The 278,211-nt window shown below is 63.9% G+C and overlaps 1 protein-coding gene and 5 long non-coding RNA genes across 19 annotated transcripts; 3 read left to right on the top strand and 3 right to left on the bottom strand.

Moving 5' to 3' along the window:
- Positions 1–26,984: 26,984 nt before the first annotated feature.
- Positions 26,985–43,540, bottom strand: LOC123592402. Of its 6 annotated transcripts, none has more exons than XR_006709751.1 (7): positions 39,218–43,540; positions 35,849–36,975; positions 33,164–33,930; positions 32,265–32,363; positions 31,270–31,465; positions 29,995–30,949; positions 26,985–29,681 (listed from the first exon to the last, which is right to left on the bottom strand). It is a non-coding gene; the product is annotated as an uncharacterized LOC123592402 (long non-coding RNA). The 6 variants fall into 6 exon arrangements; XR_006709753.1 differs by lacking the exon at positions 35,849–36,975 and having other exon boundaries at positions 27,220–29,681; positions 39,218–39,439; positions 39,700–43,535; XR_006709752.1 differs by lacking the exon at positions 35,849–36,975 and having other exon boundaries at positions 27,220–29,681; positions 39,218–39,439; positions 39,744–43,535.
- A 26,080-nt stretch (positions 43,541–69,620) lies between these two features.
- On the bottom strand, positions 69,621–165,706 carry RXRA (retinoid X receptor alpha). 6 transcript variants are annotated; one of them, XR_006710395.1, is made up of 10 exons: positions 97,297–97,562; positions 91,820–91,970; positions 91,255–91,434; positions 83,247–83,416; positions 80,393–80,522; positions 78,702–78,834; positions 76,505–76,596; positions 74,859–74,964; positions 71,042–73,261; positions 69,621–70,789 (listed from the first exon to the last, which is right to left on the bottom strand). XR_006710395.1 is itself a non-coding variant. In XM_045469695.1 (10 exons), exons 1-10 carry the CDS (start codon positions 165,607–165,609, stop codon positions 73,114–73,116), a joined length of 1,404 nt encoding a protein of 467 aa, XP_045325651.1. In that variant the 5' UTR covers positions 165,610–165,706; the 3' UTR covers positions 69,621–73,113. The 6 variants fall into 6 exon arrangements, 5 of the variants coding, with proteins under 5 accessions (XP_045325651.1, XP_045325650.1, XP_045325652.1 ...); XM_045469695.1 differs by adding an exon at positions 165,582–165,706 and having other exon boundaries at positions 69,621–73,261; XM_045469694.1 differs by adding an exon at positions 155,816–155,901 and having other exon boundaries at positions 69,621–73,261.
- Positions 165,707–205,707: 40,001 nt separating this feature from the next.
- On the top strand, positions 205,708–216,440 carry LOC123593039. 2 transcript variants are annotated; one of them, XR_006710075.1, is made up of 3 exons: positions 205,708–206,398; positions 209,200–209,370; positions 215,552–216,440. It is a non-coding gene; the product is annotated as an uncharacterized LOC123593039 (long non-coding RNA). The 2 variants fall into 2 exon arrangements; XR_006710074.1 differs by lacking the exon at positions 215,552–216,440 and adding an exon at positions 212,770–212,960 and having other exon boundaries at positions 205,709–206,398.
- A 15,616-nt stretch (positions 216,441–232,056) lies between these two features.
- Positions 232,057–238,981, top strand: LOC123592919. Of its 2 annotated transcripts, XR_006710009.1 has the most exons (3): positions 232,057–232,360; positions 234,004–234,517; positions 237,753–238,981. It is a non-coding gene; the product is annotated as an uncharacterized LOC123592919 (long non-coding RNA). The 2 variants fall into 2 exon arrangements; XR_006710008.1 differs by lacking the exon at positions 232,057–232,360 and having other exon boundaries at positions 232,974–234,517.
- A 735-nt stretch (positions 238,982–239,716) lies between these two features.
- LOC123592920 lies at positions 239,717–240,895 on the bottom strand. 2 transcript variants are annotated; one of them, XR_006710010.1, is made up of 3 exons: positions 240,820–240,895; positions 240,000–240,204; positions 239,717–239,916 (listed from the first exon to the last, which is right to left on the bottom strand). It is a non-coding gene; the product is annotated as an uncharacterized LOC123592920 (long non-coding RNA). The 2 variants fall into 2 exon arrangements; XR_006710011.1 differs by lacking the exon at positions 240,820–240,895 and adding an exon at positions 240,583–240,694.
- Positions 240,896–246,404: 5,509 nt separating this feature from the next.
- On the top strand, positions 246,405–256,263 carry LOC123592952. The gene is made up of 2 exons (XR_006710020.1): positions 246,405–246,957; positions 255,357–256,263. It is a non-coding gene; the product is annotated as an uncharacterized LOC123592952 (long non-coding RNA).
- Positions 256,264–278,211: the final 21,948 nt, after the last annotated feature.

Raw genomic sequence — 278,211 nt, 5'->3', positions numbered from 1 at the left:
GCTCAGCAGGGACGTGTGGGGTGGGCGCCGCCGTCTCGTGCCAGGGAACATTTGACAACCAGCCGGGGCTGGGACGACAGGCCCACCTTCTAGCACTTGCCAGCTTCCGAGGCGTAAATACTCCCACCTTGTCGGATTTCACACTCCTACATGACGTCCCTGAACACAGAGCTGGGCGGAAACGACCACACCCTGGCTGCAGTCAGCCACGGATGCACCAGCCCGTCCCGGGCCACGCCGCCCAGAAGTGTGGCCTGATGGAGAGGCCAACTCGTGAGTGGCAGTGAGGATGGGCCCCTCCCCCAGGGCATGGCGTACACCCCAAATCACCCCAATCACCTAAGAACCAAGGGGTGGAAGGAAGGCTGTCCCCACTCCCCAGCCCTCCCCGTGATTCACCAGGGAGCTCGTCCCCAGCCAATCCAGAGTCTAAGTTCCCAGAGACACAGCAGGAGCGCCCCGACTTTCACCCGTGACCGCCTCCCCGTGACCTCAGCCTCCTGGTGCCGAGAGGCCAGCAGGTGAAAGTGAGAATAATCCCACCGGCAGGGTCACTGGCCCATGAGCCGCAGTCACTGCCCCGCATGCAGGGAGGCCGGCCGCACTTCTGTCGGGAAGTGTCCCCGGAAAAGGGCTCGAGCCGAATCCCAGACGAGTTCTTTTCCCAGAAGGGCCGTGTCTTATGAAGCAAGTGTGAGCAGCACTAGGGGTGGCCCGGGGAGGACACCAGAGCGCCCCCCCCCATGCCCGCTTCCAGACAGAGGCGCTCATTCTGCGCCAGCAGAAACATGCCCGGAGCGTCTCGGCCAAGCCGCTCCGACAACTGCTCTGGACCGAGGGAGCTGCACGGTGCAAGGTCACAGCCCTCCCTGGGCCGGCGCACACCCAATGACTAGTGGAGCAGGGACACGGAGACCCTGCCTCCTTCTCCCATGGCTCCAGGGCGCCCCGTGGGCTTGGTGGGATGGGCTCCAGCCCCCGCATGCCTGCACCATGGCTCAGGCTCTCCCTCTGCCCAGTCCTGTGCTCCTCACTCTCTCAAAGGTGTTGGTCCCAGAAACACCCTCCCAAACTATCCCTAATGTCCATTTCAAAGGCTCCCAGAGAAGCATCTTGATAACCTCAGTAGGCAGGCCCAAACCTGGTGTGAACGGTGCCACAAACAGGTGTTTGGGAGAGAAGACAAATGCAGAAGCCAGGGGGGTCCGGTCTATGCACCTGGAGGGGGAGGAGGGGGAGGGGGAGGAGGAGGAGGGAGACAGGGGTCTGGTCTGTGCACCAGGAGGAGGACCGGGAGAGGCTCTGACAGCCTGACGTGGACACCTGCGGTGGTGGGAAGTCAGCTGTCTGTGAGCCTTTGGGACCCCCCCCACCCCGCCCCGGCAGACAGGGGCAGGGAATCCAGCAGCCTTGTGCTCGAGGAGTGCCGCTGCCGTCTCGGAGGGCACGGCGTCACAGGTGCTGCTCGGACTGAGCGCGCAGCTTGTCTACGTGGCGCACTCGAGTCCGCCCTTCACCAGCTTGTACAAGAGTCGTGGGGATTGGCCTGTTCGCCGGCCGCCCTCCGAGGCGGCGTTGGCAGAACTCAGCGCCCGTAAACGAGCCGTGGAGAAGTCCAACCGCGTCTCCGGGTGCCTAAGGGATCTCTGACTGGGACCTTCGGGACGGCCCCGGGCCAGGCTGCTGTCCCTCTAGGACGACGCGAGGCTCTACTGAAAACCAGTGGCAAAGCGATTCCTCGTACGCCCTCGAGGCACGGACATGGCCCGTAAAGTCGGGCCCGCCTGGATGCGCGCGGGCTGGAGGGCAGCTCCCCAAAGTGCGTTTGGAGGGACCGGAGAGTTTGGCGGCTTTCAGGCCGTGTCTTCGGAGCCCCACGGGGCCCACCGAAGGCAGGGCTTCAAGCCTCCCCATCGCCGTCCACTTCACCCCCGGACACCCTGGACTTCCGCCTACAGCGTCACGTGACCCAAGGACCCCGTGGCCGAGGGGACGCGAAGGCACGCTGCCACGTGATGCCAGCCACCCTGCGGCAAGTTCCCAGCCGGGAAAAGAGGAGTGAGTCGGCGGTGCCAGCCCAGCCCCCGGCCAAGCGGGCACCCCGCTGCCACGTCCCACGGAGGCGGCAAGCGGGACCGCACGGATGGGGGCGGGGAGGGTAACCATGGCAACCCCCGCAGTCATCGCTAAGTAATCCCTGCACAATGTACAATTGCTCTGTTCATAGGAAGGATGCTGACCGTATATTCTGGTTTTCCACGCACACGACTTCACCAGGAAAGAATGCAGAGCACACGGTGCAGATTTCCCATCCAAGCAAATCTCCGCCTAGTCCTTGGGGGACCTGGCGGATGGGGCTCTGCTCTCTCGGAAAGCGGAGAAGGCGGAGATGCGACCGGCCTGGATCCGCTGCCCGGGGCGGGTCTCCATGGAGCAAACCGTGGGCTCTTTCCCCTGAAAGCCTCCTCGAGTCAGAGAGCGTGTGGACCGCGCCAGGCCTGGTCTGGGGTCTGTAACCGGGCCAAACCACAGGGCACACTTGTGGGTCAGAACGAGACCCCCGCCGGGGCGCGTGGCGGAGGGAGGGCCTCCCTTCTTGCCGGCGAGGCCACGGGCACTTTGTGGCTTCCGCTGAGCTTGGGCTCTCTGGAGGAAGGCACACATTCACTCGTTTCCTTGCCCCGTGAAGTTCATAGTTAGGCGGGAAAGATGAGTTTCAGATGCTAAAAATAATCTTTTGGGACTTTTCACGGAAAAGAAGCGGCCCTGCTGTTGGGCCTTCCTTCGGAGAGATGCTTCCGTTCCTGATGTCCGTGCTGGGTGGACGTGGCCGCCATGTCACTGCTATTCCAGACGTGGCCTGTAATTTCCTGCGACCTGGAAATCCATGCTCCCCGGCTCAGACTTTGCATCTTAGAGAAATGAATTTTAGTAAAATGCACCCTGGAACTTTTTTAAACATTTTCTTTTAACGGGACGCAGGTCATGGAAACCCGTGTAAATCAGCAAAACGTCACCCATGGAGAGATCACAAAGTATGCACCCGGGTCACGACACCAGGGTCAAGAATTCAGACAGGCTGGCCTCCCTGGGAACACCCGGGGCCCCCCACCCCACGGCCACCCCCGCCCTCAGCCAGGGTGGCCGCCCCACACTCCACCGCCACCGCGGACACAGGGGATTGGACACGGGAGCCTGCTGCCTCCTTCCCCTTGCTCAACACGCGTGGGATTCGTCCATGTTGCTGGGCACGGCCTCTGTTCATTCACTCGCACTGCTGTATAATCACATGGAGGCCTTTTAACAACAAGAAGGAAGGAAGGAAGGAAGGAGGGAAGGAAGGAGGGAAGGAAGGAGGGAAGGAAGGAAGGAAGGAAGGAAGGAAGGAAGGAAGGAAGGGGAAAGAAAGAAAGAAAGAAAGAAAGAAAGAAAGAAAGAGGGAGGGAGGGAAGGAGGGAGAGAGGGAGAAAGAAAGAAAGAAAGAAAGGAAGAAAGAAAGAAAGAGGGAGGGAAGGAGGGAGAGAGGGAGAAAGAAAGAAAGAAAGAAAGAAAGAAAGAAAGAAAGAAAGAGGGAAAAGAAGAAAATTGGCTTGCTGCTATTGGGAGAAGAAACCTTCCCCAAGGCAGGGTGCAGCACCAGTGGTCCCTCTGGGGTGGGGCGAGGTCCTCCTCGGGCTCCTTCAGACCCCATCCCCCCGAGCTGGCACCCACGTGTGACTCAGGACACTGGTATCTGTAGGCGGCCTCGACAAGCTGGTGGCAGGCCTCTCACTTATTAAAACACTGCTAATTACAAGCCCTCCCTGTGGCCGGTCGGCCGGTCAGCGTGGGAGCCACCACACAAGGCCTTTCCTTTCCCTGGTCGTGTCTGTCCGTGCGTGTCTCCTTCAGCACCGTGAGCGAGAAAGCAGGTCTAGGACTCAGTTGATGAGCAGTCCCCCCCATGCCCCCTCTTCCTCCCCTCCTGAGCGAGGACCCCCCCCCCCCCCCGCCGGTTTGGTCAGGCTATCTTCGTATGCAGGCGTATGTGTGAGGTATTTCCATATTCACGTGTGTATGTGCACACACACGCATACACACAGCACCTACAGCATCTGTGTGTTATCCGGACCCCCAAGCTCAGCGTGCAGAAGTCAGCCGCTTCCCAGCAAAGATGCAGACGCAGCCAGAACCCGCTGGAAAGCCCTATGAAGCTCAGAACCGACTGCGTCCCTGACGAGATGCGCACAGGGCCAGCGTGACGAACACGTGAAAACGACGTCACATAAAACAAGACGGACGTGGGGGAAGGAGGGACACTCCTCGTGGACTGGAGATACATTCGATATAAAAATGCCATTTCCTCCTAAAATCACAAACTAACTCAACCGCATCCAGCTAATTGAAACACCAACAGTGTTCTCCGTGGAGGTGTTGGGGGGACGCTGAGAAACGAGTTCTCAGTTCAAATGAAATACTTAATTCATGGAGCCAGACCGGAAGCTAACACAGGTGCCCTCTGACCTCGGAGCCACCGCTCCGTGCCAGCGACCCGGCCCGTCGGCGAGCCCGAGCAGATCCAGAGAGACAGGTGGGGCCTCGGAGTAGACGGACTGGAGGGGGACACCGGGACGTCCCATTGGGGCGGTGGGGCAAAGGACCAGCCTCTGGAGGAGAAAACGCTGAAGGAAGAAGAGAATTCCTGCTTCCCCTCCTTATACCAAACCAGCTCCAGAAAGAGTCGTAAACGTGAAAATAAAGCCATAAAAAGGGGCAAAGCACGTGAGGATCTGTCACACGGTCTTAGGTAGGAAAGACCACTCTGCACAGAAAAGCCGTATCAGAGAGTATTGATTGGAACACATAAAACGTGAAGGTTCTGCGTGGCACACGCACACACACGTGCACACGTGTGCATAGGTCCGGAAAACACACAGATGCTGCAGGTGCTGTGTGTACGCGTGTGTGCACACATACACACGTGAATACGGAAATATCTCACACGTACGCCCGCCTACGAAGAGAGCCTGACCAAACCAAAATCCTGCTACCGGACAGACCAACGCTCAGATTCCTTAATAAACCAAGAGCGTCCACAAAACAATAACGTGCAACAAAACAAAAGCAAAGAGCCTTGATATCAAGAGACGCGGGGGCGCCTGGGTGGCTCCGTCGGTTACGCAGCCGACTTCGGCTCTGGTCGTGATCTCGCGGTCCGGGAGTTCGAGCCCCGCGTCGGGCTCTGTGCTGACAGCTCGGAGCCCAGAGCCTGCTTCGGATTCTGTGTCTCCCTCTCTCTCTGCCCCTCCCCTGCTGATGCTCTGTCTCTCCCAAAAATAAATGTTGAAAAACAAAAAACACACAAAAAAGACTTTTTGTTGACCTATCATACCCGTGAGACTTTTTTAGAGTTTCACACGTGGTGCAGGCGCGGGTTTGGGAGGGGACAACCTGGTGTCGTGGCAGGGCGCCAGCTGGTGTCCCTGCCGGCGGGGCAATCGGGCCACGGCGATCCACGTTTCGAAGGCACCGGCAGCCTCTCAATCAGGAAGCGCCTGCAGAGAGCTGACGTATGTTCACCAGGGAAGGAGAAGCTCGGTGCTCGTGGAGGCAGAGGTCGTGGGAGTGATGTGACCTCGCCCAGCACCGCGGGCTCTCACCGTGACCGTGGGCACGGCTCCAGCTGCTCTGGGGGCGCCAACAGACTCCCCGCGAGGGGGGCCCGCTCCCCGGCCTCGAGACACCCACAAGGGGAGGGGGGCACGGGGAGGCGGGGCCGCCGCTCAGGGTGGCGCGGCAGGAGGCCGCGGGCCCTGGCGAGGAGGCCGGCCGTCCCGCGGGGCGTTCTGCTTAATGGTGCATTTACTGGAATGATTGATACCACCCTTCCACGGAGTCTGAGGTCGATTCTGCCTACCTAAGCACTCTGACCGACAGCAAATTGCAGGGCGGACCCAGCGTGGGCGAGCGGCGCTGCGAAACCGCGCGTGTGGTGGCACTGCCGTGCCCGTAACAGACCGTCCGTCCCGGGGGCCGCGGGAAGGTCCCAGGGGCCCGAAGAGAGGGGCCTGCAGCCCGGAGCTCGGGGGGGGGGGGGCGGGCGGGGGCTTCGTAGATTCTGTCTCCCTCCCAAGCAGACCCGCGGAGCCTGCCGCCAGGTTGGCCCAGCGGCCCACGGCCAACCGTGACCCTGCTCTGCACGGAACATTGCTCCCCAACGAGGCCACAGGGACGGCAGGCCGCACTCGACCATTTCCAGGAAGTTATTTGAAGCAAGTCATAAAAGTTGGGAGTATTCCCCCTTCCCCGGGCTCCGGCTCTGGAGCCCTTCCAGACACGCTCCCCACACCCTTGGCGGAGATTCAGGGGGATTTTTCCCTCTAGTTGAACCAGAGAATCAATAGGGTGCTTGTCCCGCAGATGAGGCGGTGGGTCCCCGGGTCACTGAGGGCGCCGTGGAGGTCACCAGGGGAGGTCAGGGCCCGGGGAGGTCACGGCCTCAGCCCCCCAGCAACTAGAATAAGACGTTAAGCAACGCCTCACACGTCCGCAGTTCTTGGGTCCCTCGACCCCGGGGGGGGGGGGGGGGTTCCGGGACCCTCCCCTGGAGGCACCTCCAGACCATCCCCAGGGCCCCCAAAAGTGTGGGGGGGGGCATCAGGGCAATTTTAGGGGCCCTCGTGGGAGTGGCTTGGCCCAGTGGCAGGGGCACGGGGGACCCCCACTCTTCAGACAACCGGGCCACCCCTCCCGCACACATGACTCCCTAGTCCCGGCAGAGGAGGCTCCCTCCCCACCCCGGAGTCTCCCCAGCTCTGGCGGTGCTGCGGCGTGCGCTCGGGGGCCAGGACGGGTGGGCTGCCCAGCACACGGAATCCACCACCCCACGGGGAAGGAGGTCATTCGCACAATTGTCCCCAGCGTGGCCATGACCACCCGGTGCATCGACATCAGTGTCCCCGCAGAAAAACCCAAGTCGAGGACAGTGAGAGACGGTGGGGTGGGCACAAGCAGCCTGGAGCTGGGGCCCGGACGCAGCCCTTCCCTCTGGGAGCGACCCGGGCTGGCTCCTCCCCAGCCAGTGCTCAGGTCCTGCAGATGCGGGCTCGGCGGCCTCGGGGCTCCTGCACACGCTTTCGGCTGGCCCTTCCGGGCCCTCCAGGCCTCTCGGGCATCTCCACGGGGTGGCTGGGCGCGTGGGGGATAGAGGACAGCCAGTCACCGTGGGGCCATCGAGAGGTCGGGAGGAGGCAGATGGGCTGGGAGGGTGGAGGGGGAGGACACGCCCATGAAGGGGCTTGGAGGGGCTCCAAGACCGGGCTTCAGCCTCGCTCAGTGAAGGGAAGGAGGCCGGGCCGGGCGGGCGAGCGGATGTGCCCCTGGGCGAGGCCCTGGGGAGGACAGGGCAGCCCCAGCCCAGTCCCTTCTCCCACGGCCACAGCTGGGGAGCAGCTGTCTGCCTCTGACCCCTCCCCATCCCACCCCCCACATCCTTTCCTGAGAGTGCTCGTTGCTCTAGCTGGAATTTCGTGCCAAATGGTAAATATTTTATTTCCATCCGCGAGGCTCCCGCACAGATGACTTGGACACGATGTGGAAAATACCTCTCGCTGCTCAATTCAGCATAAGAGGAGTGCGCTGTGTGGCCAGAGGGCAAGCTTCTAGCAAAACACTCTGCCTTCAACTGGACCATGATAAACCAAGGCCTTGTAATTCCCTCCCTCCTCCAGGGCCCGCTTGGGGCCTGGGAGGTGACATCATCAGGGCAAGGGAGCCCGGCGTCCGTAGATGGGTTTCTGTTTCCACCCCACCTGGCACACAGCCCCCCTGAGCCCCCTCCACTGAGGGCGGCACTGCGGTTGCCAGTCTAGGCTTGCTGGGTGATCTTGGGAAAGTTCCCTGCCCTCTCTGGTCCTTGCTTTCCCTTCCTGTGAACTGGAGGTGAGAATGGGACCCATTCTGCAGACTGTCACGAGCACCATCAGGGGCTGCTTTTGAACCGCTGGGTCCCCTGCGGAGGCTGTTAGAACAAAAGTGGCTGTAAACACGGCGTCTGAGAAATGCAGTGCACCCCTTGAGCTTACGGACGGACGGGGGACGTGGTGTGAAAACACACATTTAGCTGCTTGGATCAGTAACGGAGTAGCTGCCGTTACCCGGAGGCCGCTGACGCATCAGCGTGGTACATGCTGAGCCCCGGGGCAAACCCTGTGCCCCAGCACGTCAGGCCCCAAGTCAAGAAGATAGACCCGGGGGTGGGGGGCATCTGTGTCCCCGCGAGCATAAAGCCGGTGCCCCTGCGGCTGCAGTCGCCTGCCCGCGCGTGCAGCGTGCTCCCAGGGCTCATTTACGAGTGGAAGATGCACGGGGGCGGGGGCCCCCAGTTCACCCCTGGACCCGCCAGTCTCCCAACAAAGTTCACACCCGAGAACAGCTGCCTCATAAATGCCATTTTCATTAATTTCCTGGAAGAGGGAGTTTTCGTTTCCACATGACGGGTCTTGGGAGACCCCGGGAGGAAGGCCCGAGCGGGGCCCCGGCGCCCGGGTTTCTGTTCGTCCCGCACCGTTTGTCCCAGGTCCCGGGTCCCCGCACCGGGCGGGAGGGCGGCGAGCTGATGGACGGCTGCTGTCGGGGTGAGGGTCTGACGTGGGGCGGCTGCGGGAGGCGGGGGTGACTGAGGCCCCCCCCGCCAGAAGACAGCGGGGACCTCCTGGCGGGCAGGAGTCCCGTCACTTCTCTAGAATGTGCCGGGAGCGTTCCCCGCGTGTCCATTCCAGGCAGCACGTTGCCACCGTCCAGGAGGCCCGGAGGCAGAATCTCAAACCGTGCCACAAAAACACTGTTTGGACGGACACGGAGTTGGGCTGGTTCCGAGCGTCCAGAGTGTCCTGTTCTCTTCAGGCTTCCACAAACCCTCTAATAAATGATAGGATAGCAGGGGTCACTTCCAGTGTGAGGCCAGGGCGTGGGTGGGATGAGGTCATGTGCCGGTGCCGCTGAGACTGGGCACGGCGGCCGCTCCTACCCGCCAGCCCCTACCGGCGCTGCCCGCGTCCTGGGATGCGCAGATGGCTCTGTGTGGCGGTGCCGGGGCCGGAGTCCCTCTTACTCCACGGCAGCTTAGATACCGGAAGGCGACAGATCACGCAGGACAGCGGTGACGCACGAGGACACTGAGCCGGGCCCCCCACCACCCGACCAGGTGCCCCGGGGCAGGTCGCGCATCCTGTCTGCCTCAGTTTCCTCGACAGTAAAGTGCAATTCACGCGGGTGTCCTTCTCGTGGGCGTGTCATATCTTAAGTCAGCTAAAATCCGCAGGGTTTCCAAATGGTTGGGGCACACGGCGAGTTCTTCAGAAACTAAGCAGATGTCCAAGAAAAGAAGGCGGGTCTGGGAGGAGGAGGGCTGCCGGCCCCGGAGGCCGGAGGCCCACTCGTTACGCCGACAGGGAGTGTGGGAACCCGAGACCCCGGTGTGTCCGGTGCCCGCCTGGTTGCCCAGCTGTGGGGCCAGCCCCTGCCCCCAGCGCCAGCTCTCTCTCCTGGTGAGGAGGGCCGCCATGGCCGGCCACGGAGCTGCACAGACATCTGGGGAACTTTACCAACGGCCCAGGGACTTCCTGGCCTGCGTGTCCCCCTCCCGGGTTTGGACCTCGGAACAGATTCCTAGGAACAGATTCCTAGGTGCTAACATGGCACCTGCCCCCGCCCCACCTCCAGGAAGGCCTTGTCCCCAGAACCACCCTGCTCGGTGGCCCAGTCCAGACTGAGAGGCTGAGTCCAGGCTCTCCGAGTCAGCTCACCCCACACCCGTGCCACCAGCGCCCCCCCGCCGGCCCTGTGCCCGACCTCACATGCCCCATTCGGGGCCCAGGACCCGAGCCGAGGACGCCTCCGACACCGGGAAGGGCAAGGGGGCGTCCTCCCCAGCCCACATCCGACTCCAGTCGGCGGACACGGATCTGGGACCGCGGACCTCCCGGACCGAAAGGTACCCGATGTGTTGTCTGAAGCCCGTCTGTGGTGGCTGCGGCCACGGCAGACAGAGCCATCACGGAACAAGCGGTGATTATCCGTCTTTCTCCCCCGATTACGTGTTGCGTCCACCCGTGCCGACACACGGAGCCGCCAGCTGCGCATCCCCCTGCCGTGTCACGTCCTGCCAGGCGGACACGCGGCGAGTTCGTCCCGTCACCTGTGACGGGCGTTCGAGCGGTGTCCACGCTTCGGGGCTGTGAGCAGCGCCGTTATCGACATTCTCTCCCGTCCCTCCCGCTCTGGAGGCAGGACTTCTCTGGGCGCGTGTGTTCTGGGACTTCCGAATTTAGCAGACGCTTCTGTGGCATGTGCACCATGCTGAGTACTGGGAATACGGTTGGCCGCACACACGGCTGGGTCGCCCCGCACGCCCCACGGGACGCAGTTGGGCTGCAGGGGTTCCCGGCACCGCCCCGCCTGGCCCGCTGTCAGGAGGAAGCCCCCGCTGCCCCGGCCCCACGTGCACGCCCCCCCGCCCCCGAGGACCCTTCCCACCCGCCCCTTTCGGGGACGGCGGGGCTCCCCTTGCACGCGCCCTGGCGGGTGAGGCAGAAACTGGGTTTGGAACCGGCCGCTCTCGCACTTGAGCCCCTCCCCAATTCCAAGACAAGAGGAAGGCGTATTCGGCAGACGCGACCACTGCCGTCAGCCCGGGGGAGGGGCGGTGCCACCGCAGGGACCAGGCTGGGCGTCCCCCTCACAGCCGGGCCACGTGGGCCCGCCTTCCCAGAAGCATCCATCCGCAGCGTCGCAGGGAGGCTAACTGTTATCTTCCAGAAGAGGAGCCCGACTCACAGAGGTGGCGCTCCTGGGCAGGTAAGCCGGAGGTGGGCGGGGCACCTACCTCCTTCCTCGGCCTGCAGGGCCCTTTGCCTCCTTCTGCGGGATGAGTTTCCGCCTTGTCGTCGTCGTCATCGTCGTGGGACCGTCCTCTGCCTTGTGAGTCAGCCTGCTCTGTTTTCTAGTGGGAAACCCCTCGGAGGGAAGCCGGTCTCTCCCGTGGCCAGGACGCCGGCCAGAGTCTCCGACGTGCTTGGAATAAAAGGGACTTGATTTCAATCCTGAAATCACTTCTTCATCTCTCCAGAAAGCGTCCCCTGAGCCCTGCCAGGAGCCAGGCGTGGGGCTCCTGCTGGGCCACATCAGTGAATGACACCCCACGAGCTCTGGCCTCAGGGGCACGGAGGGCCCAATCGCCTACTTGCCGGGGGCAGGCCCCCTTGGGAAACAGGGAGCTCGCTCAAGTCAAGATATTTCAAGAAGGGCTTACGAAGGGACCACTTGCAGCCAGGTGGATGAAGGGGAGCCCCAGGCACAGGGCAGGAACGGGGGGACATCGCCCCTGGCCCCAGGGGAGGAGGGGAGGCAGAGCCCCAGGGTCCCACATGGAGACACCGCCTTCAGAGGAACAACCCGAGACGGCCTCGTGGTGGGGGCTGGGGGGTGGCACGCACCCTGACTCGGGTCCCCTCCTTTTCTCTGATGTCCACCCTCTGGCTGAGCCCGACCTGAGGTCGGACACCAAGGTGGTCTCCCAGGGCCACTCCACAGGGCCTAAAGCAGAGCTGAGAAACAGACGCGGTGGGTGTGGGGAGCGAGCAAAGGCCACGAACGCGGAATGGTGTCCCTGTTGTAGGAAACCGTTTGGGGGCTCCTCTGAAAGCCACGCATGGTTGAGACAGGGCCCCGCAATTCCGCCCCCCGGGGACACGCTCAGAAGAACTGAAAACAGAGATCCAGACAGACACCTGTACGCGCTCAGTAGCAACACCATCACCTGCGGATGCGGAAGGGCCCGTCGGCGGGTGAGTCTGGGTAAGCAAGACGTGGCATGTCCACGCGACGGAGCAGCTCCGGGCCACGCAAGGGAAGCAGCACTGGCCATCCACCGCGTGGGGAAACCGGGGAAACGTTACGCTCAGGGAGAGAGGCCAGACACAGAAGGACAGACGCCACTTAGACGAAATATCTAGCAAAGGCGAGTTTCCAGGGGCGGAAAGTGCATTGGAGGCGGCCAGGGAGGGTGAGCGGGGAACTCGTTTCTGCTGGGATGTCCCGGGACGGGGAAGGAAGGTCCTGGAAACAGGCGGTGGTGACGGCGACACAGCACTGCCCACGCAGCGAACGCCGCTGCCCGGCATTAAAATGGGTGCGTTGTTTGGCCTGTGACCTTTTCTCAGTAGAACTGTTTAAAAGATGCAAAGCACCCAACACGTTCCACCCCTCCGGCCCCTTGACATCCATCTAGTCCTGTGGTTGAAAGCTCACGCCCAGCACACAGAGGGGCAGCGCGCCCCAGGAGCCACCACGTCCCCGCGGGCGGTGTCCGTGGTTGCAGGATGCGCTCCCACCCGGGGCGTGTGGCCCGACTGCGGCAGGGGCAGCTCACGCAGGGCAGAGCGGAGAGGGGTGCAGGGGGGAGGCCCCCCCGAGCAACGCAGGCGGGGCTGCCCCAGGCGGGGGGGCCCCACGGGCCCTTCTGCCTCTGGGTGCCCTCTCCCGGCGCAGGGACCTCCCCTGTCAAGGATCGGGGTCCTCGGTGGCTCTGCCTTATTCCCTCTCCTTGTGAGGGTTTCCCGTATTAACAGCACACCCCTGGGCCTTACCCGTGTCCGATCCGTCAATGTCTTTTAACTGGCAAGTTTAGCCTCCTTAGGTTTACCGCGACTACCGTCTCCCTCTGTGGGCTCGTTTATCCTGACGCACCCGTGCCCCCCGCCCGCCCAACCTGCCTTTCCACAGGGCGGGGAGCCCCCAGTCCCGGCTCGGCCGCCGCTCGCCCCGCTTCTCGCTCGTTCGTACTTGCGGTCAGCAGCTGTGCTGGGAGCGCGTCCCTGCGCGGAGCGGGGGCATCTCCACCTGCCCCTGAAGCCGTAAGAGGAATCCAAACTACTCCGACCACCGTCGCCGCCTCCCATTTTCTTGGCTGCTATTTAGTTCTTACTTTTGAGCCTCTGGAATCAGACGTTATTCTACACAGTCCTCACCCACAATGCCGTGGCCCGACGTTTTCCCATCACCGGTTTTCCAGGGGAAGCACCAGGGAGTGTGTGTGTGCTTCTATGTGTGTCTGTGTGTGCACACGTGTGTGCATGTGTTGTGCGCGTATGTGTACGTGTATGTGTTCCTGTCTGTGGATGTGTGTGCTTGTGGGTGTACGTGTGTGTGTGCCTGAGAGGGTCATATGGGCCTATGGTGCCTGCACGCGTCTGTGTGTTACGGGTGGTGTGTGCGTCTATATGCGTATGTGTGCAAGTGTACGTGTGGATGTCGTGTATCTGGGTGTGTGTACGTTGATGTGTCTGTGTGCTTCTGCATGTGTGTGCATGTGCGTGTCTATGGTGTCTGAGTGTGTCTTACACATACATGTGCATGTAGATACGTAGATGCACACATATGTTGTATACGTACGTGTCTGTACATGTGGGGGTACGTGCGTGTGTGTGCATGTCTCTGTGTGCACATGTATGTGTATATGCGTGTGTGTGGATGTGTGTCTACATGTGTGTCTGTATACGCGTGGATGTGGATGTGTGTGCACGTGTCTGTGAGTGCACACCTGTGTGTGTGCTTGGGCATACGTATTTGTATGTGTGTGCGTGCACATGCGTGTGGATGTGTGTGCATACCTGTGTGTGTGTGCATGTGTGTCTATATGTGTGTGTGCACGTGTGTATGCGCCTGTGTGTGTGCACATGTGCACACGCACTAGTGGAGCCTCTTGCCTGTGACGGTCAGGGTTGTGGAACCAGGCGGAAGTCCCCCCAAGCCGCGCCTGAGGGCACACGCCCTCCCCTCCCTCACGCCGCAGGTGTGGGTGGCTGTAAACCAGCCCAGCCCTCCCGCACCTCCTTCCCCCCCCGGACCATCCCCTTTCCTCCTGAATCGCATTCTTTCCCGGTTGTTGCAGACGATGTCTGGGGACACTCTGTCCCAGACCGTGTGCGTCTGAAATTGAAATGCAATGTGCCATTATTTAAATGCCATTGAACAGAACACTGAACGTTGAAATGGAGGCAATGATTGTTTTGAACCACTTTGGGGATGTTTTCTCCTCGTTCTGGCTTTCCGCTGTGCCTACCGGGGACTTTGTTGTCGGCATAACTATTTGTCGATGAGGAATGGGTGTCTCCCGTCGGCTGTTTGTAGGACCTTCTCTTTGCTTTTAGAACCAGTTTGCTATCGTGTCTCTGGCGCCTTCCTTTGAGTGACCCAGCTCACCTCCACGGAGCTTCTGGAATCTGAGGATGCACATTCTCCATCAATCTCAGACACTTCTCAGCTGCCGTCCCACCTGTCACTGCCCCTCTCCTGTCATCCCTAGCTGCCCACAAGACAGAGTCCCCCACTGAGTCAGGGCTGGCCTGAGTGGCTTCCCACACAGGTCACAAAGGTCTGTGGAGCCTGCCCGTGCTCCCTGGGACCTCTCACTCTGGCGACACCGGCCACCGTGCCACCTGCCACTATGAGGACCCCCAAGCAGCCCCATGGAGACGCTCACGAGGAGGGGAACTGAGACCCCCTCAAGGACCTCGCCAACTTCCCCGCCAGGTGAGTAGATCCCCAGAGGCGCCTGGGACTGGGGGGCAGCGGGGGTGTCAGACGGGGAACGGGGTCTCCTCCGTGGGGGATGACCGTGCTCTGCCCAGCCTCCGGATGCACCAGAGACCCCCGACCGGCACAGCCCAAACGGACAAATCGTGTGGCATGTGAGTTACAGCCCAGCAGAACTATCCAGGAACCTGGCTGTGCTCTCACGGAGGGTATAACCGGCAGGGGTCAAGCTTCCTCTGCGTGTCTGCGACCCCGCGCTCCACCTGCCGACGCCAGGGAGCAGCTGGGGCCATCCTGAGCAATCCCGACGCCTCGTGAGTCAGGCCCAGCTACATTTTCAACGCGCGCATCCCCCGTGCCCCACTCTCGAAGATGTCAGACGTTATTTTCTCCTGTGTTCGTGGACGCATTTGAAGGGGTGTTTGCTGCAGCTGAGCCAGAACTCGTAAGACTCAAATGTCACACCGGCGAAAGAGTAGGGGTCTCGGGCTGGCGGCCCCAGAAGCCTCACGGAAGAGCGCTCAGGGACAGACGGCAGACAGACGCACGCGCTAACCCCGGCGCTGCCGCTCAGCCGCGGCGAGGCCTAGGACGAGCCGCTTGGTGTCGGAGGCCCGGCTTCCACGCCCGCCGAAGAGCAGCCCTGCACGCCCAGACCTTCCTGGGCCCCGAGCGCCCGCGGCAGCTCTCTGTGCTCCGGGGAGCTTCTGGAAGCCCTGCAGCCCCTTGGCTCCTCCTCCCTCTGCGCATCTGGCTCCCTTCACCTTAGCACTCGCCCCGCTGCGGCCCAGCAGGACAGTGCACCCGAGTGCCCTGCCTGGCCCACAGGTCACCGTGGCCTCTCTTCCCGGGTCCTGCGCGGCACCCGGTCCGGGCACGGTGGGCCCGGCAGCTCCTCCCGGTCGCCCCGAGACGGCGCGCAGAGGCCACTGCCCGAAGCACGGGTCCTCCCCTGAACTCGGGAAGAGGGATGGCTCTTGGTTCCGCAGCCGTGGGACCCCGGGCATTGTCGGCCTTCTCGCCGTCGGTGCCGTGTCCCCGCGCGGGGCCTGACACGCAGCAGGGGCTCCGTCTACATTTCCAGAACGAACACACAGTGCTCTTCCCGCGTCTGGCCGCGGACGTGAGAGCGGGGCGCCAGCCACAGCCCGCTGTCATCCGCCGGGACGGCCTCTTGGCACAGGCCACGCTGTGCTTCTCCCCGCTCCGATGACGCTATCCCCTGGCCTCGCTGCTGTTTGGTTTTGTTTGAACGTCTTCTTATTGTGGTAAAACACACAGAACATAAAAAACGTACCATCCTAACCGCTTCAAAGCGCACCATTCACAGGCGTCTCGTGGATTCGCGGAGCTGTGCCGCGGCCGTCAGCACTACCTCGTTCCAGAACATTTGGCCCCGAGTCCTTGCAGCGCGTTCACACTTCAGCGTCTCACTCCGCGCACTTCCCGAGCGCTGCCCCGCATCCGCGTGGAACGAGGCAAGACTTCCAGGAGAACACCTGCGCCGAGGGTGGCGTGTGGGCTCCCCTGCAACCCCCGCCCCCCGACAGCGCACGGCCGACGCAGGTGGCAGGTGAGCTGACGGCCTCGGGGAGCGGCTCTCTGAGTTCTTCTGGCAACCGCGGGTCTGTCTCCGTGGCGCCCCGGGGCCACCGCGGCCCGCGGGCTCTCCGTTTCCCCGGGTAACACACACAAGTTTTGTCCCTGGCTCCGCAGACAGGCGCTGTGTAATACACGCAGCCCCAGGCCAAGAGGAGCCGCCAGGAGCTCGCATCCTGCAGAGGCCCGGGGTCTGCGCCCAGCCCCCGACGCCCCCACGCACCCCCGTCACACGGGCAGGCGGGCTGCTCGCGGGAGACCTCCGTGGAGGCCCCAGAGCAGCTCCCTAAAGGGCTTCCCGCTGCACTGTTCCAGGCCGTTCGCCTTCGGGGCATCTCTGCCCAACCCTGAGTGGAAACATCTGAGCAACTCTGGCTTTGTGTCAAGGCTGAGACTGGAACTCGGGGATTTCATCCTCGTGTGCAGCTCGGGGTTGCCATCTAGTCAGCGCGTCTCGGGCTGTCCTCCGCGGCTTTGCCGCGAGAGGTCTTAGATACGAGGTCCCAGCTTTGCCTTCTCCCTCAGCACATGGCAGCCCAGCCGGGCTCCCTGGAGGAGGCAGTGGGGAGGGGGAAGGGAGTCAACAGGACGGTGGTGATGGAGACGGCCCCTGACTCTCTCGGCCCTTGAAGCTTTGTTTTCCCGGTCCTGCGGCTCGGTCATCCCAGCTGCACACCCGAGCCACCAGGAGTGCCCGGGCCACCTCGGGCACCATGAAAGGGAACTCCTAGCCCGCCGCCTCCTTCTCCCCCCGCCGCCCCCACACCGGGCCCGGCCAATCCAGACCGCAGGTGGAGTGGGCCGGAAGCAGCCGGACGGTGTCCGTCCCCCTGCCTGGGGGAGTCGGGGAAGGCAAGGGAGTCACCCTGCGGCCGGCTGGCCCCGAGCAGCGCGGGGCTGCGTTGCTGGACGTTCACAGAGCTGTGACCCCAGGCCGTGGGGGAGCCGCTCGGGCTCCTGTCGTGGGCCGAACACCGGCTGATCCCGTCTGGGCTCGGCGCCATCAGCCCCGTGTCCAGGCCTGGCAGCCGAGGAAGCCTCGCGGACCTGGGGTTCACCCGGCAAGGCCGGGGAGCTCGGGAAGGTGGGAGGCGGTCTGCTCGTCCCTGGCGGGCAGGGGCCCACAGCCAGTGTCCGCCGAAGGGACCTGCCAGCTTTGCAAACGGTCCGGTGCCCGTGGCACCATGAGGTACGAGGCACCAGGGCCGGGCAGGAGGCGCTCTTACCGCAAACGTTCAAGCGGCCCTCATCCAGCCTTTGGCACTGACACACAGGGGACCGGGGAACAAGGCAAACGGCGTCCAAAGACATCCACCAGCTCGCTCTCCAAACCCTCCGTGAGTCAGTGTCGTGGGAAAACACGAAAAGGGGTGGGGTGTGCTCTCCGGGAAGACACATCAGAGACGAACGAAACGGCACAGGGTGGGTGACATCGTGTCCCCGCAGGCCAGAGTCCCAGAGTCGTGAGGTCCTTCTCCTTAAAGAGAGGGATGCCGGAGGGTAAAGCGTCATGATGTCTGCAACTCCTTCAAAGGCTGATTAGGCCAGAAAGGAGGAGAGAAGGAGGAAGGGGAGGAGGGGGAGGAGAAAAGAGGGAGGGGAGGGAGGAGGAGGGGCAGGGGGTGGGGGAGAGGGGAAGGAGGGGAGGGCGGGGGAGAGGAAATGTTGAATGTTGAAGACTTTTATAATGCAACAACAATTGGGGTTGGGGGGCACTGGAGGGGAAGGCCAGAGGAAGGGGAGCGAAAGCAGGACCCGGCCCAGAACAGGCGCTTGGGAAACCTTCCCGGGACAAGAGCCGGGCTGCCACCCGTCTCTGGGCCCAGCAGCATCGGGAAGCTGCCGACCAGGGGCCTGGGGCGTGGGCAAGGAGGGCGGCGGGGGGCCGGAGCAGGCAGGCACCGGACGCCCAAAGACAACGGGTAAAGAGTGAGTCGGGTTCTGGGCGGAAACTCCATTAGGCGTGCTCACACTATTTCACGGATTAGCACTGTTCTCATTGGGAATTACACGGGTGTGTGGGGGTTCGGGGCTGGGACCTGGGAGCAGACACCGTCCACGGAGCAGAGCTCAGGAAACCAGCAAACCCTCGGATCTGTGCAGGCGGGTCCCCAGAAGGTTCGGGGTGGCACCGCCATTTCACACGGATGCCAGGAGGACAGGCCAACCCTGGGTCCCGCCTGGACGGGAGCTGAAGCCCCCCCCCGCCCCCACCAGCCCCCCCTGGCCCTCGGGTGGGGCCTGACGACCCCCAGCCCAGAGGTCGATCTGTCTTGCTGCCTCAGTGCCCAGAGCGGTGACCTCACTGGCACAGAGAAGACGCAGCCCCAGGTCTGCAGAAGCCAGAGCGGAAAGAGGGGACCAGGGACTAGCGAGTGGAAGGTGCCTGGAGGCACCCCAAAAGTAGGGAGGAAGCAGTGGCTCAGAGAGCAGGAAGGACCCTCGTCAGCCACCCTGCACCACTAATGAAATCTGCAGGCAGAGCATGGGTCAGCCGGACGTGGCTTGGAACCCGGAGCCCCTCTTCCTGGCTGTGTGCCCTGGGCAGGTCACCCAGCACCTCGGAGCCCGTTTGCCGCTCTGCAAAATGGGTTTGCCGATGGTGCCCACTACAGAGGGGCAGCCCGCCAGCAGGAACTGAAAGCAGTCCTTCCCACCTTGAGTTTATTCACTCGGCGTATCAATGTCCTGCGGCCGCTGTTAAGAAATGACCACAAACTGGGGGCGACAGTTTATTCTCTTCCAGCTCCGGAGCCTCGAGGGCCCAGATCAAGGTGACACAGGGCCAAACCAGCCCCTGGGGGCCAAACCAGCTTCCCGGGCCTGTGGCCGCGTGCCGGCAGCCTCTGTCCCCATCTGCACGCGGCACCTGCCGTGTCTCCCCTCCTCTCCAAGGACACCAGTCATCGGACGGAGGGCCCACGCTAAATCCACGGCGACTTCGTCTCGCACTCCTTCGCCGATTACGTTTGCAGAGACCCTCTTCCCAGGTACGCTACCCTCCGAGTCTCTAGATGGACACGAATCTAGTGGCCTGTTCAACCGACTCCACTTAGAATTACGTGTGAGGGCTGCTATATCCTGTCCGAATTTCATGTCTGCACGATAAAGGGCCTCTTAAAAATATTCGTTAGGAAGAGGGGTCTGGGTAGGTCATCATCATCACATCCAGACGTGCGGACAGAGCAAAGCTGACCGGGAGGGATGTTTAGTTAAATCAAGAAAGAAACAAGGGGGACGTTTCGGCCCTTCTGAGGGAAAAGAAGGCGGAATCCCTCCCCCATTAACAGTTCAAACTCCAGGGGCGCCCGGGGGGCTCAGTCGTTGAGCGTCAGACCTCAGCTCAGGTCATGATCTCACGGTTCATGAGCTCGAGCCCCGCGTTGGGTTCTCCCTCTCAGCACGGAGCCCGCTTCAGATCCTGTCTCCCTCTCTCTCTGCCCCTGCCCCGCTCGCTCGCTCTCTCCAAAAACTGAAAATCAACGCCAAAAAAAATTTAAACGTTCAGCAGCGGGAAATGGTCTGGGAGACGTCTGCCTGGTGCAGTCGCCACAGGCCCTTGGGAGGATGCGGAGAAGCGGCTCACCGAGGGATCCGCCTAAGGAATAACCTTCCCGGGGAACAGGAGAAGAGGGTGTGGCCACCGCGGCCACGGTGACGAGACGCGCGCAGACAGAGCCACCTGGAGGGACAGCACGAACGCAAATGGCCGTTATTTGCGGGACGAAAACACACGCACGTGAGCAACGCCCGCAGAGAGGCCAGGGCGGCGCAGGAGGTGGCGGGGACACCGCGTCCCTGGACACAGGGTGGTCCCCTACCTGCAGAAGGTGGCGGGAGTCAGCCCCAAAAGACCCCACGGCGGCGTCCGCCGGGAAAATCCCACCTGTGTGAAGCCCCCCTTCCCAGAAAGCGCTGCAGAGGTTCAAGAGCAGACAGGCCCCCGGTGTCCAGCAGGAACGCGAGCGAATCTGTGGCCGGCCTGGGAAGTCCGGAAGGCAGGAGGGACACCCCCGGGGAAGGCCCCAGGCAGGCCCAGCTGGACCCGGAGAAGGGCTCCGTCCTCCTTCCCGGCCCGAGTTCACATTCCCTTCGAGCTCCACCGAGACAACAGTGCGGACACGCTGCCCAGACCCGGTGCTCCTCGGGGGACCCTGTGACCCGGTGCTCCTCAGGGCTCACTCACCGCCCTGTCCTCTCCCGGCCCTTCAAGTGTGGGCCCCGTTGAATTGGGCGCTTTAAATAGGAGAGTCGTGTGTGAGCCGTGTGCAAATCAGATCTGCTGAAGCTGTTGCCACGACGAGAAAGAAAGAGCCGGTGCAGATAAGCCAGAGGCCTAGGGCAGTGGCAGCATCCAGGAGCCACTGGGTCTAAGGACCCAGTGGGGTGTAAGGACCACCCACTGGCGAGGATCCAGCCGGGGCGGGGGGGGGGGGGAGCAGGCCTGACCCCCCACCCTGGTTTCAACGGGACCTTCCTTGTTGTCCGTGGAGACTTACAGAGACCAGCAACTTGCTGCTGGTACCCTATGGTAACTGTTAGTGCCGAGCCCGACCGGATCTCCTTCAGTCCTTCCAAGGACCTCAGACGACGGTCGAACGGGCGCACCTGTAACGGGAAGGCCGTGGCACAGAGGGGCAGGCGAGCCGTCTGAGCGCCCATCGCCGGCAGGCGGCTGGGGGACCCACCGCCCCCCCGACAGCTGCACGTTTGCTCACTGGTCTTCGAGGCTATCAGAGTATCATTTGCAGGACGTTAAAAGCGTGGCCGGCATACAGATATAGGCTGAATATTTACTGGGGCGCCCGAGTGGCTCAGTCAGCTGAGCATCCGACTCCCCACTTCAGCTCAGGTCGCGATCTCACGGTTCATGGGATCGAGCCTTGTGTTGGGCTCCGTGCCATCAGCGCGGAGCCTGCTCGGGATTCTCTGTCTCCCTCTCTCTCTCTCTGCCCCTCTCCTGCTGGCACGTGCATGCTCCCGCTCTCTCTCTCTCTCAGAATAAATAAACATTAAAAAAAATAATAAGGTGCAATAAAATGAGTATTTATCCACAACTTATCAGCTCATTAACACAGGAACCAGTGACAGAGTAAAGCTGGTTCATGAAGCAGACAATGTCCCACAGGCAACAGAAACCATAACCTTGGGGGCTACCTTTTCCTCCAGACACAAATCTAGGAGTTAACATCACTTTGCAAAGGTGCGAGTCCTTAGGGGCGCCTGGGTGGCGCAGTCGGTTAAGCGTCCGACTTCGGCCAGGTCACGATCTCGCGGTCCGTGAGTTCGAGCCCCGCGTCGGGCTCTGGGCTGATGGCTCAGAGCCTGGAGCCTGCTTCCGATTCTGTGTCTCCCTCTCTCTCTGCCCCTCCCCCGTTCATGCTTTGTCTCTCTCTGTCCCAAAAATAAATAAAAACGTTGAAAAAAAAATTTAAAAATAAAAAAAATAAATAAATAAAATAAAAAAAAAAGGTGCGAGTCCTTAATAGCAAACGGCAAAATCAAGCAGTTTCTCTAGATCAGTAGATTCCTTACACGGACCTGTTACACAATGCCCCAGAATGACAGAAAAGATCATTCCCCCCCCTGACTTTTAAGCTCTAAATAACTGTTCTTGGGGCGCCTGGGGGGCTCAGTCGGTTAAGCATCCAACTTCAGCTCAGGTCGTGATCTCGTGGTTCGTGGGTTCAAGCCCTGTGTCAGGCTCTGTGCTGACAGCTCAGAGCCTCTCTGCCCCTTCCCCACTCATGCTTCGTCTCTCTCTCTCTCTCTCTCTAAAATACAATAAATATCTTTAAATTTTTTTTTAATTATTTTTCTTGACATCGATGACATAAATTGAAGGAGACACAAGTGGAAAGATATTCCATACTCATGGACCAGAACTTAATAATGTCAAGATGTCCACGACACCCAAAGCAAACTACGGATGCAACACAATCCCTATCAAAATGCCAATGGCATTTTCCACAGAAATGGAACAGACGACCCTAAACTTCGTGTGGAGTCACCGCAGAGACTGAACAGCCAAAGCAATCTCGAGAAAGAATGAAGCTGGAGGCATCATGCTCCCCGATGTCAAACTATCTCGCAAAACCACTGCGATCAAAATTGGCGTAACAGCAGACACACAGGTGAATGGAACGGGACAGAGAGCCAGAGATAAACCCACGCGTGTCGTCACTTCATCTACGACACAGGAGCCAAGAATGCACACCGAGGGGGGGGGGGGTCTCTTCGATACCTGGTTGTGGGGAAGCGGACAGGCCTCGTGTAAGAGAACGAAACGCGGCCCCTGTCGTGCACGACACAAAAATTCACTCAAAACGGATTAGAGGCTCGAATGATAAGACCTGTGACCATAAAATTCCTAGAAGAAAACACAGAGGGCAAGCTCCTCGACATCCGTCCTGGCGATGGATTATTGGATCTGAAACCAAAAGCAAAGGCAACAAAGGCAAAAACAAGCAAGGGGGACCCGCGCTAAGACGCTTCCGCACGGGGAACAAAACGGCCACCTATCTGATAAGGGGCTAATACCCCAAATACATGAAGAACTCCTACAGCTCAGCAGAAAAAACGATCCGATTAAGAAATGGACAGAGCAACTGAGCAGACGGGTCTCCAAGGAAGACCTCCAGATGGCCGACGACACAGGACAAGATGCTCGACATCGCTCATCATCCAGGAAACGCAAATCAAAACCACACTGAGATACCACCTCACACCTGTCAGAATGGCTGGCACCAACCACATAGGGAATGACAGATGCCGGCAAGGACGCGGAGACACGGGAACCCTCGTCCGCCGTTGGCGGGAACGCAGAATGGTGCGGCCACAGTGGAAAACAGTACGGAGGTTCCTCAAAAAATTTAAGATGGAACTACCCTATGATCCAGAAACTCCACTTCTGGGCATTTATCCAAAGGAAACGAGATAATCGCTACCCCGGAAAGGCATCTGCACCCCGTAGTTGCTGCATTATTTGCAACACCCAAGGCATAGAAACAGTCCAGGTGTCCATCGATGGATGGACGAATATAGAAAATGGAATATTATTTGGCCACAAAAGAAGGAAATCTTGTCTCTGTGACAGCTTGGATGGACCTTGAGGGCATTATTCTGAGTGAAATAAGCCAGCCAGGAAAAGACAAATACTGTATGATCTCATATACACATGAAACGTAAAACAACAAAAAACAAAACAAAACCCAAACCCATAGATCCAGAGGACAGACTGGTAATTGCGGAAGGCAGAGGGTGGGAATGGGCGAAAGACAGGGCCGAGGCTGGTCAAAAGGTACAAACTCAAAAAGAAAAAATACTACTACGACTTTCTCTTAACGAGGGGAATAGTATGAGCGAAGTCACAAACGCCAAGTCTGGACACACACCCCGTCCCCAGCCTCCCGCTCCCTTCCAGCAGAGACCGCGGAGTTCCACCTGTGCCCCAGGTGACCCCGAGCAGCACGCAGAGGGGCCGAGAGCAGTTGCCGCCAGAGGACGGAGGCGACAGACTACCCTGGAAAGTCTTCTCTTAAGGAGGTAAGGTTTGAGAAGGGGCTGGGATGCAAGATGGAACCTTCCGGGCCCCGAGGGGGCAGTGAGCATGGCACGGGGTGGGATGGCAAGGAGGCCGCTGAGCGACAGGGGTGAGAGGCAGCCGGAGGGATGGCCAGAGGCCAGACACGCGAGACCCTGTAGACGCGGTCAACAGCTTAGCTGTATCCTTGATGCAGTGGGAACCAGGGGGGGCCTTCAGCAGCACAGGGTACGACCGGACTGTGCTTTCCAAAGAACTCTGACAGTCAGAGGGGGCAAGAGTAGCCCCGAGGGAGCCAGCGAGGGCAGGTGAGCTTGGACGTGGGCCGGCAGGTGCCAGTGAGATCAGGGATGAGGGCATGTGTTTTCGAACAGAGCTGGGCAGACTCACTGCCCGTCGGCTCAGGAGGCCAAGGACAGAGGGCCAGAGAGCCCCCCCCCCCACACACACACACACACCCGCCTTCACTCGCTTTCTGGGCAGAGGGCAGGCCCACCTCTCACTGAGGAACAAAAGCGCGGAAGAAAGTTGTTTAAAGCAAATTGGTAACAGCATGGGAAGGAATAAGGAGGCTGAGGTCTAAGGGGGCCAAGCCCGCAGAGACGGGAGCTGCGTCTGAGAGCTCTTAACTGGAAGCTTGTGGCCAAGCCACGTGGACCTGGGGCTCAGTGGCCTCGTGCAAGGCGGAGACCCCGGCCCAGGCCTCCCACCGAGGGGCCCGTGCGTGGGGGTCCCCTGCGCAGAGCAGGAGCTGGGGTGGCGGTGCAGCCGTCACTGGAGATGGGGACCACAGCCGGCTGTGCGGCACAGACCCACGTCTGGTGACTCGAAGGAGCCTCGTCCCTAAAACCAAGGTCAACGTGGGCCTGGATCTGTGCGGCCAGGACCCAGAAGGACCAAACGCAAACCCGCCCCCTGGCTATGCCCTCCTCCTGGACCCCGTCGCAATTGCGTATCAGCCACAAGCAGGCCTCGGCACAAGTGTGAAGAGGGACAGACCCTGACGAGTGAGACACGGGAGAGGAAGGAGCAGAAGCAGACCCGCAGACCTCAGACCCCAGAAGAACCGGACCCTCATCACAGAACAGCCGTGTTTCTATCAAGCTTGAAGAAATAAGAGCCAGACTGAAATGTCCACCACAAACGGGAACCTATCAAAGATAAATCGCTGCGGTAAAAACAACGGGACGGCTAGCAATTCAAAGTGTAAACCTTTACGTTTAAATAATCAAAAGGAAATTATTTCTCGAATCGTTAAGTTCAGAGTGTGTTCAGTTCTGCCGAAGGCACGCTCTTGGAGAATACTCAGATGTGGGGGCGGGGGGGGGGGGCAGCCGGGCCAGGCAAGGGGGCGGGGAGCTGGAGAAGGTCAGAGGTCGGCGAGAGCAGGGGTGTGCCGTGGCCCCATCCGTCCGTGTCCGTCCATCCCTCCCGAAGGCGGGAGGTGAATGAGGAGGGACACCCCCGGAGATGGTATCCGAGAACATCAGAGCAGACAGAACGGCCAGAAACCGCCCCCCGCGGAAAAGCCCAGCGAGCCCCAAGCAGGAGTGATGAAAAGCGGCCCACACCTGGCCGCGTCTCAGTGGGACCACAGGGGGAGTCCCTGGGCGGCGGCCAAAGAGGCAGATGGCATTCCCGGGAGGAGCGCGGGAACGAAAACCAGAAGGCGTGACAGTCCGTCTTCAACGCCCCGAAAGGAAATACCCAGCTAAAAGGCTTTCCAGGAACGGGGGCAAAATAAAGACATTTTGGAGCGATAAAAACCAAGAAAGTTCAGCACCATCGGCCCGTCTCTGCAGGAAATCCTCGGGGGCGAATCCCAGGCAGATTCCTGCGCGCGTCAGGGCGCAAGCGCCTGGGGCCAGAAGACGAGGCGGGCACAGGTGGTGGGTGACAACACTGCACAAACGAGAGCGCCGCGTGGTGGCACTAACAAAGCCAGGCGCACTGCCACACGGGCAGGGTTAACAGACCCGTGATTCAGGGAGCCGGAGGACGAGCTGAGAGGCCTGCACGGCTGACTTTGCTCCCTCGGGAGCAGGTCGAGTAGCGTCCCCCCAAGATTCAGGTCCCCGCGGGACCTAGAACGTGACCTTATTGGGAAACAGGGTCTTTGCACAGGCCATTAGTTAAGGCTCGAGAGGAGATCGCCCTGGATTAAGGTGCGCCCTGCACTCAGCGACCAGTGTCCTCTCGAGCAAGGAGCGACAGAGACATGGGGCCATGGGTGGTGGGGACAGAGCCCGGGGTCCCCAGCCGCCAGCAGGGAAAGAAGGAACAGAGGGGGAGGGAGGGGGGACGGAGAGCGAGGACGAGCGGCAGCTTTGGGGGGCCTCCTGGGTAGCAGCTCGGCGAGGAAAGAGCCGGCTAGGGTCTGTGGCTGCCCTTGACCACTCCTCGTGGAGGTGGCTTCCTGCAGCCCTGAAGGACTGGGGCCTCTGAACGCCCTCGTCTGGCCCAAAGGTCACCTAGTCCACCCACTGTGATCAGGTGGAAGTGCCTGCCAGGTGTCAGGAGAAGGTTCTGGAGGCTGCCTGCACCTGGCTGGAGGGAGAGCATCACTAACTGTGTGCAGGTCGGCGGCAGGGGCGGTGGGGGGGGGGGGGGGAGGGGGGAGGGGAGGGCAGGGAACGCTGCCACCAGGGCTGACCTGTAGCTCTCAGGACTGCTTGGCCCAGTACTCAGAAAACTCCAGGCTCTGGTCCTGACAACTTCAGGGCCGTGGGCCTGTGACTTGAGTTCTGAGAGCCTCAGTTTCCCCATCCCAGGCCACTGGATCAGGAGGGACAGTGCACGGTCTCCAGCTCTGCAGCCCCAGCGAGGGGGCCAACATCCGCGTGCGCGGGACTCTCCTGGCTTTGGCACGGAAGGGTTCCTGTCGCCACACGCTCCCCGGGCGCCGGCAGTGTGGACGGACTCAGGGATGGCCATGCCCGGGCTCGGGCCCGGGCCCGGGCCGCCCCTCGGCCTGAGACAGCCTCTCCCGGGGAGGTGGCCAGGCAGGAATGCCTGCTGTAAGTAGCCCTCCCCTTCCTTCCCCCTCCCGGCCCCCGTTTGCAATAACACAGGGATATCCCCAAGGCTCTGCGAACAGCTGGGCCCTTTCTGCTCAGCCATCAGCTCCTGATGAGTCAGCCCTGCTGGGCCTCCCACAGATGCCACGTCCCCACCTCCCGCCCTCCTCCAGGCAGCCCTGCACCTCCTGAGGGCCCCCGACCCCGAAGTGGCCTCCCCAGCTCAGGCAGCAGCAGCGGGAGCCTGGGAAAGCTCTGAGGTCCGAAAGGCAGAGAAGCCAGGCCGAGTCCGGGCCCGTGGCCACCCGCTGCCCACCCATCCCCTCCGGGCTGCCCAGGGCTCCTCCCGAGAGCAAAGTCTTCTGCAAGCACCCCCATGCAAGACGGACGGAGCTGGGCCTCTCCCCACGTCCCTTTCCCACCCCTGAGGCCCCTCCAGGAAACCCTCTGGGCCAAAGCCAGCCCAAACTCGGCGGAAGTCACCAGAAACTCCGAGCGGGTCCCGCAGCTGGCTGGAGCGCCCGGCTCTCTGTTTCCCACAACCTAAGGCTCGCTCACTGCCTTCTCCCGTGTCTGGGCGCAGAGGAAGGAGGTGACGGGGTGGTGCTGGAGCCCAGGAAAGGGGAGACCCAGCGGCCACCGCCTTGGGTGTGCAGGGCTGTCCCAGGGTCCCATAGCGACCCTGGAGTGTGATGGGAGCCAGCCCTGTGGGGTGTCAGGATCTGCATCTGGAGGGGACGGTCCGGCTGGGGCAAAGGAAGAAGCCACATGATTATTCCTGGCAGAGCCGTCCTCTGGGGCGTGGGCACCACGGTCCCGCCCGTACGGTGGGGCCACAGTCCAGACGCTTTCCCTCTCCCTGGTCCCCAGCTGGGGCCACCCGACTCCTCCCCCAGCGCGGACGCCCCGGAAGAGTGTGAACAGTGAGGCTCACGGGGCTCGCTTCACCTACAAGGTGGATGTGTCACCTCGGGGGCTCTGTGAGATAGTTCTGTTCAAAACCGATTTTCAAAGAGAAAACGCTTTCTTTTTTTTCATTTTTTTTGAATATTTGTTTATTTTTGAGAGAGAGACACGGTGTGAGCGGAGGAGGGGCGGAGAGTGAGGGAGACACAGAATCAATCGGAAGCTGAGTTGTCAGCACGGAGCCCAACGCGGGGCTCGAACCCACGGACCGCAAGATCATGCTCCGAGCTGAAGTCAGACGCTGAACCGACTGTGCCCCAAAAACGCTTTCTAAACACACAAAAAACTGCATTAAAATCGCAAGTTTGTATTTACTATTCTCGCTGCATTGTCGTACCCTCCACTCTGTGTCCTTGCCCGAGGCTCTCCCCTACCGACCACTGGGATTTCTCTCACTGCATCTTATTTTTTATTGTTTTCATGAAGCTGCTGCCAAATCCTTCAAATTTACATTCATGGCTTTGGATTTCTGGAGGGCTCGCGAGGCCCTCGATAGACCACAGTGCCTTCAGTTCAGACGACTCGCTCTTAAGAGACCCCGGGATGCCCCACGGGCTCAGAGGAGCGGCCGCTCCGTGGAAAGTACGCACAGTCCTGGGCTCGCTTGTTTGTTAGTTTTTGTCTTTGTTTTATTTGAATGTGTAAATACTCCAGCACAAATACCCTCTTGGGCGCCCTCCTCAGGTCTCTACCCCGCCCCCCCAGAGGCTCAGGTCTCATCCTGCAACAAATACGTTACAGGCAAAACTCAAATAAGCCGTCCCTGTGCGCGATCCTTTTGAGTAGCCAGCTCAAAAGCGTTCCGCGTCGTTCCAAAACATAAATCTACCCAATCAGGCCTAAAGGCACCATCAGAACATTCTTCCCACGAGTACGATCTTCCAAAGCACAATTACACAGTTTGGAAATTAGACCTTGCGTATTCTCCGACCCCCCCGAGTTCAGTTTGTTCCGTCTCCTCCCTGGCTTCCCCATGGCTCCACGGCCGTTCGGTTCAACTTTGTGAACTTTACTCTCAATCGGTACAACCCGAGGGATTCAAAAGCTCGAGTGCTGTGGTCCTCCGTCGGACAAATGGGACGATTTGAAAACGTCCAACTTACATGAAACGCAGCCACAATCTACAGACCCATTCCCAAAAATGTCCGAAATCATCGCGGGCCGTCCTTCGACGGCCAAATGTTTCTGAACTCTGAGAACCTGCGGCGTGCCGAAGCGTTTTTTAATGACACGGCACCTTTGAAATCCGTTCTGTCGTCCAGCCCTGCTGTGTGTGCATAAAAATCTCCTCACGTTTTGAAAAGCACACCTTCTAGGTCCATTGGCCACATCCCAGGCTGGTTTCCACGCAATGAGGAACATGGTGTGAGCCACCGGAGTTCCCAGGGATGATGGGTTTCTTAACAAGATCAAAATATTGTGTCTTTAATCACAGAGCTGCGATCATCCAAAATTTGTCTTCTTGTAATCACCTGCCAAACCAAAAACATTTCAGCATCGAAGGCGTTTTTTAAGACTCAATTTACAGCTCAAGCGGCTGCACGTCAGGTGCGTTTCACGTTTGACAGAGTAAACTTCCAGCTGCTTTATCTAGACTCCATCGACGGGATGACAAACATCAAAATGATTTTGAAATTAATTTAACCGATTTCCTGCTGGAAACTACCGGGACGCTCATCTGAACACTCGACAGCTTGCAAAGGCCTGCCGACGGTCCGTGCACAAGAAGACGTGGGCTACAACCGTGGGCACAGTTAGTTCGTTCAGCAGAACAGACAGTAAACCTGAGCAAAGCGACAGGCCTCACGGAACCCTGGGGAAGCGCACCCGCTCCCCGGCGACTCCAGGCTCCTCGGTGACCACCTCTGCGACCGGCTGGCCCTGCCCCTGGTCCCCGCGCCCTCGGTTCTGTCGCGGCTGCCCCGGGTTGGACGTCAACACCGACGTCCGTTTTGTACAAATAAACGTGCACCGTCCGCTCTCTTGAGAAAAAGAAACAACAATCCGGTACTTTTATGAAGCATGACTTTCAGCTTTTTCTGCTCACGGCTGCTGAAAGGGTTTACTGCAGAATTTTTAAAGCATTACCAAACAATAAAAAAATAGTTGTGGGTTTGCACCATTCAACAAATGACACGACCGCGGTGGTAGTTAAGCGTCTCCTCCATCTACTCCGCGGCCGGGCCGCTCGCCTTCATTTTCCACACACGGTTCGTGTTCCCCTAACATGTAATTTCCCAGTGAGCCCGCCCACGGGCCGCCCTCCACTGGCGCATGTGGGACCGCAGCACCCACCTCGCGTCAGCCCCACTCGCTCGGGTGTGGTCCCACGAGGCAGAGCTTCAACAGGGACACGTCATCAACTTCATGGGAAGGCAGAAGTGCTGGGGGGCTGGGGGACACGGCGACTCCAAGGCAGGGGCGAACAGCCCACAAGGGCAGGATCAGGCCAGACCCCAGGAGGTCCTGGGGACGGGTGGGCTCCCGATGTGTGAACGGTTGTTCACCATCCCCCACCCCTACACGTGATGGCCTGTGAGGGGCACCGGTGTGAACATGGCCAGGAGAATAGGACACCGGCACAGTGAGGGCCAGCCCCCCGTCTGTTCCCCACTGTCCTTGAGCAAGCAGCACGCGAACAGAGCTGGGTGGCGGTGAGGCTGGAGGTTCTACGCAGGGGGCGCGGCGGGGACTGACCCTAAGCCCTGGCCGGGGTGCTGCCCCTCCAGCCGCCAACCAGCATCCTGATGCTGAGGTGAGTACGTCAGAACCCATCAGACCTTCCCTCCTGGGGGGCGATCTACCATCCCGTACCGATCAGTGTTCAAGCTCTGCCTTCCCCGTCCCCACGGCCTCCACCAACCACACTTGCCAAGGGCTCCCAGGGTATCTCATCTGCCGACAGAGAATCCCACGAGATGTCACCTCAGGCCAACAGACCCCCATGACAGGGAAGGGGTGACCAAAGGACCGGGACCCTGGGACCTGCTGGTCCCGTCTCCTACACACGTCCACCTCAAACAAACCTACCAGCCTGAGAGAAAGGCTCCTCAATGCCTGGGCTTGGCCATGACCTGTGTGGAGGTAGGACGCCGTCCCTGGAGAGACAGCGCGTGAGACCCAAAAGGGGAGATGGCCCGAGTGTCCGGCGACGGACGGACGGATGAACAGATGTGCTCCATCAACAACAGAGCAGTGTTTGTCCTTAAAAGGGCATGAGGTTCCGGTGCATTCCACGACGTGGATGGACCTCGAGGGAAAGAAGCCAGGCACGAGAGACCACACGTTGCACACCCCCGCACACATACGGTATGGGCATACGCTAAACCCACAGAGACAGAAAGCAGACTGGAGCTGGGAGGAGGGATGGGCGCGGCGGTGTGGTGGCTCCAGGGGCTCTTCTGGGAGTGGGAGGGGCGTGTTTCGGGACAAGGCGTGGCCGTCACACAACACCACGAACACGCTAAGCGCCACTGACCCGCTCGCTTTAAAACGCGTAACCGTATGCTACGTGAACTTCAACCCGGTTTAAAAAATACATCAGATAAAAGACAGGAAACCATTCGATACCTATTCCGAACCTCCGTCCTCCGAGGTATAGCAGATATTTTTGTCCATCAGGCAGTGCTCTAATCCAGGAAGCGGAAACACGGGCCCAGGAACGAGGGCACGGAGGTCAGACGGTCCTTCTCGCCTCGGCCCCAGGGTCCGCTCAGGGACTCGGGCTCCCGGCCCCACAACGTTGCATTCCGTGGGATCAGAGGCCCTGGTCCCCAGGAAAGAAGGTTAACAAAAGCCCCACCGAACCCAGTGCTACAGCCCAGTGCCTGGTCCCGAGGGCTCCTCACCGCAGCGGACCGGCACGCACAGAAAGTGGCTTCTGCGTCCCCCCTGCCCACCCCCCGCCCCCACTCTCCACGAGAGGCCGGGGCTGCTGCTCTGTGACCAGCAGGTTGAGGGGGGCGCGGTGTGCAGGGAGGCGAGGCCCTGGGTCCCAGGGATCAGGGTAAATGGACAATCACGGCAGCCAGGGCCCGGCCGGGGCAGAGCGAGCAGAAAGGCAGAGCCCGCAGCATGGAGCCCGCGCCACCCTCCCCCCACCCCCCGCACAGCAGGCCGGCCCGCAGAAGCGCCCGTGCGGGCGGCCCGGGGGGTAGCAGTTTGTCCAGCAGCTTTCAGAATTACGGGGTGCTGCTGTCTTGTCGTGGGGGCCAGCGGACGGAGGACAGGACAAGATGGGCTCAACGAGAGGCTTCGGGGGCTTTGAGGGGCGCACTGCACCAGGCTGGAGCCCTGCCTGCGTGCCCGAGGCGGCCTGTACCCAGTCCCATAAGGACCCCTGCCTCCTGCGGGCCTTCCTCTGCTGTGGGGGCTGCTCTGTCCATGAGTATGGAGGACAGAAAGCCGCCGGAATGACCCCCAGCTGGTACGGGACGGGAAGGGCTAAGTCCCCCGTGTTACCAAGCACCCAGCAGAGAGCGCCCAGCAGGCTGAGCTCCGTCCGCCTCCTACGCCCGCCCGCCTCACGCTCAGTCCCAGGATCACCTCCAAAGCAAAGTACTCACATCCAAATCTTTGTCTCGAGGTCTGCTTCGTCGGAAAGCCAATCTTTGACGAGCTAAGGACTCTGCAGGCTGTCCCCGACAGGAAGGTGGCGGCCGTGTCTGGAAAGGAGAAGGAAAAGTGTGACTAGTTGGCACCCCTCGATTCCCAGAATTAACCACTCGATGGGGTGGCAACCCCGGTCACGGCACATTTGGCTCACGTGCCAAGGAGAGGCTCCACACCAGACCTTCCCAGCGAACCTAGAGCCAGCCCATCACCAGGCACGGACCCCCTTCTCCCTGGAAGGCTGTGTGACCCTGGTCCTTCACGTCACGAGCTTCTACTGACCCGTCAAAAGCTGACTCCAACTCCACTTCCTCCGGGAAGCCCCCTCTGGCCCCCGAGACAAGTTCTGGCCCCGTTACTTCTTCCAATGGTACCGGGCACCTGCCACTCGGCACCTGTCCCCTTGGCAATTACACTTAGCAATTGGCTAAATCTCTCTTCTCCTCTACACGCTCGGCCCGCTCCTCTGGGACGGTGACAGGTGGGGGGTTTCGTACTCAGCACCGAGCAAGGTACCGGCCCAGAGCAAGAACCCAGTGGCCATCTGCTCAGTGAGTGAACGAATGAATGAACGAACGAACGAACGAGCGAGTGAGTGAAATGCCATCCCGGCTGGGCGCCTGGTTCCTCCGCCAGCGCCCCACCCGGCCGTGGCACGCAGCACGCACGGGAAGCCCGGGCTTCACCGTGACTCGGGACTCTCAGGAATGCTTCGTTCGGAGCACAAAGAATTCTGCTCAAAACCCCAACTGGACTTCTTATCTGAAGGATTGCATAAAACCCTGGAACTCGCCTTAATCCTGTCCACTAACACGCAAACCAGCAAAGCTAGGGGCCTCGGGGGTGAACTCACTGATCCGTAATCTGTAGCAGATGCCGGGCAGGGCGTGAGCAGGCTCTCCTGAAACTCATGCGCTGCCGACGCTCCTGGTGAAATTCCTCAGGGGCAGATCTGGGCTCCCTGGCCCCACAGGCCTTCGCCGGAGGGCTGCAGACAGCCGTCTCTTCCCTGACCGGTTGGGGGCTTCGGTCGGGGCCCAGACCTCTGGGCTCTCAGCCTCGTGCGCCCGGGCCCCAGGAGCATCTCTGACGCGGCCAGGCGGGAAGACCTCAATCAGCCTTTCGAGAAACTCCACCTTCTCCGCCACCTTCCATGACACCCACTTCCCTGACTCTGAGGGCCTGTGCAGAATTTTACAGTTAGCAATGATCCGTCCTCCGGCTCAGTCATCGGGAGGGCGAACCGGCTGCCACAAAATTACTCAGGGCATCTGAGCAGTTAGGTGGGTTTCCCCGGGCTCCCGCTCTGCTCCGTGGCCCACGGTCAATCGCTGACTCCCCCGCTCCCTCAACTATCAATGGGAAAACAACAACAACAACAAAACACTCTTATCTTGTGGACTCGACATTTTCGCTGGCTACCACATCCTAGGCACACGGTGTTTGTGAATGACTCTGTTGCATACCTGCCATACACCAGGCTCTGGGCCCTGTAAATGTCAGCCCTTGTGGTTGCTGCCCGGGGGGCCGTATTTCTGGCCACAGGAGCCTGTTGTCAGCTCAGAATATAACGAAGCCCCTTCTTCATCCACGGAGGGAACACAGACCCAGGGACGAAGCCTGCAAGCGAGAAGAATCCAGGCCGAAGAGGCAACCGCTATTTCGGCAATGCTTCCTGGAGGAGGCAACGAGACACGGATGCTCTCCTGGGAGATTCTGCCAGCGAGTCTTGACTGAGATAAGGTCAAAGAGCCCACCTCCCTGGCCCACACAGGCCAGACCCGGCCAGGCAGCTCCACACTCGCAGAAACACAGTAACAAGGCAGACTCTTCCCTGTCCTTACGATCCGATCCCGGGGCATCCTTGCCGAGCGGCCACCCTGGCCGGGTCCCAGGCTATGTGCTGCTCCCCTATTCGCTCGTGGATTCCTCCCAGCGACCCAACAGGGTAGGCAACAGGCATCGCCCCGATTTCACAAACGGGAGGTTCCGGAGGGTCAGTAACTTGTCCAGGATCCCAGGTGCCGGAGTCGGGATCTGGGCACAGGCCGACTGATCCCCGAACTGTTCCCTCAGGACCACTCATGTGGAAGAGGAGGACCCAGAGCAGAGGCCTGTCCTCCACAACATTGGCCAGCGGAGCCCAAAATCCCTTGGTGAGAAGGAGCTGACGTTTACTCTCAGGTCCCCGCTGGCTGTCTCTTGTACATGCTGGCTGTCGCCACGTCTACGCTGACTTCACCGTGTCCTCCCCAGGTTTCGTGCTAAAGAATGGGCTCGGCCACTTGCAACTTTGCTAGCCTCCCTGAAATCCCGAGAGGATGGCTCCTTGCTGGTGGTGTCAGGCACCAGTACCTAACAGCAGCTGCACACACCCCCTAGCTGTTACAGCCGAGATTCTGGAACCCCAAGTAGGAAAACCGGTTATCAATAGTAGGAAACCGATCCCAGCACCTACCATACGCTATGTTCTTCAGATCACTGATCTCCTATAAGCCCCGCCCCCAAACATGCAAGTCGGGGGCACCGCCCACCTTCCACGGGGAACACAGGATCCAAGAGCCCACCTGCCGGGAGGCAGCAGGGTTTGATTTGAACCCAGGCTGATGGCTCGAGAGACTGGGGTCTTCTCATCGTCATATTGCCCCCTCAACTTTCACCATGGGATGTTCTCTCGACACCTTATTTCCTTCGGGAAGGGTCACACTAGGATAGAGCGGGTTCCCTGCGTGCAGGGCTCAGTCACCTCTTCACAGCCGGACTATCAGCACATCGACAGCAGGACTCTATGGTGTGTCCTTATATCCACCCCACCCCACCCCCCACAATGTCCACCCCACGGCTAGCCACGAAACCATCCACGGTCTAGAGTAACCAGCCCAGGAAGGCCACCCGAGGCAGATCAGCTGCAGGAAGTCTTACCATCTCCAGCAACAACTCAGGACAGCAAACACGCCCTGCGACAACAGGCCCAGCATGGACTTGATGACTACCTGGTCGCTTCCTTCATTTCTGCCCTCGCTTCCAACTTAGGACCCACCAGAGAAAATCAAGTACGCACGCCTGAGCAACCCCAGAGGATGCCGCTTCTGGCTAGCCCACCTACAGCCTCCCCGTGCCTTCCCTTTGCTCCTCTAGAAAGTTTTCCTGGCCCTCTGCCTGCCTCCGGGTCCCTGCCAGAATGAAAGTAATGATACCTGACCCCCCCCCCCCCCCCCCCCGCCCCTACCGCCAGCCGCGAGTAAGCGGCCTTTGCTGTTCTCATTTGGTTGGCCCTTACTGATTTTCACCTAAGGCGTTAGGTTTACAACGACTCTGAGGCTCCTCTGGCCTCAGTGGCCAGTCAGCCAGGTCGGCCACGGGCCTGTGGATGGTGACACAGATGCTCAGAATCCGCCCCCTCTTGGGGCATTTCCTCCCGCGTCGGCCAGACAGATGCCTCTGCTTCCCCGATCCCGCGGAAACAAAACGCAGGAGAGGCAGCTGCTGAGGGGAGGCGGCGGGGAGGGGGGGGGGGGGGTTGTGGAGCGGGGCTCACCCTCGGTCGGGCCAAGAGTCACACTGGCACGTGGCCAGGTGTCCCGCCGCCCCTCGTCTGGCACCGGGATGGAAGGCGGACCGCAGGTGTCCTCAATTCCGATCAGGTGACCATAACATCAGCACAAAACGCCGGGGGACTCAGGTCCCCCCAGGGAGGTGCTCCCGGCCCTGGGGGCGCGGAGGCCAGGGGCCTGCGGTGGCATCGCCCAGCGGCCCAGGGAGCGCCCGAGTCCCTGGGTGCCGCCCAGAGCCGTGGCTGGAAGCCACGGCGCTGGGCCGGGCCGTTTCCCACCCTCCCTTGCGGCCGCGCGCCCCCACGTGACCAGGCCTCGCCAGTGGAAGGTAAAGGGAAGTGCTGCGAAGCACTTCCGGGTCGAGGTGGTCTAAGGCGCGGGCGCCGCCATGCCCGCTGGGGGCTGCCCGGGGCGGCGGGGGTGTCGTGCGGCAGCCCCCGCCCGCGGTGACTGAAGCCCGGAGACAAAGCGGGAGAGCTGCCGGGTGCCCCGTGGGGAGGTGCAGAGCAGGGGGTGGCCTTCCCGGAGGTCAGCGTGTCCTGAGACAGGCATCGGGTGGCAGCGAGCGAGACGCACACCCCCAGCCGGGCTCGCGGATGCATCGAAGCCGCCCGCAGCGCTCCGGAGAAGACAGCTTGCCGCGTTGGTGGCGCCGCAGCACGTTGGGGGTGCTCGGAGGCGCCGGGCTAGGACAGCTAGGAACGCCCCCCCTTCGGCCCTGCCCCTCACCCCTCCTCGCAGAGGAAGGGTGCTCCCCCCCCCCCCCCCCCCCCGCGCTGATGCCTGCTCCGCAGAGCCCGTCGGGGCCCACGGCTGCGGCTCGAACCCAGACCGGGAGGTGCTCCAGGCGCCGGGGCCCGCACACAGAGGGCCGGACGGGGGACACTCCAGCCCACTCCTGCACGTGGCCCAGTTCCGGCCTGCGGGGAGGGCGAGACCCCCTGCCGCGGGGAGCCACTTGGCGGTCCAACCGCTGGTGGGCCCACGGCCGTGGCTCGTTCAGGCCCGGCTGTCCAGGCGGAGCTTTCTCTGGGGTAGTCAGGTCGGGGCCGTTTTCCCTCCGTCGTGACCTTGGCATTACTGTTTGAGTTGTCGCCAGTGAGCAGGCACTCTGCAGAGAAAAAGCTGTTTTGAAGGAGCAGGCAGAGAGGCAGTCCTGGAGGGAACCTTCCAGAAGGTGGCAGAGGCCAGGCCCGGGCGGGCAGAGAAGGAAGACCCAGCCGTGGACAAATTCATGTCCTGGTACCTAAGAGGTGTGCTCCGAGGCAGAACAGGGCCGCCGCATTGGTCCTTCTCATGTCCCCAGGAGCACTCACCCAGACCCAGCCCCTCCCTCCACCCAGGAGCCCTGCCCCCCACGCACATGGCAGCCCTGGGCTCCTCCCAACCTCTGCGACCTAGAGAGGGGGCCAGAGGCCCTGAAGGGGGCATCAGGAGCGGTGGTTGTTGGGATGGCTCCCCGTGGCGGATACGTCTCAACTCTACCACGAAGCTGCTTTGAGACTGTCATGCCGTCCCCTCCCTGGGCCGCCACTGTCTCCCTCTGTCCACTGAGGAGGTGGGGCAGAGGGTGCTTGGTGGCCCCACCCAGCCCCAGGAATCCTATGATTTCATGAGTCCATGGTTATTATCCCTGGATAAACTCTCCAGCCCACAGGACCACGGACTGAGAAGTTAATTCCAGAACCGAGGAGTGTGTGGGAATGTGACCCTCACACCCACCATACCGGCCCAGCTTTGGTGCGGCGCTGAAATCACCCCGGCCTTCCGTGGAAAATCCACATCTGAAGGCCTCCCCTGAGCATCTGGGACTGATTAGGCTCTGGGCCCTGGGTCTGAGCAGAGTTTTAATAAAGTCTTAGGCCAGTGAATTGTAATCCCGAAGCGATGATACGTGTCTCAGCTTTGAAGGAGCCGAAGCACTGGGCCAGCCCCTGATGTGATCTCTGGTGCCAGAGCCACAGATGCGCCTTGGGACCGCTGGTCCCTGGCGCGGCAAGAGGAGCCGGGACAGGGCCAGAGGGCACGGGGGCCGAGGCCCGAGTGGCAATCGGCTGGCCTCGCTGTTGGCCTCTTTCTGCCTTGACAACCTTGAGCGTATGTCTTAACCTTGTAAGCCTGTATCCTCATCTGTCAAGCAGAGGCGTATCTGTTAAGGTAGCTCTCGCCAGTGCCATCTGTCCCCAAGGCCCCCTCTGACCCGACACTCTTGGATTTTCTCCTGGCTTCCTTAGCAGCGTCAAGCCCAGCCCGTAGCACGGGGAGGACCGAACGTACCAGGCGGCTGACGGCCCAGAGGCGGCCTCAGCCAGCGCCCGATGGGAGTGGTGGGTGATGCCCGGCTTCCTCGCCGCCCACGCGGGACGCTCTGAGATGCCTGCCGCGTCGTCAGCTCATGTCCCCCCGCGGCCTGCGCCCCAGTGTCTCACGGCGGTAACCCGCTTGATAGACGTCCCCACTTCCCTCTCGAGGCTTCCTGGGGTCGCCCCCAGGTGAACAAACCGGTTGCACTCGAATCCAGGTCTCAGAGGCTGCTTTTGAGGGACCCTGCCTGAGACCATCATGCTGGACGTCACAGACTTTTCCTTGACGAACCAGAGAGGAAGTTTCTTGAGCTGTATGAGCCAAGAGGCGAAAAGGAAGATGTTAGGTAGGCGGGTATGTAACTAATTAAACTGTAGTCCCGGAAAAACGTAAAAGCCGTTCTTAGCTCGGGTCGACGCACAAGCAGGTGACAGGCCCGGTGTGGCCCCCAGGCCGTAGTTTGTGACCCCTGTTGTCATACATAAAGCCCAGATCTCAGTGGCTTGAGAAAATAAGTCTGCTGCTTGTTCCTGTAACAGCCAATGATCACGGGGGCAGGTGGCCTAGATTCCAGGCGGGGTAGTTGTTCAGGGCAGACAGGGGCTCTGCCGTCCTGGACCTGTGGTTTCCCAGAGGCACCGTGGGCATCAGTGTCCAGTTAGTGAAGGAAGGGAGGGTTGCGTGGGAGGGTCTACAGACTGGGGCCCAGGCGGCCTGTGTACGTGCATCGCCCACATTCCCTTGGCCTGACCTCGGCCACAGGCCCCCCTCCCACCCCGCGACCAGGCGCAAAGGCGTCTTGGGAAGTGTCTGGGCTCCTGGGAGACCGTTCTGTACTTGTTCCCCGTGTACCAGACCGGCAGAAGCTTCTGAGACAGAGGCGTGTCTCGTGTCACAGCAGATAACGACATCCGCATTCCCGTGCCCACCGCCCAGATTAAGAAGTAAAACCCTACCCGTCGTTCTGAAACCGCCGTGTTCCCCCGACACGTGCCGGCGGTCTCCCCAGGGTGGCCCCGGCCTCGGTTCTGCGCGCGTGGGCCGCTTACCTCCCACCCCCCGCTCCGCGTGCACCCCCGGACCCCACGGCCCCGTGTGGCCACATCTCCAGCCGCGTGGGAACAGCACCGGCTCCTCGTGTCCTCCTGGAGTCTAGGCTCCCCTGTGCCTCACGCTGGACGTCCGTGGGGCCTCTCCGTCGCTGAAGATCATTTATTTTCGTTGCTGTGTCTCGCTGATGCGGGCACGCCACGGTCTGCCTGCCCATCCTCCTGCCGAGGGACAGGGGGGCTGTTTCCCCGGGCCGGGCCGCCTCGGCATCGTGCGAGCGTGTCTGTGGACATCTCTTGGGGCGCACGCGTGCACCCCCCGAGGAGAGGTGCCGCCAGGTCAGAACACGTGGGTGTGTTCAGGTTTAACAGGCAAGGCCAAACGGTGTCCCGCGGGGCCACCAGCAGGGCACCCGGCCCCGGGGCCCCGGGGCCACATGGCGCGTCGATCCTACCTGTGGGTACGGGCCCCTCCCCCTCACCTCGTGGAGCCTCCGGACGCCATCCCACCACCGCCGTTTCTTACCATCCGGTGAGCCACACAGAACCGGAACTTTGTTCCCCTCTGACAGACACAGAAACCGCAGCATTGGCTGACCCTTAGCAGCTGGGAAGTGGGACGTTTGCCATCGTCCCACCCGACAAGGCCCAGCTCCGGAAGGAAGTGTTCGTCCCTGGCCTCCATCCCGGTGAACCCAAGGTCGCGCCCTCGGGGGGCCTGGGGCCTGCTGGGTCCTCGGCAGGTACTGCTTTGGAGGGTGAGCCCTGCCTTCTCCTCGGGCCCAGGATCAGGCCAGGGCTGCACCAGCTCATGAGGTCCCTGGGGAGGGAGACCGGAAGTTCCAGGGGCTGCATATGACTCACTGGCATGTAAAATGAACTTGATTTAAATTTCAGGATGCCAGTCTCCGCCTCCATGACAGAGAAGGAAATTCCCTGCAGAAGCCAAGGGCGAGGGCTCGTGTGTGTGTGTGTGTGTGGGCATCTTCCCCTGCCGCACCAGCCCCACCCGGGCCCGCTGTCCCTGTCCCCGGGGCCACGTGCCCCTGTTCTTTGGCCTCTTCCTCCGTCTTCCTCTGGGCCACCTGGGGCGGCAATGCTGAGTCGGACGTCGGGCAGCAGCCCCAAGCCCACTGCCCTTTGCTGTGCAGACTTGGCCGGCTGTCTTTCCCCCGGGAGCCTCAGTTTCCCTCTCGTGAGAGGTGAGGAAAGGCAGTCTCTCGAGCCTCGGAAGGTATCCGCAAGCCCGCCGTGCGCGGGGCCCCGAGCCGGGCTCAGAGGAAGCACAGGTCATTGCCTCAGGGAGCTCAGTGTTAAGTTGAAAAGACACCCCCCAGACCATTATTTAATTTCAGTCCCACCTCTGTGGCCGAAGGGGCAGAAGTGCAACCTTCTACGAGAGGAGAGGTGAGAGCCGCAAAAACCGAAGACGGCTAGCGCGCTCCGGGCGAGAACTTTCCAGTGTGGGCCACCCCGGACACGATGGCCAGAGTTGGAAGGAGGCGGGCTGGTCAGGGCGGGACACAGATGATGAAACCCCAGGGCCCAGATGAAAGAGCTTGAGGCCGGTGACTGCAGAGGGAAGCCTTTGCCATCTCCGGATCTGCCGGAGCCAAGGGCTGGCGGGAGCATCGGGACCAGAGCCCTGGAGTTTGGGGGCGTGAGGAGGGGCCTCCGGACGAGCGGCAGCCCTAAAAGGCGCCAGGACGCGGCAGCAGGGTGGGGGCGGGAGAAATGAGGGCCACCTCCCTCTCTTCTTCCTTGATCTCCTGCCAACGCTTCCCACCAGCCACACCCAACAGGTGGCCCCTAGAGCTGGGCTCTCCGGACCCTCCAGACCACGGGGCAGGATGGATCTGAGGGCCGAAACCAGAGTAGCCAGTTTGCGAGTGAGCGCTCCCTGTGGAGCACGAGTTTAGGATGGCCCCCAATCTCGCACCTTCTAGAACGGATGCCCTTGGATAAGCCCCTCCCTGAGTGTGGGCGAGACCCACGAGTGGCTTTTAACCAAGAGACTGTGGCAAAGGTGAGGGCGCGTCCCTTCCGTGGCCAGGTTACGTAGGACTGTCCTGTCTCTCTGTCTCTGGCTGGCTTGGCCGAAGAAGGTGGGGAGGCGATGAATTCCAGGCGGCCTTTGGCTAACACCACCTGGGCGCTGAGACTGGCCTCCAGCCGGCAGCCTGCAGGAAATGGAACCTCTCCGTCCCACGCCACAAGGGACTGAGTCCTGCCAACAGCCCTCCCCCGTCGAGCCTCCAGATGAGACCCCAGACTCAGCAGGCACCTGGGTGGCCGCCTTGGAGACCCCTGAGCAGAGGACCAGCTGTGCCCTGTCCAGACTCCCAACCCACAGAGACTGTGAGGTGATAGATGGGTATGGTTCTAAGCCACTAAGACCGTGGTAATACTGCCGTGCCCCCCCCCCAGCTAAGGGAGGGGGGGTTGGTACCCAGAAGTGGGGGCCGTCTTCGCAAATAGCTGGAGACGTGGGGGTGGCTTTGGAACAACCAGCAAGGGATGAAAGGCGGCCTCTGGTGACAGCCGGCAAGAAGCTGAAACCTTCCTGTGACAACCCTCAGGGACCCCGGGGCTCCCGGCAGCCGCGCGAGCTGGTCCCTTCCCCAGCCGAGCCTTCAGACCGGAGCCCGGCCCTGCCGACTCCTTGGCGGTAGCGGAGGACCCAGCCGTGCCCAGACCCCTCCCCCAGGACCGGTGAGGCCATCGGTGCGTGCCGATTCAGGCTGCCGAGGGGGTGGTAACGGTGTGTGGCATCCAGGTCGCACCGCACCACGAGGCGCTCAAACCGCGGTGGCACTTCTGGGCGGAGGACCTGCCCTGCTGAGGAAGCTTGAACGACTGCCCCTTCGGCGATCGTGCTGCAACCTATGAAGTCCTACTCAGATACCAGGGACCCCTGGGCTCCCAAGTGAACTGGAGACAGGGTCAATCCCCAAAGCCCCAGATCTCTGTGACGGGGAACATACCCAGGTTCCAGGGGGAAAATGCCACTCGTTTTTCCTTCTGGATGTTTCCAGAAATCAGAACATTCTCCAGCTCTGATCTCCGCTGGCTGCCACTCGAGGCCTCCGTGTTACATCCGCTCCACCGGAGCCACTGATCACGCCGCATTAGCACCGCTGAGCCCTTGGGCATCGGCGCCCCGTCCTGCCCAGGCGGCCACAACAGCACCGCACAGACTGGGCAGCTTCAACAGCCAATTTATTCTCACGGTTCTGGAGGCTGGAAATCCAAGATCGGGGCCCCAACCGATTCATTTTCTGCTGAGAGCTCTCCTCCTGGCTTGTGGATGGCCACCTTCCTGCTGTGAGCTCCTGTGGCAGGGAGGGAGGGAAGACAGAGAGAGAGAGAGACTGGTCTCTCCTTAGGACACGAATCTAAGATCCGGGCCCCACCCTGATGGCCTTTTCTGACCTTGATTACCTCCGTAAAGGCCCGTCTCCAGATACAGTGGCCTTGGGGGTTGGGGCTTGACCACATCAATTGGGCGGGGGGCAGCGGGAACACTCAGTCTGTCGCAGATCCCCCCTGGGTCTGCAGAGAGGGCTAGATGCCGCTCCCTCAGCCGCCTACCACGGATCCTCTCTTACTTCCTCTGACAATGACCAGTGCTGCCCAATACTTCCCAGTATGTTTCCCACCAGACACCTGTGTGTCTTCGGAAAACAGGATTCCACGGTGAGAGAGCTTGGCCGTGCGGGGTGACCCCGACCTCCCAGAGCCCCGCGGAGGGATACCGGCCCCAGCCAGGGCAGTTCTCCTCGGATGGGCAGCTGGGGGATGGCGCCTCTGACCCAGACGCCGCGTGGCCACTCGCCCTTCCGAGTCCAGCCACTGAGTCCGGTCACGCCGCCCCCAAGGTGAGTCAGAGCCCAGCCAGGAGACCCACCTACCCCGGCAGACAGACCAGCCCCAAGGGAGCCTCATCCAGGCCAGCACCAGTGGCTCCCACCCATTCGCTGACTCTTCCCGAAGCCGGTTCCTGGCTCAGTCAGGGTTTACTGCTGCTTCATAAACTGCCTGAGGTCACCCCTCCTGCCAACCCATGAGCAAACTAAAACGAGCTTTTCCTCCCTCCAAAGGCCTGAAAGGGCATCTGAGGCCCTGTCAGCTGCACGCGGCACCCGGCTCGGACTCATCACTCCGGGCCGCCCGGCGTGTGGGCAGGGCGCAAGGGAGGACCCTTAACCCCACTGGGGGCAGGCAGGACCCCTCCCGGGTTGCCCTGCTCATCCCTCCGCCTCTCGGCAGGGTCTCCTGCCAGCCCTTGCCCTGGGGACTCAGAGCAGTAGCAAAGTCCCAGGTCCCCACGGGGTGGGGAACTCTGCAGAAGGGGCGTGACGGGAGCCCCCCGAGTCCGGGCGGGTGGGGGACCCCGCGGGAGGGGCGTGGGGACGACCACGCGTGCACCCCTCCCGCCCCGCTCTGGAAGCCATCAGAGCCCAGCACCGGCAGGCACCCCGGCTAGATGCACCAGCCGTGCCCAGTGTGGCTGCAGTGACACCACAGGCGCCCCCCTGCCTGCACAGAGCCGCCAGCCCGCTGGGGAAATGGCGGTAAAGCGCTACACGTCCGGGACGCTGAGCCCGACCTCCCCCTCCATCGCAGGGGGTCCGGGTGAGCCCTTTTCACGCACCCACCTGCATCCGTACCTGGGGGACGGGAGAGAGCTTTCCTTCCAGAAGGCGGCTGAGGCCTGTGCCTCTGCAGGACCCGTGGCCTGGGGACACGCCAGCTGCCACCACCTCTGGTCGTCCTCACCGCAGGGAGGCCATGCCCTTCCCTCTCCGGCATCCCGCGTTTGGGGGGAGCGGGAGGGCTCTGAAGGTCCAGGCATCCCAGCAGCCCCACCCGGGACTGACAGGGCCCCCACAGTAGCAACCGCTCCCCCCCCCCAGCCTCCCTTCCCCTTGCCCCACAGTGTGGATCCCTCATACACCTCTGGCCCCCAAAACTCCACGTCTGCTTCCAGAACACCCAGCCCGAGACAGTGGTCGGAGAAGGCAGGGCCTGCCCAGGTGGTGGGGGGGGGAGCCCATAAACAGCCCTGCGGGAGGGGGGGGGTCAGCTGCTGCAGCTTCCCCAGGAAGAACTGGGAGGGGTGCATCTGGCGGGACCAAATAGTAGCTGCGAGTACCAAGGGTCTGCGAGGTTATTTCGAAGCCCACTCATGTCCTAGAGAAAGACAAGGGACAGCAGAGCGCCGGGGGCAGGCAGTGGGACCCCAGGTGTGAAAGCCAGGGGGCCTGCAGGGAGGTGGGGATGGAGAGCGTGTGGGACCAAGCCCGTGGTCCCAGACAGTCAGGGCAGCTGGACTCGGCAGACAGCCAAACAGCCGACAGGGCAGGCCTGCAGGCCAAGGTCAGGGGCCTGGTTGGGAGAACCCGGGACCACAATCCACAGGGGGACACCCTCTCCCCAGTGCTCTGAGCCATCCGTGTCGGCAGGTGAAGCCCACCCAGCCCCGGGACAGCATCCCTCCCCCTGGGTGGGGGCCTATAACCGGGCTTAGGGAAGAGGGGCCATCAAGTGGGGTTTGAGTCGGAGGGGGCTGGAGCAAGGGGCCAGGGCCCTAGAAACATCCGGGGAGAGGCTGACTCCACAGAGATGCTGGGGAGACAGGCAGGCCCTGGTGGGAGACACGCAGTGAGGACCCCGGCTCTGGAGAGGCCCATCCATGGTGGAGACGGTGTCCCTTTTGCAAGGCAATGCCCGGTGGAGCCTGAGGGCCGGACGGTGGGACCCCGGTTCCTCCAAGTGGCAGGGTCCCGACAGGGCAGGGCTGATGAGCGGCGCCCGGCCCCCTCGCTGCCTCATCCCTCGGCGGCTCCTCTGTGACCTGGGGGGGGGGGGTCCCACAGATAGCTGAGGGAGGAGGAGCCCCCCAGCTGGGGGGCCGAGTGGTTCTGCTCGGCTCGTGGACACAAGCTGACACCGGCCGGCAGGTTCCCGGCGGCCCGGCCTCGGGGTACAGCGTGGAAACCCTGACCCCAAGCCCGGCCGTGCCCTCCAGCACCTGTGCCCACCGAGGGCGGCAGTTCTCGCGAGGTCACACGGCTCCTTCTGCCGACCTTGGAGGAAAGTGGTAAAAGCTCACGGAGAGCCACATCCGAAGCCTTGAAGGCTCCTTGACCCGTGAGCGCAAAGCCGCTTCCAAGCCCTGGAAAGGAGAGTCAAACGCTGCGCCGAGGCGTTTTTAAACGCATTTCACGAGTGTCATAAACCCTGACTGCAGATAATTTTGTCCACCTGGTTTCTGTATTTCCTAAATAAAGCTTCACAAGGACCTAAAATTCTTTCCCATTCCAGAGGGTGCTTGAGAGCACATTTATGAGGGCGGATGAGTCAAACCATGCCGGGGGGGGGGGGGGGCGGAGGTTGGGGGGGCCGGCCAACCCCCCCAACTTGGGTCTGACTCCAAGAGTCAGCACAGCCCACACTCGAGTCTGATTTCATCAGAGCTTCCCTGCCCCAGACTCCTGGCTCCGGGGCCCGGCCAGGACTGGGGCACTTCGTGTCTTAGGGACCCAGGCCCCGGGAATCCGCTGGGCCCGCCCTCTCTGCCCTCCCGGGCTCCCCACAGGCCGCATCCAGGCCACAGCCCATCGGAGACGTGCCGAGCGCAGCCTGTGGCGGGGTCCACACCTGAGAAGCCGAGAGGCTGAGACGGAAAGGCGGCGGGGGACCCCGTGCGTCCCCGTGTGTGCCTGCCCCACACCCTCCTCCGGGGCTCTGGACCCGCAGCCTGGATCCGAGCTCCCCTCCGCCCGCCGGCTGAGGCTTCCCACCAGGGCCCGGGGCCAGGAAGCTCTAGAACGTCCCCAGAGCCCGTGCCGCCGGGCTCTGGATGGGCGGGCGGAAGCGGCCGCAGCCGCGGCTTCGTCGGCGCCCGCTCCGTAGACAGGGAACCTGAGTCTCGGGCAGCGACAGCTTGAGGCTACACGGCCGACACGTGGGCAGGCTGGCAGCCGATCCCTCGTCTGCACCCCCTTCACCACCGGGCGGGCGTCTCCCGGGACCACCTTGCCCATTACACAGGTGGGCAAACTGAGGCCTGGAGAGCGAGCAGCGGGCTAGCGGGTCCCGGGTGTGTCCCCGCTCTGCACTGAGGAAGCTCCAGGAGTCTAGGAGTTTCCGTAGACCCCCGCCCTTGGAATGTGTGGGGGCTGAAAGGGCAGCTGACCGTGGCTGCGTCCCCAAACCCTGCTGGCAAATGCGCACACAACACTCAGGGGCGGGCGGAGTCAGGGAGTGGCTTGTGGGGGGGGGGGGGTCGTCTGGTGAAGAGAGGGGACAGTGTGGGCTCCCAGCTCAGCCCCAGCCCCACGGAGCGGGGTGTGTGGGGGGGGGGGAGGGGGAACTAGGGAACAGCTCCCTGGCCAGGGCCCGCCTCTCCGGGAAGAGGCCCAGAAAAGGAGGAGGAAAAAATCCATTTCCTGAACATGCACGGAGACAGGGAAGGCAGTGTCCACGTGGCAGCTTCCACAGCATGGCCAGCAGCCTCGCCCCCGGCAGGGGACCGGCAGCGCCCGCTCCTCAAAGCCGGGCCCTCGGGTTCCACCCCTTCAGGCCCTTCGAGAACCCTGGACCCCTGCCCCTCGGGACCTGCCCCCCGCTCCTCCTTGCTCCCAGGACGGCGGGGCGAGGGTCCCAGGGAGCCGGGCCTGGTGGGGGGGGGGGGGGCGGGGGGTGCCAGGGTCCCTCCCACCAGCGGGAGCAGGCTCCCCAGCCCCGGGCCAGGCTTTTTCTTGGGGCCAAATCCATGCCTCTGCGTGCTAGGCCTTCCCCGGGGCACCAGGACCACAGCTGGGAACATTCATGTCTGCTTTGGGGCCAGTGCAGAGAGAGGGAAGACGCCTCCAAGCGGGAGGAAGGAAGACACAGGGAGGAGAATGAGTGCAGGGGAGCGTGGGGACATGCCGAACGGCCCCTCGGAGAAGGCCCTGCCCAGAAGCGGACGCCAGAGCGGAGCCTCACGGAGAGACGCGGGAAGACCGGGGAGGAGCTCTGGGCAGAGGCCCCGGCAGAAGCGAAGGCCCCGAGGCAGGAACGTGCCCCCCAAGTGCAGCTGCGGGGCTCCCGGGCACAGGTGCCTTCCTCTCACTAACGGGCACCGAGCACCAGCTGTGCACCCGGCTCTGCGGGGGGGGGGGCTCTGCCTCCGCAGCTCAGGCTCTCGACGGAGGACAGATGCACCGGCCGACGGCCACCCTGGGGGAGCTCACAGCAGGGCGAGGGGCAGGGGGTCCCCAAGCTCAGGTCTTACCTCGTGGAGTGGCTCAGAGGCTGGCCTTGGGTGCTCTCTCCAGAGCGGATAAGTCCTCCCCCCGGAGTTCCGCCGTGAGGACCCAGGAGGACGCCCCCGTCCCCCGTGGCGTCGGTGACGGCGTCTGTGCCGAGTGTTGGCCTCCCTGCACCCTGTGTTGGCCTCCCTGGTCCCCAGGAGTCTGTGAACGCCCCACGCGGGGCAGCTGTGAAGGAGAGTGGCACCGGGCACGTCACATGACCTGTCACCTCACCCGGGAGAGGGGGGATTGCCACCTGCCACCCCAGACATGGGGCACACAGAGGGCACAGAGGGCACAGAAGCCAGGGTCCACCACTCCGTCAGTGGTGAACGGGGCCCGCGATGAGCCAGGGCAACCGTCACAAGCCGTCCACACCCTCGAACAGAGCAGGGTGTGAGCGGGGGACCCTGTTCCGGGTGCTAGACGTGGGGAGGCAAAGGCAGGAGAGTGGCAGGTGGAAACGAAGGGTCTGTGCGGCCAAGGGTCCTCGGAAATGCCCCGCACAGGGGTCCGGGCAGTGGGGGCTGACTCCCCCTTTGCCAGCTGGGAACTGGGGGGGGACGAGGTCCTCTCCGGACCGGGCCTGGACCCTCCATTTTCAAGACCGTCGAGGCTGGGCCACGAGAGCTACCCGGGGAGGGAGCCCTCCACCCCAGCGCAGGAGCCCCCACCCCCAGCGCCCTGCTTGAGCGGCCTGCTCTGGATCTAGCATCTGAAACCCCAGAGCCGCAGGGAGCTGCGTTCCCCGCCCCCCAGGGGGTCAGCCTGGCCGAAGAAGGCCCCGGATTCTGCGAGAGCTCAGTGACCGGGACCCGGGGCCAGACTCCCCACAGCCCCGCGCTCACCCAGCCGGCCACGGTCTGAACAGCCGGGTGAGGGGAGGAAGGTTGAGACCCCACGGCCCCGCGCTCAGGAGGCCTGTACCCGGGTTCGCCCTCTGGAAAGTCTTACTCATTCTTGAATACGGGGCCCTCCGCGTTCGTTTTGCGCGGGCCCCACACACTGTGCAGCCGGTCCAGCTGCCAGCTTTCACACCGAGTGCGTCAGAACCCGCCGTGCCCCCACCCCCCGCCTGGACCGCCCATCTGCGGAATGGGTTTATGCCCAGTCCCCGGGGTGGTCTGGGGGAGCTAAAGGAAACAGAAAAGTTCTGAAGCCCTGGGGTGGGTGGCGAGGGGGGGGGTCCCAGAGAGACGGAGGGGTGAGGGGGAGAGGGAGGAGGGGAGGGGCAAGGAGGGGCAAAGCTCTCTGTGTCTCTTCCGCGTGGCGGGGCCCCCTTCCCTCCTTCCTGCCCAGCGCCCACCTCACCCGGGGAGCGAGGCGGGTTGGGTACGAATCCCGTGGAAACGCGGTGGCTGCACATTTTCCGAGTTGTTTTAAAACGTTGTTTTGGCAACGTCGCCTCCCCCGTGGCCCGGGGCCCTGACATAAAACAAGCCTGACCCGCGTCCCGGCCCCAGGCTCCAGCTCCAGCTCCAGCCGCTCCCGCCAGCCCGGGCTCCCGGCTGCCAGACGCTGGGCAGGAGAGGCCAGCCTGCCCTCTCCAAACGGCCTCTTTTTGGGGCCAAAATACACCTCTGGACGAGCCGGGCTCTGCAGTCGCTAAATGGCAATACTGCGTCGGTGGGGACGGTTCCAGGCCCCGTGCCGACATCCCAGGCCGGGAAGGGGCCCAGCTCAACTGGTGTAATTGGGCCCGAGGCTCTCATGGCGCAGGAGGGGAAACTGAGGCCCGGAGAGGCGGAGGCGCACGCCTGGAACTTGGGGCAAATGGCCGAGCTGGGGCGGGTCCCCAGGTGGGTTGTGGGGTAGCGAAGGGCGCTGGCCTGGGGCGTGCAGCTCAGCGGGGGTTCTCTGAGCCTCGCAGCCCACCTGTAGGTGAGAATACGGGATGGTTCTAGACGTGAAGGACCTCACTGTACCCCGACTGCCTGGCCCAGGGCCTGATTCGTGGAGGCCAGCAGAAACTGGCAGCACATCCAGGAAAGGAGGCTGTGCCTGGGACGGACTCAGACGCATGAGTAGGAGTTCGCCAGGACGACAGGTGGACACAGGGACCCAGGCCCCCGGTCAGCAGCAGGAGGGAGGCCAGCAGGCCCCACCCTGGGCAGGAGCAGGGCTGCCTTCCCTGCCTTCATCCGGGCTCATGTGGGGGCCTCCTGTCGGGGAGGGAAAAGTCCCTCCCACCCTCTTAGATTCAGAGTTGGAGGGCTGCAAATTAAACCAATCAAAGTCAGAGTCATGACAGAAAAGACAGATTTGTATCTGTATACATACAAGCTTGGGAGCTACAGAAAAAAATGTGATTCACAAGGGCAGGGTGGGGCTTATCTGCCATCTCACAAGGATAGAAGAGAAGAGGAGGGGAGAAGGGCACTTACAGGAAAACAAGTGACTTTCGGAAAAGCTGAACAGGCCTCAGGAGAATCGGTGGGAGGTCTGACAGTCAGGAGAGGGCAAGACCAAGGACTGTGGATGACCCCCCGGCGCTCAGCTCCAGTCCTGCCCCTCCCCCGGCCCAGGCCCTGCGGAGGGAGGCCCCAGGGTGGCCAGCAGCAGGTGACCCCACCTGCCAGCTCCAGCCCCGGAACGGGCATGTGTCGTGTGTCAGGCAGGCCCATCGGGACTGAAGCCAGGGACACACGTCAGAGGTGCGCAGGGCACCCAGCGGTCACGGCCTGGGCATGAGGGAGGCCAGCCACATGAACGGAACAGAGCAGAGGGCAGGAAGACACAGCAGCGGGACACAGGGTCCCGGACAGAGGCCGCGGCTCAGGCCTCCCCGTTCTACCCGCAAGAGGCCCACCGGACTCTCTTCCTCCCCAGGAAGCTCCACGATGGCCCGTCGGAGCCCCAGACGCCGACGCCCTCCGCGCAGGGCGTGGATCCCCCAGCCGTCCTCAGCCGCACCCAGAGTCCCCCCAGCAGGACTCAAACTCTCGGTGAGGGACAGGAGCTCTGCCGACAGGGCCCTCTCCCGGGGCTGAGGGCTGCCGGCCCAGAACGGGCTGGCCACCCAGGCCCCACGTCAGCCAGGCCGGGACCACGGGGAGAGGCTGGCCACTCATGAGTGTTCACTCTGGGTAGGCCACGATCGTGGAAATTTCTTTCTTCCCCGCCCGGGGGAGGGGGGGTTGACCGGCTCACACGTCCGAGCTGCCCCCTTGCCCCACCCCGGCTCTGCCGCAGAGATGCCAAAACCCACCTGAGCTGTGGCTGCGGCCTCGGCCCGGGGTCCGGTGCTCACCGACACCGGCCAGGCCCCGGGGACCTGGGAGGACGGGAGCCCACGGGGAGAAGTGGACATTTGCCCCGTAGCTCCAAGGGGGACAGGCCACGGGAGGCATGCGACCCCGCCAGGCGTCTCCAGGGTCTCGGCCCCACACCGAAGGATAAGGAAGGGGAACCAGCTGTGGAAGGACCTAGAGGTCCCTGCTGCTGCCACTGCTGCAGGGGGCGGTGACGGTGGCCTCCCCTGGGGGGGGGGGCGCGTGGGGACAGAGAGGAACAGGACAGCGGCAGTTGTCCCCAGACCCAGCTTCCACAGGGAGCCCGCAGCTTCCAAAGTGGAGGCCGGGTGACAAGCAGGCTTTGAGAGCAAACCTCCCGCTTCTCCTTTTGAAGCTTCTTTTGTGACTTTTTCAATGAGAAGGAGGCATCGAGTGACCAGGAGCGAAAGCGATCGGTATGGAAATGTTCGGGAGGGACTCTCACCAGCGACCTGCACAAATATGGAACCTTCTGGAGCGTGGGGCGGGGCTGGGGCACCGCGCCCGTGGACGGACGCCAGATGGGCCAGGACGGGACAGCAGAGGCCGCCCCGTCTCAGCCACTAGCGTCTCCTGGATGCATCGACGCCACGAGCCTCCCGCCAGGCTGGGCGTTCTGCTGGCTGGGCTTTTTATCGTCGAGCTGTTTTAAAGGCTGCGTTTCTTCCCCCTCGCCGCACAAAATTGATGCCCTTACTTTTCAGACGGCCGGCTGTCTTCGGGCAGAAAAATGCAAAGGGGGAGCCCTGCACCCGTCCGGTCTGTCTCCGTGAGAGGAGGGGGCCGGAGTCCGGCCGCCAGCAGCCGGCCCAGGAGCCGGCAAGGGCCGGTGACGAGCTCGTGCGTTTATAAGACCCTCCCGCCCGGGGAGTGTGGCTGGCTGGGCACCCCGGGCATGGCTCAGCCCCCGGCCCGGCCCCGCTTCAGAGCTGCTGCCCTCACTCTCTCCCTCCCCGGTAGCTGGGCACCGAACTCCCTCCAGCCCCACAGCCCGTGTTAACCTAGCGTCACGGCGCTGGGCCTGCTTCCGGCTTCCCCTGGCCACGGCCACTGAGCGCAGCCTGTATCTGGGAAGCCGGTGCCCCTTCCCTGCCTCCACCCTCCTGCTATGTTCCCCCCGGGTCCTCCTACCGGGGCGAGGCCCAGCATGGCCCTCTGAAGGCAGAGGCCAAGAGCACAGACCCCAGTTTGGGGCAAGTTGCCATCGTGACGATGCCCACGGGTGCGGCTCCCGGCCGGAGAAGGCAGGGGGGTTCCATTATACCCAGTTTACAGAGGAAGAAACTGAGGCCCGGGGGAGCTCGGTAATGTGCCTGAAGCCACACAGGCTGGGTTGGAAGGCAGGTCCCTCTCGACGGACACCAGCGCATTGCAACGTGCCTCCGAAGCCAGAAAACGGCCCCCGCGGGCCGTCCAGGGTGCGATTCACCCGGGCTGAAGGCAAGCCGGGAGGCCTGGAGGCCCGGTGCTGTTCGAGCGCCAACTGGACCCATCCGCCCGTCAGACACGGGCGTCCGTGGAGGACAGGAGCCCAGTGCGCGAGAAAACAGGCCGCGGGACCGCACCACGAAAGCCACGTGGGTCTAGCCGCTGCCGGCACCTGGCCGTGCCGGGTGGGCCACCTGAGGGCCGGAACGCGTGCGAGCCACGGCGTGCGTTGGGAGGCCGCCGGAGCCGCCTCCGAAGCGGCCTTCCAGCCCCGGGCGAACCCTCTGGTGACGCGGCCTCTGAAGCGCTTCCGGGTCCCCAGCTCACAGAAGCCGCGGAAGATGGCCCGTGGTCATGCGGTCTTCGGCCACGAGGCTGTGAGCTGGGTCCCTGTGCGGGCCCCCCCACGGCCCTCCTTCCTAAAGAAAGGAGGCGACGATCCCCACCCGGGCCCGCCCCCCAGGCACGGCGGTTTCTCCCATTCGGCCCCCGGTAGGCACACGGCGGGCCCCCGCCATCCCGGCGTGGGGTCGGGGAGGCAGCGGGCACCCCCTCTGGCAGAGCATGATGGGGACAAAGGGTGGCCTGGCTCCCTGAGCCAGTCTGACTCCCGCCTGACTCGCGGGAGGACCACTGCGTCCCCCAGGGGACATGTGGCAATGGCCGAGACAGTTGTGGTTGTCACAACCAGGGTGGGGGCGGCTGCCGGGATCTAATGGCGGTGGCCAGCTGCTCGCCACGTCCTCCCCTGCACAAGACGGCCCCAGTCCCGGACGCGGCGTGCTGAGGAAGGCGCTCTGGGCCGGTGGGGGACGACGGCAGTTCCCCGAGTAGCAGGACCCTGCCCACAGGTGAAGAAACGGCCGTCCCCAAAGCCCCGGGCAGCCTGGAGGCGGGCGTTGGGGGAGGCCGTGGCCCTGACTCCTCCGGCCCGGTGCTGGGGCTCTGCACGACCAGTGACGGGGAGCCACAGAAGGTGCGTGAGACGGAGCCTTGCCACCAGTGCAGACGGCCTTCCAACTTTGGACTCAAGGAGGCCAAGGGTGGGGGCCACGGCTAACTCGGCACCACCTGAATGTCCTGAAGTGAATTCTCAAACATGGGGCACTTGTTTCTGGAAGTCCTACCTTCGGTGACCTGGGTGTCCCCTCCCGACCCACCGTGCACCATCTCTCCCCCCAGCTCTGGGCCCCAGGGGCCCCGGCTGCCCTTCAGCAGCCCGCTGGCTCCGCCGGTCAGAGGACCGGTGCGGGGTGACCCAGTCCTTCCGCAACCCCCGTCAGGCCCCATCCCACCCTTGGCTCCCCACTGCTCCCAGCCCCGCCCTGCGCGAGCCCCGGAGATTCCCCCGGCACCAACCCCCCGTCTTTGCACACGGCGACCTCGGTAAACTCGCTTCCAATCACCCTGGCGACATGGAGTGTCCCTTTCCTGCCGGGACCCTGCCATCTCCAGGTCCCTGAGGCCCACACTCAGAGGGGGACTAGGCAGCCACCGTGGGGAGGGTGAATTCTCTGGCTGTGACTTCCGTAGGCCTCCGTTTCCCCAGTCGGCAGAGCGAGAGCTTATTCTGGGGGATCCCGAAGGACTTGCCCCGCAAGCCCTCGCGGCCTTCGGGAAAGAGCGACAAGGCAGGTGGCCGCAGCGGGAAGTCGTCACAGCCCGGAGAAGGACCGCCACCACCGGCCACCCCTCCCCCCGGGGCGGCTCGCGGCCTGGCCCTGGCCGTGTTCGCATTCAGCAGCTCACAGACCCCTCACCAGAGCCCTCTGAGGTAGAAGCTGGCCCCGTGGCACAGATGGGGAAACTGAGGCAGAGGAAAGGTCTGTCGTTACCTGAAGTCAGAGAGCTGAGGAGGGCACGGCCGGGTTCTCCCTGTCCAGGCCCAGAGAGCCCTTATCCTCCCGTCCTGCCGCCTTGTGACAAATACAGCCACCGCCCTTGGGAGCTGCCCAGGACCTCCGTAGGGGACAAGACAGACCTAGCCCTGAGCCCACTGTTGGCTGTCGGTGCGCGTCAGTGACCGCTGCAGGCAGGAGGAGCCCCCAGGGATGTTAAAGTTAATGGGCAAAGGGTCAAGAAGAAACAGGATATTCACATCCTTAAAGAAGCCTCCCTCTCTAAAAAACAAACAAACAAACACTCGCCAGTGTCAGTGGGCTATGCTCCCGGGTCACGGGCAGGGTGGGGGCAGAGGGCCTTCTGGAGGCGGCTCGGACCTGGATGGTCTGCAGGCGCCTGGAGACCCGTCACCGTGAAAGCCTTCCGGGAACCCAGGGAGGCCAGTGCCGCTACGATCCCATCTCACGGGAGGGGAAACTGAGGCTCAGAGCGGCGGGCCACGTGGTCACGTCCACGCAGGTTGCGGGTGGTGTGGCTGGGGGTCGCACCTAAGCCTGTAGCCCAGGAGCCTCTACGGGCCCACACGCCTGGCACCCGCTCGCCCCTCGGCCGACACAGCCAGGGCTTACGGGGAGCCCTCCGGGAGCCGAGATCTCCAGAGACACGAGACTTCTCCGTGTGGTCCACAGCAGAGTCTAAAGGAGGAAGAAACTCAGGCGGGCAGACATGGTTCAAGAGGGCTTCCCGGAGGAAGGAGCAGCGTCACAGAGCTTCTGCCGTTGCAGCCCCAGGGCCACGTTGCCAAGACCGCTTGTGATAACCAACCCACTTTGGGTCTTTCCCAGGCTGTATCCACACCCAGCCAGGAGGCCACCCACCCAGGTGCGGCTGCCTCCCCTCCCGCCCATGCCACCGACAGGAACGAGGAGGGGAGGCCCCCGAGCTCGGCCACAAGCAGCTGCTCTCAGGTGACACTGAGCCACAGGCCATCACTGCGGACCCTCTGCCCCTCCCCCCGCCGGCACCGAAAGTTCTGGGGCTCCTGGGGATGCCTGCGTTTCCCGTGGTGGGGACGAGGCCCTCAAGGGGCTGCAGGGGGGATTGCTAACAGGCTTATGGCCAAGGGGCCCGGGCAGAACGGGCAGGGGGGCACCCCACAGAGCAGGTAGGTGTGTCTCCCCCTGCGCTCTGGTGGGGAGGTTTGGGGGGGGACACCCCCCCCACCCTCCACCTCCTGCAGCTCCCCACCCCCACCCCCCCCATCTTCCCCTTGAAGAGCTGACAAAGGAATCGGGTCTGTCCCCTCCCAGCCGGGCCCAGTGCATCGTCCCATCTGACCCCAAAGTGCGACTCAAACAGAAAGTAAAGACTCAGAAGACAGGCGCTCGCTGCAGGCTGACCCAGGTCCCGAACCCGCCCGTCTGACCCCTGCCTGGTGCTCCCACCCCACCCCAGGCCGGTGGAAAGTCCGACAGAGAATCAGCAGCACACTGCCAAGGCCCCCACCGGCGGTGGGAGGGGGACAGAGAGCTCCCTGCTGAGCAGAGAGCCAGCGGCTACTTTCCATGGAAAAAATGTCTTCAGACCCCCCCCAGAGGCCAGGAGGCCCCAGCCCATGACTCAAGGCTCTGCTGCAGCCACCGCTGAATCGCTTCCCAGACAGACGCGCCCCCCCCACCCCCCCACCCCCGTGTCCTGAGCCAAGCTCCGACCCCCTCCCATCTCGGGGCCCGCTCCAGGCTGAGCCCCACAGCCCCGAGCAGGTCCGGAGCCCTCTGCCCGCACACCCCGTGTCCTCGGGGACCTCAGCCGGGTCCCACCTGTCCGGTGGAAGGAGAGGCTGGGGGAGGAGGGAGGGGATGGTTTCTACTTGGGCCCTACGGGCCCACAGGGGCTGTGCTCAGGGGACGCCCTGCTGGGTGGGCTCCCAGGGCAGGGCCTGGCTTTCAGGACTGACACGGTTCGGCTGGTCCGGTTGAACCTGAGTCCCTTCGGGCGGACACCCGCTCGTCCTTGCTACGTCACTGGGCATGTTTGGTTTTATTTCAAGAAACATTTCTGACGAAACGTGGAGATGGCAGCAGGCTAGCCTCCCCCCCCCCCCCCGCCCCCCATGCAGACTGTCCCGGGCACGAAGTCCTTGCAGACAGCAGGGCTATCTGGGACGGGCTGTGGTCCCCTCCGTCGGGGGCCTGGGCTCCATCAGGGTGGAGGCGGGCAGCATCTATGGGGAGGCCCTAAAATCTCGAGGGCGGGGAGTTGACATCCTTTCCTATGCAGCTCCTGTCACGTTCCAGCACCCCTGCTCTGGAGTGGGGTCTGGAGACCCCGGCTAGTGGTGCTGGGACAGGCAGAGGCCCCGACCCGGGGGCAGGGGGCACAGAGGTCAGCTGTCACCCTCACTCCCACTCCAGGGCAAAGGTGGCCAGGACCTGGGGACGCCGTGAGGGTCACCGGCACTCAGCCCCACACCAAAGGGCACCCCCGGAAAGCACTGGAATGGGGGCCCTCTGAACTGGGGAGCCCCGAGGGCTGAGCCAGCCCTGCACCCCCAGGGCACCACCCCCCCAGACCCGGGAGCCCGCGATGCCAAAGGCACGGCCAGCGGGCAGAGCCGAGTGGGCTGGGCCAGGCCCGGATTCGTGCCCCCGGAGTCGGTGGGCTCGCGGTGGGCTCGACAGACACTGAACTTCGGGGAGGAGCCCCGTGGAGCGCTTCTCCTCTGTGGCCCCCCCCCCCCTCAGCCGGGGCCGCCCGGCCAGACGCCCCAGTAAGTCCGCAGCAGGGAATCCTGTCCTGCTTCCCTCGCCTCTGGAAAAGACCCGTGGCCCATCGACTGTCCTGATTCAAAAGCCAGGAGCCGGCCTGGGACCCATTCCGTGTTCCATGTGTCACCAAACTATCTGGGGCCTCATGTTTTCTCCTGACGTCACCCGCACGGTCTGCATCTGAAGCGGCTGTGAAACCCGCAGGGGCATAATCGCAGTTGCCTCTGCAAAGTGAGATCAGATGGTTTTTCCAAACCTCCCCCAACCCCTGCCTCCTCCCCCGCTCCCCCTCGCGCTCCTTTTTTCATTATGTTCTTTGGACCACGTCCAGATGTTTCCTGCAACAACAACCCTCCAAAAATTCACAAAAAAGAGAGCAAGAGTGAACAGCTTCCTGCCGGCCGGGCGACGTGGCGGGGCGGGGGCGGCCGGCCACGTCCGCAGGCCAGGGAGGAGGCGGGCCCCAGTCCGGCCCGGGTCCTCTGCCGCCCCCACGCCCCGGGTCTGGACCCCGGGAGGACACGGTCCCGGGGCCCCGGGGCGTTAAGGACAGCCCCTCTCCCCGGAGGCCGGGGGCCCTGGCCACACCGTGGGCCAAGGGGAGGCCGTGGCCCGGGAAAGAGCAGGGCAGGGCGTCAGGACCAGGCTTCGGGCTCAGACCGTCCTGCTGGGCCTCCCAGCCCCGTAGCCGAGGCTGCGCGGCCGCGGGGAAGCCACGTCTCCACGCGGAGCCTCCGTTTCCATGCGACGGGGGTTGTGCTGGGAGCCTTAATTAAAAGCAGCTCTGTCCAGGGCTGGCACCAGGGAGCGCCTCAACTGGACCAAGCCACCCGGAGGCAGGTGTGGAGCTGAACAGGGAGGGCGGGTTCCGGAGGGCTCGCGGCCAAAGGGACACCTGTGCCTCAAGGGGAGCCCGGTTTTTCCCCAGGCCCACGTCGAGGCCGGGGGACAACATTGAGCAGAGGCCCAAAGGCTGGACAGACACACTGTCGGGGTCCTGAGGCGCCTCTGGGGGGGGGGGCTGGCACATGAGGGCCCCTGGCGGGGCGCGGGACGGGGCCAGGCCTCCCGGCCCTGTTGCCACCATCAAAGCCTTGAGCCAGCGGGGAAAGACCCAGATGCTGCCTTTGGAAGCCCCTCCCAGCCCCCAAGCACTCCAGCTTCTGAGATGACACAAAGTCTTTGCGTCCAAAGTTGTTCGCGTCCCCCCCACCCTGTCTGCTTCCCTGTGACCCAGGAGGTTGAGATCTGGGATGGGGTTGGCGCAGGTCCCCCCGAGCCCACGGAGCCTTTGCACATCTGTTCTGCGCGGGGACTCTGGGCTGGCAGGTGGATGTCCTGGGTGGGCAGAGCTGGGGATGCGGACGGGAGGAGAGAGGGGTCAAAGGCCCCCAGGGAAGCCTCAGCCAGATGTCACAAGCGTGTGTGGTGCCCGGGGTTCCTGGAACAGGACTGCCCTCTGGGGGCCGTCAGGGAAACGGGGCCGACACCTTCCCCACTCCCCTGCCTCCAGGACCAACCACCAGAGATGCGTGCGGCACAGGCGTCCCCAGGACCAAGCTCAGGTTCAGCGATTCACTAGGGCTCACAGAGCCCAGCCCAGCCGCTGCACTCACGGTCACGGTCTCTTCTGGCCGATGGACGGCGGTCAGCTCGCCCAGGACCCTGTGTGACCACACACGCGGGGAGCAGCCAAGCCAGGAAACCATCTGAGCTCAGGTGTCTAGGTTGTCACTGGGCAGCGGCCACGTAGACGCAGCTGACCTGAGCCTTCTGCGCACCCCCCACCCCACCCCCCACCCCCGAGGTCGAGCTGAAACCGTGTGGCCCGAGGGCCCCCGTCGATGCCTCTGGCGTGGGCCGAGGCCCCAGGCAAACAAAGGCAGGACGACATTCGAAGGGCCCAGAGGTCGCCTCCCAGGAGCTGGGCCAGGGCCAGACCTTTGGAAAGTGCCGGCTGTGGGCACACCCCCGGCTGCCCGGTTAACCCTTTCCTGCCCAGTGACACAGCCCGCCGTGCACCATGTTGGGAGGCACCGGGCCCGAAGGAGCCCAGGTAGGGGAGAATGGGGAAGGAAAGCATCAGGCAGACTTGGAGCCCCCCGCCCACCCCCAGGGTGGGGGGCGGGGGGCAGGACGCCTGCTGCCCCCTCCCCCTTGTAGGTGGTGAGCGGTGGCCACGCGGATGTCACAGAGCCCGAATCCACGCCCGATCTCACACGGAGGCCCGCGCTCCTCCCACGCTCCTCCCACGCGCCCACTCGGCCCCTCGGCGAGGTGGGCCCTGCTCGAACCCGCCCAGGCCTCCCAAGAAGAATGCGATGGGACCACTTCAGCCGCGGAGTGTGCAGCAAATGTCTGCAGGGGGCAGGGCGGGGCGGGGCAGGGGCTCCGTTTCTCCCTTCCGGATGAAGCCCCAACAGAGGAGGCAGCTTCGGGGGGCGGAGGGGCCCAGAACAACCCCCTCCTCTGATGGCAGGGCAAGTCGCCACCTCCAGAGAGTAGAAGCGACCTGCCTCTGGTCACGCAGAGCCGTCATGGCCCTCAGCCACCCCCACACCGGGCACCCGTCCAGAGACGTCCCCGATGCAGGTTTAATCTTCTGATTCTTTGTGGAAACGTTTTGGAAGATCCGTATCTATCTAACGGCTTTTGTGAACACAGTGGCTCTCCAGGCTGGTCCCTGGGGAGAGCTGTCGAAGCAGGTAGCACCCAAGCGGGCTGGCCTGGGCCCCGGCGGCAGCGACAGACTTTCAGTTAGGCCTCAAGAGGACCAAACAAGCAGGAACCAGATAATCCTACCGGCCCTGCCTGCTTACAGACAAGTCTAGAGAATCCCCGCGGGGAACACATAGGCCAAGGTTCTGGAAGGTTCACAAACACAGGCACAATGGCCCTGTAAGCAGCAGTGGGACCGGGCGATATGCGGCCTGGCCAATAGAGCTCAAGATTTGGGGCCCACCTGGCATAGCTGAACCCCCAGACCTCAGCGTCTGTAACGAGAAGACGGGAAAACATCAGCACTGGCCCCAGGGGTAGAGATAAGCCCTAACAAGAGGGCTTAAGCCAATGGTTCCTTCAGGAGGACCTGCTGGGCGGTCACTGAAGGTCCTTGATTTCTCCAGACTGTCCTCGACCGTCATGAGCCCCACCCGGGGGACGGGGAATGGCAGCCGAAAACTTTGCGCTCACTCAGAGAACTGCCTGGTCATCCCTCAGTGCCCAGCTCGAAGGGGGAGCCTTCCAGCCCCTCCTCCGTGGGTTGCGCTCTCCTCTGTTCTCCCACAGGACCTTGAACGGGACCTCCTCCTGACACACATCGGCCCACGTTTGCTGCCTGCATGCAGCCCCATGAGAATGTTCTGGGCTTTCACGGGCCGATACGCCAGCCACTAGCCACATGCGGCTTTGGAGAGCTTGAACGTGACTTGTACAAGTGGAGATGGGCTGGGAGCGTCAATATATACCAAATCTCAAAGACTTTGTACCCCCAGACCAGATGCAAAATAGCTCAGTAGTAACTTATATTGAAATGACACGGACTCTACACGCTGGGTTAAATAAAAAAAAAAAAAATTTAAAATTCGCGTGCTTCTTGACGTGACTACTGGCACATTTTTAATCCCGTAGGTGGCCCACATTGCATTTGTGTCACAGGGACTCTGCTAACTGCTGTCTGTGGAACCAGCTCAGATTGCCAGGCAGTGTTTGCGGAATGAATGAATGAGTGAGTGAGTGGGTGGGTGCTCAGGCTGAGGGCCCCGGAGCCTCTGACTCACCCCAGCGTGACTGTCCCGTCGTCCTGCAGCCCCCTCGTCTGGGCTACGGCCCACCCACATGTCACGTGCTCCGCTGTGCGGGGCGCCTGGTCCTGTGCTGGGGTCTCAGGGCACCCCCAGGAGAAGACGGGGAGCCCCCGTGAGCAAGGAGCCTCAGAGGTTGGTTAGCATGCCCCTGACCAGCTGGGGACATGGGGGGGAGGGCATGGCGCTGGCCTTTTTCTCAGAGTCTGCGAGGCCAAGGAGAGGGAAGCAGGAGGGTCGTGGACAGTTGGTGGGGGGCAGAGTCACTTGAAAGGCGGTTGGGAGGAGGCCGCTGGAGCCATCAGATGTCTGGCTGACGCTTAGCCGTGTGGGCCTCATGCTGCCCAGCCTCTTTCCCAACCTCCTCCTGGGCCCCAGGCACGGGCTGCTTCCTCCCCGTCTCTACTCTGAGCAGTTCCTTGAACACCTGACACACTCCCGCCTCTGAGCCATCTCCCCTGCTGTTCCCTGCTGGGTGGTCCTTCCCTGGCTCGTCACATGGCTGGCTCCTCGTTGAGGCCTGCTCCCACTATGTACCCCAGGTTGTCTTCCCTTGATTCCTCAGACTGCTTGGCTGGGGCTGATGGCCCTGGCCCCCCATTGGCCACTGGATGCCCTGCAGAGGCTGCTGATATGTCCCTCACTGCCCTTCTCTTACACGACTTGCTCAGAACTGGAAAGGTGCCCTCCTGGGCCTTTCTGCAGGCTCTGGGGACAGGCCGGGGGCATCACCTTGGGGTCCAGGGTGGTCACAATTCATAATCACGTCACACCGGACAAGGTCTGGCCACGGAGGGGCTCCCACTGGACCTCCCCCAGGCCTGGGGGCCTTGATCCCCTCGTCCTGCATCCCTCCCACCCCCCACCCCCCGGGAGCAGGTGCAACCTCCCCGCCCACTCCCTGCCCTCCAGATGTGAGATGACCAGCTGGGAGGCGCATGCAGGGGCTCTGGGGGGACAGGGCGGGGGGGGGGGTGGTGGGGGCAGGCGAGGCAGGTCACAGGGTTCCCGGGGCCTTCCTGTCTGGCTTGGAAAGCTCCCTCTCTTGTTTTCCGCTCTGTTTCCAGAACAGGATGTGGGAAAAGCAAGCATTTAAGGACAAGAGGACCCCTCAACCAAAATGAAACCAGAGATGCTGATATGGGGCCCCTCGACGCTTCGGGGCTCCACCTCGGGCAGCTCCCGGGCCCCAGGCGCGCGACAGGGCGCCGGCGGCCCCGGACCAACCCCGCAGGCAGCGCGGGGCGCCTGGACGCGGGGAGAGGGCGGGCCGGAGACGGTTGCCAGGGAGACGGCAGGCTTAGCCAATCAGCAGGGTCCACCGCCGGGCGGCGGGCCGCGCTCGGCGGGGCGACGCTGCCCTCTGGTGGCGGTCGCGGGTGCCGACAGCCTGTGCTGCAGTGTCCCCAGGCACCCGGGGAGGTCTGACCTCATTCCACGTGCATCACACCTGTCCTGAGGGGCAGGGGCTTCTCGGGGAGAAGGCTGAAAACCTCCAGGTGTGGCGAGGTTCCCGCCCATCCCGTGCTCCAGGGACGTCACTTTTTGTCGGAATCACGCCCACGTGCAGCCCCACAAGTCAAGGAAAGGGGTTTGCAGGGACTACAAAGAGCCCGTGAAATGTCTCTTTGAATCTGACTCCGTTCAGCGCTGTAATCCGCAGAGTTCAGCGTGTGCAGAGATCGGCTGTACTGAACCCGCTAGTTTCATAGCATATGTATCCCCTAAAGTTGCAACATCGAGGGACTTCCAGCTTGGAATAATTGGATGGCGCCACCCACTGTCCACCCGGAGATGTGCAACCCAGCTGTACAAGCGGCCGGAACTCCTGGGCTAGGGGAGGGGGTCCGGGACCGTTGGAATTCCTGGAGCCCTGAGAGGGCCTGTCCAAAGTCACAGGGGTGGCCGCCCAAGGGGGCTGGCTCCAGACCCTTAAGCCGGCTGCCCACTTGCCCCCTCACCCCCAACTGACCCAGGGGAGCAGGTGCACAGTGACAGTTCCGGCTGACTGGCTGGCAGGTGCCCTGCCTCCACTCTCCTGAAGCCGCCGCAGACCCAGCCCGTCAGGCCTCCGTCTCCTGCCCCCAGACAAGACCTCAGAGTCCTTCTCAGCACAGTGCTCCAGGCAGCTCTGCCATTGGTTGGAACCGGCAATCAGCCCGCCCCCCAATCCCCCAATCCAGTCCGTTTCCTCCTAACTCCTTATTTGTGTGTGTGTGTGTGTGTGTGTGTGTGTGTGTGGATTGCTTTTCTTTTCCTAATGAAAATCCACTTGCTGTCGTAGCCAACGGTCACTGGAGTTGTCCTCACTGGCAGACTCCCACGCCCCTCCCTCCAACCTGCTCCCCCCACCCTGGGGCCCTCCGAGACCTCATGGCCCTCCGGCAACGCCCGTATCTTGGTCCTCGGCCCCGTGGGCAGCCTCCACTTGGCTCACCGGGGACCCTGCAGCCCAGGCAAGTCCCGCCTTCCACTCCCCACCCCCTGCACTGACGCCCTGCTTGCTCTCCCCTCCTACGACCGTGGCCACCCAACCCCGGACGGGGAGAAACTCTCAGAAACCCTGCCTGTCTGGCGGGAAGGCTTGCCTGCAGGTTCCTGGCTCTGGGGCCCCTCCACCCCGGGTCCGGCGGGCCTGGGGCTGGGCCAGTGTTGCAGGAGAGCTGGGGGCTGAACCACAGAGCGTAACGCGCACACGGTGTGGCCCCTGCTTCCGAGGTCCCCAGTGTGCTCAGGACCCTGGGCGCCCCTCCTTTCACTTCCCTTCCTCCCCCCACCTCCCTCCCCCTTCCTTTCCTCTCCCCCCTCCCTCCCTCTCTCTCGCCTCTAAATATGAGATACTAATAAGGGCTTGCTGTAGAATCTTTCTGGAAAAGCCGAGTCTTCACTTACAACAGCTGGAATATCTCACAGGGAAACGCGTGGGTTTCCGTAAGTAAGGGCTCAGACAACAGTCGATGACTTTTTTTTTGTATACATGCCGCTTCGATTTTCTAAATAAACTTCTTGAATTTCGAATAGCATTAGGTTTACGGAGAGGTACAAAGACAGCTCAGCGGCCCCCCACGCTGAGCCCCCCCGCCCTGCCCCCCAGCGGCCTTTCCACGCTGTCCTGTCACGCTGCTGGGCACATTTGTCCTAACAAACGAGCCAGGACTGGTGTGTCGGGACTTTGTTTTTCACCCAGTGCCCTCTTCCTGCCCCCAGGGTCCCCAAGACCCCACGTGACATTTAGCCACCACATCTCCTTGGACCCCTCTGGAAGGAGAGTTGCCCAGACTTCCCTTGTTCCGAGGACGACGGGCCGGGCGTCCCGTAGAGTGTCCCTCCGCGGGATCTGCTCCCCAGGTGGGTGCTTATGTGGGTGGGGGTGGGGACCACCAGGTGAGGCACGGTCCTCACCACATCGTCTCGGGGCGCACGCCGTGGCTGTCACCGGCGGTGGCTCTGGCCACTGGCCGAGGCCACATTGCCCGGCTTCTGCACAGTGGGGCCCCCTTCTGCCCTTCGACACCGTCCCTCGGCCCAGCCCGTGCTCGGGAGCGGGTCAGGCACCACCTCCCGGGCGCGAAGCATCTACGCCAATTATCTAGCATTTTTCTCACGGCTCTTTGACCGCCTCCCCGTTATGTGTCCAGGTGAGCACGGACGGACTCACGGGTGTCTGTGTCACAGCTGGAGCCGTCCGCCAGCATGACCTCCCTCCGGCCGGCCTGGGCCACCCGGAGCCGTGCGGGTCACGCCCCGTGTCCGTCCGATGAGCCCCACTCCTGGGCCTTCGCTGTTCTGGTTGACCGGACCCCTTTCCCTCTCTGGCCCCGAGACGCTCTGGGCTCCTCCGGTCCGTCTCCCGCCCGCCCAGCCCTAGAATCGGCCCCATCAGAGGCCGGGGTCTGGGTGCCCGCCGGCGGCTTCTGGTCCCCTCGGCTGATAGCGCGGGGAGGTCCCGTGTGCCTCCCAGCAGGAGCGCGCACTCCCGTCTCCAGCTCTGACCCACCGCGTGGCGGCCGCAGCCTCTGTCCCCGCCAGCCTGTCACCCCCACTCCAACAGGGACAGGCCTGAGGCCCCCGCACTTAAAGGCAAGTGCCAGATCTGGCACCCCACATCCCGGGAACGGCTTCGTGGGCCTCAGCTCGCCCGCACATGCCCCCTCTGCCTTTAGCTTTGCAAACCCCCACCTCTGCCCCCCCCCCCGCCTCCCCCCGCCATCCGTGGCGGCCGTGCACAGGGCACTACATGCGGGAGCCTGTTCTGCGCCCGTCTGCCTCCGCCCCGGTGCTCTCCGGGCGGCCTGGGGCCCTCGGTTTGCACACCGCAAGGCTCCCTGCTGGGGCGGCCGAGGGCTGTGGGTTTTGACAGGCGCGCAACGCCACGCACCCACCGTTTTGGGGCTCGCCGCCCCAAAGGGTCCCCTGTGCTCCACCTGCCCAGCCTCCCCCTGCCGAAACCAGTGTCTGCTCGCCCGCTCGGTGGCTTTGCGTTTTCCAGGAGGCCCGGTGAATGGAGCCACACGCTGCGTCGCCCTCTCTCTCCCCGGCCTCCACCGGCCGCCAGCACGCGTGCGCGATGCGTCCAGGTCCCTCTGCGGCCTGACAGCTCATTTCTCGTTCTCGCTAAGGGTGCTCCGTGACCATCACCTAACCGGGGGAGGGGGGGGGTCTGGGCTGCTTCCCGTGCGGGCCGATGGTGACCAGAGCTGCCTTGAGCGTTCGTGTGCGGGCTTGGGTGGGCGTGTCGTCAGGGCCGTTGTGTAAACGGCCAGCCGTGTGATCGCTGGGCGACATCTCGCTCTGGGGGAACCCACCGCCCCGCCTTGCAGCCTCCTCTGAGGGAGACGACGTGCCGAAGTCGCTCCACCTTCGAAGTTCCCACCTGGCCTCGGGGAGCTAGAGCGTCCGGCGAGGGGAGGTCCACAGGCGTCGGCCGGCCTGCTCTTCCCCCGGGCGCTGCCTGGAGGCCGCGGTCCAGGCTCCACTGCCCTGTGTGACCCTGATTTGTCTCCTTCCTTCCGAGGTGACTCTCAACTCGGAGGCTTCGCGGAGCACGCTCTCGACCGCGTTCACCCGGCCACAGACGGAAGACTGAGGCCCGGGAGGTAAGCGTTGCACCCCCAGATCTCCAGCTGGGGTTGGACCCGGGGGCCCGGCTTCCTGAGCCTCCAGCCTCCCGGGATGGCCCTGGCCACCGTGGCAGCTGCTGGTGTCGGCAGGGCAGGGGAAGCCAGGCCCTCTCCCGTCTGCACCAGAGGCCTGTCGTCCCCACCGCCGGGGAGGCCGTTGAAGCTGCTCCCCAGCCCTGCTGCACCGTGAAGGGCAGGCGGCCACGGAAGGTGCCATCTGGTTCATTCCGGCCCCTGCCCCATGATCCTCTCTGGGCAGCGGGCCAGACTGGCCCGGAAGCTCCCAAGCAACCCATGCCCGTAAACACCGCAGCCGACACCGGTCCCCACGCCGGTCCCCACGCCAGTCCCCCAGTGGGAGCGGGTTCTCAGCCACGGCGTGTGCGGCGTGCTCTGCCTCATAGGCGTTGGTCACAGACCCCACAGCCAGCCCTGCCAGCTTGGGTCAGGGTCACCAGGTGTCAAGACAGGGCCTGAGGCTCAGGGTCAAGAACAGCTGTGCTCGGGTTGCAGTGCGGAGTCCAAGGGGTGGGGCGTGTCATCCAGTGAATGAATGAATGAATGAATGAAGTCCCCACCCTCCGTATTCCCACTGCCCCCCCCACCCCCACCCCCGGCGCAGGCAGCTCCAACCTGCCCTTGGATTTTCACCTTCAAGGGCACAATGATGCCCCACCTTCTGGGTCCCCATCTCCAAAGCCACCTCCTGGGCCCCCGGCCCCAGAACCCGGGCCCACAGCCCTGGCCTTCTCCAGAGGTGGACCCCCGGGGGCTCTCTCTCTCTCTCTAAAGGCTCCAGCCCCAGCCCCTGTCCAGGTCCTCGCCCTGTGTTGGAGTCTCTTCGCAGCAAAATAAAACAGCAGAGTGGCAACTTCAGAGCATCTGACCTGGATGACCGAGGTCTCGCACACCCACGTCACAGGTCTGGGGTGTGAGGCCTTTTGCCTTCATTGTGTGTGGGGGGGGGGGGGGGCGGGGAACCGAGGTCCAGGCGGAGCACAGTGGCTGGGCTGCCTGGGCCCCCGCTGGGCGTGTCCACAAGGCACATGTGCCGGCTCCCCCCCAGACCGTCACATTTACGGGCTCAGGGGCCGGGAGCCGGCTCCTGGGGACGCTGATGCACAGAGAATTAGGAGCCGCTGCGGGTAGGGGCTGCAGGGGCGCCTGCTGACGGACGGATGGGACAAGAAGGGAGCGGAGGAGGCAGGGTGAGCTCTGCCCCGGCACCTCCAGCAGAGGGCAGTGCCGCTCTGTGCCTCGGGCACCCGGGCGCCAGGGGTTGGGGTCTGGCTTCCCGACCGGGCTCCCCCCACCCCCAGAGGACTCCCCAGGGGCTCTGCATGCGTCAGGGAGGCTGACCTGGGTGCCCTGGGCCCCGCGGCTGGAGGGCGGCTGGAAACGCGATGGCGATGTATTCCGACACTCCCAGAACACAAGGTCCCCAGCAGCCCTTGAGTTTAGGGACCGATGGGACCGTTTGGGTACTAGGGGCTGGGGACTGAGATCTTTACATGGTCTCCCCTCCCGAGCTCCAGCCCCTTGCTGCCTGAGGTCCCCACGACTTCCCTGACCAGCTCCAAGGGAGGGGTTCCTGTCACTGGATGCTGCCGTCCTCGTGCCCAGCGATGGCACCAGCTCCTGTCATGTGTGTCCTAGGCAGGGTCTCTCCCCTGCAGCCGCCCCCCCCCCCCATTTCCCATCCTCCCATCACACTGCCTGCTTGCTTCCTGATGGCAGGGCCAGCCCCTTCCTGTCACTAGAGAGTGAGTGCTCAGCACCGTCCCTCCAAATCCCCCTGCCCCATGCTCCCCTCTCCCGTTACCAACCCCAAGCCCCGCGGCCGGCCGATCCTGCTGGTGGCAAACCTATCAAGCCCAGCATCTCTGGTCCAGGTGACGGCCCCAGGCAGGTGTCACTGAGACAGCTGGAGGCAGCAGGGAGGCCCGAGGCCAGGTGGCCGTGCTGTGTGGGCCCATGCGGAGCCTGGGGCCTCTGCTGGACCGCTGGAAACTCAATAGCACAGAGCGGTGCTCCCGCTCCGGGGGGTCACCAGGGTCCCTGCTCACCGCAGGAAGTTGGCGTCAGAACCTTGCCCACCTGGACTCACTTGCCTCCTGGCCCCATCCTTCAGCCTGACTCCTCTGTGCTTCCTCACCGGGATGGGGGGGGGGGGGGGTGGTAAGCACGCTGTCCCCAGAGCCTGCGTCCTGGAGAACCCTTGGGAGGACCCTGGGTTGGGGCAGGGTGGCCCCCACAGAGGTCATCTCAGGCCCCTGGCCACCCGGGACTGACTCAGACTGACAGAGAGGGCCAAGCAGCTCGGCCCCCACCTGGAGCCCCCCCACCCCGCCCCGCCCTCCCCCACCCCCCTCCCCTGCCCCGGCTCATTAGGAAGATACAGGTCTGCCCTCCGAGCACCAGCGCAGGGCCTGGGGAATACCGCTTTCCTGGTCTCCCGCAAAGGACCCTCGCGGCCCCTCCTGGCTCTGCAGCTGTCCGGGCCGCTCCCGGACGGGGACATTTACACCTGGGGCCCTCCCAGCCCACAGGAGCCCTCCCCACACGACCACTCCCGAGGGCCTCGTCCAGAGCCGGGCTGGCACCTGCTCGGGGCACATGACCGCCGCTCAACAGTAGGTTTGGTCGCGTGGAAGGTAGGAGAAGGGGTCCGTCAGCAGGGAGGAACCCTCCCAATTCTCCAGGCCCTCCCAGGACTGACCCTGCCTCCAGACCAAGGAAGCGGCCCCCCGTGGCTGGTATATACGTGCTTTTGACAGGAACAGAGCGTGGGCCAGTCCTGGCGAGGCCCAGAGTGGGGGGGGGGGGGGCTGTGCTGCGGGGAGAGGTGGGGCTCCCCATGCCCGCCCCCGTCCAGGCTGAGCTTGTCCTGGCTGAGCTCCCGCGGGCAAGGCCAAGGCCTTGACCCAGGGGAGGGTGCACGGAGGGAGCAGCAGGCCTGACAGGCGTCTTAAACTGACATCAAACCACGTCGTCACCTGCTCTAGTCCCACTGGTGCCCCCGACCCAGCCCTGGGGCCTGGCGAGCGACTCGAGGTGGCGGTGCGGCCGGCCGCCCCGTCAATAAGCCCCGGGGGGGAGAAGGCGGGTGAGCCGCTCCCACTGCGACCGCCTCGCACGTCCTGGGGCTACTGAGGTCCTTGCACCCGTGGGTGTGCACGTGTCCTGCGTGCACTGTGGGAACGTACGTGTGCGTGCACACGCGTCTTATGGGTACGTGTCGCGTGGGGGGGCCAGTTGTGCACGTGCGCACGTGGGTGAACGCACGCACGTGGTGTGTTCGCGTGTCGTTTGTGTGCACGTGTGTGTGAGCACATTCGGGGGGGTAACGAAAGGGGAGCCCCCGGCCTGTGGTCGGCTGCATGCGCTCGGGCCAGCTGTCTGGTGCCACAGAGCAGGACCCCGCCCTCAGGGCTCCCAGAGCCTCCCTGGGAAGGTGCCCGCTGGACAGAGGGCACACGGGAGGGCACAGGCACCACCTCCAAACCGCGGCCTGGCCCGGCCCGCAGGCAGCGTGGACGCGAAGAGCATTTATCACACGGGACGCAGCAGACGGGGTGTCATCACCTCGTTATTAACGGGGCGGTGAGGTGACCTCCTTCGTTTTTGTGGCCTGTGTGTGGACCACTCCCCCGTTCGGGCTCGGGCAGCCTGGGGCAAGGCAGGGATGTGGGGGTCCCTCTCGGACCTCTGGCCCGGCCCCAGGGGGCTCCGGAGCCCAGCAGACCCGGGAAGGCCCCCCCCCACCGCGGCAGCCGGAGGCCCCGCTCAACCCTCGCGCGGCCGACTTCCAGACCCAAAGCAGGAGGCCTCCCCGCCCCCAGAACAAACGAGAACCGAACGGGGATGTATTTTTAAACGCTCATATTTTGTTTCTCCTCTCAGTTTTTCTGTGTTTCTTTCCACGTTCTGACACCGTTGTTCGTCCGTGCCTGGCACCTGCGGTGGCGGTGTTCAGAGAACAATCACGCAGGGAAGGAAGTTCACAGCCAAACAGAGTCTCGGGAAGGCCGGCTGGCAACGGGGACGGGACACCGCCAGGCTTTAAAGATCTCTCGGAAGGGGAAGAAAACCCTTGAACGTCTCGGCCCCACCCCCGCCCGAGGGGGACGTCTGCGCGCAGCGGTTCGTACAAAGCCCGTGCGCCGCGCCCCAGGCTTCGCGGGGGAAGCTCTCGCCTCCGTGTCCAGAAGCAGAAACAAAACAGGTCCTACCCCCCCCATCATCCAAGTATACATGAGGGATAAAATTACATTTGTACAAAAATAGATTTTTTTTTTTTTTTTACCTTTCCCGATGCTTTAGACATTTTATCTCTGTATGTACTTGTCAACCTCTCTAAAGCGTTAGCTACGCGTCCCAGCTAAGGCATGGCTAAGGATCGGTGACTGATAAAGCTGCTTGCTCCAAAGCATCTTAAAATAGATGCACTCCTTGCCTTGACATATTCATTCGAACCCGGATTTCACCAAAGGAGGGGTCCTTATTACTTGCTTACATGAAGCAAACGTACAGGAACACGGGAGGAGGGGGAAAGTCTGGATTAAAAATGAAAACAAAACGCTGGTAACTGCTACGCGTGTGCTGCGTGTCGACGGCGTGTGGCTCCACGCAGTTTCTCTCTGTACAGCACGGACATTTTACACCACACACCCCTGCGAGGGCAGGGACCAGGCCACGCGCCCGAATTCCGTGATGGGGACAACATCAGCTGATTACCCACTGGCTGCACGTCCGGCCGGGCCCTCCTAGGGGCCCCCGCAGAGGAGGGAGCCCTGCCGTGGCTTCCCATGCTTGCCGCCGGCCCGAATCCTCTAGGAACGCCGAGACTTGGAAAGCCGAGGGCGTGGGGCCGTCTTCCCCCAGAGACCGTGTGTTTCCAGGTGACAAGGGCAGGCTGGCTTCCAAGGAGACACTTGACGGGGGTTGGGGGGGGGGGCAAGCCAGAGCCTGGCTTTGCGGACACCTTGCAGACGCGGGACGCGGTCATCTGGGCTCCTCTGCTGTGGGAACCCCGTCTGTATGTCAAAGCCGGCAGTGAGTCCGCGGAGGCACCTGCAGGCCGGGGCCTGGGCGGCGTCCAGCCCGGCCGAGGCGGGACGGGCAAGAGGTGGCTAACGAGCTGATGTTAGTGCTATCTTTAGAAAATTAAAGATTGTCCCACCAAAATAATAATAATAATAATAATAATAATAATAATTACAAAAAAATCACCTTAATGGAACCAGATTGGTAATACTATTAAAGGTCTGGTCGCATAAAAATCCTACCTCTCTACTGAGCAACGGGCCGTCTCCCCATCTGCCACCTTCTCAAACAGCACTGGATGGATGACAAGGACAGCAGACAGATGGAAGAGAAGGGCAGCCCAAGGGCCTGGGACGCTGTGCCTGCGGGCTGTGGGGGGGTGCGGCGCAGAGGGGCTGGGGGTTTCTGGCTGTCAAGGCGGGAGCCCGGGGGCCTCAGTGCTTTACGGACTAACAGCCGGGGCCCCCGGGGCCCGGAACGATGACGTTCCCACGTGCCCGATGGGGCGGGGTGGGGAGGACCGGGTGCAGAAGGCACCAGGGATACTGGGCGAGGGGCAGTCTACCATTTATTTCCACAACCGGGGACCCCGCGAGGGAGTCCCCAAGAGTCCCTGCGTCGCTGCTGGCCACAACGGAGCCCCCAAAGGCTGCTGAGATTTGGGGGAGCGTCTGGGAGCTGGGCAGGCCCCAGCACACCCCACCTCTGCCGCCCGCCTGGCAGGGGACACCTCCCCACGTGATGAACGGGGTGGACGGTGGAGAAAGGAGGGTTTTGTGCCACCTCAGAGCCTCTGCCTGGAGCCTCACTTTCCAGCTTGGCCGGGGACTCTGGAAGGAAAAGAGCCACAGCTACTTTCCCCACGGAGGCCTGAGGGCCAGCAGGCCTGCCTCTCTGCATCCTGCCTCAGGACCCCCCCCCCCCCCCCGCCCAGGGTACAGGTCATCCCCTCAAGGAACGAGAGGGCAGGAGCTGTCTGCATCCCCTCACCCCCCATCCCTGCTCAGGCCCCCACTAGTGACAAACGCTGGGTTCATGGAGTACGAGGCGTGAGAATGGAAAGTACTCAAAGGGAGGGCATTACAGTGCAAAAGAAGCCGGTTCAACCTGAGAGAGCCCCTGCACCCCCGGAGCTCGGAGCGTGCCCCCCCACCCCCGCCCAGGAGGCAGCGCCCCTGCCCGGGTCGGCAGAGATGCTACAGAAGCAGGTGCTGGGCTGGACTGGGGAGCCATCAGCCGGAGCAGGTGTCCGATGGAGCCCCACATAAGGCTGTTGCCCAGACGAGACAGCAGCCGGGCTGGCTGTCCCCGAGGGGCATCTAACCGCAGGCCCGAGGACGCTGGCACGCGACATCCCCGATTCCAAGAGGTTCCTACACGCAACAGCCAGCCAGCAAAAGGGGCCTCTCTCCCAGCAGCTCCAGGAAGCAGCCCCATCGTCCTGCCGGGCCTCTGGCTCTCCATGCCCCCCAACCCCTGCGGGCCTCCCCTCCTCCCACCCCTGCGGGCCTCCCCGGAGGCCATCTCTGCCCGCGAGGTCAGCTGAGTCACACCAGCGTGGCCCGTACTTCTAGGAAGGCCGGGAAGCGGGCTCGCCCTCCAGGAACTGGGCGGGCGGGAGCCGGCCCCTCCTCACAGGCCGAAACAGAAGGCAGGACGGAGGACGGGCCACGCGCTGGGTCTGGCTACCCTGGGTCGGACGGGGCTGTGCGAGCGAAGAAGCTGAAACCAGGGTGATGCAAAGAGAAAACCGAGGTGGGAAGGTGGGTGACCCCAGTCCCGGCAGCCTTGAGGTGGCCCCAGAACCCTGCACGGAGGTCAGTTCCCGTTCCGGTCGGCTCGGGGGCGAAGTTGCAAACCATCTTTGGGAAGGGGCTGCTGGCCCGTCCCTGCAAGGGAAGGGGAGCCCGGGGCCCCAGAGCCCCTCTCAAGTGCCCCGGGGCAGGGGCGGTGCAGGTGGGGTCGTTGGCACCCCGTCACTGACGATGGGCGGGGCGCGCTGGCCGGGGGGGGGGGGGGGCACCTGACGGGCGGCGAAGGGGTCACTGCAGACACAGGAGGGTGGCGCGGGATGTTCCAATCACCAGCGGCTGCTACAGCTCCAGGGCAGGCCGGCGGCCAGGTGAGCCGCGCTGCCCTGAACGTAAGGAGGCGTCGGCAACTCTTAGGCTTAGCAGGCTGCGCCCCCACGTCGAACAGGCCAGGCGGAGAAGGGGCAGGGACGGGGCTCGGCCGGGACGAGCAGCTGGCGGCCAGGCGGGGTGGCCAGGCCGGGGGTGGGGGAGCGGGCGGGCGCGAAGGACGGGCCGCGGGCCTAAGTCATTTGGTGTGGAGCTTCCAGCATCTCCATGAGGAAGGTGTCGATGGGCGTGTCCCCGATGAGTTTGAAGAAAAAAAGGTGTTCCAGGCACTTGAGGCCGATGGAGCGCAGAGCAGGAAGGCGCAGCAGCAGCTTGGCGAACCTGTGGGAGGGCCCGTGGAAGAGGAAGCGGGCGGCCCTCCCCCCTCCCCCCTCCCCCTTTCCCCGTGCGGTGGCCGCCTGCTGGGCGCCTGGGGACAGGACCCAGGTTGGCCCTGCGCCCACCGCCCACTGCCCACTGGTGCTGAGCCTGAGGGGGAGGTGGGGCCGCTCAGCCGGCCAGGGCCTGGGGGCGGGAACAGGTGGGGTGGACACAAAGACCCCGTAGGAAGATCCAGGGAAGAGAGACCTGGGATGAAGAGTCAGGGCCAGGCAGTGGCTGGGCTGGCGCAGGCTGAGTCGGCATTACGGGAAAGCTAAAATATGTGGGCTCTCTCCAAGGGCAATAGGGAGCCACGGCAGGATTTTAAGTCGGGGAGAGAGCTACAAAAACGGATCTGAGTATCAGCAGTGCCTCTGGCCACAGCGGGGGCTAAGGTGGGGCCGTTCGTGGGCCGGGCAGCAGGTCTGTGCTCGAGCAAGCCTCACCCCATAAAGCGCTGGCATCCCGGGTGCCCCATGCCAACGCCCACCCCTTCCCCAGAAATAGCTCTATTGGAGCTGGGCCAGAGGCATGATCCCCAGGCCCTGCCCGGCCCCTGGGGGTGGGGAGGGGCAGACTGACTGGGGGAGGGAAGGGGGAAGGCTGGGGCTCTTGGAGGAGGGACACCAGGCTTAACTGCTCTCCCACCAAGGATAGTGCCCTGTCCCCTCCGGGGATGTCCACAGCTGCCCCCCCCCCAACAACCACACGGACCCTCGAGGGGCTGCGGGGCCTCGTTAACTATTCACAGTGTCTGTATTTCAGGGGAGAAAGCCCTGGGGTTGGCTGCCATGCAACCCACGTTTTAAAGGCAAAAACGCAGCATAGAGGCTGGACCGGGGCCAGAGAAAGCGGTTTTCTGCTGAGCTGGCGAGATGGGCTGCGGCGTGCAGCCAGGAAAAACAAGCAGGCCTGCCCTCCATCCTCCCCGGGAAGTTTCAGTTTAAACCAAACCAGATGAGGCTGGGAGGGAGCGGGGCACAGTCGGGTGTGCGAACCAGCGGGCACCGCGGGGCGGGCAGGGGAGAGGGAGGTCTGGTGACCGGGGCTGGGGGGCACACGCCCTGCCAGGAGAGGCCCTTTCGGAGGGAGGGGCTAGAGTAGGACGACAGGCACCAAGCCACCTCCTGTGCGTCTGGCACTGTGGACCCAGAAATGAGGCCCAGCCCTTCCGGTGCCCCCCGTCAGGTGGGAGGCAAACTCTGAACACGTTTAGGAAGCAGCCGCTCTGTGCTGGCCTCCGTCCCTGCTGGGGGCTAGCACGCAAAGGCCCCGCCTCTAGGGGTTCCCTTCGGGGCGGAGGAGACCGCTGGCTTCATTTTCATACCCCACGGAGACCAGCACCTGCCGCGCGCGGACCGTTTCCGGTGAGTTGCAGGGGTGTGACAGCGCACCCGCGGGGTCCCCGCCCTCCGCACACCTTCCCTGACGGAGGCGGTGCGGCCTTCTAATTGCCACGGCCGTGCGGGAGAGCGGGTGGCAGTCCGGCCTGGGGCCGGGGGGTCTGGAGTGAGGCCCCGAGGGGCCCCGGGGCAGGGGGCCAGGGCCGTGGGCTCACCTTCCCGGCTGCTCAGGGTACTTGTGCTTGCAGTATGCCTCCAGGGACGCGTAGACCTTCTCCCGCAGGGCCTCCACCTCCGCTGGGTTCGAGAGCCCCTTGGAGTCTGCAGGGGAAGGGGCTGCGGGTCAGAGGCCTTCGCCCGGGAGGCTGCACGGGACACCCGGGCACTCAGGCGAGCTCCCCGCTCGGACGAGGCCGGCAGCTGCGGGCGGGCTCTGGGTCCCGACTTGCCACTCGCTGGCCACGGGACCTCGGGCCCATCCCTGGACTTCGCGACACAGCTTCCCCATCGGGGCTCAAATGCAAGGGGACCACCCCCCCCCCCCCCCCCCCCCCGCCGAGTCCTGGGACCCTGAGGGCAGGAGCCCGGTCCGGAAGGGGCTCTGCCCGTGGACGGCGATGCCCGGGACCACAGCCACCAAAGCCTCCAGGACCCGCCGGTGGGATCCGAGGCACACGGGGTGGGCTGGGGCTCATCTGGGTGACCGTCGTGGGGCTCCCGGAACCAGTCGGAGCCCACCGGGCCAGGCAGTTCCGTCCAGCGTCCTCTCTGCCTCCTTGTCTCCCGGGGCTTCCCAAGGCCCAACAAGCCAACGTCCGACGAGCCCATCTCTCCCCGCAGCAGCCAGCACTGGGTGGTTATCGCGCTAGGGTTCACGAGGCCCCGGGTCTGGTCCCAGCCAAGTGTGGTCCAACCTGATGGCTTGGGGGCCGGAGGCTGGAGCCCACCACTGCCCGCTTGCTGCCGTCTGAAGCCGCCGCGGCCCCACAGCGGCTCAGCCACGGGACGGGCCTGCCGTCGGGTCGCCTCTGAGCCCCAGGTCGGGGGGCGCTCACAGCAGCACTGCCCTGGCAGCCTGACGTCCCGGCAGGTGCGCTGAGGCCCGGCTTGAATGCCGCAGGAGGCCTGGGGTCCTGGGCCTCTCGGGGACGCGCCAGGCTTCTCCTTAGCTCAGCGCCCCCAGGCCCTGAGGAGGCCCCAGCTCCAGCCATCTCCTTCCCGTCCCCAGCAGCCCCACACCCAGGACTCGGACAGCGAAGGTGCACCAGGGGCCGGACCACGCACAACTTGAACGGGGACCCCACCCGGCCGGGGCCGAGATGTGTGGCCCGGCCTCCCATGCTGGCAGGATCACAGGCTTAGAGCATAAATCTGGGGGACAAAATGCCCCACAGAAATGGGGTCTCCCCTAAAGGAGGCGTTCACGGATCCACAGGCGGATCCCTCAGCACTGGAGCGGCTGCAAGGCAGGAAGGCAGGGGGCCCGCGAACCCCCACCCCCGCCCCCGTCTTTACCACGGCCCAGCCAGCTCGCCCACCTCTCCCTAGAAGCCCGCGGCGGCCCCGAGCCTGCCCCCCTGCGTCCCCACCCGCCTGTCCGGGCTCCAGACCTTCCCTACTAGGAGTTCACGAAGACGCTGCCGCTTCCAGCGACCGGGATTCTGGCGGCCGGTGGTGCCGCGCCGCGGACGCGGGGCTCGGAGGGCTCGGCCACAGGCCCCGCCGCACCGCGAAGGAGGAGCGCGAGCCACTGAGCCCCACTGCCCGCGGAGGCCGCCACGTTCTCACGCTCACGAGAGCCACGAGAAGAGGCCACGAGCAATGGGCCGCGAGCGCCCGGGGCACGCCAGGGGGGCCGTACCGGGGTTGAAGAGGACGATGGCGCGCAGGCAGCCCAGCTCCGTCTTGTCCATCTGCATGTCCCGCATCTTGGACACGAGCTCCGTCAGCACCCTGCGGAGGACGCGGCACCGCGGTCCCAGTCAGGCCGTGGCCTCGCCGGGGACCCCCGCGGCTTCCCCAGAGGACTCGCTCGGGAAGCGGCGTGGACGCCGGGCACAGCCGAGAGCGGCCGGGCCAAACCGGGGGGCCGCCTGGCCGGGGCCTGACGTCCCCCGCGCCCCGCGTGTGGGCCCACCCGGAGACGGGCGGCTCCCTTTCCTTTCTCAGGAAGGTCGGCAGGTGGGGTTTACCAGGAAGGGACCTGTGACAGCTGCACCGCGGGGAGCCAGGGACCCGGACGCGGCGGGGAGAGGCCGCCGCCACGGCTCCCCAAGGCTCGAAGCAGGGCCGTGGCGCACGGTACCCACACCGCTCCTGTGGGTCCCCCGGACGTGGCCCCCCTTGCTCCCTCCCAGCTGCCTGAGGGGGCTTCGCTTCCAGACCAAGCCACACCACCTGTCACAGGGCGGAGCCCCGACCCAACCTCAGCTGGCCCAGCCCCTGCGGGCAGCGGGCTCCTGGGTCCCAGGCTGTGTGCGCTCCCCGACCTCGTCGGCCTGCTCACTGGCCCCCAGAACTCGACGGCCGTGTCCAAGAAGTGGCAAGTGGCTGGCGAGGCTGGGCCACAGGGGACCCAGGACGGTGGCCTGGGAAGAACCTGGATGCTCACCCCGAGGAGCCGGGGAGCCCCCAAGGGTCTGCGGGCTGGAGAGGGGAAGATCCCAGGGAGCCTCGGGGACAGAGTGGGAGGGGACAGGCGCTTACACGCCCCACCACCTCTGCTGCGGCCGGCGGGGCCCTGAGGCAGGGGTCACCCGTTCCATTCGCTCGAAGGGCAAGGAGGAGCAGATTCCTTCCGATGCCGCTCTGGGCCCACTCGGGGTACAGCCCCACGCCTCTGTCGCTGTCACCTCTCTAGCAGCTGTGACACAGAACTGGCGGCTGGGTGCACGGTTGGGGCTGCATTCCTAAAGCAAAGCAGATCCCAGCAGGCTATCCTCTCTAAAGAAGGCCTCTGTGGACAATGGTTGCACCCCGCAGCTGCCTTTGCTGGCACCTTGTACATCAGCCTGTTAAAGGCCCTGAGAAGTCCTGCAGCAGAGACACGCCTGTATGCTGTTTAAACCAGCACCTGCCAGGGTACGTGGCCACAGCCCGTCTGCACTTGACACATCCCGGGGAGCTCGAGGCCGACTTCTTGGTCCTACCGGAACTGCCCTACAGGGCAGCGTGGTTCCTGCGTCTATTCTCCCGTGGGTGACGGCCGGGGGGCCCCGCTCACCTCTGACTTCAGGGCTCCCATACTCGGGCTCCCTGGGAGCCCTGCCACCATCTTCCCTCACTGCTCCTGTGCTGCGTCCCCTGCCCCAGGGACCCTACGACGTCTCTCCCAGCCCCTCCTCTGCAGCTGGCTCAACCAGACACCCAGGTGCCTGCAGCCGGGGATGGGCAGCTCCTGTCCACCCTGCCGGGTGGAGCACAAGGGAGCTGTGTGTGTGGAGCCACTAGACTGGAGGCGCGGGGTTCCCCCACCCCTGCCAGCGCTGCCTCCCTGCGTGGATGCTACGGAGCACAGGGGTGCGGGGAGGTGAAGGAGCAGCGGCCGACAAGGCAGCTGCTGTAAGACGGTGACTCCTCCTTTTCAGAAAGTGCAGTGCTCCTTCCCCAGCACAGGAGTTTAAAGAGAGCCAGGAGGGGACCCCTGGGTGGCTCCGTCGGTTGAGCGTCCCACTTCGGCTCGGGTCACGATCTCGCGGTTCGTGGGTTCGAGCCCCGCGTTGGGCTCTGCGCTGATGGCTCGGAGCCTGGAGCCCGCTTCGGATTCTGGGTCTCCCTCCCTCTCTGCCCCTCCCCTGCTCGTTCTCCCTCTCTCTCTCTCCCTCTCTCTCTCTCTCTCAAAAATGAGTAAACGTTAGAAAAATTTTTTTAAATAAAATAAAATAAAGAGAGCCGGGAGAAAATAAATCAAAACGTTTAGGCTGCGGCTGTTGGGTGCCCCTCGCTGACAGACTTAGGGAGACGTGAACCTTCGTCCCTACACTTCCGTGTCCACATCTGACACCCGCGTGAACGGAACCCACGCTAAGCGGGACGGGAATGTGGGCCGGGGGCCCCACCTGTCAAAGATAGCGCCCACCCCGGCGCTGTGGGCGCTGTTCCGGTGCACGTGCAGCCCGGTGGCCAGGAGGATCCCGTCCTTCACGGCGATGGACCGGTGGGAGAAGGAGGCGATGAGCAGCTCGTTCCAGCCTGGGGGGGGAGGAGGGCGCAGGGTCACGCGGCTGCATCCGGGCCCCGGGGCCACCCTTCCCCCCATGGGGCTGCCGTCCAAAGGCAGCACGCTCTATCACAGGACCGTCCCAGAGTGGGGTCTGGGGAACCCCTACATGAGCGTGCCACAGGAACAAGGTTCCCAAGCACCTATGTTTGGGAAATGCCTCTTTCTTCTACAGTGCAAACTGGGGCAATAAAGGCCCTGAGAAGTCCTGCACAGAGCACCCGATTTGGCTCTGTTTAACCAGGTGCTCCCAAACTCATGTGCCCGGAGAAGTCTCTGCCCACAAGGGTGCGCAAGCCACGGAGGATGTGGGGGACTCTCTCCGGGGCGACCCCAGAGCTGCTTCCGTGAACCTTGTCTCAGCAGCGAACTCTCGCGTTAACGTGTGCCACCTGGGGCACCACCAAATAGTACATTGTCGAAGTACTATGCTTGGTTCTCAGTGACTCCTGTGGAACCGGGAAGCCCGGAGCCTCTTCCCCAAGGACAGCGAAATTCACAGCCACACTCCCAAGGGTTCGGAAGGCTCCGGGCTCCATGGCAGACGGGATCACGTAGACCATCCCGTTCAATACTGACTACAATCCTACAACAAAACCAGGAGCGGCCCCGTTTTACAGAAGGGGAAACTGAGGCACAGCAGGGGTTACCCCACCACAGTGAGTCAGGTCGAGAACGTGGGCCTCTGCCCACCTTCCCCTGATGGCTCTGGGTGTTGGGTTTTATGCCCCAACTAGAGTGGGAGCTCTTTGAGAAGGCGCCCCTCCCCTCCCCACCAGGCTGGGGGCAGAGCCGGCCCCAAGAGCACTTGTCCTCCCCAGCCGGCCCTAGCCCTGACACCGTGGGATCACTCAGGAGTCACTCTGCTCTCCCTGCTGCCCCGCGGGGCCTGCCTGGTCCCCTCCTACCTCTGGGCCCGGCTGCCCTCTGCCATTCCCTCAGCATCCAGCCGGTGGCAGGGCCGGGGTCGGGGTACGGCCTCAGCCGGTGGACACAGCACCACCCAGCACGTGCAGGTGGCCTGGTGGGGCAGGAGGCTGGTGGGGGGGGGGGGTGCCCCTGCCAGCACCCTCTGAAGGAAGGCCCAGCATAGCTGGTTCCCCCGTCCCTGCTGTCCCTCTGGCAGGAACTTGCTCTGAGGACCCTAGTCTCACGGCAGAAACCGGTTTCCACCTGGCACACCCATCACGTGTCGGGAACTGGGCCTGAGCTGAACCCCAGTGCCGATGCTCCCACCCAAAGAAGGAGCTGAGGCCTCGGTGTGGGGAGAGGGCAGAACACACACACAACCCCCCCACCCCCTCGCCCTCTCCAGAGGTCCCCAGACAGCGCTTTACCTCTCAGAAGGCCACTTAGAGACCCCACACCCAATACCTCCTTCGGGAGGGCAGAGCGAGGCCAGACGGGGCAGGGAGCCCCACGCCGCGGGAGGATGGGGCGTCCCAGGGTCTGGCCCAACCACGGGGCCCCAAGGCCCATGCCCTCTCCCCTCCGATGCCTTCCCCGGCCCCGACCAGACCGGCCACTTACCTGCCCTCAGCAGGATGACCTGGTCGTCCAGGGGCAGCTCTGAGAAGTGCGGGATCCGCTTGGCCCACTCGACCAGGGTAAAGAGCTGCTTGTCCGCTGCCTGGCAGATGTTGGTGACGGGGTCGTTGGGCTGGGTGGGGGGAGGGGCACACAGTGAGCGCCCTGCTGGCAACGAGGCCCGGACCAGGTCCCCCCACACCCCCACGGCACCTGCCCCGGGCTGAGGAAGGCCCCGAGACCAGTGTGCGAACGGGCCACTTTACATCTCCCTTTGGGGGCACGCCCCGGTGGGACGACGACGGAAGAGACCGGGTCAGAGACGGGGACAGTGAGCAGGAGAGACGCTCGCTGGAGCACGCGAGCCAAGGACGCCTCCGGCACCCGGAAGGGCAAGGGGACGTCCTCCCCAGCAGGACCCAGCCCTGCCACACCCGACCCCAGTCCGCAGACACGGATTTGGGACCGTGGACCTCCAGGACCAGGACCGGAAGATACTAAAAACACTGCCATCCGAAGCACTCCGTGCGGGGCCCGGTGACCCTGGGGCACAGTCGGGGAAAGAGAAAGGCAGGTGTGAAGCTGGAGCTGGGCCGGGGGGACCCGGGGGGCGGGGGACAGTGCTGGCCCCTCCGTGCCATTTCTTCCTCCCAGCTGTGGAGACGGTATCCAGATGCGGGCAACAGAGCCCCTTCTGCAAAGTTCTAGCCAGCAGGGACCTCTCCATTCATCCTCACCGATGAGGAAACGCAGGCAGGCCCCCCAGGCTCCTGGCAGGCGGACCCTCGGGTCCTGAGCGAGGGGGGGTGGGGGCAGAAATCCGTCGCTCCGGGAACCACAAGGGCCGGGGCCCCCTGGCAGGGGCAAAGGCTCCTCTGAGGAGCTTCCCCAGACAGCGGCCATCTGCCCTAAAGGGAGGCGCAGTCTCAACACCCGGGGTCCCGCGGGAGGGGCCTGCTGAGGGCTTGCACGGGAAGCCAGGTGACAAACTGTCACAGAGGCCACCAGGTGGGGAGGGGCTGGGGTGAGCAGGGGGGGACATGGGCTGTGGGAACAGGCGTCAGCCAGGGCTTCTGGGGCTCACGGGACCCCCAGCCCAGGGTGACAGCCCCCAGCACACCCCTATACTTGCCCTCACCCCAAAATCCCTCTGCTGCCCAGGGCTGGCCTGTGGGGGTGGGTGTTCCCTCCTGTGTTCCCTGCAGCAGATTCCGCATCGACCAGAAGCCGGGGCCAGGCTCCGCTCAGGGCACATGTGTCCCCACGCAGCACCCCCATCACCCGCACTGGCACCGAGGCTGGCCTGCGGGGTCCCCAGCTCACGAGGGCGACACACCCAGCAGCTAGCCTTGTCCGAGGCCACCCCTGCTGGGCTCTGCGCCTCCAGCCCCGTCAGGTGGAGAGGGGCCCGGGGAAGCCGTGCGGAGCGGGGGGCGCTTGGAGGAGCCTCAAAGCTCCTGGAGGCAGCCCAGGGAACCAGCCTCCCAGGCCACCGGCTGTTGGCCCCCTAGGAGCCCACGAGGGGCCCAGCGGAGCCCCTGAACCACTCCCGGGCAGTGGCCTCTGCAGCTGGCCGCACAGGTCACGTGTCCCAAGAGATGACAGCAGGCCCCCCCCCGCCCCGTCCCGGCCCGACCCCAGGGCGCAAAAGGTGCCACTCCAGAGTGAGCCACCCTCCTGCTGTCTGAGGGACGGGGCCTAATGAGTTGTCTGAAGGGGGGCCAGGCCGACCCAGAGGAAGCTGTAACAAGGCCAGCCACAGAAAGGCAGGCTGGCGCCCCCCAATGCGGCCAGCCCTCGACACGGCCCAAAGCTCCGGGCCGGTTCTGAGGGCAGGGGGAGAAAGTGGCAGCTGGTTGTTCCTAATAACGTCTCCACTCGACGGAAGAAAAACGTTGGCAGCCCTTGGTCTATCTCCCGATTTTGTCCCGAAGCTTCTGTCCCACCGTGAACCCCTCGAAGCCGGCCCCCCCTTCCCGGGGCCCTGAGGGGTGGGCTCGGTCCACAAGCAGAGTGCCGGACACCTGCCTTCGGGCCCCGCGTGCACCTGCTCCCCGGCTGGGTGCCAGAGCGGAGGCCCGACAGGGGCTGTGGCCCTGGGCACCGGGCGCCCCCACGGGGGTCCGGGGAAGCCTGGTGGCCAGCCACAGCGGCCTCACAGTGCCGGGGCCTCGTGAGCACACGGGACACGCGTAGCCGGGGTGAGGGCTGTGTGCGAGCACCCGCAGGCAGGCGGGGTCCCTGGCCGGGGCCGGGCGGCGAGGAGCAGCTCAGACGCCAGCCCCGGCCTCGTGGCGGGGAGGGAGAATTAACCCACCACGCACCCCGCGACCGGCTGCCGTGTGCCGGGGGCCGTGAAGGGAGCTCTGAGCCACGCCCTGGGGCCAGGCCCGCCTTCACGGGGCCGTGGAGGAAGGCCACAGGGGGCAAGGGCCCCAGGAAGAGAGACCCCTGAGCCCAGACAGACACGAGAGGAGGAATCAGAGAGAGCTGCACGTGCCAGGGCCCTGGCGGTGCACGGGTGGACGAACAGGGCGTGTCCAGCACGGTGGGAGCCGCGGCGAGCCAGGCAGAGGACGGAGGGAGAGAGGCCAGTGCCACCTCGGGGCCACAGGCTCTGGGCCCAGCCCTGACCCCACGTGGGGGCACACACGGGACCCCCGACACCCAGCTGAGCGCGGGCTGCAGGCCCCGTGGGGCAGGACAGCACGTGCGGGGTCCCGGGCGTCAGCACGGCCCATGACAGATGGGGCCTCTCGCCCACAACGCTCACCAGGGGCCAGCGGTCCCCAGGCAACGCCGGCCCCTGCGGTCCCGGTGGGGAGGGGGGGACCACGTGGGCAGGGGTGGCGCTCACCGAGTTGGGGTTCAGCCCCATGTTCGCGTCCACGTACGTCTCGGTCTTAGGCTCGACGGCCAGCTCCGCCTCCAGAATCTTCTCCACCGGCATGTCCTCGTTGGCACTGCTGGTGGACTCCACCTCGTTCTCGTTCCGGTCCTTGCCCCGCTGCCTCTCCTCCTGCACGGCTGCAGGGTGAGGGAGGCCGTGGTCAGCCCGCGGCTCCCTGGGCAGCGCCCCCCCCACCCCCCGACCAGGGGCCAAGCCGTGTCGGCCCCGAGCCAGCGCGCCCGCCAGGGCCAGTGAGGGCCAGACCACGGCCCGGTCTCTGCCTCTCAGCAGCCACACACACTCACAGAGCACACCCGCCTCTCGCTAATTCATCCGGCTAATTCCACATCAGGACCTGTCTGGGGCCAGGCATACACAGGCCAGGGCACACGGGGCCCAGCTCTCGTGCAGCTGACGGATGGTTCAGCAGGGAGCCTAACGTGCAGTGAGAAGGGTTTTGATGGACTATGGGCTCGGACAAAGCCAGGAAGGCTGCCCGGAAGAAGTGGCAAGAAAAGTAAAGAGCCACGAAAGACAAGGCTAATAGTTCAGGCATAGGAGGCAGCGTGTGCAAAGGCCCAGAGCCAAACCAGAGATACTCCTGATGAATGGGCCTCTCACACCAGCTGGAGAGCTGGTACAAGGGGTACACGGGAGCAGGGGCAAGTTCCTGTGCCACAGGAAAGGGACAGGATAGGACACACATCTCTGAAAGTCCCATCCAGCTGCAGAAAGAAAAGGGGGGCCCAGGGGAGACCAGGAGCTGGATGCCAACCCGGAGCATCAGCCAGGATGGCCTGGGTCAGCCCGGTGGGGAATGGGGCAGCCCTGGGGCTGGAGGGCTGAGCAGATGGGTGGACAGGGCATGGCCCAGTCCCTGGGAGCCCAGGGAGAGAAGCCGATGGAAGGAGGCAGACCCACGTGGACAGAAGGGAGGACGCCAGGGCACCGTGCGGATGGGCGTTTACAGACCTCGGACTTCAGAGTCCATGAAGCTCAAACTGCCCTTCCCAAGAGAGGCTGGGACCCAGGGGTCAGGCTGTGGGACCCCACCCAGAGCCCCACAAGCACCCAAGATGGCTCCTCAGGGCTGCCGCAGCCTCCTGGGGGACCCCCACCTCCACCCCTCCTCTCCGGTAAGAGAACTAAGGGCCCTGGACTGGGGGAAACGAGTCAGCCGAAGGGAAAAGTCACAGCCTGCAGCCCAGTGTGGGGCCAGAAGGGCTGTCCACACGGCACTGTTTCAGCCTGAGCCAGCTAGGAGTGTCGGGAATGCCCAGATGCCGTCACAGCAGCCTCCCCCAAGCCCACCCAAACCCACCCTCCTATGGTCCCCCTCCACCAGGCCCCTGGGGTGGCCTCGACCTCCTCAGGGCCGGCTCCTCAGCCCCCCACCCCGCCCTCAGACAAGGCCCTCGGTTTCTTGAAGACCCCATCACAGAGTGGGAGCTTGGTGAGGGGACTTCCAAGAGTGTAGCACGGAGACCTTTGTCCCCAGGCCCATCTAAGCTGAGAGGAAGGGCCTGGAAACAGCCCCTCGCCGCAGAGCCCAGAGGCAGGCCGACCCCTGGGAGGCCCCGAGGACCGAGAGAGCTGGACCCACCTCTTGTGGCCACATCCAAGCCCAGAGGGCTCCCAATAAGAGGCGGAAGATAACCCCGGGCTGGGGGAGCCCCACATGCCAGGCCCAGGTCCCCCACAGCACCCCAGGGGTACGGGCAGCTCACTCCCTTACTGGAAACCCAAGGGCTTTGAGATCTGGGCCGGTGCTCGTGGCACACGGTCCTCGGACACAGCCCCTCGCAGCCCCCGTGACTGCACCCAGCAGGCCACTCTGCCGAGCCAAGTGCCCACCAAACCTCATGAGCCCCTCAGAACCCTCACCTGGATGGATGCCCAGACCACCCGACTCAGAGCAGCTCGCCTCACCGTCCCGCTCCGGGATCGCAGGACCCGGACCCCCACCGTCCCGCTCCTAGATCGCACCCTGAGCTGCAGCACCAGAGGCCCTGGCGAACGGCCAGCTCCTGGGGGGCCCGTGGGTAGAGCACGAAGATAAAATACAGTGACGTTTGCAGGGAGCCGAACCTGCAGCCCCCAGGTCACGCTCCTGCATAGGAGCCAGCTGAGGTCAGCTGACTCCAACCGCTGCAGGCCCTCTGGACCACTGCCCAGCTTCCGGCCAGCCCTGGAGGTGGGGGCTCAGCCAGGGGGCCTCACGGCCCTCCCGAGGATGCTGGCCAGACCCTCCTCCTCCAGCGGGCCTTTCCTTGTGCCATCCGGGTCTCCCACTCCCCATTGCTGACCAGTCCCCGATTTATATTCCCAAAGCCAGCTCAGAGCCCCTGCCCTGCAGACCTCAGCCTGGCATCCCACCCTCACACTCTCAGGACACTGCGATCAGTGCCCTCTTTCCTGCTCCAATGTTCTGGGGCAGAGCCTTCTGGAGAGCGGAAGGTGCAGCCTGGCTTGGAGCCTCCTGAGTCAATGGCCCCCTGGGCCTCAGATGGGCTCATTCTCCCCTCCACAACATCTCTGTGGGGCACAGCACGTCCCCGGGTCTCACAGATGCCAGCTGTCACGAGACCACCTCCTTGAACCTCCAGACCCCACCCCCCTGCCCTGGCTCTGAGGGCCCAAACTCGGGCTGCCTTACCAAGTCCTCTCCCCTTTGGTTTCCTGATGGGTTTGGCAAATGCAACGGACGGGCAGGAGGGAGGAGGGCGGGAAGAGGCGTCCGTGGCTCTGGCGCCTCCCCGCTCAGCCTCGGCTCTCACCTGCCACCTCCTCCCAAGGCCATGGCTCCTGGGGACCAGCCCTCCCCCGGGGATCCGTGAGCCCCCGTTCCTCTCTCGCCGCTCCAGCCGGGGGGCATGAGGGCTCCCTGACGGTGCTGGCCCCAAGAGTCCCACAGGGCTGCCTGGTTCCCGGAGCACAGCCCACCGTTCCCTGACAGCCCCAACGGACAACTCTCTACCACCCCGCGGGGCTCCCTGAGGGCAGGCGATGTCTGCCACACTGACAGGTGGCTATTTAGAGCCAACCCTGTGCCAGAGGCTATATTCTCCGAGACCCAGAGCACGGAAGAGGGCCTTTGCACTCACAGAGTGCGACTCAAGGACGGGGGCCAGCTCAGCACCTGCAAATCGCAGCAGCTGGGCCGAGGAGCCAGGCAGGAGGCCCAAGTCAGTTTCTGCAAGGCTGGCGCTTCCCAAAGGCCGACAGCAGGTGGGGGCTGCGGGGGGCGGGGGGGAGCTCCAGCTGGCGGGCAGGTGGCGAGGAGGCACGGTCGTGCTCCGGGCCCTCTCCAGCCAGGCTTCCAGACCCCAACATGTGGCAGGTGCCGGGCTGGGGCAGGGCACCTCCTCGTGGTCACCCTGCTGCCAGCGTGCACGGACTGACGCAGCCAGCAGCTGGGGTGACGGACACAGAGTCCAGGCAGGCCCGTGTCCCTGAGACCCTGAGCGGGGGGTGGGGGGAGGTGAGGGGGGTGGTCCCCAGGGTCTATGCTCTGGGCACAATCCGAAACCCTCAGGGCCGGGACACAGCCGAGAGGCATGCGCTTTGGCTCAACTGCCTCGTTCTTCCAGCTGGGGACGCAGGTCCAGAGCAGCACAGGGGCACGGCTGAGCTCACAGGACAGCGGGTGGCTCCAGGCGCCGTGGCCCTGCCCCCGCCAGCTGTGTGGCCCTGCTTCCCCCCACCCCGGAGGGAGCACCGCAGCCCCGGCCCCGGGCTGGCCCCGTGCGGCGCTCCCGCCTCCGGCCCCCACGCTCCCCACACGCCGGTCACAGATTTCCTCCCACTGCACAGGCGGGCGGACGGGGCGGCCCGAGTGTGGGGGCAGCGCCCGGGGCGGCAGCGGCGGGTGGGGGTCCCCGGCACCTGCCTCCTCGGCAGGGGCGGCGCGAATTAATTAGCCAATGCTTCGTGAAGCACTTTGAAGCCGTGGAGGGCCGGCACCTCTGAGCGGCATCGTTATAAATATTATGGTTGTATTTGTAGCTGGCGGAGGGGGCGGGAGGAGCCCGGGGATTTATGTTTTGCCAGCTCAGTCACCTTCTAGACGTAGTCATGTTTGACTTACGTTCTGCCAGCGCCGGGGAGCCTCAGGCGGGAGGCGTCTGCGAGCACAGGGCCTCGTTCCCTGCCCTCCCCGCCCCCGCCCTGGGCCTGAGCGCCCCCCCCCCCCCCACCGCCCCGGGAAGACCAGAGAGGGGGTCGCCAGACATGCGCCTGGGAGGGGGGCTCCGCACCCGACAAGACCGGGGTCCCAGGCATCAAGGGAGACGCTGACATGGGGGTTGGGGAGCGGGGGCCACCCCGACCCACTGCCGTGTCCGCTGCACCCCTGCGGGCCGTGGGGGCTGGGCGGGAAGCCAGGCGGGGGAGGGGGTGGCTATGGGAGCAGCACCCAGCCCCGCCGCCTCCTCTGTTTCCAGCACAGAGACAGGCAGGCCTGGCCCAACGCCCCTTCTTTAGCCGGGGCCACTGAGACCCAGAGAGGGGGGTGTCCTGCCGGAGGGGCTCTCTAGTTCAGAGGACACGTTCCCCCCTTCCTTCGGGACTCAATCCAGGACAGTCAAGGAGTCTGTACTCGAGAGCAGCCACACGCACACACACACACACACACACACGAGGCACTGCCCTCTCTGCACCCCGGTCTTTGGGTTGGGGTGGGAGACGGAGCACAGAAAGCAAAGGGAGGCAGGAAGGAAGCAGGGAGAAGCCTTCCTGGAGGAAGAAGAAGGAAGCAGAGAGGCATACAGAGGGGCGACCCCTCCAGCCTGGAACAGCACCCACCCCTGGTGGGGGCCGGATCCCCCCATCGGACCAGGAGCGCCAGCAGGCCCCCCGAGCCCTGCCCCCGCGTGCTCCAGCAGACAGGCCCGGGCTCAGCCTGGCGGACGGCTGGCATTTCCCCCCGGAATGCCGTGGAGCCAGTCCCAGGTGGTGCAGGTGCGTGCAGGCCCCGGCATTGCCCAACACAGATGCTGTCTGCCTGCCTGCAGCGCCCCTCATCAGCCAGCACGCGGCGGGGCGGTCCCCATCCGTGCCCACCCCGACCGCACCCTCCCGCGCCGCACTGGGCAGCGCTGCCTGGGCCCGCACCTGGGTCCTCGCCCGTGACAGAGGCGTGATCGAGGGCCTCACTGACGGGCCCCGCAGCCCGGGCCGGCCTAGAAGCCAACACCTCACATCCTACGCGCTCCCCTACGGCCCACGGTCCCGCTGCAGCAGCCTTGTCCCCAGGGCAGCAGACAGGAAAAGAGCTGTTTCAGGACCAGTTTGGGGGGGGGGGGGGGGGCTGGGGGCAGTCCCCAGCCCCCAGTCACAGGCCTCTTGGCCTGGGAGACGGTGGAGCCCCCTGCAGGGCCAGCACTAAAGCCACACTGCGGCCACTGGTCACCCCTCCCAAGGGTGAGGCTGTGGCCTGGGCCCTGCCACAGAGCTACACACGGGAAAGCATGGGTAAGAGTGCCGTCTGAGGCACGAGACAGCTCCGGAGGAGGGTTTTTACCGCACGTTCGTGACTCATAAATCCAGTACGAGGCAAAGGGGAGGTGGGCCCTGACGGGATCAGGTATTTATCTAACAGCCCATAAATCAGGTCTCGAGGGCCGTGCGCCGCCTCGGGAATGCGCCCAAAGCACCAGATTTATCCATCAGGCGAGAGAGACAAACGGGCTGGTGCCACCCCGGACCAAGCCAACGGCTGCAGACGGGATTTGGCCTGTGCTGGCCCGGAGACCCCCAGGTGCCCACCCCCGCAGCCCGTCTCTCTGTGAGTGAAGTCAGGGCAGAATCCCCACACCACGGGCAAGGGGACTAGAGTGAGCATGGAGACGGGGCCGGTGCCCAGTGAGGCCCCGCACGAAGCAGCTGTTTCTAACAGCCACTCACAAGACCCAGTCACTGTGGGTGCCGGGGGGGGGGGGGGTGTCAGACCAGGTCTCCCCAGCCCTGGGACCCAGCAGCATCCACTCTCTCCCAGACCTTCGGGAGGTCAGGCAGCTGGGGTCTGATGACGCTCAGGCTGAGGGGGCCTGTCCCGGGGACCCATGGAGGGTGACTCTCTGGGGCCGGGAATGGCATCCAGGCCTTGCGGCATGCCGTATCTGCTGATGCCCTCGGCCTCTGCACACGCCATCCCTTCCGGCTAGGCACCCGGTCTACCTGACACCCTTCTGCTCTGAAGGCATCAGCCTGACATCTGCCTGCAGCTGGGTCACCGCCTCCTCTGTGTCCCTGCCAGCGCTGAGCACACCTGGGGGCCCCGCCTGGTAATGTGACAATCCCTTGCAGTGGACGTATGCCCACGGCTCGCTGCTGCGTGCCCAGTGCCCAGCGTGGCGCCTGGCACCAGGAGTGCAGAGCTCGGCCAGTGAGTGGTCTCGGGCGCTGACCCGAGCTCGCTCTGTGCTAGCTCTGTGCTCCTCAAGGGAGCCCAAGCCTCCCCCCAGCGCACTGGCACCTGGCCATCTGGTCAGTGCCCTACACCCGGGGAACACACTCATACACCACCCACCATACACCTGCCCCCCCCAAGTCCCCATCCCGGGAACACAGCTGTACGGGCCACCTCCGGCCAACCCTCCCTGATTACAAAGGGCACCCAGAGGAACCAGGGCCGGGTGCACACCTCCTCTGGCCCCCTGGATAGCGTAAAGGAACAAGGACAGCACCAGGGGCCTGGGTCCCGCCTGGCACATGGCCTCGGACAAGCCCTGGACCCTCTGGGCTTCAGCTCCTCTGCCTGTCCGAGGAAGGGTGGGTGGGCAGACACTCCTCGAGGCCCCGACCAGCCCCTGCAGCTCAGCGCTGCAGCTCCCGAGACCCCCCCGGCCGGAAGCAGTGCCAGATGCAGGACATCCCGTCGTCCCGCTTGCCCTCGTGGCCTCGAGGAAGAAGTCCCACAGGACCACCTGGCCCAGCTGGGGTCTCAAGTTTCCTAACAAGGACGAGAGGAGTAAAACAGGAAATGAGACGAGAGCCGCAGGCACCCCAGGGGACGGTCCTAGGTGGTGAGGCCCCACTGGAGGCCCCACGAGGAGGTCCGAGACGCACACCCTGACCCCACGCAGCACTTCTCCAGCCCCGTGAGGCGCCGGCTGCGAGACTGAGCGCAGAGGCAGACGTAACAGCGACCCAGGATGCAGGAGTCATCAAGCCTGCAGACGGGGAAACCGAAGCCCATGGACGGCTGGGGGACCGAGCACAGGTCGCACCGCGAGTTGGGGTCAAGGGCTCAGACCCAGGTCTGGCTGAACAACTGGACGATTTCAATGACCTCAGGTGGCCTTCCCTACCTGCCCCGACCCCCTGCCCCTAACAAACGGTTGTCAATAAAACGGGCTCCGAATCCAAGGCGGAGACGCCCGCTGAAGGAGGTCCGAGGGAGGGGGAGGCGGAGCACGGGGCGCCCCCCCCCCCCCGGAGCGCCCCCCCCCCCCCCCCCCCCCCCGCATGCAGCAGGGCTCAGCCACCCCCCCCCCCCCGGGGCGTCTGGGGCTCCCTGCTCCACTCCGCCCCCTCATCAGCACTGTCCCCGCCACGGTGTCCCCAACTGTCCCCTTACCAGTCGGCCGCAACACGACCTCAGAACCCTCCCTCTCCCCATCTCGCACCTGCAGCCTCGGCCCTGGCCCGGGTCCCAGAGCCCACGCCCTGGGCCACTGGCACCTGAAGGGGCTTTGATCGCGTTCCCCTGCGGGGCTGAGAGCCGCCACCGGGCAGGATGGGGGGGGCGGGGTCCTCCTCCGAGGCCATGGGGGGGGTCCCTGAGGGCAGGGCAGCCCACTAAGCCCAGAGCCTGGCGAACAGCAGGCGCCCGGTGAAGAGCAGGCGGGCCCAGGGCCCAGGGAGAGCCACGGGGCTGGCCCCTGGAGGGAGCGAGCGCTCCGTCCCCGTCGGCGGGGCGTGCGAGGGGCGGGGCCGTGGGAGGAGCCGCGGGGACGGCGCCGGGCGGGCATACCTTCGCGCTTCATGCCCATGGCCAGGCACTTCTGGTAGCGGCAGTACTGGCAGCGGTTGCGTTGCCGCTTGTCGATCAGACAGTCCTTGTTGTCCCGGCAGGTGTAGGTCAGGTCCTTGCGCACCGTCCGCTTGAAGAAGCCCTTGCAGCCCTCGCAGCTGTACACCCCGTAGTGCTTGCCTGCGGGGAGCGGGGCCGTGAGCACGGCGGGCGCCCGGGCACGTGCGGCCTCCTCCACCCCCGCGGTCGGGGTGCAGGGGCACGAGGCCGGGCCGGCCCCCTTCGCCGTCGCCCCCCCGCCCCCCCCCCCCCCCGCGACGGAGGCCTCCAGGCCCCGCCCACCGCCATCCCCCCTGCCGCCTCCCTTGCTCGCGATCCATCGCACCGCTGGATCCATCGCACCGCTGCGAAAACACCAGAAGGCCCCCAGCGCGCGAAAGGCCTGTGGAGCTCCGAGCAGCCCCCTCCTGGGCCCGGCCGGCCGCCCGCCTCCCCGCACCGCTGCGCCCTGCCCAGGGGGCGGTGGGGGGAGTCCTGCGGTCCCGCTGCAACCACGACGGCCTACCTGAGGAGCGGTCCCCGCAGATGGCACAGATGTGCTTGGTGAAGGACGCCATGTTCCCTGAGGGGTGGGCCGGGACTTTGAGGACACCATTGAGGCCCAGCGGGGGCTTGATGTCCTCGCTGCTGCTGACGGGGTTCATGGGCGAGCTGAGCTGAGGAGGGAAAACCGGGGGCGTCCAGGGGGGCACGTGCCAGCATCCCCCCACCAGCCCTACCATAGGAAGGCGCCAATGAACCCCCCCCCCCCCACCTTGCGGAGAGGAAACCGAGGCTCAGAGAGGGGCGATGCCAGCCACAGGCCACACAGCACAGGAGCGGCAGGGCCCAGCCCCGCTGAGCCCTGCCCTGCCCTCAGGGACCCCCCCCCATGGCCTCAGAGGAGGACCCCCCCCCTGTGAGGGCCCTGCTTACACCCCCTGACTCTCACCCACCTCCCATCACTGAGCGAGCCCTGGACAGGGCAGCGTGAGCTCGCGCCCCTCCCCTGTGAGGCAGGCACTTTGTTTTGGGGACCCCCAACCCGCAGCTGGGCGCTGAGGCCCGGTCACAGCAAGGAAAGGGAGCTGGGGTCCACCTCAGCAGCACACCGCGGGGTGGGGTGGGTGGGGGGAAGCTCGGATCACGTGACCCAAGGAGAGCAGGACAGATAGCGCCCCGCCCCCGCCCCACCCGGAGGCTGACAGCCCGATGCTGCCCAGGAGGAAGCGTGGGAACCTCACCGTCGCCCTGGCAACAGCTGCCGCTGCAATGACACAGCAGTTTTGGTTCCGCTGCATCCACCCCAGCTCTCCCGGCAGCGCTAGGGCCCAGAGGTGCTTCCCGCGGCGCCCACGGGCTGGCCTGTCTCCACTGGCGCCAGGACCCCGGCCCGGCGGCCCCGGCCCCCCACTTCTGCAAACCCCTGACAAAGGCGGAAACCGGGCGGTGTGCGCCTATCTGGGGAAGGACAGCAGGCGCCTGGCTGCCCCGGGGTAGCCCCGGGCCCCTCCTGCCAGCGGGAACCTCACCTCCTTCCTTCCCCGCGGCCCCCGACCTCCACCGCTTTCTCACGGGGCAGCGAGAACTTGGTGCTCCGAGCACACAAAGCAGAAGGCCCCCGATGCCTGTTTCCACGCCGGCCTGGGAGGCTGGGAGGGTCCTTCCAGCCCCCGTGGCTCTGGGCCCCTCCCCCACACGGGGCCCTGTGACTCTGAGTGCACTGGCCACCCCCCTACCCCCCCACCCGGGACTCCGGGGGGCTCCCGAGAAACCCCTGGGGGCCATCAGGTGAGAGGGCGCCACGGACCAGAGCGGCCTGTCCAGTGGCACCAGGGCACTCTCTGCGCACCGTCCCCAGGCCTGGGAGCATTTCCCACAGGAAAGGGGACAGAGAAGGGGCCGTTTGCGGAGGGCTCCTGTGCCCAGGTGCACCACACACGTTCGCCTCTGCCATGTGGAAACCGCCCCCCCCCCCCCCCCCGTCCCTTCCCAGATACGGATGTGGAGGCTCAGGAGGTCAGGGGCCCGGCAGGCAGGCCTCTGGGTAGCAGGCGGTGGGCACCAAGGCGATGCCCGCATGCTGCAGGGGGAACAGGCCCAGAGCCAGTCGGGGACCCCACCCGTCACACGCCGTTCCCTAAGTGCCCCAGCGACACAGGACACACAGCCCCGCGCAGCCCTGCAGAGCTCGCTGGCTCGGTGGGAACGGGGCGGAGGCGGGTGGTGGGGACAGCACGGCCTATGGCGGGGCCCCTGGATTATGCCCTCTTCCATCCACTGTGTGACTTTGGGGAAATCATTCAATCATTCCAAGCCTGAGGTTCGTCGTGGGCCAAGCTGAGGGCCACTATCAGGAAAACTGAGCCGACACAGGGGCAGCTTGCTGCACACACTCGGCCTCCGGGAGACGTCGCCGGCTGGGTCCCAGGCAGAGGGGCCACTGAGCCGTTCGGGAAAGGCACGACATGGGTGCAGAGGGGGCCGCCGGGGCGGGAGTCACTGAGGACATGGGAGCGGGAGGCCTGCCCCCGCTGCAGCCTTCCCCACGCTGTGGGAGCCCGGCCAGGACCCCACGTGGCTGGATCCACTCGAGGGCACCAGGGAGAGGAACCTGGGCATTTCCTCTTTCATGCTTGCCCACACCGTGCTGGGTGGGTGGCAGGCCACCTGCCCTGTCCCCCGTGTACATGCAGGCCCTAAGAACTGGTGACTGCCCTAGGTAAACTGAGGCAGGGCCACTGCATGAGGAAGGCTGGGCGGGCCCCACGTGGGAAGGAGCTCCAGGCGGGAAGGACAGTCAGTGCCGTGGCTGTCGGCCATGTGCCGGGGGCATCCCTGCCCTCCCGGCCTCAGGCTTCCCAGGGGGCACAGCAGTCAGCCCAGAGGCCTCTGGGAGCCCTAGGAGACCCTGCACACGTGGGGAGACGAGGCTGGCTGCAGCCCCCACTCACCACAGGCCTGGGGCCACCCACATCGATCCTTTGCCTCAACTAGTAAACGGTGTCCATAAGGCCACCAGGGCCAGGCTGTGCGGGGTCAGGGGTCACACTTCGCCCTTCCCAGCTCCAAGCTGATGCGCCTTGGGCTGGTCCCCCCATTCTTTGAGGAGCTGTGCCCCCGCCCCCCTGCACCCCATCCACGGTGCCAACAGCCCCTGGCTAGGGCCTGGAGGCCATGTGGTGTGGCCAGGGCGGGGCCCAGTCCCATTTCCCCTTTCATATCCTTGGCATTTCTTTCAGTTCCCACTGGAGCCTACAGGACTCCCTGAAACAACCAGCAGCCTCATCAGGGCCCCGCCAGGGCCTCCTGCCGCCTCTGGAGGCTCCTCTCTTCTGCGCCCGCCACGCCCTTCCTCCTGAGCGAACAGCAGGCTTCCCCGCCATCCGCGGCCAGAACTGGGGGTGGAGGCTCAGGCCTGCCGCCGCGGGACCAGGCCCTTGGCCTCGCCTGCCTCACAGGACCCCCAAGGCAGGGGCAAACTGTGGGGACGCCCTGTCTTTGGAGGCCTCACGGCCACGGGACCGCTGACAAAGAGCAGGCAGTGCCAGCCGGCCCACTGGCCTGAGCAGATCCCCCACCAGGGAAGGTCTGCTGGGCTGGCGAGGGCTACATGCTGGGGTGCCCACGGCAGGCCCGGTGGGGCCAGAGGGCTCTGGGGCGCAGTGGGGGTGCTCCTGGGCCCTGTGCTGAGCCCCCAGACCAGGAAAGAGGCATAGGGCAGCCCGGGTGCCGGCGCCTGGGATCTGGACCCCCAGGCACCCATTTCTGGGCAGGGAGGGCGAAGCGAGGCAGACCGGGGGCGCTGGCGGGCCTTCTGGGCCGCGTGGACTCAAGCAGGCAGCCCTCGGCAGGGCGCCAGCCCTTCTCCGGCAGCAGAAATCGGAGAACCTCGCTGGTTCCGCCAACCATGACTTCGCGGTTGTGGTTTTGGGGCAGAGGGTGGGGCATGCCCCCCTTTGAACTCCACCCACACTCTTCGTGAATATGGGGAACCCCAGGTTTCCAGGATGAGCTGCTGAAGCCCAGAAGCTCCACTCACTCCGGGAAGGCGCTACGGGGAAACTGAGGCCTCGCCAGGACGGGCAGCCACAGGGGAGGCCGAGTGCGCGGCTCAGACCGTGGCAAAAACTCACTGTGGCGCGACTGACTGATGGACAGAGGGACACGTGGGACGGGTGGCCACAGGACAGCAGTGACCATCTGGGGCACAGCGGGCTTGCTCCCCACACCCTCTCCCAGGCCTGACTCTTGCCCGGATCCCCTCATCAGCCTCAAGGGGCCTGGGGCCCCTCACTCACACGCAACCTGGGTTCAACCAGCACCGCCAAGCGCCAGGAACCTGGCTGGGTGCCGAGAGTAAGAGAGAACAGGACAGATGTGGTCCCCCAAACCCCTCGCTCCCCAGTACTACCCCGCCCCCGCGCCCAGACGGGCAAACAGTGGCAAGTGGCAGGTGACCCCAAGGTCTGGGGAACACCACTGCCACGCCCAGGCTCCTGCTGTACACGAGCCCTCAGGGTGTCCAGGGCAGGTGGTAGGCCTACGACCAGCAAGGAGCCTCATGGCGCTGAGGGCCAGCAGGTGCCTGCCTCTGTCGCGGTCCCCAGGGAGGCAGGTGCAAGCTCAGTCTTCATCTGCCCCCTGGCTCGCTGTGCGGCCAGCAAGAATGGGGGTGGGGCGGCTGTGCTAAAAATAACCTGGCCAGGCCCAGCAGAGCAGCCGAGCCTCCCTCAGGCCAGCACCTCAGGCCTCCTGCCTGCTCCGGGGGCCAGGTGACGCGAGAGGAACACGGGAGCTCCGCACTGACGCCTGAGACCCCAGCTCTTTTGCTCCCGTCCCCCGGACACAAACGGTTGACAAGGTCACTCTGGAAAAGCCAGCAAGATTCTCCCCCCAAGGCCAGCTCTGGAGGCCCAGCGAGAGGGGCAGTGGGCTGGTTCCAGCTCGGTGGTACCCCGGGGCCAGCAGCAAAGGGGACTGCCCCGCGGGCAGGGGCTTGGGAGCCCACGGGATGTGGCTGTCACGAGGGCATGTGTGGCTCTGGGCAGGGAAGCCTGCGCCCAAGTCTCTCCCCAGGAGGCTGTCCTGAGGCTCCGTGGAGATGTGCCCCGAGGCTCTCCACCACGGGGCTGTCATCTCGGGGCAAGAATGGCTGCACCCAGCCTTGGACTCGGACCTATTTCAGGAAGGACGGCTCGAGCCCCAGAGAGAGGGAGGTCCCGCTGGGATTCAGGCAGGCCCTCTGGCCACCCAGCAAGAAACCCAGCAGGAACCGCACGGAGCTGGGAGAGAGGACACCCCGCTGGGCCCCGGGGATCCGTCACCACCCAGGGATCTCCAGAAGAGCTCCGGACAGCTCTGCAGGGGTTTGGACGACAGGTGCCCAGGGGAGGGTGGACTGGGCCCCCACGGTCCCCACGGCAAGAACCAGACCGAGCCAGGCCCTGCCAGGCACCACTTCCTTCCTGATTCAGAGACAACCCTGAAAGCCAGACTGTTCCAAACCCACGCCCGTGGAAAATCCCACCGAGCCCTGACAGATGAGCTGAGGCCACCGTGGGGCCTGGGGCCCGGCCTGAGGAGGGCACATCGGCACAGAGCCTGGACACGCCACCCAGGGCTCTGGGCCCGGGGCGCCGGAACCACGTGGTGTGGGCATGCGCGGCGGCCAGGAGGGAAGGGCCGAGAAGGGACAGGGGCTCAGGGGGGTGGGTGGCTGTGAATGCTGAGGAAGGCGGCGCCCCGCCCTACAGAGCTCCGAGTCAGGGGAGCAAGGGAGCGCCCTGTGGCGGGGGGGAGGGGGGGCCACACTGGAGTAAACGATCAGCAGCGGGGAGGCCGGCTGATGACCTCGGAGAGTCGAGGGCCGGAGAGTCAGCCAGACCCGGGCTCAAACTCAGGCCGAAGCCACCGCTCGCTCTGAGGCTCGGCTTCCCAGACATAAAGGGGGGGAGAGGACCCCCCGAGGGTGCGCAGGACGGGGCCCGCCTCTGCACTTACCTGGGGGCTGCTGGTGCCGAAGCCCAGGGTGGGCGTGGTGGGCACTGACATGGAGTGGGGGCCCATGGGGGAGCTGATGACCGAGAATGGTGGGCCCATGCCGTTGATGGGCGGGCTCAGGGTGCTGATGGGCGAGTGCAGCTGGCCGGGGGAGCCGAGCGAGGAGCCGATGCCGGGCCCCAGAGAGGGGTGCAGCGAGGGGGCGGCCATGGAGCCACGCCCCGTGGGGGAGTTGAGGGAAGAGGAGTTCACCTGGGTGGAGAAATCTGCAAGACAAGAACCCAGAGGCGGGTGGTCAGGAACCCACACGGCCCGGCCTGCTCCCCGCGGGGCGCAGAGAGCGCGGCGAGGCCGGGGCCCCGCGCCCCCATGGCGATCGTAACGGCTCGGGCCGCAAATTCCCCCCAACACGAGGTCTGGCCGGGCCGGGGCGCCGGAAGCTCCCCCTCCGAGGTGGCCCCGGTGCTGGGGCTCAGGCTGGGCCGGGGGGGGAGGGGGGCAGACGCCGGACAGGCAGGGAGACGGGAAGGCTGCCTGTCCGCCTGGGATGCCTGGTCACCACGAGCTGCCAGTCCCCTTGCCCATATGCTCAAGGGTCTGAGGTAAAGGTGTGGGAACAACGGCACAAAGGACGAGACCAACGCCTCAGGGTGCCCACGCCGTGGCAGAAACCAGCCCGTGTCCTCGGTGCAGATTAACGCAAGGGAGGAGGTGGGAGGCCTGTGGCAGGCGCTATTATCACCCCACTTTACAGACGGCACATCCGGGCCTGTGTTCTCACGGTGCCCAGGGCCCGGCGGCTCTGGCACCAGGAGGCGCCCCAGCAGCCGTGGCCCTCTGACCCACGAACCCCAGATAGACGCGCACTTCCTGTGTGCCCCAAATCAGCGCGCTCCAGAGAGGGCCGGTGCTCAGAGCGAGCAGCCCACGGAGGCTGTGGGGAGGGGCCGGGACCTCCCACACACAGACTTTCATCTCAGGGCTTTCAAAGCCCAGCAAGCGCTAATTAGGCCTCCGCACCCCAGCCTGGGGGCTCAGCAGGAAGAAACCTCCCCGGAGGGAGGCTCTCAGGTGGCGAATGCGCTGCCCACAGGGCCGAACACTCCAGCATTCCATCAGGAACCGGCGGAGCCCGAGGGCGGCAGAGGCCAGTGGACTCCACCTTCCCCCGGGCAAGCAGGGGCCCCTCTGGGCCTCAGCCTTCCCGTCGGCAAAATGTTCCCTCGGCCCTTCTCGCTCCAGCCCGCGGTGACCACAGGTGCTTCCGCCAGGTCGAGCGGGACCACAGACACGATGGCGTGGCCTCTCTCCACATGCACCCCGGGTCAGGGGGCTGCACCCCTCGACGGCCCCGTGGAAAACCCGCCTCCGCCAACCTTGCAGTGGCTGTGTCCTGAATGTTCCCTGTGCAAACGGTCTCGGGGGGGGGGGGGGGGGGGGTATGCACCATCACACTTCAGGACAAAGCTGCCAACCGGCAGAGTCGGAGCCTGGCACTCGTGACTCCAGCCGAGACCCTCATGCAGGGATTTATGAACTTGTCCCTGGAGACGCTGGGGGGAGGGGGAGGGATCAGCCCGAAGGGCGCGGTGGGCGGCTCCGGCAGGAACACAGCAGGCTCTGCCACTCTGCCAGATGCCCTCCTCTGCGAGCCTATACCTGCCCCCATCGCACAGCCCCCTGCCCGCTGGGCACTTCCCGCTCCGTGGAACCAGAGTCCCACAGTGGAGTCGGGGGTGGACAAGCCCGCCTGCCGCTGCTCGCCGTCCAACTCCACTAGTGGGCAGCTTCGTCCGCTCCGTCCGAAATCCCAGCCGTTCACAAAAGTGGGGATCAACCGCTTTGCTGAACTTGAAAACCAAAACTGAAGAATTCCAGAGCCGGATGGTAGCAGCACCTGCTGGCAAGGATGGGTACTGCAGATCGGCCCTACTAGTCCTTAAGGGCCCCAGGTCCGCACCCCGGGGAACTCCCGCGGGAAGCCTGCGGTGGGGGGGGAGGGGGGGGCAGGGCTGGCGAGAGAGGACAGGCAGGGAGAGGCCAGGCGGTCGAGCACAGCAGACGCAGGCCCGGCTGCAGATCTTGGATCTCACGGAGCTCCCACGTCCCTGCCTACCCACTTGTGACAGCCGAGGATATTGAGGCACAGAGAAGGCAGTGGACCCGCCCAAAGACAGGAGCCCAGAAACCCGCAGCTGCCCCTGCACCAGGCGAGCAGGGACCCACTGTGGCCCGCCTCTCCGGCCTGCAGTCGGCTTCACCCCTGCCCGAGGCTCGGCTTCCCCCTCCGCACGCCTGCTCCACAGGAGGTGGCCACGGCCTGGACCAGGGCTGTCCCCTCCACGCGGTCTGGAGAAGCACCTGTCCGACTTCTGGGTGGAAGGAAAAGGGGAGCAAGATGGACCCTGCAAAACGGGCTTGGCGGACGCCTCCCAGGGCAGCACAGAGAGAGAGGCAACACAGCCAGGGGCGTCTGGGGCTCCCCGCCTCAGGACGGCATCCCTGGGGGAGCCGCCCACCTTCCTTCCCACAAGTGGGAAGGAGACCATGATTCCAGGGCCGAGCAAGAGAAGCCACTCCTAGACTCCACCCCCCCTGCCGGGTACTCCTGGGGGCCCTTGGGCCCTGACCAGAGCAGGGCCCGCAGGGTTTCTCTGCGGCTGCTCTCCACCAGGGGCCGGGTGCAGCCGTAGCCACAGCCACTGGGAGGGGCCTCTGCTGCCACCAAGGCTCACAGCTGCAGGGGCCGGTGCCCCCCGAGCTGCTGGTTGTTTGTTTGTTTGCTGCTCCCCCCCAGGAAAGGGAGGGAGAGGCAGGAGAAAGCTTGGCCGGAAAGGGGGAGGGCGGCAGGGAGGGAGGCCGGGAGGGAGGAGGCCTGTTTGACTGCCAGCCGCCAGCCTGCACCCCAAAGCTCCCCAGCCCCCCAAGGCATTGCCTGCACCCAGCCCGAGTCTGCGAACCAGGAGGAGGGGAGCCCGTGGGGGAAGGAGCACCCCCCTCGAGCCTCTGCAGCAGGCACCCTGCCCACCGGCCCAAGGCTGCGTGCTCAGTGTCCAGCAATCGCTCCACCCTGCTGTGAGCCCCTGGGGCTGCTGGGTCCCAGGACCCCACCCCACCCCAGCCCGCCTCCTCAGGACCCCTGCTGCTCCCAGGCCCCCACTCTGGGTGCTTCCTGTTTACACAGAACATCCACAGAAGACACTTTCCCGGAGCCTGGGTGACAATGGGCTGGGTGTGTTTTCTGGAGTCTTCTGGAGAGAGACACTCTGGCCAGGAAGGGGAACATTAGAAAGAAAAGGCAAAAAAATGCCCAAACATCCTCGGCTCGCAGAGGCCCTGCCCACCCCCTTCCACGTGGGTGCAGGCCCCACCGCTGCCATCCGCCCCTACCCGCTGATAAGCAGAGGCGGCGATAAGGCCTTATTCTTCAAAAGTCATACTTTGGACTTGCTGGGGCCTTGTCACTGGCTGATCGCCACACACTTATCTGATCCTCGCTCAGTGGGGCTGGGGGTGGGGGGGCGGGGCTGCAGGACATCAAGCTCAGACACGGGGGAGCCAGCTGACACCCGGCCCTCCCTGCCCAGGGGGGTGCAGGGGGGCGTGTGGGGAGGGGCGGCGCCCAAACACCGAACCTCACACCCTCAGCACGCACCTCACGCCCCTTCCACCGCTCCCCGCCGCCATGCCCTCTTTGGGACGATGAGGCATCAGTGGGACTCGGAGCTCATAGGGACCTCCACGAGACAGGCCTCTGTCCAAACGGACGGGAGGCCCAGCAGCCCCCACACAGGCAAAGAGACCTGGACGGGCTGCCAGATTCAGTCCAGGAAGGCTGCACGGAAGAGGTGGTGGACGGATCTCTCCTTTAGCACAAAACATACTTGAGGCCACAAAACTGCATCTCACACACAAATACCTGGAGGGCAGCCTCAGAGCCACGGGCAGAGGTGGGAAGCCCTGGGCTCTCAGCCCCAGAGCAGGCGCCCAGAACCTCCCTGAGCCCCAGAGCCTGGGGGTTAAGAGCTACGCTTGATAAAGTTTGAAGCCGAGAACAGTCTCCTGGGGACCGACAACGGCAGGTGCCGCTTCTTGGGGCGGTGGGCTCTCGGTCGTGGCTGCTTACAAGCAGAAACCACTGCCACCACTCAGGAACAGGTGGCCCAAGGTCCCTTGGAGAGAGGGAAGAGACATCTCCGCTCTCCAAAATTCCACAGCCGCATGGGGTCCCGCCAGGACCCCCCGCCCCCCCCTCCCCCCCCCCCGCCCTTGGGACCCCACGGCAGGAAGCCGGGGAAGCCCCACCGCCTCCTTTCCGGTGGCTGCATGGCAGGAGGGAGGCGGGGAGGAGGCAGGAAATGCCAGCCTCACCGCGGTGGGGTGGGGGCGCGCCCCGGGGGCTCCACCTCCCCCAGACAGCCAGGGAACCCCTGACTCTTAGAAAGGGGAGCTGGGGCTCCTCCAAGGCCCTTCTTGGCAGGACCGATCGTGGCAGGGTCCAAGCAGGCCACGGGCTGGGGCCGCGTGTCCAGTGGGAAGGAGGAGGACACCAGGCGGGCCACGCAGGAAGCACAGAGTGGGGAGGGAGGGACAGGAGGTCCAAGTGAGGGAGCCCGGGGAGGGGTCCCACTTCGGGAAGGGGCAAGAAGGCCGGCGTGGGGGCGGGAGCGAAGGTGCCCAGGAGGAAGAGGGGCACAAGCGTAGGGGAAGAACGTTGTAAGAACAAGAACAGTTCTGAGCACAAGCTCCCCCCACCCCTGCAACACTGCGCCCCTGCCCGGGGACCCCCCCGCCGGAACCGAAACCCCACATCGAGGAGCTGGCAGGCCCTCAGGAGCGTCCCAAGACACCCACCTACAGCCCCCACCTTCCGGAAGGACTGCTTCCCCGAGGCCGCCAGGGGAGGGAGAAGTGGCGGCCTGGTGGGGACGCGGTGAGGACCGCGGCGCGTCTGGGTTTGGGGGAAGCTGCGAGTGGCTGGAACACAAGGAGGGGGAGGTGGGAAGCTCCCGCTGGCCCCACGAGGCGAGGGGCCTTCAGGAGCTGGGGCCGGCTGGGCAGATGGCCCCTGACATGCGGAGGCTCCAGCTGCAGGGAGAGCGGACCGCTGCCGGGACTCAGGGCCCCTGGCCTGTTTCCCCTTCTGCCAACAGAGTGCACCCAAGGCAACAGCTACTGTGGTGGCCCCTGTGCCCCGTCTGTGCCGGCTTCCCACCCTGCAGAGGGTGGGCTGGGACCCAGGGGCCTGTCACCTCCGGCCCCCGGGGAGCATGGCCCACCCACGACCTCCTGGCCCAGTGTCAGCTTACGGCTCAGGTGGCTCAGGCTGAAATTTCAGCTCCTCTGGGGTCACTCTGCCCTCTCCCAAACCAGTAGTCCCAGCCCCAAGTCTCAGCCCCTGCTAAGGAGGACACAGGTGAGCTGGGCCTTTACAGAGGTGAGGAGAAACCCCAGCCTGCCTCTGTCCTGCCCCAAGCCCGGGGGCCTCGAGCACGAGGGTCTCTGTCCTGCCCCAAACCCGGGGGCCTCGAGCAGGGTGGTGAATGTGCCAGGCAGGCAGCTTCGGGGGTCTCTCTCTGCCGGGCTCAGCGAGCGCATGGACCCAAGGGGGCCAGAACGTGGACCTGCCCAGCTCTACACCGGGTCCGGGGTGGTCCAGATCCATCCAGACCCCAGAGAAGAGAGGGAGGGAGAGGACGGGGACAGCAAGCCAAGACGTGCATTCCTTCACCCTGCCCCCACGTGCCCACAGGAAACGGCTCTAAGGGTTTTGGTCCCTGGGCACCCAACAGGGACTTCACCCCCATGGGTCCCATGGAGACCACCAGCTGGCCTCTCCAAAGTCCTATTTCCTGGCACGACCCCACCCCGCCCTCTGCAACAGACAGGGATGCCGGGGGGCCCAGGAGGGGAGGGGTGGAGAGGGGGCAGGCAGGGTGGACACCGAAGGCCAAGGGACGGACATCATGACCCTGCCGGCCCCAAGGCCTTGTGTTGGCCCCAGAAGGAGCAGCCACCCCGGACCTAATAGGCAGAGGCTCTGCCCGAGACTCGGAAAGAGTCAGGGGCTCCCCTGAGAGCCTCAGGTGTCCTCCCCTCAGAGTGACGCCGGGCGGGCTGGGCCAGGTCAGGGCCCTGGGGCCCAGCTGAGCACAAGGCCTCAAGAACTCAGAAACGCCCAACCTGTCTTTAAGGCCCCTGACCCCCACCCACATCAGGCAAACCAGGGGCTCGGCTCCTTTCCCCACCCCAGAAGCAGCCACGCAGCCGGGCTCTCCTTCCTTGAACTCATACCCTGGCCCCCAGGATGTGATCAGGGGCTGAGAGTAGGAGTGTGGGACGCACGGAAAAGCGAGGGGCTGCGAATCAAAGCCCCTCACAGGAGGGTGTATGACACAGAGCATGGCTGCTCACATGTCTGGACCCCCAGGGGAAACATACAAAGGCCAAGAGTAGGACTGCAACCCCGATCTGTAGGGCCCCAGTCAGGCCGCTCTCCCGAGGAACTCCCTGGCATCCCGGGGTGTGAGAGCAAGAAACAGTAACACAGGCGCTTGGACTTCTGGGTCCCAATGAGGAGACACCAACCTAAAGCCCTCAGCCCTGACCAACTTCAAACTCCCAGGGTAGATGGAACACTCCTTGCAACGCGCCTCATGGAGAAAGACCCCAGAAAGGCCCAAAGGGTCTAACAGGGGAAACCACTCTCTGTAACGAAGCCCAGGGTAACACAACGTCCGTGCTGATATCCACTGAGCACTCGATGACAGATACGTCTATACCATCACCATCAACGTCACCACCATCACCATCATCACCATCAACCTCACCACCTAAGCAAACCCCTGTCCTGCCCCACGGCACGCATGAAAGCCTAAAGCCCAGAGAGACTGATGCTAAGTGGGTTTTGCCGCAAGCAGCGAAAGGGATGGGGTTTCGGGGTTCTGCTGGCCATACTGAGCAGGCCAGGGCTGGTGAGGGGCAGGGCAAGAAGAGTGGCGTGGCCGCCCTCGCCCAGCCACCTCGTACGGAAGGGGTATCGCAGCTGGGCCCGGGGGCAGCAGGTGTGGCTGGAGTCCAGCCACCGTGGAGGAAGTGAGCAGCATGGCCGGGAGGCAGGGGGTGGCCAGGAGGGGCTCCCCGCGAGCAGCCAGCCAGCGCCTGGGCCCGGGAGGTGCTGGAGAAAGAGCTGAGGACAGCACCAGTGCCCCGGGGCACTCCCGCCGGGGTCTTTGCCGGAGGCTGCCCGCCGGGGCCACACCAGGCCCAGCCACAGAGTCAACCAAATGCACCTGCACCCCTTCCCCTCATTCTGGCAGCAGGGGGTGTCATCACCCCCCCCCCCCCCCGCCCAGGCTGGCAGTGCTCTGATGGCGGCCCACGGCGAGCACTATCTGGGGTACCTGAGGACGAGCTGCACACCCAGCCTAGGGAGGCACCGCTCAGACCACCACGGAGCAGAGAGGGCGGTGAGTCCTGGAGCGGCACACAGCCCGAAGTCTTCGCAGCTTAGGGACACAGGACGCCAAGAGCACAGCGGGGCCGCGCTCCCGCCGGAGCCCTGCCTGTCTGGCCCAGCCCCGTCCTCGCCCGGCTACCCTTGTGTGCCCGGGTGCGACAGGGAGAAGGCCCCACGGGCCGCTCACAGCTTCAAGGTAGCAGGTACCAGGACCTGTCGCACAGACAGCCCCAAACGCCGCTCAGGAAACGCCAACTCCCCACCTCCCCTTCCCTCTTCCCCGTGACTCCAGAGCCTCCCAGGACTCAGGGCAGGGCCAGTGTTTCCAGAAGCCACGTGACCACGGGCGATGGGCAGGGGGGCGCTGAGCACCAGCAGACAGGTGGTCTGCAGAGGCCTAGGGACTCGGAGGGGCAGTGGTCAGGACTGGCGGCATCAGGTCAGTGGCTGTGGGCCGGAAGTCCCATCCCGAGGCCTCGGGCAGCCTCCTGTCCCCAGTGCCGTTCCTCCATCCATCCATCCATCCATCCAACAGGCAGAAACCTCAAAGATGCCCGGCACCCACACAGTCACCACCTAGGGCCCCCAAATCTTGAGGGGCTCCAAGGCATCTGATCTCACCAAGAGGTGCTCACATCCCTCCACCCCAGAGACAGTCGAGGGGGCAACAAGGCTGCGGGTGGCCTTCCCGATGGGGCTACTCACCAGCCCAGCGACCCCGGCCAGCACAGCAGGGGAAGCCAGGAGAGGGCCCCAATCATCAGTGCAATGCTCCCAGAAAGATGCCAAGGAGCCCCGGAACAGTCCACAGAGCTGGTTTCCAGCCCTGTGGCCAGAGACCCCCAGCAGGCTGGCCGGGCCCGCGTCCCCGGGCGCAGCAGGCAGACCTCCCCATGCTGCGGCCAGACATCCAGGCCACGGCCCCGCTTGGCAGTCTGACACACGCTGCCTGCTGGACGGCCTGCCAGACGGGCCAAGAAGCAGCAGCCGTGGACGCCCCCAGACCTGCTGGAATGCCGGGGGAGGAGGCGCAGGGACAGAAACGGGGGGGGACAAGAGGAATGCGGAGGAACCGGCAGCCTGCCCGATGAGCCTGCAGTCGGCACCCCGGCCGCTGCAAATCAGAGATCCCCACGCACGCGAGCCTGCCCCGCGGCCCCGCAGAGGGCTGTGAAGTCTCCCTGAAGACACCCCCGTATCGCAGAGGGCGAGTCTAAGCAGGACTCGACAGCACACCGGCCCCACACACCCCGTCTGATCACGGGAGCTCTCGTCCAGCGGGCAGGGGGAGGGCTCGGTGGGAGAGGCTCCTCCCGAGCCAGAGCCAGAGCCGCCGGCCAGGACCCTTCGCCCTCACGAAGACCCCCCACGGCCAGCGGGGCGGCCGGGCACCGAGCCGCAGGCACAGAACCTGGCGCCCAGCAGCGACGCCCACTGTGGGGACGGAGCGCAGGGAGCGGGAAGCGCGCTCACCTCTCCGAGGCCAGGCGAGGGCTCCTGAGCGCCACGGCCTCCCCTCCAGGCTGTCCCCTCCACTGTCCCCAGCACCTGTGGGGCGCTGCCCAGACTGTGGAGGAAGGTGGGCGGGAAGGGGGGATTCCTGGTGAAACCCCGCCTGCCACAGGAGAGCTTGCGGGGGAGAGAGGGCCCCGAGTCTGCGGGCTGGTTGAACCAGTTTCTTCTCAACAGGAAAAGAAATGATTCTTGTTTCATTTTGAGCCACGTTGCCCTGGCTGGCGCAGAGGCCCTGCTCCGTCGGGGAACACGCCTGTGCGTCCTGCCCCCCACAGCTGTGTGTTCTCACTCTCACGTGCATCCCCGTCGGGCCCTGGAACGCATCTGCAGACACCAGGGCTGAGCCTGCCCACACCCCACCCGCCTGTGGTGGAGTGTGGGGGCCTCCAGGCAGGTGGCCGGGCAGGCCAGAGCTTTCCGGAAGGGCCAGGGAGAGGAGGTGCTCCGGGCGAAACTCCTCTGGGCCTGGGGTGGGCTGGTCGCACCTGGAGACACTCCCACGTCCCCCCTCTGCCCAGGAGCACCACCGTTCCACGGCCGTGGGCACGAATGCTCAGAGCCCGGGGCCGCACGGTGGGTGGGGCGGGGCCAGGCCAGGGGTCCCCGGGGAAGAAGGCGTCTGCTCAGCTCCCAAGGAGTTCCCGGAGGGCTTCCCATGACCCCCACTGCCACGTGCTGTGAGCCCTGGCCATGCTCCCCTCGGCGGGGGCTCACCCACGCCGCACCGACTCAGCCAGCGGCTCCCGGCCGGTGTCAGTCGCGCGCGGGGGCCCGCCCGGCGGGGCCCTGCAGACCGGAGACAGGGCCTCACCAGTGACACAGACCGAGAACCTGTCGTCTGCCCGCTGGAGCAGGGGCTTCCCCATCTCAGCTAGAGCAGGGGCACCTCCCTCCGCAGGCGAGGGCCTCTGTGGGTGCTCACCTGGACAGCACAGCAGCCCAACCCCCGCTCCCCACCCACCGGGCCCTACAAGGCCAGGGCAGCCCCTTCAAAGGTCACCCTGGCACGCCACCCCCACCCCACCCCTGCTGAAAACCCTGCCAGCTCTTCTCTGCTCTGGGCAAGAAGCTTCCGTGCAGAAGCCGCTCTGGGACCAGCACAGGCTGACCTGTGAGCCCCTCGGGGCCTGCGAGGCCGACGGGCTGGGCTGGGCTGGGCTGGGCTGGACTCCCAAGCTGAGATCTGCCGGGGACCCTCTGTGTGCCAGGCTCCGCCCACTACTCTCTCCTCTGGGCCCCCAGCAAGAGCAAGGAGGGGGGGAGACAGAGGCCCCGAGGTGGCCGTGTGAGCACAGGGCCAGGCCCGGCTGACCCCAGAACCTCTGCCCTGTCCTCACAATCCAACCACGCCCCCAGGACGCCGACTCCTGCCGTACCTGGGGAAGGGGGGGGGGGTGAGGCCATGGAGAGGGACAGGCGGCATCTGTTCCCAAGCACCCAGGACAGGGCTACAGGGAGCACCCACCGGAGCGTCCAGCCCACAGGGTCACCAGGCAGAAGCGGGGATAAAGAGACTGACAGACGGCCCAGGAGGGCTTCCTCCTGGGCTCTGGATGATCACGACCTCCATCTGCACAGCACTGCCCCCGGCAAACGCCCACCAGTCCCCCGGGTACAGAGACCCGGCCGCGGCCACCTCGGCACAGTGTCCCCATGGCCACCCCCGCCGCTGATCACCTGGCAGGATGGTCATGGTCCACCGTCACTGCTAGAACCTACCATGGCTCCCCATTATACAGCCCCCAAATCCCAAAGCCCCCGGCCCATCCTGGAGCCCCGGGGAAGCCCCGTGGCTGCCCAGTGCTCCTGCCTGCTCGCCCCGCAGGGCCGGGGCCTCCACCCGCACACTCGCTGCCCCCGTGCCCCTTCCTGGCCCCCTCGGGCTCACCAATGTCCACTTCTCTGGGTGTCACGAGCAACCCCCAGGGGGTGGCCAAGGCCAGAGTCAATGTGGGGGAGGGAACCTGGGGAAAGTATGTTTCCACCGTTTGGTACTGTCCTTGGGAATATCTGAAAACAGCTTCTATGAACTACCAACAACACGCATTTTTGAATGCCTCGGGGTGGGGGGAGGGTAACAGGGCTGGGGACCGGCCAGCCGCCACGAGACGAGTCAGGTGACCAAGCGTGCTCCCCGCGGCAGGGCTGAGGGGCCCAGGTGACCCGAGCCCCGCCCCGGGGCGCTGGAGCTCAGTGAGGCCAGGCGCAGAGGGCTGGGGGGAAGCCAGCCGGCAGATAGCTGCACCCAGCTCTCACCCCAGCCAGGGACAGCGGACACCCTGTCAGCACGAGAGAGAAGCGGCGAGGGCCCAGAGACACGCCTCCTCAGACGTGGAACCCACCCCACTTCCCGAAACCCACACACAGTCCATGCAGCAGCAGCCCCTGCCAAGTGGGAAAAGGGTCTGGATCCTTCCAGCAAACACACAGCTCGCCGGATGCCTGGGGAATCCCTACCACCTGGCCCCGCGGGCGCCCGGCTGTGTCACCTGGACTGCGAGGACGTCAAAGAACAAGCTGGCTCCGTCAGAGATCTCCCACCCAGACGTCGGAAGACCCCAGATTCAGGTGCAGAAACACCCCAGAGACCAGCAAAAACAGAGCCCAAAACCCACGCACTCGGCTCGCGGAGGAAGTCCTTGCTCAGAGCCTGCGGACGCAACGCCACACACAAGGCGAACACGCCGCTTCCCAGAGAATAAACGATCGAAAAGCGCTAAACGTGGCGGCGAGAGGTGGGAGGTGGGGGACGATGGGATAAGTCTAAGCGTCCGACAAATGCCCAGCAGCCAGGCGCCTGCTCCAGGCAGACCCCGTGCTCACCTGCACGCGGCCAGAGCGATGTCCCCGAGCCGTCCGCAGGGGAGACGGTCAGCAGGCCCCGCGGGACACTTGGAAAGCCCGGCCCAGTCACCAAATGCCCACGATGACCCCTTGCCACGCACACGTGGGCTGCACCCACAACGCCCCGCTCACACATCTCACACCCGCCTACCGCTTTCAGCTGAGAGCCACCCAGCCAAGTGGGACAGGCTCGCCTGTCCCACATTGCCCAGTGGCGATGTTCTAACTTGGGTGCCAGGCCCAAAGCCCAGTGGTTCCCAGAGACCGTCTTGCCCGGCGCCCAGCACAGGAGAGGGCCTAGCAGCTCGGGGTGTTTTACGTACGAAGGCGGTTTTACACAACTTTAAACACCTGTCACGCCAAGAGCTTGAGCCGACCGGGAAGACGCTGCCTGCGTCCACCTCACACGTACGGACGTCAAAGCCAATACCTGGAGGGGCCTGTCCAGGGTCAAGTGTGGAGGGAAACCAGACACACGCACAGTTCTCGTGCTCGAGGGTGAGCTGCCGGGGGGGTGGGGTGCAAACCCAAACACCCCATTGGCACCCCCAAAGCCGGAAAGACAGACCCCCAGGTTCCAAACCACCTGCAGAGGGTTTCTTTGCTGTAGGAGGCCAGGGCCTTCGAGAAGCCTCATCGCTGCAGACCCAGACCCCCGAGTGGCCCTGCACAGTGACTCGTCCATGACAGCCTGGCACAGGGGGCAGAGCTGAGACCACAGACGCCCAGGGCCGGCCCCAGGCGAGCGAGCCCCGTGTGCCCGTCCCTTAGCTCCCGACTGGGTGCAGGAAAGGCTTGCAAAGGGCACGTTTAGGGCAGGCAGCCCCCAGCCAGGACAGCAAGGTGCCCAGCGGCAATGTTCTAACTTGGGTGCCAGGCCCAAAGCCCAGTGGTTCCCAGAGACCGTCTTGCCCGGCGCCCAGCACGGTCCACACAGCACACCACGGGCCAGGCCGCGGCTCTGGACACAGAGACGCAAGCAGGAGCCTGAGACATTATGGGCTAAACGCCCACAAACTGCCAAAGGACTTTAATAAGAGGGCTGGAGGAGAAGGGTGTTTGGGCGGCTCAGTCAGCTGAGCGTCGAATCTCGACTTGGGCTCAGGTCATGATCTCACAGTTCGTGAGTTCGAGCCCCCGGTCGGGCTCTGTGCTGACAGCGTGGAGCCGGCTTGGGATTCTCTCTCACCCTCCCTCTCTCTGCCCCTCCCCCCCCCCACTCTCTCTCTAAGTAGATAAACTTAAGAAAAGGGCTGCAGAAGCAAGGTGGTCTGAGCTCCACCCCCAGCCGCCCAGGTCTGTTTGAGCCCCGCGCGAGCCCCTATGTGGCCCTGGACAAGTCACCACACGCCCGAGCCTCAGTTTCCCCTGAGCCTGGGCACAGAAGACGGCATCCTCCCAGGGACGTCTAGGAAGGTAAGTCAGCAGCCTATACAGATCCTGGCGAGGTGAGGGATCGAGCTGAAGAGACACACGGCGCGAGCCGGGAAGGCCAGAGGGAGGTGCACCCCCGTCACCACGAGGGGCTCGGCTGGGAGCGGCTGGGGCTCCAGCCTCTCGCTCCTCAGCAGAGAAGGGCTACCAGCCACCCCCACAGGCCTCCTCCCCACGTACCCCGCACTCAGGCCGCCGGGAATCCACAAGCCCCACCCCACCCCCGCCCCCAGTTAGACCAGTCCCACGGTCCCCGTCTCATGTGCAAAAGGGGAGTGAGCCAGACCCCGAGGCGCCCTCCCCAGAGCTGGCCGCCCTCCCTGGAGTCCAGCGCGCACATATTGGGGGCAGGCCAGAAACCAGGAGTCCGAGCCCAAGGCCGTCGGGTCTACAGGCCAGAGGACCCCGGTCACGGACGTGCCCACGGGACCTCAGACAAGTCTCCTCTGTTCGCACATCTAAAGGACGAGGAGCTGAAAGAGGCAGCCAGGGATGCTGGTCAGAGTCGGGAGGGAGCAAGGTGCCCTCACCTGGGCCCCCAGGCAGACTTTCCACGAGCTGAGCCCCACGCCCCGCAGGCAAGACGCCGGCACCCTCCCAGGCCGGGTTGCCCCCAGGCCCGCCCGCCCGGCCCGGCCCGGCCCTCACCTGCCGGCCACCTGCGGTCCCCTGTCCGCCAGGCCAGGCCCCCTCCCGAAAGAGAGGCCAGGAGGTGCAGCCTCATGGCGAGCGTGGGAGACAGGTCCCACCACGGGGGCGGCCCCATCAGCCCCCGGCCCGCTGGCTCGGGGTCCCACGGCCTCCGGCGATGCAGTGTGGCGGCACACGAGCGGCGGCGGGAGCTTGGGTGGGGAAGGAGGCCCGGGAGGACCGGCGTCTCTGCAAGGCAGCTGCGAGCCTCAGGAGCCAGTGGCGCTCACGCTGGCCCAGCGGGCGAGTTCCCCTTTCCCAGGGCCCGCCCGGCCCACCACCCTCACCCAGACACCTGTGACCACAGGCAGCTCCCATCGGCCGAAACCGGCACTTCTTGGAAGAGGACACGGACCCCAGCCTCGTTTCCTCAATCTGAGCCTGCAGATGGTGAGGCAGATGGGCAAACTGCCCGGCAGGGCCCGGGGCCGGGGGACGGGGCAAGGCCCCGACGCAGGCGGACCGGAGCCCCACCGGCTCCCCTGCCGGCTGAGCCGGCCAAGCCCCCTTCCCCGGCTGCACGCCGTGAGGATGGGGCGCGCTTGCCCACGTGGTGCCAGCCGCCCGGGGGGGCTCCTTCGTCCCGACGGACCGTGCCTGTCCTGGCCGACCTGCGATGCCGTCCTCCTGCACCCCAGCAGGGGACACTGTGCCCTGAGCCCTGGGAGTCTTCCTCTTGCAGGACTGAGTCCCAGCCAGGGCAGGGGGCAGAGGGAGGCGTGGGGGAGCAACGAGGAGCCCCACAGCCAGGGAAGCGGGGCCTGAGCCGGTCTGGGTGGACCCCGCCTCCGGGGGCCACAGGGACTCAGCCTCTGAGGGGAGAGGGTCTTCGGGAAGGCTTCACGGCCCCCGGCCGCTCTTCCAGGCCACAGAATGCGCCCCGGGGCCCATCAGCCCAGGGCTCGGGGCCGGCGTTGGGAGTGGGGGGCAGGGGGACCACAGCACGCAGACTTCGGCCCCACAGGCCCCCCGCCAGGCGAGGAGCCTGAGGCCCAACCAGGTCTATCCACGCGGGGCTGCCCTGCCCAGATGGCAGGGGCCCGGGGGGCCCCCAGACCACGCCAGCGCACCCCACACCTGTCCACCTGCTTGCACCACCCTCCGCCGGAAAGCCAGCTGGCCGTGGGACTGGGGCAGGCCCCTGCCCACGGGGCGCCCACCGGACTCCCGACGCCTGGCCTACCCCCAAGGCAGGCTCCCCCCGGCGCTCGCGTCCCCACGGCCTGTCACATCCTCCAAGCCAATCCTGTCACGTCACCAGGGACCCACGTCACGCTCCAGCCCTCCACGAATATCTGCCCAATCTGGGGTTCCAGGATCCAGGGGAAGGCCCCAGAAGTCACGCTGCAGACTGGAGGGGCCCGGGGCTCCCACATCCACGGTGGGAAACGGCACGTCACTTCCTGCACTTTTATTCGGTTTGCGTTCGGTTTGCGACGCACGTGTTGTTTTCATGACAGTGACACAAGCCACCTCTGCAGCAGCCTAACTTCAGCAAGACTCTGGACACACACGAGACCCAGGCTGCTGCTGTCCGTCCTCCAGGTTGGCCGCGATCCCTCATTCACTCCCGGTCACACCTCCCAGCGCCTGTTCGCCTGGTTCAGGGCCCGGGACCACACCTGCATCAGATCACCCGATGGACAGGTGCGGCGAGGTCCTGCCTGGAACCAGCACCACAAGCCCAGCCCAGGAGAGGCAACATGGCAGCCCAGCTGTGGCCGGTGGTCCACTGCGTCCCCCAGATCGTCCTCAGCTGCCTGTGGCCTGACCAGCGGGCCTACGCTCCCAAGGCAGGGCAGTCCCTGTGAGACCAGGGCCCTGGTCACCAGTCCCCACCGTGGCCCGCCTGTGTGCGGACACCCGGGGAGGCCAGCCGCCACCCACCCCCTCCCAACATACGCACACGAGCAACATCCATGTGGGTCACGTGGCCCCAGAGTCCTACCAGCACAGCCCCCGGGGCTCTCCCCGACCAGACCCCGCCTTGAGTGGGCCCATCCAAAGGCACTCAAACAGTCAGCAAGTGCCAGGACTGTGGTAGGTGCTAAGCAGAACCGGGAGTCTGGGGGGCGGACAGAAAAGCGGCAGGGGTGGGGGTGGGGGTGCCGCCCAGTGGGTGCGCATCTCCTCCCGGTAGGCGTTTAGCGACGTGAGACATCGTCCATAGCTTGAGGTCGGCCACGGAAGCATTCGCAGCACAGAAACCAGGAGACACCCCAGATCAGAGCTCCCCCACCCCACCCCACCCCGGAACCATGGGGACACCCCCTGCCGGCCTCAGCTTCCTGTCCGTAACCAGAGGGGGTTGGCGGGACATGAAATGCTCCTCCCATCCCCCCAGCACCCCTCAAGGCCGCACACCTACTGTTCTTCCCGGGCACAGGGCCCCTTCTTGGCCAGTCCCCTGCCTCCGGTCTGCCCGGCCAGTGTGGCCACGTCCAAGATGGCGGCCCAGAGGCCTTCTGCCCACTCAGGCCCGCGGCCCAGCCTCCTCCTCCCACCAGTGGGCCAGATCCGCCCCAGCACCAGGCCCCGGGCCCCCGCAGCCCCCGCCGCCCGCCCCGGCCTCCCCCTCCCGGCCCGGGTGCCCCGTGAACAGCAAACCGGACCTCAGCTTCCTTCCTCTCCACACGCGGCGGCCGTGAGAGAGCGGCGAGAAGGGCGAGGGCTGGGCAGGAGGTGCCTACCCCACCGCAGCCACTCGCTCCCATGCTGCCAGGGGCGGGGGCTGCCGCAGAGGCCAGCTAGCCTCCCCCATTCCCCCGGGGCCGGGGGGGGGGGGCGGTGAGGACATGCCCGGGGAGGGTCCGGGACAGCTGTGCCCAAACAGCCCCCACGGAGGACCCCCTCAAGGCAGGGAGCCACCCGTCAAAGCCCTGACCAGGGCTGTTGAAGACCGCTGACCATCAGCTCGGAAGCCTCAAATTCACCCAGGGGTCTCCCGTCCATCACCCGCACCAGGGCCAGCCCACCTCCCTCTCTCAGAGGGGCCACAGGGGCCTAGCCCCCCAGCCCTCTCCAGTCAGTATGCCCATCGGCCCCTCCTAGCCCCAGCCCTGGCGCTCAGAGCAGGCACAATCATTCACTGTGGGTCTTCCTCCTCCAGGAAGCCTCCCTGCCCCTGCCAGACAGAGTAAATGGCTGGGACAGAGCCTCAGCCCCAAACCCTCTCAGAGCACCAACTCCTACCCTGTGGTCGCCGGCTTAGGTCTGAGCCCAACAGCCCAGGCTGGTCATCTCCCACCCCCGCCCCTAGCCCAAGCCCGGCCCTCTGGTCACCACTCCCAGCCATCTACCTCTTGAAAACCTCTGAGCCTCAGATCTGCTCCAGCTGCCCCCCTCCCCTACGTCTGCCCTTCACAGAGGTACCCGGATGGCCCTCCGAAGGTCTGGGGCTCTTTCCTGAAAAGCTGTGCCCAGGTCACAGAGCTGGCAAGAGGTTCTGCCAGGCTCAGACCCTTACCAGTCTGCACCTCTCCCCACAGTGGGGGAGCACGAGCCTTCCGGCCCACCCTTCTGGGGCTCTGCTGTCTCTGCAGCAAAGCGGGCCTTCAGCAGAAGCTGTGGCTACCGTCTACCTTGGGACCTGCCGCTCCAAGGCCCCCGATCCCAGGACTGGTGGCCCTGAGCCCTGCCGAGGGCCTCTTCTGGCCTCTGGCCCCCAGAACCAGGTGCAAGGGATTGGCAGAAGGTGAGGCTGCCTGGCCAGTTCTATCCCTGCCCGGCCCAGGAACAGGAGTGGGGCAGCACAGGGCTGGTAGCCGTGGGGCACAGGCCCAGGAGGCCCACCCTTCAGGCCCACCGCACTGCCACGCCTGCCCCCTGCACAACCAAGGACGCGGACCCACCCGACCCAGGGGCCGGACTCCATGTTCTCTGCCTTCCTGCCTTCCCTCCTCCCTGCCCCATGGGTTTGCCGCCCAATCGTAAGGTGGGCACGAAGCAGCCTCTGCTCCTTGGGCGGCACCGACCCGGGAGGCACCAACTTCTCACAACTGCCCGGCCTCCCCGGCCCACAAGAGAGCCCCCCACCTTCCACCGCACAGCCTGGTGGGAGGCGGGGTCTCTGAGAGGGAGGCCACGAGCAGGCCCCCACACACCCGCTCCCCCTACTCCCCCGTGCCAGGTCAGCGGCACGTCTCAGCACGTTACCCCACAGCCTGGCCCCTGCCACCCCCGCTCCTAGGATCAGCGTGACTCACGGGGCTGGAACGCCGCCTGGCCCCCAACGCAGGCGGCCGCCCTCTGCACACACACCTGTCCAGACTCGATGCTGGCAGATGGCAGGAGGGCCTGGGAACTGGGTGTCCCCAACGCTGTGGGGCCGGCCAAGCACCGTGTCACGGAGGGGCTCCCAGGAGGGACGCGGGAAGGTCGTGTTCGGGCAAGTGGCTCAGGAAACGCAGCCCCTACAGGGCTGGAGGCCCGATCCCGAAAGCCCGAAGGCCCAAGGGCCTCCACGAAAGGGCCTAGAACTCAGATGGGGCCACTGCCTCCTTGACTCACCCGACACAGAGGCCAGCATGCCGACCGAGCAGGGAGGGTCCCAGACCCTCCAAGTCCAGGCACAGGGGCCACTGCCTCCCCCCACAGGAGGCCGGGCTTCACCCTGGGGGGCCAGGCAGATCTACAGGCCCCACCCCCACATGGAGTTTCCGCTCAGGCCAGGCCAAGGTCTCAGCTGTCCATCAGGGGTGTCCCGTCACCTCCTGGGAACGAGGGATGCTTCGAAGGGGCAAGAGACAGGAGAGCAAAGCCCGGCCAGCAGTCAGGGGCGCATGGGAACACCCCCAAGCGGGCAGCCACATCTTGGCTCAAAGGGCCAGGGCTGGCCTCTGACACACAAGGGCCACCGACAGCAATGCCCATTACCCTGACTCACCACCCCAAGGGTGGGGGGCCACTGCGGCCCCTCCTGACCACAGGCCCCCCGAGGCCGTCCCTACAGATGGCCAGAGAACAAGGGAGTCCCCGTGCCGGGATGCCTCCAGGAGCACAGAGTGCCGGCCACCCGGGTCTCCCGTGCATGGGTCACAAAGGTGGCCTGAGATGGCCCCGACTTCACCCTTGGGGAGCCCACGGGAAGTGGGCAGAGACCTCGGAGGAAGATCTAAGGGGCCCCGCTTAGTGCGGGTGAACGGGGCCAGAGACTGAAGGAGAGAAAAAGGAGAAGGTACGGGAAAGAATACGGCCAAGGACAAACAGGACAGGGATCAGCCAGGCATCCAGTCCTACTGCACACCTACGGCCCCCTGGGCCGGTGAGACAGGAGGGGGCCAGGAGCCTGGCCCCAGGCCCCAGGAGCTGCGCCAGCAGGAGAGCCACTGACCGGGTGGTGAGCCCTGGCAGCAGGCCCTGCCCCACCCGCACCCCCCGGGGAGGGAAGGAGAGGGGCTCACGGCCCCGCCCAAGGACAGAAGCGGGCCTCTCTTCCGGGCACAGGATGGAGTAGGACAATCTGACTCGAGGAAACAAAACAAAGTCACAGCCAAGGGCAGCCCTGCTCCCACCCTCCGCTCAGCTTGAGGGACTCACGTGGCCAGGGGCCAGGACGGCCGCCTGCGTGCAGGACCTCCAGTGGCGGCGGGAGACAGACGGACGCACGGTCAGGCCCGGGCACCTCTGGGATCCGGAGCCCTCGGCGCGCAGAGAACAAGCCTCCCTCGGCAAACCCTGACCCTGAGGGGAGCCGCAGGGCAGTGCACCACCTGGGGGTCAGGGGCCCCCCCTCCCTGGCTGGTGAACCTCGGCCCTGAGCTGGCGCTGGACGGGGAGGAGGGGGGGACCGCCACCTCCACCTGCCCCGGGGCACTGCCACGGTCTGGCTGGCATCTACCACCCTCCCAGCGGACAGGGAACGCGCCCCAGAGTCTGGCTTCACACAAGCAAACAAACCAGCAAGTATCCTCAGTTCTCTCCAGGCCACGGTCCCCCCAGGGCAGACTATCACTTCCGCTCCACCTTGAGACAGGAGGGTGCAACCCGCCTGGGGTGGGGGTGGGGGGGTGGCATTAAAGCGGAGGAAGGTGTGGGGCCAGGGTCCCGGTGCAGGGCCCTGTGCATAACCATCACGCTCGCGGTGGCCGGGCACCCCCGGGAGCTCAAGCCCTCGCCCGTACTCTCTCCCTGCCCTGGCCCTGCCCGGATCGCAGCTTCCTGCTGAGGGCGCCCCTAATCCCCAAAGGCAGTCGGCCCGGCCATGCCATCGGCAGCCCCACACCGGCCCTGCCACCCCTGCATTTCCCCAGGCCCCCCGGGGCCTTGCTCAGTGCCCCATCGCCTCCCCAGTGAGGCTGCGACCAATGAACACACGAACACACACACACACACACACACACGGGAGCGGAAAGGAGAGAGCAGAAGCCGTGAACAAAAACTCTAGATCTCCGGGAGAACAGGGCAAGATCCAACCAGGGGGAGACGGCACGTGCGGACCAGGCCACGCGAGACTCTGCTTCGACCCACGGTGACGACACTGGGGGCAGGCTCCCCCGCAACCCCCCCCCCCCCACTACAGACACCCAGCGTGGAGCCCGCGGCCATGGCGGAGAAGGCGGCGGTGCCCAGACCCCGGGGCCACCAGGCCGGCACAAGGCGGGCCCCACCAGGCACAGTCCTGCCTCCAGCACCAAGGACACTCACACACCACACCGCACAGGCAAGGGCTTCAGTAAGGACAGGCACCTCAAGAGGCCCTTGACATGAGGTCCAAGAAGAGACAGAGACACAGAGCGACAGCTGCCAGGACAGAGGTGATGGGGTTGGTGGGGGCCGTGCGGGGTCCCCAGGCCGAGAGGTCCCCAGAGCCGCACACAAGCGGGATGGATGTGCAGTGTTCACGGGGAGAACATTCGGCCTCGAAGCAAGGGGCCGGCTGCCCACGGGGGCCACACAACAGGGACCCTGCCCCGGAGCGAGCCCCTTGGTCAGGTGATCAGGAACTCAGGCCACCACCCCTGCGCTAGGGGACGGCACAGGGTGACCGGGGGGTACCGGCCCAGCCCATCGGTGGCCTGATATCCCAGGAACAGAGGGAGGGCCCCCTGGTGGTCCCACAGCTCAGAAGCAACAAGCCTAGGGTTCCGCCCCCACCAGGTCCCAGACGCTAACCAAGACTGGCCAGGGCCCCTGCTCTCCAGTGCCGGCCCCTCACTAGGCTCACCTCCAGGCCGGGGGTCTCAGGGACCCCAGCAGGACCCGCCGGCCCCAGTCAGGAACAGCAGCCGAGAGTGTGCCGGGGAGGAAGGGAGGGTGTGGGCCCAGGACGCACAGACCACGCTCGGCCTGGAGGTGAACTCAGGCCAGCCCACCCGCCCGGCCAGCCACGGCGAAGTGAGTGCGGCCCGCATCCACTCCAGCCCTCCACAGGCCCAGAAACTCCAGGGCCCTTGGCCCTCACTGCGGCTTCCGGCCTCTCTTGAACCCCACAGACAACGTGAAACCTACCACCCCTCAGAGCTCAGACGGCTCGTTGGTCTCAGGTGCAGGATGCTGGCCAGGTCCTTCCCGAAAGCCCCTGTACCCTCAGATGGCAAAAATGCCCCTGCCAGGTGCCCCAACGGCTCCTGTAAATGCCAGCCGGAGGGGTGCCAGAGTCCCCTGATTATCCCTGATGCGCAGGACCCCGCAATGGACGCTTTAGAACGTGCACCTCATTCGGGTCTTTCAAACGCTCTACGGGCATCGCCATCTTTTTACAGACACAGAGAGCGAGGCTCCGTCACACAAAGTTCAACCTACCCAAGGCCACACAGCTGGTCAGTATGGGCCACACTTGAGATCAAGGCTGCCCGGGCAAAGGTGCAGTGGCGCGGGGGGGGGGGGGGGGGGGGGGGGGGGCAGGAGACAGCCGTTGTTAGGAGACACAGCAGAGCGGGCAGCAGGGGTGCTGACGTCAGGGGTGCTGGCGGGAGCCTGTGCCCTCATGGGTGGGTGGAGACGACTGAGGCAGGGCAGTGAGGCCTAGATAGGCATGAGCACACGCACACGCCCCACAGGCACACCCTGCTGGGGGTCCGGAAACCCCAACCCCGGGCGAGGCCCTCGGGGAGGCGGGAGGGCAGCGACCAGCACGGGACCCCCAGGGTCCTGGGTCCTCTCCAGGAGCACCCTGGTCCTGTCCTCCACTGTCCATGAGTCCTACCAAAAGGCCAGGTCTCCTTAGCAAAAGAGGGCAGGCCGCTTCTATGGAACATCCTAACTTTGACAGAAACCAAAAATCTGGACTCCGTTTTTGTTTCAAATGTAAACACCGGGATATGCCACGAGCTATCTGCGCTCAAGAAAGAGGCCAACCCCAAGCAAGACGCCCGCGGCACTAACCTTGGCGGTGGCGGGGGAGGGGGGGAGGGAACGCGGTGGCTGCTTTTCGCTTTGGCTTTAGTAACAGAGTCGCAGGGTGTTTGGTTTGGGGTTTTGTCGGGGGGGGGGGGGGAGTGCTGTATAGAATCTCAGCATCCCCCTGTCTGCCGGCCCCTGGCACAAACCCCCCCACTTAAAGCCCCTCCACACCAACACAGATTTGATTTTCCCCAAAACTCCACCCACCCAGGAGCCCCTCCAACCCTGCCCCCAGGTGAGTTGGAAGAAGCCCTGGGAGCTCCCTGCCCGGACCCCCGCCCACTCGCCTCTCCCCGCCCGTGGTCCTCGGCCATCAGGAGGAGAGGCCACTCGGCAAACTCGAACGCCAGCCCATCCGAATGGTCCCTGGGCTGACCCAGACGTGAACCGGGGTTTACTCTGGGCCGGGGCCCGCGGGGGGGCCTCTGCCAGCTGCCCAGGGCCAGCTCCCCCCAGCATGCCCCAGAGCTCCAGAAAGGGCCAAGGCCCACGAGGAGAACCCCCCCTCCCCCGCCCCGCCCCACCTCCCAGACCCAGACCGCACCAGCGGAGCACCCAGGAGCCGCTCCAATTCTGGAAGCAGGAAGGTTTCCTGTGGTACCCGGGCCGACCACGGCCACAGCGGCCACGGCCACAGCAGCCACCACCCCACCCCCGCCCCCCGCCCTCCTCTTGCTCGTGCTGTCTGGGCCTGCCCACTCTCCTCCCCCAGCCTTGGGAACCAGGTCACTTCCAGGAACGCGCCGGCTCTCTGGCCTCTAGGCTTGGACAGGGTGTTCCCTGGGCCGAAATTCCCTCTACGTGTCTCCTGGCTCTCTCCAACCCAATTTAAACAACACCTCCTCCAGGACGCCCTTACGATCCTCCCAGCCAGAGCAGGGACCCCCTCTACCACATACCTCGGAGAGGGCCCCCTGCTGGCTAGTCTGAGGCTGCTAAGGTCTGGGGGCTCCTGAGGGTAGGAGCCCCAACTGGCCCATCAGGCATCCCTGGGGCCTGGCGCGCAGAGGTCCCCCATGAAGTCTCACAGATACGTGGGCAGGGTGGTGGTGAGAGAGGTAGGAATGAGCCAGGGCAGAATGCAGGATTCACCGAGAACCAGCCAAGCAAGCAGCAAGTTTTAAAGAGATCCCAAAGCACCAACAAGCTGTGCAACCCCCAGCAATTAAACAACCCCTCTGAGTTTTTATTTCCTCTTCTGCAAAGAGAGGCCATCACACATGAAGAAAAGGGGCTAGGACGCAAGTGGAGGAGACGAGGGGCCACAAAGCTGGCCTTTCCTCATCCGTCCCCACAGATGGTGAACACAGGTGGAGAGCGGCCAGCGGCCCACAGCCAGCAGACCTGGGCTCCACTCCTGGCCACATGACTCATGGCCAGGTGGGGCCGCAGGCATCTGACTCAACCCCACTGGTCTCAGCGCCCCTGTCCTCAGAAAGACTTCTGCTCCCTTCACATATCACGGAGTGCCCGCCAATGAGACACCTGCCCCCCACTGACACCCGTGCTAGGAATAGGCAGATAAACAAGGCCGGGCCCTGCCCCGGGACGCGTAGTCCAGACTCACACGGAGACCCTTCCAGGAGCCCACAGAGAAAAGGTACTCTTATCTGAGAGCAGGCATCAAGGAAGGCTTCCCGTAAGAGGAACCACTGGCCTTCCTCCAGCTATAACGCAGTAGATTCCTATGTTCCCCTCCAAACCAACCCCTGCACTCTGTGCCAACGGGACAGACACCCCTGCCACAACCCCAGGGAGGGCGGCAGACAGATGCAGGGACCCCTGCTAGCAGGAGGCATTGAGACCAGGGCCCAAGTCCAGTCCTACCCCCTCCTGGCCATAGGCCACAGGGAACGACGTCACCCCCCTGGGCTAGGACGTTCTCATCTGGAACACAGTTCAGGACGGAAGCAGCATGGCTGAGCACGGCCCTGGCTCACGGCAGGTGCTCAATAACCAGGAGCCACTCCGGGGGCCACGGGCCTTCCCACCACGGCAGTCCCAGCCCAAGTGTCACCCACATCCTCCCCACCCCAACCACAGGGACTCCCACCTTACCAGAGCCCAGGTCTCCCGACACCCCCTACTCCACAGCCCCTGGCTTGGCGGTTGCCTCGCTGTGTGGCCCAGACCCAGCCCATCATCGTCTCTAGGCATCTGCTTCCTCCTCCATAAGAGACCAGTCTCCAGCGCCCCTCCCCTGCTGACGAGCGACAGTCAGACGCCGCAGCCAGGGTGAGGCCTGACCACAGGTTCCCAGAAGCCCGGGCCCCTCCGTCCCCGTAGCAGGGGCCTCGTTGTCCTGCGAGGCCCTGTCCTGCTCGCCTACACCCAGAGAGCCAGACCTTGGAAGTGTTCTCAACCAACTCTGTGCCCAGGTTGGCGGAGTCCCCGTGGGGACCCTGGGCCACTCGCCCGAGGTGGCCCACCTCAGAAGGGCAGAGCTGGGGTGTGCCCCCGAGATCACACTCTCCCACCATACCGTGTCCTCCCGGTCTGACCCAGAAGAACCCCAGGGAGGGTGGCCTTCACCATCCAGCAGTGTGGACGGGGTTTCCTGCCCACTGGCTGTGTGACCCCAGCAGGTCACTTGGGCCCTCGAAGCCCCATTTCCCCCCTAAACACCAAGCATGAGCACGCAAACCCTAGGGGTTATGGGAACGCTCCACAATCCCCCCAAAGTCAAGGGCCTGGAGCACAGGGGGTGACCAGTCACCACAGCCATCACGGCCGCTGTCTGCCCTCTTGCAGGGCAGTCCCAGGCACCAGGCCCTGCTCCAGGGCCCCCACTTTCCACCATCTCCTCAGCAGGAGGTCAGCCCGGAAAGGGGCCCACGCTCAGCCAGGCCAGTCCCCAGGGGGCGCAGGGGCCGGGACCCTTGGCTGCACCATCTGCTACCTGACTGGTGCACGCCCACCAGGCTGGAGAGATGTCCCCGGGCTGCCTCCGCTCCTCCTTTCCCTTCCCTTCCCTTCCCTTCCCTTCCCTTCCCTTCCCTTCCCTTCCCTTCCCTTCCCTTCTCCTCCCTGCCCTGCAGCCCACAACAGCACAGGCTCCAAGCTCTGGGTTCAAATCCTCCCCCAGTCCAAAGCCCAGTGATCTATGGAAAATGGGCAGGTCACAAGGACTTCGTGGGCCCGGAGTAATGTCACCCCCTCCTGATGCCACGAGCGCTGCCAGAGCCCCGGGCGGCCTCTCCTTGTCTCCTCGGGGAGGAAGCGAGGAGCCGGGCACCCCGGACAGGGAGGCGCAGGCTGCACCAGGCTCCCGACACGGGTCCTGTGACGGGCTGGCAGGATGTTGGGAAACCCATGAGCACTTATTTCAACACCGCCGGCCACGTCAGCGACTGGTTTCAACACGCAGGCACCCAGGAAGGGCCACTGCCATCCTGTCAGGCCACCCGCCTGCCACGCTGTGCCACGCAGGGGGGATGCTGGCCTCGGGCACAGCGCTCTCGGCCCCCTCCCCTCACCGTCCCCCAACTTGGGTGACATCCCTTGTCCTCAGGGACTCGCGGACACAAGGGCTGGGTCATTTCAAAGGTGCAGAGGCCACCCCCAAAGCCGGTTTGCCACACCCCTGCGCCGGGCTGCAGGCCCAGTGAGCCAGGGGGCACCAGGCCTAGCATCAGCCACCAGGCTCTGTCCCAGGCCTGCGAGCCTGTGAAAACAGCGACAGGAGTCCCCTGCGGGCCTGCCGGGGCGAGGTCGGGGCCTCGGGGCACCCGGCCAGCCCAGACCTCGCCAGGCCATCTCAGCTGACACGGCGGCCGGTCAAGTGGAGCGAACACACGCCCCTCTGCACAGCCCAGCCCAGGGCCTGCTTGCGGCCTACACCGCTTTGCTGAGTTATCAGCAAAATGAGAGTGGGGCCCGTGCTCCAGGAAAACGGTCCCACTGAACTCTCAGGGAGGTCCCGCCCCACAGAGGAGGACACTGAGGCCCCGCGAGGGCAAGGGACTCCCCCAAGGACACACCTGCAGGAGCGGGCCGGCAGGGACCCCACTCTGACCCACACCCCAGCTGCCTCCATGGGGCCAGCAGGAGGGCAAAAAATGTGGTTGGGGTGAGGGTCTGGCGGGAAGGCAGATCAGCTTTAGGGGTAAATCCCTGGGGAGCGGGGACCGTCTGCTACCGGCCTAGGGTCCTGCCACCTGCTGACCCCAGAGCCGGCCCAGGGGCCCCAGCTGCAACCAACTCCCCCCCAGCTGTATCTCCAGCTCGGGGGCTAAGGTTCCCGGCACCGCCACCCACAGTTCAGCTGGACGTGGCCTTGCCCCAGGCCCTTGGTACGCATCGCATCCCGAATGAGCTAGCAGAGCGGACCCCGGGCTGGCCACTGCCTCCCTCCATGACTGCGGTACGCCCTCCACCACCTCCCCTCTTGGCCGTGTCCTCTCCTAGCAGGGCTGGCCCAGGAGCGTCCCTCCCTCCAGGCCCCCCCCCCCCCACCCCGGCCACGGCCCCCAGAGCCTGCCTCCGCCGGCCCCGCCCACCCTGCAGCCTCACCACCGGCTCCAAGGGGCCACGTGTCTGTCCGGCGCCCCCACCCCTGCGTCCCGCACAAAGCACAGACGACTGCCGGGGACAGCTCGGGGTGACGAAGAAGGATGACTGGGGCTGCCAAGTTGCAACTGGCTCCCTGAAATCCCCAAGGGCTCAGCACAGCCAGGCCGCACCAACAGAGAGACACCGAACTCCAAACGAGGGGTGACCAGCCTGCCTTCCACACCAGATGCGGGGACACGGCAGAAAGCCCACTGCGGGAGACAGAGGGTGAACCAGCACGCAAAGGAGGGAATTAGGGGTCGAGGGGCAGGGAGGCCCGGTGTGGTTCCGGGGGCCCGGAAGGGCTTCACGGAGAACCGGGAACAGGAGGGGCCGGTGGGGCCGAAGGCAGCCCGGCGCTCAGGGCAGGGGAGCAGCCGGCCAGAGGGGAGCCTGTGGGGGGAGAGCAGGCTCTGCCAGGCGGCAGTGGAGCCAGGGTTCAAGCTCAGGTCCGAGGACATCCAAACCGTCAGCCCACACGGCCCCCTGAGGCCCCTGAAGGCATCCGCTGGTGAGGACGGGCGGGCCTCCTTCCTGTCCCCACATCAGGAGACCGAGGCCAGATCCGGGGAGTCAGGCAGTCAGGCGCCCCCCGCCACGTGCCCAGCCGAGGCCGCCACCTGCTCCTCACACCGGCCCACGCGAGTCGGGGTCCCCGTGCAAGCGTACATGTGTGCGTGCGTGCACACCCATGTGTTTGTGTGCAAGCTTCCGGGTTAGATGGGGCCTTGAGCTGGGAGGACGGGTCTCCCGATTTGGCCTCCCCGACCCCCCTGGCCGCCTCCAAGCCATAAGGCTGCAGGAGACAGTGGGGCAGCGTGGGGTTCGGAGGCCCGCCTGGCCCGGGGGGAATGCGCTAAGGTCACCCAGCCGCCCCAGGTGGAACCGTGGACCAGGCCCATGACTCCCAAGCCCAGGCAGCACGTGCGGGGAAGAGGGCCCTGGGTGGGGAGCTCGTGGGGACAGCAGGGCCCAAAAGGCCCTCAAGAGGTGTGGCGGCCACCAACCCCCACAGCCACACGTGCACACACACGTGTGCACCACCCACAGAACAGCACACTCGCTCTCTCTCTCGAGGCAAGACAGCCAACTTTCCAGAACCTTCTGCTGCCTGGGCCTTTTCACTCCACAGGGAGCATCTCTACCGCATCAGAGCACAGGGAGGCCCCCTGGCAGGGGGTGACCAGCGCTGGGAGGGAGCCCCCAGGCCCACAGGGGCACCCTCATCGGAGCCCTGGGACCGCTGCCCTTCTTTCTGGAAGGAGGCCTGGCCACGCCCCCGTCAAGCCCTGAGCAGCCCTTCGCGGAGCCTGTGGGGGCACCGGGCAGCAAGGAGGGTGCAAGAGCTGGGAGCAGGCAGGGCCACACACCCGGGCGTGTCCTCCTTCACTGGAAGGAGGCCGCTGCAGGGACAGGGGCCCGCTCAGACAAGGTCCAGGATGAGGTGTAGCTTTACGGGGACCACCGCCCTGCTATTCATCTTCTGCAGGCTGCTATTCCCCAGGATGGGGCTGAGGAAGCCCCCCGCTTCACCCCTCAGACACTGGGAAGAGTCCCCAGGGGCTGGGGAGACACCCCCCCCCCGATCCATACCCGCTGCAGCCAGGCTCCCGGGCGTCGCAGAAGCGGGGTGCCCCCGTGGGGCAGCCCAGGCCTGGAGCACAACCACACAGGCGGCCTCTCCGAGGAGGGGAGAGGTGGCTCCAGAGCGAGCCGAGCGGTGTTTGTTTAATGACAAATTACGCCAAGCAGGCAGAGAGCGTCTTATCGCAGAGATACCATCAACTGATGTCAGGGAGCTCTGGGAACTATTAGCTTAATTAGCAGTTCCTGCCGGGTCAGCGAAAAGTGCTGGCTGAGCGGGGCTGCCAGAACCGGGCTGGGCAGGTCCCGGGGTGGCACCTGGTGAGGGAGAAGCCGGCACAGCGTCGCCCCTCGAAGCCCTCCACCCGCCGGCGCTAAGGACGTGCTGTGCCCCTGGGCGGGTGCGTGCGCCCACACACGCCCACTGCCCAGGGGGGCAAGTGAAGGCCTGGGAGGCAGCATGAAGGCAGGCTCCACGCCCAGGACACACCCCAAAGGCCCCGACGGCCTGGCAGGGGGTTAAGCGCCCGCCTGGTTCACACCCCGTCTCCAGGCGGCCGGTCCCGCTCTGCACGGCCAGCCCGCCGAGGCCCAAGGCCGCCGCCCCGGCTGCCCCTCCAGGGCGCACAGCGTCCACAGCCCCGCAGGGCCCGCCGGGGCACTGCTCGGCCTCAAGCGAGCGATCCACCTCTCTGGGGCTCAGTTCCCCACACGCCCACGTCGTCGCAGCTGTCGTGGGGACAGTCCCTCCGGGGCCCTTCACACGCTGAGGCTGGATTTCCAGGTGCTACTCCCCCAAAGCTGGAAGACCAGGCCAACAGAGACCCTCTCCAGCCCCACCCGGCTCCTCGTGGGCGGGGAGGGGGGCATACCCCCTGGGGAGGGACGGTCGTCCCCGCCCTCCCACGGTCACACTGGTCCCAGGCCGGCCTCTCCCGTCCAGGGGGGCCCGGGGCGGGGGGCAGCCGCGGCCGGTGCTGGGGAGGGGGCCGCTTCCGCTGCCCCCGGGAGCCCGCCACGGCCGGCCGCTGTGCCGCCGACACCCCGAGGTAATGCGATCCAGATGTGGCCGGTGGTGCGAGAGGGGAGCGGCCCCGCGCCCTGCTGAGGGAGCTGGAAGCGGCCTGAGATAATGTGGGATTCCTGAGCCTGCGCCCAGGCCCGTGGACCCGGGAGGGTGGGAGAGCACAGGCCGCTGCCCCTCCCTGCGTGTGCGCGCCCAAGACCACCCAGGCGGGACGGGAGCCGAGACACCCCCCACCCTGGGACCGCAGCCCCTCCGCTGTGGCCCCCGCGTCTCCGAGCCTCGGTCTCCCGTCTGTGCCCGGCGGGGGCACCTCTCCCGGGCTGCTGCTGAAGCACCCGGGGGCCGGCCCGAGACGCTGAGGAGGTGCCCACCCAACCCCTCCAGGAAGGAGGGGGTGCCAGCAAAATCCCGTGGTCTTGAGGCTTCAGCCAGGACAGAATACTGCTCCTAGAGGTCACTCACCTGACCCCTGACCCCCGATCCACCCCCCACAGAGGACCCAGCTTCATCGCTGAGCATTTGCATGTACCTCCCTGGCCAGCCCCACCCCACATGGGACTCTTTCCCCAAATCAGGCCCGAGCCAGGCAGGATGACGGGGTGGGGGGATTCTTTCTGCCTGACACATCTTCTTTCCTTCCAAGTGCCCCTACTTGAGTCTGCCTGGCCCCTCACAGCCACGCCTGGCCAGGGTCTGCAGCCACTAAGGTCAAACCAACTGTCCCATCCCAGGTACACTGAGGGTCAGTAAGAGCTCGGTCCACCCACGGCACAAACCCCGGCGCCTGGCACTGGCCTCGTCCAGCTAGCAACAGCTGAAGAGGGTGGAGCAGGGGGCCTGGCCACACACGGCCCCAGAGCCCCCCGTCCACACTGAGGCTGTTGTGTGTAAGACCCCAGATAAGCCAAGAACGGTCAGGTCTCTCGGAACGTGTGGTACAGCTGCTTTTCTCGGAGCAGGTGCACCTGCCAAAGTGTCCCCGAGGCTGGGATGGCCAACGCTCCGGGCGCACCCAGGACCCGGGCCCCAGCTACCTCTCTGGCTCACCCGCCCAGGTACCACTGCCCCCCAAAGGAAAGAACAGGTGGGCAGAGGGGCTTCTGGCCAGCTGCTGGTGGGCTGAGGTGTGGCCCTGAGTCTCCACCTCTTTGTCTTTAAAGGGGGTTCTCGGGAGGACCCTGTGAGACGGCACGCATGGATGCTTTCCCCGAGGCCTGGGGCGCAACCCGCACCCCGACCCCAGCTCCGTTCCCCACCCGAACCCGCACAGCCTTCACCGTAGGAACCTCCCCCACCCCAGACACTGCAGGACTGGCCCCTCACACAGGGTGCCCGGGCACAGGGCACAGCTCTCTCCGGCCTGCCTGCTCTCCTCTGAGAGGCAGGGGAAGCAGCGAGAGGGGACAGACGTCCTCATCCATAATGCTCTCCAGCCAGGGCCAGGAGGTCAGCTCCGCCTCGGGCACTCAGGGCCCACAGCCACCACCTCCCTGACCCAGCCCAGGTCACCTCCAGCAGGAAGCCACCCAGAAGTCCCAGAGGAGGCCAAGGCCAGGCGAGCAGGGCAAGGCCCCAGTGAGAATCCCAGTCCGACCCGTCGGAGCCTCAGCTTCCAAACTGTAAACTGCCCCGTTAGGCTGTTGCGACCCGAGAAGGGACAGTGCCCGTGACAGGTAGGCACCCGAAAGGGGCTTCTGTCATTAGTGTCAGCAAAGGCCCATCCTGGATCCTCTCAGCAGATCACCTGGCCTGTCCCCACTGGGGTTCCAGGCCCCCGCACGTCGGACGCTCACCTGACCTTCCCGCCCGGGGCCCATGAGCTCCCGCCCCACGGCTCCTGCACCCCGCCCCCGAGCACCTGCACCTCAGACAAGATGCCGTGAACCTTGGAAGCTCAGCTCAGTGAGAGGAGGCCTTAATTCAGCTTGAGATTTGGAGGAAAAGAAAGATCAGTCACAACACCACGGCAGGAGTCTAGAGGCCAAGAGCAGAAAGCCCGCTCGCGGCGTGGACCACCGCCTCTCAGCTGTAACGTTCTCAGGGAAGACTCCTCCCGGAACTCCTAAAACGAGTGGGGATTACAGAACATAGGGAGCCCAAGGCTCACTCCAGCGTCCGCAGCCTGAACCCGCGCGTGCCGGAAAGCGGGCGCTGCCCTGGACGTGAGGAGGCCCAGCGCGCCCTCCCGACCGGGCGCCCTCAGCGTCCGCGTCCGCGTCAGCAAGGGGGCAGCGCGGGGCCGTCCTTAGGACCCAGGGGCCACGCCGACCGCACCCAGGCAGACGGGCAGCCGTGCCACCGCATTAGCCAAGCGCCGACGTGCACTCAGTACCCGGCCCGGCTCAGGATGCCCGGCTCCTGGCAGCGTCCTCGCCGCAGCTTCACACGGCCCTGTGGCCGCGGGCACCACCTGGGGCCTTCCTGGAGATGGTGGCAGAAGGTCACAGAACCCAGACGGCAGCAAACAGCCACGCTCCCTGCGGGAGCCCCCGCAGGGGTGAGGGGTGAGAAGCAGGCCAGCACTCGGTAGAGAGCCTGCGTGCCCGGTCCACCCCGAGCCCGCCAGGGATGGCGCTCAGATGGGAAACCGGTGAGCGGCGAAATCAGTGGATCCTCTAAATGGACGCTTTCCACCCCTCCCCTCCTGGCAGGGAAGGGGTGGGCGGATGGCCCCGTGGGCTCCGCAGGGAAGGGGACGCCTCGGAAGCAGGCAGGCCGTGGCTGGATGTGTGGGGACGCAGAGCCACGAGGTCCTGCCGCCCCACCGGCCCGCAGCCATCACTCGGGTTACACCCATCACCAGACATGGTGCCCCCCGGCTGGGTCTGTGTCCCTAGGCGGAGCACTGCAGAAATGGGCAGCCGGCACCGCCAGGAGGGGAGGCGGGTGGGAGGGAGGGGCTCCTGGTGGTATAACAGTGTCAGCAGAGCCTGGGCAGGAAGAAAGGGGTGTGGGAGGGAGGCAGGGCACGGGCTCGGGTGGGCGGTGAGAGCGAGGTGAAGCCCCGTGGCCTGGCTCAGCTACGGCCAGCAAGGGACACACAGAAAGTGGTGGTGGGCCTGGCTCCCACACAGACCCCAAGTGTCACTCCGGGGGGGCCTCTTGCCTCTCCTGCTCAGAGGGACTGGCCGCAGGGGCCCCTGTGCCCAGCCTGGCGTGGCTCCTGCCCCCTCGGGGCTCACAGCCAGGTGGGGACAAGCCACCAAAGCCATGGAGCTTGGGGCACAAGGGAAAGATGCTGGGGGCTGTGGGAGCATCCGACGGGGACCCCGACTTGGGAAGGGGTCCAGGAGATGCCCCATCCAGCAGAGCCCCCTGTGGGGCTGGTCCAGGCTGCGGGACACGTGCACCTGGGCTGAGGCTCCAGGCGGGGCAGGGGCTAGGGATGCAGATTAGCCCAAGGACAACGGGGACCCACAGAAGGCAGGCAGGGCAGCACCACCGCAGCATGGACAAGCACCGCTCACCGTCCGTCCAGAGCCGCGTCCCCTCCCAACCCACGCGGGAAGTGGGACAAAGGCCAGGAGAGGCGGTGCCAGCCAGGGGCGAGCTCAGGGCTGGGAGAGGGCCAAGTTCGATGGCTGCACTGCGGGGCTGTCCCTACAGGAGCCAAGACGCCCGCCCAGCAAGGCTGTGGGAACATCCTGGCCCCCCAGGGTGCTCACTGCAGGGGACACTGTTGTCCCCAGTCTGCAGACTGGCAGGGGAATCTCCAGCCCGGGTTAGACCAGGAGGACACCCAAGGTGCCCAGGCTCTGAGCTCTTGTTCTGGAAGCTTCTACCACCACCTGGTCACTTAGGCGGAAGGAAGGCAGCCCTGAGAGCCACAAGCCTGTTCCCAAACAAGGAACCTCCAGAGCCATTAGGTGCTTGCTTGGCAATTAAGGGGCACAAATTATGGTGCCACAAAGCTCGTTACCAACGAATGACCGTGTGACCACCAGCAGCACACAGTCCCTGATGAATTGTGTTAGGGGCGTTCGTCTCCGGGAGCCCCAGCACCTCCATGCCTGCAGCCCTATCTGTCACCTGCACCCGCCCGACACTGTGTCCCAGCCCCAGACAGCCCACACCCCCCACCGGATGGACTGGGGCTGGATGGAGCACGGACGCCACACGGGGACATTTAGGGAGGTGCGGTGGGATGCACGGGACAGTGGGGCAGGTCCTCAAATGAGCCTCTGCACGCAGTAGGCCCTCAGCTCGCGCTGGTCATGGGACCCAGGGTGGTGTCCGGGGGGGGGGGGGGGGGGGATGGGGTGGGAACAGCACAGAGACAGCCACCTGCCTCGAGGGAGGCCTCAGTTTCCCCATCTGTGAAATGAGAACATTAAACAGGATCTCTAAGTTCCCCTTTGGCTCTGAGACCAGGTGCCTGACCCAGAGAAAGTTCCAGAATCATTAGCCGATAAACAAATCGGCAAAACGGTTACTACGTTAACGTGATGAGTCAGATGGCAGGGCACGTGGGAAAGTCAAGTCTGACACCAAAAGGCCCACTCTCTCCCATCAGATAAGACCTGGCTAGAGCCGGGGAGAGGAGGAGCTTACGAAAGGCAGTGGGGGTCCAAGCCAGGCACGGTGTGGGGGCTCCTCCGGCCAGAGGCACCCCAGAAAACTTGCCAGGCTTCCTGGATTCCAAGACCACCCGGAGGGGGCTCCCGGACCCCAGACCAGAAAGACAGGGCTCAGCTGGGGCTCTGACAGCCACTGGGGAAGGGACCCCCGCCTCCCCACAGCCTCCCCTGCCCCAGATCGCGGTCCCAGAGGGCCCTGCCTTCCTGAGCGCCCAGTGCCCACTGGGGCCTGCCCCACCTCAGCCCGGGTGGAGGTCCCAGGCATGGCCCTGCTGGGGGCAGCCCCTGCTCACACTGCCCCCCAAGGCCTGGATGGTGAGACCCCAGCCAGCGGCCTCAGATCCCAGGTCTGGCCCCACACAAGGCAGGCCCGGCGGCCAAAGCACCGCCTGCCCGACGCCCGATCAGGTTCCTCCGTTGCTAATGAAGCTTCCACACACCCGAGCCGTGAGCCACGGTGGCAGCGGCACCTGCAGGGGCGTGGGCACCCACACCGGGGAAAAGAAGCGGGCTCAGAGGGGCCACACTCGCACCCGAGGCTGGTGCAGGGCCACCGGGCACCATCCCGTGACCAGCAGGGGTGGCAGCGGGAAACAACAGCTGCTTCCTGCCCGCTCTGCCCCCACCCCTGACAACAGGCGAGTGTGCAGCGAGTACGGTGCTGGCCCAGCACCCCGCGGCCAGCCCGGGGATCCTGGGCCACCCCCAGGCAAGACGCGGTGAAAGCAGGGCCTCAGGGAAGGGTCTCCTCCAAAGTGGCCGAGAGGAAACCTGCCTGCCGTGTGCAGCCTGCAGCGGCACTTAGCCCTGGGAATGACGTCACTGCACCACTGCCCTGCCTGGCTCCCCGCCCCCTTGCCAGCCTTGGGACCCCGGGCAGCTCCAGAACCTTCTGCCGCCCTTTGGTGGGGCGATGAGGAACCGGGCTGCACGAGCCCCTTCCCTGCACAGGCCAGGCCCGTCCAGGGCCCCTTCCAGGCTGCCCTGCCCGAGAGGGAAACAGACGGGAGGCGGCCTGGGGCCCGGGCCAGGGCACCAAGAGCTGTCACGGGACCTTCCACACCCCCGTGAGAGCGGGGGTGCAGCCTGCCGGCTGCTCCCACCAGGGCTCAACCCTAGCTTGTTCTGGACCCCGATGCCACACGCACCCAGCCCTCTCCTAGGATTCGGGCCACAAACGATTCTATGTATTCAGCAGAGTCAGTGACCCGTCTTCATCCAGGTCAGGAAAAACCAATCCAGGCCCACTGATGGGGAGAGGGGGTTAGCTACCTCCCCGGGGGTCCCACCCTCAGTGGCCCAGCACCTCTAGCAGACAGAGCCACACTCCAGCGCCCCCTGAGGCGAGAACGAGGGGCTGGGGGGCTGGGAGAGGGCAACCACCATGACTAATTAGCTCATTACTGCCGCGTAATTATCTCAGGGCCGCACTCCAAAACACAAGAGGCCCAAGGGCGCCCCGTCAAAGCCACTGACCCCGACACACCCTCGTCAGGGTCTGCATGGCCTTGGGTGTGGGTGTCCCCTGCTGGGCCTCAGTTTCCCCAGCTGCAGAGTGAGACCAGTGGCTTTCAAATCTGGCCCTAAGGTGCCCTCAGATGGAGCAGGGACCCCCCCCCCCAGAGCCCAACCGAAAGGAACACTTGCCCCCTCGCTCTCACCTACGATGGCCCGGGACAGCTCTCCACGGCCACTTCTGCACCTCGGTCCTCACCCAGCCTCCGCCCGGCACCCCGACTCTCTGGCTGCAGACCCGAACTCTTCCTGGGCCTTCCCCCAAGCTTCTCCTGTACCCAGGCGTGCTCAGTAAATGCTCCCCGAACAGAATGGGCCCCACTGTCATGGCGGGGGTGGGGGAGGCTTGGCCCACGAGGGCTCCACCTGCACCTCCCTTCTCCTGTCCTGGGACCCCCACCCCTCCCCTGAGCCCAGGGCCGCCCATCGCAGGGCTTCCGCTCCCCCACCCCCACCCCGCCACCCGAGCAGCACACTCTCAGACACAGGCCAGGCTCAGACCTGCCAACACTCCCAAGGCGGCCGCGCCATCTCACGGAGACCCCAGCCCTGGCCCAGGCCCGCCCCAGGAACAGCCTGTCTCCGCCAGGGCTGAAGGCCCTGCCCTGTCCTGCTGACTGATGACCAGGCCCAGGAGAGTGGGGGAGGGAGGGCCCAAGGCAGCTCTTCTCTGCTGGAACCACACCCAAACAGAAGCCTGGAAAGCCAGATCCCGGGATTCCTGGAGAATTCGCTGCGGCTGGACCGTCTGGTTCCCGCACACAACGCTTCCACGATTCCCACAGGGTCAAGTCCAGACTTCATACGGGGCCCCTGAGACCTGCCAGGCCTCAGCTCTTGACCTCCCCGCACACACCCAGGACTCCTCTCTGCACAGGCCTCTGCATAGGCTGCTCCCTCGTCTGGACCTGTAGACTGTCGCTTCTTCCAGGAAGCCTCCCCAAAAGCTCCACCCCAGCCCAGGTTAACGGAGACGCTTTTCACCCAGGACCGCAACTGCCCAAGTCCCGTCCCTCACCTCAACTACACCCTGCACCCTTGCCCACCTCCTGCCCGAAGACTGTGGCCGCTGACAGTCTGACGGGCCTCCTGGCCGGCTGGCGGCTCATTGAGCCGGGACCCTCACCGGGCAAGGACACCCCGGCTGGGCTGGACAGAGTCTGCCATTTCAGCCCCGACGGGGAAGAGAGCTCACTCTTGGCCCAGGCCGGGGGTGGGGCACCAGGGCGGCCTCTCAGAAGCGACACGCGGCCTCCTGTGGGGACCGCCGTGAAGGAGATGACCCTCAGGCGGCGGACGACCAGGGTCTGTCCATGGGAACAGCTCATTCCAACCATGTCCCAGAGTCTCAAGAAGATCCCACGATCCATTTCCCCCACGTGCCCGTGTCCCTGGGGCACACTTTCACTGGGTGGCCCAGGTCATAGTTGGTATCTTCTGCCTCCTCCTCGGCTGTCACTTCTCCATGCTAAACTCGGGTTTGCTACAAACTGTCCCCGAGGTCTTGTCCTATGATAAGAGAGGTCAAAGGTCATCAGGGCAAAACTGATAAACTTACTAAGAAACCATGATTTACGAGTTTCTAAGAACAGAGGATCCGAGCTTGGAGGAGCCCTTTTTGCCTCCTTCTGGCACATGTCTGTGTTCCAGAAGGTTCTAACAGAAATCTGACTTCTGGTTGGGTAGGGCATTTTCCACCTAAAATCTGCTCTCGATTACGTCCACCAGCCAGTCCCCTGCTCCGTGCAAAGCCCCCTTTCTCAGGACCCGCAAGGAGCCGACATGAGCCGCCCGCTCCAGGCAGTGACCTCCGGCCAGGTTCTCCCCTCCACCCCGGGCAGGAACCAAACCTGTCCGACTGGCCCAGACAGTCCTCGCCTGACAACTATCTCTTCATCGCATTTCCCCACGGCACCAAGCAAGAGATTGCAACAGGCCCCGGGACAGATAAGAAGACTCGGGGTGTGGGCTAGTGGCTGGGGGCGGATTCTTGTTTTGTTCTGTTTCTGCCCTAGATGCGCCTCCACTGCTCCCCAGCCCTGCGAGGGGCCCGAGGCCTCCTGGGGGTGCCCTGCAGGAGCCTGGGTGCTGGGGCTCCGGGGCCGCCTGCCCGCTGGGTGCCGGGTAGGGAGGAGACAGGCGAGCGGGCCCCAGGGAGCCGCCCTCCGTGACAAGCTGGGGGCTGAGCCAGCCCCAGGGCAGGGTGAGGCTGGTGCGGTGTGGCCATACCCCTGAGAAAGCAGCTCTTTCCCAACTGTGAGGACACACCTGCCACCAGCCACGCGGTGCCCTTCCCTTCCAGCTGGCCCACGCTGAGAAGGTCCACCATATGCCCGGTCTGGGGCTCAAGGGTGTCCGGTCCAAGAGCCACCGAACAGGACCATCACCAGCGCTCTCAGGCCCTTCACTGGGGGACAGGGGCTGGTGCCCTCGGGTGAGGCACTAACTCTCCCCGAGCCTTCTCTGGATAGAGGGGCGTCTGGCCCAGGCAAGCTCATCTGCAGGGCTCTGCGGCGGGTACACAGTGGGGTCCCTCAGCCCCCTTGGTCTAGAGGTCCATCAGGGACCGTTCTCATGGGCCCGGCCCGACCGCCTGCATGTGTCCCAGGCGTGAGCTGGACAATTCCTTTCCACTCGACAAAAACCCAACACACGACTCTTCCCCCCAATTCGCTGCTGAGGAAAGCCTGGCTCAGGCCGTCTTGAGTCACCTGCCCACACGCCCTGCTCCCCAGTGGGGGTCGCCCACAACAGACCGACGTTGTCCACAGGGTGCGGTGCTGGGAAGTCGGATGAAGGTGGGGCGGCTCCCAAGGAAAGCCCCCGCCTGCCCCAGCCCCCAGCGCCCCAGGACGGCCAGCAGGGTTCGTGGTCTTCCAGCCCCGAGAGGAGGGAGACCTGGCCTCGGACAGGCCCTGCCGCTCTGCGGGAGGGCGGGGGGGGGGGGGGCGGGGGGGGAGGGGGGGCGGGGGGGGAGGGGTACATCAAGGCCCAGCAGCCGTCCCGGAGGGCAGGTGGCCACTCCAGAACCCAGCCACAGTCCAGCCTCCCCCACTCGGGGCTTCTCTGACCCCTGGGAGCAGGCCGACCTCAAAACCTCCGGTCTCCCAGGACCAGGGTGCCACAAACCTTTCCAAAATGTGCAGACTCCTGGGCAGGGCAGAGCCCAGGGCTCTGGGAGGAATCCCCAGCAGCGTTCCAACCTGTACGAGACAGCCGGGTCCCTACCTGCCTCCGTGGTGTGGCAAGGACCCGCCGCCCTTCCAGGCTGCCGTGCATGGAAATAGAAGCTGGGTGCGTCCCCCCACCCCCAACAGCCCTCATCCGGCCCTGGCCACAGAGGGCACTCTGAAACCTCGCTGCGGACAGCTGCTTCACCAAGCCCCTTGTTCCGGGCCTGGGCCTCTCCCTCCCTGCGCCAGCCGGGACGTGCAGCCCCAGGGAGGAGAGAGTGACCCGCTGGGCCGGGCTGAGCCGTGAGCACTCGAGCATCGTTCGCCAACCCAGCCCTCCCGAGGGCAAGACCAGGACGCCTAGGCCAGGAAGGCGCGGGGGTGAGGGTGCTTTCCGACACCTCCCAGATCCACAGCGAGGCTCGGGCTGGTTTTCGCTGACAGGCCGGGGCCCGCCGGACAAGGGCTCCCTGCCCCCTCCAAGCTGGACAAGCCGCATGGCCCACCCAGCACTGCTCGCACTGACCCGGGGAACCCGCGGCACAGATCCCAGGGCCTGGGGACCACGCTTCTGCCAGATGAGGACGGACCCGGGGCGGGGGGGAAAGAGACAGGGACACGGGCAGCAGGGGCCTCCCCAGCAAAGCCGCTGCCCCTCTCGCCCCGGGGGTGGTGCCCAGGCACTGTGCGGGCAGAGGGGAGCCCGACGTAGAGGAGGGCTCGGGGATGCCCAGCCCCAGCCCCACCCTGGACCCCAAAGGCCAACATGGGCAGATGAGAGAGGGATATGCGTTCTTCACGGAATTCTGCGTCCTGGGCCTTTCTACGACGGAGACCCCATACATGCAGCTTCCTGAGAGCAGGGGGGCCAGTCTCTCTGGGGGTCACTCTGGTCCAAACACGCCAGAACTCTGGGGCAGGCTCCCAAACTCCCCAGTGACACTTCCCGTGGCCCCTGCAAGGACAGTCAGAGTGCACGGATCTACAGACAGAAGCCACAGATTGAGGGCTGGGATAATCATCGCCTGAGGAACACGGGGGGCCCGGGGCCCGGGAGGGCGGTCTGACCCAGATCTGAGGCTCACGGCGACAACAGAGCTCCTGAAGACTGGAGTCTCACGGATGCCCGGCGCTCACGCGGAGCCGTGCAGAGGGCACCCAGGAACGCGACCCGGATGCCCTGAGCCGGTGGGTCTCAACCTGATGGCACGTTAGGACCCGTCAGGGAGTCACTGAGAAGCCCCAGGATGTGCGCCCGGGCACATCCCCAGGGCCGCTGGTCTAGTTGGTGTGGGGTGTGGCCCGGGCACAGGGTGCTTTGCAAACTCCACCCGTGGCCCCGAAGGGCAGCCACGGCGAGCGCCACGGGCTGGCCCACGCGAGGCTGCGGTTAGTGCGGGAGATCCGTTCACCCCGGCACCTCCTCCGGAAGGCCTCCTCCGCCGGGCTGCTCGAGGACAGAGGACGTGGAACCTGAGGCAGTGAGCAAACGACGATTCTGCACGAGTCAGGACAACGACAGACACAGCCCCCCTGGCTCAGCTCTCGGTGGAGAGGACCCCGGCCAGCCCCGCAGGGCACGTGCCTCTTCCTGTGCCGTCCTCCCGGGCACACGCCACCAACCCGGCACGGCACACCCTCCTGCCAGGACCCAGACCCGGACTCCTCGCCGCTGAGCCCCATTTATTCAGCCCACCGGAGCAAGGGTGCCGGCCGCACGCGCCTACTGTCTTCCCAGGCAGAGGCGTGGGGGGAGACATGTCATGGAGGCAAGAGGTCACGGTCTAGTCCTGGCTCCCTTTCTCCAGGGGCCTGGGGGCCACTGTTCTCGTAGGCGGCACCTCTCCCTCACCCCGACCTTATCCAAACCAGCACCTTCGGAACACTTTCCCCCGACCGGCAAGGACTGTGGATGTGTGCGGAGCCGTCCCCGAGTCTGGCCAACATCACCCGGCCCAACAGAGGTCAGGAACCCCGGGTGGCTTGACTTACCAAAAAGGTCCACCCAGCCCTGTAAACGGATCCCGTTCCGAAGGCACCCCTTCCCTTCCCAAGGCCTGGCATCACCTGGCCTGGCATCCCGAGGCCTGGCCCCTCGAGCCCCCTGCCCAGAGACAGACGAGGAGGGGCGGACCACCTGCTGACCTGGAGAAGGAGGGGCGTGCCCAGGCGCCACCTCCAGGAGGCCCGGAGCGTGCTGGGGACACACAGGTTCCAAGAAGGTGACAGGACACCTCTGGGTAAAGCCAGCGCTCTCGAAAGCAGGCGAAGGTCTGCTTAAAGCAAGGAACGCCAGGCCGCGAGAAGGGAGACCGGCCCAACGCGTACAAGCGTGAGTACACGTGCACGTGGACAGATGTAGGCACGCACGTGCACACGTGCACGCCTACAGCCCAGGCCACCTGGGCTCCCCAGGACCCCACAGCCCAGGCCACCAGGATCTCGGCCTCCCGGGGACATTCGGGAACACACCTCCAGCACCCCTTCCCCGCCGAGCCAGCTCAGGGGGACCCCGGCCCCCAGAGCCCCCTCTGGGCCTGCCCTGCCCAGCCTGCGCCACACGGCCCAAACCACCGCGCTCGGCAACCAAAACCGCAGGACCCGCCAGGTGTAAAATGCCCGGTGATGCCCACGACAGGAAGAGGGGCTGAGCCCCCAGGGAAAGAAAACAAAGGCAAGGAGAAGACGGGACTGCGGGCTCACTGCCGCTTCGGGTGACTCGGCCCCCACTTCCCCCTACCCGCCAGAGAGGCCAGCCGAGGCCTCAACGTCCCCAAAGGGAGTGGGGCACCCTTGCTCCCCCAGCTGACTGTGCAAACAGCAAGCAGGACCCTCTCTGCGCCCCCGCAGGACACACACGTGGACATTAAGAACTGAACGCAGAGCCGCACCCCCAGGCGGGCACCGCCCCCCCACCCTGGCCCCAACCCCTCGGCACCTGCACCGGGAAACGATGCCCCGCCCGTCAGCAGCCGGGATCAGCTCCAACCGGCCGAAGGAAAACAAGAGAGGCCCAGCAGGAGAATGGCCGGAGGCTGGGTGGTCCAGACACTCAGCCTTGTGCAGTCTGCTGCCTGGCGAGGGGCCACTTCTGCCCGCCGCTGGGCAGGAGAGAGGAGGGGAGGGGCAGGGCAGCACGGCCAAGCCCGGCGCGCCCGCCGGGGGGCCTGGAGCGGGGCCCCTGCACCCTCCCTGGTGCCTGAGATGCACCCAGGGGCCCTGATGCGGTCTTTCGGACCCCTGGGGGCCCCGGCAAGCAGCCACCTGGCTGGATGCCCCCACCTCCGTGTCCTCCTGACCCGGTGCACCCGCCAGGAACCCTGACGTGCTCACCTGGAGCGGTGGCACTACCCATTCAAGCACAAGCTCCCTAGCCCCTCTGGTCTTGCCAGGCACCCGTCAATCCACCTGGGCAGCCCCGGAAAGAGGCCCTCTCTCCCTCGGCCCCAGGGCCCAGAACACCGTCCCCCTGCCGCACCCGAGCCCTGCCTACCCTTCCCACATCACACCCGGGACCCTCACCGTCCCCAAGCTGCCCGTGTGACCTCACGCCCCCCTGGAGGGCTGCCAGGGCTCCGGCTCTCCAGGCGCCAGGCAATGCAGGCACGACAGGTCTCCTGACCGGCGGAGAGCCAGACCTCAGCCACCCAGGCCCTCTCCAGCCCCACACGTGCACACGCACAGACGTGCGCACACACAGAGACCGGACTCTCCCACCCAACCCTACGTATATGCACAGACCAGAATGACCCCACCAACGCATGCCAGCACGCGCCCAGGCCCCGCCACAGCCTCTGCGTGGCCTCCACCGAAGACTCGCAGGCCCCCCGCACGCCCGCTCCGACAGCCCTCGCGTGCACTGTCGCCTCTCGCTCGGACGGTCAAGGATTCATTCACGGCAGCAGATTGGTTCTTACGTCTTAATTAAAGAAGGCCGCGCAACGGCATTTTCAACAGCGACGTCACGTTCTAACAGACATGGCTCCGTCACCGAGAAAGATGCTCCAACGGGCCGGACACAGAGGCGGCGCCCCTCCTCCGCCCTCCGGGAGCAGCCCTGCTTCAATTTTTAATCCGTTGATGAAATATTCACAGGCCAGGGAGGGGATCACATTTCCTGAGGTGTCGGTTCCCTGCCCTCTCCAGGGGCTCCCCCAGCCAGGAGGACACCAAGTTCGGGGGGATGAGGTCAGGGCGGCCTGGGAGCAGAGCCCAGGGGGCAGAGGCTAGACGCCCGCTGGCCCCACAGCCAGCATCCCGCCCGTCACCTGGGTCGTGGGTGCTGCCTTTCCCGTGTCCCGGCTCTGGGTGCCTCGCGAGCCGTGCCAATGGTGGGGGGCCTCTAGTGGGTGAGTCCCTGCGGGAAGTCTCCAGCAAGACCTCCCTGGCCACAGTCCTGCCATGGCTGGACCTCCAACGCCAGCCCGACCTTCCGGAAGGACCAGCCCCATCCGCAGCACTGCAGTTTCCGAAGCAAAGCGTCACAGGGCCCGGCCCCTAACGCCAACACTCCCTCACGATCGGGCAGTTACGCCTCAAGGTTGAGTGTGCTGTCCCTGTTTTACGGGAGGGGACACTGAGGCAGGAGAAGAGAGGCCCTGCCCGCCGTCCCTGGGCACCTGCCCAGCCTTGCCGAGGAGCAGAAGCATGGCCAAGCTGTCAAGTGCGGGCCCTGTCCCCTCACGGAGCCACCACACGGCCCACAAGGGACGGTGCTTCAACCAGCAGTGGGACCCTCAGCTCCCCGGAACGTGTCCCCACGTGCACTGGTAGCAGGGCAAGGACACCCGGCCTCCCTCCCTCCCACCTCCACCTCTCAGCAGAGAACAAAAACATCTCAGATGAGCAGCCCCTAGTGTGGCCAGGAGACTCCCGCCTGGAAGGAGAGGAGGGAGAGGAGGAGAGGGAGGAGAAAGGGGAGGTGGGGAGGGGGAGGAAGAGGAGGAGGGGGAGGGGAGGAGGGAGAGGATGGGGGAGGGGGAGGGGGAGGGGATGGGGGAGGGAGAGGAGGAGGGGGGAGGGGAGGAGGGAGAGGATGGGGGAGGGGGAGGGGAGAGGGAAGGGGAGGAGGGGAGGGGGAGGAAGAGGAGGAGGGAGGAGGGAGGAGGGGATGGGAGGAGGGAGAGGATGGGGAGGGGGAGGGGGAAGGGGAAGAGCAGGAGGGGAGGGGAGGGGGAGGACAGAGACGAGGGGGAGCAGCGGCAGCGGTGGCGGAAGGACAGGTGGAGCAGAGCCATGCTGCAGCCCAGGCCGCCCGGAGAGCAGGGCTCCCCACCCGGCAAGCGCCCCCCACTTCCGCACAGGCACCCGGAGCCGGGGCCGGGGGACACAGCCGCCGGCCCCGCGCAACCCTTCCCGGGCCGTCGCCAGGTCCTCACCGGACAGAAACCACGGGCCTCCGAGGAGGAGCACGAGCCCCTCCAGCCGCCGACACACCGTCCACACGCTTCCGCCCCGCCTGCAGAGACGCCCTCCCTTGCAGATGGGGAAACGGAGACTCCGAGGGGCAAAGGGCCCCCCGAGTCCCAGCTGGTAAGTGGGGGCCAGGGCACGGGCCCGGGGTCTCTGACGCCCACCCCCTCCCCTCACCGGCCTCACTCTCTCCCTGCCAGGCGCCAGGCGGCTTCCACGCCTCCTGCCACGCGAGCCTGACGCTGACCAGCTGCCCAGTCACCCCGGACGGGTTGTTCAATCAAAGCGCGCGGTGGGCGTGACGCCTCCTGGTACCTTCGGGCAGAGGAGCCCGCCCGGCCATCTGCTGGGCCCGCTCTTCCCGACCCCGGGCCCGCGCGTGCTCTGGACAGAGGCGTGAGTCAGGGCTCCGGGGTGCGGGGCAGGGGCCCAGCAGTGCCAGGGACCTCCAGGCAGGCCAGGCCAGGAGGAGAGGGGACTGCTGAGGTCGGGGCGAGATGGCGGGTGCCGTCCACGCGGCTCTGCCACAGACGACCGCCGGCCCGCCTCTGAGCAGCCTTCCAGAGCGGGCGGCACCCACGGGCTCGGATCCGTGCACACACAGCCGCGGTTCCGGGGTGTCCCGTGGCCAAATACGCACTCAGACCCCAGGGCGCAGGCAGCCCCAGGTGGGACTACGGACCCCCAACGTCGCGAGACCAGATGGCTGGCCGGAGGGATCCGCGCCCTCCCGATGTTGCCGGCCTGCCCCACGCACGCCCAGCCAGACGCTGGCGCCGGTCCCCGCGTGCCCTCTGCACATGAAGAGCTTCAGGGGCTGAGGGACCCCCGCCCCCAGCCCAACCGCCACGGTCACCACCGCCAGATGCAGGCACTTCGCACCCAGAGGCACGACTCCCTCAGTCCCACGGAACCTCAGAGGCAGAGCCTCATGAGGGCACCGCCCCCCCCACCCCGGCCCCGGGGCACGCCCCAGCCCCCCAGCCGAGGCCCACCGACACACAGCCCACCCGAGCAGCCCGCCTTCCTTCGCTCCCTCCCAGACACCAGCCCCCGCCTCCAGAGCCCCCCACAGGCCTGGTCCACGCCCCACTTCCCCGCCCACGGGTGCCCTCTCTCCGCTCCCACCAAACCTGGCCAAGCCCATCACCCGGGCCAAGGTGCTCCCTGCCCAGAGCTCCCCTGATCGGAACCACCAACAACGCACAGGTGACGAGGCACAAAGCCTCCGGAGTGTCACCAGGCACGACCCACCTGGGGCACGACCGGGTCTCCGACGTGCCTGCGGCCCCCGCCCCCGGAGCCTCTCTCCGTGGTGAGACGGCACGGCCCACGCTCAGCCAGGCAGAGCCGGTGTCGGGGGAGAAGCCCGCCCTCGCCGGGGCCCGGCTGCGCCCCTCGGTGCCCCGCATCCCCGGGAGGTGCCCCAGCGAGCTTCCGCTGCCTGGCAGCCAAGGGCCAGACACACCAGAGCCCCGGGACCCCCGGACCAGGCGCGGGTCTGACACGCGGGAGCGACCTCTCTCAGGAGGGGAGGTGACTGTCTGAGGAAGAGTCCCCACAGCCGCCGACCTCCGCTAAACCGAGCTCCACGGTGCGTGTGGCTCCCCCAGCCACGACCCACCCCAGACCGTGGCCACCCTCCCCGCACCCATCCCTCCACGGACACCGCGCCGCCACGCCAGCAAAGGCCACTGCCACTATCCGGAGCCCCTAGAACATTCTGCGCTCTGACCGCAGACCCCGGAGTCCCAAGCCTGGGCGGCGATGTCTGCTGCTCCAGCCTCCACGTGGCCCCGTGAGGCCCTGCCGTCCCCAAGGCCCACCCAGAACGCCGGACTCCACCCCCACCACACCCCACAAACAGCACCCCCACCCGGACCCAAACCTCTCGGGCAGCTCAAGCCCCCGGGACCCCGCCCTGGCCTGTCGATCGTGGCTCTAATGACAGCCCAGGTTCACGAGCCACCACCACCCCCACCTCCTCGCAGCATCTCACCCAGGCCAGGGGCCGCCAGACTCCCGCAGAGTCCCGCTCCCCGCTGAGCCCCATGAGGGCTTTGCATGGCTCTCGGGACAGGCCCAGCAGCCCCACCTGTACCCCAGCCGGCTTCGTCTCCCACCGGCCCCGGCCCCTGCCCCCGCCTCGTGGCTGGACCCGGCATCCGCCTGCGCGCTGACCCTCGCAGGCCGGGCTCGCTCCCATGTCAGGGCCTTTGCACGCGCTGCCTCTCAGCCCGGAATGCTCTTCCTCCACGGCTCTGCCTGCCACCTCTTCCCCTACTGCAACCCCACCGCAAACATCACCCCCACACACCCGGGGCTTGACCACAGTCACCGCAGGCCCCGGGCCGTCTTGGCCTAGCCCCTGAGCTCCTCCGGAGACGGGGGTGCAGGAGTCAGCGGAGAGCCTCCTTCTGGGGCCTTCCTCCTCAGCAGATGCCCCAACGCTCCCGCGGCGGCCCCTGGCGCTCCGGCTCCCCGACCGTCTGGGCGGAGGGCGTGGTACCTGCCCCTCGCTCTCTGGCCTCCGGGGCCGGCAGAAGCACCAGGCTCAGGGGCGTGGAGACAAAGGCAGGCTGACCACCGGGAGCCCACAATTAATCTTGGTCAACACCACGGTGAGGTGGGTCGTCCTCCGCCCCACGATTTACATTTTTATTAAATCACGACGGAAAATTAGAACTACGATGACTTCTCTCAATCTTTAACCCCTTCTCCACCAGGCTCTGCACCCAGCTGCCCGTGCCATCCGTCCAAGGGTGATTCCTAGGCTCCCACCTCACCTCTGCCTGCCTATCACCTCCACGGTGACCTCCTGGGACCCTCCCCGTGACCTCAGTGATGGCCAGGGGCCCTCCCCCACAGCCCAGGTCCAGCCCAGGACGTGCAGCCGGGAGGCGGCTCCTCTCAAACCCTCCCCCGAGGCCTCAATCGAGGCCAAACACCTCCCCTTCAGGCCTCAGTTTCCCCCTTGTACAAACTAAGAATCAGGACGTGGGTGGAGGGGTCCCGGCCAGGCCCCCGGCGTCTCTCATCTATCCAGACACTGCCCAGCTCGGCCTCCCAAACCCCCGAGGCCCCCGAGAGCGCTCACTACGCAGAGCCCAGCAATGCCGCGTGGGCCGTCCGCCAGAGGCAGCACCTTCCTTTCACCCCTCCCGAAGGGCACCCCACGGTCTCGGCAAGGTTACGAGCAGGAGGAGGCAGAGGGCAGGGGCAGCCGCAGACCCCAGAAGTGGGGGCTCAGCCACGTTCTCGCTGCACCCACCGTGAAGGCGTGTGGATGCCAGGATACAGGCCAGGATACGGTCCCCGGGGCGGCCACAGTCCCAGAGCACACCCGCCAGTCAGGGGGACAGACGGCAGCCCCATCAACAAACCCTCAGAGGCTGAGGTGGCTGAGGTTCACGGTGGGGGTGAGGCCACGGCAGCGAAGGAGTCTGCGGGGGGGGCGACACCCAAGCGAGACCAGAAGGAAGGAAATGGGCCACGGGGCGATACGAGGAAGGGCATTCGGGGGAAGGCGCAGCACGTGCAAAGGCCATGAGCAAGGAGAGGGCTGGGAACATTCTAGCAACAGGAAGCAGGTCAATACAGCTGGTCCACCCCCCAGCAGGGACGAGTGCCAGGGCCAGAGTTGGGACTTCAACCTAAGGACCATGCCAGCGTGGGAGAGATCTAAAACGCACGGCACGATCAGGGCCAAGCGGTTGGGGACAAGTGTGCAATGCAAGCAGGGGGTCCCTGACAGCACATCACGCCCCCACGTGCCCCCCGAGAGCTGCTGCCTGCCCCCAACTTGGTCCCTATGGGGAAGGTGGGAAAAAGACACCACCAGAGGCAGAAGACACTGGGCCTCAGGGGTGGGGAAGAGCCTCCCAAGTGGGGGTTATCGAGGAGGGCTTCCTGTAGGAGGGGGCACCTGGCACAGCACGCCAAGCGGGTGCAGTCACCCTGCTGCTGTCCCGCCGTGCGGCGCCCGCTCGTGCTTATCTGTGCCGGGAGCTGACCCAGATTTAGTCATGAATGAAGCGAGTGAGTCGAGGCTCTAATTACGTTTCGCTCTCCCTCGTCACGCATCGCGCGCTGACGGTGAGTGGGGGGTGGGGGGAGGGAAACTATGCAGCGCAATTCATTTCAGCTTCAGTCGTTCCCTCCCTCCTTGCGCAGGCCAACCCCCCACCCCGGGGAAGAACCTGTTTTAGCTCATGTTTTGCAAATACCTTAAGGGATCAAGCAGGCAGCTGGCACCGTGGGGGCGGGGGGGGGGGGGGGCACTCAAGCGGCCATCAGGCACGGAATCAAGACCCGGCAGGCGCGGCCAGGCCCAGAACGCGAGGTCAGAGTGACAATGGCACGTACCCACCAGACCCTGCTTGCGGGGGGCCACCCAGACCCCGAATGCAGCTCTTCAAACCCAGGCTCCACCCCCGGCACGGCCACCCCCACGCTGGTCCCAGGGTGGGCACCAGGTGCGCCCACCGCTGGTGGCCACGGGGCCGCGAAACCCCGTCTCTGCATTCAGCCCAAACCCTCAACCTCCTCCCCAGCACCTCCACCCCCAGGGGCAGGTGCAGCCCCAGGCAGTGCGGACATGGGCCCCAAGACACCCCGACGGGGGCTGGTCTCCCCACCTGACAGTGTGGAAACTGAGGCCCTTGCCCCAAACCGCCCCCTACCGAGTACTCACGGATGACCCCTGGGGCGCATCCACGTCCCTCCCCTCCGCAGACCCTCCGTCGGTGGTCCAGACAGAGGAGCCACCACACACACTGGACTGGGGCAGACGGAGCCTCAGGGGGCCGGAGGCACCCTCTCCAAGGAGCTCGAGCAAAGGTCCTGTGACCACCAGCCCGAATGCCCTGCTAGGCAGCCCCAGGCCCCAGGAGGCCGGCCCCGCTACAGGGCTTCAACGCTCCCTTCCACACGTACGTCTGACCACGGGGTCCAGCACGGACGCCGAGGGGGCTCCGAGCCCCACCCTGGTTCGCCATCACTGCTGCTGAGGGCCGGAGGAGACCCAGCCCGGGAGGGCCCCCCGAGGAGGCCGCGTACGTGCGCACCGGACAGAGCAGGAAGCTTGCAGGAGAGGAGGCGTGGGGCCCGGAGGCAGAAGCAAACCTTGCTCCTGAAGACCGAGGGGTATCCCAGGTGGCGGCAGGAGGGGCAGGGCGGGCAGAAGGAGAGCCAGGCCGGGAGGCAGTGAGAACCTCCTCCTGTGAGCACTGGGGAGCCACAGAGGGTGGTACGCGGGGGAAGGGCAGTCGGGGGTCGGGGGGTGGGGAGACACCCTGGCTCCAGCCCCAGCCCCCATCTGCTGGGAACCCAGGGGCAGGAAGCAACCCCACTTCCCACCTTGGAGAGAGCAATCTGGGCCCTGTGGCGGACGCCCAGGGTTGGGGTTTTTGTGGAGAAACCTCCGGTTTCCCCTACCCTGCGGCTGCTGAGTCAGGAGCACAGGGGTGGGACCCGAATCACAGACCCTTCCAGCAGTGTGGGCAGGAAGCCAAGTCCGCTGGCCCCAGGCCCTGCCAAGCACCTACAGCACGCTAGCCAGATCCCAGCTGAGTGAGCCAGCTCTGGGCCCCCTGCCACCACAGCGGCCACCCCCCACCCCGAGGACCATAAGCCACACCGTCCTGGCTCCTCAGCGCCGGAAGGGAACACCTGGGGCTGGGGAAACTGAGGCACGGGGTGAGCCAAGGCAGACTTGTCCGCGTGTGGCCCGATCCCCTCCCGGGATGTGGAGCAGAGGTGCGGTGGCAGAGACCCTCACAGGGCAGGGACACGCAGCTCAGGTCTGGGGACCAGCCGCAAGGGGGGAGGAGGCTCACTGGAATCGGGGTGCAGGGCTGGAAGAGCCGGGGCCAGGCAGGCACGCCAAGCAGAGGGAAGGGCCTGCTCAAAGGCTCAGAGGTGGGAGCGGCCAGAGGCTCGCTCTGCCAGCGGGGACCCCCGGGAGACTGCCAGGTCCCGGCCAAGGGGGACCTGGGCCGCCCTGGTGGGGCCGTGAGGACGGGCAAAGGGCGGGAGGGCACTGCTGGAAGGAGGGCAGGAGGGCAGGAGGGCAGGAGGGCAGGAGGGCGGGGGACGTCACATCTGCTGACCAAGCCCCCACCCCCGCCCGCCTTCGGGGAGAAATGCTCTTTCCCACAGTTACGAAAGATCCTCTTTGCTTTGCCGGAAGAAGGGGAACCCAACCCAGAATCACTCCCCTGCAGGGCTCGGTGCTCGCTCCCTGAAGCTGGGGGCCGGGACGCTGCACAGGGAGAGACCCGCGGGGACTGCACAGGGGACGGACCCCCCAAGTCCATGCCAAGGTCACACCTGGCAACGGGTCTCGCTTCCCGCCCCTGGAGATCCCTGGTGCCCAGGATGGTTCTGGAGCCAGCTGCCCCTGAAACCGCCCCCTCCTAGGGGAGAACTTTGGCCCAGCCCGACACCGAGTGCCCCCCACCTTCCTGGTGCCACCGGACACTGACGGGCAATCCCTCCCAGGCCCGGGCCCCAGAGCGAGAAACTCCTCTCCCCACCCCGCAGACGAGGACACCGAGGTTCAGAGGGGCCCCCTGCCACCAATCCTCCCTGCTCCCAGGCAAGAACTGAAGGTCTGGCCCTACTCAGGCCCTCCCCAGCGGCCAGTGTCACTGCCCCACTTCACAGGTTTTAACAAAGTCCAGGCCCCGAGAGGGCGATGCTGGCCCAGGCCACACAGCTGTGAAGGTGTGACTGCAGCTGCCCCAGCTCCCCAGGGCCACCCGACCCACACAGGGCTTCCCAGGCCCCAGGAGCCCCCCACCCTGTAGACCCACCGCCCAGATGTCTCCTGCCCACATACGCCACCTCCCAAGGGCAGGGTGGGGGTAAATCCTGTCATCTCTGGGCCCCTCCAGGGAGGGAGCACCCCTCACCCGCCTCAGCTGCGGGACTCAGTCTCCTGGCCTCTAATCATGGGATCACCAACAGTCCCGACACCCACACGTGCACGACAGAGCCACCCACATCACCCACACGGTGGGATTTCGGCAGAGGACTCTCCTGAGCCAGCCAGGACAGGAAGGGCCAGGAGGCAGGCTGGGCAGGTCCGACCACTGCCTCCTGGGGCCAGAAGCCCCCAGACCCACGCGGCAGGCCTGAGCGCTGCTGGGGCTCCCACGTCAGCCCGGGAGACCACACCTGTGCCCTGCAGAAAACGGGCCGCAGGTCCTACCTGGAGCTCACCCCGCCCCTTCGGGATGGCAGAGGGTCCCAGTGGACCTCGACAGGGTGCGGTTCGGGACCCGTGGCCGCTCGGCACCCGTCACTACTGCCAGTGATAGAGAGACAGAGACAAAGCAGGCACCCCCGGGGCGGGGCCAGACCCGGACAGCCCCACACCAAGCCTGTGTCCTTCATCAGTCACCCCGGCAGCCCTCCCGACCATGGAGCCCTAAGCCCCCGTCCACACCCACCCGTCTGCTCTCCGGCCGGCCACCGGCCACCTGGCCCGGCTCGCACCACGAGCATCGGCAGGGTGGGCCTGTCCGCGTGGGAAACATCTGTATCCCGTGTCCCCATCCGGGCAAGCAGCGCCCCGACGTCAGGGCCACACGGGCCTTCCATTCTGATGCTGCGGCCCTCCACCTGGTGCGTGGCCCCCAGCAGGTTCTGGGTAAACCTGCTCCCTTCTCTCAAGCCCCTCCCCCGCCCACCACCACCACCGAAGGCCCGGCACGGGCAGCACAGGGTGGGGTCCCAAGCTGCCACCCGTGGGACCGTGGCAGCAGCATTCCGGCTTCCTAGGCCTCGGCTTCCTGGTCTGACGAAGGAGACGAGGAGAGGGCGGGGGACTGGCCACCCCACACCCCGAGCTGTGTGACCTTGAGAATCTGCCCAGCCTCTCTGAGCCCAGGCCTCACCTGCGGCAGCTTTGGCACCGGCCGCACCGGGCACCTGGTGGGCCACAGCTTGGCCGGTCCCGCACCCCAGCCCCACTCAGCCTGGGAGCACGGAGGGTCTGGTGCCTTCTCTGGCCTGGTCTCACAGTTCAGGACCCCAATCCAGCAAATGCCGGCACACCACCCAGCTGTGCTCACACAGGCAGGTACGGTCCCCAAGGCCCCTCACCCCAGGCTGGGCCACGAGCCCCCGGGGAGTCGCCCCCTAACCTGGGGTCTCCATGTGGCCCCTAGCCAGCAGCACCCACCTCCGATGCTCCAACAACCCCCACCCTGGGGAGGGGGGGCTTTACCGACCCCACAGCATGGCCGGACTCTCAGCAGGTTGGCCCAGGGCCCTTAGTGGACACGGTCTGAACAAGGCCAAGTCCAGCCCTGCCCTCGGCCCGCCCTGTCCAGTCCAAGCAGGCACATGGCATATTTATTCACCCACGTGTCCACAGCCCACCCCACCCAGCACACACACCTATACCGGTCCTGCCTTCCCCTCTGTCACGGCCACGGCCGGCCTCAACCTCCAGCTGACAACCAGGCAGGGGTGTGAGGTGACTGAGTCACGCACCAAGGCACTCCCCCCCCCCCCCGCCCCGCCAACCCCGCCGGTGGCTGGTTTCAGAGGATGCAAAGGGGCCACTACAGAACTGTCTGGAGAGGGAGTGAGCTCCCCATCACCAAGTGAGTGCAAGCCAAGGCCCGAGTCCCTTCCCCCACCCAGAGCCACACACACTCATCTTCTCTGAGGCCCCAGGCCCGGGCCAGGAAGCCGGGTGGAGCCTGGAGGGCGGGGGCCTATGTGACCCAGAGCTGCTAAAAAGAGCCAACGGGGAAGTAAAAATAGGAAATAAAAATAAAATTGCTCCAGCCAGCCCCGGCTGTTTGTGTAGGAAACAAGGCATCTACGGCCCCACCGGGCAGGCAGGCGGGCTCAGCAACCGGGCCCCTCCCAGACGAGGAATGTGTCCCCCAGCCTCCAGCTGCCACCAAGACGTGCCTCAAAGAGGAATCCCGAGAACCCCGTTCAAACCCCAGCTCTGCCACCAACCAGCCGGGTGGCCCTGGGCAAGGAGCCGAGCCCCCCTTGTCACCCGTGGGGTACAAACCCACCTCCTGGGTGCCGAGAAAGGCACAACATGCAAGGGTCCTGGTACCCCACACGCCTCTCCCCCAGGTTCTCCCCCAGGTGTGTTCCCCTCTGCCAGTTCCCCGTCGGCTCGCTCACCCCACCGCCCCAGGGGGGCAGTCAGAAAATAAGAGCGCCGGCTGGAGTAAGACATTGAACCTGGCTCCCGGCTCGCACCAGCTCACCACGGACGGGGCAATCGGACCTAAAAATCCTCACAGAACAATCGGAGGAAACCTGCCTTCCTATCCTTTCCTACTGGGCCCGTCCAGGATGGACACGAGGCTCGTTCATACTAAAGTGAGCATGACTGGCCCTACCTGCAGGACTGGCTCGCCCTGAGCGGATCCTGGAGCTGAGACACCCAGCCAGAGAGCAAGGAGGGTCCACCTGGGCGAGGCACAGCTCATGCGTGCGGCCCCCTCCCCCTCCTCAGCTCTGTGAGGACCCTCCCCTACTGGCTCCATTCAGTAAGGCATCCGCTGGGTCAGTGCTCACCGACTGGTCGAGGGTGCCAAGGCGGGAGCTCAAAGGGGCTCTGAGGGCGGCCCCCGGCCAGCGATGCTTGCCACAGCCTGGGCCCGCGGCAGTGGGCACGCGCCACGGGCGGGCCCCAGCAGCCCCCGTTACTCCCAGGAGCCCTCGCGGGCCACCACTGGATCTGACGCTCACAGCCCCCTCCCGGGGGGAACTAACGTAGGCTCCGGGGGGGCGCTGGCCAGGGAAGTCTAACGGGGACGCGCCCAGCCTCACCCAGCGTCAGCCGGCCCCAAAGCGCCCTCCCTGCGACGGTCTGCCAGCTTCCCAGAACACACCTCTGCTTCCGACCTTCTCCATCCTCTGGCCTCCACCAGTAAACCCCAGGTCTTCGCGCAGCTCAGCCGCCCGCCAGCCCCCGCCTGGCTCACGCCCGCCCGGCCTCCCGGCAGACACCTGTCAGCCCTCGCCGAGGGAGCCAGCCCACAGGGCGGGGGCGAGCCCGTGTGCAGCCCGGCCAGCAGGAGGTAGGGGCAGAGGGCACACAGGACACACACACACGTGCACACTCAGGCACGCACACTCCTACGGGCTCACGCACTCACACGTTCTCGCACACACGCGTGCAGCGCGCCCTGACTCCAGACAGGGGTGACCCTGCCAGGTCCCCCTGCCCCGTGTGGCTCTGCCTCCGAGTCCCTGAGGAGAGTCTGGGAAGGACGGGGTCCCCAAGGGTGGGGGTGGGGAAGAAAGACGGAGCGGTGGGCAACGTGCCCTCCACCCAATCCCGGCCTTTCTGCCCAGCACCCTCCAGCCGACAGACCCTCGGCACCTGCCGGAAAGTGTAGGGTAGGAGCCCCCACGGCTGGGAGCAGAGGACAAGAGGTAGACCCTGGGCCCCGTGACCGCCGGGTCCTGAGGCCAAGCCTGGGGCCAGAGACGCCAGCAGCCCACCTGCCCCAGGCACGTGGGCTGGGGACCCAGATCCCAGCTTGCGGTCCCAGGTGCTGGCTGGTGTGGGCCACCAAGCACCAAGCGTGAGTCCAGGCAGCCAGGGGGACAGCAGTGGTGACAGCAGTCATCTTGTTCTCTGAAACTGGGTGGGGGGGGAGAGGGGCGGACACCCAGAGACGGAAACTCAGCAGGGCAGGGAGGCCCAGGCCCAGGCCAGACCACCTCCTCGCTCTGGGGTCCCTGAGACACCCCCAGGTCCCCACGAGGTCTGATCGCTACCACAAGGCCATGATCTGCCCGGCCCCTACCCCCCTCCCACCGGGCTGAACGGGGCACAGGGCCTGACCTCCATGCAGGACCGTAGTGATGGCCAAGGGGGTGAGGGACACTGGCCGGCCCCTCTGATAAGAAGCTCTGCGGCTTATCGGCCACGTCCAGGGTCAGCGTGGGCTCCGGAGCCGCCCCTCCCCCACTCGGGCCCAGCGCAGGACATGCAGTAACTGCCCACGAGCAGATAGGTCTCGGGGACAGGCTGTGGGCAGGGAGGGCACTCGGGAGGGCACGCCTCTCCCAAGACTTGCAGCCAGCGAAGGCGTGAGGAGACGTGACCTCGCCCTGTGACCCTGGGGCTGGTCGGAGGGGCCAGGGATACCGCGGGGGCTGGGGGCCGGTCAACCTGGAGCGAGCGCTGCCCTCGGTCCCGTGCTGGGAGGACTCAGCCCTAACTCCTGACGGCCGTGGCCTGTTCTCTGAATTCCGCCAGACGCAGCCAGAGGCAGTCGCGGTGGTGGGTTCCGGGCGAAGGGCCAGGCCCGCAGACCCGCCCACCCCTCCGGCCCGAGGAGGGTCACCAGGAGAGGCTGTGCTCCCCACTGGGCCTGCAGCGCCCCGTCTCCCATAACCCTCAGGCGCCCTGGAGCTAGCGTGAGCCCTCCATGCAGGTATGGACACTAAGCAGGGACCCAAACCAGGCCGCGAGGCCAAGGCACATGCTCCGCACTGCCCAGCTGCCTGGGTCAGGTGGCCACGGCCCAGGACAGCTCTCCCGCGTCTCAGGTGCCTGGGGCTGGCCCTCCCGGCACGTGCCAGAGAGGCGCCCCGCGAGGAGCGTGCCGGGTGCGGTGCAGGGGGACCCGGTGTCCGGCCCGGTGACCCGGGACGCGCCACACTCCGGCGGTGCCCCCCAGCTGCAGCGGGGGTGGGGGGCGGGGGGCGGAAACAACCTCTCTCGCGACGGCTGCCACGTTCTTCCAACGGGCCATCAAAGAGCAGAGACCCTGGGCTGGGGGCAGAGGGGACGAGCCACGGGAGCCCCGCCGGCACGGAGGGAAGTCCCAGCACGTCTCCGCACCCCTCCTCAGGGTGGGGCCGGGGGGGCTGCCTCTAGGAAGAGGCCACTGCAGCTCTGCGGCCACAGACCCACGAGGACCACGGGCACAACTTCCCAGCAGGTGCCAAGAAATGAAAGGGAAGGGGGGGGGGGTCCCGCCTCCAAGGCCCGGCTCAAACAGCCCCTCTCCCTGCAGGCGCAGCCTGGGGGGGGGGGGTGGTCCCACCCCAGCCGGGTTCAGGACCGCCCCTCCGGGTACTCCCTTCTGCCGCCCGGACTTGCCGACCCCCTGGGGCACCGCCCACCACGGCCCGGGCCTCTCCCCTGCACTGCGGGCCCGCACAGCCACTGCCTGACCTCTCCCGGGGGTCAGAACACCTCCCCGGCCAACAAGCCGACCGGCCCCCAGACCTGCCCCCTCTACCGCTCTCCTCGTCTGGTAAAAGGCACATCATTCTTTCAGGCACTCGGGCCAAGAGCCCCGAGACCACGGCCGCCTGGCTAGGCTCCCCCGCCCTGCGCTCCGGCCCCGCTCCTCACACAGCGGCAGAGCCTCCTAGGAAGCACAGGCCAGATGCCGCCCTCCCTGGCCCAGGAGCCTCCCCTGGCTCCAACTCCCTGGAGGCAGAGGACGCAGAGCCTCCCCCATGCCCTCTGATGCCAGCTCCCCCCGCTCCGCTTGGCTGTAGCCACACAGGCGGATTCAGGGAGCTGCGCTCTGGGGTGGCCCCTGACAAAACAAAGCTCGCGTGCACGTCTGAAGATACAGAAACCGACCTCTCGCAGGTAAACTCCTATTCATCCCTCACGACCCAACTCACAGGGCCCAGGGCAGGCTGGTAACACTTCTTTTGTGCCCCGCCTGCCCTCAGTACCTCTTCCTGCCACACTCACACCATCTCCCTCCCCAGAAGGAGAGCAGGGATCACATCGGGCCAGTCAACCTCGACTCCACTCTCACTCCAGGCGACCTGCCCTGACACGCCATCAGCCCCACTTTGCAGACAAGAAAACCGAGGCCCCGAAAGGCTTTAAACATCGGGCCCAAGGTGACCCGCTGTCGACTGGCAGCACTGGGTCCCTCCCTGCTCTCTGGCCCCATCGGGGGATGGGCCTCACTCAACTCTGCCTCCCCAGCGGGGCCAGATGTCCACGGACACACAGCCAGTCAGACGAACAGACAAGGACAGCAGGCAGGCGAGAGATTTGCTCCGGACCTCTTGGCCAGGCCTTAATCCCCTCCCCCCCCCCCCCCCCCCCACGACCCAGTTTCAACAAGACGTGCCGAGCAGCAGAGGAAGGAACCAGGTCCCGACACGGCTGGTCATGTGGGGCTGAGGGGCCTTCCCCACATGCATCTGCGCATCTGGGCCCACGGGAAACCCAAGATCTCCCCGGCAGCGGGCAGCAGCTGGCATCCACGGGGGTCCACCGGGGGGCTCGCCCCGTGGGCAGGAACGCACACGGCCGCAGGCTCCCTCGAGGGCGCCCGGGGGACCCTCCAGGGCAGGGGCCTGGCCCACTGTCCGGCCTCTCCCTGCCCCCCTCCCAGGCTACACACAACGGGACCCCCCTCCCTCGACAGCCAGCAGACCCCGGAAAGAGAGTGATTCGCGCCACAGCAGCAACTGTGAAAGTCAACTTCGTGAGGGGCAGCCTCCCCCCACCACCTCTCTGAAGGGCAGAGGGCAGGGGAGGCACCTGCGGGAAGCACTAATTCAATCAACAAACATTTCGCAAGGCCGGGCAGCGCCTGGCACCGTGGCTTCAGCCGCAAACGGGACCAGAAGCCACCCCACGGATGAGGAGGGACGCTCCGCGGGCCGGGGACCCGCGGGGGGCAGAGCCGCTCCCAGGCAGCACGGCTGCCAAGGGTCCCGGCCGGGAGCAGCCGCCAGCCGCCGCACTTCCCACCTCCGGCCCCAACATCCTTCCTTCCATTTGACAAACGAGGAAACCCAGATAAAGAGGGAGGAAGTAACGTGCTCCCTGTCACAGAGTTCACGTGGCAGAGCCGGAACGGGACAGGCAGGCAGGCCACCCGTCCCCCGGGGCCCCCGCTCTCGAGGGGTCAGCCTCTCGGGGGTAAGGCTCCCTGGGGTCCCAGCCTTGGGGGCAGGCGGGCCCCGCAGGTCAGGAGGGCTGGTACCCTGACCCTGTGTCCCCAAGACAGAAGAAGGAAGAGGGAGGTCCCGGCTGCCCTCCCCTGGCTGACCCCCCATTTGGGCCCAGGAAGGCCAAAGCCAGCACTGCCCTGCCCCAGGGGTCACGCACCCAATGCCTGTGGTCCCCACCTCCCAGCCCTCCTCCCGACCTTGGTCCTAGGCAGAAAGTCCAGGAGCAGGGGTGGGGTGAGCCACCTCCCGTGGACTCTGGCCCCATCGGTTTTCTCCTCCAGGCAGCGCTCACACAGGAGGCCCCTGGGAAATGACACCTAGCTGCCACGGGGGAAGGGGCAGGCGTGCAGCAGGGGGCACCGCGGGGATGGACCAGGGATACAGGGACGGCCAGGCGGGGTGGGGACGGGACCCCCGGCACCTCCACCCAGAGAGGGACGCGGCAACGGCCACTCACCCCAGGAACCAGAGCTCTGAGCTGGTGTAACACGCGGTGGGCCAGCATGGGTCATGCTCCAGACAGGGACGTGTCAGGGCCTGGAGGTAGAGGGGACATGAGGCCAGCGGGCAACCAGCTCCGAGGGGCTGCCTACAGCCGGAACGGGGTCCACCAGGTGAGAGCCAGGCCTACCGCCACCCTTGACTCCTCACAGGGTTAATTATTCCCAGACCAGCTGACCAACCCCTCCCCCCCAAACCAATGCTCCCATGGTTCCTCACCAGCACAGACAGGCCTGTAACCCAGCCAGCAAGGGGCAAGCCGCAGTGGCCCGGCCACGCGGCCAGATCCTTCCCAAGTTCTCCAGGGAGAGCGCCCGTCCACATGGGCATCCCCTCCCCATACCCTTGGCTGGAGCCAGAAATCCCCAGGGAGAGTCGACCCCTTCTCTCTACCTGGACTCCCTTCCCAAGCCTACCCAGCAAACTCCTATTCGTGCCTCAAAACCCAACTACAACAATACCTTTTCCGTGAAGCCTCCCCAGGCGGTTGACAGGTGAGGAAACTGGAGGCCAGACAGGCAAATCTGCCAACCCAGGGCCACAGAGCCCCCACCTCAGAGCTGGCACTCACTCCTCACACAGGACGGCCTTCGCCAGCAAGCTACAAACACGAGAAGGCGAGGAAGAAGGAGTGGTGCTTCATGAGGCCGGAGAGGCTACGGAGCCACGCGACACTGAGCAGAGGCCTGGCCTCCATGCTGGGGGCAATGGGGAGCCATGGAGTGTTCCAGGCAGGGGAGGTCAGAGCCCAGGAAGAGCCTGGCTTGGCCTCGGGTGGTGACAGCATGCCCCCGCCGCCCCCTACGATGCCCAGCCATTCCTGAGGCTCACCATTTCCCCATTACAAGCAGCTCACCCCGAAGTGTTTGGCCCTTAACTCTCCCAGCTCAGAACCAGAGCCCCACCCTAGCCAGCTCAGAGCCTACGCTTCCCAGCACACGGGCAGCCCACCCCCAGCCCGGGGCCCGTCCCCCTCGGCCCAGGGAGGGCACAGAGCCAGTTCCGGAGAAGCTGGTCCACAGCTGTGACGCCCAAATCAGACGGCCACGAGCTTACAGGAACAAGGCCAAGGTGCCAGGAGGGAAGGGCAGAAGCCTCCGGCAGCCAGAGAAGCCCAGGGAAACCGAGGCCAAGAAGGAAGAAGGCGCCTGCCCAGGCATGCAGCAAGCCGGTTTGGGGAGCACGGCACCGCCCACCCCAGCCCTGCGCCGCATCCCTGCAGAAAGCGACTCTTGGACCCCGAGGAAGCAGGGGTGGGCAACCAGCCACCCACCTGAGCGGGCTGACACAAGGGGGCTCCAGGGACGCCCCCCACCCAGCGCCCCTCCCGAGAGCGGCAGACACAGCCTCCGCCGGGAGCACCCCAAAGTTGTTCTGGACAAAGCCGAGCCACAGGGGGTACCAGGTGGGCACCAACTGTCCCAGGGAAGGACACCCGCCTCGCCTCAGACCCCAGAGTTAGCCTTCGGGGCCAACCTCCCCGAGCCTGAAACCTCCACCGCAGAATACAGACGAAACAGCCCCCACGCACGGGCCCGTCCACGGACACGGGTGAGCGGGAACACGGCTCAGGACGTGGCCCCCACGGCGGCCACCGCTGTCACCTCGACGGTCACTGGCCAACGCTGCCCGTGCCCGGCCCCGCCTCTGAGGGGCCACCAACCAGCAAAGCGGGTCCCGCAGGCACGAGGCCTGGGTTCACTGGAGAGCGGGGGCTGGACCCACCCCCCCCCAGCCCCTCGCCAGGACACTGGGTACGGCCCGCACAGCGTGGGAATCCAGCTGCCACCGACAGTCAGTCGCGGGGTCTTCTCCGTCCTGGTCCTTAATCAGCCGGGCGCTGCCTGGACCCCCGTGCCGGGGGCCGCGTGACTGCACACGCCTGAAAGGGCCCTGCTCTCAGGAAGCCTCGGGGACCACGGAAGGCGGGGTGGAGCCCACAGCAGGCGGCCTCTAGTCCCCCGTGCGCACCGAGCCGGCTCACCCTCCCGGGTCCCCACGAGGCAGCACGATGACCCCGCGACGGGCACGGGGGAACGGCCCGGCCAAGGGTCGGGGATCCGACGGCGGGGCCCGAGCGCCCAGCACGCCACACTGCACTCTGCACACAAACCGGCTCAGGCTGGGGCAACACGCGGGCCTCCAGAAGGCCACGGCTGAGGACGCGACTTTAGGGCAGACGCCACAGACAGCGCGGGGGGCGGGGGGTGTCCAGGCAGGGGCGCAGCACCAGCCAGGCCTGACGCGCGCCTACTCCCCAGAGCTTTGGACGAGGCGGCCGTCCATCGGGAGCTCACGAGCGCGGCGACTCGGGCCACCTGGGCTGTCACCGCCTGACCTCTGCCCGGGGCCGGTGCGGACACTTAAGCTAAATTGGTCAATTATGGGATACTTAGATCCCTCCCCGGGGCTTCCCAGCCTCCCTCGGTTCTGGGCCGCAGCACCAGGAAGCCTGTTGAATCAGTAACCTCATTACAGCCGGGCGGCCGCACCCGGGGCCGGCTTTGAACTCCACGGGTTTATCCGCTGCGCTGCAGGATTTACACGCCGCCTGGCCCAGGCCCAACGCGCGCTCCCCTTCTCTTGTCTCCCTTCTGCTGAGGCCCATCGCCACCAGCACTGCGCCCCAAGCACCTCAGGGAAACCGAGGCACGGCTGGAAACCAGCGCTGCTCAGATGGGCCCACGGAGGTGCAGAGAGGCTAGGGCCAGGCCCTCAGTCACCCCAGGAGCAGGGTCTCAGACCAAGGGTTCCCCTTTTCACCCCCAGCCCCAGCTAGCAGACGTAGAGTCCTCAGGAAACTCAGAGCCAAGGGCCAATTGTGAACATCTCAGGAGGGGACCTGGAGGTAATGCCTCACACTGAGGCCCCAGGGGCTCCAGCCCCACAAAAGCCTCCCAGTGTCCCATCCCTTGGCCCCAAGGCCAGTCCCAACATGGCCCTCGGGTACCTGCTCTGACCCCAGGAGGCCCGGCCACCCTGCCCGCCATGGTCATCCCATCCCCTCAACTTGATCGGGTACCCTGGGCCTGACTCCTCTTCCGGGACTGGGCTTGAGCCCTCTTGACCACCCTAGTGTCTCATCCTCTTTCCCAGAGACCCACTAGCACCCCAGGCCCTGAGGCATCTCAGTTAACGTGGGGCACGGAGCATGGGCTGGAGAGCATTGTCCCTGAAGGACAGGCCAAGGGCCCCAGGGCCCGGAAGGAGGAGAGCAGGGGTGGGGGAGGGAGACAACCACTCTCCCAACCCCCTGACCAGGGGAAGGCAGAGACCCGCAGCCAGCCCAGAGGCCTGGCCTGACCCTCAGGAGGCTGCTACTCGGGGCGGCCCGGCCAGGGCAAGGTCAGCAGCCCACACCTGCCACGTCAGGTTCCAGGCCCACCTGGGACCCCTCCTCCTTCCAGCCCTGGCCTGCCTCCGGCCCACCCTCTGCACAGAGCCTAATTCCAGCCACAAACATCACCATGCCCATGGTGCCCCGTGGCCCCGGGCCCCCACACACCTACCTGCATCCCAGGCCCTCGCCGGGACACGTGACATGCCGTCTCCTTTCACAAGGCACCATCTCTCCCAGCTGCAGCCACGCAGGCCCGGAGGACTGGCCTCGGGCCTTTGTCTGGGCTGTCCCTGCCACCTGGAGTCCCCTCCCCTTGCCACCTGTTGCAAGGCCGCCTCTCCTCCAGACTCACGACAGGGACCAGCTCCAACAGGAAACTCTGCCTGCCCTCTGCTCCTAAGGCCCACCCCGGTGGGACGGCAGGACAGGCCAGCACCCAGCAGGTACGCCCCAGGTGCCGTGCGGACCGAGTCCAGCCAGCAGGCCTGGGTCCTCCTAAGGAAAAGCTCATGGAGACTTTGTTAGGATAGGCTGGCAAGGCCCGGCGTGTGCACGTGTGCCTGCATTTGAGTGAGCGCGTGTATGTGTGCATGTGCACGCGTGCGTATAAACGCGTGTTGGCGGGTGTGTGCAAGTGTGCATCTGTGGGTACGCACCTGTGCGTGCATACGCGTGTGTTTGTGTGTGCGCAGGCATGCGTGCACACGGGGGTTCATACGCGTGTGTGCACATGCCCGTGTTTGTGTGTGCGCTCGTGTGTGCGTGTATGCACGTGAGTCTCCGTGCACGCGTACTTTACGTGTGTGAGTGTGTCCGCAGGCAATGGTGATCACAGAGACAACCAGGGCCCCGCCCTGCCCAGGAGGCCCAGTGTGGCCATTCTAGCCCAGCGACCACCACGCAGTTCCCTCAGGAATTTGTTCCTGGACAGCTCAGTCCCGGCGGGGTGAGGAGGCGGGCACCGGGCCACAGGGGTCCTCAGGCTGTGCCTCTGGCTGCCGACCCCACCCACAGCTTTCTGGCCCATCAACAGCCCTGATCCTGCCCCACCTCCAGCCAAGGACAACCCTGGATGAGGATCGGTGGTGGGGGGGCCTCTGCTGCCCAGAGAACCTTCAGTGGGTACAAGGAGACAGAAGGGACATAGTGAAGTTTCAGTCCTCCCCCAAGTCCCACGGAACAGAGCACTCATTCACCTGTGGGCCCAAGATCCGTAACAGAGCTCCTAGGCAGCCCAGTCGGGGCACAGATCCGGGCCCTGGGACGCAAGCGTCTTCTGAAAATGCTACCTGACGGTGAAGAGGCCTGAGGGAACAGCACTCCCAATCCTGGGGAACGGTCCTGACCCAGAGGCTCAGCAAAGGCCACGTCAGCCCTCATGGGAGAGCTCAATTTCCCCATGTGCTCAGTGGGCCTGCCTCCTTGCAGCCTCCATGAGGTCCTGAAAATCAAGTCCCAAGTACACAGCAGGTGCCCAAAGACTGGAGTCATCAGCACCCTCGAAAGGGGCAGCCCAGGGCCCAGAACTTGGGAGAAGTGTCGACAAACGGGGTGGGCAGGGACCACGGGGGCCCGTCTGGCTTCTGGAGATGAGGAAATCAGGCCCCCAGCGGCCCCCTCGCTCACCCAGGGGCACAGAGACCCAGAGATGTAGGGACGCGGGGACACAGATCTCCGGGACACGTGACACCTCCTGGTGGAGCACCGGGCAGGGCCCAGCTGCGAGGGCCTGAGCCATCTGACAGGGAGAATGTGAGCGTGAGCATGCACACATCCAGGCCCTGCACGCTCGTGTGCCCCCCCCCCCCCGGCCGCGCCGATCTCATCTAGCTGCTTTCTGCCCCATAACTGCTTTCCAACTCCAGGGTGCGATCTCCCCGTGCGTGCAGCCCCCGGCACAACCGTGAGCCTCAGAACGCCTCGCGCCAGGATGGGAGGACGGGGAGGGGTGCCCGCGTGTCCGCTGCCCCACCCGCCTGCTGGGGGCCTCCAGGAGAGGGCCGGGGGTGAAGGCGCCCGGCAGAGGGGCCACAGTGCTCACTCAACTCACGGAGGCCGGGGGCGGCCCTCCCTTCCGCGTCTGCTGCCTGCACTTGAGAGCACCGGCCGTGGTCTCTGCTCCGGGGCCCAGTGTGATCCAGCTCTCCAGGCCCGGGCCCGCCCTGACCCAGGCAGAAGTCCCGGGGAGCCCTTGGCCACAGACCTCACCGTCGAAGAGGGGCCGTCAGGACGAAACGGGCTGCCTTCCCCAGCACCCGCGTCCATTTTACAGATGCATGCTGAGGCTTGAAAGACAGACAGGCAGGCCCCACGCACACACACGGCAAAGAGAGGACCGGACCCCTGGCGCATGACCACCAGCCCAGCAACAGGACACGGACCCCCACGAAGGTGCTGCTCCTGGTCCCTCCCACCCCCGGGGACGGTCGGGTCGTTCCAGAGAGAGCAGGCGTGGGGAGCAAGTGACGGAGTGGCGTGATAGGAGGGGGAGGAGGAGAGGGAGGGGAGGGGGCTGGAACTGCATCGCACAGAACATAAATGTTGCGGGCAGGGCTGCACAGAGGAGGGAATGTACAGGCGGGACCAGCTCTCCCCACCCCCCCCCCCTCCAAAGCATCCCTCAAATCAACACGCTTAATGAGTATCCGGACAAAGGTCTGGAAGGGGATCCCCAAAGGGGCACCAGCCCACCAGCCACCCAGGCTCTGAGTCCACACACACAGGGTTTGAGGGCCCGGACCCCTTCCCCATCCCTGGCACCACCGGTGGCCAGTTCCCACGGGAACGGACACCTCAAAGCCCCAGCCCCCAAAGCCCACAACGGAAGACACGCTTGGAGCCAGCGGAGAAGGGAAGGAGCAGGTCTAGGCTTCCAAAGCCTCAGCCCGAGGACGGCGCCCAGACTGGGCCGGCTCAGTGGCCCCTGCTCTGTGTCTAGTGGAGAGCAGCTGAGCTGGGCCCAGGAGCCCCTTCCAGAGGATGGGCCTCCCTCGCCACTCGAGACCACGGCCCTAAAACACACTGTGGGGGCAAGAGCCACGAGGCCCAAGATGCTAGAACTCTGTGGGAGGCTCCACGGGGTCTGGGCCTTTAGAGGCTTTTAGGACCCCCCTGCCCCACGCCACCTCTGTGCTGCCCAAGTCTGGCCCACCTGGAATCACCACGGGGCCACTCTCCTGACGCCCAAGCCCCTGGCATGGGCACCCGGCCCCGCCCCATCACCCACTCTGTGCCCGCACAGTCCCACAGCCCCCCCTCCTCCCCTCCCAGGAGAGGAAACAGAGGGAGTGAGGTGGGGGCCAGGGAAAGCAGGTAGAGGGCTTCCTGGAGGAAGTTCAGTTCCCCGCAGGCTCTGAAGGACACGCACGGCTGGAAACACTACCCAAACTCCCCAGCAGCGGCCCCTGTGTGAGCAAGTCTACTGGCTCAACTCTGCCTAACCCTAGCTCCCGGCCGACGGCGCTCCCAGCACGGCCCTTCCTGGGGCCAGCCCATTCCACCCGCGTCTGGGCAGAGGGGGTCAGGGGTGCACGCCGGGCCCAGGCACGACAGCTAGATGCAGGCAAGTACGCAGGCCGCAAGGCCTCGGCCACGGTCAGGCCGCACCGAGGGCTGTTTTTCTCGCCCTGACACTTCTCCTGTCAACAAACAGAGCCCCCTCTGGAGTTTACCAAAACAAACGCCCCAACAGTCGGCAGTGCCCAGGCCTAGACAGAACTGCCTCAGCAGGCCGGACTCCAAGCCCGGACTCCAAGCCCAGCCTCCCAAGAGTCATGTGACCCTGTTATTTCGGGAGGCCCCGGAATGTGCTCTATTTTGGGTCCCTCGGGGCCCTGATGTTACCAGAAGCCCCTCACCAGGGCTCCCAGCTCACTCGGGTCCCTGAGAGTCCCCCAGAGGATGGCCGGGGGGGCCTATCACTCTGCTACTGGCTGCCCCATCCCCCCAGGCAAGTGAGCCACTAACAGCCCAGCGGGGTCTGGCCAGGCCTGAGACCTCTGGCCGCCTGTGCAGGCCCAGCCTTCTAGCCCCACCGCCCAGGTGGGTGCCAATGCAGGCCTCCTCCGTGGGTGTGGGGGGCACCGAGGGGCAGGGGCAGGAAGCAGGGGCTGCCCTGGGCCACTTACCAGCACCAGTACCTGTACCTTGGGCTCGTCCCTGCCCTCACCAGGGAGCTCAGCGGGCAGTAGCTGGGGGACACCCAGGGAGGTGACGGCCAAGTGCCCAGACCCGCCAAGCCTGGAGAGGCCCTCTCTGCCCAGGGCCCGACAGGCGAAAGAGGCAGGTGGGTCAGCCTTCCCAGCAGCGCAGGGCTGACCTAGGCTGCCAGCCGGGCCCCGGACGAGTGCACGGGGCCTTCCGACACTCACCTCCAGGAGGGATCAGGCCGTGTTTACAAAAGAGCCTGGGCAACTAGCTGCTTCAATGGACCTTCAACTCCACTACACTTCAGAGCAGGCCACAGCTCAGAAAACAAATAAAATGTCATCAGAGCCCAGGACTCTCCACCCAAGCCTGGGGCTGGGACTGCTGGGCAGGCCACCAGCCTGGTGGAGGTGAAGCCTGAGTCTCTGAGGGACCCGTCCAGGTTCCCGGGGCCAGGGCTCCGAGGCAGGACCTCGCCTCTTCGGGGGCGGGGGGGACTCCAGCACGGCAATCCTGCAACCTGGGCCCTGCACATGTCAAGTCCCAGGACCCTCCCAGGACGTCAGAGGCACAGACCTTTCCTGCTCCCAGTACCCAGCCAGGGCCCTGCCATGTCGAGGGCGGGGAGCCAAGACAGAGCGGAGCATTCTTGTTCCAGAAAGGATCCTCCGGGAGAGCCTAGCTCTGTGTGCATGCGAGCACGCAAAGCTTTCACGGGGGAAACGGAGCCACTGTCGGCCCACACGGGGCCCCGCCACCCCACACTTAGCTTTCTTTTCTCTTCCCCACACGCAGGCACCCACCTAGGGGTGCAGATCCAAAATCTACCACTTTGTATCCTGTGGCCTCAGTTTCTCAAAGCCAGTCTGCAAAATGGGCAGGAGTGCCCACCCCTGGGGGCTCTGGGAGGAGCTTGGCGCCTGCAGAAGTCATCACCTTAGAGGCAGAGTGGGTGTTCCCAGATCTGACCACCCGTATTCCAGTGTCCCTGCAGCGCGCCCTGTTTGTGAGGTGGGGGGGTGGGGCGGCTGGGGTGCTCAAATCCTCACCCTGACACCCGGGGTTGGGGGCCACCTGCTGGCTCCCCGCCACCTCCCAGTCTCAGCAAACGTTCCCACAGCTGTGCCGGGTTCTGGCTGCCAACCTGGTGGCCAAACTGCGCCCCAGGCTGCAGGGGGGCGGGCAGGCAGGAGGGACGACTGACCGAGGGGTTTCATTCATAATCAGCTGTTTGAATTTCCATTCAGCACAGATCCTTCACCCAGCCTCACAGCCTGGCTGCCGGCCCCACCACCAAATTAATATCCTTCCCGGCGCTCGTTCATAAAGTCTCCCCACCCCCTCCCCCCTTCCCTGCCTCTCACTGGCTCCCAAACCCTAGGGAGGGCAGCGGCCGCGGGGGGGTGGGGGGTGGGGGGGAGACGCCTGGCCAAGCCCCTTCCTCCTGCTACGTGGGTCAGGGCCTGGAGTCGGGTGGGGGGACAGTCTGGGGTAGGGAAACCGCTGGGCGGGATGGCAGCAGGAGGACAGGAAAACTGAGCCTCCGCGCCTCAGGGGTGTCCTCCCCCCAAGTGCAGGGCCAGCCCCCCCCCCCGGAGGGCGCCCCGCACGGCAGCCGGGTGCGCCGGAGTGAGGGGCCCCATTTCTGGAATGGGGCCTTCCCGGGTCTGAGGCTCCCGGTGCTAAGGCCCCCTCGTTGACCCTGCCCACCCGCGCCCTGCTCCGGGGGAGGAGGGGTCCCGCGCGTTCCAGGGCCGGCGGCCTGCTGGCCTCGGCAGCCCGGGCGGCGGCGCACAGGCCGTCCCGGTGCCAGGGCGGCCGCAGGCTGGGAGCGCACAAGTTGCTCCGCCCGCCCCGGCCCGGCCCCTGCGCAGCCCGGCTGGAGCTGCGCGCCCGGGGGCCGCGGGCGGACCGGCGTAGCCCGGGAAGTGGGGGGGGGGGGGGGGGAGCATGGGGCGGGGGGGAAACCGGGGCGGGACCCCCTTCCCCAGCCGCCCGCCGCCCCCCCTTCGCCCCGCCGCCGGCCCGCTGCCCGCTCCCGCCCCGAGACCGAGTGGCGGCCCGGCGCCCGCGCCCCCCGCCCCGGCCGGCCCGGGAAAAGTTGCCCGGCCGCCCGCCCCGGGCCGGCGCCCCAACAACTCGGCCAGGGCCGCGCGGAGGGGGGCGCGGGGCCGAGCGGCCGGGAACGCGCCCCGCCGCCCCGCCGCCCCGCCGGCCCGGCCCCGCGAGCACTCACCGAGCGGCAGGAAATGTTTGGTGTCCATGTCGGCGGCGACCGCGGCCGGCGGCGGGACGGCGGGCGAGCGCGGCGGCCCCCGGCGCGGCCGGCCGGGCCCGGGCGGCGGGAGCCGGCGGCGGCGGGGCGGCGGCGGCGCGCGGAGGCCGCGGCGCGGCGAGTTGTTGCAAAAGTCGCCCAACAATGTAAACTACTTGAGCTGCGCGCCGCCGCCGCGCGCCCGCGCCCGCGCCCCCGCCGCGCGCGCGCCCGCGCCCGCTCCGCTCCGACCGCGGCGGCGCCGGCGGGGGGGCGGCGGGGGGCCCGCGACGGGCGCGGACTCGGCGCAGCGCCGCCGCCGCCGCCGCCGCCGCCCCGCCTGGCCCGGCCGCCCCCGCCCGGCGCGCGCCCCCCCGCGGACCCCGCGCCCCCCGCCCCCGCGCGCGCCGGGCCGCGAGCGCGGAGCGGGCGCCGCGCAAACTTGCGAGTTGGCCGCGGCCGGGCCGCCCCGGAGCCGCGCGGGGGCGGCGGGGGAGGGGCGCGCGCGCGCGCGCGCGCGCGGGGTTCCCTCCCCGCTGTCCCCAGCCCTCCGCGCGGAGGGGGGAGGCGGGCGGGCGGGCGGCGGAGCCCTAGGCGGCCCGGCCATTGTCTGGGCGGCCACACAAAGCGGCCGAATGCGCCGCGCGCTGCCCCCGCCCTCCGCCACGTGGGGAAACTGAGGCTGGCGGTGGCCCGAGCTCCAGCGGGCGCACGGGCTAGGCCTCCGCCAAGGAGTCCTCCAGTTTCTGGACGCGTCCTCTGGCCGGCCCCCACTTTCAAGCCCATGGAAAGCCGCGGTCCCCGGGTACCCTCTGCCGTGCCCCGCGGCCGGCCCCACGGGGCAGCCGGGCCAGGCCGGGGCTCGCGCTCCCTGCACGGTGGCCGGACTTCGGGGACCCCTCTTTAGAAGCGCCGGGCTGGGGAGGAGCTGCCGTGAGTTGGGCGCTGACTTTGGGGCCGGTGGCTACTTCCCTACCCTGACTTTTAAATTTGTGATTTGTTTAAAAACGGAAGGAAGGACGCTGGCCCTGAGACCGGGACCGCTCGGCAGCAGGACTTGGGGTGCATGAGTTACCTGCATGGAGCGACCCTCCCTCAGCACATGCAGCCCAGGGGCGCCCCCTCCCCACCAGCCCCCAGGAGCCTGGAGCACTGCTCCAGGATCTTTCCCCTGGAGACCCACCCAGGCTCCGGGAGGTGGAGGGGCTTACCGAAGCCACGCTGGCTGTGCGCAGTGGTCCTGGGGCCACCCTGGCCTGATGTGGAGGGAAATGATGACTGGATGTGGACGGCCTTGCTGCCCAGAGAGACCCCAGCCCGGACAAGGAAAGGGGGATCCTGCCTGGTGCGCCCCTGAGCAAGCCTTGAGACCCTGCTGGGCTTTACCTTCCCCTCTGTGAAATGGGGAGTAACAGGACCCACCTCCCACCTGACAGTTAGGAGCTGGGTCTCTGAAGGGCCATTTGGGCCTGTCCAGGAGGGAGGCTCTCATTCCACTTGGGGCAGGAGGACGGTGGGGGGTGGGGACAAACACTGTTGGAGAGCTCCCCCCACAGCAGAACCCCCCGGCTGGTCCTGTCCCCCTGGCTCCTGCTTGATCCACACTCCCCTCCCCTCCCCTGCCGCAGAAAGCCTCCCCTTTGCTGGCCCTTGAGCTCCCCACCTGTACCCCCCCCCCCCCAACCTGCACAGCTCCCTGCCTTCCCTTCAGCCTCGGCCTGTTAAACTGTGGCCTTCAGCCACTGTCTTCACACCCTCCTCACTGCCTGGGACACAGCTTCAAAAACTCACTTCCTCCTGCCAGGGCCGGGGCAGGCAAGCACACAGGGAAAGTTCCGAGAAGGAGCAGACGGAGGCACTGACACGTATGGAGAGCAGTTCTCAGGCCTGCCTCTATCGCCCCCCGCGCATCCTTGGCCATGGTGCACGGTCAGGTCCCTTTGGGCCCTGTCCTCCCGGCCGGCACCATCAGACCCCACCACTCCCGCTACGGAAGAGGCCAGCTGCCCTTTTCTTGCAGGGACCCCACTGGGCACAACTGACCAGGAAGAAGCTCCCCAGGACCACAGCACCCACTCCTCTGCCTGACAGGGTCGTCCAACAACCCAGGGACGGTGGACGGTACAAGCCACCTGACTGATGAGAACACGAGGCTGAGAGAGGGGACGTACGGGAACATGTCACACAGCAGTGAGGACAAAGTCAGGATTGAACCCAGGGCCCGTCCTTGGACTCTGTGCCAGCAAGGGTGCAAGCCTTCACAGGCCCCGTGGGCCTGGGTGACCATCAGTGACGCTGCCTCCCTACCACCTCCTGTATGGACAGCCCATCCACAGTCCAAGGCTCCGGGCCTCAGGACAGAGAGGGTGAGGGTGAGAGTGAGTGGGGAGGAGCAGGAGAGAGAGAGATAAGTAATCCCTGCTGTCCAACGTCGTGGATCATTCATTCATTCATTCATTCATTCATTCAACAAACGTCCGTTGAGCCCTTGCTCAGGCGGTGGTGTGGTCCCAGATGGACAGGCATGGGCCAGATCCCAGCGCTGCCCCTTTCCAGCCGTGCAGCCAGGCCAAGTCACCCCCCTCCCGATGCCTCAGCTTCCTCATTTGCAAAGCAGGGACGACATGCCCTCCTGCCTGAGTCACCGCGATGACGACATGAGATGGCACCAAGTGAGCTCGGTTGCCACTTGTCCTGCCGCCACTATCATTAGGTGATGAATTAGGCCCTCTGGGAGCCCCAGCCCCGAGGAGAGACAGGACGTGTCCACAGGGAACTCTCTTTTAGGTGCAGAGTAATGGGCACGCAGGAAGAGGCGTGGACAGTGACTGGAGGGCCAGGCCACGTGCAGCCGGGGGCCCCGGGCGCTTCCGGGTCCGGCTGGTCCTCCAGCTGGGTTTTGAAGGAGGGAAGTTTTCACCGGGTAGAGGCAGGGGTGAGGACACTCCAGGCGGCCGGGCCGGACCCGTGTGAGCGCTGGCCTGGCCAGGAGGGGAGGTACTGAGCTCCTGGAAGGAACGGCAGGCAGCCCGCTCGGCCGGCAGGTCACAACTCGCTGGGCGCTGTGGGAAAGCCGGTCCTGGAGGCCTGGGAGGCTGGGCTCAGGCATCTGAAGTCACCTCTGACAGTGGGCAGCCTGGCTCCCCGCCCCTCCCCAGCCCCACCCCTGCCACGGAAAACTCGACGCTGGAACCACTGGGGCCTGGAGCCAGGGAGACACACGCAGGCGAATTTCCATGAGGGCTCCCCGCCCCAGGGAAGGCACAGAGGCCAGGGGGTGAGGGGCCCTCTGTTCCTAAGACAGATCCAAGGAGGGGTCGTCCAGCCGCAGCCTGCGAGCATGTGGACAGGGGAGCGAGTGCGGGGTCCCGGGCCTCAGGCCCGCTTGTACTCCCGCCTCAGGGCCCACAGATGCCGACTGACCACAGGTGCCCTCAGCCTTGCCTTCTGGTGAAGGGGTACAGGGCGCGGGGTGCCCTGGAGCCACCGCCAGCGGCCACGGGGCCGCAGCGAATCCGGCTCCTTGGTGGAAAATGCCTGTGCCCTTTCTATTTCTAGGTTTCGCTCCCCTGAAACCGGGGCTCTTTGTGGAAATGCTCCCACAGGACACCGCCCGGGACGGCGGCTGCCCCGTTTGGTGTAGCCGGGTCCAAACTAACCATGGAAAAAAACGCCCCCAGCCTTCCTGCCATGTAGTCTGCAGCCAAAAAATGTTTTTATAGTAATATCCCATCTATTTACAACCTGAGATCTAAGAGGGTTTTGTTTTTTGTTTGGGGCTTTTTTTTTTTTTTTTTTCTTTTAAACCATCCCTGAAGGATGCTTTTTAAGGTATTTTGGTCTATTTCATGTGCCTGTCTCGGCAGAGTCTGGTAAACAGTCTCCGGAATCACTTGGTGAATAATATTTTTTAAAGGCCCACGTCTGCCGGGCAGGGGCCCCTGAGGCTGGTGTCTGGGTGGACAGCTCCCAGCAGTTCAGGGGACACCAAGGGGCACCTCGGCCACTTCTGGCTCCTTCCCGTAAACAGGGTCCACGTGATCCTGAGCCGGTGACCAGCAGGACCTCACAGGGGCTTAGGCTCGTCCTCATGGGTGGGTGGCCTGCCTCTGTCCCCAAACACCCAGCCCAGAGTGCCCTCTCTCACTGACTCCGCGGCTCTTCTGGGGGTGACGCTCTCTGTCTGTGCTGAGAGATGACTCAAGCTGAGAGGTGGTGAAGCCCAGAGAGGCAAGGGCTCGCCCCAGATCACACAGGGAGGCCTGATGGAGCTCCCCTCAGTCTCCCCCTGTCTCCCCCTCAGTCTGGAGGACACGGAAAGTTGCCTGTGTCCTCGGCCTCCAGTGTTGTGCTCAGCGGAGGGAAGGAGCAAGGATGGGAGAAGATGGGAGGGGGGAGGGGAGGGGATGGGAGGAGAGAAGAGGGGACCTGGGGAGGGGAGGGAGGGGGGAGAGGAGGGGGAAAGGGAGAGGACAGAGATAAGGGGAGGGGAGGGGAGTGGAAGGGGGAGAGGAGGGGGGAAAGGAGAGGACAGAGAGGGGACGGGAGGGTGCCTTCTGTGGCCGGGTTTGGCCCTCTGTGGAAAGCCAGCAGCCCTGCACCTGTCCACAGCTCCTGGCCCCAAAGGACAGCTGGCCTCGCACACCCAGGCCCGGCAGACCGAACCCCAGAAAGAGAGGATGGGTGCTGTGTGAATCAGGTGCCCTGAGGGTTGCTCCCTCCCGGTGGGGGGGGTGGGGGTGGGGGGGCGGGCGGAAGCCCAGTTCCAAACCTCCAGGGAGCCAAGGGCGGTTTGGGCAAAGCCATTCAAGTGAGCCAGGCCTGAGGGGGGAGGGGCTGGTTTGGGGAGAAGGGCCAGGATTTGGGAGGACTGGTGGGTTCCTTCCAGGGCCCTCCAAAGAGACGCTCCATCTGGATTCCGAGGCTGCCTAGAAGCGGTCCCAGCTGCCTGGGAGGGGCGGGGGTGGGGGGGGCAGCCGCAGGCTGGAGAGGGCCTGTGATTGCGTGAGGTCTGAGTCAGGAGAGGACACCGGTGCTTCCTAGGTGCCTCTCGGTGCCAGGCCTCTGCACCCTGCCGGGCACTGTCTCCCCCAGACACCCGGCCCTGCATTTCCCCATTTCACAGATGGAGACACTGAGGCTGAAGGGAGCCTGGCTCCAGGCCGTGCGGGGGCTTCAGCACCAGGGGCATCAGCTGCTTACCGGGGAAGCCTCGGGACAACCACCGGCTCCCGACCCCTGCCTGGAGCTAACTGTCCCAGTGCCCAGCTCCTCACAGTGTGGGGGGGGGGGGGTCAGCTGGGCAGCACAGGGCGGGCAGAGTCCAGAGAGGAGGGCCAGGCAGCAACACTGGAAGGCTGGGTGCTGGGGTTGGTACCGGCAGGCGCAGCCACCAGCCCTCACATGGCTCTCTTGGGTCCACGGCCTCCCATAAAACGGAAGAGAGGAGCCACCAGCCACAGAACCTTCCCGGCACACGGGGAGAACCTGTGCACGGCAGGATCTGTCCCAGGAGCCACAGGGATCGGCCACAGCGTCCCAGCCCTGGCGTCAGCCCCAACCTCGCCTGACTGGAGAGGGCGCGCCCCTCCCGGCCCCTCCCCTCCGTGCCCTCTCCAGACGCCGCCCGTCCGGCAAGAAGGCGATGTGTTTTATCGGGGGCATTTATTATCGACAATTGCCTCATGAATCTCCCTCTATACACATGCATATACATAAGAGGTGGGTAAGTATGCAGGGAAAAGCCACCGAGCCCAATCTCACTGATGGAGTCAACTTGCCCCCATAAAGATAACGGGAAATGATTCATAATATTTATTTGACAGACATGATATGAACCGTAATAGCCTGTTGGGATTAAAAATATCCGTACGTCTCTGTCATCCACCAATGTGGTTTAAATATTATATATGTGGCCACTGGGGCAACAGGGAGCTGGGAGCGGTTATTGATAGCGGCCATAAAAAGGAGTCGTTTTGCACTGAAGGATGGGGAAAGTAACCGAGGAGTTGGCCCCAATGCTCCTTGGGGCTCGCATCGAAAGAACCTGCACTTGAGACGACGCTCCCCGCCCCCCCAGACTGCCAGCACCCGGGGGCTCGGCCGGTGGCGGTGGTGTCGCGGGAGGGCCAGCCCCAGCTCCGGGCTGCAGCGCAGGGTCCCCACAGGGGAGGCCACCAGGCCCCACCCTCTCTGGCCGGAGACCCCCACAGGTCAGCCTGTCCCCAGCCTCCACCCAGCAGAAGAGAGCATCAGCCCCCTCCCCGCCACACTGTGAGTCAGTCACTCCCCTGCTTAAAAACTCTTTCAAGCTCCCCACTGCCTTCGGGATAAAGTCCAAACTCCTAAGAGAACCTCAGCCCTTCCCATGAGCCACACCCCACCCCCCAGGCCGGCAGCAGGGCAGGACTGCTGCTCTGGACCACGGTCCCCAGCTGGCCACCCCACAGCACACTCCAAGGCCCAGCTCAGACGGGCCCCTCTCGGCAGTTTGCAGACCACCCTCCCCCAGCACGCACAACCCCCAAGCCTGGCTGGGGCTTCTCTGTGCCCCACGGCAACCTGCACCCCGTGTGTCTCTGTGTGGCCTGTTTCCTTGATATTCCCAAGGCCAGGGACCCAGGATCGGCAGCTTTCCATTCCTCCCATGGAAAGTCCCCCATGGTCACCAAGGGGGGGTGGGGAGGACACGGTTTTAAAGAGCCCTGGGCCCTGCCGTGGCCATGCAATGGCTCCCCCCCCCCCAAGCCCTGGGGGTGGGCCTCAGGATCCTCGTTTATTGTCCACCTAGGTCCTCCTAGACTTAGAGAAGTATTTCTCTCCCAGGACTTCGGTTTACCTCTCAGTACAGCGACCCTTCAGCATGGGGATGTCAAGGCCCCTTGAATACCTCACAGGAAGCCATTTAGGGTTTGCTTTGGGAAGTGCCCACGGGCATTGTCACCGAGAAAACCTCGGGGAGGGTTAACCCCCTCCACCACCACCCTACCTCACCCCACCCGCCTGGCCCCCAGCCCTATCAGGGAGCCCGGACCCCAGGCTGATGAATTACCGGCTCCGGGTGACAATGGGCCTTTGTTTGTCCCACTAATGAGGGTCCCAGCTCCCTAAAGGAGCAGCCTCTGGGCTGAGACACCGGCAGGAGGGGCGGGGCAGTCCTGGAAATGAGGTCACCCGGGAGGAGGGGCCGGGGCCCCACTGCACACAGTGCCTGGGGTCTGCGCCCTGGGAGAGGACAGACAGATGGATGGGAAAGGTAAGAACCAGGCCAGAGCGTCGCTGATGAGCCGAAGGACACAGAGCACGTGTTTCCCAGCCTGCAGGCACAGACCTTCATTTTACCCCTTTTAGGGAGACCTGGTTCTTGCTAGGGACCCCCAACTGATGCTCCCAGCCTCCTGCTGTGTAGGCAGCGCTGGTCACGTGTGGGGCTCCCAGCTCTGCCAACAAATGCCTGGACCAGGCAGGAGCTCCTGCTGTCCATGTGTTGAACCCCCCCGGGGTCTCCCTCAAGCAGGAGACACCGCACTTCGGGATCCCTCTGCTTCACCCACAGACCCTGCCAGAGCCCCGCGCGCAGTGGGCATTTGTGGCCCCGGCCCCAGTCCTCGCCCTCTTCCCTGGGATGTGAGCATCAGGGTCTCCACCTGCCTAGGGGCAGTGGAAATTCAGAAGTGGTAGGGGGGGAATGGAGACCAGGAGGTAACTGGTCCCATGCCCGGCCCGGACGGCCTCCCCGGGCTCAGTGCTCGCCAGACGGGCTTAATGACATTTGACTTTTTTTCCCCCCTTAAAAAGATTTTCTTCAGGGTTATAAACTATTTCCACGGACAAGTGACCTAGCAAACTCACACGTACCAGCGTGCCTTTGGACAAGACACCCTCCTGCCCCTCCCTCCCCACTCCAGCATCGAGGTGGACACGAGATTGGAGAAATGAATACGGCAGGTGGAACAGAGGGAAACCCGCAGAAAGGTTGGAGTATAACATTTTGCTTGGTTTCGTTTCCTCGGTGATCCTGGTCTGGAAGGGCAGGTGTAAGACAGGGGAGGGGCCGCGCCCTGGTTGGGGCCGGCTGGGGGCTCCCCCGAACCTGCCCATTATCCCGTCTACTCCAGAGGGGCTGTCCAGTCACCGCAGAGTCACAGACGCCCGAATCAGGAGGGAACCCCAACCGATGGGGGGGCGGGGAGTGATGGGACTGACCCTGCGGGGTTCAAGTGTGGATCAAATGAGATAATGTCTGCAAAGCCGCCAGCCCAGGCCTGCCCCAAGCTGGCGCTGAATAAACGGCCTGGCTAATAGGATCATCGGGCCCGGCTGGGGTGCAGCTCCCCACGCACATTCAGTCAGGGCACCGCTCAGCCCAGAGCCCAGCAGTTGTCTGGAAAGGCAACTTGCCCAAGGCCAGGCCCCAGCATTGACCGATGGAGGCCCCGTGGCAGAAATTTCCAGACTGTGCTGGTGTTTATATGTCGGTCCCTGGTATCCCAGGTCCCTTCTAGTGACGTCTGTCCACAGATGGGGTGATGGCGGGTGGCTCGGGCCCTTGGGAGCCGAGCTGGTTAAGGGCTTTTCCCCACCAGCTGCATCGTGCTGGGCGGGCTTCTGGGTCTCAGCTCTTGAGGAACACAATTCCTGGGCAGGCAGGAGGGGACAGAAGGGCCTCCCAGTGGGCCCTGGGAGCCTGTCTGAGCTGGCTGGAGGGCACAGGGTCAGCAGCAGAGAGCCGAGCTCCTGCCTTGCCAACGGCACACTGCATCTGCCGTGGGCAGAGAGCGTGGCCGAGAGCCCCTGGGGGAGCCGCTGTCCCCACACAACACCCGTGACCACTGGTGCCAAGGACCTGGCTGGCACACCACAGCCCTGCTGCTGGCCCTCTCAGCAAACCGATCAGAGAAACATTCACCGGAGGGCATGCCATCACCCTCTTGGTCTGACTGGTGTCGCCTCCTGGGGTTCAGACTCAGTGAGGCGCTCCGTCACTCAGCTCCCCCGCTCTCGATTTCCTGCGTTAAATAAGCCTGCCTCCCACGCCCCACTGGTGTGGGGTTCCAGAGCTCTCTCCCGGGGATGCCCTGGTCATCACGATGCCCCTCGGGGCAGGGAGGGGTGCCTGGAACAGAGCAGGAACCAAGCCCGAGTCCGAGCCCGGTGCCCCCCATGCCGTGAAGGGTCCTAGGGAAATAATCTCGGAGGACAGCCTGGGGGCAAAGGTGCTGGGGGAGGCCGGCCGGCCGGCAGCCGGGAGGCGGCACGCTGCCTGGACAGCCACTGGGTTAGCCGGTTAAATAACGATTGGCCAGTTAAATACACAGTTGTGCAAAAACAGTGTATTGCCAAGTGAAAACACAGCGGCGTAAAGTTACATACAGAAGGATTCCAGTTAAGAACGCTCGCGCCAAGAGTCTGGCGAGAACCCCCCACCCCCGACCACTGCTCATCCACGGTGGTGAGTTCTAGCCACAGAGCCGGGGGGCGGTGGGGGGGGGGCGGCGTCCAGATCTTCCTCCGTACTTATCTTCGTTTTCTGTAATGAGCCTTTATTTCTTTATAATCAGAAAAAAGTAGGGTTAACAAAAGTCTGTCTACAATGCGTCTGAAACCCCAGCTCAGGTCCCGTCTCCCCTCTCAGAACCCCCAGCCGGCCCCCACCCCCGTGGCGCCCATGTGACAGCCTCACGGGCTCTGGGAGCAGTGGTCATCTCCCCGGAGCCCTCTCCTCTCCTCTCTGCACCCCCCTCCTTGTCACCGGGGGACTCCTTGTGCCCACCATCCAGCCTCCCTCCGGGGACAGGCTCTGAGCCACCCGAGTCGTTCTGGAAACATCCATGACTACTTTGTACAGATAGGAATATGCTCTCCCTCCCCTCGATCGGCCGGGAGGGGGTTTGTCCGATCCGCCCACCTGTCACTGGGCCAGGCGGAATTAACAATACACTTAATTTCACAAGCGTGGAAGGTTGTATCTAAATGGCCAAAATATTTGGATCACGGCAGATAAGTGAGATCATGTCAGTGGTTTTCAAAGCTGACACAGAAGCCACTTGGCCTTTGTTCCCAGCTGTCTGTTGCCAACACAGCCAATGGTTGAGCTCGTCCTAAAGGTTTTGAGCTGCAGAATGGAGCCCGGGACCCCAGCACCACGCAGATGCCACCGGGGGATGGGGGGCAACGAAGAGGGAGAACACAGCCCAGGCCCCTCTTCCCTCCGCCTCCAGGTGACACGCTGTGTGACACCCCATGGGCCAGGTCCCACCATGCCACCCTGCGGCCCCCCGGAGAGGGGGCAGGACACAAGACCAAGAAGAAAGAAATGAGGGTCAGAGACACCCAGAGGGCATTATAGGGCCCTCTGGCCAGGTGTTGGGGCACAGGGCTCCGAGGGCCTCAAGGTGGGCCAGGTCTGGCCAGGGGACGTGGGTGGGCGGACTGGGGACCCGGTACTCAGTGGGGAGCCACGGGGTGGCTCAGGTTCGGAAGGGCTTTGTTCGCCCAGCCAGGGGGCTGCTGAAAGGTGGGAGGGAGTCCGGCGGTCTGAGCCCAGGGGGACTCGCCCTCCAGGGGGTGCCATCATTGGCCCCACTTTGCCAGGGGGAGCCAGGCTTGAAGATGCCAGGCAGCTTGCCTTACACCGGAGCTGTGCTAGGGCCCTGTCGGGAGCCTGGTGCCCCGAGGGCAGAGCTGGGCCGGGCTGGCCGCTGCAGGAGGTTGGGTGCACGCCCCCACCCCCAGCCCCACCCCAGGGCGGCGCGGGGGCTGGGCGCACACTGTCCTGAGCCCCGAGAGAGCCTCGCCCAGACCGCCTTCCAGAGAACTAGCGAGCAAGATGCTCCCAGACCACCGTAAGTGGAACTCGGAGGCCCAGGAGAAAGGAGGGGCTTGTCCAAGGCCAGAAGCTTCCAGCAGAGGCTGGGCCCCTCCCTCTGACCCCCCCTCTCCAGCGAGCTGCAGAGGATTAGTGCCTCCTGGGGCCCATGCCGCCTGCCCCCCCCCCCCCCCGTCCCCCATGAATGCTTGAGCTCTTTATCAGGCTGCTGCCTCAGGAGCGGCTTTGTCTGGGAGCCACCTCACCCAAGAAGGAGCCAAGCAAAGGGCTAACAGGATTTCTCAGCCCTGTCACTCTGGCCATGAACCCCCCTCGGCCCTCCCAAGAGGGATTAACGCTACCTCTCCCCCCTCTGCCCAGGCCACCGGCCCTGAGCGCCTCCTGCTACCTCTGGTAGCTGGTCGTTGAGCCGGACTTCAGGCCCCTGTGACCCGAAGGGGTCACGGGTGCCAGGACAGACGGCAGGTCTCCCGTGGGTCGGGCAGCCCTCGGCCCTGCTGTTGGGGGGCCCACGGACAGCAGACAGAGCAGGGCCTTCCACGCAGCCTGTGGTTGAACCCCTGTTCCGCCACGCCTCACGTGCCGGGGGCTGGCACCTTGGCCGCCTTGACCCTGTTTCCTCCCCCTGACGGCGAGGGCCTCGGACCCTTCTGGAAGGCAGCTGTGAGCTCAGAGATGCAGGGCATGGCGTCGATTCCTGCTCAGTGTCACCGCCGTGACTGGATCAGTGACGCTCCAAGGATGTGACTCTGAGTGTCACGTCTCGTTAAAGTGGCCCCTGTGCTGGGGACTGGGTTTCCTGGGTCCCGCGACGACAGCTGCCTGAAGGGACCGGAGCTGCCCCCACGGGTGTCCCGGGGTCTTTCCCTGGGCTGGCATCCACGCTGGTCTCCCCGGCGAGGCTGTGGCTGGCCTCCTCTGGCCCAGAGTGACACCCTAAAAGTCCCCTTTGGCTTTTTCCCTCCCACATGGGACCCACGGGGCAAGACCTCTGTGCCTCCGTTACCCACATTCTCCGGGGCTCCGCAGGGCAGGCTGCAGGGATCTATGGCTTGGCCTGAGGGGCCCGGCCGACCGGGCTGTGTGTCCTGTCTCTGAGACTCAGTTTCCTCACCCACAAAGGGGGCGTGGCAACCCCTCCAGTCATAGCTCCAACGATCGTGGCACGGTGCACATACAGAGCAAGCACTCTATAGGTCTTGCTTCAAACAAAAATAACACTTGACTGTTGGGAGAAGAAACGGGACCCCTGGTCACCCCCGCAAACTCATCCGTGGGGGAGGCTCTTCTCCCGGGAGCTGTGCATCCACGCTGAGCTCCTCCAGCCCGGTGGCTGGCTCCCCGCCTTCGCTAGGGTCCTTTCTGGAGGAGGCACCCCCTCTGACAGGGAGGGCCTGGGACCAGCCCCCGGCCGGCGTGCCCAGCAGGAACGTGCAGCTTCCGCATCTGCCACAAGCCGACTGGTCACCAAGAGCGCGCCCAGTGCATGGGGGACGTGGCGGGTTTGTGTCGGACTTCCTGCTCCCCCAGGGATGAGCCCTGTGACGGGGGGCCGGGACCAGACCCCCAGCACGTCTGAGCCTCCGCTCCTCATCTGTGAAATGGGGAGTAGGGCCTCTGCAAGGCTGGCTGTGAGGAGAAGGGAGGATTTTCGTAATGATCAATCAGGCTGAGTGACCCACAGCCTAGGTGAGGAGGCAAGACAGACTCTCAATTCAAAGAAGGACAGGCTAATGGCAGGGAGGGCCTGCCATCAACCAGGAGGGCCAAGACATTGCCTTGACCAACGAGGAGACAGGCCCAGAGAGAGGAATGGACTCAGGTACAAGGCACTGTGACCAGGGGCCTGGAGCAATGACACAAGAGGAGTCCCAAGGCCAGCAGTGACAGTGGCCAGAGCAGAGATGGCAGCACAGCTTCTGAGGAGGAGGGTGGCAAGTCTGAAATGGGTGGGGTGGGCGGAACCATCTAGCAGGTGACCCCGCCCTCTCCACAGTGGCCCAAGGAACTCACAGCATCACTGGGCGACTTCTTCCCTTGTGCCTGGAACTAGGATCACGGGTACAGCCTGTCCTCTCCAAATACAGGCAATACATTTGCAATCCGAAAATAACCCCATGTATCAAAATTTATAGGTGCAGCTAAAGCAGTACTGAGAGGGAAACTTATAGCTCTTAATGCTTATATTAGAAAAGAAGAAAGATCTAAAATCAAAGACCAAAGGTTTCACCTTAAGATGAGTTTGAAAAAAAAAAAAAAAGAGCAAACTAAATCCAAAGTAAGTAAAAGGGGAGTCTGGGGGGCTCAGTGGGTTAAGCATCCGACTACGGCCCGGGTCATGATCTCGCGGTTCGTGGGTTCGAGCCCCACGTCGGACTCTGTGCTGACAGCTCGGAGCCTGGAGGTTGCTTTGGATTCTGTGTCTCCCTTTCTCTCTGCCTCACATTCCCTCTCTCTCTCTCTCTCTCAAAAATAAATAAACATTAAAAAAATTAAATAAAAGGAATGAAATAAAGAGAAGTCAATGAAACAGAAACAGACCACAGAGATAATGAACAAAGACAAAAACTGAGGCTTCGAGATTAACAAAATGGACAGAGCCCTGGCTACTATGATCAGGAAGAAAAAAAGAGCACAAAAATCACCAGTATCAGGAATAAGGAGAGGTTATCAGCACAGATCCTACAAATATCAATAAGAAAATGCTATAGACAACTTTTTGCCAAGAAATACAACCAGGCAGATGAAACGAACACATTTATTGGAAGAGAGACCTTACAATATTGACACAAGAAGGAATAGAAGATCTGATCAGCCCTATAGCTTATTACAGAGCTTGAACTTGGGACGCCTGGGTGGTTCAGCTGATTAAGCGTCCGACTTCGGCTCAGGTCATGATCTCGCGGTTCTTGAGTTCGAGCCCCACGTCGGGCTCTGCGCTGTCAGTGCAGAGCCTGCTTTGGATCCTCTGTCTCCCTCTCTGCCCCTTCCCCGCTCGCACACTCTCTCTCTCTCTCAAAAATAAGTAAAAAAAAAATCACAAAATTAAAAAAAAAATTAAATACAGAAGGAAAAGAGCAACGTATAACCAACATCACCCCCTTTCCTGAAGTCAGGAAAAAAGCAGGGGTACGAGTGGCTTTTGTACGTGTTAAAAAGATGACCCTTGTCCCCAAATAGCAAGCCACGGGCTCTGCTGCCCCTGCACCACCACCCCCCCCCCCCAGCCACGCAGGTCGCCCAGCACTTGGCTGCATTTTCTTCCCAAGCCCCCAAAATAAAATACCGTTACCTCTGTGTGCTGGGCCTGCCTGACCGGAGGACCCTGAACTTCACCTATGGGGTGGCATTTGGTTAGATCCCGGCTGCGGCCAAACCCTGGGGCCCTGAGGCTCAGAAAGGCAACCCCTCGCCCTTAAAGTAAAAACCCTTGGGACTCCTTATGGGGTGGCCCCGTGAAGGCACAGGGGGCACGGGCTGGGGGTCAGGCAGACCCGGCTCAGATCCTGCCCAGCATCGGGACTTCGGTCTGGCCCCTGAAAATCTCATCTAGGGCAGGCAAGGAAGCTGTCTTCCCCAGGCCAGTTCCGAGGCACCACCGTCTGTGCTCTGGGGCACTGGCAGCTCCTGCTCTGGCCCAGCACACACTCCCACTCCCTCCACACAACCTTCTCCCCTTTTCTTCTCAGGCAGCAAACTCGGGACTCCTCAGTGGCTCCCTCTGTGGCAGGGCCTGGCAGGAGAGAGTACCAGGCCGTGGTCGGCATGGGGACCGCCGGGGGCTGTTGAGGTGGCACCCTTCGGCATATCCTGTCCTCTGGGGCTGCCCTGCTAGGAGTGGGCGTGCTTGGGGGCCCTGGTGGTGCCCCGCCAGGGCCTGGGGGTAGTTCTTGGCTCGTACTGTGCTGGGCTCTTTCCGGCCCATACGTGGCCTTCCTGTGACCACCAGCTTCAAAGCACACGTGCCTTCCCCCAGGCTGAGAAGTCAGAGGGCCGAACTGCTCTTTGTATAAAGTGGACCCGTATCGGCACAAGCCACAGGTAGGGGACGCAGGTGTGTGACGCTAGGCCAAGGGACACCTGTAGACACATGCTCGTCTGGGATGTGGCTGAGACCAGACCATCCAGACCCTTTGCTCCAGTCGGCTGTCGCTGGCCAACACCAGATATAGAGGCTCACGATCTTTCACAACGTAGAGGTCAGGAATCCCGGCAGGGGTCCCACCCAGCAGCCCTTCTGCTCCACGTGGCATTGGCTGGGTTCACTCGGCGGCATCCAGCTGGCAGTCAGGCTGGTCTGGAGAGTCCAAGATGGCTTTACTCACAAGTGTGGTTCTTTGGTAGCTTGACCAAAAGACTGGACTGAGCTGGGACTATCACCCAGATTGCCTACACGGGGCCTCTCCGGTGCGGTGCCCGGGGATAGTTCGATACCTTGCGTCACAACTTAGGGTGCTCAGAAGGGTCTAAGAGGCCTGTGGGTCAGGGAGGCTCCGAGGCATCATCTGACCTAGACTTCGAGGTCACATGGCGTCACTTCTGCGGAGCCTGCCCAAATTCAAGGGGAGAGGTATTAGACTCCGCCTCTCGGTAAGGGAGGGATCACTTTGGAGGGGCTCTCTGGCAAGGCTGTTTTTTTGCTTGGCCGTACAGAGAACCCACGAGAAAGGTGGTTTATCCTGTCCGTGAACATCATCACCGTCGTCACCACCATCACCCTGTGCTGTGCGTCTCTGAGACCAAGGCTGTTGGAATCCCTGTGGAACACGTGAAGAAACCCAGGCATGGAGTAGTTTGCCCAGTGTGACCCTGATGGAAGCATTGGGCCCCGGGTGCAAGTGGTTCTACTCCACACCCTGCCCACCCGCCTTCCCTTTAAGCACCTGCTCCCGTGGTCTCCCCAGAACTCTCACCACGGGCGGCCCGCAAATCCTCACCACAAACTCGCGAGGGAGGCTTTATCACCCACCAGGTAGAGTCGAGGAGGTCAGGGCACAGAGAGGGACGGCCGGGGTGTGGCTGGAGGCCCGGTTTCCGGTCTCCAACATTCGTCCGTGGGGAGCCCGGCGGAAGGGGGGGATGCAGAGCGGATGTTGGCGGTTCTGTCTACGCGAATCGAGTTAATTGGGTAATTGCCACTTCGTGGTGTTCGGTGTTGACACAACCTTGAACTTGGCTCTTCACGGGAGCTGACCTCTGAGCCTCCCGGAGGCTCCCCTGGATGGCAGGTAGGGCCTCCTGCTCTCCCAGGACAGGGGCGGTGGGGCTCCCAATGGAGGAGAAGGGCTGAATGACTATCCCAGGCCACCAAGCCACCGTGGACGAGGTGACAAGACGAGCCTCGCATCTGCCCGCTGCCTCCAGCCCTGACAACTAAATCACCCCAAAGAGACGTGTGTGATTTCATTTCTATTCCGTCTGCAGGAGGGGGAAAAATCAATGTTTGCTAAATGAAAAGGAAAAAGATCGGCAGGAGGAAAATGTATTTTCAACTTTTAATAGGGCATTATCGACGATGGCGAGTCCAAAGGAAAGCAGCAGGCCCGTCTGGCCGTGGGGCTCGGCTGGGATGGGGTGCCAGGATCAGTGGGGAACAGTTGGCCCTGTCTGCCACGCCCGGGGTGGCCCCAGCCTCTGGATGAGCTCCAGCTGGATGTCCCACACGGGCGGCGGTGGGGGCAGTGGGAGAGCAGGGAAGGCGCCCCTCCGCTCCCGGGAAGGAAATCAGAGCCAGGCTGGGGCCTTCCTGCACAGTTCACACCCTGCTTGGGCCACAAAGCGCGCTGAGGAGGGCAAGAAGGATCGGGCGTGAGGTGCCCCTGGCGGGAGGCACGCCGCCCCCTCGGTCTCCTGTGGCTTCAGATGCCTACGCGGGGGGCCTGTTTGGGCGACGTGGATTGGCAAGGGTCCGGTGTCATTCGTTCCTTGACTCTGGTGTCTCTTTAGAAAAAGGCGTTGAACTCGTATGTGGTGGGCACAGGGGGGACACGGCAGGGACCAGGGCAGAGACGCCCCGTCTGCGGGGTTTCCGGGTTGGCAATTACAGCGGTGGCCGGTGAGCAGGAGGCTGGGGCAGGGGAGCTGCGGTCCGGGGTGCGGGCGCCAAGACTGGAGGGACTTCCCGAGGGAGGGACACCTCTGTGGAAGCTTGTTTTCCGCCGAGGGAGTGCACGAATGGAGCCCCGGAGACCAGGAGGGCCAGCGAGGCTGAGGAACGGGCCGGGCTCCTCGGGGTCCCGCGGCAGGGACAGGGGCAGGGGGTGAGCCGTGGGCCTCAGGGGTCGTGCCCAGACCCGCCGCAGCCCTCTCTCCACCAGGAGTCCTCCTCAGGGGCTCGGACACACATCCACGTCGGGGCAGGTCCAGGCTTTGTGGGGCACGAGGCGCACACACTTTGCAGGCCTCTTGAAGAAGATCAATCCAAAATCCCGACTGCAGAGTTAGGTCCAGGGCCCGACAAGCAGCCCCTGCGGGTGACCGGTGTTCTGGCTGAGTCTCAGGGGACAGAAGGTCAGCGTAGAGCGTTCCCCCCGAGCTGACACAGTGAGGCAGGCCGGAGCCGGCGAGGACGCGAGGGAAAGGCATCTACAAACTGTAGAGTGCAGGGCACGTGTGTGTATTTGGTCAGACGTCCCTGTGATGACATTATGCCATCTGCCCGAGATGTGCCCTCTCTCCGCATGTGGTCCTAGGGGGCACGAGTTGGGAAGCTCTTTCCTTTTTAGACAACAAAAAGTGGGGGCAGCCTGGGGGGCTCAGCCAGTTAAGCGTCTGACTCTTGATTTCAGCTCAGGTCATGATCTCGCGGTCGTGGGCTCGAGCCCCGTGTCGGGTTCTGCGCTGACAGTGTGGAGCCCGCTTGGGATTCTCTCTCTCTCTCCGTCTCTCTGCCCCTCCCCCTGCTCAAGCGTTCTCGCGCTCTCTCTCTGTCTCTCAAAATAAATACACTTTAAAAAAATAAAAAATAAATAAACCACGACAAAAAAGAGTCATTCATTGAAAAAGTCTAGAAAGCATACAAAAGCAGAGGATAAGAGGCAAAGTAAAAATACCAACAATCTCATCGTAAGTACTTTGGCTTTTCCACTAGGGTTTTTTTTCTGTGAATGTATTTATTATACTATATTGTATTATATTATATTGTATTATTACGTTACATGTTTTATATATTATTTTTATTGTGGACTCTAGAGCTCATGCTACATTTACCATTTTTACACTATTTTTCCTTTTTTTCCCTTAAGTTTATTTATTTTGAGAGAGAGAGAGAGAGAGCTGTCAGCACAGAGCCCGACATGGGGCTCGAACCCATGAACCGCGAGATCATGACCTGAGCCGGAATTAAGAGTCGGGTGCTTAACCGACTGAGCCCCCCGGGTGTCCTGTACCCTATTTTTTCTAGAAAAATTACATCCTGTCTATTTCCCTGTCTCATTAAATACCCCAACTACTATTTATAATGGTTCCAGTGGGGTCCAGCAGGCAGATGTAATCAACTACTCCCAGAACTAAGGACCTCCGAATGTGCATCTTGGGTTATCTCGCCCTGGCGGTGGAACCCTGGGTCAGAGGTTGCTCACGGCCACCTGCCACCACATGGCCGTTGGTCCAGCCCGTCCAGCCCGGTGCGGCCAGGAAGGGACCGGCCACCCATTTGCACTGCACTCTGACAATTTTGCGTGTGTGTGTGTGTGTGTGTGTGTGTGTCATCTTGGGGTTTCGATTTGCATTTCTCGTACGACCAGGGCACAGGAGTACTGGTTCACGTTCGCGTCCACAGCCCCGATCAGAACCCAAGGAGATGGAATTTACAAGACCTGGGGCCGTCTGTCACTGTCTTTTGCCCACATCTCCCCTCGGATGCACATCCGCTGGGGTCCCCTGCGCTGGCAGTCCCAAGCAGGGTCATTTGAGGAGCGCTCACAGGGGTGAGTATTTGTAGGTCCCTACTAGGCTTGAAGGGGCAAGGGGGAGGGTGCTGTGACCCAAACCCAGAGACACAGAGGGCTGGGGGAGGGGCCGGCGTTCTCCTACGGATTTGTGGACGCTCTTTATCACCTGAAATCCCAGCACAGGGGCACGACCTCCTGTCACCCTCCCCAGGGGGGCACGAGCCGTCCTGCACCCCGCCGGACGTGAGCAGGGACGTTCTTGCCATAGATGCTCGGGGATGCGGGCCTCCCTGCCTGCTAAAGAGACAGTGTCGGGCAGCTTTAAAAATGTCGCCTCAGGCAGAGAGATGGTCCCAAGGCTCGGTGTAGCATGAGTCATGGCAGGGCATTATCGTCGATTTACTTGTGGGGACGCGAAACAGCAATCAATCGGGGAGGGCTGGGGAGGCTGTGCTCGCGGACTCCAGAAAGATTTGGGTTTCCAAGGCAATTTCGTGAGTTCCGCTGGTGGTGGGCAACCTCCCAGATGGTGCCCCTGCCTCCTGGTGCCTCCCTTTTGGTGTGGCTTCCCCGAGTGACCAACAGGGCCCAGTGGGGATGGCGCCATGTGACTCTGGGCTGCGTAGCAGGACGTTTGGCTGCCGCCCCTCCCTCTCTCTCCGCCACTGGCTCTAGGGGAAGCGGGCCGCCGCGGGGCGGGGATGCGCGAGGTCCAGCGGGGAGGAAGTGAGGCCTCCCGCCAATGGCCAGCACCAACCTGCCAACCCTTGGGAGCGGACCTTGAGCCCCCGATGAAGTCATGTCCGCCCAGCCGACACCTCAAGAGCCGGCGTTCCCGGCTAAGCGGCCCGCAAATTCCGGAGCCCCGGAAACCGTGGGAGAAGCAATGGTCATTGTCGTCTTGGGCATTTGGGGACCTAATCTTGTGACAATGGATGACCAGCACAGCGCGTGAACGCAGACCTAGGGATGGTTGGAAACCGAGGCTTGGCATCCAAACCCTGGGTCTCTGGGTGCACCCATTAGATAGAAGCACCCATCAACTCAGGGAAAAGAGCTGGGGACTGAGGGTCCGCCATGGGGTCACCGTCCTTCTCTGAGCCGCAGTCCCCCGTCTGTAAAATGCAGGAGCTGGGCCAAGAAGGGCAGCCGCAGGTCCCCGTGGACAGACCCCATCCCACCAGCCCCCTCCAACACCCGTCTGCCTCCCTCGACGTGAGCCAGGGTTACACCCGCACCCAGTTCCAAAAGCACGAGGCACAGGACCCGCTCTGCTGTCTCTTTGGCCACATAGGAGGGTGTGGCCCCTGGCTGACCGCCGCAACCGTGCGTGGCTTTTTGCGTGTGTGTATTTTTTAGCTCGCGGCGTAATCCACGAGCCAAGAACCTCACCCTTTTAACGCATACCTACAGTTCAGCGGCTTTTAGCGTATCGAGTCGTGCAACCACCGCCACGCGTCTCAGACCATCTCCGTCACCCAAAAATGAGGCCCCGTCCCACGTGTAGTCCCTCCCCCTCCCCAGCCCCTAGCAGCCACCCTTCTGCTTTTCGTGTCTGTGCCTTTGCCCGCTCTGGACACTTCACGGACGTCGAGTTACGCTGCAGGTGGCCGCTCGCGTCTGGCCTCTTTCGCTGAGATGGCGTTTCTGAAGTAAACCCACACGGCGGCGGGTCAGGGCTTCACCCTCCTTGCGGCTGAGCGATAGTCCACTGTGTGGACGCGGGCACCTTTGTTTGCGTTCACCTGCTGAAGGACGGCGGCTGTTACCGTCTCTGGCGGCCGTGAAGGGAGCTGCCCCCCGAAGGAGGGACCAGCCAGAGAAGCCAGCCAACAGTCCTCTCGTTAGGGGAACTGTCAAGCTCCACATGTACATTTTAAGGCTGATTTGTGAATTGACCCCCGGGAGGGAGACTACGCCCTTTCAATTTCCAAAAGCACTTCCTGTCCCCGAGCAAAGGCAAGGCCGGCCTGGAGGCGGGAGTGCCGGGTTCCAAACCCCCCTTTCCTGATGCTCAAAGGAGGGTGCAGCTTTCCGATGGGCCGGCTGCGGCTCGGTGTCCCCATGGAGGACGGGGGCGACTCCAAGGGGCCGGGGGTCAGGGAGGGGCCCTTGCCGGGACAGAGCTCCTCCTGACCTGGCCGCTGTGACCAGTCTCTTCATCCGCAAAATGGGAAAATGACACCCACATCCCGGGGCCGTCGGAGAGGCCAGTGAGCCCAAGCTGGGGGGACGCACGACGCGTGGCCGGCGGCTTCGGCGTGCGGGTAGTGAACCGGCGGGCCGCGGTGAGAAGGAACCGGTGATGAACGGGTCACACGTGAATGAGCCCTGGGATCAGCGAGTGACGGAGCACAGGTTCACCTACGAGTGCTGGCGGCTACCTCTTGTCCTCGCGGCCAGAGTGAGTGCTGGCCTGGGGGACCCCTCTGCCCCTCCCACACCGGGGCTGGGCCCACGCGTGGCCTCGCTGACCCCGGAGGACGGGGGGGCGGGGGGGCGGGGAGCAGACGCAGACTAGAATTCGGGTCGAGGCCGTCGGCCGGCACCCACAAGTCCAGGTCAGGGCACGGGCGAGCCGTCTTCGGCCCTCCGTGTGACACCTCCTCCTGGAGGCCTTCGGGAGTGCCAGAACTTGGGGGGGGGGGCAGGCCTGCCCCTCTCCCGGGGCGGGGTTCATCCATCTTGGTCTGACCCTATTAAAATGCATTATAAAGGGAAGAAAAGACCGGGCCAGAAGGTGACGGGGGCGTAAGATGCGCTGGTCAGGCTTTGGTTTGCTCCTCTTCCAGGAGGACCTCAGCAGCCAAGATAAAAGGGGCCTGGGGCTTTGTTCTCATGGGCTGGGGGAGGCCGAGCTCAATGGGCTGACCCTGGGGGAAGGAGTCACCCTCAAACCCCCAGCTGCCTGGGCACCCCGTCCCCCCGCTCAGGCGGCCCCGTCAGACTCACTGCGGGAAAATCATCCGGCCGCTCCTGCAGAGATGGGGCTCCGGAACCCTCCTGCCCCCAGAGCTGGTGCCCAGCTGTCTCGTGACAGCCGCCCACGGGCAGGATCTCCCCCAGAGCGGCACCGTGGGAGCTGACCCGCGAGTAGCAGTGTCCTGGTGCCGGGGCGGGGGCGCAGCCGCGCGGAAGCAGCCGGCCCCACACGTGCGGGCACTGCCACCACCAGGAGGTAAAGCCACACGGCCTGCTGACGGGCCAGACCCATAGTCTGGATGGCACTTCCCCCTGGGGGCCCCCACCTGTGGCCCAGGCCGGGGGCGAGGCCTTTTATGACGGCGATGGCTTTGACCCTCAAAATCGCACGTTCTGATTTGAATTCTGTCCCTCCTCCGAAAAGATACGTGAAAGTCCTAAGCACCCCCTCCGCGTGGCTCACAATGTGGCCAGATTCGGAAATGAGGTCATTCGGTGTGGACGTACCCAGTGCGGGTGCGGTCGTGCAGGGGAAGGGCGGGCCCCGGGCTGATCTGACGGCGGCCGCGTGAAGACAGAGACACGCGGGAGAGGGGCACGTCAGGCGGAGGCCCAGACGGGTGCAGCCTCAGCCAGGAGCATCGGCCGGAAGGGGCAGGACGCATCGTCCCCGGCAGGCAGAGAGCGCGGCCCCTGGATTTGGGACTCTGGCCTCCAGAACTGGGACACGCGATGCTTCTGTGGTTTTACGCCACTGGGTCTGAGGACGCTCAGACAGCCCTGCCCACCCCCCCACCCCGTGCAGCTCCGTACGGAGCCCAGGGGGGCCCAAGACCAGGCCCTGCGGGATGCAGCCAGTGGGGAGGCTGGGGCCCCTGGGGCAGCCACTTCTTCTGGAGGACACAGGACCCCTTCTTGTCACAATGCCCTGAGAAGGTGTTCACACGGCAGGGCAGGGGCCGTGGCTCTTGGGTTTGGGAAAATGACCCCCTCCCTCCCCCATCCCGCTGTGAAGATCGCGCACAAACAGGGCTTTGCTGGGCCATGAACTCAGTCGGCACACCTGTATCTCAGGGTCAGAAAGCCCAGAGGCCGCCTCCTGTCCCTTCTTAGGTGCCCTGCAAACCCGCAGTCTCCAGGCCCAAAGCTGAGGGTCCTGGATACGTTGTATCAGCAGAGGGGGGCCCCCCCGCAGGCGGGCTAGTCAGGGCTGCGTCCTGTGGAAGCTTTTTAGGTGTTAATTGTGACTCAGGCCGGTCAGCAAGCTGTGCCCCGGGGACAGGGTCCCGCAGATCGGCGCCTGCACTCGCTTCCCACGTGAGCGTCTCCGCGAGGCCGGGGCTCCCGTGTCTGTGAAATGCTGTCCCTGGGATGGACGGTCCACGGTGCAGGCCCTGCCCCGGCAGAGTTCACACTCTGGGAGGAGGGAGGTGGGGGTCACACCCAACGTGTTAGGGGCGGCCTGAATTCAGAGCGGGGGCCCCCCACTGGCCTGGGGAGCCAGGGGAGGCTTCGGAGAGTAAGTGCCAGGCCTAAAGGATGAGCAGCCTTGGTCAGGTGTGCAGGGAAGGGTGTACCGGGCACGGACACAGGGGACAGAGGCTGGAGAAGACTCGGCTCGTGAGAGACAGGTCTCGCTAGAGGGGAGAGTGAGGGGGGGTGTAGGAGAGAGGGGCACGGCCAGGTCCCAGGGTGCCTGGCCAGTCACGTGGTACAATATGGGTTTTTCTCTGAGGGCACTGGGGAGCCACAGAAGGCTTTAGAGGAGAGGAGGAGGGTCACTGTCTGCTATGAACTTCTAGAAGTCGCTCTAGATGCCAAGTGGAGATGGGGGGGCGGCAGGCACGTAGGCAGAGAGCCCCTCAAGGACTCCGAGATGCAGTCGTGGGGGCCCCCGGGCCGAGTCAGTGGTATGGGCAAGGGGAAAAGCGGACAGGCCAGTGAGAACACTTTCGGGCTCTAGCTGTGTCTGACCGGCCTGTTCTCTGGAAAGACTCTGCCCCAAATCGGGGACCAGCCACCCCCCGCGCCCACAGGCTGGTTCCTGGCCGACGCCCTGTGGGGATTTGGGATTTCGGTCTACACGGTTAGTCTGCCCGGGGTGGGCCACGAGCTCGTGTTTTCTTAGGCGCTGGGACCGCGGGCCCACGGGATGTCCCCAAAACACTCCCAGCAGAGTGGGTGGAGCCCGCAAGGTTCAGCAGGGTCCTCATCAGAAAGTGCTTTGTGTGGTTGTACGGGACAGGCAGGGGCTCACTTGTATGTGCTGCGGACTCAACACTGGGGAGAAAGGGCCCAGGAAGAGGCCTTTGTTTCACCGTGGAGGGAAACGCAGGCAGGAACGTGACGATTATGCGACGGCTAATTTTCTGTGTCCCCTTGACTGAGCCATGGGGTGCCCGGGTATTTGGCCGCGTGTTATTCTGACTGTTTCTATGAGGGCATTTTTGGAGGAGATCAACACTTGAATCCGTGGCTTGAGTAAAGCAGATGGCCCTCGCTAACGGCGGTGGGCCTCGTCTAATCAGCTGAAGGCATGAACTGGAGGCGGCTGAGACTCACTCTCCCTGAGTAAGAGCGAATTCTCCAGTGACTGCCTTCATACTTTATCCGCACCTGCTGGCCCACTTTGCAGATCAGATCTGGACTCGCGAGCCTCCAAGCCTTTGTGTGCCGATTCCTTACAATAAACGGTTTCCTCTATCTGTGCGTGTCCTCCTGGCCTGTGTCTCTGGAGAACCCGGGTTAGCAGCACAAGGCTGTCTGGGACGGAAGCCGTTCTGCAAAGCTGAGGGTCGTCCAGGCCTCCAGGAGCAATAGAAGCCGGTGTGGCGGCTCCGCCGGTGGGGGCAGGACCCCAGAAGAGACGGTGGTCTTTGATCACGGCGCGTCTGGGGTCGCCAGCTGAGCGCCGGGGGTCATCACAGAGACCGGCCAGAGCGGGCTGCGCCGTAAACCGGCCCACGGGTGGGACGTGGCTTTGCTCGGGTTTGGAAAGAGGCCGTGTGTGGGAGACACACCCGGTAAGAGGTGGCCTCAGGCGCCGTGTTGGAGAGGACCCTACGGGGGCCCTCGCTGGTGGTCTTCGGGGAGAGGCACTTGTCCCACGTCTGATTGCCAAGCTGGGGTCAGGAGCCGGCCAGGCCGCATTTACTCCTCCTCGCCGTGAGCCCCGGTGGGCGGTGCGACCCCCAGCCCACCCTCCTCCCTGGCCACCTAGACTTTCATCACGGACGCCTCTCCTGGAAAGGAGTGACTCTGCCGCAGGGTGGCTCAGACGGCCGCGTGCGACCATCTTGCCGGCCTTGTCTCGTCCGGCTCGCAGCCCGGCACCCGGCAAGCCCGGGGTCAGCGTGTGGGAAGCGGGGCTCAGTGACCCACGTCGCCTCTGCCTCCACCCCCCCCCCCCACCAAGACCGCGTTCTACCAGCCTGATCCCTGGTGGCCTGGGGTCTCACGAGCTGCCCCCACCACCCACCTGGTCCGCCAGGACGGCCGCTCTGTTGGTTCCGCGCATCGAGAACCAATATGCGTAGCTGCGTATCTTCTGCGCAAGATTCCTTTGAAGATTCACACGGCAGCTCAAACCACCAAATCGGGTACGCTGAGCCTCAGGGCACGGACACGTCTCCCGCCAGGTGACGGCACCGCATGAGTTACGGGAGCCAGGCCTCCGGCCAGGGCACCCGCCTCCGTGTCCTGGGGTCAGGGCCTCGGGGATCAGGTGTCTGTGACAACAATCCCCAGAGAACCACCCAGAGCTCCATTTCCAGCCGGGGCTAGGGTTCCAGAGGTCGCCCCGAGCCCGACACGCACACGACATATCGAATAAACCCCTTTCCCTCTCAGCACCTCCGGGAGATTGGGGGGTGTTTGTCAGTCCTCTGGTCTGTCAGGACTCCGGTCCTGCTGGCTCAGGGCTGGGGACACAGCCCCAGGCTTCAGCGAGTTTCCGGTCTGTTCAAAGATGGCCTGAAGCTGCCCTTTCCGTCCGGAATGATGTCATTTGCACTTGTGACAGGGCTTCGAAGGAGAAGGGGCCAGAGGGCCTGTGCAGCCCTCCTGCCCCGTCCCCTGAAAACTCCCCCTGGCCAGGGCACAGGCGTCGTGGGCAGCGTCCACGTGGCCCTCGGCTGTGTCACATGTCGCTGTCTGGCCATGCCCACTCTTCCCGCCATGCCCCTTCCGCCGCAGGCCCGCCCCCCCCCCCCACCCCCAGCCCCTGACTCAGCTTCCTGGACGGAGTTCACCTGACTCTCAGGAGGCACTGGCCAGACCCCGCACCTGAGATGCCCTCGGCCTCCACGCCGTGAGTGGCACCTGGTGGCAGGTCCCCAGCCTCCCCGAACCAGCCGCGCGGCTGCACCTACGTGTCAGTTGCTGGAAAGCCCACGTTGCTGGTCTTTCCTGTTGGCTGCTAAGTGCCTCCCAAGGTGCTCTGGGGCACAGACCCCCTTCGGCTCGGAGGCGTGGGAAACCCCCTCTGCCCCGCACTTCCTGTTGCATTTGCCTCCCCCCGACACGGGGCTTTGGACGTGAAGGGGGCCCGTGGCCGCCCGTCGGGGTGTTTCCACGTGCAGCAGCAAACACATCTGCTCCCGCTTTGGATCCGGGGGTGCTGCACAGGACGAAGGCTGCCGTCCGAGCCGGCAGATTCCGGATGGAAGCGGGACGCAGAAACCCACCTGAGGCAAAAGTACACGAGTGGGAACAGTCGCTGGTGATGGGGATGAGGCCAGGACTCCCCCCAGCGCCCCACGGATCCGCGAGACTTGGGGTGCTGGGGGCTTCTGCTCCTACCTACGGCGGGGGAAGCCCCAGGACCCAGCTCCGACTCCCTCCTCTCCTGCCCAGCACCACCGCACCCCCTCCCCTGGGGACGCCCTTGTTCCCCGGGCTGCAGGGATCCCCATTCCTCCCGGAGTCAACTCCCCCCCCCCCCGCCCCGCCTGCCCGGTCCCTCCCTGCCTCCCACCCAGGTCTCCTGCACGGATCCTGACGGGCGGATGTGCAGTTTTTAACTTCTACCTGCTTGTGGATAAATCAAGAATCTCAACGCAACCACAAGATCCTCCCCCCAGCCTGATCTGATGGATTTGACCTCCGATGTCAGTGCAAACACACCCCCACTCACACACAAGCTGACGGAGCACCTGCTCCGTGCAGTGGCACCTGGGGCTCGTGCAGAGCGGGTGCCCCAGCTGGGGACGAGCACAGCCTGGGAGCCCCGCAGCCTCCGGTCACCTCCCAGCCCTGCCCCTGTCTGGCCGTGTGACCTCCCTGGTCCGGCTCACAGCAGGTGCTTGATGAGAGAGTGTGGACACATGACAGAGGTGACAAGGCAGCCTGCCCTCCCTGAAGGGACCAGACTGTCTCATGGGGGCGTGACGGAAGACAGCTCAGTCTGGAGCCTGGGGAATGATCTGGATCTCCCCACCGGAAGCCAGAGCCTTCCCCCCACCCCCACCCCCGCCCCCCGGCAGCTCCTACCAAGCTCCGTAGCACCTGTTCGCTGATGCCCCTCCCAGGCCCCAAGGCAGGAGTGGGGACACTGAGGCACAGAGAGGGGCAGCGAGTCGCCCAAAGCCCCCTGGCCCGGATTTAAACCTGGGCCTGTTCGATTCCCGAGCCTGCTTGCTCGCTGCTGCTGCCTCTTCTGGCAGGGACGGAGACACGGTGCCTCCATGGAGAGAGTCAGCCCTGGGTGCCCGTCGCACCCCCACCACGGAGCAGGGTGGCTGGTGGGGGGTGGGGGGTGCTCCCGGGCTCAGGCTCAGAGCCTCGGCCCAAGACTGAGCACTTTTACGTGTCAGGAACAAATGTAGCCGGTGAGCTGGCGGGTAGACGGGTCACTGCCTTCTCTGGCGGAGCCTGGGTCCGCTCCTCGGTCAAGGGCCGTGGTGGGTGCCGGGAACTGCCAGGGCTGCTGGCCCTCCTTGGGGAGGGACTGGGGATGTGGCTCCGGGCCCCTGGGTACCCGTGATTCTTTCATGCCTCTGCCCCTGCCGCACGGATGCCCGGGGCAGAGAGGGAGGCCCCTGGTGGCTCCAGGCTGCCCCAAAGCCCCATCTGAGCCAGCATGCCGCCCCCCCCCCCGGCAGGGGGGGGCCCTACAGGACCCACATGAAGCTGGGGACCCTGAGCCCGGCCCCGGTGTCTCAAGTGCAAACACACAATAAGCGTCTGGATCAGCACACAGTGGAACACAGTCCACGCAGGGGAACGGACGTGCTCACCGCCGTCTCCACAGCCACTTAGAACAAACCCACACACTCGCACGCCAACCCGCCCAGGATGGCTAATTTCCAGGGTCAACGTGACTGGGCCACGCGGTGTCCCGATATCTGGGTGTGTGTGGGAGGCTTCTGGATGAGATGAGCATCGGAATCCGCCGACGGAATCAAGGCGCTCGCTCTCCCCAGTGTGGGTGGGCCTCGCCCAATCTGTCGAGGGCCCGGATAGAACAAAAAGGCCGGCTTGAGCTGGGACGTGGGTCTCCTCCTGCCCGCGCCCTGGGACTTACTTCACTGGCGCCCCTGGCTGTCGAGCCCGAGGACTCGGGCCAATGGAAGGCGGGAGGACTTCTTAACCTCTACAATCACATGAGCTGATGCCGTGTACTAAGCCTCTCCCCTCCCTCTCTCTGCACACACACACACACACACACACACACACACACACGCTCTTGTGCGGCCACGGATGACGGTGCGCTGGGGACTCTCTGAGTCTCCGTTAAGCCTCCCAGCGAGCGGGGGACACCAGCTCGGCCATTGGCACTGTCTCATGCGAGATGCCTGGGGCTCAGATTTGGCTGCTCGCCAACGGCAGATCGGGGACTTCCCGTCCCAGGGAGGGGCTCCTCCGAGCCTTGCCGCAAACTCCCAAGGGCCTGTGCTTCACCTGTAGATACTGTCACGCACGTGCGCATCACAGCACGGGGACGGGCCAAAAGCCATGTGGGCCCGGGCCCCCGGGTGCCCCAGATACGCCAGGGTATGCGGGTACACGTGCACCCCCCAGGCCCACGTGCGCCCCAGGCACGCTCACAGCTGCCGCAGACGTCCACGCGGAAGCCACGCGCACTCGTGCGGGAGCAGGCCCTCATGCCCCGCCCCTCCCTCCCCGCACAGCGACGCCCAACCCCTGCCGGGAACCGGGTGGAAGACAGAGGCCCACCCCACCCTCTCTCCGTCCCCAAAGCGATGACATCTTTCTCGGCTCCTGCCGTCAGTGGCCAGGCTGATGGATCGCGCCGTGCGATGACTCAGCAGCCGGCAGCCAGTCTGTGAAACGGCGTTCATTCCGCCAGGGTCACCCCGGCGCGTCCATCAGAAGGCGAAGTCGTGCAGCCCCCCGGCGGCCTTTTGGGGAAGGTGAAACGTGGGCCCGACGCAGACCCCGGCTCCGGGAGCTTTGAGGGACAGTCCGGGACCTAGGCAGCGCCCCGGGGGATGCACCCCCAAATCCCAGCTTCTCCAGTGGGGGGCAAGGGAGCCCCCAGAGCAGTCCCACCCCAAGAGCGGCCCCAGAGAGGGTCAGAAGGGCCCCCGGCGCGTGCCCTGGGCTCGGCGCGGGAACCATCTTCTCCAACCCAAGTGCATGCCCCCGCCGGCATTATCGCATCTCCCGTGGGGCATAGGGAAGGCCCACGTCTGATGAACGAGCTGCCGTCATACCCACGACAACAGTAGCGACAGCATCCGCCTGTGCTGACAGGGGAGCCCCCCCCCCCAAGAGCAGACACCTGGGCCTGACTCCCTGGCTCGAGTCCTGCCCTCGCCGCTTAGCAGCTCCGTGGCCCCGGGTTGGTGATGTCACTGCTCTGTGCCTCAGTTTCCACGTTTGCACAGGGGGCCGATAACGGAACCCTCGCTGGGTCCGCCGGAGGAGCCAAAGTTAACGTCGTCAAGTGTCGTGCCCTAGTTGGGGTGAGGGCCTCCCGGGGCTCGGCGTGCAGCCGAAAATAGGCTCCAATGCAGCCTCGCGCCAGCCCTGCGGGCTCTGTGGTCTTTACCCCGTTCTCCAGGCGAGCGGAGGCCCAGGAAGGCCCGAGACCTGCCAGGGGACGTGCCATTCACCCAGGACACCGGCGAGGGGGTCGCCAAAGCCCTGTGCTTAATACTCACAGTCCAGGATCTCAATTCACCCCGAGGCTGGAAAAGTAGCCCCAGGGCTACAGCCAAAACCTCAGAATTGTGGGATTTCATTGGTTCCTGGGACAATATTTCTCAAATCAAAGCCATTCCAGAAAAATCCACAGGGTGCATTTGCCCTCAAAAAAGGTGATCATTTATAGGATTTTGCTCTCTGAACAGGACTGGGCCACTAGCAGCCTGGGCTCCGGGAGGCCCGGCTGCCTGCCCCAGGCCACCAGAGCCGGCTCCCGGCGCTGTCCTGTCCTGCCCCACCCCAGGACTCAGAGAAGCCATCTGAGTCCGCCCACCGCCCCACCCAGAAGGCCAACACTGACAGACTGCCTTGTTTCCCGCCTGCTGCCCCTGGAACGGGGCATCATCCACCCGACATTGCCCCACGGCCAGGAGCCCAGAGATCATGGCCATGGGGCTGCCCACTTCGACGGGTCAGGCCCCGGCACGGCCGCCCGGCCACGGAGTCTGGCCAAGGTCGGTCTGCACTCTGGGTTTGCTCGGGCAGAGCCCCCTGGCCATCCCAAAGCACCCTGGCCCACCCTTTCTGTCAAGACCCCCGTGACTCCGAGATTCTCCTGCAGGAGAAGCCCCCTTGGTCTCCCCTGCCCCACGGAGGGGAAGGGGGCGGCCGTCGCTTCCTCTGGGTGGGGGAAGGCTCGGTTTTATTAATCCCCAGGGACTGAGTCCCCCGCCCCAGCCGGCCTCGAGCCCAGGTGCGTGAGTGTCACCAAGATAAAAGGGACGTAATTAAGTTCCAATCAGCAGAGTGATTTGTTATCATAATGTAATATTCCCCTCCAGCCCCTGGGCCCGCAGATCCGTCTCCGTCAGGCCTGCCCGGGTGGGGGCCTCCGTGCGCCCGGGCTCCAGGCCTTTCCTGCCACCCTGGGCCCAGCTGCTAGAGGACCAACCGCCCGCCTGCCCCCGCTCTGGGCCACACTCGTCCCTCCCCCAACTCCAAGCTGCCCAAGGTGATAATGAAGTCATTTTTCTAAGGAATGTTCACCTAGAAGACAGCCCCGTCCGCACGCCGGCGGCTAATCGAGCTGGGAAGGCAGGCCCAGGGGAGCAGGGGGGCGGAGGGCGGCGGGGAGGGTGGGGGCGAGGAGGGCCGCTGGGTCGCCGTGCTGCCGCTCGGGGTGATTTATAGGGGGGCTCCCCCCGGAGCCAAGCCGCTGTCTCCGCCTCTGCCCCGGCCGGAAGCAGCCGCTGTGTCGGAAGGGAGAAAACCCGGGGCCAGACGGGGCCCCCCAGCAGCCTGGCCCCCGGTGGGCAGGCTCCAGCCTGAGCACTGGGGGTAAGGCGGCGCCCCGTCTCACTCCTGAAAAGCACGCAGGCGCCCCACCTCTGGCGCCCCCTCCAGCATGCACCTCTGGGCGGACCTGGACGGTCCCCTTACTCTCCTCTTCCTAAACACTCGCTGTTCCCACACCTTTGCTCAGTCCCAGCATGGCTAGGAGCCTTGGGGCGGGGGGGGGCGGGGAGCCAGGCAGGCCCTGGTTCGTGCCTGGGGGCCCCTGTCTCACGCCATGCCCCCCACGGGGCCATCGCGCCTCCCCGAGCCTCAGTTTCCCCTTCCGAGAAATGAGCACCAACAAGACCAGGGCGGGAGGTTGTCATGAGGACAGAGAGCCCGGGCGTGGGGCCCGAGGGCTCGGGGCTTTAGTACAATCGAGAGTGGGAGAGGCTAGGAAGGAATAGCCCACAGGGCAGCGGACTCCTGGAGGCCAGGGGTGGGGAGGGGGCCTCGGGACAGTTTGTTTACAACTTTCTGCTTTTCTGTGGCTTCCACGTTGCTAAAATGGGTCTGTTGACTCTCGGCGGGGGAAGCATGGGCTGTGTGTGGCCAGGATCCTGGCGGGCGGAGGCGGCCGTGGGCAGCCGCAGCGGGCTGGCGGGCGGGCCCCACCTGGGAGGCGGCCGGGCGGCGTCTCCGAGCGCAGAGCGCGTCCCGGCGCCTCGGCTCACAGGCTGCAGCCCCCGTCGAGGGGAACGGGCTGTCGGGTGACGCGTCGGCATTAATACCAGTACCCCCGTGCCAGCGGTGCACGCGCCATCTCGAGCCTGGGCTCCCGCAGGGCTGTGCCCGTGCCTCTGGCACGCCATCATCATAAGGGGCCCGTTCTACCCTCGATTTTCTTGGTGCCACGTGATTCCCCCAACACCCCAGGCAGGGGCATGGCTGTGCATGTCACGGGGATAGGAAATGACGCCCAGAGAGGCTGAGTAACTGCCCAAAGTCACACAGCTCCAAGGGGTAAAACCCAGATTCAGACCCGAGTGGACAGATCAGATCCGGTCACCCAGCCTCCCGAGGGTGTAGTAAGGGTTCTGTGACCCAAGCTGGAATCCTGTCTGGGCCCCGGCCCAGCACCCAGCACACCCTTCACTGTCAGGGCTGTTTGGGGACAGGTGACAGACCCTGGGCTCCACGTAGGGCTGACAGAGGGCTCGGAGAGACCACACAGACCGAGAGGGGGCTGCAGCTCGGTCAGGCAGGACTGGAGCGGGTAGGGCAGGGGGAGGGAGGATCTGGAGAGGACCAGCCTGGCCCCAGCAAGCAAGCAGACGAGCGGCCACCCCGGGGAACAGAATGTGAGAGGCCCCTCCCCTTGAAGAATGCTGTAAGGCTCTTTGCGGGCCCCCTCCCAGCCCTGCCCCAGGCTGCACCTGTCATTAGGGAAGATATCTCCCGTGGCCCGGGGTGGGGGGGCGGTGCTCAGCCAGCCACAGGGGCCTGACTGGCCAGGCTGTGCTCTCCCGGGGGTGGTACCAGAACCCTGCACCTGCTTGGGAAAAATGCAGGTGACCAGGCCCCGCCCCAGACCCCACTGGCACACACAGTTGGAGATGGGGCCCTGGAAGCTGGGATCGCTGAGGCCCCAGGGATTTGAGCGTCTCTGCCCGGCACCCGCAAAGCCATGCCTAGGCTGTCCCCCCACCCCCGAGCATCATGCCAGTGTGGGGCTGGGCCTTGACTGGGCAGCCTGGAGCCTCTGGGGTGCGGCGCCACATTCCTTGGGGCCAGCCAGCTCGGAGGGTCCCGTGAGTGAAGCAGGCTGGCTGGTGGGGAGGGCAAGCAGAGAGAGATGCTGAGCCGCACCCCTCCAGGGACTCTGTCGATGCCCACAGGCTGGTGGGGCCGGCGAGTCTGGGCGTCAGCTACTGAGGTCTCGATCATACCTCGCTGCGGGATGGCCAGGCTGGCCTCGGCACCGGCTGCCGTCGGCTGGTCGTGGCTGCACGAGGAGGGCTGGGAGCCAGGCTCAGCGGAAGGAGCCGTGCTCGATTAGTCATGTCTGCCGTGGGTGCAGGAGGGGAACCTGGGCTTGCCGTGTCCTTCCCAGGGGTGAGCTGTCACGGAGAGGCCCTCCACCCTGCTGACACACAGCCAGGGCATGGGACGCAGCTCAGCTCTCCTATCCCCTCACACGTGGCTCACGTGGCTCCCTTCCGGGGCTTCTGTGACACGTCCTATGGTACATCCACCAGCTGCCGTCTGTCCATCTAGCCACCTGTCCAGGAAGCTCTAGCCAAGGCCTGTGGGGACAAAGGAGCTAGAGGGAGAGCCGTGGCCTTGCACTGTGGCCTGCCTCCAGACAGCACACGCAGCAACTTAGGTCCCTGCCCTCAGGGACCACTCTGGAGCCTGTGAGATGCCCAAGACGGTCCAGTCAGGGTCCGCCTGGCTCCTCAAGGGCCCGTGAGCCCCGGTCCACGAGACGAGACAGCAGGAGGGAACGGGGAGTGCAGACACACTGCAGTGGACGCCCGGAGATGGGCACGAGGTCACTGTGGGCACAGGAGGGGTCCTGAGGATGAGCTCTTGGTCATGGCCCTGGCCTCCGGTCAGACCAACCCGGGTCAAATCCAGCTCCCTCCCACCGCCTCCGTGGGGCTGCTGAAATCTCAGCCTGGGCGTCTGACTCCGTGCAACGGAAGAAGCTGGTCCCGGCCCGACCGAAGTCATGTGCGCGCACGGTGCGGGGCACGGGGCTGGCCACACACGCGTCGAAAGCGAAGGGAGAGGTCTCCGGCTCCCAGGGCGGTCTCATCTGCTGCGAGAGGCCAAGGCTCGGCAGCCTGGGTGGCCGCCAGCTTGGGGGAGGCGTCCTGCCAGCTCCTGGGTGCAAAAGAGAACGTGTCAGGGAAAGCACCCAAACCCTCGCAGGAGGGAAATAACGTGATCGGCAGGGGAAAGCGGCAGCTCGTGCCAAGATGGTTATAGCAACGCTATTCATCCAGCAAGGAACTGGAGCCCTCCCAGGTGCCCAACAATGGGGAGTAGGGAAGCCAGCGCCCGGAAGGCAGCTGTGCGGACCCTGTGGGCACACGGCGCTCGGCGGAACTAGCAGCAGAGGCAGGGGGTGGGCAAGATGGGACGGGTGGGCAGCCGCCCGAGGCTGGAGGGATGGAGGGCACAGGCAGGGGGAGCCCACGGCGGGCATGGTGCTTGGGGGCGCCCTGTGCCCCTGCCCTGCGGGAAGCCCATGTGTGCGGCCGCTCTCTGCAGAGCAGGGAGGGGGTTTCAGAGTCCCATTTGGGGACGGAAGCCAGCCGGTCATTAACGGTGGTGCCGACGAGGCCGGTACTCCCGCCTCCCTCACCTCCCCAACGGGGGGTGGGGGGGGGGTGGGGATGACTTTCCACTAAAAACCAGAGGACAAGGGTCTGGCCCTCGCCTGGCTGGCGGGGCATCCAGGAAGGGGCAGTTGCTGCTTCGTTGGACGGCGAGGGTGTTGTGGGGGGTGCTCCTCATGGACCCCAAAGACGCAGACGGCCCGGGGCCCTGCTCGCCTGGAAATCGGGGCCCCCCACGCCTTTCTCCCCGAGCCACCTCCTCCTGTGGGAGCCGACACCTGAGTGTGCTGGGCAAGAGCTGCCTGCACACCTTTGGCACTCTTGCGCGGGCTGGTGCCCCAGGCGCAGAGGGGGCGGGGCGAGGAGGAGGAACCCAGAACTCCCCACCCTCAGCCCAGGCCAAAGCCAGCAGGGGGGTGGGGGGCGGGTGGGGGAGACCCTCCCGGAAGGGCATGGGCCCGCAGGGAGACTCAGGAGCCGGTCAGGTGGAAAGGACACACCTGTGCGTGGCCGCCTTCGAACAGGCCAGGGCAGGGAAGGCCCCCGAAGGGACCTCCTCAGGGGCTGGGCTACCGCGGGGAGTGGGGCTCGGGGAGATCGCCGGGGACTCGGCTGTGCACGACGCAGCCTTGAGCAATCGGGACGCCCTCGGGAGCCCTCACAAAGTGCCAGGCCCCGCGCGCCCACCTCACGGAGCCGGGAGGGCACAGAGGAGCCAGGCCGAGACCCGGCCCTTCGTGGGACAGAGAGCTGCCCCTGGTGCACGGTGGCCATGTTCCTCCAGGACCTGAGGCTTGGGAAGTCCCCTCCTGGTCATTGCTTGATCTGGTTCGCCCCCAGCACCACCTTTTTACAAACCTTACAAATAAGAGAGCTGGGTCTGGGCGAGTTCTGGCAGAGAAGAGTGAGGGAATCAATTCAAACCCACGTCTCCAGCGGCCCGGTTCCCTCTACGGAAACTCTCTGCCACCGCCCACAGCTCCTGGATTGCGAAGCCCAGGAGGGGAGGGCCCCGGCCCCCCGCCCCAGTCGTGCCGCTGCGCCCAGCGCTCTGCCAGCACCCAGATGGGCGCATCACCCTAGCCACGCTTGTCCGCGACTCCCCCGGCCCCCGGGGCCACGGCGCCTCATCCCTCCATCCTCTGGCCCGGCTGGCCCCGGGGCGGCTCCCCCGGAACCCGATAGAAGGGCTGAGCACGTACAACCATTTTCTCGGATGAATTATAATTTTCCTTCATTTCCCCTTCAAAACACACTAATTAAACAGACATTGTTAAGACAGCCAATTGAAATTCAAAAAAGCATCCTCTTTCCAAAGAACACGTCCATTTCTTTAGCGGCGATTGTGTGCATTGTGGACCCCGTGCACGGACGCACGCACGTGCTCGCACAGACGGGCGCACACACGCACACAGGCCGGCTTCGGACGCCCAGCCTCACCTGCGCCCGTGCTCTCACGTCTGATGGACTCGTTTCTTTTTCCCAGTGTTTGGCACGGTGCCCAGGACACAGACCAGCTCAGCGCTGGTGCCGGAGGGACCCTCGAGGAGCCGAGCGGTGACCCTCCCGAAGCGCGGCCCCCGTTCCACGGGTCCCTTCCCCTGCCAGCTGCTCTCACAGGGTGCAGCATTGGCTTCAGGCCCCCATCTCCCTCTTCCTTGAGCCCGCACAGAGGCTTCTGGACCCAGCCTGGGGGGTGGGGGCCTCCACCAGCCTGGGGAGACCCTGACCCCAGCCTCCCGGGTGGCAGGCCAAGAGCTCCCGACTGATACAAATCTCAACCTCCAAACCCGGGAAGGAGCTGGGCCTCCAGGTAACCGGGGGACTCAGCTGGGGGCATCTGCCTTTAAATATAACCCCTCGATTTTTTTTTTTTAAATCAAAGTGTAGCAAACACACAGGAAGGTGGCTTCTCAGGCAAGAACCAGCCCCAGAAGTGGCCCCAGAGCCCCCAGCATCCCCCCCGCACCCCGGCCCCGTCCTGACTCCTAACAGCTGGGATCACTCTTGCCCATTTTAACTTCAGACGATGGGTTTTGCTCACTTGCTACTTTGCGCCCGGCTGCTGTCGCAGGACCCTGCGTGAGGTCCCCGTGTGGTGCGTGCGCGTGGCCCCACGTGGATTTATCGATCCGTGCCATTGCAAGGACGCCTGGGGCCTCGACAGCGTGGAGCCCTCGCGGGCAGGGCCCTGGTGGCCCCCCAGCGCGTGCACATTTGCATCTCCTTTCCGTCATCGGCGGGTGACCCCCCGGCCGCTGTGGACAGGCCTGGCACGTGCCCCTTGCTCCCAGTCTCCTCCGTGCAAGGCACGGGGCCCTCCGGGGGTGCCTCCTGCCACCCGAGCCCTGTCCCCTCTCCCTCCTGGACGTTTCGCCCGCCCCTCCTGGCTTGCGGTCTCACCCACGCACCCGTTCTCCTGGCGAACATCAGAGCTGTGCTTTTTGGGGGCGAAGTCACGTTCAGCAAGGGGGGGTGCTCAGGCACGCGGGGCCTCGCAGGGCGTGCGGCGTCCCCGAGCTCCTGCTCCAGGGTCCGGCCGTCATGGCGCCCAGAGCTGCCCAGCCGGCCCCCTGGCTGGCGTCCTCAGGCTGAGACCACTCGAGGCGTTCCCACACCCTCTCTGGCTGGGAAGGTGGACGTTCCCAAGCGAGGATCCTTGACCAGGGTGTCAGCCGAGATTCGGAGACTGGTGACTCAGGCTTTGAGGAAACTCAGGCCGCCCAACCCTCGGGCTCTCCTTGCCCCTGCCCTGCACCCTCGCCCCGAATACCAGAGCCCTGCCAGCCCCACCCACCCAAGGGCCAGGCACGTGACACTGGAGGCGATTCACCCCCTGCGTGGGCAGGGGAGGGGTCTGTGGGCTCCCAGCAGCCTCTTCCTCACCGGAGCCCTCGGTGCCAGTGCCGGGAGGGGCGGGTCCACACAATGTCTCCAGGGAAGAGGGGTCAGGTGCACACACCCCACCGTCCCCGAGGCCCTGTGGAGTCGGACTGGCCCTGGGACGCATAGCACTTCTAAGACAACACCTCATGCTCCTGGGACCCAGCCAGGGACCGTCCCCACTGTCGGAGACCTCAGCTCCCGGGGGCCCAGCTGACGCGCTCTGGCCGAGGGGCTTGCGGGGGCTCCCAGCTCCATCCATTCCGGTTTCTGGATCCCAGGCGAGCGAATCTCCTAGATGGTGCCATTCCCAGGAGAGAGGAGGTATGTGGTGGTGCCCACAGACCCGAGGACAAACCCCACACGGTCCCGGCCCCGGGTCCTGGCCACAGCGGCCTCCTAGGCTGAGAAGCTCAGATGGCCCCGGGGGCCGGGCCTGGGGGTCCCCTGAAAGAGACCCACCTCACGGCTGGGTTTGGGAGGGCCTGAGCCACCTTCCCCGTCCGCTCTGTGGCAAACGGCAATCCAGTCAGCACTGAGTGAGCGCCTGCTGTGTACTGGGCACGGGGCCTGCCACTAGTGACGGAAATGCATGCCACACATGCTCAGGGGTGGAAGCTCACGGGGCTGGATGAGCACAGGGAGGGAGGGCTGCCTGGAGGAGGCAACATAGCCATGCTGGCGGGGGTGAAGGAGGCGGGGTCCAGGTGGGGTATTCCCACAGAGGAAGAGCTCATACAAGGACCAGGAGGCGGCGGCTGGAGCCTGAACGCGTGAGACCGTGTGTGGATATGCGTGTGAGTGAGTGTGAATGAGTGTGTGAGAGTGGGTGAGTGTGTGAGAAGGAAGGAGAGGGGAAAGAGGGAAGGGGAGGGGGGAGAGGGAGGGGAAGAGGGAGAGACAGAGGGGAAGGGGAGAGGGGAGAGAGGGAGAGGGAGAGAGGGAGAGAGGGGAGAGAGGGGGAGGGGGAAGAGGAGAGGGGAGGGGGAAGGAAGAGGGGAGAGAGGGAGGGGAAGAAGAGAGGGGAGGGGGGAAGAGGAGAGGAGGGGAGAGAGGGAAGGGAGAAGGAGGGGGAGAGAGGGGAAGGGGAGGAGGGGAAGGGAGCCAGCGGCCACGTAGCCCATCTGTGAAGAGGACCCCGCGGCCGTGGGGCTCAGGGAAGCCATAAATCCCAGGCCCCCCCCCCAGCTTCCTCCCCTCCTTGAAACAACAGATACAATTTCGTTGGGGGCCGCGCGGACTCCCCGAGGGCTCTCTGATAAAAAGGCACTTCTTCAAAACGTCGAACCCAATTCTCTCGGGCGACCACAGGGTCAGGTGTCCCTCCTGGGGACGGAGCGGGAGGCGGCCCGATGTCTAGGCACGCCCTCCGGCCCGTCCGCTGGGCAGAGAGGTCAACGCCGAGGCCTCCTTGAGTCTGAGGGATGGCCGGCTCAGGCCGGCTCCCGTCTGCTTGGTCACCGCTAGCGGCGAGGGGCTCACTCCCCATCAGAGCCGGCAGATCCACTCTGGGATGACGCTTCCGGAAGGAACCCTTCCCAGAGCTGCTTCGGATCTGCCTCCTCAGCGCGTTCCGGACCCTGGCCCCTTCCGGGGACGCACCGAGCCGGCCGCTCCTGGTTCGCCTTGGTCGGACTGGGAGCCTGTGTGGTGACCCCGGGAAGCTAGGACCCACTGGGAGACGGAGAGGGGGCCCTCGGCGGGGCGGGGCGACACTCAAAGGGTTTGCGCAAAGCCCTGGGGAGGTGAGCCCGGCTGTGAGACCAGCGGGGAGCTGGCCTGACCCTGCCCGCCTCGCTCTTTTCCGGTGGGGTGCTCTCTCCGGCTGGGGATCCCCAACGCAGTCCTGCCTGCGGGTCCCCCGTGCCCCGGTTCCCCACCTCCCGTCCCCCACCGCCCGCGAAGGTACTGCCCGTGTCCACCCCACAGGGAAGAGCCTGGGGCCCTGGGGGCCTCCCAGCAAGGGGTGGGGGCACGGCGGGGCCCCAAGGAGATCCCTCAGTCTGTCCTGGTATCTTATTATGCGATAATTAGGCACCTCCTGGGTGCCTGGCCCTGGGTCCTTCCTTCTAGGTGTGACTTCAGTGGCCCCTCACGATAGGGGTGGGGCAGTTTATGCTGACCCCGTTCCACAGAGGAGGAGACTGATGTTACAGGGGACTGCATGGCCCCCTCCATGGTGGTGGGGGGGGGGGTCCCTGCCCCACCTGGAGGTGAGGCTATACCTCTGAACTCTGGGCTCCAGTCTGGTGAGGCCGGGAGGGAGGGGAATGGGTCACTGCTCAGCAGATTCCAAGGGTCCGGTAGACTTGCCCTTTTCCGTCTGGCAGACGGGGAGCTCCTTGAGGGCAGACACTGAGCGGAGGGAGGTTCCCGTGAAGATCCAGTGAGGACACAAGGGTCACGTCAGGAGGACCCCGGTGAGGACAGCTGAGGGACGCCTGGCCTCACACCCGCCCCCCTCCCCCTCCCAGAAGTGCCCATCTGGACACAGTGTGGGCCCGACCCTCATGACGGGCCCCGGGGACCTCTGCCAGCCTCATGCCTGCCTGATTTGAGAACTGGGGCCCCGGCAGGTCAGGCACGAGCGCCCTGGCGCTCCGTCGTGGGGCCTGGGAGAGGCTGAGCCTTTCCCCAGGTCAGCCGGCGCCCGCCCCAAGTAGCCCTTTCCCACGGGCCTCCAGGGGAGCCGAGCCCCCCCCCGCCGGTGTGCATCAGCAACACCCTGAAGGAATCCCGTCGGCCCAGAAAGTTTACCCCCTGGGTCGCCCAAAGCCTCGGAATGGGGGGGGGCCTTTCGTTCATTCCCTCATTCCCTCACTCGTTCCTCGAACATTTGACACCCGCCTGTGCTGGGCTGGGAGAGGCCATGGCAGGCAGGAGCGGCTTCTGGCTCCTGAGGTCTCTGGGCCTCAACCGGTGGCTCTGATGGTACGTGGTGGGGCCTTGGCCACACAAGCTCGGAGCGCGCACGTTGGGGGGGCCCCCGATCCAGACTGGGGGGAATCAGGGAGGGCTGCCTGGAAGAAGTCACTCGCAACCTGAGACAGCAAGGGTGGGAGGAGCCGTCCAGATGGGGAGGAGAAGGCGGCGAGGGAACGCCAGGCCCAGGTAGAAAGAGCAGCCCCCGTCCTGGGGGCCGACGGAAGGCAGCGTGGCCAGAGCACAGCGTGGTGGAGAGGAGCGCGGGGCGAGGAGCCTGGGCTCTGTCCCGGGGGCCGTGGGCATCCCTCCACGCCAGGCTTAGTGCCTCCTGCTGCAGATGTCGTGCTGCCCCCCGCCACGGCCTGCGGTGACCAGGGGTTTGCATCCAGGGCCGTGTGGCCCAGAGACAGGAAATGAGCAAATGAACGGAGGGCTGGGGAAGCAAGTAAGGAAATGAAAGGCAGTGTCGGGGAGGGACTCACGCCAGGCCCCCAGGAGAGCGGGGCGCCGGCGCGCACCCGCAAAGATGCCAGGCGTCTGCAGACCCGTGCCGAGCAGTCTGCAGCCCGGGGCGCTGAGACGTTCAGGCCTCGGCAGGCACGGCCGTGGGGAGTCTTGGTGAGTGTGGGCCGGGCTGCTTGCTCCTGGCTGGACACGGGCGGGGCCGCACCGAAGCTGAGGCGTCCCTGGGGCGGGGGGGGGGGGGGGGGGGGCGGCGACAGTGGGGCCACGCACGGTCTCCTCCCCGCAGGCACACCAGACCCACACGAACACTGGGAAGGATCTCCCCAGCACCTCAGCCCCGCAGAGATGGGATGGGGCTTTGGGACGTCTGCTGGGGAACGTACTAGAAGCAAACTGAGATACTGGTGGGCAGGGGCAGCGTGGCCCTAAATCCAGCCGCGGACCAGGAAAGTGGGAAGTGGCCGTTCCCAGGGGCCGGTGGCCTCGCCACCACCGCTGTCCCTCTCCTCCTGCCCCACGAGAGCGGACCCTCTAGAGGAGCTTCCGTGGACCCCCACCCTCTTTGTTGTCGGTGACACGTGGGGTGGCCCAGGAGGAGTGTGGAAATAATCTGCTGGCCAATCCAGAACCGTCTAAAGCACCACCCCTTGCCTCCCACCCCGGGAAGCCTTCCCATGCTTATCAGGGGGCCTGACTCTGCGGGAGTCCCCGTCCCTCACCCACGCTTCTGCTCTGGTCACTGCAGCCCTCCCCCACCACGGCCACCACCTGCTTGTGTCTGGAGGCTTGACTCACAGCCAGGCCTCCCCTCCCCACCCCGCCCCTCCCTCACCCCCTCTCCCCCCGCCTTTGCTTTCCTGCCCGCTCTGTCCACTCGCTCGGCACCTGTCTCCCCTGAACGTTTCCTTTTCTTCCTTGTCCCACATCCATACCCCCCACCTGCGTGCCCTGGGCGCCCCCCCCCCCCCACATGCATGTGCACACCGCTCACACAGACACAGGAACACATATACACGCGTGCGTGCACACACAGGGCACCGTGCCTCCCCGGCCTGGCACCTGCACCCTGCGTTTGTCCACTTAGGAGACAGGCTCAGAGACGCTGGGAACTGGCCTAGAGCCACACAGCTAGTGAACAGCAAAGCTGGGATTCGAACCAGCGCTACCTGTTAGCGATTGGGTGCCACAGCCCGCGTCGTGAGAGAACGGGGGGGGGGGGGGGGGGGGCTCCCGTGGTCACTGGGTCCTCACTGGAGCTCCCCCCAGGGTAGAGAAGGAAGGCTTGGCAGGCCTCCCGGCCCACCCCGCCCTCCCGCCTGTCAACACAACATAAAAGCCAATTTAGAAGTAAATAAATTCACTAGGAGGAGCAGAACCTTTAAAAAGGAAAATTGAGATGCCCAAAGGGGGTGTCGAAGTTTTGTCCCATTTCACAATTGAATTGTAAATGTGTCTTGGAGGGAAGGGGCGGGAGGCCGCCTTCCTGGTTCCTGGGCTTTCCCTCCGGCCCCTCCACGTCCCAGACCCCTGCAAACAGGGCTAGATCGGTCACCGTGGGCCCAGGCTTCGCGTGGGGTGGCCGAGCCCCGGGCACCGAAGGGCACAGCCGGCGGGACCACAGGTGCCCTACCGCTGGGCTTTCCGACAGCAGCGGGGTCGCTGCCTCCCTTCCCGTCTCGGCACCACATGCCCCCCACCACCACCAACCGCCCCCCCCCCCCGGGTGCGACACGTGGCCTCTCCACGGGAGCAGCCTGGTCCCCGAGGAGGAAGAGGCCGGCTGAGGCCACGCCCCCTTTCTCCACGCGCGGAGACCAGGCACCGCCTGGTCAATTTCTGACGAGCAGCGCAGGGGCGACGGCGCGGACCCCCGGCCGCACAGGACTGAACGCCGGGAAGCTGGTGACGTTCAGCATCACAAGGACAGCGCGAGCGTCGCAGATGACATTTCCGGACGTCCGTGGCCCCGGCGCTCCCGCGTACCGCACACGCACTGTCACCCTCGGAGGCGCCACCATCCTGGCGAGGTCCCCACGAGGTCTCGGGGGCCGGGGTGGGGGCGGGGAGGCAAACGGGACCCCCCCGCCGGGGACGCCGGGGCTTTCTGCAGGGGCCACACCGCCTCCTGACCCCTCACGGAGAAGCCGCCCCGTTACTCAGACCCGCGGGACGAGCCCGTAGCTAAGGTCACGCTGAGCACACTGCCCTTGGCCCTCGCCCCGCGGTGCTGACGCCCGCGATGGGGAGGCCGGCGCCGCATCGGGCTCTACACGCTCCAGCCTGACCCGGTCTGGGCGCCCAGGCCGCACATCAGGAGAGGGTTCGGACGACACCAGAGCCTCAGCTCTCGACCCCACTCTGAACGCCCTCCTCGCGGATTTCGGGGGGCGGTCACCTCCGCGCCACGCAGGAGGACGGCGGGTGGGGCCCAGCTCACGGCCAATCCTGTTCTTCCGGAAAGATCCGGGCTTACCTTCCCGTCTGCCCTGCAGGCCCCTCAGTGGCCCTGCCCCCCGCTGATGCCCATTGATCTCAACAGGCCCAGAGGAGCCCGGGGGGAGCAAAGACCCCCAAGGTCCAGGGCCTTCTGTGAAGACAGGACGTGATGGCTCACATCTGGACGCGGGGCGCCTGGAGGGGTGACCCCAGGCCACCCCCACGCCAGCTGGGGCTTCCTAAACGCTCTGGTCCACCTGGGGGGTCAGCCCTGGGTTCTCCGCTCCCTGAACGCTGCCCCTCTTCCGATGTTTGAGACGCTTCCTGTGACAAGAGCATAGGTGATTCTCTAAGTACTAATGGACGAGTACCCTAGGGAACCCCCCAGCCTGTAGGACCCAAACCTGAGGGACTACAAACCCATTCTCCAAGCTGCAGATCAGACCACGGAGCAGGCGGGGTAGTTAGGGGGTTGTCCCTTCGCTGAACTGTCAGTGACAAAGACTTGCCATCCACAGGTACCCACCCCCTCCTCAGGAATTGCACGCCCGGGAGAAGCCTCCACCTTCGACAGCAAGCATCGCCCTCACTGGTAGCTGGAACCTCGGCCCCTGGGGAGCATCACTGAAGGCAAGAAGCTGTTTATTATAGACAGGCCAGCCATCTCCACCCGACAGATGGCTCAAGAGGTAGGTTTTTAGGACTCTGTGTGAAAGTGTGTGATTTCTTACTTGAACTAAAACAGTAGGTGAGAAATATCCATCCATCATCTACCTTGCCACCATACTTTCCATCCATCCATCCATCCACCCTACTGTCCACTCAGCCATCCATCCACCTATCCATTCATCCACTCATCCAACCCACCCTACCACCCACCCACCTACCAACCACAAATTCACCTATCCACCCATCCACCCATCCATCCATCCATCCACCCTACTGTCTACTCAGCCATCATCCACCTATCCATTCATCCACTCATCCAACCCACCCTACCACCCACCCACCTACCAACCACAAATTCACCTATCCACCCATCCATCCATCCATCCATCCACCCTACTGTCCACTCAGCCATCATCCACCTATCCATTCATCCACTCATCCAACCCACCCTACCACCCACCCACCTACCAACCACAAATTCACCTATCCACCCATCCATCCATCCATCCATCCACCCTACTGTCCATTCAGCCATCATCCACCTATCCATTCATCCACTCATCCAACCCACCCTACCACCCACCCACCTACCAACCACAAATTCACCTATCCACCCATCCATCCATCCATCCATCCACCCTACTGTCTACTCAGCCATCATCCACCTATCCATTCATCCACTCATCCAACCCACCCTACCACCGACCCACTTACCAACCACAAATTCACCTATCCACCCATCCACCCATCCATCCATCCATCCACCCTACTGTCTACTCAGCCATCATCCACCTATCCATTCATCCACTCATCCAACCCACCCTACCACCGACCCACCTACCAACCACAAATTCACCTATCCACCCATCCACCCGTCCATCCATCCACCCTACTGTCTACTCAGCCATCATCCACCTATCCATTCATCCACTCATCCAACCCACCCTACCACCCACCCACTTACCAACCACAAATTCACCTATCCACCCATCCATCCATCCATGCATCCACCCTACTGTCCACTCAGCCATCATCCACCTATCCATTCATCCACTCATCCAACCCACCCTACCACCGACCCACTTACCAACCACAAATTCACCTATCCACCCATCCACCCGTCCATCCATGCATCCACCCTACTGTCCACTCAGCCATCATCCACCTATCCATTCATCCACTCATCCAACCCACCCTACCACCCACCCACCTACCAACCACCAATTCACCTATCCACCCATCCACCCGTCCATCCATCCATCCACCCTACTGTCCACTCATCCATCATCCACCTATCCATTCATCCACTCATCCAGCCCACCCTACCACCGACCCACCTACCAACCACAAATTCACCTATCCACCCATCCACCCATCCACCCATCCATCCATCCATCCACCCTACTGTCCACTCAGCCATCATCCACCTATCCATTCATCCACTCATCCAACCCACCCTACCACCCACCCACCTACCAACCACAAATTCACCTATCCACCCATCCACCCATCCATCCATCCATCCACCCTACTGTCTACTCAGCCATCATCCACCTATCCATTCATCCATCCATCCATCCATCCACCCTACTGTCCATTCAGCCATCATCCACCTATCCATTCATCCACTCATCCAACCCACCCTACTACCCACCCACCTACCAACCACCAATTCACCTATCCACCCATCCACCCATCCATCCATCCATCCATCCACCCTACTGTCCACTCAGCCATCATCCACCTATCCATTCATCCACTCATCCAACCCACCCTACCACCCACCCACCTACCAACCACCAATTCACCTATCCACCCATCCACCCATCCATCCATCCATCCATCCACCCTACTGTCCACTCAGCCATCATCCACCTATCCATTCATCCACTCATCCAACCCACCCTACCACCCACCCACCTACCAACCACCACTTCACCTATCCACCCATCCACCCATCCATCCATCCATCCATCCACCCTACTGTCCACTCATCCATCATCCACCTATCCATTCATCCACTCATCCAACCCACCCTACCACCCACCCACCTACCAACCACCAATTCACCTATCCACCCATCCATCCATCCATCCATCCACCCTGCTGTCCATTCAGCCATCATCCACCTATCCATTCATCCACTCATCCAACCCACCCTACCACCCACCCACCTACCAACCACAAATTCACCTATCCACCCATCCACCCATCCATCCATCCAACAATCTATCCTTCTACCCATTTGCTCTTTTGGAATTCACTCAGCACCCCAGTGTGTCTTATTATCCACTAGTCCCATAGGGTACAGATGCACCAACCTAGTGCCTGCTGATGACAGACAGACACAAAAACAAATCCTGATAAAACATGGTCAGGGGCGACGGGCATTCCCCATCGGTGGAACTTATCCGAAGGGACTACATGCGAGGTTGTGCACTGTCCCTGCACCACCTCACCAGGGGCTTCCTGAGGAGAGCCCCTTTGCGGCCCATCCTGACGCTTCGTACCCCCTTACTTTTGCATGTTCTAGAAGTAATACCCTGCCCTTTTGTCTGCATATTCAAATCCTACCCGTCCTCAAGGCACAGCTCAAAGGCAAATTTCCCTGTGCTCCTGTGCTCCCGCCAAGGCACTCCGTCACACCGCATCCAAACAGCCTCATATGTCTGTGCTCCTCTAGACTGGGGGCTCCTTGGAGGGGCAGAGACTGGGTTCTGTTCACACCCGCATCTGGGACAGAGTCCATGCAAGAACTGATGCTTTAGAGAAATGTTTATGGCAGGGAGGGAGAAATGGCCAGAGCCCCCTTTGTGACCCACCCATCAGAGTCCTCAGGCTGCTCGTCCTTCGGGTCGGGAGAGCTGCCTTCCCTCCCCTCTGTGGACCCACTCAAGAAAACTGCTGCCTGCCTTGAAGACCACCCTCCCAGGCTTGGGAAAGATGCCCCATGCTGCCCCAGCCCCCGGCCCAGCCGGTCCCCCCGTCCTCCCGTTCACCCCCAGGCCAGTCCCCCGGGCTGGCACTGAGCTAAGCCTTCCTGGGAAGGGGGCCTGCCAGGCTCGGCCTCTGGAGTTTGAGGAGTCTTTGGAAAGCCCCTGGTCTAGCCCTACCCAGCCAGCTCCCCACCCCAGAGCTTCCTGCCCACCAGAGGCATTTGGGAATTTCTTGGAGGGACTGGCCCATTTCCGGGGCCCATTAGAGATCCCGGGAGATGGGACTGCACGGCTATCACCTCTCAGAGAGGGTCACTTAGAGAGTCTGCTGTCGGAGAACCCTAAAGCCCAGACCAACGGCCACAGCCTTGACCACCAGCCCTGGGCACGAGAGACCGCGTTCCCGGCACACACACCCTGCTTAATGTTTAACTTCCTGAGAGATTTTTCACCCACTAACGACACGACATCAACTTTGCACAGATAAGAATGTTCCGAGGAGCCTACCTGCAAATCCACCAGGCATCAGCCAACGTGCCACACCCCCTCTGGCCACGAGGCTCTCGTCCCGCCCGGTCCGGGGACTGGCGGTGAGGGGCCGTGCTGGGTCGGGGGTGCGGCGGGGATCTCAGGGGCACAGAGCCCCCTTCTGACTTCCCCTTCCTCAGTTTCTAGCCTGCTCAGCACGTGCTGAGTCGGTCCCTGGGTACTGCCCTGTGGCCGTCGCCCTCCTGCGGGCCTGGGTGATATATCAGCAACCGTCTTTCTGAGCCAGGCCCCCCTTAAAGCAGATCTGGGGACAGACGAGGATGTAGGCACAAGCACGTTACCAGGAGCACAGTGGGGAGTGCCGAAGACAGGCAGGAAGAGGGCCGTCACGAGTGGGTTTCTGCCGCAGGTGCTGAGGGCTGGGCTCCCCGGGGGGCTCTGAGAGACCGCAGGTGCCCTGAGAGGGGGGCACCTACCCCTATCCTCCAACACCCTGGCTGAGGGGCATCTGTGGCGTTAACCCCTCGGCACCGCCAGCCGGCCTCACCTGCAACCAAAGTTACGGGACGACCCCCCCCACCCCCGCCACCGTGGACCCTCCACAGGCCAGCCTCCGTGCAGGTGAACCCGCACGCCCTCCGCTCCTGGGTTCGCCCTGCCAACTCGGGATAGATCTGCCAGGAGAGGCGACCATCCCCGTTTTAGAGATTGGGACACGGAGGCCCAGACTGGTCACGTGGCCCTGCCAGGTGGCTCGGCCAGTGGGTGGTGGGGCTGGGTTTGCACAGGGTGCTCTGAACCTGTGGGCCGCGCTCCCTGAATCTCCAGCCACACAAGCCTGGCCGCGTGCAGGCCTCGGGGCTCAGAGTCAGGAAGAAACCCAAGGTGGCCGCCTTCTCCTGAGCTGCATCCAAGGAGGCCACCCGTGGGGGCGGGAGACCTGGCGTGGCCAGCCCTGCCTCCGCCGCCGTGGGACCTCAGCCAACACGGAAACCCTCCCTTTTTCCATCCGTAAACAGAGGGAGGGGGCTGGGGGCTGATGAATGCAGGCACAAACCCACATGGAAATTCTGAGAACATTCCTGAGGACAGCCAGGCTGACCAGGTTCTCTGGAGAGTCTCGGACAGAAAGTCCAGTGCTTTACCAAGCACCGGTGATGAGACCAAAACACACTCAGAGAAACTGGCAGGGAGGCCGGGAGCCCAGGGCCCTGCCTGCCGACCAGACTCGGTTCCCTCTCTTCCCGCCAGGCTCCTGGACTTGGCCCGACGGAGCCCTGGAGAGAAAACGCCCCCCAGAGGCGTTACCATCCTTCACCCCTCGGCTGCACCACCGTGGGGGCCGAGCATGCAGAGTGAAAATGAGCCCTCCTTCCCTCTCCTGGCTCTCGGCCACCCGCAGTCATTTCTGGAGCGACGCCCAGCTCCCCAGCCCTCCGTGTCGCCTGGCCCAGAGCTTGCAGAAGCCCCTGGAAAAGGGGAGCGGGGGGGGGGGGGTGCGCAGAAGCTGGAGTGTAGACTGCAGACACTCTCAGAGTCGTGATGTGATGGGCGGGGCTCCCGGAGACGGTGCCTTTTGCGCAGGAACCTTAACATCAGCCCGTCCGGCTTCATGGAGCACCTGTGGTGCCAGCCAGGTGCAAGGACACCCTCGGAGGCGAGGACACCCTCGGAGGCGAGGCCGCCACTGTGCTAAGCAGCTCCCGACATGCGCTTGTGGTCCGCGGGGGGGGCGACACAGACACGGACCCTTCCCCGGTTCCCACGGGGGTCTCCGAGACTGTCCCCGGGCCCTCAGGGCTCAGCGTCCAGCCAGAGGGGAAGCGGACAGCCAGGGTCAACGCCGCACATGCCGAGGGTCCCGAGCCAGCTTCCTCCACGCGGAAGGAGATGGGGTTCTTTCAGGCTGTTTGAGGCTCATCTCCACGGACGGACACCTTGCTTGTCCCCACTCGGCTCTGGCCACGCAGGGTGGCTGCGACGCGTGCTTCTACATCCAGGTGGCTTCTCGGCAGAGCCCCACCCCTGCCCGGGCCTCCACCGGCAGCCACACACCCAGGAGGGGCCAGCTGCACCCCCACCTGCCAGGGCACTGGCACCTGCCAGCCTTGATTCCTGCTAGACTCAGAGGCCAGCCGTGCTCTCTCCCAGACGCTGGATTCCAGGATCAGAACGACAGGATTAAAATCCCAATCCCGACAGTTTACCAACGGTGTGCGCCCGGACGCTGAGGCGGGCTGTCAGTTTTTTGTCTGGAAGAAGGAGATGCTAACTCGGACTTTGCGGTGAGACGCGCCCAGGGAAGGCAGGTGCTGTGCCCGGCGCGGCCAGCAAGAGTCGCGGTCGGTAGCATCGTTTTGAGTTTTGTGTTTTTCATTGTGCGTCTCTCCAGCAGGCCCACTGAGCACGCGGGATTCCCGGAGCCTTCCAGAACTCCCCGTGGCTTTGGTCTCTGTCCCACGGCGGGGGCGGGAACTGTCCCTCTGGGAGGTGCCTCAGGCGGTGCTTTGACCTCTGGCCCAGCCTGTTCGCCTGGGTCAAGGCGGTGCCCCAGCGGCCGGCTCACCCGGGGCGGTGGGGACCGCCAAGCGAGAGCCAGGGCGGGGCGGGGGCCTGGGGACGGCAGAGCCATAGGCACCGTGCTAGACCCTCCAGAAACTTCCAGGGAAACCGAGACCCAGGCCAGCCCCTCTGGCCACCACGGGGTGAGGGTGAGGGGTGCACACGGGCTCACAAATGGCTCTAATTCCAGAGGAATTCATGTGGTTTGTGGCAGAGGGACGAGCCCAGTGCCCCGGACAGAGGGCCCTCTCCCGTCCCCGCCGAGCCAGGAGGGGCTGGCCAGCCTCCCGCACTGCTCGTCGCCCACTGAAGACAGCTGTGGAATCTGGGACGAGCTGGGGCCCCGGTCGCCAGGTGGCAGGGGAAGTGAAGGCCTGGCCTACAAGGTGGCCCGAGCCCACCCCGCCCCACCTGACCGGTATTCACACGCCAGGCACCTGCAGCCCGTGCCTCAGCTCAGGGGAGGCACAGCCCCCGAGCGCCCCACGTCCACCCTCCTAGGCTCTCAGACCAACAGGGACCCTGTCCTCTCGTCTTGACCCGCCCAGCCAGACACAGGGCCTGCGTGGGTCCTGCCCCGGAGGCTGCTCTCCGCTCTGAGTCCACGTGGGATTCCACAGCCGGGAAGTCGAGGCATCTGCCCAGCTACACCCACACCCAGCAGAAAAGCCTCAGCCTCTGTCGTGGACCCACGGGACGAAAAGCCCTTCGAAGGCATGGACCACACTCGTCCTCTTCCCTCAGGAGACATCTGACAAAGCAACCCTCCACTCTCCTCCAGGAAAGCCGGTCCCCCAGGGGAGCGCTCTCTCACATCGGTCAGAACTGCAAACTCACCGGGCTTTCTCTTCTTGCAGTGGCTGCTAGGAAGCTCGGGCTCACGTTAACTGACGCGCAACACGTTCTCGGGTTCCCGAGGTGATGCTCTTTCCCCTCCCTTCTAGATTATCCCTGAGCCTTTTCTTTCGTTTCTGTGTTTAAGTTCTGTTTCAGTGTTTTTTTTTCTAGAAGATTCCCAACTTAGGCGCAGAATATGTCTAATTGTGAACTGTAGCCAGCCACCTGACCCTGTATAATACATAAATATAATAACACACAGACGCACGCAGGCCTCAGAGCCCTCCCCACAGCCCTCTCTCCTGGACGCACCACACCCTAAAGGTTCAACGTGCACACGCAGGCGTGTGAACAGGCCCGTAGTGCTCGTGCCCAGGGCCACCCAGCGCAGTCAAGAAGACCGGCGTAAGGGAGGGAGGGAGGGAAGGACAGAGCCCCTGCTGAGTGGCTTCTCCAGGACTGGAGGATGCTCCAGGGGAGGGGACAGGTGGGGTGGGACAGGGAAGCACTGGGGCGAGCTGGGATCCAGAGAGGGAAGAGAGAGACAGCACTGCCCTCTGTTATAACAGCCCCTCCGTGTCTGCGGACGCGGGCGGGTTAGGGCCCCTCACCCAGGGAAGTGGCGGCCGCCCCTGTCCCGACTACAGAGGACGAAACTGAGGCCCAGGCAGTCCTTTAACAGACTGGTGGACCCCCCAGAAGGCAGGACCTCCTCCCAGGTGCCCCAGCCCCACCACGTCGCTCCCCGTCCGGCACACCTTGTAAGTATTAACGCACGTCCTCTCATCCCCTGGGAGGCTGGCCACTCTGCTCTCAATGCACACTCACCCTCTGCACGCGGCCGGGGCTGGGGCCTGGCAGACAGAGGCCCGGGGCCTGCTTTGCCCTGAGAACGCGCAGACTTAAGGGGTCTCCTCCCGGCCCCCAGTTGTGCACCTGAAAGACAGGAGTTAGTGACTGTTGCTCTCAGAGAGGAGAGCGGAGGCACAGAAACGACCCAGGGGCATGGCCTGTGGCAGGTGCTATCACTTCCCTGCCCCTGGGCTCCCACCCTGTGGACTCCGACCCCCACAAAGAGCAGGCCGAGCCAGACGCCTCACTCCGGGAACCGTGAGGGACCCACACCGGCCATTCCCTCCCTTTCCCTCCATCCTCGCGGCTCATTGAAGGGCTGGGGCCTGCCCTTCACCCCACGGGCAAACCCCGCACCGGGAGACACCGGCGCCGTGGGACTGGCCCCGACTCCGTGCCCCTCACGGCACCCCGACCCAAGCCACCGAGGTCACGGGCTCCCCTGCCCACAACCTGTGCGGCGGAAGAGCCCGCTCACGTGGGGACCGTGACGGGGAGCCAGACCTTGGCAAGTTCCCACCAAGGACGGAGGGGCCTCAGGCGTCCGGCCGCACAGCCCGCACGTCCTACGTGGCCCGGAAAGCTGCCCGCGCGCCACTGTGGAGCCCCCTCGGCTAAGCCTCAAAAACAATCTATCCCCGCTGCAGAGGGCAATAAAGAAAGGATAATCAGTGTTAATATTACTTATTGTTATTGATTTCAGCTTTAAAGAATTGATTTCCAGTCTGGGCCCCTTTAATGAGGTTCTTTGCAGAAGACGCAGGGACGTGGCCGCTGCCGTTTGTGGGGGCGGGCCTACCATCCCCCCTCGCCAGGCGGGGGCCGCAAACCCCACGCCCTCGCCGAGGGGAAAGCGGGGACACTGGGAAAGTGACACGTCCCTGCTCTGTCCTCCACCAGGTGCCAACATCAGGGCCTGGGAGGACCCTCGCTCGTCCAGGGACCACCTGCCCTTTCTCCGCACTCACCCCCCTCGGGACCGTCCGTAAGATTTGTGGAGGCCGATGGCCTTGAAAATGAACCTTGCTTCCCGGGCCCTCTGCTGAGCTCTCCCCAGCCAGACGCCCTCCCCCGCCCACCCAGACCCTCCAGGGTGCACCACCCCCTCCCCACCCCGTTTCTTCTGGAATCTTCAGGGACCGTGGAGGCGCTCTCCAGCCTCCCAGGGCTCCTGGGCTCCTGCCCCCCCACAGCCCCACCGAGCACCCACAGAGAAGCCTGGGTCTCACTCGACGTTACCCACGCGTGCTCCGAACCCGGCTACGGCACACAGGGGTTTGTTGAGTGAATGCAGGACCACAAGCGCTCCTGGGCACCTGCTGTGTGCCCAGTCGTAGGATCCTAGAACGTCAGATTTTAAAACAACTTTTTTTTACAGAGACAGAGCCCAGTGGGGGAGGGGCAGAGAGAGAAGAGAGAGAGGGAGACACGGAACCCGAAGCAGGTTCCAGGCTCCGAGCCGTCGGCACAGAAGCCCGACGCGGGGCTCGAACTCACAAACCGTGAGATGGTGCCCTGAGCCGAAGTCGGACGCTTAACCGACGGAGCCACCCAGGCGCCCCTAGAACGTCAGATTTAGAGGACAATGTGACAATTTAGAGACAAGTTCGAGATGGGGAGATGGAACCAGGAGGGGAAGGGGCTTTCCCGAAGCCACTTGTCCCCTCACTGGTGCTCTCCGGGCAGACCACTCTGTTCTGCCAGAGGCAGGGGCAGGAGCGAGACCGAGAGCCCGTCTTCACGTGGGATCTTTTTATCTACGAGCAAAGCTCTCCCTCCCAGCCGCATGCCCGCTCTCCCCCCAGGCTGGCCTCCTGGGAGGGACGAGGAGCTCTCTCCCTCCCTCCCTCCCTCCCTCCCTCTCTCTTTCTCTCTCTCTCTCTCTCCCCCCCTCCCCAGCATCAACTGCTCGAGGTTCAGGAAAAGCCAAGAACTCAGACTTCTGGTTGTCTCCAAAGAACTATTTCTTGCAAGTGATGTGACACCAGGAGCCACTCCCTCCAGGATTCGCTTACTTGCTCAAGTGTTTACCGGGCACCGGCACCAGGAATAGCCAACAAAGGCCAAGATGCTAAACCGGACAAACCCAGGCATTTTAGAAAGATGTTACAGGAAGAAGAGTACAGCCCTGATCAGGTGTAGAGTGGGGCGGGAGCCTTCGAGCCCCGCGGAGGCGCAGGGAAGCAGGCCACTCGTGTACGTGCTGCCCCGGTGCGCGTAGGTCCCCCCGGGGTGCAGATTCCAGGAACCACTTTGGGGGACGAGACCCCACCCCGAACTCCCCGGGGGGGGCCAGGCTCCCAGCCCACCCCAAGCCCGCCCTCGGCCCTGGCGATGCCCTTGTCTCTGTGACCACCAGGCCCTGTGAGAATCTGGCGGAACCCCCCGAGTTCCCTAGGAAGTTGTGGGCGATGTCGGGGGCTGGGGACCCTGCAGCCCTCCCGATGCCCTCCAGGGGGTTCGGGCACAGGCGGGCGCCCCTCCTGCATGCCCCCAGCATGGCCTGCGGAAGTTTCCAGAGATTCTCGAGTTGCAGCGCTGGAGGCAAAGCTGGAATCTGCCCCGGATCCTTCCCCAGCGAGGCCGCATCCCCCTGGCCAGGCCCCCAGAGACGGTGCTGGGCCTGGGGGCGGGGGGGAGTGGTGCTGGACATTTAAGGGGCTACCGGCATGCCGTGCAGGTGTTCTCCAGACACTGAGCAGACAGCTTCCCCTTCACCCCGGCAATGTCCGGTGACACCCCATCCGCCAGACCCCCTCCTCCACCCCTGTGCCCTCCTTCCGGTTTCCAGGCCATGAGCTGTCTCAGAATCGACCCCAGGGGAGATAAAGAGGCCCAGGGACAGTTACCAGCCTGCCCGAGGTGGGACACCTCGGTGCTGTTGTGCGTGGGTCTCCGAGGCGACAGGGACCGTCCCCTTCCCGCCACGGCTGAGCCACAAAAATAGAATAAGCTCCCCCCACCCCCCAACCCCCCTGCGTTTCACCGAATGCACCGTCCCCGCCCAGGACCGGGGTGCGGGTTGCGGCCAGACGTCCTCCCCCGCACCTCGGGCCTCAGAACCTCGCCTCCCGAGTGGCCAAGGAACTCCGCCCTGACTCAGTTAGCGACGGGCCGGCGGGACCAGCTGCTATCCTCCGCGGGCGCCCACCCTGACCGGGGCCCACGTGCTCCCGCCAACCTGGGGCCGTGAGGAGCCGGCATGGGGCCACGACGACGACGGCCTGGGGGTGTGGAGAGCGGGGCTGACCGCTGGTGAAGCCGGGGGCCCCGGGGGAGCAGCTGGTGATAAAACGGGCCTCCTTATAATTATTATCTCCGTTCCTCCCTAAAAGCTACACAGGGCAAAATGACTCTAAATATTGTGTTAGCCTATTACCGGCCTATAAATTAATCGCTCACGGCACACAGAGGCATCGTGACGGGCGGCGGGGAGAGTGGTTCCGCACGAGGCTGGAAAGTCCCCCGAAGAGGCATATTTTACACTTAAATTGTAATTAAATTCAGAGAAATCCCCTCCACCCAGCGCACAGATAGAATCCGCATCAGCCTCCCTGAGAAGCTGCGACTCTAAACAGTGTGTTTATTTGCCGTGGGAAGAGACGGAGTCCCTGGCCCTCTGGGGTCTGCACATCACTTACAGGCTTGGAACAAATGCAGGACGAGGCCCCTGCAGGAACTCCCCGGAGCCAGTCGCGGTAATTAACCCTGAAGGTCCAGCACCCAGCCCGCCGCCCGCAGGGGGAGAGCACGGCGGTCCTGCCGGGCGCTGGGCCTGGGAGCCAAGCGCTGGGTACTTCTGGGGTCAGGACCAGCGAGGGTCTGCGAGCGAGAGGTAGAAGGCCCAGCGGGCAGGTGCGGCAAGGGGCCTGGCAGCCCGCCCCCCACCCGGAGCAGGCAGGACTCCACCCAGGAAGGTCTGCGGACGTGCCCAGCCGAGCCGAGAGCCCGGAACGTCCCGCCAGGGTCAGCCCGGTGCCTCACAGCTCTCCTCGCGATGGTTTTTGCTGCCTCCCCCAAAATGTGCCAGTGACCCACTTGAGAGCAGGAAGCAGAAGAGAGTGGATCATTTCTTCCCCCCTTCAGACCCCGGGCGTCGCGGCCGGTTTCAAGCCCGGACGGTGACACGTGCTGCCTCGGTCCTCTGTCACGATTCTAGACTCCTCCCTCCTAAGCCAGCCCCTCTGCTGGTCTGGGAGGCTCCCCTGTGGGCTGAGCCGGCCCCCCATCCCCGACGGTCCTGAGCCCCTGCTCAGGCTGTGGCTGCTGGTTGGTGGGCTTACTGAGAACTGGGCAGAGAGACACCAACAGACGCCTCCAGCGGATAATCCAGGGGCCGGAAGTGCCCCTGCTAGAATGTTGCGGCAGCCCTGCTGGCTCCTGATGCGCCGGGCCGACTACCCCTGCCAGGGTGGCCTCGGGACCAAAAGTAGCCTCAAGCGGCCGGCTGACAGGCGCGAGTTCACTTTTAATGGGGTTCTCACGGTGTCCCCTGGGGCAAGTGTCCCCTTCTGGGAGGCGGGACCTCCGGACCACAGAGCCCGGAGTCGTGGGATGGAGAATACAAGTTTTCCGAGTGGGCCACCCGGCGTGATGGTGAGCGGGACCGCTCCTACAGGATTCTGACCCCCACCCCCCGTCCCGAGCAGAGCATCCGACGCCCGAGAGAATGGAGCCACATGGTCCCTGGTGGCATCTCCAAGCCAGCGTGCTGGCACCACCTTCACAAGGCTGCTCAGTGCAGCGGCTACAGCACGTGACGCGATTCCAGATGCCCACCGCCACCCCTCCTCTGCTGTCACGTTTGTTCTCCTGTTTCTAGTCTCGCACAGTGGCAGGCCAGGCTACGGATCTGAGGTTTCCTTTCTTTTCCGAGGCGCGCGCTGACCGCCATAAATCCTGCCCCGAGCGCCCCACTCGTTGCACCCCTCGTCCCGGGTCTTCATCCTCCTCAAACCTTCTAGTGTCCCTTGTGATTGTTTTGACCCACTGGCTCCATCGCAGCGTGGTGTTAAGTTCCCGTATTTGAATTTCCAAATTCCCTCTAAATTAGAATGAATTTCCAGTTTCATTAGCTTGTGGTCAGAGAACATATTTTGTATGATTTCGATGTTCTAAAAAAAATTTAATGCTTATTTATTTTTGAGAGGGAGAGACAGCAAGAGTGAGGGAGGGCGGAGAGAGGGAGACACAGAATCCGAAGTAGGTTCCAGGCTCTGAGCTGTCAGCACAGAGCCCTGCACAGGCCTCGAACCCACGAATCGCAAGATCATGAACTGAGCCGAAGTCGGACGCTTAACCAACTGAGGCACCCAGGCACCCCCGATTTCAATCTTTTTAAATGTGCTGAGACTTGTTTTATGCTGTAACATATGGTCTATGCCAGAGAATATTCCACAAGTACCGCAGAAGAATGTGTGTTCTGCTGCTGCTGGATGGAATGTTCTATAGATATCTGTTCCATCTCATTGGTAGTTTTGCTTGAAGTTTTAGGTTTCCTTACTCATTTTCTGTCTGTCATGTCCATTACTGAAATGGGACATTGAAGTCACCAACCATTAGAGTTGGATTATCTAGATCTTCTTTCAAGTCTATCATTTTTTTTTTTTTTTTTTGCTTCATGTATTTTCAGGCTCTATTGTTAGTTGCGTATGTGTTTATAATTATTAGATCTTCTTGATGGATTGGCCCTTTTAGCATTATAATCTCTTTCTTGGTCTCTAATAACACTTTTTGTACTAAAGTCTATTTTGTCTAATGTTAGTAGAGCCACGCCAGCTCTCTTCTGAGTACAATTTGCATGCAATAGCATTTTCCATTCTTTTACTTTCAACCTAGTGTGTCTTTGGTCCTAAAGTAAGTCTACTATAGGGGCGCTGTACTGGCTGACCCAGTCGGTAGAGTGTGTGACTCTTGATCTCAAAATTGTGAGTTTAAGCCCCGTATCGGGTGTGGAGACTACTTAAAAATAAAATCTTAAATAAAATAAGATAAACTGAGTCTATTGTAAACAGCATATCATCGGGTCAAGTTGTTTTATCTAACCTGCTAATTTCTGGCCTTTAATTAAAGAGTTTAATCTATTTACGCTTACTATATTTATAAGAAAGAACTTCTGTCATTTTGCTATTTATTTTGTGTAGATCTTTTTTCCTCTTCTGTCCCTCCATTACTGCCTACTTTTGTATCAAATAGGTATTTTCTAGTGCGCCATTTTAATACCATTGTAATTTCCTTTACCATACATTTTTTTAGTTATTTTCTTGCAGTTGCAATTGGAACTAACATCTTAATTCATTACAATGTAGTTCAGATTAATACCAATTTAGTTCATTTTTTAAAAATTTTTTTAATGTTTATTTATTTTTGAGAGACAGAGAGAGAGAGAAAGAGACGGAGTGCAAGTGGAGACACGGAATCTGAAGCAGGCTCAAGGCTGTGAGCCATCAGCACAGAGCCCAACTCGGGGCTCAAACTAACAAGCTGTGAGATCACAACCTGAGCCAAAGTCCGAGGCTCCACTGACTGAGCCAGCCGGGCACTCCTGACATGGACTTTTTTTTTTTTTTAATGTTTATTTATTTTTGAGAGAGAGAGAGAGAGACACAGAGTACAAGTGGGGGAGGGGCAGAGTAGAGAGGGAGACACGGAATCCGAAGCAGGCTCCAGGCTCCGAGCTGTCAGCACAGAGCCCGACGTGGGGCTCGAACCCACAAACTGCGGGATCATGGCCCGAGCCAGAGTTGGACACTTGGCAGACTTGAGTCATCTAGGCACCCCAGTACCAATTTAGTTTCAATGGTATATAAAAACTCTGCCCCTGGGGGCGCCTGGGTGGCTCAGTCGGTTGAGCGTCCGACTTCAGCTCAGGTCATGATCCCACGGTCTGTGAGTTCGAGACCCGCGTCGGGCCCTGTGCTGACGGCTCAGAGCCCGGAGCCTGCTTCGGATTCTGTGTCTCCCTCTCTCTCTGCCCCTCCCCCACTTACGCTGTGCTCTGTCTCTCAAAATATGAATAAACGTTAAAAAACTTTAAATAAAATAAAAAAACAAAATAAAATAGAACTTTGCCCCTGCGTATCTCCACCTCCTACCGTGACGCAATTATTGTCATCCAACCTACATCTCGACACATTGTGTGCCCATCAACCTAGGTTTATAATGGCTACTTCATGCAGCTTTTTTTTAATTATTGAAGCATAATTAGCACTGTTAATTGTATTGAAGTATAATTAGCACTGCTGTATTAGTTTCAGGTGTGCGTACATCGATGCAATGATTCTATACATTACACAGGGCTCGTTGCCATAGTGTAGCCACTGTCCGTCCCCGTGCAAGGCCATTACAATATCACTGACTATATTCCCTGTGCTGTACCGTCCGTCTCCTTGACTTATTTATTTTAGAATGGGTAGTTTGGATCTCTTAATCCCCTTTATTTATTTATATGCAGTTGTCTTTTAAATCAGATATTTTTGTAAAGGGAGTTACAAACTAAAAGCACATCATCTGTTAAGGGTATTGAAGATTGCCTGTGCACTCAGGTCACTGCTCTCCCGCTCGCTGCTTTCGAGATCATCACTTTGTCTTTGCCTTTTGACGGTTTGATTGTGATGTCTCTAGGTGTGAATCTCTGAGTCCTTTGAGCCTCCTCGATGTGGACATTAATATTTCTCATCAAATTTGGGACGTGTGGGGCCACTGTTTCCTCAAATCGGCCTTCTTTCCTTTCCTTTCGCTCCTCTCCTTCTGGAACTCCCACTATATGTATTTTGATGCGCCTGCTGCTATCCCACAGACTTCTGAGGCTCTGTTCATTTCTCTTCATTCCTTTTTCTGTCTATTTCTGAGACTGGATCTTTTTTTTTTTTTTTTTTTGCATTTATTTATTATTGAGAGACAGAGCATGAACAGGGGAGGGACAGAGAGAGACAGAGACACAGAATCCAGAGCAGGCTCCCGGCTCCAAGCTGTCAGCACAGAGCCCGACGTGGGGCTCGAACTCACAAACCGCGAGATCGTGACCCGAGCCGAAGCTGGACGCTCAACTGACTAACCCACCCAGGCGCCCCAAGACTGGATCATCTGAACTGACTTACCTTCAAGTTTGCTGACTCCACTTCCTCAAATCTGTTGAACTGCTCTAGCGACTTTCTTTTGTGTGTGTGTGTGTGTGTGTGTGTCAGTTACTGTGCTTTTCAATTCCAAAATTTCTATTTCTTTGTTATACTTTCTGTCTCTCTCTTGATATCCTCAGTTGGATGAAACCTTTAGTTCTTTTGACAAAGTGTCCTTAGCTCACTGAATATATTTAAAATTGTTGGGGCGCCTGGGTGGCGCAGTCGGTTAAGCGTCCGACTTCAGCCAGGTCACGATCTCGTGGTCCGTGCGTTCGAGCCCCGCGTCAGGCTCTGGGCTGATGGCTCAGAGCCTGGAGCCTGTTTCCGATTCTGTGTCTCCCTCTCTCTCTGCCCCTCCCCGTTCATGCTCTGTCTCTCTCTGTCCCCAAAATAAATAAACATTGAAAAAAAAAATTTAAAATTGTTGGTTTACAGCCTTTTCTAGAAAGTCCAATGTCTGGACTTCTTTGGGGACAGTTTCTACTGGTTTCTCTTTCTCTCGGACAGAGCCCACGTTTCTTGCTTCTTTGCGTGCCTTGCAACTTTTCGTTGGAAATTGGACATTTTGAATATGATAATGTGGCGATCCTGAAGACCAGAGTCTCCCTCCTCCCCGGGATCTGTTTTTGCTGTAACTCTCGGGTTCTTTGCTGTTGTCGTTGTCGTCGTTTTTAGCGATTTCTCTGAACTAAATCTGTAAAGGGTATTCTGTGTCATGTATGTCCCCAAAGCCTCTGTTTTGTTAGCTTATGGTCCGCTCCTGATTGGACGGAGACTGCCTTAAAAGCTTAGTGCCAAAAAGAAATCTTCCAGTCTTTGCCAAGAGGCTCTGTGTACATTTGCAGCAAACCTTCAACACTCGGCTGGCAGTTTCCAGCTCTGCCTTAGTCTTCATCTCCTGCTTCTTCTAAGCCTCGAGGTCAGCGGAAGGTGAGAGCGGAGGGCCCTCTCAGCCTTCCCTGAGCGTGCGTTCTCGAATGTGCACTTGAGCTAGGAGTAACTCAGAGCTTTCCAAAGCCCTTCAGGACCCCTCGGTCCCCAGCCTTTCCTCCCAAACTCGATCAGTCCGTGGCTTGCCACACCTCTTGACCAGCAGCACTGGCAGCAGCCAGCAGAGGGTTTTAACAAGTGCCCCGGGTGTGCGTCTTTAGCACGAGGCCAGCTCTGAGTTAGGCGAGACGGAAACGAACCTTTCAGGCTGGTCTTGCAGAGACCACAAGACAAGTCAGAACAATGAATTCGGATGCCTTGGGAGCGAGGTCTGTTCTGGCTTCTCTGGCATTGCAGGCAGGCTGTTATTGCCACAGCTACCGCTGAGCTAAAGAGCGGCGATGGGACTGGGGTGGGTTAAAACGCCATCGAGCCCGCCGTTCTTACTGGGAATCCGCCTTGTTTCTTGAGCGAGCCCTCCCCGGGTTGCAGGGAGCCTCCGGCTGATTTCCAGAGTGTGGCGGGGCGCAGCGGGGGGAGGACATACTAACAGCTTCTGCCCATTTTTCTCTCTGTTGTATAGACGGGCAGAGTTTTCAGTCCGCCATTTTTGCTGACGTCTCCCCACGCTTAATCCTAAATCGCCGAATAGCCGTGCTCAGGCTTTGGCTGTGTTTTCCCCGTCCACCGATGACACCCGAGGCCACGCGTCGTCTTGACGATGGCCGCTTCTCCCCCAAACAGCGAACGCCTGAGGGATCGCCTCCCCTTCTACCGGTGCGCCGTCCCGGTCCAGCACTGGACCGTCTAACGGTCTAACAGTGTGCTAACGGTCACACCGCCGTCACCTACTGGGCACGGTCACCACCTCACGCACGACCCAAACCCCACTTTAGAACTTGCTTCCCGGAGCCACGTCCAACTTCCCTCCGTCAGAGCCTCCGGGAACCAGACTCTGAAGTGGAGATCCGCGGGCAGGTGGCTTCCTGGCGGGCAGCACCCGTCGCGGGGGAGGGGTACAGGGCCGGCCAGAGCGAAGCCCGCGGCAGCAAAGGCCGCGGCCGATCTCGTGCAAGGCTCCGAGGCCGCGATGGCCCCTCGCCGTTAAGGGGGCTGAGACTCTGTGCCCCACACCCGCCGGTCTGGGATGCAGGCTTCGCTTGCATGAGGCGGCCGCCCTCCACCCCGGCGATTCCTGGAAAAGAACTCAGCTGCGAGCGGTCGGCAGGTGGCTCGCCCAGCAGCTGGGAGAAGGGGTACCTCCGTCCCGGAGCGGGCATTTGGGCTGCGTGTCTCAGCGGCCACCTCTGTGGTTCAGCCGCTGCCAGGGGCCCCTTCTTCCACGGGGGACCATGGAACACCCTTGGCCCCCCGAGGGCTCGTCTCCAGGTGTCTCCCATCTGGCCTTTCCAGCGCCTTTCGGACAGTTCTCCACACTAAATTCTCTCTGTTGATCCTCCTGACGTGGGCTCTGGTGTCCTTCGTGGCCCCTGGCTGATAACTAGGTGACTGCCAAGGTGACCGATACTCTCACCTGGGGTTGCCCAGTGAGTGGGTGGCAGGGCGGAGATGAAAAGCCAGACCAACCGGCTCCCAGCCTGGGCGCTCTCTCACGGTCCTGGCGGGACCCACATCTGCTCGGCCCCTAAGCGGGGTCACCACCCCTGACCTGCACGGACCACTGGGACATCCAATGGCCGGGGAGGTGCGAAACCTAAAAGCACTCGAGACGAGGGGCCACCTGGACGGCTCCGTCGGTTAAGCGTCCGACTTCAGCTCAGGTCGTTATCTCGTGTTCGTGCGCTCGAGCCCCGCGTCGGGCTCCGTGCCGACGGCTCGGGGCCCGGAGCCTGCTTGGGATGCTGTGTCTCCCTCGCTCTCTGCCCCTCCCCCGCTTGCACTCTGTGTGTGCGGATCGAGAAGAGCTGACCCCACAGGCAAATGTTGTTCTCTCCCTCTGAGATGGGTGTGTGGGAACCCGGCCCTCCCACCCTCATGCCCCAGAGAGGCTGCGCAGGCAGCCAGGATAAAGATGCCCGGCTTGGGTTCCACGCTTCTGCCAAGAACAGAAATTCTGGGGCCGGGCTTCTGAAACCCTCCTCCTACAGGGGGAGATGGAAAGCGGGCACGTCCGAGAGCGAGGGGGCCCCGGGGTCTTTCTCCGTCCTTTCCCCAACCAAACTAGCTTTGCTGATGATAAAGGCAACACGTGCTCGCTGCAGAAACGAAAATAATACATCAGAGCCAGACGTGATGTGTGAGTGACAGCGTGTCACCGCCCCACCGGCCCCCAGCCCTGGAGAGGGTCCGGGGGACACTGGCACGTGGCCACCAGGGTTTTCAGGGCGTCTGCAAAGATGCCGTTTCGGCAGCCGTCCGTCCTCACCAGCAGGGACGGGGAGAGCTGGCGGAGGGCCGGGCTTTCCAGTGAGGAGACCTGGCCGGGACTCCCGGCCCTGTCACCCTGTCACCGGTGCACCTCGGGCCTCTCACAGCCGCGGGACGGAGACGGCAGCACTCGCCTCCTAGGGCAGCAAAATCGGATGTGAGCGCGCAGGTAGGACGCTAAGCAGCGAACCAGGCACTGGCCAGCGTCCCCATGACACTCGAGCTCAAGTCCCTCTGCCTCTGCTTCCCGAACTCTGCCTTTTGTTTCCAAGGGGCTGGGGGCGCAGCGGCCAGCCTCGCGCAGGGGAGGGCAGGGGCGAAGCGGGGGTCCGGCTGCCGAGTCAGGAAAGAGGGGCGTCTGTCAGGATCCGCCCCCTGCTTTCACCCTTCGGTGGCTCCCCATCACCCCAGGCAGGACAGGCCCAGATTCCTCACGGCCTGCGGTGATGAGGCCTCCCCGCCGTCCCCTGCTGTGCCTTCTGTGGGGACACCCCAAGGTACCAGCAGCTGCCTCGGGGAACCCCAAACCTCCACCACGTGAACGGTTCTCACTGCGGTCTTTTTAAGCTTTTATCTAGTCTTGAGAGAGAGCGCGAGCGTGAGCGGGGAAGGCGCAGAGAGACAGAACAGAGAGGATCCCACGCAGGCTCCGCACCGTCAGCAGCTGTCGGCATTGAGCCCAACGCGGGGCTTGAGCACACGAACCGTGAGATCACGAGCCGAACCAAAACCAAGAGTCGGCGTTTCGCCAACCGAGCCCCCCAGGCGCCCCGCTCGCCGCCGTGCCCACCGAAGGGCTGGGCTTCCAGAATGGGACACAGCCACGAGGGCTCAGCCCAGCTTTGGGGCCGCGCCGCTGCGGGTGCGTTAAATGGCTCCGCCTCGTCCAGATGAGGCAACTGAGGCCTGGTGCGCGGGCCCAGCAAGGGCACACAGCCCAGAGCGGCCAGGCGGGCTCCACGGAGGCCCCGAAGCCACCGGCCCAGGCTCGAGGCCCACACCCTGCGCTGCGCGCCCCCTCCCTGCCCCCGCCCTCCGTCTTCTGAACCCAGAGGTGAGCTTTAAGAGAGATGGCCGGGGGCCCGTCCTCTGGCTTTTCTTCTGGCAGAATTCTCAGCTTCCTGTTTGCCAGACGAAAGACACGAGGCCAGGCCGTCAGACTGGGGGCAAAGTCCTTCTGGGGAGCTTTGTGTGAATTAGAAACCGGGTGGAGAAGCCCCTACCGTCCTGACACCCCGGCATGAAAATGCAGGGAAACGTGTTAAGGACAAAACTCCAGGGCCCGCAAAATTCCCAGGCCCCAGCGAGTTCTGGGGACCAAGCAGTGTGTGGGGCGGAGGCAGGACGGGGCGCAGCCAGCTTGGCCCGTGGTGCCCTTCGGATGAGTCGCCCTCAGAGACAACCCCAGCAGGCCGCAGCCCAGAGCCACTCTCTGAGTCCGCCCGGGCCTCAGTTTACCTACCTGTCAGATGGGCGTGCGAGCACTTCCTGGACCAGCCCCAGCGGGCCACACAGAGGCCAGCCGTTCGGAGTGGGCACGTCCTCCTCGAGGAAGGCCAGGGTCGCCAGTCCTCCCCAGGGGCTGGTTACCCATCGTCTCCGGCCCCCAGCAACTCACCCCAAACCCATTTGTCGGGGACTTGGAAACCAAGCAATTTGTACCTGCCTCTGTGGGCACCACAAAGAGCAGACACCCCTCAAAACTCCTGGGCGCTCCGTCCCCACACCTGCACCCGCACCAACCTGGCAGGGCCAGCGCAAGGCCAGCCGGAAAACGCGTCACCTCCCTGGGCCTGGCCTAGACCGGCCGCCCTGTTTTCAGGCTGGGGTCACCGGTCCGTGGGCGGCAGGCAGGCAGGGGGAGGACGGGGGCTCCGGGGCACCGGGCAGGTGGGCAACAGGAGGAGGGAAGGAGAGGGGACGAGGCTACCTAGGTGGTGGGGAATCGAGGAAAGAATGGGGTGATTGCGGCCAAGAGAAAGGGACAGGGAAGCCCTGAGCAGGGCCGGGATCGGACCCAGTGTCCGCAGCCGCCATCCCTCAGGTCGCAGGGCACAGGCCCCGGGCTCCCCAGTCCCCAGCGAGGGCGGTGGGGCCATGGGAGGAGAGGCCTCAGAGAGGACACGGCAGCGCCCGCTGGAGACCCTGTCGGGTACAGAGAACCTGCCGGGGCATCCCGCCAGGGGCAGCCCCGGGAACACGAACAGGAATGACAGCCATCGGGAAGCCCGAGGTGCACCGTGAGCGATTCCCAGACCCCGGGAAGGAGCCCACCCTCCCAGCACAAGAGTGACCGTCGCTCAGGGCCCTGAAACCCTCGAGGGCCGGGCACGCCCACCATGGAGAGGCCTCTCTCCGTGGCTGGGAGTTAGTAACCTCGGGTCTCAGAGCCAGGTGGGAAGGAAGACCTGTGGCTTCCGTGGGTCATCCTGCGGCCCAGGGCCTCACCGTGATCCCTAGCCAGTGTCGGCTCGGGCACAGGAAAAGTTTCCAAGGTCGCAGGGCAAGCCGGTGGCCCCTGGGGACGGGGTCAGGGTGGCATTGGCTGCGTCCGCTCGGTCGCTGAGTGCTTCGCCCCCTCAGCCTAGGCTCCCCACCCCGCCTCACACCCTGGGGAGCAGAGGCCCAGGAGGTGAACAGCACACACACATCACGGGGGTTCTCCAGCTTGTGTTGAGCCCAAAGCCCCCCCCCCCCCTCCCGTGACCTCTGGCCTGAGGCCCCCTGGCCAGAGCCTCTGCCCTCTGCTGGGGCCTGGACACGCTGGGTGAAGGTCAAGGTCCCCTGTGACCACGGCAAGCAGAGTAAGGTAGGAAGAGACTGGAGGGAGCCCAAGAAGCGAGAGCCCCAGAAGGAATACAGGCTGCAGCCCACCTGCCCCTCCAGGCATGGATGAAGGATCCTCCAAATGATGTCATAAAAGGCTTCTCTCTTGAACAGAAAAAGCCTCTCTTTGGTCATATTTCCCTTTTTGCCTTGTCTGCCAGGAAGCTCACCACAGCACTCAGGACGACCACGTGGTCCCTGGGCTTGCTTCGCCACCCAACCATGCCCCCTGGAGTTGGCTTTGCTTTTCCATCTGTCTGTCTCCTCAGACCTCGGAGGAGAGAGGTGGACTCTGCCTTCTTTTGCCTAAAGTCATGTGCCAATAGGGCTGATGTCCAAAGGGGCCTCGAGCTCAGGAAGCAGTGAGGCCCGGGTACAGGTCCCGGAGCGAGAACGGGTGAAGGGGAAGGTTCCGCGGGAGGTCACTCAGGACGTCAAAGGGCAGTCGCTGTGGAGGCCGGAACCTAGTAGGGCCGGAGGGAGGCACCGGGCAGGGAAGGGGGTCCGGGAAGAGGCCATCTGGGAAGACCAAGACCGAGGTCGCGCTCCAAATCAGCGACGGCTGGGGGACCGGGGGGGTGGGGGGCGCGGGGGAACTGGTCCCTAGGGGGCCCACCCACCCTGCAGACCAGGACCCTCCCACACCTCCCCTGCATGGTGGGCCCTGTGCTTGCCCCGGGACAGTGCAGCTGCCTAGACTGTGTCCAGCCCCACGTGTCCTGCTCTGGGGCGCACCCGGCTGTCCCTTTAAGGAGCTGGGGGCTGCTGCTGGCACAGCGCACGGTCGGCCAGAGCAGAGACGGGCACGTTCCTGATCCTTCTGGAAGGCTGGCTTGCAGAGGAGACAAAGTGTTCTTGCTCAGCTCAGTAAACAAGCCTGAAGTGCTTTGAAAGCCTCTGCCGATACAAAGGACTGAAAAACACACAAGCCTGGCAAAAGGAGGCCCAGCTGCGGGAGGAGTGCGTGTGGGAGGGCATCCGGGCTGCCCCCGGCCCCAGCTCCCGCTGGGTCCCCTCAGAGGCCACCACGGGTGTGCCCGGGCTCCCGACCGCGGCCTGAGTGTACAGATGTGGGTTCTGTATGTGAGCCGGCAGGTGGGAGCCCGGGGCGGGGGGCGGGGGGCGGGCGCCCGGGGGGTGGGGGTGCCGTGTCTGTGCGTGTCGCTTGCCACGCGTGCGGGTACGCACGGCTCCCGGCTCATCCCAGCACTTCCTGGGAACCCAGCAGGAAGAGACCCAGGTTAGCACCGCCCTTGGACGGGAGCAGGGAGCCCCGCTCCCCGGGGAGCTAATTAAGGGCCCGTGGAACGAGGCGACCCCGCGTCTGGAGGCAGGGCGTCTGCAGGGGCTGGCAGCCAAGGCGAGCGGGGCGGGCAGGCGAGCCTGGGGCCCATCCAGGAGTGCTGTGCGCGGTAATCGTGCCGAGGGCACAGGAGCCCCTGCGGGGCCGAGAGGCGGGCCCTTGCGTGGTCCGGACGCCAAAGCCTGGCCTTCCCGGCAAAGGCCGGGCTCTCGAGCCAGCTCAGCCGCTCCCGGCTCTGTCGACCTGAGGCAAGTGGTCACTTGCCTTGTCTCTAAAATGGGCAGAGCCCCGCCTGCCTGCCAGGGCAGATGTGAAGTCCGCCTGACAGACCGCGCTGCCCAGCAAGGTGCCCGCAGCGGGGCACCACGGCCGCCACCGCCCACCTCTGCATCGTAGGCGGGAGGCGTGCGGCCACGTCCGGGCCGTGCTCGGTGACGGGGTCAGGGCGCTCGGCCTCGCCCGGCGGAGGGGCCGGAGAGTGTCACCTCCCCCTGTAATCTGCCCCCCCACACCGCTGGACCCGGCCGTGTGCCCGACTCAGGGCCGGGTGCTGGAGGGCCAGCACCGTACTCGGGCCGGCTCGCCCTGCTGGAGGGACACACACGGACCGGGGCCTGGCCGGGTGAGGGGTGCCACGCTGTGCGAGAGACACACGTGTGGCCTCGGGCCATCAGCCTGGCCTGGGGGGGGGGCGGGGGGAAGATAAGGCATGAGGCCTGCAGGCAGGGGCAGCAGGAGAACTGGGCAGAATAGTGACAGGCACACAGTAGGTGCTCAGTTAATGCCTGATGAGTAAGTGAAATGAACCCTGTGAAGCAGGAGAACACTGAAACCCAGGGGAACGTCCTTCTAAGGTCACGGGTGCCCCCTATTTGCCTGGCCCCAGAGCTGCGCCCCTCCCTGCCCGAGAGGCCAGGCCGGCACCCCCGGGCCTGCCCACAGAGCGAGGATGGGGCACACAGCTTGAACCTCTCCATGCGTCGAGGCCCCGGGGCTCGTGCCCGGGAGCCCGCTCTGTCCTCTGTTTTGCTGGCGAGCCAAGCGGGACAGGAACGGCCAATTCCCTGAATTCCTGCCCAAACCCGGGGGGCGGCTCCGGGCGGGCAGAGGAGCTCCCTGTGCGCCTGGCTGCTTCACGAGGCTTCCCTGCCAGGAGGCCCATTTAGGAAACGGGTGGCAGGGAGGGGCTGCGGGGGCGTGAGGGGTGACGGCTGCCAGCCAATGCCGGGGCCGCCAGCCGCTCCACCCCTCGGGCTCCCAGCGGCTGGGGGCGGGGGGAGGGTGGCACTCCCCGGCGGGGCTGAGCCTCTGGGTACCTGTGGGCCAAAACCACTCAGAAACCACAGGCCAAATGAGTCCGCTTTGTAAAGTGCCCAGGGAGTGAGGGAGACACCGTGGTTTCTGTTCCAGCATCCCGGCCCGGTGAGGCGCGAGGCAGCGACACCACGGGAGGGACGGGGAACGTGCCCCGAGCTGCCCCCCGGGTCTTCGGGCTTGCGCTGACCGTGGGCCGCGGGACATGTGTTCGGGACACCCTCCGGTGTCTGACAGGTCTGCTGATGCCCGAGGTGTCCTCCCCCAGCCCCAGGACAGCGACAAAGGCACCAAGCATGTCCCGGCAGGGAGGAAAGAGGCCAGGAGGGGCGACAGGGCCCAGCCGCCAAGACTGACGCACAGGGGACCGACCTCTTGGCCGCGGCAGTGTTCCTGCCGCAGTCTGGGTGCCCCCTCCCGGGGGTCAGGCTGGGTCTCCCCTCCCTGGGCCCCAGTGTCCACATAGCACCTGCTGGCCCTGCCCTGGAGGCGGCAGACCCCGGGCTGGGTACCCCCTGCACCGCCTCCCCTCCCCGTCATCTGGGAACCGGGCCCCCGGACCGCCCTGGGGGAGACGACGCCGGCCCACCCAGCACGCCCGGGGCACACGGTAGGTAGAGCGACAGACCTTGGACCCAGGGGCTGCTCCTGTTCCTAAGGGCTAAACAGCCGGCTCACCAACCCCTGGCTGCCAAACCCCACCTTGGGGAGGGGAGGGGAGAAGGGAGGGAGGGAAGAACAGGGGCCCCCCAGCTCCGAGGGGCAGGGAGGGGGCAGGTGGGTGAGGCCAGAGAGCAAGTGAGCGTGCCACAGGAGAACACGGCGTGCCACCCTGTCAGGGGGAGGGGGCTGGGCAGGAGGACAGAGCCACCCCTCCCCGCCTGCGTGCAGGAGGAAGCCAGGGTGGGAAAATTCAGCGGAGGGTGCAGGGGGAGGGGGCGGGGGGTGGAACGATGGGGACTAAGAAGATTTGGGGTGGGGGAGGGGGCAGGCCACAGCGGCCACCGGCCGGGTGACCCTGAGCCCCTCGGCCCCTCCACGGTCCCCTTCCCCATCATGAAAGGAGAAGAGGTTGCTGGAACAGGTCCCTTCTCGCCGGGGTCAGGGCAGCAGGGCGGGCACCCCGGCTCGTCAGTCCCTCGGTGGACGGGGAAGCAGCCCCAGGCCCCGTGCCGGGCTCCGGCATCCGTGCGACAGCAGTCCCGCCTCAGAAAGAAGGACACGGGCCACGGGGAGGACTTCCTCCAGTGCCCGGTGTCCTCTAGGGTGCTCCCGTGGGTGGGGCCGCCCTCCCCGGCCAGCGGAGCCCTGAGGGGTCCCCTTAAGCCTGCACGCCTTGATGTCCCCAACGCGGCCCTTGCCTTGTGGGGAGCAGAGCCGGCCGGGGCTGGACCCGTGCGGGCAGGTGGGGGCTCCCGGGCCTGTGGAAACAAACAGGTGCGTGTGGATCCCTGAGGAAATTCTCCAAGCAAGGCCCCAGGGAGCTGCCGTGCAGAGAGAGAGAAGCGGTCCAAGCAGGAAGAGGAGACGAGAGACGCCCAGGATGGCCCTCTGGGGACCCAGGGGCATCTCAAAGACGCAGAGGGGGTGCCCAGCCCGCCAAGGAAAGCGGAAACAAAGCTGAGAGTCTTCTGGAAAGCAGAAACAGGCTTCCCTACCCCCGGGACTTCAGGGAGCGCCGAGAGGAGGGGGCCGTGGTCTGGAGCAACAGGGGTGCTGGGTGGCGGGCAGGTCTGGTTAGAAGCCCCACCTCCCGCCTAGAGATGCCCTTTGACCTGCACCCGGGCTCCCGGGACCTCTGTACCCCAGTGTCCTTTCCCCGGGGACACTGCTAACATGTCATGTCACAGAGCTGGTGTTCTAGGAGCAGCTTCCGGGAGCCCCGGAGCGGCCTCCCCCCTCCCCCACGCCTCCACCAAGCCCTGAGGTTCACCATCAGGGAGACAGGGGCCTTGAGGTCTGGGGGGAGCCCCACGCGACAGGGCCACCAAGTCAGGCTGCCACGTCAGCCGAAGGCTGGTGAGCTCTCCAACAGGCCGTGAGGGTCCCGGGTCCCCCCATCCTCAGCCTCCTCTGCCAGGTGTTTCTCAAGGGGTTTAGTGGATATTTAAGAGCTCGGAGCCCCGCCCCCATCTCTGCCACCAGCCGTCCACCACGCGCCCACTGCCAGCATCAACGTGGGTGCCAGCCCATCACACGCTTGCTAAACAGCCCCCCTCGGCTGCCCAGCCCCCCACAGGGAAAGCTGTCGCCCTGCACGGGCTCCATCACCCCGTGCCAGCCTCCCTTCCCCCGTGCAGTCCCCCAGCCTGAGGCCATACCGCCTCCGCCCGGGGCCCTCTTCCCAGGAACCCTCAGGATGTGCAGCTTCCCCAGACGCACCTCCCAGCCTGCCCCGCTCCCCTCGCCACAAACGGCCTGCACCCCGTCCCCTCCCTCCCGGCTCTGCGCGCAGGCTGGCTGAAGCGCTAACTCAGACTAGAGTGGGAATGGCTGCAAAGTGGGCTGTCGAGTGACTTTGCCCTGGAGATGCATCACTATTGACAAAGAAGTCAGCCTTTAGCCAAAGGCGTGGGGTTCCAGAGCAGAGGACGACCCTGGGCTCCAAGGTGGGGTGCTGCCTAATTCACAGTCCGCTTTGCAGTTCTGACGGCTCCCCTCCCTTCTCAAGGCCCACAGTGGGATAGTGACTTGACCAGCCTCTCCCCCAGCCAGTGGCAGGGCTGGGTCAGGATCCCAGGGGTCTGGCCTGCACCAGACCCAGCCGAGAGCAGGAGGCGGAGAGCCCTCTGACCCCCAGAAGGGTCCCCCGGTCATGAGACTCCAGGAATCGGAGAAAGGGTCCCACGGGAGCGGCCTGGTGGGGGGTGGATCCATGGCCCCAGTCGCCAGGCAGGCGGGGAGGCCACAGGCCTCCAAATTCCAGGCTAATTGGCATCTGTCAGAGCATGCTCCTCCACAGCAGGCCTGACTTTCGCATCCTGTCCCACACTCTGACACCAGCCCCGGAACACCCCCCCCCCAGCCCCCCGACATCCAAACTGACACGGCCCTGTCCCGCCTGGGCCGCCCCAGGAAGCCTCTGACCCGAGCCCTCTCTGAGCCCAGAGGCACCAGAGTGGCCAGGGCCACAGGCCTGGAAGGAATGTGTCCCTGACCCGCGGGCCTGAGCATTGCAGACACAGGCCCCAGAGGCTCAGGAGATCAGAGCCGGCCGCGTAAACAGTGATAGGGAGCCAGGGAACCGCGTCTGCTCTGATCCAGACCCTGGGATGAGGAAACCAAGCTCCGGGCAGAGCACGGCCCCACAGGAATTGCCCAACGGGTCTGTTGCAACGGGTTTGGATTCCGGGGTCAGCCCTCCCAGCCTCCCTGCCTCCCGGCTGCCCTGAGCGCCTGAGGTTTGGGGACACGGCTGCCGGGCAGGGAGGAAAGGTGTCCCTGGGCCCCCACACCCCGTTGTCTATGGACCGGACGTGACGGGGCAGAAATGGGGCCTCGGGGGCAACAGTGGCTCAGGGCCGACCCTTCCCCTCCCAGAACAGTCCTGGTTGTCACCTGGGAAGCCGGGAAGGCAGTGAGGCCTGACAGACAGCCTGCCCACGGGCCCAGCCCCTGAGGGGCAACCCGACCTTCCCCGCAGCAGACAGCTCACCAGCAGGAGGGCACTTCGCCCTGCCCCGGGCTCACAGGGGCCCACCTAGGCGGCCTGGCCTCACCCTTCCTGTCACACACGGGCTGCCAGGCCCCCGTCAGCCGCCCCCCTGCTTTCTCCTCCCAGGAGAAGAGGCAAGGCTGACCGTCATTCACCGTCGTTCCCCAAATCTCTCCTTTTTTTCCCGCAGAATCTAATTTCTTTTCAGTGTGGCCCTTTCACGTGCAGTCGGGTATGATGCCGTCTCCTCCCTGCACCCCACCATGAAGCGGGTGCCGTCACCCCATTCTGCGGGTGAGGACGCCGAGGCCGCAGGAGAAGGGATCGGCCAGGACCACAGCCGGAGCTGTGGGTTTTACTTCTTATTCCTGGGCCAGCAGCGAACCAGGTACGGGGAGACAGGCCCTGGTGCGGCCCGAGGTCGGATGGACCCCCCTGTGGCCTGTGCCTCCCCGGGCGTCTCTCCCCTTTCCAAGCTGGGGTCCTGGGAGGATTCGGGAGGGCTGTCCACGGAGCAGCGGCTACCTTCCCACAGTCTTCTGGGTCAGGGAGAGCACCTCCACCGGCTAGGGGACCCCTCTTCTGCATCCATCCCCCTGGTGAGATGCCCACCACCCCGGGGCTCAGCCCCTCACCCGAGGGACACGCCTGGCCTGGCGTCCAGGGGTCAAGCATGTGGCTCACCAGTCTGAAGCCCAGACATCCTCTGAGAGCCTCAGGCTTGCCTCCCGAAAGGGAGGGGTGACTCACCCACCTGGAGAGCTAGCTCGGGGGACACACGTGTGACATGTGCTCGGCACACAGCAGGCCAGCACCGTCCTCCTTAGCAGGGTCCTCCCTCTCCCCCACCTCCCGGGACAACCAGTACTCCCCGCCTTCCCCCCCCCCACCCCCCCCCCCCGCTCCAGGCCGCCTGGTATGGGGTCCTCGTCCCGCTCAGGAGGTCTCAGAGCCCCGTGTCCACACCAAGGCGCTGTCGTTGGGCTCCCGGCGGCCTTCTTGGCGGGCGCCTCTGTGCCACGTGCTGGGCTCTGGGCCCCACCTCCAGTGCAATCCGCCTGGCCGTCGTGCAACCCCAGGCAGGAAGCAGCACCTTCAGGAAGGTTCGAGTGACCCTCCTGGGCCGGGAGCCCTGCCGTCCAGCTGTGGCCACGCTCGGGCGCGTCCGGGCCACCGGCCGGCCGGTCCGCTGCAGGACCCACGTAATCTGCCCAAAGCAGCACGGCTAGTTAGAAGTTTTATTGATTGAACACGATCGAGTGGAAATAGTGAAAGTTCTCCCGATGTAACCCACTTTTTCTTAATGGGTAATCTCAGACACTCGAGTTTGTATGTTAAAGGAGCTTTAGGACAATTTAATAGCTCATAAAATTTTATAGTCCCAGTTGAAATCAGAGTGATAACTCTGGCCTGCACAGCTATAGTTTGCTAAATGTCTCTCGTCTTTTTTTCTTTCTTTCCCTTCCATTTATTGGAGAGTTAACATCTGCTCGGCTATGGGGCGGTGGGGGGAGACGGAAAGGAAAGGAAAATAATCATCTGTTTCTCCAGAAGAGAGGGAAGACATTCGGGCTCTCCCGGCAACATCTCAGTTTCCAAGCACGTGGTTTTCCTTGAAGTCAGAAAGAGGTTGGATAAGCCGCCTGGCCCACCGCTGCGAGGCATCGGTGCCCCTCCGGTGACCGCTGGTCCTGGTCTGCCCCGGGCCGCAGCCACGTCCTGGGGTCGTCCGCAACCGGGAGGGGCCCGTCGAGAGTCACAACCTGGCCACTTATAAAGCGCCCACTGTGCACACCGCCCGGGGGACCCACGGAGAAGGGCGACATGAGCTCACTGCCTGGGAGGTGCTCACGCTCAGAAGCCAGGCTGGCTGAGGTCCTCACCCGGGCAGACGGGCCAGAGGGGACCGCTCTTTGAAGGCTTCATGGAGGAGGCGGAGACGGGATGGGGAGCCCGGGGGCGGGCAAGACGCAGGAGCCGCGTCCAGAATCCTGGCTCCACCCGCACGGCCCCCAAGAGAAGAAGCAGGAAAAGGCGTATGCCACAGCACGGGGAGCCCCCGACGCGTCCTGTCGCGTGAGCGAAGGCAGACAGGAAAGGTCGCGTGGTGTCGGGTCCCTTTTACATGAAGCGTCGGGAGTCGGCGAATCCGCAGAGGCAAGAGGCAGGTTGGCGGCGGCTGGGGCTCGGGCTCGGGGCCGGGGCTCCTCCTGGGGTGGATGAAGAGGTTTCGGAACCGGGTAAAGAGGTGCTTAGCTGTGCCGCACCGTGACCGTGCTAAATGCCGCTGGACTGCGCACTTTAAACTCGATCCGTCCATCACGTGTGAATTCCATCTCAATAAAACAAAAGTCCTTGAAGGGAGGAAATTCGTACTGACAGCGGGACACATGCAACACTCACCGGGGACAGGCCCCAGACACCGTGCCTCCTTTACCTCTCCAGCCTGTGCAGGGATCTGACCCCGGAAACTCGGGGCAGGGCAACCGGTCAGCGGGGCGGGACGGGGCAGGGTTGAGGGCTCAGGCTGGCTGCTCCTCGAAGCGCGATGGCCTGGCTGTGTCCTGGGGGCCGTGGGAAGGGCTGCGTCCCATCGGAGCTCACTCACAGGAGGGCGGCTTTTCAAGAGCCTGGGGTCAGACCTGGGGGTCAGAGCACGTGCTCCGCTGGAAAACCCACAGGGGTCAGAGCAGAGCCCCCGCCCGTCCGGGACGCCCCAGGGAGCCTGCCTCTCTCCCCACCTCCCCGCCACACCCCTCTCCTGCCTTCTCTGGGTCCCCCCAGATTTCCCGTTCCTAATTCCTGCCCGGGAGAGCCCTCCTCGGAGGCAGCCGGACCCTTGGCGTAAGGCTGGCTGCCCCGAGAGAGGGCCTGCCCCCCACAGCAGCCACGGAGAAGGCCCCGGCCACACGTGGCCACCTGTGAGGCGGGTCCTGGGCTCTCTCACTGAGCCACCACTCCCTGGACACCCTCCTGGGCTTTTGCCCACCGGGGAAAAGGATAGAATGAGGCCACAGGACCTTTGTCTCCTGCCACGTGGAAGCTCTCACGCACGGTGAGTCCACACCGTCACACAGACCTCGGACGCCGAAGAACCAAGTGGGTGTCCAGCCGGGTTCGTTTCGGCGGGACGGGCCCCCACTGCCTGCTGGGATTCGGGGATGAGGGGAGGCTGGGCTCGGGCCCGAGGTCTGCCCTGGACAGGCTGAAGCAGCCACCCAGTACGTGAAACCTCGCTGCACCAGCAAGAAACATACCTGCCAAGGAATCTGCAAAGCGTCACTTTCGTCAGGGCCCTCGGGGGCCTGGCAACCCCGGGAACGCAGGCAGGCGTTAGGGAAAAGTGCACGGGACCGCCCTCCTTCTCACGATACTCCCACGTGACCCGGGGACTGGTTTTTCAGAGCGCTTGGCTCTCCTCGTTTTTTCTTTAATTGTTTTAATGTTTATTCATTTTTGAAAGACAGAGGCAGAGCACGAGCAGGGGAGAGGCAGAGGGAGAGGGAGACACGGAATCCGAAGGAGGCTCCGGGCTCCGAGCTGTCAGCACAGAGCCCGACGCGGGGCTCGAACCCGTGAACCGTGAGAGCATGACCTGAGCGGAAGTCGGAAGCTTCACCGACTGAGCCCCCCAGGCGCCCCGACTTTTCTTGGGGCGGGCTCGGTGCTTTCTCTGACCAGCAGCCGTCATCCACCTGGGACACCTGTGCCCCCGAGGAGGGTCTGGATGCGGCAAGTGGGCGGGCGGCCCGTCGTGGGAGCCTCGCGCTGGCCCCGGCACCCAGATCCCATCTGCAGCTGAGGCAGAGATGTCACAAGCCTACGTGGAAGGAAACCTTGCAAACGGCTGAAACAGCACAGGACGCTGCCCAACACTCCCGGGCCCCCCCTCCAGCCCCCCGGCCTTTGCCGCCCCATCTGTCCAGAGCAGGTACCTGTCCCTATGCGTCTGCCCCATCTGGGTGGCCTCCTCCAGGCCGTCCTGACCCCGAGCACAGAAGGCCCGGCCCCGGCCACCCAAGCAGCCCCCTGTGGCCTTTCCTCGAAGCCCTTGGCCGCATTTAAGTCATGTGATCTGTGGTTTCATCCACCTGTCTTTTCTGCCGTGGCCTCCGTGGGGCCTGACGTGGTCCCCGCAGACTCGCCCGAGCACTGAGCCTCGGAGGCAGGTAAATATTTGCCAGATGATGCCCGAGTATTGAAACGGAGAACACTCTCCGATCCGGACACCTGAGCTCAAATCCTAGCCCTGCTGCTGAATTGCATTGTGACCTTGGGCCGGTCACTCGGTCTTTCCCGTCCGTAAAATGGAGACAGCGGCACGGAGACGGCGGGCCGGCCTCTCCCAGCTCTCCGCCGGCCCGTGGATCTTAAGAACGAAAGGGTCTTTTTAAGAGGTCTCGCTCGCACCCCCACCCCCACAGAGAGCGGCTGCCGTCCGAGCTCCTTACAGGGCCCCTTTGCTCTCAGGAGAGACTCCGATGTGTTGGCAAAGTGCATTGTGGGAGCCAAAATAATCAGATTGCAGACGAAGGGAGAGAGGGAAGGGGAAGATAATTGAATATCAGAGAGGAAGCTATTCTCAAGCCAGCCGTTTCATGGTTTCTTCTCGTATTTATGTTTTCGGGGAGGTCCCCCAAATAAAACAGCGCTATTATTTTATGACTCATAAAATATACGTTACGGTTACAACATATCATAGCCATAATCATCACCACACTTACTGAATACCTACTACGCGCCGTAAAACTCTCAAGGCGGGTCTGACCCTCTCACTTGGCAGCTGGGAAGACGGGGGGCCACGGGGCCACGCTGGTCTCCGCCCAGAGTCGAAGGCAGCGCTCTCCCGGCCCCGCCACCCGTCCAGAGCCCTTTCCGGGCTCCCCGGCCCCCGGGCTCAACCCTCTTCCATCACGGGGTGGCGTCACACCCTTTTCATTTCCAAGTCTCGTTACTACAGATGCAGCATGAAAAATGAGCCAATAACCCAGTAAATCCGAGCCACTCGGCGCGAAATGTAATAACAGCTGTGAGGCAGTGCCAGCCAGACAGATTGAGCAGGCTGAGCCTCCGAGAAGCTGCCCTCTAGGGCTCCGGGGGACGACGTCGAGAGGGCACAGAAAGGTCTCAGCCCTCCAGACAGAGAGGGTCACGGCCCGGCGGGGGGCTCCGGGTGGCTGACTTTGCTTCTCTGTCCCTCAGCCTTCGGTTCTGCGAGATGGGGCGCCCGCCTGGGGTCCGCCCCGGGACGCGGAGAACGCGCGCAGCTGGGGAGCCCCTGTGCAAGGTGAGCCCCCCCCCCCCCGGCACGGGCTCACCCCGGGTCGCACAGCGGCATATGACCTGGCTCATCAGGAATCACTGCGTCCCGAAAGAACAAGGTGGTGAAGGCGTTTCCAAAGGAAGACGTATATGGTACAAGCTGCTAGGCCTTACCACGCTGTCTGTCCCCGCCCCTTGCTCCCACCCCTGACCTGGGAAGCGTCGGGGGCAGCCTGACGACAGCAGGCACCAGAGCAACTTACCCCCCTAGACTCACAGTTCCACTGGCTCTCAATCCCGGCTGAGCCTCCTGAGGTGGGTTCTAAACATTTCACACCCAGGCCCAGGGACGATTTCACTGGCCTGGTGCGGCCAGCTGGCCAAGGACACTTGACCCCTGTGCCCTGCAGGGCACCCAGCAAGTGGGCTTCCCGCCTCTGTGCGCCCCTGAAGGGGCCAGGAGACTGCAGACCCCCCCGAGCAGGCCAGCACGGCCGGTTCCACACCAGCACCGGAGCCACGCGGCCTTTCGGGTGAAGTGACACCGCCCCGATGGACCTCACAGATGCCCACGGGGGCCCAAGAGCCCCTGAGTGCCCCGGTAGCTCTCAGAGGAGCGTGGCACCCAAGGGGCCGTCACCCTGGCCTCCCGCCTCCCGTGCCAGGCCACGGGGCTCTGAGTCTGTCAGACAGGGACCCAACAAGGCAGCAAAGTTAGGCCCCACCTTGACGGGTACTCGGCGGTGTGGCCACGAAGGGTCTGGAATGCTCTGAACATGACGGGGCCACATGCCGTAGGGCCACCGCGAGCAGATGACCCCCCTCTGCCAAGGAGACAGCCCTGAGCAGCCTGCCTCGCTGAGGCGAAAGGGAAGGACAGCAGTTCTGACCCTCTTTTATTTATTTTATTTATTTATTTATTTATTTTATTTATTTTATTTATTGGGTGTTTGGGGTGTTTTGTTCATTGTGGGTATTTTAAATTAATTATAACTTATAAGAATATTCCATTAAAGCGTGATTTCTCTTGATTGTGGGGCTCCCTGGAGCCCAGATCGAGTGCCTGGCTTTCCACACCCCAGCCCCAGCCTCGAGTCTCCTGTGCTCTGTCCTGCTGGTGTCGCCCTGCCCACTCTCTGTGCCTCTGGAAACTCTGCCGGTGACGCGGGTGAGCCACCAGGCCCCCAGCAGGTGAAGGTGCCCTCTGTTCAGGCTCCTTGTTTCCCACAGACTACATCGTGATGGTTAAAAGTTCAGTGGCTTCAGGGGCGCCTGGGGGGCTCTGTCGGTTAAGCATCTGGCTTCAGCTCAGGTCATGATCTCAGGGTCCGTGGGTTTGAGCCCTGCGTCGGGCTCTGTGCTGACAGCTCGGAGCCTGGAGCCCGCTTCGGATTCTGTGTCTCCCTCTCCCTCTGCCCCTCCCCTGATCATGCTCTGTCTCTCTGTGTCTCTCAATAATAAATAAACGTTAAAAAAAGGAAAGGAAAGGAAAGAAAAGAGAAAAGAAAAGAAAAGAAAAGAGAAAAACAGCTTGGTGGCCTCGGCTCCAACGGGGTGTTTTGGAGTCAGGAAGTGCTCCCGGGGTCCTCACGACGAGCACGATGTGGCTCCGTGAGCAGTAAGGGGACCCCTCGTCGTGTAGACCCACGCCAACAGCACTGCCTGAGTCTCACCCCAGCTCTGGGTGTCCCACTGACGTCCTGGGACGTGAGAGGCTGTTTGTGATTTACCCAAACTGGAGGCTCACAATCCGCGAGAGTCTCGGGTGCGTGTTCACGAACCTCTAGACTTCCCAGGAAAGCACCTAGCTGAGGGTAAGAGGCTTTGCTCTGTTGGGAACGTCACCGTTTGGGGAAGTCACGTCACAGACGCGGCAACGGCGGCCCACAGTCTCCCGGGCACCTCCAGCTGCGGCCGGGACTGCGGATCCGTGCCCCGGGGCCAGGCTTCCTGCAGCTCCTGCTGGAGATGGGGCGGGCGCTCACACATCGAAAGACACAGTACCTGAGTATCAATGATTCCCCTTTAACCATGGTAGTACACCCTTTATATTACACTCAGAACATTACATTGACTTTCTTCGAGATCCTACGCCAAGTGAGTTTTATTTCCTGTGATTTTCATTTCAGGACAGTCAAGGGAGTGCGGCGGGGTCCATCCAGGGATCCAGGCTGCGCAGCAAATCGCCTGGGAACGTTGCAAAATGCAGGACGCTGCTACACCTGGTCTGGGGAGGGGTGAGGGCAGGAGCGAGGGCAGGGGTCAGAAGGGATGCTCTCCTGTGCAGCCGCAGTTGGGACGCTCTGAGTGCCCTCCCAACCCGGGCAGGTGGCCCCGGGCTCTCCTGGCCTCTGCTTCTGCATCTGTGAAATGAGAACATTCCGGAAGCACCCAGAGCCGGGCACACGGACACTGGAAAGCAGTTGCTGTCACTGTGATTCACGCCCTCCCGGCTGCACGGCAGTCTGTCTGTCTGGTGGCCTCGGCACCGCACAGCCCGGACCCTCCACACGGGGCTGGCGCACAGTAGGTGCTCATCAAATGTGTGTCTCCACCAAAAGAGCCCCCCCCTCCGGGGCCCACAAGGAGGTGAGAGACTCCCAATCCTCGAGGGGGGCCGGTGGGGGCTCCCCTGCCCTGTGGGGGGACATACGTAGCACGGTTACAGGGGGCCAAGAGGACGATGCGCCACTGCAGACACAGGCGACCGTGCGAGCAGCCACGTGCTACGGGGGCCGAGGCAAAGGTTCGTGACTCCTGCAGACGGAGGGAGGGAGACCCATCCGCAGTCGCTATTCCCATCGGGGCGCGATTCCGCAGGGGGCTGTCGGTGGCCAGGGAGTGGGGGGCTCGGGGGGCGGGGGTTGGGGAGACCACCAGCCCTGCATGTGGCTCTGGAGCTGGGGGGGGGGGCAGGGAGGCGAATGCCGGTGGGAAATGGGGTCAGACCCATCCCGGGAGCCGGGAGCCTCCCTATAATCTCAGTTACTGCTATGGAAGGGCAAATGGAAGGAGCTCCTTGGAAGGAGCCCCGATGCTTCATTAGCCCGTCAACTTCCAGCCATCTGACTGGAATGGGAAAGCGGGCCCGGGGGGCTGAGTAGCTGTGAGATGCCAGCTCCGACCTCCACCCCCGTCCCCCACACCGGCATCTTTTGGGGGCGGGTTTGCTTTTGGTGCTTGGGGAAAGTCCCCAACAGGCCAGGGAGGCCAGGAGGCTGGACCTGGGGGGGGGGGGGTGGGCAGAGAGCCACCTGAGAGCCCAGACAGGGACAGAGGGACAGGGTTTCCGAGCGGGGCGTCTGGCCCAGACCCGTCCCAGGCTGCCGACTGTGTCTGCAGCAAAGGAAAAGAATCCTTTTTGCTGTTTTATTATCGTATAATTGACACGCGGCAAAGCTCACCCTTCTCCGCGTTCGGCTCTGAGAGTCTTACACATGCACGTGGTCGTGTAACCGCTGTGCGTCCCGACACCCCCAACTCCCCTGTGCGTCCAGCTCGCCCCCCACCCCCCAGCCACCGGCAGCATCTGCTGCGCTTTGCGTGGCCGTGGTTCGGCCACGGCGGTGGAACAGCACGTTGCCCGCGAGGCTCACCCACGGGGCCGCAGCCTTTGAATCGCCGAGCGCCACCCCTCGCAGGCACGGGCCTGGGCCGTTTATCTGTTTCCCAGTCGAAGGACAGCTGGGCTGTTTCCGGTTTTCGATTAGCCAAGTTCCAGAAAATAGTTTCTCAGCCCAGAACAGGCTTCCCAGCCACCAGCTCTGGAACTGAGCCCCTCCCACACAGGCGGCTATGTGCGGACATCATGAGAATTGCTGGGGAGCCGGGAGGCTCGGGGACCCCGGGTCATCAGACCCCCTCCCCCACCCGAACACCCATGCACTCAGCAGGTCAGTGTCACTGCCGACTGCTGCCTACCACCCAGAGTCACGGGCCTTTTTCAAACCTGGGGTCCGGGGGCGGCTGGGCGTGGGCTCTACCCTCTCTGTGCACCCTCCCCATGTGGGTGGCACCCAGGGGCTGTGCCTGCCCTCACCCGGCCGGCCCAGACATACCAGGCTTCAACTCAGCACGGCCCAGGGGGACAAGGGAGACCCGTGCTGCCGTTTCTCAGCCCAGCCAGCCACAAGGTGCATCCTTTTGTTCCCGAGGGAGGGCTGCTGGGTGGCCGGGCTCGCTGCCCCCTCGCGTCCCCGCCGCCCGCCAGCAAGGAGATCACTCAGGCACTGATACGATCGCCGCGGGACAGGCGGAAATTGGAGTGTCCCCGGTGCTTGATCGCACCAGCCGCGGCCGCAGGGACATTAGAGGCCCGCGTAATGGCCCACATTCAGCTCCCCTCGCAGCCCCACCATGACCTTGGGCGGCTGGGAGCCCGCTGCTGTTTTAATGAAAAATCAGGACTTGGGGAATGGCTATGGCTTGGTGGGGGGCAGGAAGGGGGAGGGCTCTGTGCAGCTGCCCTCAGTCCATCTGTCCACACCGGCCCCTCATGGGGGCTGGGGACCCCTGAAGACACAAAGAGAGCCCCACCTCGCGGAACGCTGGGTCTAACCTGTGAGCTGGGGAGAGGCCGGGATGGGGCGCAGCGGGAGGGGGGGCAGACACAGGAGGAGGGGCCGCCGTTCGTTTGTTGCTCCCACGCCGGGACAAAAGGACCCTCCGTCCAGGCTGGGCTCACCACCCACTCGCCAGCCTCAGTTTCCCCGTTGCAAACAGCTTGGCCCCTCCCACTCTCCCAGCGAGAACTGACAGCTTCCATGTAGCACCTACTGAGTGTGTCCCCACTGGCCCCAGAGCCCCCTGGGACCCTGGGCTACCATTCACCCCATTTTCAGATGGGGAGACAGAACTGACTGCCCAAGGTCATGCAGCAAAGGGAGGGCAAGCCGCCTGGGTGCCCTGGCCGGGTCCAGTGGCCCCCATGCACACCCTGGGCTGTTTCTCCCAGCTTTTTTCTAGAGGCCAGACCCAGGCTGCCCTCCACGGCCAGGGCCCTGCCCCCCACCGCCCACCCCCAAACCCTTGCCAGTCCTCTGGGCTGACAGCACACCAGCCAGGTGCCCACCTGGGAACCAGCCAACTCCGGGCCCACCCCAGGCCCACAGGGAATTTAAGTGCCAAAATCAAGGCCAGGGCCGAATCGCCTCTGCTGGGGAGGCTCCTGGCCCTCCTTCCCCTCCAGGGGCCTGGCGGGAAGGTCCACCAGGCGGCCGGCCACCCCCTTACAAGCCCCAGGCTGACCCCAGAGTATCGGAGTAGGGGTTCCCAGCCCTGCCCTGAACTGGGCAGGGCCCCCCGGCCACCACCGTCGGCCCGCTCTGCCCTGCCCGTGCTGATGGAATTGGGGGGCTGGGGAGGGTCCACTGCAAGTGGGCCACTCTTTCTGGATGGGCTGGAGTGGGGGGTGGGGGGAGCCCTCCTGCACCTCCCTCCCCTCCCCTCCCCAGAGGTGCAGACATCATCGCTGGGCAGAGCAGAGAACAAGGCCCTGAACTTGGGTCGGCGAGGGGCTTCAGACTGGATGCCCCCAGCCGGACCCATGATGCCGGCTGGCTTCCCCGGGCAGTCCCCCCGAGACTGAGCCTCTCTGTTGGGGCTCCTCCTTCCCCCACTGCAGTCCAGGGCTAGCCCACTGGTGACCAGGCCAGCTGCCTGCAGGAAGTTTCCTGGAAGCCTTGGCCTTGACCCCCTCTTGCTGCCTCTTTGTTCTCTTCTCTCTCCTCCTCGGCCTCTCCTGGGGTTCGGGAAGGAGCCTGCCCTCATTAGCCTCAGCTGCTCCAAGCAGGCTCAGAAGGGCCCTTCTCGCCGCTCATAACCCCCTCAGAACTCCAGGTCGGCCCCTCTCTCCGAGTGGCTTCCTCAGGGACATCAGCCCTGCTCTGAGGTCAGAGAGAAAACAAACTCCCAGTGCTGATGGCCAACAGGGACAGGGCCCTCCCCAGAGGCCGGCACACGCGAAGGGCCCCGTGTCTGTCCACGCTCGAAAATTCGCAGCAACCCCAGACGGCAGGGATCAGCATGACCCCCATTTTTCAAGCCAGGGCACAGAGGTACAGACGGAATAAATGACTTGCCCGGGCTCACACAGCTCCCAGGTGGGGGTGGGGGTGGGGGGTCCAGGATGCAAACCCAGACAACGAGTTCCAGAATCTGTGCCCTGAACGGTCGCCGCCTTGTCGTCCTGTAACTTCCCACGCCTTTTTAGAAAGCCACGGAGTACTGGTTCCGTTTTCCTAATGTGGCCTCGCGGGAGCCTTCCTGGCCAACCACCACGCACATCCCACCTCCCTGCGTAGCCTCCAGAGCCCCTTCCCCAGCACGTGCAGTCACTTCCCCAAGAGGCCTTGGACGGGCCAACCCTCCCCGCAAGACGGCGCCCCCGGAACCGTGTCTCCTCCTTGCTCCTGGCACACGGGAGAGACTGCGCAGGGCAGGGGCTCGGAAGTGCTGACTCAGTCCGGGACGTTGGAGTCATGGGAGACTGTGGCCCACAGGAGAGCGGCGACCCGGTGCCCACGGGTCCCCAGGGGCCCGAGGCAGGAAGGAAGGTCAAGGTGGGGGCGGGGGAGACACCACTCACTGAGCGCTCCCGGGGCCCGGCTGAGCCCGCTGGGCCGTCTGCACCCCCCACGTGGCCTGTAAGAGCCTCGTGGCACCTCTGAGCCAGATGGCACCTGCCCCCGGGTGAGGAAAACCGGGCTCCAGCACGTGAACTCGCTTGGCCTGCACGAGGCAGGGCTGGCGTTGGAACCCGGCACTTCTCCCTGGTGCCGGGACCCACGGCAGGCGTCGAGGGCCACGGGAGCATAGAGAGCCCCCCCGCCCCCGCGGACCCGCTCCTGCCGTGAATGCGGCCCGCAGCCACCCCTCGGGGCGAGCCCAGGGCCCCCCGCGTCCCAGCATGGCCCACGTTCAGAGCCCCTCGGGGTTTCCAATCAGTCCCCACACGGAGCGCAGATGGGACACGGCTGCCTCCACCCACTGGATTAACACAAGGTTTTGGTGGCACCCACCGGCTGGCTGCTTAGCTCACAGCGAGTCGCCCTGGACGATTCCTGCCACGAGCCAGCAGCAAATAGCAGCCATGCCTTCCCCTTGCCGGGGGAGGGGGGACAACCTGGCCGTCTCAGGACCCGGAGGGGAGGGGGGTTGGGGGTCACTGCTGCTGCTCGTGGGGCAGTGACGCCGATCCTCCTCTGTGCTGGCCACTTGCCAGGTGGACTCAGGCTCTGAAGCCAGTGAGGGGCAGGAGGGCTGGGCTGGAGTGAGCCCCCCCCCGCCCCCACAAGGAGGAGGGAGGCAGGGAAGGAGGAGGGAGGCAGGGAGGGCCTGTCCTCACCAGCGCCTTCTTCCCACTGTAGGCGCTAAGAATGGCACCCTGTCCCCCAGCCTAGAGTCACCGGCACCCTGCAAGGACCCCCTGCTCCCCCCAGGCACCTCTGTGGTCACCTCTGACGCAGCCCCCCTCCTGAGTTACACCCTGGAGCCCACACTCCGCTAACAGCCAGCAGCAGGTGGCATCACCTCTCTGAGCCTCAGTTTCCTCATCTGTAAAATGGGTGCCTACGCCACAAGGTCCTAGTATGTTTTCTGTGAGATAAGATGGGTCACCCAGTAGATACAGAGCCTGGCTCGGGAAACGCCCTGCAGCCAGGAGCCGTGACCATTGACGTTGTCCCTGGGGCCCCGTCCCCTCACCCAGCCGTCCTCCAGCCTCTCCCACCGTCCCATTCTCCTCCTGAGGCAGAGTGTTCCTTGCCTGGCTTCTCCACTCCAACACTCCGAGACTCATCCTCCCTTTGCAAGCCGGCTCCACTGCTCCCCAGCCTTCCAGGCCCTCCCAGAGCTGCCTTCTGCCCGGTGGCTGCTGGTCACCGGGGACCCCACGCTTTGCCCCGTTGGCCCAGGCCGCTCCCTGCAAGGGAGGCCCCATGGAGCTACGGCCTACTTGGCCGCAGCTCGGCCCAAGTGGTTGGGCTGGTTTGTGGTGGAAAGGACACCGGGCCAGGGCCCAGGGAGGGTCCGATGCCTCCCCGGAGCCCGACGACTTGGCTGGGCCGCCGCGGCGAGCGCGCCAGAGGCCCAGGGCCCACGGACACCCAGGCGCTCCAAGGATCTCTGCCCTGCTTGGAAACCAACGAGGCCAACTTTATCCCTGCTACACAACTAGGCCAGCAGGCTTCGCAGAGAGGGCTGGTGGGGAGCGTTCAGGCTGCGTGGAAAGAAGGCAAAAGAAAGCGGAGAGTCAGCATTTGTTTGCCAGGCTGGCTTTCACCCCTGGAGAGCATTTCAGGGCCACGAATGCCAATCACAATGTGCTCGTGGGCGACAAGACCAGGAAAGTCGGGGCGGGGGTGGGGGGCTCCAGGCTCAGGTTCCAGCTCTCCCGGGGACGCGCCCAGCCGCCAAAGTCCCGGTGAGCGCACGCACGCAGCCGCGGGAAGTGGTGAGGACGTGGCACACGCGGGATCCCGCTGCCAGCCCCGGCCCCCCGCGCCTCTCGGAGGCTGGGCTGGAACCAAGACAGCACAAGCCCTGTCCCCACGCGGGTGGGGGTGACAGCGCCTGCCATCAGGGTCAAACAAGAGCGGGAAGTGTGACGGACCCTCCGTGTCTTCTGAGTTTACGTGGCTTCCACTCTCCGGACGTTAAGGGGTCCTTCGGCCCCTGAAATCATGGTGATAGCGGATGGCTGGTGGGTTTTGTTTGTCTGAGTGTCTTCGGTCAGCAAAGGGAGAAGTTCGCAGCTCTGTGCCAGGCCCCACGTGGGCTCTCTGGACCCGGTCTGGTCCGGGAGCCAAGGGACTCGAGCCCGAGGGAGCAGCACGTTCCGGGCCATCCTGGGCATCTTGCCTGTTACCACAACACCAGCTCCTTTCTTTGTTATTAATTCAACAAGTCCGCTTGGAATCTAGTCATGAGCAGGGCATAAAAATCCGCTGCTTTAACGGAACTTCCATTCTAGGGATGGAGACAAACAACTTGTGAGTAAAGAAAGAATGTAGTTTCTGATGAGCCGATGAATACGCTGGATGTTCCACAGCAAACACGCAGGGTCGGGGACAAAGAGGGCGCAGAGAGGGAGTCAGGGCAGACCCCCAAGGATGGGACCCTCCAATTGAGAGCTCATGCAGTGAGGGAGTGAGCCTCAAGAACATGCGGGGAGGTACTCCAGCCAGGGGCACAGCAGGTGCAAAGGCCCTGAGGTAGGAAGGAACGTGTCTGGACGGCCGACAGGCAGGGGACAGTGTCTCAGGGTGTCCAGGAGAGTCACAGGGTCAGCAGGGCCAGGTGGAGAATAATGGGGCAGGCAGACACGGGGAAGATCGCGTCTCTGGTTTAGACACGCCAATTTTGAGCTGTTAGGTGATCTCAAAATTAAGGTGAAAGGTGTCACGTTGGGGTGCCGAGTGGGTGGTTAGATGTTTCGAAGTATGGATCTCAGGGTGGAGGTCAGGGCTGGACAGACCCATGTGGAAACGCCACCATCGACACTTAACAGGATGGGTCCATGGGGCGTCGAGGGGAGGGGCATGGATGGGCTGAGCCGCGGCAGTTCGAGGACGAGGACGGGAGGCCATGAAGCTCCCAGGGCTCCTGGGAGGCAGGAGAAGGGCTTGGAGCGCTCCTGGGGGGCTGCTAGACTTTGGTGGGAAATGAGGAGTCTGGAATGAGAGGGTGTGTGGGGTCCGTGGGGTCAGCTTGTTGGAGGTTAGCAGGAATGAGCCCGCATGGAAGGAAGTGCGTGGCCAGGCCAGAAGGGCTTTGATGCTGTCCCGGTCCCCGCTCTAGAGACCCGGTGCCCATACCCCCAGCCCCGGGCATCCCCGCGGCCAGAGGAGGAGGGTTTTCAGGCAACGAGGAGCCACAAGCCTGCTCTGCTGGCACCTACGGGCACCCCAGCACCCTCAGGGCGGAGGACGGGCTCTGGCCTTGCCCCTTTAAGGCCCCTCCAGGAAGCCCTCCCCTGTCCCGGGGCTCACTACTCACTGGGGTCCACTCGCCTCCGCCCCTGAGACCGAGCTCTGGAGGCCCCAGCGGTGTGGCCAGCCGGGCTCGGAGAGGGCACCGAGCCACGGCCACAGAGCCACAGCGCGTTGCGGCTAGGGGGGACCGCGGTGGTCGGTGGGCCAACCGTGCACCCTGGCACCTCCTGCCCCTCTCTGCCTCTCTGCTCTCGTCATCCAGCTTCCCCTTGAATGCCCCTTGGGACGGGGCGCTCAGCACACTCAGGGCAACCCTGTCCCCACTCTGGTCGTTCCGTCCCGGAGTCAGGTGGAGGCTGGAGCCGGGGGCCAGCCTGTCACGGCCACGAGTCGGGGTGCGTGCTCCCCGGCTCGGGGGCTCTGCCCCTCTGAGGCCCGGGCACCCGTCCAGGGTGGGCGACTGCACTCCGCTGACCGAGCCCTCGGACATGGGAACCCGTGTGACCCAGCGGAAATCCAGCACCCGCCACCCGAGACAGTGTCACGCAGGGGCTCCTTCTCCGAGCCCTCGGAGGCCCGCCCCCCGTTCACACCCATCATCCGGGGGAAAAGCACGTCCTTTCTATAACGCACACCCTCTCCGCGGAGGCGCTATAAATATGGCGAGATGACATCGCCAGCAGCGGCTCCTGTGAGTGATGTCATCCTGGGGGTTGCCTAGCAACCCCGACAACGTTTGCGAGGCTCTAATTCTCGAGTAGGGTAAAGTCACATTTCTGCAGCTCAGTTAAATCAGCTTCCTGGCAACTCCACCACGATGATCTCATTTTATTCATGATTATTTTATGTGAAATGCGCGTTTAGCTCTAAGAGAACACAAAGATCTAATTCAAAACCCACTATGGCTTTATGTTTTCCAGGGTGCCGTTAACACGGCATCCATGCAAATAACCATGGTAACACACGGGTAATTAGTACACGCAGCACGCGGCATTAACACAGAGCCGGGGCCAGCTCCCCGATCAGCGCGGATTACCGCACGTTATTACCGGAGTAATTACCTGCAGCCACACACAAATTGAACTAAATGGTCAATTGAAGTAAAGTGCATGGCTTTTTATTCTAGTCCCTAAATAATGTGTCTGCTTGGCTGAGCCGTTCAAGGTAACTAAAACTCTCAGACCGATGGCCTCCCCCGGCCCGGCCCCATCCTGGGTGGGGGGCCGGCCCCGCCCGGACGGGTACTGGGGCTCCCCGCTCCCCCACCACCCCCAAGCCGCCGCAGGGCCCGGCCCTTACGTGACAGCCCCGAGGACGAGGACGAGGACGACTGTCCTCCTCGTCCCCCCAGGGAAGAGGGCACAGAACTTTCCAGAAAGAGGATGGGGTGAAAAGGCAACGGCCTTCCTCCCTGGGATGTTGTTCTCGCCCCTCTGGTAGGTGGGGCTTCCTGTCGCAGGATGTGAGGGGGAGGGGAGGTCAAAGGTTACTTCTGCCTTATTAACAGAGCGTTTCTCAGATTCCACACACTTACAAGATCTTCAAACAGGAAGTCGCCCGGGCTCCTCCAGGATTCCGAGTGGAGCTGAGCTGCGTGGCCTCCCCTGGAGAGGGGAGAGCGGCGGGGAGGCAGGGAGGCCCCACAGTGGGTGGGAGGGGCCTGGTGTCCTGTCCTTCCCTGATGGGTGAGGCCCATCACCGTGGCGAGGGGGCCCGGGGACTTTGGGCGGAAAACTCCCAGTCCTTCCCGCGACCCATCCCAAGGGCCAGCCCTTAGAAAGATGGCCACCACCCTGCGGGCCGCCCATCCAGGCGACGCGGAGCCACGAGGACACCAGGTGCCACGGAGGCAAAGGACAGGGCACCAGGAGCGCGACAGGGGCTCCCCGGAGGCAGTGAGGCTGATGGTGACTGCGAGGGGGAGGCAGGGAGGAGGGAGGCCCCGAGTCAGAGGAACCGAAAGAAGGCCACTGATCTTATCACCACCTTGATGTGCCGCGGACGCAGAAATACTGAGGGAGATCGAGATGCAGAGAAAAGGAACATGTGACTTCAAAACCCACAGCTATGTCTGCACCCCGTGGAGGCGGGGCAGGTTCGCCTCGGGGAAAGGTGCTGTTTTCAGAAAACATTCTGAAAGGTTTTGGCGTTTGGGGTGAGGGCATCTCATCTACCCTGGATGGGAGAGGCCCAGACGGCCAAAGGCAAGAGATCCGACTCCAAATCAAAGGGGATTTCCAACCAAAATAGCTGACGGGTGCACACCACCGCTGGGGCAGCATAGAGGAGGTGACCCCAAACATATGGCGGGGCGAACAACACAGTGACCCCCACCCCCCAGAGACAGAGACAGAAGGTGAAGGAGGCGTGGCCGGCTGAGCCCAGGTCGCGGGCAGGTCTGGACTCGGCACCCCCTGCAGGGAAAGGGGGACCTAAATCCCGGTGGGGCCGGGAGGCAGGAATGGGAGCAGGGGAGCCCCCACAACAAGGCTGAGAGCAGACCGTCACCCACAGATGCTGAAACGCAAAACAAACGACTAGCAGACTGACCTCAGCCATGAAAAGGACAGCGCGTAACCAAAGAATCGCGTTCATGTCAGAAATGCAGATCTGGCGATCCTCAGGAAGCCGATCCGTGTAAGTCAGCGAAGTGACACACGAGGAAGAAAAATCAGACGCGGGTCCTACGACATGTGGCGAAGACACTTGTGAAAATCCAACATCCGCTCGTGATTAAAACGAAAAGGGCTCTTACAAACCCAGAGCCAAAGGGGGCCTCTGATGCCGTGGAAGAGGGCCTGCGGGAGGCCGGCGCAGTCGTCATGCTTCGTGGCAAAGCCTCGAAAGCTTTCCTTCCCAAACCAGAAGCGAGGCAAGACGTTCTCCCCCTCGCCCTTTCTGCTCGACATGGTGACAGCTGCCTCCACCACTGCAATAAGGTAAGAAAACTAAATAAACGAGGGGCTCCCGGCTGGCTCCGTCAGAAGAGCATTCGACTCTTGACCTCGGGGTCGGGAGTTCCAGAGCCACGTCGGGTATAGAGATGACGTAAATCAACAAAACTTAAAAAGAAAAAGAAACAAACCAGAGGTGAAAAGACTAGACGAGAAGAAACCAAACTGCCATTTTTCGCAAGGCAGGCAATTCCAAACGCAGGAGGTCCGAAATGACCTGCAGATCAATACTAACAGTTTACCAAGGTTGCTGGATGTAAAGTTAACACGAAAAATCAGATTTCTTTCTATGTAATGGGGGCGAACAGATAGAAAATGGGAATTTTTGAACGATACCACCTGTGATAACATCAAACCAGGTCAAGCGCCCGGAAATAAATACAGTAGCATACACACGAGACCTCTAGAGAAAAAAAAAAATATGAAATTTTATTGACAGACATTCATGAAGACCTAAGAGGGGACATTTGTTCATGTTTATAGTTTATGGTTTATGAAGTGCTTATGGTTTAGAAAATTCAACATTATAAAGATCTTAATTCTCCCAAATTGATTTATTTTCAAGTTGAGTTCATTAAAGCATCTATCTAGAGTAAAATTCTTCCTTTTTTAGGGGCATCGGGGTGGTTCAGTAGGTTAAGCATCTGACTCTTGATCTCTGCTTAAGTCTTTATATTTAAAATGTTTTTAACATTTATTCATTTTTGAGAGACAGAGAGACAGTGTGCAAGTGGGGGGCGGGGGGTGGGGGGCAGAGAGAGAGGGAGACAGAATCCCAAGCAGGCTCCAGGCTCCGAGCCGTCCACACAGAGCCCGATGCGGGTCTTCAACCCACGAACTGTGAGATTATGACCCGAGCTGAAGTTGGACGGTTAACTGACCCAGCCACCCAGGTGCCCCAACCTCTGCTCAGGTCTTGATCTTAGCGTCGTGAGTTCAAGCCCCTCCCCCTGCCATTGGGTTCTGTGCTGGGCTTGAAACCTACTTAAAAGACAATCCTTTTTTACTGTATAGTTCTGTAAATCTTTACAAACTTAGTCAGGTAGAGAGTATATCCATCACCTCCCAAAATCCGTGCCTAGCAACCTTGCCCTATTGTTCGTCCTGATAGTTTCTGTCTTTTCTAGAATGTAATTTAAATGAAATCAGACAGTCTGCAACATTTTGAGTCTGACTTCCTTCGCTTAGCATAATTCGTTTGAAATTCAACCCCGTTCTCGCACGTGTCCATAGCTCGTTCATTTTTATTGCTGAAAAGTATTTCATTATGTGGACGTACCGTGGTTGGAACAACACGCGAGTTGCTTCCAGCTTGGAACAATTACAAATTGAGCTGCTGTAGGCATCCACGCACAGATGGCTGGGTGATTTTCTTGGGTAAATATGCAGGAGTGAAATTGCTGGGGCATAGTGTATGTTCGCCTCTGTGAGAAACCACCACACTGTTTTCCAGAACGGCTGGGCCACGTTGTGTCCCCACCAGCGATGTGTGTGAGTTCCAGTGGCTCTGCACCTTCACGTGGTGTTGTCGGTTTTTTAAAAGCCATGACTAGGGGCGCCTGGGTGGCTCGGTCGGTGAAGCGGCCGACTTCGGCTCAGGTCACGATCTCGCGGTCCGTGAGTTCGAGCCCCGCGTCCGGCTCTGTGCTGACAGCTCGGAGCCTGGAGCCTGCTTCGGATTCTGTGTCTCCCTCTCTCTCTGACCCTCCCCCGTTCATGCTGTGTCTCTCTCTGTCTCAAAAATAAATAAACGTTAAAAAAAAAATTAAAAAAATAAATAAAAGCCATGACTACAGGTTGCAGTGGCGCGTCCTTCAGCCTTGACGTAATGGCTGAGACCACTGAGCATCTATATTTGACCTCCATATGTATCCTTTTGATGAAGCCTCTTTGTCAGGTTTTGGTATCAGAGTAATGCTGACCTCATAAAAAGAGTCGATTCCTCCCTCCACTTCCATTTCCTGGAAGAGGCTGAGTATGGATGGTATTATTTCTTTCTTAAGTGTTTGGTAGAATTTGCTGCAAAACTCACCTAAGTCTGGAGTTTATTGTTTTCAGAAGGTTTTTTTTTTTTTTTAATGTTTATTATGTATCTTTTGAGAGGGACACAGAGTGAGAGCGGGGGAGGGGCTGAGAGAGAGGGAGACACAGAATCCGAAGCAGGCTCCAGGCTCCGAGCCGTCAGCACAGAGCCCGACACGGGGCTCGAACCCACGAACCGTGAGATCATGACCTGAGCCAAAGTCAGATTCCCAACCGACTGAGGCACCCAGGCGCCCCTGTTTTGAGAAGATTTTAAACACCCAACTCTCTGATATACACGGGACTATTGGGGAGCTTGGGTGGCTCAGTCGGTTAAGCATCTGACTTTGGCCCAGGTCATGATCTCACGGTGTGTGGGTTCAAGCCTTACGTCGGGCTCTGTGCTGACGGCTCGGAGCCTGGAGCCTGCTTCGGATTCTGTGTCTCCCCCTCTCTCTGCCCCTCCCCTGCTCATGCTCTGTGTCTCTCGGTCTCTCAATAATAAATAAACATTTAAAAAAAAATTTGTTAATATATATATGGGACTATCACCTATTGTTTTCTTGAGTGAGTTTTGGTAGTTTATGTTTTTGAAGGAATTTGTCTATCATAAAATTGTTTGTAATATTATTTCTTAACATTTTAATATCCGCAAGATCTGTAGTGATGTCCCCTTTTCCATTCCTGACATTGGTAATCTGCGTCTTCTGTCTTTTTTTCTTTGTCAGTCTGCCTAGAGATTTGTCAGTCACATACGATCTTTTCACGGAGGCAACTCTGGCTTCATTGATTACGCTTTCCTACAGCCTTTCTCTTTCCTGTTTCATTGATTTCTGCTCATTACTGCTTCCTTCCTTCTGTTTGTTTTGAATTCAATTTGCTTCTTTTTCTAGTTTCTTAAGGTGGAATTTAGATCATTGATTTTCTTTTTCTTTTCTTCTTGTTTTTTTCTGTTTTTAGTGTAGTGGACACACGGTGTTACGTTAGTTTCTGGTGCACAGCTTAGCGATCGGACAAGTTCCCACAGTTGTGCGCATTACACGTTATTATCACTGGCTGTACCCCTTATGCTCTGGTTTGTATTCCCACGACTTACTCATTCCATAACTGAAGGCCTGTATCTCCCTCTCCCCTTCCCCATTTTGCCCAACCTCCCACCCCCCTCCCCTCCGGCAACCATCAGTTTGTTCTCTGTATTTATAGTTTTGATTCTGCTTTTTGTTTGCTTCTTTAGATTCCATTTATGATTAGATAATATGATATTTGTCTTTCTCTGCCTGACTTGTTTCACTTAGCGTAATACCCTCTAGATCTATCCCTGCTGTCACAAATGGCATGATCTCGCCCTTGTTTATGGCTGCGTAATATTCCACAGTATATGTCTACCACATCTTTATCTATTCGTCTATCGATGGACACTCGAGTTGCTTTCTTGTCTTGGCTACTCTAAATTACGCTGCAATAAACATAGGAGTTAGTGTTTTCCCTGGATAAATACCCAGTACCAGAATTACTGGATCGTACGGTGGTTCTATTTTTTATCTTGTAAGAAACCTCCATAACATACTGTTTCCCACACAGCGGCTACACCAGTCTGCATTCCCACCAACCGTGCGTGAGGGTTCCCCTTTCTCCACACCCTCGCCAACGCCTGTTATCTCTTGTCCTTTTGTTTTGGCCATTCTGACAGGTGCGAGGTTGTTCTGATTTGCCTTTCCCCGATGATCAGTGACGCCGAGTATCTGGACGTCTTCCTTGGAGAAATGTCAATCCAGGTCCTCTGCCCACTTTTTAACCAGACTGTCCATATTTTCTTTGCTGTTGTAATTTTCTCTTTCGGTGTGAGCATTCAACGATGAGTTTTCCTTTGCAAATTTCCTATATGTAAATTGCCCACAAATCAATTTAAGCTATAATTTTCCCCTTAAATGTTGTTTTAGCTGCATCACACAAAGCCGATACGCCATGTTTTAATTTTCAGTCAGCTCGCTATAATTTGTCATCGCCCCTGCTGTAACCTGTCCCCCACGCGAGCCGCACGGCGCTGGGCAGCTGGGGCAGTCAGGGGTTGGGGACCCCCTGCGTGGAGGAGCGCCGAGGGACTCTGGGACTACGCGGAGGTCCACAAGGGGAGACAGCGCAGGGCCCCAGGCCCATCCCAAAGGAGCTGTTCAAAGAAGAGAGAGAGTCGGGGCTCGCTGGCCATCCCAGGCAGCCCAGCATCCAGGCCCCAGCCTTCCTGACACTCTGGAGAGGTTCACACCCGAAGGTCACTCGCCCCATTCTCCGGGATGAGGGACCTTCACCCGTGCGTCCTGTGTCCACACGTGAGAACAGCCGTCCAGAAGTCCTCACTGTGCGCCAGGGGCCACGGGCCAGCACTCTCCGGTCACTGTCCCCCAAGCCCACAATATTCCTCTCAAGTGGGGGGTGTTATGGCTCCTCTCCTCGTTCTCTGTGGTCGCTGGGCCAGTGGGGTCCTGTGTCCGCAGAAGCCGCAGGGCAGGGGGCTTGCCTGTGTGATGCACGGAGGCCCCCCCGCCCCAGAGTGTCGCCACAGGAAGGAACGAAGCAGGGAGCCAGGACAGGGTCTGGGGGGGAGAGCGCCCCATGGCCCTGCCCACAGGCCCCCTAGTGCCTTCCTTCCAGCCTAAAGGCTAGGTGGGTGTTTGTGTGTCTGAACCGAGGACACGGATGTTTTTGAGGAGAAATGCCAAGTCCTGAACCGGGAGCCTCGCCCCACAGCCAGCTGTGACCCGGGCACAGGCACTGGGGACCATGCTACCGAGGGGCTGTGCCCACCCGGAGACCCCCAGCTAGGGAGCCGGCTCATCCCAGGCTGGGCAAAGGGGTGCTTCCCGAGTCCCGCGGGGTCCCTGCCAGGCCCGTCACACTACGCTCGCCCTGGATCTCCTGTCAGTCCCCGCACAGGAGGGGAAGACTGAGGCGGGGAGCTTGTGGGACCCACCTGGGCGTGCTCAGGTGGCCCAGGGTGGCTCGCAGAGCCACTGGCAGGGGCAGACCTCGGCTCTGCCTTCGCCCTGGCCTGCGAAGGAAAAGCTCCCTTTTCCACCAGCGGTAGGCGCCCTGCCCCAGCGCCCTGGCTGAGGAAGAGGCTGGCGGGGCCTGAGCCCCCCCACTCGCCAGGCCTCTTAAGCAACACCCCCCATTCTTGCTGCATCTGGGGCAGGCCTCATACTGTCCTCTGTTTCTCCAAGATGCAGAAATTGCCAGCGGCATCCGCGTTCTTGTACCAAATTAGCCACACTTGACTCAAGCGCCTGCCTCCTGCCCTGCCCGCCCGCCGCCCATCCTCCTGCCCACGCGCCCGAGCCCTCGGCGGGCCTGACTCACTGGCTCGATGCCACTTGAAGTCACAAGCAGTGAGTCGTGGGCTCTCACCCGTCCCCGCGTGATCACCAGCCTGTGATTACTGGCCTCCAGGCCCCGCTCCGCTCAGCTGCTGTGTGACTTGGGGCGGCGTGCCTCCCCTCTCCGGGCCTGGCTTCCCCCTGCATAAAACAGGGGCTGGGGCTACACCGGGCCTCTGTGCCCCCGCCGGGCCCACCTGCCCGGGAGGAGATAGGGCGCAGGCGGGATCCAGTAGCCAGAGCCTGCCTCACGGTGAGCCCCCACCAGCCCGGCGCGCGGCTCCTGGACCTCCTGTTGGGGACCGTGCCACTGGGGGGTGCTGTGCCCTCCGGAGGACCCCCGAGGCCACTGCGGGCAGTGGCAGAAGACATGCTGGCTGGGGCCAAGACATGGAGGGGTGGAGGTTTAGGAAAGCGGGTTGGGAGGCTCTGGGCTGAGGCCCGCCAGAGCTCAGGCCCCCACCCCGCCGCTCTCTGGCGGTGACCTTGAGCAAGCCCAGCCCCCTCTCTGAGCTCCTCGTGTACAACGCGGGGCACTGAAGCCCGCGTCACTGGGTACGGCATCTGAAGGACGCGGCACACAGCCTGGCGCCCCCGGCAGGCTCTGGGGGTTCGCAAACGGCCGAAGAAAAGAGTACATGTGCGGGAGCCAGCTGACGGCACTCCGTGGGCTCCAGGCAGTGGGGCTCCGGGCTCAGGTCCTGGGCTGCTCCCTGGGGGAAGTGACCCGAGCCAGGGTGGGGCTGCACAAGGAGCACTGGGTTGAGGGTCCAGAGACCCGAGTCTGCGCCCGGCTTCGTGTCCCCCCACCCGTGACTCCGTTGCCCCCCGATCCTGTCCCTTCCTCACCCGTTGACCCCAGAGAGTAACTCCAGGTGGGCAGGGGGAAAGGAGCCACACTCTCAGCCAGCGGAGGCTACTCGGGGGCATTGGCTCCTTTTCTGCCCGGCACAGCAGGGGGGGACTCAGGTAGCCTCTTTTTGCGCTTAAAAAAATTATGCATGAAAATGATGTCAAACCTCCTAGAGCCGTAGGCTCACCACTGGTGCACTTGACTGTACAGGCGTTAACCTTAATTTTTTTAAGGTTCTAATTTTTTTTTTTTCATGTTTATTTTTGAGAGGGAAAGAGAGGGGAAAGAGACAGAGCATGAATGGGGGAGGGGCAGAGAGACAGGGAGACACAGAACCGGAAGCAGGCTCCAGGCTCCGAGCTGTCAGCACAGAGCCCGACACAAGGCTTGAACCCACAGATGGTGAGATCGTGACTTGAGCCGAAGTGGGACGCTTCACCGACGGAGCCACCCAGGCACCCCTAAAAAGTAGTTTTTAAATCAAAACACTAATTCAGCTTGTTGGACACAAAGCCATCACGCCAGAGACAGCTCATTGTCTCAGCCTACCCGCTCCCCATCCCCCAGGGGTAACCAGGGTCAAAGGGAGTCAGGGAGTCCGGTTCCCGAGGTCCGGAGGTGGCAGACAGGCCCTCGATCCCCTTGCTGGACACCCCTCCCTGCTGGGGCGCTGGGGACGTGTCACGGGGCTGCCCCGGCAGGAGGCTCGTGGCCTGCAGGAAGGAGGAAGTCCCGGCGATGAAGGCAGGTGGGCAGAGCAGAGGGAGGCCAGCCGAGCCTGGAAAGGAGAGGCCGGCTGTCCGAGCCCACACAGCGGCCCCGGAGCCGCCCCTCCCTCACGACAGCCTCTTCTCGCTGGGAACGTGTTCTTGTACATGAAGTGAAAGTCCAGAGAAAGCACTCGGCCTGGGCGGCCCTGGGGTGGGGGTGGGGGTAGGTGACACGGTCCCCGATTCCAGGAAGCCCCCCGAAGGCCCGCGGCTGTTCTCGATCTGCAGCCCTTCTCTTCCATCAGCAGCAGGCTCGGGGCTTCAAGATGCCACAGGAGGAGGGAGAACAGCACAGGGGAGACAGCAAGGGCACCTTTCTGGAAGGTTCCAGTGCAATGGCACAGCCAAAATCGAGGGAAGCTCTCCAAGGGGTAGAAGACACACCAGCCTCCTCCTTGACTTCGCCACCACAGTCCAGCCCTTTCCTTGTCCGGCGCCCTCCCACCCACCCTTCTGCTTCCTTGGTCCCCCTGGCCCAGAGCCCATCAACCATGGGTGCCCCCCCCCCACCTCGGCCTTCAGCCCCCGGCCCACAGCCCACCTGCAGCTCCGACCCCCTTGCCTGTCACCTGCGAGTTTCTGTGCCTCGTTCCTTCCCCCCAGTAACACCCACTCAACCTGCAGGAGCTCCCGGCTCAGGGTCCTGTCTGGGCATCTCAGGGCTCTCAGGAAACCTTTGTCAAAGTGACAGGCAGTCACTCGTGAAGGAAGAAGGAGCAGCCTTGGCAGAGGCCAAAAGCTGAGGCCCCACCCTGTGGGGTCTGAGGGCACTGGGGAGCCATGGAGGGCTTGAAGCAGGGGAGGGCCGGATCAGAGCAGGTAGCAGCTCCTCCTGAAAACCCACCTCCCCCCCCCATCCCCACCCCCCTCTCCCCCCAGGCCTGATCTCCAGGCTTTGCCTCAGGGTGGGGGCCTCTTGTAATTCAGACAGCATCCAGTGGACCGACAGGTGGCTTCAGGGCCAGCTACGGTCGCCACGCCCTTCCACCCCAAGGACTGGACAGGACTAAACAGGGCACCCGCGCTCATGCACCAGGGCCCCCTCGCCACGCTGGCCGCCGGGCACCCCGCCGTGGCCGGCCCAGACCCAGACGGCACACATACGAAACACACTCCTGGTCGCAAAGACTAGCACAAGAACCAAAACACGCACACGTCCTTGTTTTTCCGTCGCATGTTGGGACGACCACGCATGGAGTACGTTAGGTCACCCAAAATAGATCGTTGGAATGATTTCACCAGTTTCTTTTTGGTTTGTTTTCTGGGGCTACTAAAAATTTTAAATTTTGTTCATGGCTCCCACACGTGGGGGTTGTCGTAGCTCCTCGGATGCAAGGGACCCGGGAGTGGAGATACGGAGATGCCGAGGGGGGCAGAGGGCCCAGGCCGGGAAGGGAGAGGACCGGCGGGCGGGGACGCGCCCCGGTGGGCACCAAACGGGCCTGGTTACAGCCAAGGGGTGTGGCCGCGGGGATCAGCTTCCTGGGCTCTGGGCCCCCATCCCCACCGCTCCGGGGTCCGGGTCCCCGAGCCTGGACGCGGCTTCCCTTCCTGTCTCCCTGCTCTTGGCTGTGGCCCTCCCGGCCTCCCCTTGCACCGGATGGAACCAGGGAGGGTCCAGACCACCCTCCTCGCTGCAGCCACTGGGCCAGCAGCTCCCACCCTCGGCTGCCAGAGGAGAGAAGAACCAATTCGCACCTCCCTCCCCGAGACCCTGCGACCTGCGCCCGTTCCTCTGGTTTTCTCCTCTCCCTGACCTCCTCTGCCTGCCTGCCCCCTGCCTCTCCCTCCCGCCCCCCGCCCCTGCCCACCCTCTCCCTCCAGCACCAGCGGAGTGGGAAACCACAGCAGCCACACACGGTAACAAATCTTCTGCCCTACCCCCCCTCCTTTATTTACACCGGGCGCCCAGCAGCAATTCAATCTGAAAAACTGCCGTGTTTTCGGAGGCGTGCAGCCCGAGAAATTGATGTTTGTGTTAATCAATCTTGTAGGAGCCTGCGGGGCTCAGAGAGGTACCACACGAGAGATTTCTTCTATTGATTAATTGGATCCCGAGCGGGCAGGGGTGGGGAGGAGATCAAACGCTCCAAGCGCCTGAAAGCTCAGGAGATGGGTCGGGGCTCTGTCCCCGACCCTGCACCGCCCGAGGTGTGTTTGGGGGCCGCTGGGCCCTGGGTTTTCGTAACTTCCTCCCCACTCAGCATCCAGCACCAGCTGGGGGTCAGGACCCCCAGCATCGGGGTCAGCTCTGCCTGACTCGTGAGACTCGGGGACTCTGTGCTGTCCGGAAACATCCCTGCTCACGCCGTCACCCGGGGTGATCTCACGCCTCCAGAAGCACCAGGCCCCGTGTTCTGAAAGGGACCCACGCGGCCCCATGGCCAGCACAGAGGGGACGGGGCTCTGGACAAGACCGCTTGTGCCGCAGGGGAGGACCAAGCCCCACGCCCCATCGGTGGAAAGTCTCTGGGCCCTGGTCCAGAGCTGCCCGTTGCTGGCTGGGCCTGTGGAAACGAGGCTGGCACCCAGGTATTGGACCAGCCCGCGTTACCCGAGGCAGGCTGGCAGTGAATCCCGAGGGCGCACCGCCTCGATTCGGGAGGCCGAGGCCCAGCCTCTGGAGCCGGCTTCAGGGGCATCAGCTGGTCCCTCCCAGGGCCCGGGAGGGCCAGGAAGCGGCGGGCAAGCAGTGTGGGAAAAGTGTGGCAATGCCCTTTGTCCGATGAGGCTTGTAGGGCTAACACAGAGAAGGACCCCGCCCAGTGCTTCTCACCAACGGGGCGAGCTGGACAGACCCACTTTACAGACATGAACACTGAGGCTCCAGCTGGAGAAACACGGGGCCCTGCTCCCCAGGAGTCTAGCGACCCGGTGCCCAGATGCCATCCTTGTCACTCGGCTTGGTGGTGGGGACATGTGAGGCGGGCCCGCTCCGGGGCATCCCTGGGAGGCTGGCCATCTGACCACTTCCTGAACTCTACACATTTGGGGTGTAGGGGCACCCACAGGGCCCGTCAAGAGAGCCGCTAGACTCTCCCTTCCGCTCCGGGCCAACAGCCTCGTGGGAATCCTGGAAGCAAAGCTGTCACGGCAGAATCCAAATTCAGCCCTCTCTCGTCCGCCATCGCCATTGAGTACCTACTGTATACGAGCACTGACCCTCATTATCTGATTCTATCCCTGCAATCATGACCCTTAAATGGGTGCCTCTTCCCCATCTCGTGGCCGTGAGACAGACCACACCTGAGCCGCAAACAGGTGTCTCAGCCGTCCCTGCAGTCGGAGACCAGGCAGGAGCAGGAGAAGGGCCCCAGTCCTGCAGAGGCCTCTCACTCGCCAGGCCTCAGCTTTCCCATCTGCAAATGGGTCCGAAGAGAGACCTCAGCCATAGCCCCACCCAGGGCGTCGTGCTGGGAAAACTGTTGGCCGAGCAGGTCTTGTCTGGAACAACTGTGATCTCCAACCAACTGGATGGAAGGCACTGGAAAGAGCCCAGGGATACCGCCCCCCCGCCGCTGGCCTCTGGGGAGCCCCTGGGTGCGGGATGGGGGGAGCATCGGCTTGGACGCCCTGGGATCCTGTCTGCCCTGCACTGCCACGTGCTGGAGCCCTCTCGCTGCGTCCCGTCCAGCGGGCTCTCCCGCGACACCCGGACAGCCAGGAGCTCAGGGCAGGGGACCCGGCACTGCTCTGGACTGGAAAGGAAATGGATCTTTTAAAGACAGTCAAGGGGCGCCTGGGTGGCGCAGTCAGTTGAGCGTCCGACTTCGGCCAGGTCACGATCTCGCGGTCCGTGAGTTCGAGCCCCGCGTCGGGCTCTGGGCGGATGGCTCAGAGCCTGGAGCCTGTTTCCGATTCTGTGTCTCCCTCTCTCTCTGCCCCTCCCCCGTTCATGTTCTGTCTCTCTCTGTCCCAAAAATAAATAAACATTAAAAAAAAAAAAAAGACACTCAAGCCTTTTTTTTTTTTTTTTTTTACCGTCAATTGGGTGAGTCTTGCCCCATTTCCTACACACGCTTGTGCACACACGCTCACATACCTTTGATTTCCCAACAAACAAACAAAGCGTAATCTCTGTTACTGCACAGAATGTCCTGTTTAGCTTGACGAGAGCCAAAAGGGATGACCCCAAGCCATCCCACCACGAGATGCATTTCCAGGAAGAGGTCGATGGCACGCGTGCGTGACCCCCACCAGAGAGCCCCCCGTAGCGAGAGCCGCCCTCCAGCCCACCTCGGCCGCCTGGTGGCCGCACCCTCCCCAGGCTGCCCCCCCCCACACACCCCCAGCCTCGCTCTAAAATCCACAGACGCCAAGACCCCCCGGACCAAGGACAGCAACTGGGCTGCATAGAAAAAAAAGTGAAACGTTCCGCGAGAAAAGCAAATCAGAAAGCTAACGGACAAACGACAGATTTGGAAAAATATGTGTAACGTACACGTCTGACAAAGATTTTATGTAATTCACATATAAAGGGTTCCTTGCAAACTGTTGAACTTCACAAAATTCAAAGGTTGAAGGAGCAGTGACATCTCTTCGCCTGTGCTGAATTGGCAGGTTTTTTTTTTGTTGTTTTTTTTTTTTTTGCTAACACCTAAAATTAACGAGACAGAGGGAAAAGGCACGCGGGGTCCCTCCCTATCGTCCTTGGCGATTTTCACACGCACCCAAAGTCGCACACGGCATGCCCTCTGACCCACGGCCTCCCGTCTTGCTTTGTCCGTCAGGGACGTGGGCAAGGATGTTCGTCTGAACCCCGCGGTTTGTTTCAGCAAAAAAAGAGTCAAAACGGTTCGTGGGGGACTTAGGGTACATTAACTGCCGCGTGTTTATACAACGCGACGCCTCGCGGGCATTTAAAGTCCTGTGGCAGAAGGACCCCCCCCCCCCCACGCTGGGATCTCACAGGAAAAGGGACACGAGGGGCAGCAGTAAGGCATGATGCCGGGGAGGCTTATGCGGACACACGTGCACACACACACACACACACACGCTTGTGCACACACACACAGACGTACACGCAGGAAAACAGTGCAAAGATGGGCCCCCCAGGGCCGACCCCGTAGAGCTGGGTCTGCGGCTGATGGAACTAGTTTCTGCCTTTTCGCTTCCCCGTCCCTTCTGTTCTGTGTTTGATGAGTCCGTTGGATTTTTTTCATGACAACAAAGTGCAAGAACTTACCACTCCTCCAGAGCCCTGCATGGAGCCCGGAAAGGGGCCCTCGAAGGGCGCGGGAGGATGTGTCTGTATACCAGCTGCACTCCGTCCCGGGCCTCCTCCCTGTGAAGGGTGGCGACGCCTGACCCAGCCGCCCCGGGTCTCTGAGGACCCAGCCGGACCGGAGCTGTGACCCGGCCCCCCAGTTACGGCAGCGGCCCCCGAAACCACCTGCCGGCCTCTCTCACCAGGGGTGCTGGGACTCAGCCTTCAGTACCCACGGCCGGAACCCCACCCGCCACCCTGTGGGAGCACCCGTCTGGAAGCCCCTGCACAGAGAGGGGCTCACCCCCAGTGCCGCCGGGGCAGGCCACATGACTCTCCAGTGACCCCCCAAGGGGGAGAGGCCTCCCGAGTCCCCTGCCCGTGGGGAGTCCACTCCCCCAACTTAGCAGGCCCAGAGTGGGCATGGAGCCGCTTTGTCCCCCCCGAGGCGGGACAGTGCGGCACAGACAGCGATGCGGGGTCCTCGGCCCGTAGAAGGAACAGGAGGCCTGGCCTGGAAGAAGCACTCACAGGCCGAGGACGGAAGGGGCAGCCCTTGGGGACCGAGAAGGGGCAGGGGTACCGGCCAGGAGGGGTCCCGCAGCCCACGGGGAGGGAGGAAGGAAGGAGGAGGAGGAGCAGGGGTGACGGTGTGCAGGGTGGTGATGGCCCAGCTGGAGAACTGGGGTCTGCACGCTGGCTGCGGTCACGTGGAGGCCACGGGTGACTCAGAAGGCGGAGCCCAGCTCGCGTGGAGGGGTTCAGGGGCGAACAGCTCGGGGAGCAGGCGGGGCCCCTCCCAGTAGCTCCGGCCTCGCTCATGCACACCTGCAGCCTGACGCAGTCAGCGACTGGGGCCCCCGCCCCCAAGACCCGGGCCTGGAAGGAGGGCAGCTAGCAAACGAACCAGAATCCCAAGGTGGCAGGGCCAAGCGTGAGGGTGCTGATGCCCAGCTGAGCAGAGGCCTGTGGAGGAGGGGGGGACGGGCAGCCTGCAGGGAGCCTGGGGCGGCACCGAGTTGGGGGGGGCACCCTGAGGGGAGCTGCGGCCTGTCCGCTGAGGCGACATCAGAACCTCCTGTGCCCTCTCGGCCCTGGGCACAGAGCCTGCCCACCTGGGCCACACCTGGGCTCCTGGTCAGGCCTCCCTCTCTGCATCTGCCGCCTGGAGACCCTCTCCTTCTCCCTGCCTGCTGTCCCCAGGCTTGTGAACTTGGCTTGTGAACTTGGCTGGAGCCCCGCCCCCCTCCCCGGGGGGAGCACAGCCGACCTGGAGACCCTGAATACCTCCAGCGGGCAGGTGCGAGACCCTGCAAACTATGAGCAGCAGTGTGGGCCACCTGGAAGGGAACGGGGCAGGGCTGAGGGCGTCCCAGGAGAGAAGGCGCTGGAGGGGTGCAGCAGCGTGTGCAGGCAGAGGGAGACGCTAAGGAGAAGGGAGAGGGGGGTGTGGACGAGGTAAGGTGGGGGGGGCCGGCCTCCGCATCTCGTTCCGGGCCCGAGGGAAAGGTTGATTGCGAACCCAGATCCCCTGGATCGGTGCGCATACAGAGTGGCATTTTTCTGGCGAGGGGACAGGCTTCTAGCAGAGCCTGAAAGACCCACGGCCCCTCCCAGGCCGGAATCTTCCCGTTTGACAGATTCAGGAGCAACTTCTCCAGGGTCGCGAAGGGGCTGGTGACAGATCAGGGCCAAAACCCGGTCCTGCTGCTTCACTGCGGCCTGGAGATGAGGTCATCCAAATGAGGGTGGCCCCACACCCAGTGACAAGTGTCCTGATAAGAGACAGACGAGGAGAGGCTCTGTCAAGATGGTGCAGACCACAGGGTGTGGCCACAGCCCAGGGGCTGCGGCACCAGACATGACAGGCAGGAAGGACCCTCCCCCAGAGCCCCCAGGGGAAACGCAGCCCTTGACCCCTGGACGTGGGGCTTGTGGCCTCCAGAACTGGAAGGACACATTCCTGTTGTCAGTCTCCAAGCCCGTAGTCCTTTGGTCCGGCAGCTGCAGGAACATCATTCGGAGGCCAAGCAGGGGTCCAGCCACGTGGGAGGGCACCAGCCCTGTGCCGCCCAGGACTAAGGGCCCCAGAAGAACGGGACGGGGCCCCTTCCTGCCCGATTTCGGGTCCCCGCCACCCCCCAGCACCAGCCCACACCTGGCTAGCGGGAGCTCCCGGGACCGCGTCGTCTGTAGCACGCCCAGGCGCCCAGCGCGGTTCCGCTCCTTCGCGCGGGCAGCAGGCCAGGCGTGGACCCTGCAGGGAGCTGGGGACGTGATCGGGCCCAGGCTCGGTGGGACCGGAAAGAGCAGAGGCTGCTGGGGCACAGGGACACCAGGGTCACGGGGTCAGGGGAACCGAGGATGAGCCGGGCCAGGCCTCCTCCCGGGGCCGCCCCCTCCTGCCCCACCGCGAGACCTTCCCAGGCGGGCCTGCCTCTGGGGCTGTGCCCTCTGTGTCCACTAGAAGTCCAGATCGGGGCCCTGGGCACATGGCCCAAAAGATACCCCCAACCCGACCCTACTCCGTGCTTGCCACCTGGTCTGCCGTGGACGGGAGCACACCCCCTGCGTCCCCTGCGTGGACGGGAGCACACCCCCTGTGTCGTGGCTCGGGGAGGCCCAAGCCGGCACAGAGCCAGCCCTGAGAGAGCACGCCGCCCCCCACGACAGTCTCAGTGGAGGCGGGGCAGAAGGCCACCCCAGTGACCTCCCCGCCTCCCTCCCAGGGGCACCCTGGGCAGACGCCTCCTCCGCAGCCGTCCCCAGGGCTCCCTTGGAGCCTGGCACAGTGACAGTCCGTGCCTGGACCAGGCACAGTCAGCGTGCATATCTGGAACCGAGTCCCAGCATATGCTGCCCTTCTCACCTCCTCCACAGCGGCATCGCCTGCATCTGGGGCGGCTGGAGAGGGCTCTGGGCTGACCGCCTCCCCCGAGGAGTGCACGGGCAGAGCACACCCCAGCCCCCTGAAGTGCCACACCCAGGGGCCCCACACAAGAGGGACGGGCAGGGCAGGGGCTGCTGGAAGCCTGGAGGGGCATCAGGGTGGGGAGTCAGCCAGCCCTAGACGAGCTGGACAGCACAGTGATTCACCGGGCTGCCTCCTCCACGCTGCCCACCTTTGCCCTGTGGCATCGGATCCTGTCATCTGCCCCTACCCCCGCTCACCCGTGCAGCCTCCCAGACTCCCCCCCCCCCCCAACCTGGCCCCGGCTCCTGGCCTCTGGGCCTTCCTGTGCTTCCCTCCTCCTTCCAGTCATGGGGCAGGTGCTGCTTTTTCCCACCCCAGGGCCTTTGCACAGGCTGGGTCTTCTTCCCAGAGCCCTCCTCGCTCTCCCCGGACAAACTCACCCTGCAGGCCCTGTTCTTTCCTGCCCCCCTGCCGACGAGTTCCCTTGGCTCCTGGAACTCACGGATCCAAGCCAGGAATCATTTGTTCACTGCTGGCTTTCCTCCCACAGGGTGGGCCATGAGCCTTTGGGGGATGGTCTTCTTGCCGGGGGGCAGACGCCAAGCAAGGCACACAGTGGGGTCTTCAGCAAGTAAGAGCTCCCTGGAAGAAGAGCGTGAACAACTAGCACTTAGCCGTGTCCCCCCAGCAGCCCTGTCAGGTGGGCCTCGTTTCTCTCCCCCCTTCAAGGTTGAGACGAAGGTGAAGGGAGGAAGGGACTCGCCCCAGGGCCCTGCAGCTCATTCACAGCGGGACATTCTGGACAGCCTGACCACAGCAGCTTACGGCAGCTTGTCCCCCACCAGGCGTGCCCTTACCCTGCCCCCCGCCGCCCCCCCCCCCGTGGATGGGCCATACCCCAGTTTGGCAACCACTGGGTGAGCAGAGGGGAGCAGACTTCTTCCATGCGGGACTTCTCAGAGCCTTAGCTGCTCTGCACGCCGGCTCCCCCCCCAGGAGGGAACTGTGAGCAGAATTTCCCAGACGTGTTTGGCCATGGGTGGCACTGTGGTGGGTGAGGGGCTGAGGTTTCTGAGGGAAATCTCAGTCTCTGCTGGAGGGTGGGTCTAGCCCGGGCAGTTACCCAATCCCTGTCTGGTCCCTTCTAGCGGGGGGTCCTCTCTGAACCTCGGCTTTCTCCTCTGTCACATGCAGAAGAGAGAGCCCAGGTCCCGGGGGCAGATGTACTCTTGGAAGCAGCTGGCTCCTGCAGGACCCTGGAGGGCGGACAGAGGCAGCTTTGATGGGCCTGACTGGGAGGGAGCCGATAGCCGGGTGGGGATGGGGGGTCCGCCTTCCTCCTGAGACCCAGGCGCCCCTGCAACGGCATTTTTTACACTAAACCCTTTCCAGTGCTTTTTTGAGGATGGGTTTTGCTGTCCTATGCGAAGGATTTGTAAATGCTTCATCACGAGCCCCCCACCATCCCTGCCAAGCCGGGCCCACCAGGGCCAAGAACCAGGAGGGGCTGTGTCCCCTCCCAGGTCCTGGGCCCTTGGTGCTGGGAATGCCCGGTCCCTCCTCCAGCATGAGTTTCTCTGGGTTCCAGCGGGAGGGACCAGAACCCGCAGCCTTTCCAGAACATCCAGGGGACTGTGGTGGGATTTACCCACCGTGGGGCCTGCAGCGGCCTTGGCGTCTCACCTATGCGTGCCGGGCAGCCCGGCTGTGTGCGGACAAGGAGAGGGAACAGAGGCAGAGTTCCCAGCACAGCGCCAGGCTGGGCTGGGCGAGGTGTGAGACGTTCGGGGCTGCCACCCGCCAGCCATGCCGGCCCTTTCGGGCCTTAGTCACTCGTCTCCCCCTCCCGGGACCCCGAGGCCCGAGGCCCCAGAGGGGCGCCCACAGGTGTAGATAAAACTAGGCTGCGTATTGCCCCCGTCACACCGTCCCTATGTCTCCGGCCACAGGCAGGGCCCCCCCTCTGTCCCAGCCCGCGTCCGTCCACTTCCAGCAGAGGAGCGAAGCAGGGCCCCGTTGCCAGCTGCCCCGGGGGCCTGCAGACAAAGCCGGACGGCGGGGAGGCCCTGAGCCAGCTCCTGGAGGGCCATGACCCTCCTTCCCTCCCCGGCCCTCTCGGGAGGCTGCAGGAGGCCAGTCCTGGGATATTTATATCCCAGAGGAAGGGCAGCCCCCGCACTGGGTCCACACAGAGCTTCCGGTCCACAGAGGCCACGGGGCCAGGGCAGAACCAGAGCGCTCTGGAGGCCTCCCAGTCACGCAAGGAAGGCCTCGGGCCAGACGCCAGGCCTGGGAACGCTCCGTCCCCACCTCCCTCCCCACGTCCGGGGGTCAGCGGTCACTTTATTAATAGCAGCCCCCGAGGAGAGGCCTCACCCCTGGACGGTCATCGCCCTCCCTGCAGGCATGGCCGAGTGACCTGGGGCATCCCTGGGAGGGATCCAGGGAGCCCCTGGGAGTGCCGGCCAGGGGACGTCACCAGCCTGCCTGGAGGCTCCACAGAGGCGCCAGAGAGAAAAGAGAAGCGGGTTTCAAAGATCCCTGCCACTAACCTCAAGACATTAGTTCCGTCACACGACTCTTGGGGGTAACAAGAAAGTGTACTGATGTTGTACTTTGGCAGGGGAATGTCCCCCCCTCCTCGGGACGCACCACGAGGAGCGTCCCCTTTTCAGACCATCTGGGCCCATGAATACATAGAGGAAAATCTGGGGAGTTATGCACCAAAAGGCCCTATCTGCACCCCACCTCCCTCCCCTGCACGTCAAGCCCAGGTCTCCGCCCACCGACGTCAGCTGTCAGCTCAAGGCTATACCACTCTGCAACTTACAGGAAATAGGAAACTGATAATAATGCAAATCGTTCTGTAGAAATGCAAAAAAATGTGCCCATCGAATCGAATTTGTTGCTTGGTAAGGTTAGGGCCATTTGCTCGGTGTGGTTTTAAATGCACAAGCAGTGAGCGTTGTAGAATACGGGGAAAATGGACTTCCGAGAAACTAAGGCCGGGAGAAGTGTCCAGGCTATGCCTGACGGGGCATTTCCGTGTCAGGCTCGTTCCAGGAGCCCCACAAACCCGCCAGCCCACCGTGGCACCTGCCAGCCCCAGCCGGTGCCTCTGGGGGCTCAAGAGCCTGGAGTGCAGACCCCACCGCCTGCCAACCTGGGGTCCCACCTTCAGGCATCCCGTAAACAAACGCTCAGAGCCTCAGTTTCTCTACCTGGAAAATGGCACAGGAAGGGCCAGCCTCTGCTGCGCCTTCCCTGAAGCCAAGCCCTGAGCTCTGGTCCCACCGGTGCCCCGAGGCACCGGGCAATTACTGTGCGCCTAGGAGGCGGGTCCACCCGCACCGGCCGCCTGGACCCTGAGAGGTGCGGCCCCGCCCCCTGGTGGACACTTCTGGAATTGCCCGGCGAGGTGCCCCTCCACAGATGGCACAGTGCAGGACAGGGGCACGAACCCGCTGCCTAAGCAGGCAGCCCACCAGCCACTCCTAGGCCAGCAGGTCAAGAGCCAGAGGACGGGGGGGGGGAGGGGGGAGGGCATCCACAGGCCCTTGGATTCAAAAGGCCCCCGGTCTGTTTGGTGGCCATTAGCAGTGGCCTTGAAGCTGACCCTCCAGGCCCCAGCGTTCACGCCAAAAGGCTCATGACAGCCCCACTTGGGCCCTGAGTCACCAAGGCCTTCTGTTCCAGAAAGCAATGAGTCCTCAGGGCCTGTCGCCTTTCCTGGGAATGTCACCACTCTCCCCTCCCGGTGGAGAACCTCCCAGGAACGGGCTTTGGGGCCGGCTGGACAGTATGCAGGGGAGGTGAGCGGCGCAGGGGGCCGGGCTACCCGAGGGCCCCGCCACACAGCTCACAGGCGCGGTCAGCACGATGTGTCTCCAGGAGAAATGCCCTGAATCCGGATGTGGCTCTCATCCGATTGTGCCGGGGCCGTGGGTGTTTTCACCGTGCCTGGCTCTCCCCTTCCTCGGGGGGCCAAGGACTCTCAGCTGTGGGAACCAGCAGACCTGGCCACGCGGCTGGGTTTCGGGGGGGGGGGGCAGAAGGGCCCCACGCAGGGGCCCCAGTGGCCACAGACTTGCCACCTGAGTCCTGATTCTTCCCTCCTCCAGATCTGATGCAGAGACTTCGTTGAGGCTGGGAAAATTCAAGTTCTCCAAAGCCACAGGGGCCTGGAGAGAAGAGTACGGGAGGCAGGGCCGAAGCAGGGTTTCTGCTCCGAATAACGGCGACCCCTGCCTGAGGCCATCTGTCCCATCTTGTTGAGTCCTGACCGACTGGACGCGGCCTGGGTCTGCAGAGCCAATGGTCAAGGCCAAAGCACTGTGCCTGCACACCCGGTGTTTGTCCCCAGGAGGCACTCCGGGTGAGCCCTAGTGGGTCCGGATCAGCCCTGGGAACCTACCCCCCTCCTCCTCTTGCTGTCTGCGCCCCTTCCCTGGGCTCTCTTTTCTCCCGCCTGCGCAGACCTCCGCTCCACGGCCCATCCGCCGAAATACTGCGCCCCGGGCCTCGTTCTCACATTCCCACGATGCGGGCCCACCAGCCGGCCTTTCCTTCCAGGGGAAGGGAAGACCTACAGTTTGGGTTCACACAGAATTCCCCACGTGAGCTTCTTCCCTTTTCTGCACAGGGACAGCTTGAGTGGTCACGTGGCACACACTATAGGAAATGCTGCCTCGTGGGCAAATGACAAAAGTCCCCTCCGCAGTCGCCAGGGTCGCAGGACCTAGCAAATAAAACTGAGAGGCCGTCAGCTAGGTTTGAGCTGCAGGTGAACAGAGGAAACCTTTAGTATAAGTATATCCCATCAAATGTTACACAGTAACGTTGCTGCTAACTGGGCATCCTGGATGCAACTCCACAGGGCACTCAGGGAAGGGTCTACACAGGCCGGGGCCTCACCAGGGCTGGAAGGGAACCCACCCCCCCCCCCACTGCCACCATCCAGGGGTCGGGGGCTGGGTCCTCACCCCAAACACTCTAGCGACAACCTGCTGGGCACCCTCGGGCAAGTGCCTCCCCTCTCTCAGTGTGGGCGGGTGCAAAATACGACAGGCCAGCAAAGTGAGCGCGCCTTCTCTTACTTCTAGAACTTTCTCTGGGTGTGGCCTGATTTCACGCGGGAGCCGATAGGGACGGCCCCTGGGGATGGCCCGGTGAGTTCTGTTCCTGGTGAGCTCAGGGGGAATGAAGGGCGAATTGCCCCCGTAGGCAATGACTCCGTGCATCCAAAACTGCCCAGACAGGAGGCACGTGGCCAACTCTTCCTGTGGCCCAGAGCAACCTGCCAGCCCAGGAGGGCTTTCCCCGCCAGGGTCTCGCTGCGTGGAGCTGAGGCGGAAACACGCCAGGACCAGAGCAGAAGGCATGGGCCTCGCAGCAGCGACACCGATGCTGATCACACACTTATTCAACACACACTATGGGGTGCCCTCCGGTTCAACGGTGAAAGGGACAGGAGGCACCGTGTGGCCTCGGGTCCTGGAGGCTCTGGCAGCCGACGCCCGGAGAAGCAGCCTCAGTAAATGCAGCCAACGGGCCCAGGTCCCGAGAGGGAGCTGCTGCCTCCTGGGTCCTTCCCTCCTGGTGCCCCCAACCTCGTGAAGACCCGATCCTACAGACCCTTCCCACACCTGTCACTATGGCTCTGTCCCCCGGGAGACACGGAGCCTCCCATGCTGCACCCAGAGCAGACAGCTGCTACGATGGCGGAGCTGATATGCTTTGTGAATGCAGATTCCTCAGATTCAGACTCCGGGGGGGTGACCCCAGGTGGTTCCGATTCACCCTCAACCTCGCGAGGCCTGGCCCGGGGCTCGTGCGGGGCCAGCTGCCGCTCGGTTCCAAGCCCGGGGGGATCGGGAGCTTGACAGCCCCAGGGACGGAGGCGGGCCCACGGGGCCTGGACATGGGCAGCAGGGATGACTGGGGCCCAGCTGCCCCAGACGGAGCCCCCCGTGCGCCCAGACCTGCGGTCCCGGCAGCCGGCCGTGGAGCACGAGAGCCGGGCACGAGCAGATGAGACCGAACAGACTCCCTACCGCAAAGCCAGTCCAAACGACGCAACCGCTTTGTCCTCCGCAGGTTCCGCTGTAAAAGAGGGGTGCGGACGGCCCGTTCCTCGTGCGAGCTGCGGAGTTGTGCCCAGGCCACACGGCTCGCCCTGACCAGGGCCCCTCCTTGCTCAGTGCCCGTGCCCTAGTCACGCCCGGCTCTTCTGTCCCATAGGTGCTCTGCGGACGTGGGCAGAGTACTCCCTCCCACCCTCGGCTGGCTCTCCACCTCCCCAACTTCTCATCGGAGTGCAGGGCGCAGCGAGGCGGGTCTGCCCCAGCAGCCCCCACCTCCCTTCATGGACCGACCATCCACCCCTTCACAGCAGGTTTCCAGGATGAGGGCATAGAAGAAACCTAAGAACTGCCTGAACCAACAAACTAAGTTTGGTTTTTTTCTAATTAACAATTGGACATTTTCTTTCTTTTTTTTTTTAATTCAGAAACTTTTTTTTTTTTTTTAATGTTTTGTGTATTTTGGAGATTGAGAATGCGAGCTGGGGTGGGACTGAGAGTGAGGGGGACCCAGGACCCAAAGAGGGCTCTGGGCTGAAAGCAGAGAGCTCCACGTGGGGCTCGAACTCATGAACCGTGACATCATGCCCTGAGGCGAAGTCAGACGCTTAACCGACTGAGCCACCCAGGCGCCCCACCATTAGACGTTTTCTAATTTCAAGTTTTCTAATGCAGTTTGAAAAACGGATATCCAAATGAGCACAGAGAAACGCCCTATAGCTGTTCACAGCCGCCCAGAGTGGGCCCCTGCAGGTCTGTGTTCCTTCCTGTGACACACACATATGCGCTGACACCCGCACGTGCACGCGGGTGTCCATGCGTGTGGGAGCGCAGGATCACGTGCATGGTGAGCACACGTTATGCACACTGGTGCACGCGCACACGCGTGTACACCGTGTCACACGTGCACCCACACGTTCCACGCACGCACGAGTGCATCCACCGCACACACGTCTACACAGCGCACACCTCCACTCACACGTGCTTACTGCACACGTGCACGCGTACGCACACACGCCCTTCCACGGAACGCGCGCCCGGGGCTGGGGCCCTGCGGGACAGAGAGGAGGGGAGCGTCGGATTTAAATCTCCAAGCCCCTAGCGCCGAGCGGCCCGCTCCGGGGCTCGAACCTGAGACCCACGAATTGCGCGCAGCGCTCACGGAGCATGCGCGAGGTCGCGCAGAACGAGCTCCGGGCATGCGCAGACCGCCCCCCGAGCGCCCCGCCCTCCCAACACCCACAGTTCCAAGCGCAGGGCCGTGTCCGGAAGTCCGTGGAGCGGA

This window comes from Leopardus geoffroyi, chromosome D4, assembly GCF_018350155.1.
Source record: "Leopardus geoffroyi isolate Oge1 chromosome D4, O.geoffroyi_Oge1_pat1.0, whole genome shotgun sequence".
NCBI lineage: Eukaryota > Metazoa > Chordata > Mammalia > Carnivora > Felidae > Leopardus > Leopardus geoffroyi.
Note: the sequence above shows the minus strand (reverse complement) of the source record. Positions and strands in the feature narration are given on the sequence as shown.

Bases quoted from the DNA above. Each gene is read 5' to 3' on its own strand.
- RXRA (XM_045469694.1), bottom strand. From the start codon at position 155,870: ATGACCCATGCTGGCCCACCGCGTGTTACACCAGCTCAGAGCTCTGGT. The intron at 97,563-155,815 runs GTGAGTGGCCGT...CTTGTCTTGCAG, and splicing joins TCAGAGCTCTGGTTCCTGGG to ATTTCTCCACCCAGGTGAAC. The intron at 91,971-97,296 runs GTAAGTGCAGAG...TTCCCTCCTCAG, and splicing joins TCGGCACCAGCAGCCCCCAG to CTCAGCTCGCCCATGAACCC.